The 280902-nt window shown below is 39.7% G+C and overlaps 11 protein-coding genes and 1 pseudogene across 13 annotated transcripts; 7 read left to right on the plus strand and 5 right to left on the minus strand.

The window, feature by feature from the left end:
* Positions 1 to 12892: 12892 nt before the first annotated feature.
* LOC135700423 (endoplasmic reticulum metallopeptidase 1-like) lies at positions 12893 to 30761 on the plus strand. The gene is made up of 8 exons (XM_065220924.1): positions 12893 to 12997; positions 13064 to 13115; positions 13198 to 13802; positions 17399 to 18187; positions 18255 to 18779; positions 18845 to 19056; positions 30125 to 30410; positions 30474 to 30761. The coding sequence occupies exons 1-8, from the start codon at positions 12989 to 12991 to the stop codon at positions 30639 to 30641; spliced, it is 2646 nt and encodes an 881-aa protein (XP_065076996.1). The 5' UTR covers positions 12893 to 12988; the 3' UTR covers positions 30642 to 30761.
* An 818-nt stretch (positions 30762 to 31579) lies between these two features.
* LOC135700401 (ADP-ribosylation factor-like protein 16) lies at positions 31580 to 32214 on the plus strand. The gene is made up of 2 exons (XM_065220892.1): positions 31580 to 31914; positions 31971 to 32214. Exons 1-2 carry the CDS (start codon positions 31590 to 31592, stop codon positions 32195 to 32197), a joined length of 552 nt encoding a protein of 183 aa, XP_065076964.1. The 5' UTR covers positions 31580 to 31589; the 3' UTR covers positions 32198 to 32214.
* Positions 32215 to 32288: 74 nt separating this feature from the next.
* LOC135700402 (endoplasmic reticulum metallopeptidase 1-like) lies at positions 32289 to 42773 on the minus strand. The gene is made up of 5 exons (XM_065220893.1): positions 42757 to 42773; positions 41183 to 42695; positions 40161 to 40685; positions 39880 to 40091; positions 32289 to 32768 (listed from the first exon to the last, which is right to left on the minus strand). Exons 2-5 carry the CDS (start codon positions 42641 to 42643, stop codon positions 32315 to 32317), a joined length of 2652 nt encoding a protein of 883 aa, XP_065076965.1. The 5' UTR covers positions 42644 to 42695; positions 42757 to 42773; the 3' UTR covers positions 32289 to 32314.
* Positions 35548 to 38176, plus strand: LOC135700438 (uncharacterized; annotated as a pseudogene).
* An 8315-nt stretch (positions 42774 to 51088) lies between the features above and the next one.
* mRpL27 (mitochondrial ribosomal protein L27) lies at positions 51089 to 51716 on the plus strand. The gene is made up of 3 exons (XM_065220894.1): positions 51089 to 51190; positions 51252 to 51415; positions 51481 to 51716. The coding sequence occupies exons 1-3, from the start codon at positions 51148 to 51150 to the stop codon at positions 51682 to 51684; spliced, it is 411 nt and encodes a 136-aa protein (XP_065076966.1). The 5' UTR covers positions 51089 to 51147; the 3' UTR covers positions 51685 to 51716.
* A 3793-nt stretch (positions 51717 to 55509) lies between these two features.
* On the minus strand, positions 55510 to 56572 carry LOC135700442 (uncharacterized). The gene is made up of 2 exons (XM_065220964.1): positions 55706 to 56572; positions 55510 to 55521 (listed from the first exon to the last, which is right to left on the minus strand). The coding sequence occupies exons 1-2, from the start codon at positions 56570 to 56572 to the stop codon at positions 55510 to 55512; spliced, it is 879 nt and encodes a 292-aa protein (XP_065077036.1).
* Positions 56573 to 60349: 3777 nt separating this feature from the next.
* Positions 60350 to 64393, plus strand: SMC1 (structural maintenance of chromosomes 1). Its single transcript, XM_065220908.1, has 5 exons — positions 60350 to 60569; positions 60637 to 60869; positions 60931 to 62354; positions 62413 to 63155; positions 63211 to 64393. Exons 1-5 carry the CDS (start codon positions 60455 to 60457, stop codon positions 64374 to 64376), a joined length of 3681 nt encoding a protein of 1226 aa, XP_065076980.1. The 5' UTR covers positions 60350 to 60454; the 3' UTR covers positions 64377 to 64393.
* Positions 64394 to 68585: 4192 nt separating this feature from the next.
* On the plus strand, positions 68586 to 74754 carry eIF4EHP (eukaryotic translation initiation factor 4E homologous protein). 2 transcript variants are annotated; one of them, XM_065220895.1, is made up of 4 exons: positions 68586 to 68788; positions 68888 to 69044; positions 69121 to 69243; positions 74353 to 74754. In XM_065220895.1, exons 1-4 carry the CDS (start codon positions 68769 to 68771, stop codon positions 74674 to 74676), a joined length of 624 nt encoding a protein of 207 aa, XP_065076967.1. In that variant the 5' UTR covers positions 68586 to 68768; the 3' UTR covers positions 74677 to 74754. The 2 variants fall into 2 exon arrangements, with proteins under 2 accessions (XP_065076967.1, XP_065076968.1); XM_065220896.1 differs by having other exon boundaries at positions 68586 to 68779.
* Positions 74755 to 96724: 21970 nt separating this feature from the next.
* Positions 96725 to 97084, plus strand: LOC135700443 (histone H2B-like). Its single transcript, XM_065220965.1, has one exon. It carries the CDS (start codon positions 96725 to 96727, stop codon positions 97082 to 97084), a length of 360 nt encoding a protein of 119 aa, XP_065077037.1.
* Positions 97085 to 108822: 11738 nt separating this feature from the next.
* On the minus strand, positions 108823 to 230345 carry plum. Of its 2 annotated transcripts, XM_065220913.1 has the most exons (10): positions 228904 to 228989; positions 180193 to 180248; positions 132948 to 133580; positions 132713 to 132887; positions 131565 to 132601; positions 120678 to 121237; positions 120417 to 120613; positions 120198 to 120325; positions 118789 to 120134; positions 108823 to 112449 (listed from the first exon to the last, which is right to left on the minus strand). In XM_065220913.1, exons 2-10 carry the CDS (start codon positions 180242 to 180244, stop codon positions 111880 to 111882), a joined length of 4698 nt encoding a protein of 1565 aa, XP_065076985.1. In that variant the 5' UTR covers positions 180245 to 180248; positions 228904 to 228989; the 3' UTR covers positions 108823 to 111879. The 2 variants fall into 2 exon arrangements, with proteins under 2 accessions (XP_065076985.1, XP_065076984.1); XM_065220912.1 differs by lacking the exon at positions 180193 to 180248 and having other exon boundaries at positions 228904 to 230345.
* Positions 230346 to 249477: 19132 nt separating this feature from the next.
* Positions 249478 to 261470, minus strand: Moca-cyp. Its single transcript, XM_065220909.1, has 10 exons — positions 261309 to 261470; positions 261023 to 261227; positions 260839 to 260944; positions 260695 to 260782; positions 260052 to 260081; positions 259840 to 259979; positions 251669 to 251795; positions 251504 to 251606; positions 251242 to 251442; positions 249478 to 251169 (listed from the first exon to the last, which is right to left on the minus strand). Exons 2-10 carry the CDS (start codon positions 261224 to 261226, stop codon positions 249670 to 249672), a joined length of 2499 nt encoding a protein of 832 aa, XP_065076981.1. The 5' UTR covers position 261227; positions 261309 to 261470; the 3' UTR covers positions 249478 to 249669.
* Positions 261471 to 275584: 14114 nt separating this feature from the next.
* Positions 275585 to 279246, minus strand: LOC135700406 (uncharacterized). Its single transcript, XM_065220897.1, has 3 exons — positions 278919 to 279246; positions 278397 to 278859; positions 275585 to 276042 (listed from the first exon to the last, which is right to left on the minus strand). The coding sequence occupies exons 1-3, from the start codon at positions 279157 to 279159 to the stop codon at positions 275592 to 275594; spliced, it is 1155 nt and encodes a 384-aa protein (XP_065076969.1). The 5' UTR covers positions 279160 to 279246; the 3' UTR covers positions 275585 to 275591.
* Positions 279247 to 280902: the final 1656 nt, after the last annotated feature.

The following is a 280902-nucleotide window of genomic DNA, read 5'->3' on the forward strand; positions in this document are numbered from 1 at the left end:
GCGATGTGCATTGCTTTTGTGCACAGAGTGATTTGAAAAAGAAAAGTGATATTGTGTGTTATTGTGTGGTTGGAATCGCTAGAATCGACTAGAGGCAAATATGCGTGTAAGCATTGGATCCCGGATATATTGAATTGGTGAGTACGTTCCAGTTGAAGATTGTTCTTATACATTTCTCGATTGCATTTTCGAGGGGACGTGTGTCGAGTGTCTGCTTTTGTGGGCGACGCGTTTGATGGTCAAATTCGTGTGGCTGGTGGCTCGCCCACGCGTGCTATCGCCTCTATCAGGCAGAGGAAATTTCTCCTATCTGATGGTGGTGTTGGCATGCGTGGGCGGAATGCCGGTTGCGCTGGATTGGGGTCGGATACATTATTTGCGGGAGTGGATGTGTCCCTTCGGAGAAGTAATCGTAATTTATGTTCATCGTTTCCCATTTGCCAGAGGGATGACCTCGATCGCGTGAGACATGTTCCTCGGTTTTTACGGTTAGATGCCTAAAAATAATTCATTATGATTTTTTTTTTGTATGTTGAAGCATGATTCATTAAGAAAATAAATGTCGCGATCGAACATGCAAGCTTGACCTATTGGTTTTTATTCAGTTGCTGTGGAACTTTGATGTCTTCCTGTCCAATCCTCGGAAATGGTTCGTTTAAGAGATATTGGGTTTGTTGTCTAAATTGCATTCTCCTCTGAGTTGCACGCCCGTTGATCTCATGCACGCCCGTTGATCTCATGCACGCCAGTAGATAGTGCATTTGGTCATATGTATATAGTTTGTAACTCTCTGCACAGAAGTCATAACGATATGCGGTCTTCAACAAGGTTGAACTACATATTTAGCACAATCTAAGTCTAAGGTATTGACAATCAGGGCTGGATTTGAAGAGAGCAATGACTGTCCCTCGACTAGGGGGGGGAGGGTCAGCCATGGAGGCTTAGCAAATATTTGTTGTATTGTTTAATTTATCATATTTACTATTTCTTCTTCATCTTCGCATTTCAAACTTATTGCATATCGCATATTAGCTTATTGCGTGCTCTCAACTTAGTGTTCTAGATGCACTTCCACAGTTATTAATTGAGAGCTTTCGATGCCTGTATCATTTTTGCATTAGTATAATTGTGTGGCAAGTCCAATCATACTTCTATCCCCAGGGAAGTCGAGAAATTTTCCAACCCGAAAAATTCCTAGACCGGACCGGGAATCGAACCCAGCCACCTCCAGCATGGTCTTGCTTTGTAGCTGCGCCTTTACCGACTGAGCTAAGGGAGGCCCTATGCTAAAGCAAATTATTTTCATTTTTCGTTCAATAATAAAGCTTAGGCCTGAACTTCTGATTTAATTTTATACGTTGGTATGCCAATATATCTCTAAGCTTTTTGGTCACCAATAGTTGAGTTGAGGTAAAATATCTTTCTGCAAATGAAGGTCATTGAGGACATCGATAGAGAGAAGATTGATATTGAATAATTGACGGCTACATTGTAGCTAAATGGATGTTTACAATTCTTTTTACTGATTTGTACTGTTTTTAAGTAGCATTGAAACAAAGAGAATAAACGCAATTCTGAATTGGGCACCGTAATTCGGGTGCAAATGGATCACATAAAACGTAAATATGGAAATGAATTCTAACAATCTAGAAAATCGTCAAACTTATGGTAATAATAATTGATTTTGTGGATTTTGTACGGACGTAATGCAAATCCCTACTTGTCAATACGGGAACTTGCAAAAAAATGATTTACCTAAATCCACTGTTCATGGTCTCAAATCATTTTTGGAACGTTTGACGGTCGAGAGGATACCGAGAAGTGATAAAAACATTGGACGTGCTGATCCTGTCATGGACCGAAAGGTGAAGAGGATATTGAAGGAAAACAACAAAATAACGGAATCGACGTTTGTACTGGATGATTTCAAGTAGCTTCCAGGGCTGGCTTTCTGTTCTGCCAAAAATGCTACACCTGAGTATTTCAGCATTAAGAAGCCATCGAAATTTCCTAAAAAAAAATATCTTATTTAGCAAGTAAATCTTTCGAGTGTTCACTCGGCTGTCGACAGAAGCAGACCACTCTCAATGTGTGTCAAGTGATCGTCTGTTTACTCGGCAGCAACCATTGTGTGGTCCTCATCATTGTTCTTCATCAGCAGTTCTTTCAGTCGATGCGTCGTCGACCTTGCAAAGCAACCGTTTCGTGATGAATGTGTGAGTGCTGACCACGTTTTGCGTCCATTGCTACAATGGAAGCGCTCTGACCCTCGTTGGCGAATCTGCCATACAAGTAAACCACTGGAAGCGGCTCCCGTTGTGGTAGAGGAGGCTTATTGGATAGCGGAAGATAAAACGTTTATTGTGTTGTTCCTTTTGACTATAGTTTTAAGATGTATTGTATAGTGAACAAGAATCCTCGGCTCTGTAAAGTTAATTCGGTTGAGGCTTATCAAATAAATTAATAATAATAATAATTAAATCTTTCGTCACTACAGGCACAATCAACAAGGAGATTTACCAGAAAGAGTACCTGCAGAAGCGATTGCTACCCTTCATCAAAAGCAACAAAGAAAACCCTTTGTTCAGGTCCGATTTGACATCATGCCATTAGGCTAAAACTGTGATGAAGTGGTACGAACCGAATCAGGTGAATATTGTACCAAAAACCGCAAATCCACCAAATTGTCCAGAGTTACGGCCAATCGAGAGATATTGGGCTCTGATGAAGCGGAAGCTTTCTGGAAAGAAACATGGAATCAAAAATATCAAACACTTCCAACAAATTTGGACAAAAGCGGCCACCACGGTATCTAAGGAGTATGTACTAACCATAATGGATCGAGTTGAGCGAAAAGTTTGAATAACTATGTTTTGACTTCGTGGATTTTTAAATCATATCCCATGTATCTGAAATAAATAACTACAATTGAAATCAGCACTCAGCTCGTGCTGAAAAAAATCTTGCCAACTTGTTGCATAAATAGCTATTTTAGCACTTAATGCTGAAAAGTGTCAGTTTTCGACATTGTTTTAAATAACATGGCCTACTTTTCCTTACTAAAATAATAGTGTCGAAAAGTACTGCTTTTCAGCACCCAGTGAATTAAGTATTTAGCATTTTGATAGTTGGGTAAAACAAAAGCGCAAGCTCGCTGAACTCATGTACGACAGGTAACCCTTTGTTCAGGCATATGTCCAAAAGTATGTGATTAATAAATATTTACACAAAAGTCGAATCGATTTGCGGTCTTTGACAAAGTTGATCTGCACAGATTGGTCTTCGATATGACCAATATTGAAGGATGTGTGAATTTTTGACAAGCAAATGAATAATTTCTTTCAATTTTCCATAAATTGTCCCACAAAAACTTTTAAATTCTCCCGAAAACCCAGATCGCAATTCAGTTCGTTAAAAATTGGCACAATTATTAACCTATGGAAGTCGCTTCGAATGGTTTTAAGGCCACCCACCTTGAAATGTTTGGGCTTTGTAGTTTTGAATCTGAGAATTTATGAATTATTTTTCGCTCGATTACACAAAAACTACGGCACTTATCCCTATCATTTAGGTACTGGCAAAAGCGGATATTTTTTGCGCATCCGCTGGTAGCACCTCTTTTGCAGATAAGTGCGAAGTTTTCTGAGAAGTTCATGAATAAACGATTGTTTCCATACTTGAAAAACTGCTTGATTACCACGGGTTGCCGTGAGAAAGAAAAAGCTCGTGTCAACAGCGTTGGAAAAGGGTAAATTGGAGGGAACTTCAACAAAAAGTGCAACAGCAGTGGGAACTGTTCAAATTGACCAATATTTGAATTTTGATTTTTTGTTATATTATTGGTTATTATTCGATGATTTATGGGAAATATCTTGAAACCAAAACTTTTATTTTTCATTGCTATTTACTATAGAATTTTGTATTGGAACTGCTATTCAATGATGTAAAGATGTGCTAATTAATTCGTTTCTTCTCTTCAGCACAATTTATTAAAAATTAAACTACATGGAGTTACACCTTCTTTTAGTTTATTAAACATTTCTTAAGCTACTCGGTTGAATGCATATAGTATATACCGGTTACTATATATTATTATAGACCCCCGGTTATCTGGCCGTTTTTAATCTGAACACTTTTTAATTTGAAACTCGTTAATTGCACGCCTTGCAAACTAAAAATTGCTCAAACGTTATTTTACACATGGAACGGAGTAAAGCGAAATTGAATGTTATTGAAATTAGTGATAGATTGCTTTATAAACCAATTAATGAAAAGTTCGCTATTCCCATATTAATTTCTAAGTAAACTTTGAAGGGGCAGTGTAGTGGCATAATACAAAATATATTATTACAAATAATACTGTTCAAATATAAGGAGAATGATCAAACCCAAATTTAGAAAGGATTGCAATGGTTGGAGCAAAACTAATAATTGAAATTACCGTGACATTTATGTTGCAAGTCTATTAATATTGATCCAATATTTAAAAAAAAAACGGCAATGTTTCGTTTTCAAAGTACAATCCCCTCTGCGTGTCAGATTCATCCGAATGGTGCTATTTTTTATCCATTTATGAGTCTCTCGTGGATCACAGAGAAAATAGGGAAAGCTATCACACACTGTCACAATTGCAATAACCAAGCCTATTGATGTAGTTGCTGTATAACTTTTGATGTGTGGAGCCAATGGTGTTGGTACCTACTAAGGAGTAGACTCTCTTTTTTCTCCTCTCGCAACCGGCATGCATACAGGCATCTGAGAAGCGGAAGCGGAACGAAGCCTGCTCCCATGGCAATTTTACTGTTCTCGCATGTCTCCCCTTTTGTGATCAAAAAGCAGTGGTATATGTAGCATTGAGAATGAGTGAATGGTTCATCTAGCAGACTTTATGCAACCGGGTTCACATGGTTGGGCTACCACCGTAAGGCTGGACAGTCGCTACAGCGCGCAATAATTGTACACACCTGCAGATTCAAGTAAAAATATTGTGGATATGAATTTTATTCTAGTAAATCAATATAGAACAGTGGTATGGCTAAGTAAACAGGAAATCTGACAGGTTGAGCAGAGGTTCCAGCAAGTAAATCCCTCAAGCGGAATAACCAATCTCATGGATTGGTGTACCTATATTTCTTTTGAGCTATTATTGGCGGTTGCCGTAAGAAATTAGAATTAAACAATTGTTAGCAATCGTTGTAAAATGTTATAAAGAATGTACACAGCAAAAACTGGTCGCTCGTATCAAGCTCCTATATTTTCCATACCTTTTATGAAAACCACTAAGTAAAGTCTAGAACTTCAGCCTTCAATGAATAAAATAATACAATGCTGAATACCAGTTAGTTTATGTGAAATGGCGTTCAGATCCCAAAAATACTACAATACTAAGTGGTAACAAAATTACAATTTCTTGATATGTAAGTAACATTTCAGCAGTTCCATGACAAAAGACGCTTGAGTTTGAAATTGATTGGATGCATAATTGGTTCTTATCAGGTACGTACTTCATCTGATGGTTTGAGGTTTGATGATGAGTAAAAATAATATTGAAAAATCAACAACACAGTGGATTTCCAGTCGATTCTAAAGATTTGCCAGTACATAGGGATTCAACAAATGCCAGTACATAGGGAAATTTTTTAGTACGACGGGATGGGTATAATAACGCAAGTTTTGATGCAAGATAAAACAGTAACTATTGGGTATTTAAGTACCAAATTAAAAATAATAAATATTATGTTTTACCCTGAACAAATGCATGTTTTTTTCACACTACAAGCATAGAGGTAACTCTAAGACCAAAAGGTCCTGAAGAAACGTGCTCAACTTTTTGGCTCAGCTGTGGTACTATCTTCGGTCCCAAGCTAATCGTTGAACCCCTCGAAACATAGGGAAATCCACGAACCCCTTATTTTATCTGTCAAACTTTCATAGCGAATCAAAACAAACATAATGCAGTACTAGAATTGCTGTTTTTAAAGCTTTTAATCAAATGGAAATACAACTACATTCTTGTTCAACTCTGGAAGCTATTATTCAACGTTTGATCAATTCAGGTGTTTTATAAAAGCTCTCAATTGTTTATTGGAAACCCGTACAACACGTTTATTAAGCTATTAAACCACATAACTAGAATGGTCTAATAAGAGTTGCTTAGATAACTTGGGTATGCTTCAGTACAACCACAACAAGTTGAACAATGTATACAGTGATAGTCATTGAAACTGTTTTCCATGTCCACAATAGAAGTCTTTTTGTAGTATAATTCTTTTATTCCACGTTCTATACAGCTCTCGGTTTAGCAGAGGTGCTATAAAAGGTATCGTATGTCTTATGAAGCATATAGTTAAACCGAACGCAAACAATCATTCAAAAGCGCTCCATGCATTTTTAATGCTTTTAACCAAATGGCAATACAACTACATTCTTGTTCAACTCTGGAAGCTATTATTCAACGTTTGATCTACTCAGGTGCTTTATAAGTGCTCTCGATTGTTTGTTGGAACATTCATTTTCATATAGAATACTGAGGTTGTAGACGACTGCTTTCTTTTTTTTACCAGAACCGACTAATTCCAGTTACAGCAAAGACCAGAATCCCGATGCAAATCAAGTACCACTGGTCTACGTTAAAGAATTCTTCCTGGTAAGTTTGTGGCCTGTGTTTCAAGTACAGCTGTGAAATGGAAGCGCAACAATATTATGTGATTGGTGCTTGTAAACAGCAAATAAAAATCAGGAATAAAATTGGTTCAGCCGAGTCCTAAATGTCTCTTTAATAAAAAGTTATTAACATGTTATGAGAAAGTTAGAAGATACTTTCTTAGCTCAGTCGGTAAAGGCGCAGCTACATAGCAAGACCATGCTGGAGGTGGCTGGGTTCGATCCCGGAAAATTTCTCGACTTCCCTTGGTATAAAGTATGATTGTACTTGCCACACAATAATATTGATGCAAAATGGTACAGGCATCGAAAGCTCTCAAGTAATAACTGTGGAAGTGCATCTAGAACACTAAGTTGAAGCAATAAGCTAATATGCGATAAACAACAAGATTTAAAATGCGCAGAAAAAGAAGATTAAGATACTGAGAGGTATGTACATATCAATCGGTTAGAGACGTGTGTGTGAGATAAACTGCAAAAAATCTAAGGGCACCGGTGAGATTCGAACCAACAATTCCCATTCAGTATACTGTGGACCTATGGTTTACGGATGTATTTTGCTAATGACATTTGAGTTTCGAAACCGTTTAACCCCCCCCCCCCCCCCCTAGTCTTTTTGTTATAAACATGTATGGCAATGATGAATGCTGAGCGGCTTAAAATATTTATATTTGTAGCCGAACGTTCTGCCAAAAAGTACTGAGCAATCGTTACGCCTAAGCAAACGTATAACTGAGTACTCGCCATCTTTTATAATTATCGAAACGATTGAAAAGCAACCAACTGTTCAAATCTCTTCAAAAAAATTACTGAGTTCGGTACACAAACATAGAAAGCATGTAGTATTACGATCAGGCATGGTAAATCATTTACATTCATTTCGTGCAATCATTTACATTCATTTGCCTCTAATTTTTTTCATCAACAGAATTCCGTAAAATGATGCATGAAGTTTTTGTATGTTTTGATATTAGCTACAACATTTGCCAATGAATCAAATCTGTATCTCTTATGCATGATGAAGAAGAACAAACAGAACCTACCATTGTTTTTCAGTGAATGTAAATTACATTCACTGAAAAATAATAACAAGTTCTGCCCGCTCTAGTTCGTCATGCATAAAAGGTACAGATTTCAGTTACTGACAAAAGTTTTAGGTAATATTAAAAGTTAGAAACATTATTTTACGGAATTCTGTTGATGAAAAAAGTTAGAGGCAAATGATTGTAAATGAATGCACGAAATGAATGTAAATGATTTGCCATGCCTGATTACGATCAAGGATGTAGTCAGTTTTCGAAACAGGGCAGTCGATCAACATAAGACCAGGGCGTCACAATATCAGCTTCAATTGACCAAATCGATGCGACGAAGAGACTGCTGGCTTTCTTTTTTTGTTAAAGTCGAACAGCTTCGCAGCATTCTAGAACCTCAGTCGGCGTGCACAAACAAATGTTCAATCGCTTGTCTCTCTTTCTCCCGTCGCTCCATTGGTCTTCCTTTCAAGCTTCGGTGAAACGGATGAGCGAAAGAGCGCTCGACTTTGATAGTTCTCTCTTTCATGAAACACATCAACAGAGGTTTCATGACGTATATGACGGAAAATTAAATAACACATTTAAAGCATTTCTCACGTGAAAACACTTGAAGATTACACGTAATATGTTTAATTTATCTTCCATCCACATATTAATCTAAAAAAATGAACGAAAACGGGACATAACGCATTTTAAACAAATTGAAAGAGCGGTGATAGAGTGTTCGTGAAAGGGGATTGAAAGCCATAATAAGGTTTCGTTTAACTAGAAAATCGACATTACTTACATTGAAAGCGATGAGTAAAGCAACGACGAGAAGATCCACAGCCAGCGTTTCCTTCTAAGCGTGCTTCTTTTTCATTATCATTTCCTGCTGATAGTCTAGCAAGGCGTTGTAGAAATGAAGCGTTGAACACGTTTGTATGAGAGAAACAAAACTCGAGTTCATTTTAGAGCTTCGAAAATGTAGAGCCCTGCATAAGACCGAATACCATAAGCTTGATTTCTTATGCCAACATTATGATGACTATAGTACCATAGAGGTAACTCTAAGACTAGAAGGTCCCGAAATAACGTGCTCAACTTTTTGGCTCAGCTCTGGTACTCTCTTCGGTCCCAAGCTAATCGATTCACCCCTCGAAACATAGGAAAATCCACTAACCCCTCATTTTATCTGTCAAACTTTCATATATGAATATAGCGAATCAAAATAAACATAGTGTAGTACTAGAATTTCGACTATAATGGGGCACGTTAATCGTTTGCTTGGGACCAATAGGCTAATCAAGTAGTGAGCCAATTTAAAATCGTTAGTTTCGTATAGATTGTTGATAGTACTTCCAATCGGAATCAAAGACCGAGCAGCAATTCAAAGAACACAATATTTATGCTTCACGATGCAAAAAACTTTTGCTGTCATATATTTCGAAAAACTGTGTAAAAGTCGAACACGAAATTATTGCAACATTTACCACTAACTGGCTGAATCTTTATTCCTACTAAGCGGAAATTATCCAAACGTTGTATAGTTTCTCTTTGAAGTGTAGTTAGCGGGCTTGGTGGTTACTTGGGAGCATGCTTGGCATACACAGTTTTGGTCACGAACTGCTCATTTGCTAATAGCTTTGCACACAGTTGACGGAACATAGTTCTTTTTGAAGCAGTAGATAGAATAGGGTGAAAGCTTGTTATAGATATGTAAAAAAAAAAGTAGATTTAATGCTAGTAGTAAACTGTATTTGTTTTTGCGTTGTAAAAATGAGGTGAGAAATGGTGACTGCATATCTCGGAATTTAAGTGTTAAATTGATTAGTGTTGATTCAAATGTTAAGCTTTACCTAATCTTCGCATATCTATAGTAAACTATGAGCCTTATCTATCAATTAATTAAAAAAAAATTTTAACATCTGAGTGAAAAGTTATTACCAAAAGAGCAGTTGGTGTGTACAACTGTGCATGCCAAGCATGCTTGGGAGGTTCAAGGACCGGTTGATATTGGATCACAAGCATAGAGAAGGAAGGAAACCAGAATCGGCATGTAGGAAGACGGAGGGAAAAGTGAAGGGTAATTTCACCCGAAATCTCAACATTTCAACACGTGATGTTGCCAAAAAGGTCGATGTTTCACAAAGTTATGTGCAGAAGGTCAAAGAAAGAGCTGGATTACATGCATTCAAGGTTAAAAACTTCCCAAACCGCGATGAACGCCAGTAAACTGTTGCCAAAACCCGCGTAAGGAACCTCTACACGGAAATGTTAACCCGATACAGCTGCTGTGTGATGAAACATACGACAAACCTGACTTCCAACAAATAAAAGGACAGGAGTTTTACACCGGAAAAGATAAGTTCCTAGTTAATGATCGTTTCAAGAAAAAGAAAATGTCGAAATTTGTATCAAAAGACCTTACTTGGCAGGCTATCTGCACCTGTGGAAAAAGAAGTAAAATATTCATCACAAAGGGCACCATCAATCAAATGAATGCCTCCAAAAACGTCTGCTGCCATTTTTGAGGAAACACAGTGAAAAACCATTTTGTGGCCGAACTTAGATTCATGTCAATATTCTAAAAGCGTGCTGGAATGGTATGAGGCTGAATTCGGTGCATTTTGTTCCCAAGGACATGAATCCACCGTACTGTTCAGAACTACGCCCAATCGAAACCTATTGGGCAATGATGAAGCGGGAACTCAGAAAGACCAAGGAAAAAGTAAAGGATGCATATGACATGTAAAGGAAATGGATAAAAAATGAGAAAAAAGTTACCTGATATGACTGTACAAACTCTTATGGATGGCGTTAAGCAAAAATTTAGGGAATTTTACCAAACAACCCCCAAAAATTGATCCAATATATGTATACTGAGTTGAATACATGCATAGAACCTCCCTACAAATTTGGTTTTTATCTGATAAATCCAAATCAGTGAAATTTGAGAGCAAATTTAATGTGTTGCAATAATTTCGTGTTCGCCCTTTATAGGGGAAATGTATGTAATGTCGGCCTAAGTGTCCCTAATTTGGGCCCATACATAAATTCAGCAATCTACTAAATTTTCAAAAGCAACCAAAAATATCCATTGGTACCGTCCCAATGACGCGTTCATCTAGATAAAATTGAAAAATAGCAGATTTTTAGCGATGGGCCCAATCTTAGATCCACAGGCCAACATTAGAGCCATTTAAGGAGAAATTTGCTATGACGAAGCTCGCGGTTCCAAAATAATGGAAGTTGCAAGAACAGAAAAAAAAAATGTATGAAATGTGTTTTCCAGTACAATTTTAATAAGGGAGGAGAAGGTGAAAGGATACCACAAGAGTTCATTCGATTTTACGTGATTTTACGGCCAAATAATCCGAGATTATCTTCGTTATTGCATGTATTTTAAAGTGTATCAACCTATTCATCAATATTTATCAACTTGCACTGTAAACAAAAACACCAGAAAATGGTGCTTTATTTGATTATTGATAATTTAAACATATTTTAATAGTTAGACTAGGTAGGTGCCGAAAAAAGGTTAATTCCGTGACTTTTTTTTTGCGAACGGAAACACTTTAAAAGAATGTGGCTTTCAGCATTTTATTGAAAATATTTTTAACAACATTATCCCATTTTTTGTTTTTTTTTAATGCGCAGCAAGGTAGCGCTGCAGTCATCTAAGTGATGGCATCATGAAAAGGAGTATCTATGAACGAAGTTAAAGTCGTTTTATTGACTGTAACTTGGTGCGTCAAATTACTGGAACATAGGAAAACTAGTTCGTCATTATTAGGCACACGATGTACGATAAGTTGTCATCATGAAAAGGTAAGTTCGTTGGTACATATAAATTCATTGAAATAATTCGTTTTTGAGTACATACAATAATACATAAATAACCCTTTTTGTCAACCCCTCCTTGAATTTTTTTTTTTCTAAAATAATACGAATTCCATGAGAAATCAAGATCTTAATCCACCCAAACAAAACAATACAAATTAATCTTTTCAATGCAATAGAGTTAAAATAATAGGAATTGTTTATCTAAAATAATTAAAATTCGGATGCAGAGTGATTGACAAAATTGGAACAATACTGTAAATAATATATTTTAAAACATTACATTATATATTGGTTTGGGGGTACCCTAAGGGAATCAAAGGCTTTGTTGACTGGACGAGGATTAGTGGATTTGCCAGTCCCTTGTCAAGTGATTACAGATGGCCATCTGGTAGTTTTTTTGGTCTTCAATGAAGCTGATTCACCCTGCAACAAACCATCAGGCAGAACTTTACAACCGGTAAAATATCTGCAGACATTGGTAATCCTAGCACTGATGGTGGGTTCCATTCACATCACATCACATCACATCACATGGACGACTATAAACGCATGGGAAGGGAGATCACTAAAATCTCTCAAAGCAGGTGACGAGGTCCATCAGAAATTAGCGATGATGGCACCATCGAACCACCATCAATTCACGCAAAGATTGACAGTTTCTTATGGATTTTTTCAGTGGAGTGAAAGGATAAGATTATATGTTCAGCGGGGCATAAAAGACTACGCGTCTCCACTAATTATACAAATATTTTAGACTAGCTTCATATTCTTTCAACATTTCCAGCATTCTCACCATTTATCACGTGGTACGATTCGTGTCATTTTACTGCTCCCACCACAGTGGCGCGTTCCATCGGTTTCCTTCATCACTCAGTCGTACAAATGACATGGAAGACACCAATACAGTCACATGTTTCGATCCTCTGATGGCCGGTTGTTATAAATGAGGTTATGATGATAGCACTGCATCAAGCCGATAGCCGGCTTGAAAGCATCAACATCTGTTTTTTGTTTTGATTGCTGCTTTCGGTTTTCGACAAATGGCAATGTGTATGTGAAAGAAGCATAAATAACGGCATAATGTTTTTAAGCATGTCGGTATGTGTGCGAATATTGTACACGTCAAAATTTTCTTTCTGTCGCATAGTGACGTTCTGCTGACAGACATCGGTGAAAAAATCATTTTCCGTGAAAAACTGCAGTGTTTTGATGGAAAATCTCAGTAAAACATTATTTTGATTATATCAGGAAATAAATTTGTTTTTATAATATAACAATTGAAATGATGACAAAAGTTTTGAATTGAAAAGTTAATGAGCATCATAGGGATCTTTTCAATTACTAGATGTTTGTGAAATTGTTTTCCACGGCAATGATCAACTACTGAATGTGTAAATTAACTTTATTAAATTTTCAAAAAGTGAACTACTGAATTACTGTTGAAAAATCAAACAGATTTCAAAATGTTCCAGGTACACAACGCGTTCAATCAGATTACATAAACCCTTTTATTGATATTTTCTGCTCTCATTTCCCAGTCTAGCGCAAACCGAAAAGGAGCAAAAGGAAAGGTGCTCGATCCCGACATAGGTAAAGAAACTGGGTTATGAAAAGTTTATAAATGTGGCTATAAATAATTGAACAAATGCCGCTTCTTTTTTTTTATTTTTAGATTACTCTAAAGTAAAAAGTGTCCATAGTATCTCGTCCTGGTGGGGCATCGGTGGGATCTTTTTAATTCTCTTCATCGGTAACCTGACTAGCTACACAAATTCTCACCTGCCAGACGCCCTTAAAAATGCTCACCTATCCAAGTACCCCAACGCATTTATCGCCGAGCGTGCTTATAAAGATTTGAAAATTCTCAATGATTTCGGACCAAAACCAACCGGCAGCTATGCCAACGAGGTACTGGCGGTGGATTTTCTTTTGCGTGAGATTTCCTACATCGATCAGCTCAAGAACAAGAATCAAAAAATCGTTGTCGATAAGCAGATCGTATCCGGTGGATATGTTGGTGTCTACATGAACAAGTCTGCAACTAGCGTCTATAGAAACGTTCAAAATGTGATAGCCAAACTGGTGGGGAAGAACGAGGACCATGCACTGCTAATAAATTGCCATTTTGATTCAGTTGCAACAAGTCCGGGCGCTAGTGATGACTTGTCTGGTTGTGCAGTTATGTTGGAAATACTGCGTGTCATGTCTAGGCAGTCGGACATTAATCAACATTCAATTATATTTTTATTCAATGGAGCAGAGGAGACACCACTGCAGGTATGAAAGCCCATTATTAGTTAGTCATTTGATTTCTCATTTACACATTTCATTTTAAAAAATATATCAATACATATATAGTCAAAAATTTTCCCACCACCACCACCACCACCAGTTTATTTATTAAGCTGGTGGTTAAAAAAATCAATTAATAGGATTTTCTTTGAAAACATTTCATAAACGATCGCGTTCACAAACAGGAAAAGCATGTAGTATTACGATGAAGGGTGTAGTCAGTTTTCGAAACAGTGCAATTTTTTCGTGGAGTGTCATTAGGCCGATCACCATAAGACCGAATACCATAAGGTTGATTTCTTATGCCAACATTATGATGACTACTTCCAATCTGAATCAAAGACCGAGCAGCAATTTAAAGAACACTATTATTTTATTCTTCACGATGCCAAAAACTTATGCAGGTTGTTTTGAATGAAATTTCGAAAGGAATCTTAACAAAATTCAAAATAAATTTAAAATAGAAATCAAATACATTTCTGAGGATAGTTTCAAACCAATTCTGCGGAAACTTCCGAACACTAAAGGATTGCTAAAATGGAATTCCAAGGAATATTTCATGGAAATTCCGGGGATAACTCCAAGGATTCCAGGATAATTCTAAGTGAATTCTAAGGACAATTCAAAGGGAATTCGTTGCGTAATTCTTAGGTAACACAACACTGAAAAGATTTCGAAGGGTACCAACAAAATAAGGAAGTGCTGCCATTAATTCCAAAGGCAGTTCTGAGTATAATTCCTCTGGCATTCTGAAAATTCTTGGGATCATTCCAACTCAATTCTAATGAGTATTTCAAAAGCTGTTAAGAATAGTTTGTTGGAAATTTCAAAAACAATTCCCAGGATATTAAATTAAGGAGATCATTTTAAGAAAATTTTCGAACAACTCACTTTAAGAAATTACATCAACTCACACGACCGATATTGAAGACAGATATAGTAGGGCAAAAACACCTGAAGGGGAAATGGAAGTAAAATGCCCATAGCGAGAAAACTGCACCCCTTCTGTACCTGCTGCTAGTTAATATGATGGCGAAAAATTTCTGCCATACGTCAAACTTAAAAAGTACTATATGATGGAAGCAAACAATGGTTAAAATGCCAACAAAAGTTCAAATTGATCAAATTGAAAAACAATTTTGGTACAAAACCACTCAAAAAAAGTTATTTCATGAAACAGTTGGTATCTCAGAATATAGCCAAAATCAAAGATTTGATTGATGCATGTTCTTAGATACATCCTTAATCTTTTGGCTCAATAGATCGTATGGTAGGGGAAATGGATGTAATGTCGGCCTAAATGCCCCTAATTTGGGCCCATACATAAATTCAGCAATCGACTAAATTTCCAATAGCGACCCAAAATATACATTAGTGCCGTCCCAATGACGCGTTCATCTAGATAAAATTGATAAATAGCATATTTTAAGCGATAGGCCCAATCTTAGATCCATAGGCCAACATAAGAGCCATTTCCCCTATGTTTATTAGAAAACTAGTAATTTACAACGTTATGCGTTCCCAGAATAGTAGTGTGGAAAGCATAACCATTAGGCGTGAACGTTTGATATTCGATGCATTATGAACAAATATTAAGCCTAAATGTATGCTTTCCTGGCATGAAATCTGCGTATTTTGCCCCTAAGTGTTTTGAATACAGGTTTTTGTGGGCCTTTCAAATTTCATCAATTTAAACAAGAATTTATCAATTTTCGTCAACTACATCCATTGTAATATCTACACACTAAGATTATTTCACAGATTTCTATGAAATTTTACCGAAATCTCTAACGCCGAACGTCTGGTAAACAATTCGGTGATTTTTCACAGTTTTGCTGTAAATTTATACAGAATATCTGTGAAAATTACAGGAAAACTGTGAAAATCACCGTTTCGATGTTGAAATTTCGGTAAAATTTAAATCTTAATGTGTCAATAGCCTAGTCCAACAAATAGATTGTATAGCACTTAAATATCGATTCACTTTGTGGATTAAACGGGAATCTTCTTTAGCATAGGGCATTTCACCAAGGGCCTGACACGCCGCCTTCTTTTCGTAGCCAGCATAAAAACGTGATCACATATCAATCCAAGCGGGCCCAGAGCGAAGCCCGCACATATGCTCGCTACGACTACTTGTTATTAGTAGAGATAGGGGTGCCACCTCCTTGCATTTCACACCCATCTGCCCAATATATTTAAAAAGTCTAAAATGTCATCAAAGTGCATAATGGCCTGAAACCCGCAAAAATAACGCCAAACTATCTAAACAGTCAAAACTTTAAACGCAAAAAATTACAGCAAAACGTAAAATGACCTGTGCAATAGCGTAAAAACGATCAAGTGGATTGGAAATCCTTAAAATAAGATTTAAAACCTTTAAATGAAAATGGATTATATGAGAAGCAAAAAACTGTGTTTCAAATTTACAAAAAAAAAATCTCCAAAATAGTCAAAAACCTCAAAAAGTCTTTCAAATAATCAAAATACAGTGAACTCTCTAAAACTAGATATTGAAGGGATTATCGAGTTATAGAATAACAATCCTGTACAACATCGCTATCACAGTAGCCACGAATATTTTTTGCTATGGTTCTATAACTCGATATCGAGTTAGTGGACATCGAGTTATGGAGAGTTTACTGTAGTCTTAATATTTTGCGCATCCAAATCAAACCAAAATTTTGCTTAAAATCACTAAATAGTCTGAAACATCAAAAAGCTATCAAATCAAACACTGAATAGCTCAGCAAATAATATGGTAAAAAACGTTTCAATCACAAAAAGCCCAGGCTACCATGGAACGCCAAAATACCTACAAAAACGCTAAAACAGCCTGGAAACTCCCAAAATATCCTCTGAAATGTCAAAATAGCCCAGAACCGGCTCAGAATTGCAAACATGGCCTTGAGATCACCAAAATAACCTTTAGAACGCCAGATGGTTTTAAGACTAGAAGGTCCCGAATAAACGTGCTCAACTTTTTGGCTCAGCTCTGGTACTCTCTTCGGTCCCAAGCTAATCGATGCAACCCTCGAAACATAGGAAAATCCACGAATCAAAACAAACATAGTGTAGTACTAGAATTTCGACTAGAATGGGGTACGTTAAACGATTTGCTTGGAACCAATAGGCTAATCAAGTAGTGAACCAATTTAAAATCATTAGTTTCCACCGGTTGCTAAATCTCGGACACTGTGATTTCAAGCATGCAATTTGCTTCTCCATATTTGCTGAGTCGCATCGAACATGGAGGAGCCGGGCAAGCAGATTTGTTATTGTATGTTTTCTGATAGCTGATATGCAAAATGCAAAGTGTCATAAGAGCAAAGGCTTCAATCCCGTATCACCTCAAAAGCGCCTGAGAAACGCTGAAAGAACCCAGACTAGCCGGCAAAGGAAAAAAAAACAAGAAGAAGAACCCAAATATGGTTTAAAAACACTAAAGTAACTCTGAAAAAACACCAAAATACCGTAAATGCACTGTTCAACCAATTCAAGAATACTGTCTGTATGTTTTTAACAAAAAACTTCTACTTTCAGTTGGTTACTAATGAAAGTTAAATATTTATTTCCCACAGGCTTCTCACGGTTTCATTTCATCGCACCGTTGGGCCAAAGAGGTACGAGCATTCCTAAATCTCGAATCAGCAGGCTCCGGAGGCAAAGAGATGCTGTTCCAAAGTGGGCCGAAAAATCCTTGGTTGATTGAGATGTACTCCAAGGCAATCATGTACCCCTATGCACAGGCAGGTGCCGAAGAGGTCTTCCAATCGGGTGTCATTCCCTCGGACACTGATTTCAGAGTGTTTCGAGATGTCGGTGGTGTTCCGGGAATGGATTTTGCATACACGGCCAACGGATATCGTTACCACACAAAATATGACTCGATAGATTATATTCCAATGACGGTCTTACAAAGAACGGGTGACAATATACTTTCGTTGACAAAAACGATTGCCAATTCGGATAGACTAGCCGTTCAGCACAAAAGGACTGAACATACCGTGTACTTTGATTTCCTAGGAGTGTTCTTCGTGCATTACTCGGCGGATGTCGGACTAATGATCAATCTTTCGGTAGTGTTATTGTCAATAATAATACCATTCCTATCACTAGCCAGATCTACCAGCGGAACCCATGGTAGACAGATCCGCTCGGAAACAATGATTGGGTTTGTAGCTACTTTGTTGGGAGCTGGTGTTAGCGGTATGGTATGCTTCCTCATTGGATATCAACTAGATATCATAGGCCGACCTATGTCGTGGTATTCATCCACAAATCTAGTACTTGGAATCTACTGCTGTCCTGCACTTCTTTGCCAGTGTTTGGTGCATATACTTTGTAACAATATCTTTGGCAGCAAAACGGTAAGTACTCCAGGGCAATATTTGTGCCATACTAAAGATTCAAACTATTTTTTTTTTATGATTTCAGACACCCCTCAGTTTGGCACTAAAAGTCCAAGCTCGTTTAAATGGAGTCAATCTTTTCTGGGGAATGCTCACCTTGGGGATCACATTCACTGGTTACCGGGTTGCCTATATCTTTATGATTTTGATCTTCTTCTCGCTGATATCGAACACGTTGATTTCAATGTTCGCCGTCCAAAATTCCGTTAGTAAATGGCTTTACATTCATCTGTTCTTCCAAATATTCACCATTTTATGGAGTACTCAGTTCTACCATATGATGATGAATCTTTTTATACCTATTACGGGCCGCATTGGCGCTTCTATAAATCCCGATTTGATCATCGGAGCAATGGCCGCTTTCCTGACACTGCTAACCTGCAGCTACATGACACCATTGATATTCCTTTTGAAGAAAACTGACAAGTTAATCGGAGAACTAGTCGCAATAACTCTTATCGCTTTGGTATTAGCTTCGTGGACACACGTAGGATTTCCCTATCGCGACGATAGTTTGAAGTCACCAACGGTACAGCGACACTACATAACGGTTCGTAGCTCTAGATAATTGTGTAATAACTAACATAATTTCAACATTTTTTTTTTTTTCAATAGCACACGCTTCGGACATTCCATGACTACAATGGTGGGGTGCGCCATACCGATTCTGGATTTTTGCTACAAGAATTGGATCGTAATGCTAAGAAAACTATAGAAGGAATTGCCATGCCGGATGCGATCACACCAATGCGTGAAATACCAGCCTGCGAGAAGGAGCTGTTCTGTGCAATTCCATTCTACTCGATCTGGCATCAGGTGTTGTTTGAGTAAGTTGACATATGTCATTTTTCGTTTAACTTTTTATTAAGGTTCTCAGCGGAAGTGTTGGTACAATAAGTGTCTAGAATCTCATATACAACATTGCGAATTTTTGAACTCCAAAGACCATTCATTAGGCACAGTTGCTCATTTCGAAAAGTGTAGACAGCGAAGAATAGGTATTGCCATAATAATCATCAAATTCACGTACCTGGTGATATAAAATCAGCCCAGTGGCAGGCGCGTAGGCAACATGTTATACAGTGACAGCGGGCCCAGCACAGCAAAATAAATGATATGAGCCCGGGACATGCTGCCTACTGTCAAATGCTGCTCTTGGTATTGATGAATCTACGTTACGGTCGGCCAGCAGATGGAAATGATGTGAAAATGATAATTGGCGTTGACGGCACCGTCGAAAAATTTGCTCTTTCAGCAAATATAGACAGTTTCTTATAGGAATTTTCGGTGGAGTGAAAGGATAGTACAAAGTCCGCCATGTTTCACGCACAGTCTGACGTTTGCTTATGGATTTTCTCATAGGAGTAAAGAGCTACAGAGTCGCCGTCAACGCCAATGACGTTTTGCTAGCTGTCAAGTCGTATGGAATATTTTTTAGTACATCACCACTTTTGTGGTTTTGGATTTCTAACCTAGGTGTCGCATGCACTGCCCAAGTAACCAAAAGTTCTGATAAAAGGCTATTTATGGCTTAAGCATCTTGGTTGAAGGCGGTCTATAGAATTCTAAGCAGCCTCATTTTTAAGTCGTTATAAGAACTTGAAAGTTCCGGTACCATAATTGAAGAGCATTCTAAGCAGCCTCTGGCGGAACTTGAACGGAACTTTTAGAAAATAAATCAAAAAAGGTTTTTGTCCTCTACAACAAATTCTATATTTCGTTCGCACTTTTATGAAAGTTATTTTTAAAGGCAGGTATTAAATGTGTATTGATTTATTAGCATTAGAAGTAGTATTGGAGCTGTTGGAAGAATTAAACCCAGTCCTTCTGCGTGAGAGTCTCAGCACGAACCACTACGTCATCTGAAATATATTAAAGTGAGCTGTTGTCCCGCCTATTGTTGGAGTTTTCTGAGCCAGCTGACTGACTTGAATACGAAACACAACACCTTGATGAATTTAAATTGGTGTTTTTCGCATGGTATTCCATCACACTTGTGGCGCAGTGGTTAGCAATCGTAGATCACATGCTGAATACACGGGTTCGAATCCAGGAAATTACTTTTAATTTTTTTATTTTGGATCGAAGTTGCATGAATATAACAATTATGATTTATTCTGGCCACTGATTATTTCATATTTACGTACATTAAATTTTGTAACAAAAAAAGGTTTGTGCGGATTGCTTCATGTGGCTTGAAACTTCTGTCAGAACTTTATTTGAACTTTATGGAACTTGAAAGTTCTGTCGGAACTTTATTTGAACTTTATGGAACTTGAAAGTTCTGTCGGAACTTTATTTGAACTTTATGGAACTTGAAAGTTTTGTCGGAACTTTATTTGAACTTTATGGAACTTGAAAGTTCTGTCGGAACTTTATTTGAACTTTATGGAACTTGAAAGTTCTGTCGGAACTTTATTTGAACTTTATGGAACTTGAAAGTTCTGTCGGAACTTTATTTGAACTTTATGGAACTTGAATGTTCTGTCGGAACTTTATTTGAACTTTATGGAACTTGGAAGTGTTGAATGCGGAACTTTTGGTTACTTGGGTGGTGCAGTTTCGCGTAGATTCATCAATAGGCCTTGTCACTGGCCTGTGTAAAATAGACCCCATTAAGTGGTAATTTAGTCGCTTGTCCACTAACTCCTCTCCGCGATGCCGGCTAGGATTCGAGTAATCATAGGAAAAAACTGGCAACCAATCCCGGTGGGACCTTGGTCGTATGCTGACATGGAAGGAGGAGAGCTTCCCTCTTCATAGGAGGCGGCCTATACTATCTGGGCGTATGTTCTCCAAGTTACAGGCGGCTGATCATCGCCGTCGTGCCAGTGGGATGATCTTTTGGCGAGACAGGGGATTGCGCAGGCCCAACTAGCCGCCCAGAAAAAATATCGGTAGTTCGAACCCGGATCAAGCCGAACAGCCTGCATGACGTATCCAACGACAACGGTCAACGATGCATGAATTTCGCAGTATTCCGTGGAATGGTAGTCAGAAGCAGTGCTGAGATTTGTCATTGTCATTGACAAACTTTCGCGCGATATTGATGAATCTACGTTACGGTCGACCAGCAGATGGAGATGATGAAATGCCATTGAAACGCCAATGAATTCACTTCGGCCTATCGGATGAAGATAAAAATTGATTCGGTCGGAGCGCTTCTTTTGTTTTTGTGAATTATGGGTGCAAACCTTCATATCACGCGTTCTCATTGACTTCGTTCGGTAGCTTATTAACTAAAGTATCGTACCAAACCCATGATTGACTTGTTAACTCTGAAATCATGGATTTATTTGATGCCGAAGTAGATCTCTACCCTATACAACCTATAATTTTTTTTCCGGTTATCCCACCATATTCCCGGTTTTTCTGGTTACTTTCAGGTTCTTCAGGTTTTCCCAGTTCGCTGGCTATCCTGCTAAAATACACTAAAATTTATTTATTTATTTCATCAACCGATGTAGACTAGTACAAATACATATTCAAATTTGGTTTTCTTAAGAATATTTTTAAAAAAATGTCTGCTATTCTATTTTTACTTCTTACGAGTTATGATTCCGCATGGAGTTAAAATATAGTTTTAGTTTATACCGAGACATTTGAAAGTCAATGGATTCGCAGTATTGATTGTAATACCCCCTACAGACTATGGCTTATATCATGTAATATAGACTGTCTTGCAATAAGCACTCATACAACTAGTTTTCACTGGAAATCCTATACATGAGTGCTCATTGGAAGATAGCCTATATTACAATGGCCATAAGCCATAGTCTGTACGAGGTGTAAGACGCCATCATGTGATTTAATGGCCCAAATTTTACATAATTTGTGCGATGATGGGTTATGGAAAATAAATTTCGACTTCTGCGTTGTCGAGTAGGTGCATACAAATTTAAATTTGATACAAGTTCTGCTGAGTAAATGCGATGCGAAACGATATCGTTTACAAAAGAAACCATTGCATCACAGACAAACAGACGTAACTCTTTGGAAAAAAAAATTTCTTGAAAACATATAGTATCTCAAAACATAGGACCTCTTGCGGGCTTTTCGCGGAAAACAAGCTTGCTCGCTAACTCGCAAACAATATTGCATAGAAGTTTTAAAGAATGTATATAAACGTCAAAGTGATCCGATGCCAGCGCTGCGACGAGTATTTCACGGAACTGATAATATTCAAATCAACCGTTAAATTCGTGAACGAAGATACATAATGAAGTGTTACGTCTGTTTGTCTGTGATTGCATATTCACGTCGCTTTTTTAATGCTTGCATGTTTATAAGCATGCAGCGTGCTTCATATGATGGAAGAGGAAATGATGTCCAACCTAATTTACGAAGGACATATAATAGAAATTGCTTTTGTACTAATTCTAATTTTTCTTCGTGCTTGATTGAAAATGGAGACCATACAACGCTGCAATATTCCAGTATTGACCTCACATAGGCATTATATAGTGTTTTAATAGTGTATGGGTCCTGAAAGTTATAGCAAAAGCGCTTGATAAAGCCTAGCATGTTATTTGCCCTGTGAATAATTGTATTGTAATGGTCTAAGAAAGTTAGCTTGGGGTCTAAGATAATCCCTGAATCCCTAACACTTTCACATTTTTCTACATTCTGATTTCCTAATCCAATTTAAATGTTTGATGGTGTTCTTTTTCTGATATTAAGTTGCATTTTTTACATTCAGTTCTAATTAGCTTTTTTGCACCATGTGTAGAATATAGGTATTTCACTCTGGAATATATTGATATCTTCATCATTTCTTATTTCCAGAAAGAGCTTCATGTCGTCGGCATAGATTTGCAATTTTATTTTTTTGAGAATGAAGGAAATGTCGTTTACATACAGAATAAAAAGAAGAGGTCCCAAATAATACTGGGGGACTCCTGAGGTGGCTTAAATTGGTCTCGATTTCTTTCCGTTGAATTTAATTATTTGTTGGCGGTTAGTTAAATATAAAGAGAGAGAGAAGGATTAGTAATTTCGATTTAATTCCACTACCTTATTTGCTTATCCTTGACAGATACGCGTATTTCGTCTACAATGTGCAGACTTCTTCAGTGTCTTGTACTATTAGTAGGATTAGTAAAAAGCCAAAACAATGGAACAGTGAGTTCCATTGCTAGACTTTTAAAAAATACTGGACGAATTCCGTCAGGTCCAGAACCTTTTGAGGCGTCTAAATTCTTCAAACCCTGCAAAACATCCTGCAAACTTGAAGTTGATTGACGCCAATGTCCCTTGAAAATTATGGATAAGAAGCCGGAAAATGTCGTATAGATTTCTTGAAAAAAAATTGCAAAAAGATTACATTTTTTCCGAGCTATCCCCGACACGTTCGTCAAGATGCATTATTGATGGAAAATTGTCAGATTTTAATTTGGTTTTTACGTAATTGAAGAAGTTCTTTGAACAGGACTTTATTTCAAGTTCAGTTTTTAAATTAAATTCTTCAAATGCATTACTGATAGCTAAATCCAGTTGATCGCATATGTCCAATGAGATAGCCAAATTTTCACTATAATTGCAAGGGGGGCGACACATCTAAATCTCAAGTTTAGATGGTCAACAAATCTCACACTAGCGAATCAATCTTCGAACAATCTTCTTTCATTTGTCGCATCTACTTGCATCGCTCATCAATTTTTTGCAGGAAATCTTCAGAATCGTCATCAATCTTCTTTCTATCTACTCAGTGTGAGCGCAGCTAGCCACAGCAAAACACAATCTTTTTTGCATCGTAGATAGAGTCGTCCCCCTCGTATAATTGTGCTTTTGTAATGTTTATGTGCTTGCTGTTTCGATTTTTAAAGCTTTTTATTTGTGTGTTATAACAAACTGGATTTTTTGTTCTTCTGTAGGGTTTTTTTTTCAAAGGTATTTCTTCCGAAATTATTCCTGATAAAATTTGGTAGAAGATGTCTACAGCAGTTTCGACATTTCCTTAATTCCTTAGATTTATTTTCCTTGATTTGTTTTCCGTCGATCTTGTTTTCCGTGTTGAACACCAATGTGACCGACGCCAGGGAGGCAAGCTCCCACACCTGGACCCTACCTATCGACCCATCAACTCATGAACCGGGGACCAACGGCTTTACTTCCCTTCCAAAGAATGGCGTGATCAGAGATGTTATGCCTCAGAACATCCCGGCGGCGCCGACTGGGATTGAACCCAGGCCTGCTGGGGAGAGAGGTAATCACGCTTACCACTACACCACCTGGTTGGAACTAAACTCACAAAATATTTTCAGTTTGTTACTTTCGTACCATGGCTGCAAATCATGGCCTACCAGGCAACATATTTTTCTGATGTGTACGCCGATGGTACATCTCCCTTTTTTTAAAGAGATCGTAGGGTGCCAGCCAAGCTGGAAGTCTACGGGTTCTTTCTTCACGCTGTTGAACTGGTTCTTGAATATTCACACTGTTGGCAGGAACAACAGATTCGTCATCCGCCATTACATCATCGGGCTCGTCATCATCAGGAATCAGTTCATCATCTGGAATTGGTTCTTCTATCAGCAATGCTGGGACCAACGGTTTCGGAGCTTATAGGTGGAACTCGTCAACTAGCAAGGCCAAGGGAAGTTGATTGCGTGGATTTGGAGATTGATCGGCATAATTTTCACCCGGATATCGTTGTTTCAGCTGGTTGGTGTGTGCTCGAATTAAGCGTCCATGTTCGAGTAAAACAGTGTAGTTCACTTTGCCCTTGCGCTCGATTACCTGTCCTGGAATCCAATCGATTGTGTTGCGATGATGGACCTGAGCGTAACCCAAATCATCCGGATCGAATGATTTCTTCGCTGCGCCATGCCGTCTGTTGAATTCAGCGTTCTCCTTCTTTGTTCTCCAAGGTTTTCGACTTGTCTCTTCGGTGGTTGGAACTAAACTCACAAAATATTTTCAGTTTGTTACTTTCGTACCATGGTTACAAATCATGGCCTACCAGGCAACATATTCTTCTGATGTGTACGCCGATGGTACACATAGATGTGAACTTTCACCTCAGGAGGAAGTTGAGATATAATTTGTTCAGCATTTTGGAAGAATGCTTGATAAGTGTTTCATACCAGGTTTCATACGTGTTTTTTATGAGCATGGTCTGGTGAAAAATACACTGTAGCAAACACGTGTGTTTCACCTGGTATGTGGGGACCCAAAAATGCTCAAATTCATTACATTTTGCTGTAGAGATGATTTCTGAGTTAAAATTGGCTGAAAGAGCTATAAGGACTCCGCCGTCTGACTTCTTCTGAGACGCACGAAGATTCCTGTCGTCTCTGAATACATTAAATGCACTTCCAAAGATTTCTACACTTCTAACGCTTTCATCCCAGCTTGTTTCAGTTTATTTATATATTTCGTTGATTTTGGTTGGGCTTTTCATGCGATTAAAGTTTTGACAGTAAACCAAAATTTCAGTAGCATTCTGTTTATGTGAAGAAATTGTTAAAATTGCGTCGGTTGACAACATATTTTCCTTATTATTATTTACCAGAATTCGCAGTCGCATTGAGAGGGTGAAGAGATTTCTGGAAGACTAGTTCTACTTACATTATAGTTTTCTTCTGCCGCTGCATTCCTTCCGTAGAGTTCGTCAATGTTAATGAAAATTTTGAGGACTGTAGAATTTCCGTGCGGCCTCCCTAGTTTGCTGCAGTTGTTGGATGCGTTCGCTGGATAATAACGCTCGGTATGACTTAAGGTCTTCTAGGGCGTCATTTCGTGAAATTCCACGTTCTTCGTGGAAGTCCAAGAAAATTTCGTGTAGAAAATTGATGTTTGTTGGTATGCCCTAAATTGCTATCATTAAAGCTGCGCTGATTTTGGGCTACAAAATGGTGAGTTGACAACCTGGAAGGAGCGGAATACCTAGCCCTGGTCCTCACAAGTTCCTACTTCACGCCTCCTCGAGTCATATGATAACAAAAGACTACCAGCTGAAACATGGACACAGCTGGTTGGCGTAGCCTGGGCAATGTTGCCAGTCCGGCAATAGCAAAGTGAAGAGGTGCGACGCGAACACTGGCGCGGTAACCATAGTACGGTGATAGAGGAAATGCTTCACCAAACCTGAGCGTCTGCTCACCATGGAGGTGCGGCTCAAAACGGCGTCTGTTCTCCATGTTAGGAGCGGCTGATCACCGTCCTAGTGCCAGCGTGGGACTCTAAACAGAGCTGTGCACGATGGTCCCCCGGCGAGACAGGGGGTTGGGGCAGGCCCAACAAGCCGCCCTGGAAAAAAAACAAAGTTGCAAATACCGAAGAAAGAAATACGGATCGGAACAATCGGCACAGACCTACGCGACGAAATAAGGACTACGATTGGAAACTCGGAACATGGAACTGCAAATCGCTCGGCTTCCCGGGTTGCGATAGGTTAATCTATGACGAACTTCAACCACGCAACTTCGAAGTCGTAGCACTGCAGGAACTTTGCTGGACGGGACAAAAGGTATGGAAAAGCGGGCATCGAGCGGCTACTTTCTACCAGAGCTGTGGCACCACCAACGAGCTGGGAACCGGCTTTGTAGTGCTGGGTAAGATGCGCCAATGCGTGATTGGTTGGCAGCCGATCAACGCGAGGATGTGCAAGTTGAGGATTAAGGGCCGTTTCTTCAACTACAGCATCATCAACGTGTACTGCCCACACGAAGGGAGACCCGACGACGAGAAAGAAGCGTTCTATGCGCAGCTGGAGCAGGTGTACGACGGCTGTTCGCAACGGGACGTCAAAATCGTCATCGGCGACATGAACGCTCAGGTAGGACGGGAGGCAATGTATAGACCGGCAATCGGGCCAAACAGCCTGCATGCCGTATCGAACGACAACGGCCAACGATGCGTGAACTTTGCAGACTCCCGGGGTATGGTAGTTCGAAGTACCTTTTTCCCCGCAAGGATATCCACAAAGCCACCTGGAGATCACCTGACCAACACACAGAAAACCAAATCGATCACGTTCTAATCGCCGGGAAATTCTTCTCCGACATTATCAACGTCCGCACGTACCGCAGTGCGAACATAGATTCGGACCACTACCTAGTTGCAGTATGCATGCGCTCAAAACTCTCGACGGTGCATAACACACGTCGAAGTCGAACGCCACGACCCAACATTGAGCAACTACGGGACACCGGAGTTGCCCAGGACTACGCGCAGCAGCTGGAAGTTGCACTACCCACGGAAGAGCAGCTTGGCGCAGCTTCTCTTGAAGATGGCTGGAAGGACATCCGTTCAGCCATAGGAAGTACTGCTGTAGCGGCACTAGGTACTGCAATCCCGGACCGAAGAAATGACTGGTTTGACGGCGAATGCAAACTGTTAGTAGAGGAGAAGAATGCAGCACGGGCGAGAATGCTGCAACACCGCACGAGATTGAATGTGGAGCGATACAGACAAGCGCGGAACAGACAAAACTCGGTTTTCCGAAGGAAGAAGCGTCAGCAGGAAGATCGAGATCGCGAGGCGATGGAAAATCTGTACCGCGTAAACGACACACGGAAGTTCTACGAGAAGCTAAATAGTTCGCGCAAAGGCTACGTGCCGCAAGCCGATATGTGCAAGGACTTGGACGGTAACCTTCTCACGAACGAGTGTGAGGTGATTGAGAGATGGAAGCAGTACTATGACGAGCACCTCAACGGTGAAGCAGCAGAAAACGAAGGTGGCACGGCAACAGACCTTGGAGCACGCGCAGAAGACGACAGGCTACCGGCCCCTGATCTTCAAGAAGTTGAGGAGGAGATCGGTCGGCTGAAGAACAACAAAGCAACTGGTGTAGATCAACTACCAAGTGAGCTATTGAAATACGGTGGTGAAGCACTGGCTAGAGCGCTGCACTGGGTAATTGCCAAGATTTGGGAGGAGGAGATATTACCGGAGGAGTGGATGGAAGGTGTCGTATGCCCAATCTACAAAAAGGGCGACAAGTTGGATTGCTGCAACTACCGCGCGATCACACTGCTGAGCGCCGCCTACAAGGTACTCTCCCAAATTCTATGCCGCCGTCTGTCACCATATGCAAGAGAGTTCATGGGGCAATACCAGGCGGGATTCATGGGTGCCCGCGCTACCACGGACCAAATTTTCGCGATTCGGCAGGTTCTGCAGAAATTCCGCGAATACAACGTGCCCACACATCATTTGTTCATCGATTTCAAATCCGCATACGACACAATCGATCGAGATCAGCTATGGCAGATTATGCACGAGTACGGATTTCCGGATAAACTGACGCGATTGGTCAAGGCGACGATGGATCGAGTGACGTGCGTTGTTCGAGTATCGGGGACACTCTCGAGTCCCTTTGAATCTCGAAGGGGGTTACGGCAGGGTGATGGACTTTCGTGTCTGCTGTTCAACATCGCGTTAGAAGGTGTGATCAGAAGAGCTGGGATAGACACGAGTGGCACGATATTCAGGAAGTCCATCCAGCTCCTTGGTTTCGCCGATGACATTGACATTATGGCACGGAACTTTGAGACGATGGCGGAAACGTACATCAGACTGAAGGCTGAAGCTAGACGGATTGGACTTGCCATCAACGCATCAAAGACAAAATATATGAAAGCAAGAGGTTCTAGGGAAGACAATGTTAGCCTCCCACCCCGAGTTCAGATTGACGGTGACGAAATCGAGGTGGTCGATGAGTTCGTGTATTTGGGCTCACTGGTGACCGCCGAAAATGATACCAGCAGAGAAATTCAAAGACGCATTATGGCAGGGAATCGTGCCTACTTTGGACTCCGGAGGACGCTCCGGTCGAATAAAATTCGCCGCCGCACGAAGTTGACTGTCTACAAGACGCTGATTAGACCGGTGGTCCTTTACGGCCACGAGACCTGGACTATGCTCGTGGAGGACCAACGCGCCCTTGGTGTTTTCGAACGGAAGGTGTTGCGTACCATCTACGGTGGAGTGCAGATGGATGACGGAACGTGGAGGAGGCGAATGAACCACGAATTGCACCAGCTGCTGGGAGAACCATCCATCGTCCACATTGCAAAAATTGGGCGACTACGGTGGGCTGGGCACGTCGTAAGAATGCCGCACGACGACCCAGTGAAAATGGTTCTAGAAAGCGACCCAACAGGAACAAGAAGAAGAGGCGCGCAGCGGGCAAGGTGGATCGACCAAGTAGAAGGTGACCTGCGGACCCTTCGCAGACTACGAGGCTGGCGAACTGTGGCCATGGATCGAGTAGAGTGGAGACGACTTCTTCGGACAGCAGAGGACAACAAGGCCTTAGCCTGATTGGTAAGGTAAGGTATGATTTTGGTGATTCCGCGAATAAAGGTAACGTGCCGTTATTTTTGGAAGAGCATGTCGATACTTACAAAATTAAAAATCATTGCGACTAAATTGAATAATTGAATAGCCATTCTTCGTAGAAACCGAAAAACAAACCAACCAGTTGTAACTTTTATCGTCCTGAACGGATTTAAGTATATGTTGAGCAGTTTAAAAGAACAATGTTTTGGCTAAAAATGATTAAATTATAACAAATTTGGTTCATTATATTTCAAGACATTATAGATTGAAAAATTATAGTCAAATAAGAAATTATTTACTAGAAATTACTCCAAGGTCAATCAATATATTGATAAACTCTGAATACTTTATGAACTAGTAGTCAACATTTTATAAATTTTGATGGGCAAACCGAAAAGTAACAGCAGTTTGAACTTGCATAGAGCGACGAGAAAATCACGGTGTATTATTTTTTTTAACCAGAGAACAACGGTAAGGCAAGTATAATAATTTTAGCACGCTTGAAGTCGCATCTCATGTGGATCATTTGGGAGGAATGGGAATTACAATGTAACAACATTTATGAGATCTCAATGATTCTAATATGCACCCAATTGTTCTCTGCAGAAATTACTGGATTCCCGGACCGCAACCACTCATTCATTCGTCAGTGAAATGTTCGCTCCAGAACAAAGGCAAGCAGTCCGAACACGAACATAAAATGCAGCTGACGTTAACCGGCGATCACCAGTGCGCTTTGGTTATCGGTCCGAAAGCTGGTACAACGCTCCAAAAGTGGGACATTGTGGACGAACTGGCTGATCCAATCGAGTTCAATGGTCAGCGAGGATATTTTGTACTGATCAGCAGTGGTACAAATCCGGGTCCGATGAATGTCACATTGTATTTGAAGGTGAGGAAACGAGATATCAAAACTAGTTAAGCGAGTTTTTGTTTTAAATACTGTTGGTTTTAGCATGAAATTTCGAACTATGACGGTCCGTTGGTTGATGTAACAGTGACAACTACATTCTGGGAGCATCAGAAGCAGCACACTCCAATATTCAACAAACTTCTCGCTCGTGTTCCACCATGGGCACACGTGGTTCCTTCCGTCGCCGCTGTCAATAGTTACACGTTTTAAACTAATTACCAGCACAAAACACGGATTGCAAGCTATATATTATAGCTTTAGCTTTAGAAGGTTAGAGGTTGTTTGGATAGCTCAAAATTAATTTTATTCGAACAAATTTTTTACGGTCTCTAGAAGAGACACTCTCTAATTTAGATTATAAGATTTGTCAAAATGAATAGTACTTCACTTTGTTTTAAAAACAAAATTCCTAATAGCTTTGTCCTTTTCAATACTATAAAAAGAATGGTATATCAGCTGAAAAAAAATACTGTCTTTGACACATACCCTTTCCACAACACTGTTGTAGCATAAACAAAAAGAATCTCTTTGAATTTTATAATCCACACTCTATGAACCCGTCTCATATCTAGACACTAAGTAATACGATCTAAAGAAGTTAATCTCAATCGTAACTTTTTCTTAAAAACCAAAAATTGTTTACCTTTAATCGTTATTGAATAAAGTTACGAAACCAATTACTTACTGACTCAAGGCAAATCTTGCCGCTAGCAAATGCTGGTTTTCTCAGTTAGTGTTACGCTTGCTGACGCATAGAATCAAACGCTTTAAAAGACTAGATCGTTCCATCAGTCGGCTATAGCCATTCTAGCTTAATATGTTAGTTATTCTGAAAATTTTCTAATTCCTAATTCATAGGATTAAAAAAAAAGATATTACATTAAAGCTTTTTAACTAATAAAATACTCTATTGTATTTGATTCTGTCCGAAAATACCTGATGTAAATATTTAAAGGAAAATTTTCTTATTCGATTTGAAGGCCAATCCCTGGCAGCGTTCTAGATTCAGCAAGATTTGTTGCTCGTTGCTTGGGAACCGACCACGTGGTTGTTGTATCCCAACACATGGCAAAACGCTATCGCCCAACCAAACTTCGTCCCATAAATTATCGATTAAACATATCCTTCTTTCAATTTCATTCGTTTTTGTTGTTCAGAATGTCTTACATTTGCTTGGGTCCAATAAGTGCGGGAAAAACGCTGCTACTAACGTGTTTGCAAAATCCGGAATCGGTCAACTTTACGTCTCATTCCGTACCGAGTGTGGGTACGAATTTGTACACCATAAAAATTCCTCCGGTGGTAATCGACGAAAAGGACATCAATGTGAAACCACCGCCCCCGCCTCGCAAACGCGACATTGTGCAGGTCCGGGAAGTCGGTGGCTGTTTGGCTCCTATTTGGAGAGATTACCTAAACAAACCCGTCGACAACATTATCTACGTGGTGGATACCTCCAATCTATGCCAGATTTCCGCTGCAGGTAAGGTGAGCAAATTGATATTGCAAACTTTAAGATGAACGCAATCGCTGTCTCAGGTGTACTGCTGTATTCGATGCTAGCTGAGCCAAGGCTACAAAAAACAAAATTTCTTTTGGTACTGTCAAAAATGGACCTGGCTTACCGACAAATGCGAAACGAAGCTCTACTGATGCTACAGATGGAGAAATTCATAAAACAGATTTCGCAGGATATAACAATTGTGCAGTTTAGTGCCATCAATAAGGAAGGAATCGATGAAATCTACGAATGGTTGGCTACATAATTGAATAAGTCTTTGCGTAGTAATCACAAATAAATATTAAATTTAATTGCATTGTTCTTTTTCATGTTCTAGTAAGGAATAAGTTATAAAGTTATAAAAAAAACGTATTCTATATATTTAAAACACGTAGATATTCATCACCGCAACCGACGGTATCACATGTGCCCAGGAGGGAAATTTCTTAATCAAATCTGTGAATTCTTGAGTGTGCATTCGATGTGCTTCCCAATGAGTGGTAACGACGGTGACATCAGCAAGTAATCCTTTGTGGTCCTTGTTCTCATGTTCGAAATCCAGAGTAATTTCCCAAGGCTCGCCCGGCAGTCCGTGGGTGATAAGCACAAAGTGTGCTTTTTGGTTGTTGAACTCCGTTGCTGGTGTCAACTTGTCCAGTAGATTCCAACCGACCAACTTTACACCCGGTTTTGCTCCAATGATGAGAGAAGATTGGATGCTGCCTTCCAGCATGAATGTCAGCCGTCGGACATTATCGCTTAGCTGTTCCTGTTTAGTCTTTGTCATGGACACCACTTTATCTGCAACCGGTGGTGGTCCGGGTAACCAGTAATTGCTGAAAAATAGATGGATATTGAGCATTAACAGATTGGCTTTCCTCTTTAAATTTGAAAGAGTGATGAAATTTCTTGTTTTTATGCGTTACGTAGCTCGGAATGGAATAATCGTTGGATCAAAATCACGCTGATGACACCGAAAGCTTTAGTTAGGCAAAACCACGCTCAAACATGTTTGTGACCACTTGGTAGATGACAAAAGATCGATTGAATCTATACATTTTATGCTAATAGTTACTGAATGCTTAGACCAAATGTTAGCGTGGCATGTTATTGATGAAAATAATTATTTCTTTCTGATATTTGTATACTAAAACTGTTAATTTTTGATCCTTCATAAATCTTCATGAGAACAGAATATTCTTACCGGTTCTTTACTAGGGCGAAAATTTTGTTTTATCAATTAAAAATGGCACATGTCATTTCAACTATACCAATCCTTCATAGTTGGAGATGCTTAACGTCAAATATCAGACTTAAGCATGTCAAAAGTTTGTTTTGAAACAAAAATAACCAACTTTTAATTTCAACTCTGCCATGCTTTTCATTGACAGATCTACAATTTGATTTAAAAGTTTCAACTTTTAAAAATAGTGAAGGGGAACTTTTGAATTGACAGGTCAGTGACTTTAGTTTGGAAAGCCAACCGATTTCTTCTAAAAAGAACCAATGCAAAGTTTTAATTCTGTGTTTACGAACATTTTGCTTGAAGCCGATTTATTAGTGATCTTTGCACCGATCCCGAGGAATCTGGAACGTCAAAATCTGGAACTCTTCATTTGGAATATTTGCGCCAGTTTGCTGCTATTTCTGTGTGTCGTCTGAAAGCTGACGTTTCCTTAACAGACACGAAAGTTTCCCAGATCATAACCTTCTGTCAAGCGATAGTGGACCAAATAAACGGATATATATCTCAAACGGTGGAAACATTTATGGACCAATACACAGCTCACATCGATTCACAGCAAGTTGTCCAATTGCAAAACAGCTTACTAATAGACAACATTTTCAAAGATGTTTCTACACCTACGAAGCAACGAGCCTTCCTTAGCAAAACAGTTGGGACAATTCCGGAACCAAGGACAATTATGCTGAAAGAACGGGAAGGAACACGTTTCGTAAAAGGAAAAGAAGCCACCCTTAAGGTAATAGTATCTTTTTATGTGTAAGGCAAAATACTTATTTTCCCGTTATTTATCAGGTTCAAGATACGTTTCAATACATCCCAATTATAGAATCGTTGAAAATGATTCTAAGATGTGCTGAAAATCGTACTGCAATGGTAAATCAAATAGCAGCTTACAGTGTATCTAACGCACCTACAATATATGGAAGCTTTACTGACGGAAACTCTTTTAGGAACAGTGCATTTTTTGAAAAACACCCGGATGCTCTTAGAATAATTATTTATGAGGACGATGTTGAGCCATGTACATTGAGCTCAAGATGCGGTAATAAAAAGATCGCAGCTTTATATTTTAAAGTTCAGAACTTGCCAAGACGCAAAGTCAACAGATGCCAAGCGGCTACCGTGATAGAAAAAATAAGCCATCGTCCAACATTACTGCTCAAATGCTTCTTCAACCTAAATCTCATCGAATGAGACAAACGGCGTCTCAATATCTACTTTTTCTAAGAGCTTTCCCGTTCCTTTTCAATCATAAAGTACCACATGATTGTCCATATATGACTCTCATAAGTTGCCTCATCAATATAACTCGTATATCGTTTTCACCAACAGTCCCAGATTTTCTAATAGCGGAACTTGAAATTGGAATCACAATCTTTTATAAAATGTATTTTGATTTATTTAAACGTCGTCCAAACAAATTACATCATCTCTATCACTACCCAGACTGCATTAAAGAAATTGGACCGTTGCAACAATATGATTGTCGTGTTTTTGAAGCAAAAAACAAAAATATAAAAATACAGATGAACGCTGCAAAAAATTTCAAAAATGTATGCCTCAGTTTAGCTAAACGACAACTGTTTGCGCAAGCTATTAGCATCGCAGAACGTCCGTTCAAAGATTGTTTGACTTACCAATCTGGAAAAATGTTTTTAATCAAGAATATGAAATCAGCTCCCTTGTTGATTTTCAATTCAGAGGACCGATGTTTTTCTCCCAAAGAAATGGTATTCAATGGAGTTCAATTCCGGACTAATTGTGTTGTATCAGTCAAGGATACCAACCTAAATGGGCTCCCTACTTTCGGAGAAATACGAGAAATTGTCGTGATAGATGACAAAGCCAAGATTCTACTGATATTGTGGGAAACAATTGATTTTGATGATGTGCTGCAGGCGTACCAAGTTGAAAATACAAAGCAAGAAATGTTAGTTTCTCTGGAAAACATACATAGTCACACTACTTTTGCATTTTGGAAAACATATAATAATACACCCCATTACATATCGAAAAGAATATATAACAACGATTATTAATAACAGTTGCTAAGTTATCAACTTCTGAAAAAATACAAATTTTAACAGTTCACGAAGAAATCGTCGACGTAGAAACGTTTTCGCTGCTGGATGAGACTGATTTCAATCGTTTGAACCTAAACACTGGACAGAGGAAAAAAATTCAAAAAATTCAAGCTGAAATTATCAGCAATTCAAAAAATACTACAAAGGAATCTATCAAAAATGAACTTTATGAGGAATATGAATACATCGAGCAAGAGGACGAACTGGGCGTTTCATTGGAAAAGGTAAACTAATTTATGATTATAGAACAGTTGCTGTATAACGTTTCAATAATTCTTTATTTTTTAGGAATTTGATATTGACTGTGTGTTCCAACAGACACCAGAAGGCCGCAATATTATCGAACTGTTGAAGGAACACAATTCGATCAACAGCAAATTGATCAAAGCGATCACAACCGTCCTGAGCGAATACCTTATCAATAGGTTTGGGTAGTAAGTTAATTTTAATTAAGCTTAATCGTAGATTGTAACGTGTAACGTATGGTATTTTAGTGTGCGACAAATAGTCCCTTCATGTGTTGATAATGCGGTAAAGATGCGATTTGAAATCTTTTTGAACAAAATTGGGAATAGAATTACTATTTTTGTTTGACCTATGCTTCTATGATTGTCCTATCGAGTCATTAGCGCCAAGCATGATTGAAATGCAGTATATTCATAAAAGTATATATGAGACTCGATAGGGTTCCACACTACTTCGTCGTATGAGACCTATTTCGGTAGTATTCCATATAAACAATGGAAACAAAACGTGTCAGCTAAATATTTCCAATTAACAATTTATGTTCGTGAACATTACTTTACTATAAAAACCTTTGTGTTAGTAAGATCAAATTTTATACTGTGCTATGACCTAGCCTTAAGGTGATACTCTAAGGAAGCCTTAGCGTGAAACTTTAAAGGCACAAATGTCAGCTTCCACAAAACATACAAATTTGAAATTGCTACTCCTTGTTTGCTGTGCTACTACAAACAGAGAGTAGCAATTTCAAATTTGTATGTTTTGTGGAAGATGACATTTGTGCCTTTGAAGTTTCACGCTAAGGCTTCCTTAGAGTATCACCACTTAAATGCCATTCATGATTGTCAACACAAGTACACTGAGCTACTTTACAACACTATAAGACACAGGAATTCGCCGAAGACCGCGGTGGGTAATGCAGATCACTCATTACTATTGGTCGGCTGTCCATCAAACTGATTTCTAGTGCTGACCTAAGAGGAAGAGGAGACAACTGGCTTCTTACTCTTTTATCTCTATCTCTATCTCTATCAATATCTATCTCTATCTCTATCTTACGCACTTCAAATCGGCCAATCACGAGCTGGTTCGCGTTTTACAGAAAAGTGGTTCGTTTTCGCCCCCGTATTGTCTCCTCTTCTCTTAGGTGCTGACTAGTTTATGTGATTCAAACTGGTTATATACACACACAAATCAACTCAATAGATTAAAGCTGATAACTAGCAGTGGGTAGACTACAACTCCTCCCACTCTCTTCGGGTGATCCCTGTTTCATAAGTGCACGTCGGCCTTAAAAACATAACACGGCAGGGAAAAATTAAAATCACAATTAACGAAAACTAATTACAATAAGTGTAACTGTATTATGTACTTTTGGCCTATCTACTTTTGGCCTATGAAAAGTTGATAGGCCCTTTTCAAATGTTACGCGAAATTTTATTAATAGATTTTTTGCTTGCTTTGCTTATTCATAGCCATCCAAGTGCACATCATAAAAATGTTGTGGCACTATCCCTGGTTAATAAATATGATGTTTTGAAATCGAACAGCGCAGCTATGCCGCAGGTACGTTAACTTTTTTATAATATATCCATAATCATGTATGTGTTTATTTACATTTATGTTTAGGCCTTATGGTTCTATCCGCATGGACGAGGCCATGGTAGACATAGTGGCAAGTTGCACTACCATATTGAGTACATGGTGAAGAAATTTGAGAAGCAGATTCGTCGAACAAAGGAGGAGAATGCTGATTCTGCAAAGGCACACAACGCTGCCAACGATGATTTAACCGGAGATGGATTGGTTGATATGGTAAAATTTCTTGCAGGTAATATTCTAAATATTCAATATAAAGTTTTCCGTTTTTTTTTTCAGATTACTAAACTGAAGTTTATTGTACCATCAGAAGCGTCGTTCGAGGTAATCAAAACCGACTGGATGAAAACAGTTGAAGCTCGAAATGTATTGCGAAAAAAGGACAAATCAGAAGATTTGGCAGACAAGATGACTGACATGTTTCCACTGTCAACTGCATTCAATGGACTATTGGTATTAATGCAACTATTACTTTGTAACAACTTCATTCTAAGTTCACTGTTCATATATTTTTTAGATAAACTTGGATTTCACGCAGATGTTTCCTGAAACTATCGAAAATAGCAGCAACTGGAGTCTGCTGCAAGATAAAGTTCAAACAAAATTCAAACACTTGCACCCAACTGTAAACACTCGTAAGAAATATTTAATTGTTCGACATGTTCCACTAAAATTTACACCAGGTTTATTACAGAATTTATTCGATCATTGCTAATTATTAAAGAAAAGAATCCATCCCGTGGAGCAAAACGGGCTAACAAAGGTTCACAAAAAATATCCAACCTACTAGAAGGGATTGTCGAGTGGATAAATGTATGTGACTATTAATGAAAGTTGTTGATATAATGTTTAATACGAATTTTTACTGTTTTTAGCCGGAGGATGACATCAATCAGTATGTCGTGGGCTATCGGAGCACCAAAAATCCTGTGATGATCGTCAAAGCACAGTTGTACGCTGAGGGCGAGTGTTATATCCGCATCGGAAAACGATTTTTTTCGGTAGGGTCCGAAATTGAGCAAGCGTTTACCACATTGATCAAAACGCACTATTTTTTTAGCTACAAATTTGAACCAGCCCATGCGAATTTTTTCTCTCTTTTTACGGGAGCTATTTTAAACGTGGCCAAACCATCAACTACTGTAACTGATTTTCTCGTTCAGTTGAAGTAAACTTATATTGTTGTATTATATGGTTAAGTTTGTTACTTGTACATGTATTTGTATTCGCTTTCGTTTTTTAAACAATACTTTGTTTTTTTTTTTCAAAGATTTAACAAGATATAATAAACATGATTTGATAGATCGATAATCAGTATTTAAGGAAATTTCTTCAGACATGCGCCGTAAATTTATACATCAAGCAAAGTTTAAATAATATTACATCTCTTGATTGTATGTCCGCATGTCCGAAGAAGTATCTTCAATCTTATATTTTTTTATTTATTTTTATCCCAAATCTTTTTGGTTAATGTTGTGCTGAAAGTTCAGCAGTGTCATCAAATTGCTGGAAATACAGCAAATAAATGTAATTGTGGGTTTACTGATCGTTCAGCAAACCAAACTCCAGTTTGCTGAAACTACAGTTAAGTGCTGTCAGTTTCATGAAATTTAGTTTTGCTGGAAAAACAGCAACATTTATTTTGCTGGACGGATTGCTGGTTTTACAGTTCGGCAAAATCCAGCAAAATGTTGCTGGTTTCCAGCAAAAAAAATAGTGTGTATGAAGGTATCATAAACTGATGTTGACAACGCCACCACTATTACCAAATACGAACTAATCACTGTGCCAGAGGATTAGTAAATTCATAGGATTTTGACATTCCTTTTGAAAGCATTTTTTATACAATGCAAATGCAGCTGGAAAAACTATATGATAAAATTATTACAATTGTTCTGTGTTTTTCAACATTTACAGATATTTCAGACGTTAATTCAGGCTGATGCAAATTTTTATTATATGACTTATAAAGTAATATAAAATCAACCGTATTCAAAATTGTTTTTCTCTCTGCGCTTTTAATATTATATGTATATTAATTAATTATTATTAATTAACTGGGTTCTTTAATTTTGAAAAAAAAAATCTGTTTTTACATCATCTGAAAGAGCTATGTATTCCGAACACAACGATATTTTTTTCAAACCCATAGACTTCCATCTTGATTTTTAAATCAAGATTTAAAGCAAAATCATGGCTCCACTGATGGGCGCTTAGATGGTGATTTTCGCTAATGTAATCGTATTTATTTAAAATAGTTCCAGTGTACCAAAATGATGAAATTTTGGATTTCGGTTTTCGTTTTTAATGTCCCCCTCAACCTATTTGAGTGATGTCGGAAATAAAATTAAAGAAATATGTATTTTCATCAGCTTATTAAAGAGATTCTTAGCCTGCGGTCGTTAATGCAGATGTTAACAGCGTTAACGTAATTAGCAACCCTGCTGTGGGTGGCTTTATGGATCGATAGGTCTGAGCCAGATGACAACGAGAAAAAAAAACCCTACTGTGGGAGTGGAACCACCAACTCATGATAAGATATTTCCATTTCAGGGAAAACAAAATTCAACGCAGCTAAGAAACACAGCATTCTATTAAAGCTGCGATTGTATAGGAATGTGACGCCAAATATTGCCAATTCAGAGAAAAATTTGCATTTGACGTCAGATTATCAACTATAATAGCATGCTACGGTTGTCAGCTACATTGATTTTTTTTTTTCTGGAATTGCAATATTAAAAGCTATTTGGACACGACTAAATACAAGCTACTTACTCGAATCGAATCTGGTGCCACATGGAATAAAAAGGAACGGCGCAGAAGATTTCCGTTTCACAAGTGTTCATTTCACGCATCGGAATGACCGTTTCCGGACTGGCAACTCCTTTTATCGCCCGGTATGAGTTTCGATCCATTTCGCGGAATAGGAAACCGGAATCATTTCCTCTAGAGTTACCCAATTCATCGTAGTAGGAACGCATTACGTGCTGCAAGCATATAAAAATAAATTTATGAAATAAACTTCCAAATAATTCGTCATGAAACTTTTAACAAACCGTCACGTAATGCCTTTGTACTGTCGGGGCGTTTGCACTATCATCTCGGTACGGGAATCCGACTTGCGTGAAGCAAGTGATCAGTAACGCGAGCAGAATGAAGACCGTCAACCGAGCGGTAAGTACGGAGGCTTTCTTCAACAAGGTCACCAACGGAATCATGTAGCTACTGACCAACAGAGTGCAGAGAGCAGCAATCGATCCAACCAGATATTCGGGATTTTTATGACCTCCAATCCGACCGGATATTGGAATGAACAATTTCAAGAACATGTGATAGTACTGTGTCGCCCAGAACATTGTTAGTATCTGGAAAGCCAGATGCACCAGGATCCATTTTTTGGTAGTATTCTGATAGCCCAGAACGGTTGAAACTAGTGATGACATCAGCGAGAACAGGAGCACCACCATGAAGATGTAGGTTGTTCGTATTCCTGCGAATGTTAGCGGTACAACCAGTATGGCCCAGAATAAGCTAACTCCCATCATTCGAGACTGGACAATCTGCGATAGATTCAGCACGGTCTGTAAACAAAAGTCAAGATGTATAAGCGACTGAAACGAGTTGTTGCTCTCAATTGAAGAGAAGAGATCCCACACCCCAAAGCGTCAATCTAATCAGTTAGAAATTGGTGAAAAAAACGATAAAAGCACAATTTTGAAAACCAAACAGAACAATAAATCATCAGAATGAGAGAGCCACATGGATGTTCAACTCGGGAGTGTCAAGTTGCATCAGTAGGTTAATAGGTGCATCGCGATCACGAGTTGGTAAAGTTAAAATATGCAAATGAAGCTGTCTTTTCGCTACTTTGAACAATTTAGACACAGCATTGTGGAAATATGAACAAAATTTTAAGTTAAAAAGGCGTTTTTAGCTCATGGAATTTGTAAGTCACTGTAGTCTTGGACTATTCTGTTGTGTTAGAAAAAAGTTCAAAATAGCTCCAAATTTAGCAGACACAAACAGATCAACCAAGTCAATGAGATAATATATTGCCTTATACAATTAGGACACTTACCTTCTTATCAGCAAACAATCGATTGATAATCATCTGCGAAAAACAATGACACAGCAACGCCGGACAACAATATAAGCCCATAACTAAGAACGGGGTCGAGTACCACGATAATGCCCGTCCCATGGCATCAAGTTGTCGGCCAATGATAAGGCACGACAAAATGCTTCCGACCGTACCTACTACAGTTGCCAGGAATCCATAAATGGCTTCTTTTATAATTGATCCTTCTCCCAGTTTTCGTACAGATCGACTCAGTCCGTAATACGGCATCAGAATGGCCAGAATCGAAACCAAAGTATTGATCGTGATTGCTGTATTGGCGGAATAGCAAACGAACAGCAGACCCATGAAGTCGTAGAACACGCTGTACCCTTTTTTGCTTTCCTCCAGTCTACTGTTTGCAAGTTCATCACTGTTGACCATTTCCCTTGTTATGGATAAGATATTATCGCCGGTACGCTGCAGCACTGGGAGTGACAAGTAGTCAATGTTATCGAACTTTGTGTGGTATCGGTATCCTTCAACCATATGAGCAAAATCCATCCCAGGTACATTTCCATAGTCGCGGAATATTCTAAAGTCTGTATCGGATGGAATTAAACCCGATTGGAAAATCTCTTCAGCAGCTGCATGGGCAAATGGGTGTCTTATTGAGCGAGCATATACATCAATCATCCATGGATGTTGCGGCCCACTTTGGAAAAGAACTTCCTTGCCTCCCGAACCAGCTGATTCCAAATTTATAAAGGCAGCCACCTGTTTTGCCCACTCATGTTGCGTAATGAACCCATGAGCTGCCTGCAAAGGAGTCTCCTCGGCCCCATTAAACAAAAATATTACGGAATGTCTATTGCGTTTTGGTTGTCTTGAGAGTACTCTCATGATTTCCAACATAACACAGCAACTTGCACCATCGTCACTGGCTCCCGGACTACTAGCAACTGTGTCGAAGTGGCAATTCAACATCAGTGCAGGACTGGTAGAGTTATCATATTCGCCCGCCAGCTTCACAACCAAGTTCTGAACATTTCTGTACAAGCTAGTCAGTGGATGGCCCATAAATGCAACATGATAGCCTCCAGTTGTTACTTGATGCTTGGTATCCAACCGCTGATTCCGGTGTTTGCTAGCCTGGATCATTTCAATCTCACGCTTCAGGTAGTTTGCAGTCAGCTTTTCATTCGCATCACTTCCGGTAGGCTTTGGGCCGAAATCATTCAGCACATTCAAATTTTCCCATGCACGTTCGGCGATGAATGCCCCTGGATAGCTCTCCAAGTTTGCACGTGTCAGTGCATTGGGCAAATTTGTAAACAGATAACTGGAAACAGTTCCACAAAGCAACATCAGCACTACTCCTAGCATTCCCAACTGGGAATCAATTTGATGTAGATTGGGTTCTTCGTCTCGAGACCCGGCTGCAGCCGAAGGCTGTTTTTTCGCTCTTTTCTGGTCAACCATCGTCGAAATACTGCTCTCAGCCTACAGAAAAATTGGGTGCAATGTCCCAAATCTGAAAATGATGATTATCATTCTGATAGCGTATTAAATTGATAACACTGTGGTTCACTTGCCTGTGTTGGTCTCGCTGATCTTCTGGAGGTTTACTTTCAATTTTAATTCACGAAACACTGATAAAATAATGATACTATTAAAATTATCTGCGTAAGGTAAAATGAACGAATCAACGTTCGACAAGTACTTACCAAACGACTACAACACATCTCATTAATAATCAATTTTTCAAAGTATGACAATATTATGCTGCCATACATACCTATACGATTCTTTATGGCTTGTATGCATTTCAGACCACATCTAGCCAGACACACACTTCTAGCTACAGCCGGCATACATAAGGATGGATTAGTGATAGATACCACTACACGCTCGCTGTGCCGGTAGATTACAAACACGTATATGTGGTACCCAAACATTATCTTTGAAGATTGATTGATGAATACTAAAATCAATTTGTACTCTACAGGTAATAACCAGTAAATAATCATATTATTATAATTCAGGCATAACATTTGATAACGGCACAAAAGCATTTGTAAAAAAACTTTCTAAGGCCCTTTACACGCAAACCAAAGTACGCCCACGCAAACCAATACCACTTTCGGAAAGGTGATAGTTGCCCCTATGCGATGATGTTGTTGGTTTGCGTAGGTGTATTTTGGTTCGCGTGTAAAGGGCCTTAGAAAGTTTGTTTACAAATGCTTTTGTGCCGTTATCAAATGTTATGCCTGAATTATTATTATTTCTGTATTACGCTCTTATAGTTGCGGTACGTTAGAAACGCTAGGTTCGCTTCCGACGTACCGCAACTAGGTGCGTTTACCCTAAATACAAAAATAATAATTGTTTCGCTGATAATACGTGTTTAAAACTTAACGATTCTAACGTACCGCAACTATAGGATCGTTTACCCTGAAATGCCACCCACAACCGATACGTTGCGTTTGCTCTTGCATAAATTAAATCCAAATTGTCAAATTTACGTCAATGTAACGCAGATGTATCCATTGTGGGTGGCCTTTAGCCGGCGCCGGTGGTGTAGCCGAGATTTGTGCGATTTTTCTGTTGCATAAAAATCTCTGGTCACGTCTTCCTTCGGAAGGGAACTTGGGCCGGGCCCTTATGGAAGTAAAGCCGTTGGGCCCGGCCCATGTGTGTTTGAATGGGTGCGATATCATACGCAGGTGTGGAAGCTACCTTCCTTCGATTGCCCGTCAATGGATGGCAATCGATGTCCGTCGGTGATTGGCACTAGATTGCGGAACAGAGACCGACGTTAAATAAAGGAATGAATAAAAATGAAGAAGATGGTGGCCTTTTTAGGGATGATGCAATATTATGTCACACCCTCAATTGACTACTTTGTCAAGCAGTTTTGGCGTGACTTTCTACCAGCGATTTCACAAAACTGGAAAAACTAATTTCTATTTTTTTATGAAACGCACAAATTTTGGCTACTTTTCTTGTGATTCTAGAAGAAAAATTCTCAAAATAATGTTTCATTTCAAAGTTCGAGTGGTAGTAAACGTCATTTTAACAGCTCGAATGAAGTGGTTAATTAACCACTTCATTCGAGCAGTTAAAATGACGTTTACTACCACTCGAACTTTGAAATAAAACATTATTTTGAGATTTTTTCTTCTAGAACCACGAGAAAAGTAGCCAACATTTGTGCGTTTCATAAAAAAATAGAACTTAGTTGGTCCAGTTTTGTGAAATCGCTGGTAGAAAGTCACACAATTCAGTGCCAACATTTCAAAGGGGCGTACTTGCATTTGTAAACAATGGCTTTAGCCGTCGATTTCTCGCGAATAAAAGCCCACTCATGAAAAATAATGACACCAGCTGGTAGAGGAATGTTTCCTCTACCAGCTAGTATTGTAATTTTGGAGAGGTAAGATTTTATTCGCGAGAGATTGACGGCTAAATTCATTGCTTACAAAAGCAATTACGCCCCTTTGAAATGTTGGCACTGAATTGTCAATTGACCACTTTGTCAAGCAGTTTTGGCGTGACTTTCTACCAGCGATTTCACAAAAATGGACCAAATAATTTCTATTTTTTTATGAAACGCACAAATGTTGGCTACTTTTCTCGAGGTCTAGAAAAAAGAATCTCAAAATAATGTTTTAATTCAAAGTTCGAGTGGTGGTAAACGTCATTTTAACTGCTCGAATGAAGTGGTTAATTAACCAGTGAAATCGCTGGTAGAATTCAGGCAAAAGAACGTAAGAATTCCATAAGAAACACTTATGAATTTTAGCCATAAGAAATGAGTGTGAATTTCATTGATTTGCCTTATGAAAAATAATGTTGACAAAAAAAATAATAAATGGGAGCAGACTGAAATCGGAAAATTGACGTTGAGATTGGGAGACCCATGTGTTGACCACTCATCTTTCAACGCTTGGGAAAATGAAATGGTTAAAGGCGTATAAGAGCTACCCGAATAGAAATTTACATTAGCCCAACGTTTGATTTTGATGTCTACATCAGCATCGAAATCAAATGTATGCCTGATGTCAAACATTAGAAAACATTATGATTTAGTTGTATTTAAGCAACGTAACATGGTGTATACATCAGAAATTTTGGAACAAAATTTTGCCATTCTAATGTCGGTCTGACGTCAAAAATTTCAATCTATTGACATTAGAATCAAACGTTTTAAGGATGTTTTCAGATGTAAAAAACGTTAGAACTAAACGTTGTTCGGATGTTTTTAAATGTAAACGTTTTCTGATGTTTTCTAATGTAGATGTTTCCTGATGTTAGAACCAAACGTTTTTGGATGTTTTCGGATGTACATAACGTTAGAACTAAGCGTTGTTCGGATGTTTTTATATATAAATGTATTCTGATGTTTTCTAATGTAGATGTTTCCTGATGTTAGAATCAAACGTTTTTCGGTTGTGTTCGGATGTAAAAAACGTTAGAACTAAACGTTGTTCGGATGTTTTTATATGTAAATGTATTCTGATGTTTTCTAACGTAGATGTTTCCCGATGCTAGAACCAAACATTTTTTGGATGTTTTCGGATGTACACAACGTTAGAACTAAACGTTGTTCGGATGTTTTCAATTGTACTTCGTGTTTGTTGTTCTCTGATGTTTTCAGATGTACAAAACGTTTAAAGTAAACGTTGTTTGAATGTTTTCAAATGTAGATGTTTACTAATGTTTTTAGATATACAAAACACTAGAATCTTACTTTTCAAATGCTTTCAATTATATTTACAACACATTAGAATTAGAAACATGATCGTGTAAACACTACACACCATTGTTGTTAGATAACATCATAAAAATGCGTACATAATAGTCAATGCTGAAGCTCCCGTTTCCCACCAGTCAGATAACTGACCTTAGCTAACCAAATATCATTGCGGCAACTCTCTATGCGGCAGGGGAACTATGCCATTAGCGCGCTAAAAGTTATTAGACCACTGACATAGGCGCCAATTTGTAGGTGACGAGGCACTTGGTGACATTACAGCGAGCTTGACGATTGTTATAGCATTTTTTTTAGCAAACTACCAGTTAAGGTGTGTAGTGTTTACAAGATCATGTTTCTAGCTCTAATGCTTTGTACAATTGAAAGCATTGGAAAAGTTAATTCTCATGTTTTGCATAACCGAAACCATCAGAAAACATAAAATAGTACAAAAAAAAAACATCCATTCTGGTAGACTATCTCTTAAATGCATACAGAATAGCCATTGCTTAAGCTCCCGTTTCCCACCAGTCAGTTAACTGACCTTAGCTAACCTAATATCATTGTGGCAACTCTCTATGCGGCAGGGGAACTATGCCATTAGCGCGCTAAGAGTTGTTAGACCACTGACATAGGCGCCTATTCGTGGGTGACGAGGCACTTGGTGACATTACAGCAAGCTTGGCGATTGTTATAGCATTTTTGAGTGAACTACCAGACAATCATGACAATAAGATCGCTGCGCCTCCAGATCTCCCTTTAAATCGACCCGCTGTGCCAATTTGTCAATAATGCATGACACTTTGGACGTGGATCGGGATGATCCACAAATGCGGAAAGTTTTGGGCTACCAGTCTTCTACCTAATTGACGAACTGCAAATATATAATAAACAAAATTATTGTGCATGAAAAATATGACAATGTACAATGCTCGAGGAACACTGGGAGTTTTCGAACGACGCGTGCTTAGGAATGCCGGACAACAATCCCGCAAAAATGGTGTTTTCCTCAAATCCGGCCGGTACAAGACAAAGAAAAGTACAGCGTGCTAGGTGGTTAGACCAAGTGGAGCAAGATGTAGGAAGTGTGGGATGCTCGAGAAATTGGAGACAAGCAGTCAGGGACCGAGTTAGTTGGCGCAACTTTGTTATACAGGTCAAATCTTGAGGGACGTCGGACCAGCAAAAGTAAAGTAAGTATCTTATACGTTTGCCAACATTCCACGACAATATATGATTAGGTTTTCACTTGGTATGTAATGAACAACAGAGATACGCGATAATTCGTATAGTTTCTGCGATTGATGGTTAATTTTAAATGTACGTATAGTACTATATAACAGCATAACTGGATCGTCATGTTCACCATCTGTCATTGTCTGCAAAAATATTTAATAGCAGTTACCTGTGTTGTGATACTTCCTTCAATGAAAACTAATTTTCTTGCATTGCCATGGTCATCTGGGATGAGGCTGGTCCACTGATCATTCGGAATGAGCTCTCCACACATCATTGAATCAATGTAGGATCAATGTAGATATGTAGATATCAATGTACATAGATGGTGTCATATGCAAAGTGCGAAAAGAGAATGAAAGAAATACGAAAAAGATTAGCATCAAGAAGTAACAGTTTCATCGGATTAGTCACCAAGTCCCCCACCACTGCTATCTGCAGCCCTATCACTCCCATCCCCACGATTGCGGAAGAGAATAATAAAGTTCTTGATTTAATTTAAAGAAATTAATATTTAATATCGGGATCCGTATTCGGTTTCCCCATCGGGATCCGTATTCGGTTTCTCCATCGGGATCCGTATTCGGTTTCCCCATCGGGATTCGTATTCGGTTTCCCCATCGGGATCCGTCTACGGAATCCCTATTGGGATGCGTATTCGGTTTCCCCATCGGGATCCGTATTCGGTTTCCCCATCGGGATCCGTATTCGGTTTCCCCATCGGGATTCGTATTCGGTTTCCCCATCGGGATCCGTCTACGGAATCCCTATTGGCATGCGTATTCGGTTTCCCCATCGGGATCCGTATTCGGTTTCCCCATCGGGATCCGTATTCGGTTTCCCCATCGGGATTCGTATTCGGTTTCCCCATCGGGATCCGTCTACGGAATCCCTATTGGGATGCGTATTCGGTTTCCCAATCGGGATCCGTATTCGGTTTCCCCATCGGGATCCGTATTCGGTTTCCCCATCGGTATCCGTCTACGAAATCCCCATCGGGATCCGTCTACGGAATCCCCATCGGGATCCGTATTCGGTTTCCCCATCGGGATCCGTATTCGATTTCCCCATCGGGATCCGTCTACGGAATCCCTATTGGGATGCGTATTCGGTTTCCCCATCGGGATCCGTATTCGGTTTCCCCATCGGGATCCGTATTCGGTTTCCCCATCGGGATCCGTATTCGGTTTCCCCATTGGGACCCGTACTCGGTTTCCCCATCGGGATTCGTACTCGTTTTCCCCATCGGGATCCGTATTCGGTTTCCCCATCGGGATCCGTATTCGGTTTCCCCATCGGGATTCGTATTCGGTTTTCCCATCGGGATTCGTATTCGGTTTCCCCATCGGGATCCGTATTCGGTTTCCCCATCGGGATTCGTATTCGGTTTCCCCATCGGGATTCGTATTCGGTTTCCCCATCGGAATCCGTCTACGAAATCCCCATCGGGATCCGTCTACGGAATCCCCATCGGGATCCGTATTCGGTTTCCCCATCGGGATCCGTATTCGATTTCCCCATCGGGATCCGTCTACGGAATCCCTATTGGGATGCGTATTCGGTTTCCCCATCGGGATCCGTATTCGGTTTCCCCATCGGGATCCGTCTACGGAATCCCTATTGGGATGCGTATTCGGTTTCCCCATCGGGATCCGTATTCGGTTTGCCCATCGGGATCCGTATTCGGTTTCCCCATCGGGATCCGTCTACGAAATCCCCATCGGGATCCGTCTACGGAATCCCCATCGGGATGCGTATTCGGTTTCCCCATCGGGATCCGTATTCGGTTTCCCCATCGGGATTCGTATTCGGTTTCCCCATCGGAATCCGTCTACGAAATCCCCATCGGGATCCGTCTACGGAATCCCCATCGGGACCCGTATTCGGTTTCCCCATCGGGATCTGTCGATGGAACCCGTCATCGGGATCCGTCTACGGAACCCGTCATCGGGATCCGTCTACGGAACCGGTCATCGGGATCCGCCTACGGAACCCGTCATTTTCCACTTTATTTTAGCTTTTAGTAGGGGTAAGAGGGGCATAGTGAACAGGTGGGGCATAGTGAGCATCCAGCTTGAACTTCCGGCTGTTCGGAAAAAAAATTGTTGGTGGTAGGATCAATATCATAATGATATTGAACCTACTACCAGTTGATTTGTTTCATGCAGCTGGAGATCCAAAGCCAAACTGCGGGATGCTCACTATGCCCCTCTTCCCCCTATTTATTTATTTATTTGTCAATCAAATAAAAAAAAACAATAAACACATTCACTAACCTGCAAAGAGATCCGGCTTCGAATTCCCCGCCGGGATCCAGCTTCGGACTCCCTACCGGGATCCGGCTTCGCACTGGTGCACTTTCCTAAAAAAAAACATAATTACAGTACATTAATTTAAAATTTTAAATTTTACTTACCTGAAAAACAGCCTTCCTTTTCCAAGGGCGATCGCGGGACTCGCAATCTTCGAAACTGGCGGGGGTCCAGGTGTGGGAGCTGCCTTCCTGGCACGTCGGTAGCATTGGTGCTCAGCACGGAAAACAAGATCGACGGAAAAAACAAACCAAAGGATTTGCCGCAACGCCGGACACCGAATCGCCACCAAAACTCGCGACGGACACCGCGAAAAAAAAAACTGTACACGGCCAATGTGATCAACCCAAATTTGAATACAGTGTGTACTCAAAATCGCAAAAAATGCAGGAACGCAGCGATGAGTAAATTTGCCTCGAGATTTGCCTCATGTTTTCCGGTGGAAAACTTCAAAAATCTTCCGGAAAATTAGGATTGACGAAAATCCACAGAATCCAATCTTTACTTTTCTTATATTCGGAAAAATTTTACTGGAAAAACCTGGAAAACCTGGAAAAACAGAGGTAAATTAACTCAAAACTGAGTTCCTGTACTTTTTGCGATTTATGAGTGAACTAAACTCAAATTTGGGTGTTCTCATTCGCCGTGTAGTGCTGACTCAGGACAAAACAAACTTTGCATGCGACGAGGGACCGAAGGACAAAAATTTACATCGTGATGAAGTTTGATTCTAATGTAACGTTAGGTTCTGTTGTCATTGGATGTATTCTGATGTTTTATGCGTGCAACAAATTACATCGTGATGAAGTTTGATTCTAATGTAACGTTAGGTTCTGTTGTAATTGGATGTATTCTGATGTTTTATGCGTGCAACAAATTACATCGTGATGAAGTTTGATTCTTATGTAACGTTTGGTTCTGTTGTCATTGGATGTATTCTGATGTCAAATTTTACATCGTCAAGACGTTTGATTCTGATGTAACGTTTGAGGCTAATGTATTTTTATGTACTTGGATGTCACACTGAAGTCTGAATACATTAAGGGTACAGCAATACACATTAAAATTTAATGTATTGAAGATGTCTGCTGATGTTTCCTACATTACAATTTCTATTCGGGCTTACCCGAAAATCATTCATAAATCAAGCTTATGAAATTCATATATGTTGTTCATAAGTCGAGCCTTATGAAATTCTAAGGTCTATTTGCCTCAATGAAAGTCACTGCAAAACTGTTTGACAAAGTGGTCAATTAACCACTTTGTCCGAGCAATTAAAATGACGTTTACTACCACTCGAACTTTGAAATAAAACATTATTTTGAGATTTTTTTTTTTTAGAACCTCGAGAAAAGTAGCCAACATTTGTGCGTTTCATAAAAAAATAGAAATTATTTGGTTCAGTTTTGTGAAATCGCTGGTAGACAGTCACGGCAAAACTGCTTGACAAAGTGGTCAATTATTTTTTCGGAATGGAACAAATTTAAAACTGCTCGAATAATGTGACATTCTCGGATTCACTTGACCCTAATATCTGGTAGCACTGTAGCACATGTCGAATGCGAATATTGCGAATGGGAGGAGAGCGAATGTCAAAATTGTTTACGTAAAAGTGTAAAACTTTTCTGTTCCGGTGCGCCGATCCCGTTTGCAGTTTTATCGCAAATATTAATTCAAACGCAATGTTTAGTGTAGGAAACCTACTTAGGAAAACACCTCTCATAGGTAAGAACCTGATGAAATAGAAAATTTGTTGCAACTTTATTGACTATCGATCAAATTCCAGTCTCTGTGAGACATGCGTCGAAGAAAACCGGTGGCAGTACTAGAAACCCATCTGATCACGGTCGACCAAAACATCGCGGATGGAAGGTGCAAGATGGTCATTTCGTATCTGCTGGTACCATCCTGGCCACTCAACGTACCCCACGATTTCATCCGGGTTTGAACGTAAGTACGAATTATATATGGTACATCACATGGAAGCACTTTTCAATACCTAATTGCTATTGCAGGTTGGATTTGGCAAGAACGGAACCATCTTCGCTCTTGAACATGGTAAAGTATGCGTAACTTGCGAAAAATTGGAGCCAAACTGGGATCATACATGGGTTCAGCGGATCTATGCCGGTCGAGAAAATCAAACGATTTATAAGAAATTTTTCAATGTAATTCCGGTTGAACAGCATCAGCGGTTCAAGTTGATCGAAGAAGTTTGAATAAATTGTTTTACGATGAGTTAATTTTAGAAGCGTACTGTATACCTAGCTTTCAGAATCATGAGGGCCTAACTGCAATGTATGATTTTCTATTTTGTTAATAACTCGGTTGGATTATTAAACCTCGGAAAAAAATTTCCCTTAACAGTAGCAGTATCAGCAAATCATTGCAGCTAGGCCCTTATGATTTTGAACGTTGTTCTTTCGCATTTGACTTATTTCGAAGAAGTAGCCTTATTAGTTATGCTTTCAAAACCAGCAGCTTTCATTATCCACAATGAATCGCATCATTTGAGTAGTTTAAAATTATATTTTCAACCACTCGAACAACATTGAGATTTTTTCTTCGAGACCCAAAACATCTACCATTCAATTATTGCCTCATTTTCAACAGCTAAGTGTAAAATTTAAGACTTATAAATTTTTAGTAACTTGACAATGCTTTCCTTTGTAACTGTAGTATATGTATGTCGTCTGTATAATCTGTACTTTTTTTACAACACATCATTGGGACTATTTCTAGTCTGTTGATGCAACCATAACAAATAAACAAATAAATTTTCTTAAATCTCTGCTAGTAGGTTATCCCAAAACCCTTCGACTATGTGATTTAGGACAAGGTGGAGTCAGATGGATCGGCTAGTACATTTCTAACGTTCAGAATCTTAAGCGACTAACTGCGATCGATTTTATCATTTGTTAATAACTCGGCTGGATTAACATATCTCGTTGCGTTGAATGTTGCTTTTGCTAGCTAATATAACCTTTCAGTACACTTTATTGTAATAATTTCCGAAAATTGAACTGTGATAATGCAACGAGAAAATTGATCAAGAGAATCGTTCATTGCAGTTAGGCCCTTGTGATTCTGAAAGCTATATTTGTTTGTCAAAATCAACAGGTTCGATGAACCCCCAATGGTAGTGGTCAATCAAAAAATTAAATAAATCAAGTAAATTACCCATCTTGCAAGACCTTTCCTTACATAATCAATCTTTAAAATCCAAAATTAGGGGATTAATTAATTCGGCATGGGCCAAATTTGTGTTTTTCAGATAAAATAGGACTCTAGTAACCTCATTTTATTGTGGTTAATCAAAACTCAAAGTATAAAATTTGGAGTGCAGTTGAAAGAAAGGGATTGTAGAGCGCACTACCCACTGGATAATTCTGAAGTCTGACCAAGTAAGTGATTTATGGGTTTATTTGATTGTACGACATTTCCCTGAAAACGTATATGGCCAATATCAATAGCGCAAAATAAAATAATTGCAAAATTCTAATTATTTGAATTAAATTACTGTGTGCAGGTAAGTTATGCAAATTTGTGTATACTTTTTTTTCTAGTTATATATTAATACTGCCATTTGGTATTTGGGGTAAGACAGATATACGGAAAGCGTACTCTAATAAAATCATATAACTATTTCACAAATGTTTTGGATGATACCCTGAAAACGTCGTTAAGCAAAATAACCATACAATTTTTTTTTTTTTTTTTTGCTGCTCCTCTTTTCCCTGGCTTAGACCGTGTGACGGTCCATCTCGCCAATTAGGTAGTCTCTTTATTTGTTCGTATAGTTGTTGCTTTCCATGGTGGTGTTGTGTATGATGGTCCTTGATGTTCGGCTCTATACCGTTATTTTCGCCTCCTCGAGAAACTTTACTACTGATTTTAATTCCTTTTCGTCCCCCTCTTTAAGTATTTGTGTCAGCGGTTTTCTATCTTGCAGTAATTTGTAATTCGATCTTATCATGTCCCACTTGGTGCAGTGGAATAGTAGATGTTCAATATTTTCTTCTTCTTGACATATTTCACAGTTGCTATTTGCCTCCCAACCCCATTTATGTTTCCTGTCCTTCGTTAAGCAGTGATTTGATCTTATCCTGGTAAGCATTATTTTTTCTTTCGTGGTCAGTGCCATGTCCTTGAACCAAACCTTCGACCCTGGTACCTCTGCAAATTCGTAATGCTTTACTCCTTTTTCCTGGGACAATTTTTGATACTCTTCTATCCAGCTGTTCCATATATCCTCTTTTGCTACGTTGATGGTATCCTGTAGTGTTAGTTTTCCAAAGTTTGACTGCTCTCTCTTCGTAGTTTCAACCGCTATTTTATCCGCGACTTCGTTCCCTGACACGCCGACATGACTAGGAACCCATTGAATTCTATATTCCCACTTGTTATTACGTGCTTTGTGCAATAACTGGATAATTTCTAGAACGAAGTGGTTGTTTATTCCATTGTTCGTAGTTTTAAGTGTTGAACAAGAGCTTTTTGAGTCTGTGACAATTACGACCCATTGTAACTGTTCCTCTATTGCCATGTTTATCGCTTCTCGGATTGCCATCAACTCTGCATTCATTATATTAGTTTTCGGATTGATCTTCTCTGCTATTCTATGTCCACTTACTAGGTCTACTGCTGCTATTGCTGTTCCGTTATGGTTTTTTGACGCATCCGTAAAAATTTTCCGAAACATACTGTATTTGTTATTCATCATTTCTGCAACTATTGCTCTCCATTGCTCCTGATTTAAGTTTTCCTTTTTCTCCTTATTGTTTGGTATACCGTCCTGTATCCATCCAGTTATTTCATCGCAGTTGTTTAACTCCTGAATGCAGTTTTCTGGTCTCTCAGTTAGTACATACATGATATCTATGTGTTTTTCTGCTAGCTCCGTCATATACGTGCCATTTGTGGACTCATTGTCAAGTGCTTTGTATATGAATTTTTTGTTTGGATTACTTCCGTGTTTGATTTTTATAGTTTCTTTCAAACTTAACCATTCTATTCTTTTATTCATCGACAATAACCCACTATCTGCTAGCATTACATTAATAGGTGTGCTTTTAAGGTATCTCATTGCAACTCGTATGTATGCGTTTTGGACCGTTTCTATTTTTTGTAGATTCGTTTTTGCAGCATTGCCGTATACGATTGCTCCATATTCTAACTTGGACCTAACAATAGCATTTCCTATTTTTAACACAGTTTCCGGATTAGCAGGGCTTTTTTTGTAGGAAATCATTTTCAGAAGGTTTAGGCTTTTCTTGGCTTTGGTTGTTACCTCTTCTATGTGCTTTTTGTGTATGAGGCCTTTATCTAGCGTATATCCTAAGTACTTATGGGTATTATTAACTTCGATCCTTTCTCCCTGCACCTTAATATTAAGCTTGTGATCTGGTATTTTGCTGTAGTTCACAACTGCACACTTAGCTGGATTCATTTTCAATTCCAATCCCTGAAGTCTCGTTCTGACTACCTCGATACATCGATTCGCTTTTTCTACTATTTCCCCGCTATCTCCTTCTATCATCAGCGCAAAGTCGTCTGCAAACTGCGTCAGGAACACTCCTTCTTCTATTTCTTCGTGAAGATCAATCGTGTATAGATTGAATAACACTGGTGATAAAGGGCAACCCTGGGCTAGTCCTCTGTTGACTGTTACTGTTACCTCTCGTTCTTGGGCTGTTATTTTCATTATTCTCTCGTTCAAATATTCATATATCCATCTTCTAATTTCCCACGGAATTTGCAATTTTTCCATTTTGTCCAGCAATATTTGACAGTTTACTGAATCAAACGCTTTGTCCACGTCCAGGAAGAATACTACGCAGTTTTTCTTCTGTGCTTTTAGTTCCTTGATGGAATTGACTATATAGTTTACGCTGCTTATTGCCGAATACCCCTTTCTGAATCCGAACGACAGTGGTGGTAGTAATTCCATCTCATCTGTATACTTCGCAAGTCGGTCTTTGACTACAGTGTTAATTGTTTTTAGAAACACGTTCATCAACGCAATTCCTCTCTTAGCCGTGATATCATTTGGGTCTCTATTGGGTTTTTGTATTAATACCATCTTGCTAATCCGCCATCGTTCAGGAATTTCGATTGCTAGCCATACTGCATTTAGTTGTACACTTATTTCGCTTATCATTCCGATATTTAATCCCATACAAGATGATATGATATATGGTCTACACCTGCAGCAGAGTGATCTTTCTTGCTTTTTATTACCTTGAAAATTTCCTCGAAATTTAGTGATTCTCCCATGTACGCTTTTTCTTGTTGTATTCCGTGTTTCCATGTCAGATTTTCTGTTTTTTTGACATAATTCCTTCTCATAAATTCCATCGCTGTGTTTAGGGACGGTGAATGGTCCGCTCCTTTTTTTGATCCTGTAAGTGCCGTGTCCAATCCTCGAATTATGTTCCAAATTTGCTTCGGTGGGGTTGATTCCTCTATTTTTTCCTGTAGTTCGTGTACATATTTCCGTTTTTCCTTCCTGACTAGCTTCTTGAACACCGCTCTAGCTTTCTGCATCTCCTTTTGGTTGTTTAATGATTTTTCTTTGTTGAAGTTTCTTAGCCTTTTCCTCTTTTCATTGTATGCTTTTTGTAAATCTTTGTTCCACCACGCTTTCAGAAAATCTGCCTTTTTATTCTTCACTACATAACTAGCTGCCTCTATTTGTTCCTCGAATACTTGTTGCATTTCTTCCGGGGAGTATAGGTATTGCGGTCTTAGTGAGTTTAGTCCTTCTATTGCTCGTTGTACATTTACTTTCTTTCGTGTGCCCCACGATATCGGTGCTTCAGATTGTATTGTCATGCTGATGCAGAGATGCATACTACCGAACTCTTCTTGTAGCACATTCCAATTCGTCAGTGATGCTAGGTGGCTTGTCGCGAATGACAGATCGATGGCCGTGGGAGATGAGTTGATCCTAGGAATCGTAGTACTCTGTCCGTCGTTCAACATTACCAGCTTTGAGTTTGCCAGTTCGTTCGCCATAGCAGTGCCTTTCGCGCATGGTTTAACCCCATCGTCCCACATGGGGTGCCTTGCGTTGAAATCTCCCGTTAACATTATTTCTCCATCCATTCTTTCGATTAGACTGAAAATCTCTCCAAATCTCTCAATTTCCTTTTTGGCTAGCCTACTATCCGGTGGCACGTATATCGAGAATATTGTAAAGTTTACCGACAGGCTCTTTGTTCGTATTGCTACTACTTCTACTGGTTCGTAGGTGCCTAGTTTTATCTCTTCGTAATTGACGTCTTCCCTGATCAAAATTCCTACTCCTCCGAATCCTTCATCTCTACACCTCTGCACCAATCTGTAACCTTTTATCCTGAAATTTTCATTTGGTTTCAACCAAGTTTCTTGTAAACTAGCTATTATAATTTCCTCCTTTTTCAAAAACATTGATAACTCTTCTCTTGTTTCTATAGGCCTTAAAGATTGTATGTTATTCTGCATTATTTTTATGTTCTTATCCATTTTTCTCCATATTCTCGTGTGTAACTTCTTTGTCTTCTGTTATAGATGCTAGTTCATTAGTGATGTCTTCGATGATTTCTTGGATTGTGGTACTGATTCTGATGATGAGTTCCTCATAAGCAATTGCCGATGCCTCCTTGGTAATGATTTCTGCATTGATTCCCGAGTGCAGCCTCATTAATTTCCTGATTACGTCCAGATTCCTCCAAAATCGCTTCATTTCCGTTATTGTTCTTTCCCATTGGTCCACCTTGTATGGGTTCTCGTTGAATTGATGAGGTACATTTTCATTCATAACCACCTGTGCATAGTTTGGACGTCGTTGTTGTTGTTGTTGTTGTTGGGATCTTGTTCCATTCCTTTGAACCAGTACAGTCTTGTACTGCGATCCCGGATTTGAATTTCGCTGTTGTGTCAGATTAGGAAACTCCACTTCATCGTCCGGTAGGATGTCGAATGTGTTTTCTTGTGTGCATTTCTTCTTCGCTTCATTGAACGTTATCTTATCCCTTTGCATGATCTCCGAAATCTGTCGTTGTTCCTGTCGCATTGGACAGAATCTCTCTGTTGCTTTGTGGTTACCTCCGCAATTTATACACTTAACCGTTACACAGTCCTCCTGATTATGCTCCTGTCCGCAGTTTTTACATTTTTCAGCTCTTTTGCATTGCTCCTTCTTGTGTCCATATCCCCAACAGTTCGCACATTGCTTTACCGGAAATATGTACAGTTCGACTTTGAATTTGCATCCAAAGATCATGATGTTGTCTGGGTGCTTGCTTCCTTTAAATGTAATCTTTACATTGTTCGTATCTAACAGCTTCCCTTCTTTGTTCCTTTTCTTCATTCTTTCCGCTTTCAATACTTCTGTGTCCGATTCCATGTTCTCCATCAACTCGTCTTCGTTGTATTCTCTTGGGATTCCCTTGACCAATCCAATCGTCTGTCTCAGCACGAACGGTACGAAACATTTAAGATTTTGCTGCTCCAGCTTCTCGCCTCTCAGCACGTTGGCAGCAGCTTCTGACTCAAACGTGACTTTGAATCTTAGTCTTCCTACCCTGACAATGTCCAGATAGTTGATCTTTCTTGAATTTAGTACTCGTGCCACTTCAATCGGGAATCTTGCCGTTTGTTTCTCGAAGTCAGCTGGTTCCATAAATACCACGTCCATCACACCATTCGTGTTTGTCCTGGTTGAGGTTTCTGCAGTTTGATTGTCCTGTTGAGTGCTGGTTCTGTTCGATGTTGATTTTTTTGTTTTCTCCACATTTTGTCCTCCTGGTTTCACTGCTTGCTGCGTTTCTCCGATTTTATACTGCTTTCTGGTCACGATGTTTGATTTCATTTTGTATCTTCTTTTATTGCTCTCTAATTTCTAATTGTAATGACTTGTTTTGTATTCTTCACTTAACCTAACACTGTTTTTTTTTCGCTTAACCTAGTACTGTTTTTCTCTTCTTCTTCTTAATACTATTCGTCTTCTCCTTCTCAGCCCGCAACTTAATTTGATCACTTTTCTTCTAATTTCTTGTTTTGGTTCGTACAGAATCTTCTTCACTTGGTCTCTATGTTTAATTTATGTTATTTCACTATCTGGCAAATTGTGGGTGGATGATGTTTATCTTCTCACTCACTTTGTTTTGGTTTTGGTGTGTGAAATTAATGACCATACAATTTTTATTATGGTAACCCATGTAATGTTTTCCATTTATCAAGTAGTTCAGATAGGCTAGAAATGACAGGTTCATAGTTAGAGAGAAAAAAAAATTGCTTTAAATTCTATTGATGTAAAACCACAGACAAACAGACAACACTCGCCAGTTATTCATCGAACACGCATTTAACGGTAAACTTAAACGATTTTTAGTTTGTAGTACCGCCACCTGAGGCGCGCATAGTGAATTCCCCGAGGAATTCCCTTCACGGTAACCGCAAAATACCCAATAATGACTATAAAAGACTCGATATTGACTACAAAGTATGCATTTGCAAGGGAGACTGGAACTACCCATTAAATGAGTAAAAAGATTACCAATTTATGAGTATTTGTTACTCACAAATGAATGCTTACTACTTATTTTTGTAGTTGTAATTATTCATAAATGGGTACAATTTTACTCATTTAATGGGTAGTCCCAGTTTCCCTCGAAAATGCTTACTTTGTAGTCATTATTGGGTATTTTGCGGTTACCGTGTTCTTCAGCGTACTGCCCATCACAGTATACTCAACAGATGGCGGTAATGTTTCACTATAGTGACGATGTTTTATAGTGAAAATCAAGCTGGACATTGCATTAAGTCCTAAGTAACATTGACAGATTCTCTTCGTCGACATTCTCTTATATATTATATTCCCACAGCCATGTAAAGACATTCCCAGGTATTTTCAGCACACATATCGATAAAAGAAGCTTTTATCTAGCATCTAATACGACAAACACAACAAGAAACGGTACATTTGATTTTTTCTTGACTCAAGCATCGTACAAGTAGAAGAATATAGTTTTACCACAGACAAACAGACGTAACACATTGAATATTTCAAGCTGAACATTGTTCGATGCACATCAGGCATAACATTTGATAACGGCACAAAAGCATTTGTAAACAAACTTTCTTAAGCCCTTTACACCTCACGTGAACCAAAGTACACCCAAGCAAACCAACAACATCATCGGATAGGGGAAACTATCACTATCACCTTTCTGAAAGTGGTATTGGTTTGCGTGGGCGTACTTTGGTTCACGTTTAAAGGGCCTTATAACTCTGTAGTCTGAACGTACTATAAATGCTGTCCAGACAGGAGAGTTATAACATGTTATAACGGTTGTCAAATAATTGCAACACAGAAACCACCATCAAGATAGCGCTATAACATGTTATAACTCTGTAGTCTGAACGTACTATAATAGTACGTTCAGACTACAGAGTTATAACATGTTATAGCGCTATCTTGATGGTGGTTTCTGTGTTGCAATTATTTGACAACCGTTAGAACATGTTATAACTATCCAGTCTGAACAAGGCATTATGCCTTGTTCAGACTACAGAGTTATAACATGTTATAGCGCTATCTTGATGGTGGTTTTTGTGTTGCAATTATTTGACAATCGTTATAACATGTTATAACTCTCCAGTCTGCACAGCGTTTTTAGCGAGAAGTTCGTTTATGTTGCCGTGGTAAACCAAAGAGAAAGTCGATGAAGATAATCGATCAACTTAGATAGGCTCTTTTCAAATGTTACGCAACAGTCCATAAATGAAATATTTCACAGAGTCGTATACCACTGAAAATGTAGATGGCGCGTTTGATGCATTGGTGACAAAAATAGTTGCGGCTGGAAAACTAGGGCCTTACTTGCTTCAAGCAAAAGTGACGCCATTTTTGCACCATCTTTTTCATTCGATTATTTACAAGTGAAAATTCTATAAATTCCCAGTGAAAACCGTCTCAGATCGGATGGAAAATATGCTCTAACCATGGATTCCGCCTTCCTGCAGTTCATCGAGGTGGACAACTTCAAGTCCTACCGTGGCAAAGTCACGATAGGACCGCTGAAAAAGTTCTCCGCCGTTATCGGGCCAAATGGGTCTGGTAAGTGGCGGCTAGTGTAGAACATTTTGCATTCGAGATGCAAATGTTTTTGTTTGTTTTTTTTTAGGAAAATCCAACTTCATGGATGCTATCAGTTTCGTGATGGGAGAGAAAACAACCAGTCTGCGTGTGCGGAAGTTGAACGAATTGATCCATGGTGCCTCGATTGGGCGACCCGTTTCCAATCGAGCCTCGGTGATGGCAAAATTTATCATCACCGACCAGGAGGGCAATCAGACGCACAAGAGTTTCCAACGTTCGGTGATTGGGTCTTCGTCGGAGTACCGAATCAACGGAAATGTGGGTGTTGCTTGTGTGGGGGTGAACTCTTGTTTGTAATGCATTTCTTTTGCTGTTTAAGGTGGTAGTAACGAGCGTCTATCTGCAGGAGCTGGAGCATATAGGAATAAACGTGAAAGCGAAAAACTTCCTGGTTTTCCAGGGAGCGGTTGAGAGTATTGCAATGAAAAATGCCAAGGAACGAACAGCTTTGTTTGAGGAAATCAGTGGGTCGGGTTTGTTGAAGGAGGAATATAATAAACTGAAGCATGATATGCAGATGGCAGAGGAGGAAACGCAGTTCACTTATCAGAAGAAGAAGGGAATTGCAGCCGAGCGCAAGGAAGCCAAACTGGAAAAGCAAGAGGCAGATCGTTATGCGCGGCTGAAAGATGAGTATGCTGACAAGCAGATACAGTATCAACTTTACAGGTTGTATCATAATGAGAAGGAAACCAAACGACTGTATGAAGATATGGAAAGTAAGCAGCAGGATTTGTCGCTGATTGAAAAGAAGAAGGAGGAAGCAGACGATGTGCTAAAAGAGAAAAAGAAAGAGGCAGGAAAAACCGCAAGGGAGCTGGCTAAAATAGAACAGGAGATTCGTGAGGTAGAAAGTGAAATGAGCAAGAAGCATCCAATGTTTATTAAAGCAAAGGAGAAGGTAGCACACACTAAGAAGAAGCTTGATAGCGCAATGAAAACATTGGAGCAGGCTCGCAAGGCGGACGAAGCACATCAAGCTGATATTCGTAAGTTGGATGACGAACTGCAAGGTATCGAAAGCAAGATGAAGACATTTGAAGATGAAATTGCTGGAGAGTCGAAAAAGCGTGGCAGTAATGTTCACCTAGAGCAGAACTTGGTTCAGGAATACGATCGATTGAAGCAGAAAGCTGATGCAACCTCCGGTAAATATCTAATCAAGTTGGATTCCGTCAATCGGGAGCAAAAGTCCGATCAAGATTTGTTGGACAGTGAGACGAATAAGAAGGCTCAGATTGATGAAAATTACAAAAAGTATCAATCGGAGATGAACGAAGCCATCAAGCGTCAGGAAAAACTGATCGATCACATTAAAGCGAGCAAAGTTGCTCTGGAAGAGCAAAACCGAATGAAGCAAGAGCTCAGCCAGGATGTTGGTTCGTCGAAAGAGCGAATTATAGAGCTGCAAGCTGAGTTGGATGACGTCCGAGAGCAGTTGGGTGATGCCAGAATAGATAAGCACGAAGATGCTCGTCGCAAGAAGAAACAGGAAGTGGTCGAATTGTTCAAACAGGAAGTACCGGGGGTATACGACCGCATGATCAACATGTGTCAACCTACACACAAACGATACAACGTAGCCGTAACGAAGGTGCTTGGCAAGTATATGGAAGCCATCATTGTCGATACGGAGAAGACCGCCCGCCGATGCATTCAAATTCTGAAGGAAAAGATGCTGGACGTGGAAACATTCCTTCCATTGGACTATCTTCAAAAGAAACCACTCAAGGAGCGACTTCGGTAAGTGCGAAAACTTTACTTAAAATCTGAATCCCTAATGGCTCCATAATCCTTTCAGAAACATCGAAGATCCGCGTAATGTTAAGTTGATCTATGATGTGCTCAAGTTTAGTCCCCCGCAGATCGAACCGGCAGTTCTGTTCGCCACCAATAACGCTCTAGTGTGCGAAACTCCGGATGACGCTATGAAGGTTGCGTATGAAATCGATCGCAGCAGATACGATGCACTGGCATTGGACGGAACATTCTATCAAAAATCCGGCATCATTTCCGGTGGTAGTCACGATCTTGCTCGCAAGGCCAAACGCTGGGACGAGAAGCATATGGCTCAGCTTAAAGCGCAGAAGGAAAAGATAACCGAAGAGTTGAAAGAAGTAATGAAGAAAACGCGCCGTCAAGGCGAACTGACCACCGTTGAGAGCCAGATCCGGGGTCTCGAGAATCGACTCAAGTACAGTCAGAACGATCTGGATGCATCGAAAAAAACCATCAAGGAATACGACCGAAAGTTAGCAAAACTGCAGGAAGAGTTGGATCAGATTGGTCCAAAGATTAGCGAAATCGAACGTCGCATGCAGCAGCGTGATTTGAAGATACAGGAGATCAAGGAAAACATGAACAACGTCGAGGATGACGTTTATGCCGAGTTTTGCGCCCGTCTTGGAGTGGCTAATATTCGTCAATTCGAAGAACGAGAGCTAGTGCTGCAGCAGGAAAGGGCCAAGAAGCGTGCCGAATTCGAACAGCAAATCGATCGTATCAATAACAATTTGGAGTTTGAGAGATCCAAGGACACTTCCAGTAAGTAGATAGTATTAATTATTCCTGAATAGGTTTTAATCTGTGTCATTCGTAGAAAATGTACAACGATGGGAGCGCGCTGTCCAGGACGATGAGGATTCACTTGAGACGTTCAAGCAGGCCGAAGTACGCCAACGGCAAGAAATCGAGAAAGATCGGGAGCGCATCGAAAAGATGAAAGTCGACAAGAATGCGAAGAAGGGCGCCGTCGATAGTATGGAAGAGGAAATGGCCAAAGCCCGTCGAGACGTTCAACAGCAAGCCAAGGAGTTGGCTGTCGTTAACCAGCAAATATCCGGCATCGAAGGCAAGATCGAAACGATGAAAAACAAGCGGCACAACCTGTTGATGCAGTGCAAAATGGATGCAATCGAAATACCAATGAAACGGGGCAAGATGAATGACATTGTCGAATCAGCAGCTAACGATTCGGAAACGACTCCCCTAAGTACGGTCTACGAGCGTGAAGCTAAAATCGAAATCGACTACAGCTCCTTGTCGAAGAACTTGACAAATCCAACGGAACCGGATCAGGTCAAGAAGGTTGGCGATGGTTTGGCAAGGGAGCTGCAGTCAAAACTGGACACATTGGAGAAGATTCAAACACCGAACCTCAAAGCGATGCAAAAGCTAGATCGAGTAACGGAGAAGATTCAAACCACAAACGAAGAATTCGAGGCGGCCCGTAAGAAAGCCAAGAAAGCTAAAGCAGCTTTTGAGAAAATCAAGAACGAACGGTGCGCACTGTTCACAAACTGTTGCAACCACATTTCCGATGCAATCGATGGCATTTACAAGCAGCTGGCACGTAACGAAGCAGCCCAGGCCTATCTCGGGCCGGACAATCCAGAGGAACCGTATCTCGATGGCATCAACTACAACTGCGTCGCACCCGGTAAACGTTTCCAACCGATGAGCAATCTGAGTGGAGGAGAGAAAACCATCGCTGCGCTGGCCCTGCTGTTTGCCATTCACAGCTTCCAACCAGCCCCATTTTTCGTGCTGGACGAGATCGACGCTGCGTTGGATAACACAAACATCGGGAAGGTGGCTTCGTACATACGAGAGAAGTGCACCAATCTGCAAACGATTGTAATTTCGCTGAAGGAAGAGTTCTACAGCCATGCCGATATATTGATTGGTATCTGCCCTGAGCCGGCCGAATGTCTCGTTTCACAGACGCTGATCTACGATTTAGAACAGTTTCAACCCCATTCCTAGACGTAGGGACAATTATATTAGATTAATCGCTACTAATAACATTGAATGTTCTTCTCTATAGTTCTACAAATTGAATAACATTTTTACTTCGAATCTTCCTTGGTTGGTATGATGGTATGGTGTAGAGTCGGTGTATAATGAGTCACGCCAAGAGAAAAACAGTTGAACTCGCATCACGGTTTTCGAAAGATTCCCTTTCTTTTAACTTGGCAACAGAGGACTTCTGCATCAACTTCAAATGACTTCTAGCGAGGAAAAAAATTAACGGCTGTAGTAAATCATTCCCCCTTATTCTGCGAGTCACGTGACTCTCTGTCACCGGTGAGGTGACAATTGTCACCTCGTGTGAGGTGACTCTCCATTTGATTTACATGGAGAGTCACCTCACACGAGGTGACTATTGTCACCTCACCGGTGAGAGAGAGTCACGTGACTCGCAGAATAGGGGGGATTATATCAGTGCTAACATTTGAAAACGGCGCAAAAGCCATTTGTAAGCAAATGGTTTGTGGGCCCTTTACTCGCTACCCGAAGAACGCCCACGCAAACCAACAGCATCGTCAGGAAGGGAAAAATTTCCCCTACTCGATGTTGCTGTTGTGTCGCGTGGGTGTACTTCAAGTAGTGAGTAAAGGGCCCACAAACCATTTGTTTACAAATGGCTTTTGTGCCGTTTTCAAATGTTAGCACTGATATCAGTGATTTTGTCCAATTATCTTAAGGAAAAATAGTAGAAATTGTCATTACTGATCATTACAAAACGTATCGCATGACAAATGTAATGCTCACTGTGTGTATATGATCATTTCTTCGGTTATATTTAATATTTAATTGCAATACCTTCCGTGTACCTTTCATAGCATCGTAATGCTTGTTTACTTTGCACGATAGGTAGCCGGTTTGACAGTTCAATAGGTAGACTTGGCTTCACTCTTGGCGTGACTCATTATACACCGACTCTAGTATGGTGTACCAACTCTGGCAATAGCTTCGAAGCTCGTGATTAGAAAAGGAAAGTGTACACATCATGCGTTTGACACTACTTACCATTAAAGCCCTACAGTAAAAGTATGGACGTCTGTCAAAAGTTGTTCCAATCGAACCGTCAAAATGCACCGCTTTGCTCGATTGGAACCAAGGTGACTACATATAGGTGTTCTAATGTGTCAAATTCATGATTCAGCCATGTTGGGCTTTTGCATGGGACAGCGACCGAGTTTGTTTACAATTTGCTCTAAAACCGCACTTTTTCCACCCGCGACCTCCTCACCTATATAGTGACAAAGCTGTATCACCATTTATATACCCACCATGATTGAAACAGCTTTTTTCCACGGGACAAATGTTTCCACTATGGGATTTCACAAATTTGACAGTACCCTTTTAACTGGTCTATAAATTTATGGTCCATAACAAACTTGAACAACACATACGAACTTTGCGGCTGAATTGCATATTTTACAGCTGTCGCTTACACCGCATGTGTTTGTTTTGCGTTGGTTGTAAGTGTGTGAGTGAAAAATAGCAGACAACAGAAAAATGCTGGCTTAGCAGCTCCTTGTTTTTTTCAGTTTTGAGGTGACAGTCGTCCATACTTTTACTGTAGGGCTTTACTTACCATCGGTTGTGCTCCAAGGGGGGAGGTGGCTGTCAAATACGAACAATCGTCGCCTACCTCGCATAACCTGGGGGGATGTGCTGTCAAATCAGCCTACTGATCATCTTGTATGAAACTGGTTTCAAACGTAAACAAACGCTGTAGGTTTCTTATGACTTGTTTACGTTTGGAACCAACTAATGAAATTCATATGAAAAATCATATAAAATTAACATGATCGCATAAATGTTATGTGAAATTCAGATGAATTCCATTAATTTTGTTTATGGATGAAAATCCTTTGCGATTCCAATGGAAGCTACATGAAAACTATTTTCGGTGCAGCAGCAGCAATAGAAGCAGCCGCAACCGTGGGAGCTGCATCGCTAATTCGTGTTGCCGTGCCCGAGGCTGGAAACCTCGGTCCGGTCACGACAGGAACATGTAACAAAATTATGAAAGATTTTGAACTCAGCTGTCCCTGGACTAATTTCAATAATTTTATCACCAATAAACCAGAAATGTGTCTACGCATCTGATAAATTTAAGACTTTATCATTTTTCAAAATGTCACATTTGAAAATTGCACGAATGTGCAACTGTTGCTATGATAATTAAAATTATCACCGAATGCCTGTGAAAAGCAATTTTCCTAATACAGATTTCAAAGTTGAACTCCATACGGTCTCACCAAACGGTGTTTATTCAATCACCGCGTGGTGAGTGGTGGTGTTCTCCAGTACACGACCGCTGTTCGGATTCAATTACAATCACTGTGTGTGGTGGTGTCCGGTCGTCGGCATCAGCATCAGCAGCAGCAGCAGTGCTTTCGGCGCCTGGCGTTGAACATTGTTCTCCAGTACACAGCGAAAGGCTGCCTGCAAGCATCGAGCTGCAGCCCACATGAGCATCCATAGAAGGAGGAAGAAGTCGCACCGCTATTGGTCGGAATCAGTAGCTCTTCGTGAGTAGCTGTGGGCCATCTATGTCAAGCGCGTCATTCTAAAGAGTATAAACAGAGAGAACCCCGGTCAAATTCCTATTCCTACACAAAACACAAACTCCTGCTACAGTTAACAAATAAGATTTATTATTTGAGACCACGTTGTCCTACGTCACCATTGCGTACAACCACCGACGAACCGACGTGCCAGCACATAGAAGCTACATTCAAATTCTTGCCCAAGACGCCATATTTAAAATACGTTAAACACTACCGACATCTACTCATCCGCTCGCATCATTTCGTAAGCAAGAATACGTACACACGTACAATTTATATTGACCTCGTTTGACAGATCTGATCGCCCGTTTGAAAGATCGACTCGCTCATTTGACTAATCGAATTGCGGACAAACGAAATGGTCCAGTGGCTGTGGCATGTCGGTTCGTCGGTGGTGTACAACGTACAATGTACAATCCCATAGGGCTGTCCTTTGTAGTTTTTCACCCATTAATGAGTATCTGCTACCCATTAATGAGTGAATCTTACCCCACTAATGAGTAACAGTTACTCATTTATGGGTAACAGATACTCATTAACGGTTAAGACATTTACTCATCAATGAGTGAATCCACTTTTCTTTTAAATGGGTATTTTTTCCCATTAATTGATATTTTCAAGTTAGCGTGTGCACGCTAACTTCTGCTTACTCACCAGGTGAGTCGATCGTACTCACTTTCGTCCGATGTATCGAGTTGTCAAAAATTGAGTAAACTAGAAATGTCAAACTGAGTAAAAGCCACTCAGTCAGCAAAATCCTGGACTTGGAAAAAATGCCAGTCGGAGGGAAAATGTTACTCAAAACCGGCTGAAATGCCTTCAGGTAAGTACGAATTGCTTAGGGAAACGGTGTTGAACCGTGTTTTGCTCCGGTAGAATGAATCCGAAGCAGGCAATTTCCATTTTCTTGAATGAAAATTAAAACAAAAACCCTCCCCGCAACTGAAAATACCGGCGAGTGGATTTGACTCAGTCTACGTGAGAACGAAGTTTACTCAAAAGTGAGTCAACATAAGGCTACTCAATTTTGAGTAGCTGAGATGAGTACCTTCGACTCAATTTTGAGTTGACCAGAATAAGCGTGATGAGCCGCATTTGTAAACTTCCACCTTTCGCACTACCTCTTGAACCATCCGAAATTCAGGGAAAACATGTCAAAAGGGTCTAACTTGAAACATAGACAATGACTTTGATCGTTGATTTCTCACGAAGGATGACACACTCATGGATTTTAATTACATCATCTAATATAACAAACATTTTCTTTCAGATGGTGTAGTTAATTTGCGTAGATGTATTGTCATTCGTGATAAATCGATAATCTTTGTCATTGCCTACGTTTCGAGTTTGGCCCTTATGACTTGTTTTCCGCCCCTGAGCTGTCATCGCAACTCGAGTCGTAATCCTATGTGAATAATAAGAGGCCTGGACCATTAAAGAGAGAGATCTGACACTTTTGCTGTCTTCTTTCTTCCTTCCTTGTGTAACCGTACTGCTAATTTGACGTCACGTAGCTATTGCACGCAGCAACGTATATGAAAGGGATGGCATGTTTACATTGCCGAGCCATTGACATGCAAAATTATTGTTCTATCAGTAGTTTTGCAGGCAAGCTTAAAAGAAATCTGACGAACGAGTCAAAAAGTTAAAGTTGTTTTCTTTTCAATCAAATCAAATTTTTAAAAATCGTCAAAGAAGCTTCAGTAATCGTTTAAATCTGTGATATATTTCCAAGACTATCGTAATTCTTCTAGTGTAACGACTGCGGACACCAAGGAAAAGTCCTAACAAAATGACTAACAAGTACGATGCGTAAGTTTATCGCCATTTATGTGGTTTTATGTTTTTAGGTTATATTTTGGAACTGCGAGGATTGCTTTCAGGATCGTAATATTCTCGCTTCCATTGCAGACTAAAGCCCTACGGTAGCGACAGCGATGACAGTGGTGACGAAGGTACAGATTTTGACGTCGATAAGCTGGAACCGTTGGAGATTGGACCGGGAGAGCACAAGTTACAGTACACGTACTGTCTTTGGTTTGGGAAGAAAGGGTCACATAGGGCTGCGGTATGGAACCATCCTCTGAGCTGTCCGTGATGGGGCTAGTTGAACTTAGCTCTTTTTCTGTTGCATCTTATTTTAGGAATACGGGAAATCGCTACACTTTGTAGGGCGATGTGCCAGTGTAGAGCAGTGGTGGACGCTCTATTGCCATTTAGTTAAGCCTACCGTATTGAAACCGTTCCGAAAGTTACATCTGTTTAAGGTAAGTTTGATTGTATTTTTTATGCTTTTGCATAAGTTAGCTGAATACCTATCCCACGTAACTAATTAGACTGCTTGCTCAAATGAACAGGAAAGGGTAAATCCTATTTTGCCTGATTTTCGCTTCCTTTTTCAGAACAAAGTTGCTGCATTAAGTAGATAGTTTTTAAGCGGTTTCTTCTCACCCTGTGCCGATAACCATCAATTTAAAAAAAATGTATGGACTGTAGACTTTCCGCCAACCACTCCCCCTTAAAGTGTCTACGTAGTTTATGAACAGCACTTTCTTTTTTTTATTTTAATTATAGTCACTCTAACGGTCTTGGGTCATTCGTGACTTGTCCGGGGGTGAGATTTAAACTCGTGACTTTGGCGTGAGAGGTATGGATGCTAACCACTACGCCGGGGTCGCCCATTAACAGCACTTTCTTTTATGTAAGTGAACTACGTAAACAGTTTTAATGCGATTTTTACACCTCCCCTCCCCTCTTGCGCAGATTTTTGTTCATACAATGCGAAACCGAACTTTTTTGTCAGGGCGAACCTCACTCTGAGGAAGGTTTTGAAAAACAAACGATCATACTAATGTGTCATAAAACAGGCCGACTTAAGTGCACCCCACAAGTGGACCCTACACGATTGCTTTTATTGACAATAATCGTATTGTCAATACATTCTATATTGACGTCAATATATCGAGATTGACAATATTTCTGAATTCACATCATCAATATTATTGTCAATAATTCCCCTTCGCGTCAATATATTGATGCGTGTGGGGTTTGCTTAAAGCAAACCCCACACGGTAAGAAATATTGTCAATACTTACAAGTATTGACAATAATATTGATGATGTGAATACAGAAATATTGTCAATACCGATGTATTGACGTCAATATAAAATATATTGACAATACGATTATTGTCAATACAAACAGTCGTGTAGGGTCCACTAAAGGCTCAATTTCACTCAATATTCACTCTACCGATAAAATACGGTTGTTTGCTTAAGTTCATCTAAAACAGATCGAAATGTTGATGTCAAAACTGCATAAGAATTATTCTCATGAGTGCCTGATCATTGAAAAATGACAAGAAAGCTAATGATAGGTAGTTTCGTCTCGTGATGGTGAGAGGACCTATTTTCTCATCGTCACATGACGGCCGTGATATTTACCAGCTCTGCTCAGAACTGACAGCAGTAGAAGGAAAGAAGGATAAACTGTAGAGTAACATTTGAAATAGGCCTATGTCCACAACGTAAACAAATCGGGTTTTGATACCATTCTTTAGCACCGCTTGATAGCTACTAATCGTGTAGGAAAGTTCCGCATAATTGATGAATCTACGTTATGGTCGGCCAGCAGATGGAAATGATGTTAAAATGATAATGATGTTTTGCTAGCTGTCAAATCGTATGGAATATTTTTTAGTACATCATCACTTTTCTGGTTTTGGATTTCAAACCTAGGTGTCGCATGCGCTGTTGCAGTTTCGCGTAGATTCATCAGTCGAGAAAAATCATTAAAAATAACTCGATTTTCGAACCGGCCGATCATCGAAATTTTTCGATTCATTAATAGGCCCGCACGCTAAAACGGCCAACCATTCATTTATTTTATTTCATTAATAGGCCTAGTGACGTAGAAGGGCCGATGATTAAAATTTTTTAAACCAAAGCTAGGCCCTACCAACAATCAATACGAAACTAACGATTTTAAATTGGCTCACTACCTGACTAGCCTATTGGTCCCATGCAAACGATTAAAGTACCCCATTCTAGTCGAAATTCTACTACTACACAATGTTTGTTTTGATTCGCTATGAAAGTTTGACAGATAAAATGAGGGGTTAGTGGATTTTCCCATGTTTCGAGGGGTGAATCGATTAGCTTGGGACCGAAGAGAGTACCAGAGCTGAGCCAAAAATTTGAACACGTTATTTCGGGACCTTCTAGTCTTAGAGTTACCTCTATGGCCCTACTGCTTGAGGCAGGGCCGATGATTTGTTTTGAATTTATTTGACGTTGCGAAAAGGCTTAGCAAAGGGCTACCATTTCTGATGACAGTCACAACGGCTTAACAAAAAGGGCCTATCCAGTGAAAGATTCACTAAAAGGTTTATTAGTTTATGAAATTAAATTGTAATCGATTTTCATATATATTTTTGAATGTTGTATACTGATATACAGTTACTATTGTTATTGTGAACAATATAAATGCCAAAAATACTTCAATTTTCTTAAATATGAATTGAATAGTGTCGGAAAAATTTAAAATTCATTTTTTGGTTTGTTTACGTTTTGGGCATAGGTCCATTTCAAATGTTACTCTATAACTCTAAGAGAAGAGGTGACAATTAGGTTTTGCACCGTCGGGGTTAACCTCAATCTGATGACAGTTCAGTGGTACTGTTTACGTGGACTTAGTCGATTTTTTCTTGGGTGGATTTTCTCGATAATTTTTCAGACTGCAGTGAGATGTAAACCACACTTCTTCATGTCCAAGAGCAACATCCTTTCAACGCGCTGTTCCTCGACAATTTTCATGTTAAATTTCGGAAATTTTAGAATTTTTTTTTTCGAAAAAACGACTAAGTGCTTGTAAACAGTACCACTGAACTGTCAAAAAGGTTCAGCCGATTAACACTGAGTTCATTCGTGACGTCACGCTGCAGAACCTACTACACTCAGAATCATTCATGTTACGCTCAGCTGTCTGTTTTGCTCAATTCTGCGTTCATCTAAGAAAATAAAAAGCAATGCGAATACGAACGAAATTAGGTTCTGCAGCGTGACGTCACAAATGAACTCAGTGTTAATCGGCTGAACCTTTTTGACAGTTCAGTGGTACTGTTTACAAGCACTTAGTCGTTTTTTCGAAAAAAAAAAAATCAAAAATTTCCGAATTTTAACTTGAAAATTGTCGAGGAACAGCGCGATGAAAGGATGTTGCTCGTGGACATTGCAGAAGTGTGGTCTGCATCTCACTGCAGTCTGAAAAATTATCGAGAAAATCCACCCAAGAAAAAAACGACTAAGTCCACGTAAACAGTACCACTAAACTGTCATCAGATTGAGGTTAACCCCGACGGTGCAAAACCTAATTAGTGCGGCTCACACAAGGTGCTGTTCGTTTTTGATGTTGTATGCGTGTGAGTGAGTGGTAAATGTAAAATGAAACGATTTTGCTTGAGTGGAGGTTCTCCGATCTTGAAGTATTCCGGTAGTGACTCCAGCACCATCCAAAAGTATTCCAGTATCATCCCAGATTACAGTTATACTTGGAAACGGTCACCACCTTGATGTCCTCGCTCATCCCGCGTTATTTTTTGACCGATTTTTAGCTAATGTTTTGAAAATATTTGCACTATCACAAAATTCATGAAAAGTAATTAATGATCGATTTTTTTAATCTTTATTAAAGAGATTTTTAGCCTTAGGCTAGTTCATCTCTAAATTAATGATAGATGGTATTTTCTAAGAATTGATTTTTTTAAATATAGGTATTGAACCGATGCTATGTATGACATTCAGAGAATAAGATGAAGTTGTGTTCTAATCAGCGAATGACTTATAAAACTCTGTTATATAAAACCAGCAAACAAAGTTCTTTGAAAATAATTGTTTTGATAATATTATTAGAAAATTAATAAAGATTTGAAAGGAAGACATGTCCAGCTTTAGGATACCATATGGTATTCCTACTCTCACCACTACCCAGTCGTCGTTGCCGTCTTCAGCGACGGTCACTACCAGTACCACCGGAACGGCCTTTTCCTTTCTATCGGAATAGACGGAGCATGCAATATAGAGAAGTTAATTTAAAAATAATAATGAACATCAATGAAGCAACCCCCCTCTCCCCTACGCTATCCTTTTAATTAATTTAAACAAGTTTTAAACTAGTATTTATATGCTTAAGTACGTGATTGAACGTAACAGAATATACAACAACAAACAAACAACATTAGTAATCGGTCACTACGATTAAAAGTAACCAAAACTTAAAATACTTAAGAATACTTATCAGATACTTGGAAATACTTAATTTATACAATAGCTATTACTTAGTATTTATATATTTATTACGATCGGGTGAATAAAATCGCAATATTTTGGTGGAAAAATGTTACAATATGCATCCAGTCCTTGTTCATACAATGTTGACCCATCTTTCAAGGTATGTAGTCAGTAATTTACTATTTCTGTCGAAGTCGTATTTCGTACACATACCACAACACGGTTATTTAATGATTGTGAGGACAGCTATTGTTGTATGACGTACCGTTTCACCTTAATTAAGTTACCTTCCGAGGCGACGGCTCCGGTGTAGTGGTTAACATCCAAAGTCACGAGTTCAAATCTTATTCCCGAACAAGTCACGAATAACCCAAGAGTGTTAAAGTGACTATAATAATAAAAAAATAAGAAAAAGTTACCTATCAAAGTGTGAACTGTGCAAATCAACCCCATCAATGATAAATTAGCGTTTTTTTAATCCAGTTCATTTATTTGGAAGGCTCAATCGCACTAGCTTTGCGGAGCCGATAATTAATTGTTCATTGTATGTAACAAAATTCACTTACTTCTATGTCTAGTAGGAGTTGGGCCAAATACTCGCGGCTTACCCGAGGTTAAAAGGGGTACGCAGTCGACTGTCAAAATACAAGAAAATATATTCCCTGTTGTAAACATTCTCGCGTTTCTATACGTTGACAAAAAATCAATAAGGCACCCTATTGTCTCCTCTTCCTCTTAGGTATGAATGGTAGTGCAATTATAGATTCGTCTGTAGTTCGACCGGCTATGATGACCAGTAGGTGACGATGAGACTCATCGAGACGGGGTGACAAGACAAACAAAAACTAATAAACAGAAACAAAAGACAAAGGAATTAAATTCTCATACTAGACATTTGCAGAAGCACATAAATCGTCTGCATATAGCAGATACATTAAGTTTATACGATATCTTGTTTTACTACTTCACTTGATTGTGTTTACAATGTTTGAAAAGTGAGCCTTATTTTTGAAATCATCCTACTAACTGATTGTGTTCTCATATAAAAACAAAAGTTAAATTTTTCATATTTTCCATCTACTTTTACAGAGTGGCATAAAACCCATGTGGGAGGACCCTGGAAATGTGCGTGGTGGTAAATGGGTAATTCGGTTGAAGAAAAACAAAATCGACCGCGCATGGGAGAACGTATGCATGGCAATGCTCGGAGAGCAGTTCCTGGTGGGTCCGGAAATATGTGGTGTCGTACTGTCGACACAATTTCCAGAAGATCTTTTATCGATCTGGAATCGAACCGCAACAGACACAACCAGTACCAACCGAATCCGGGACACGTTACGAAGAATTCTGAACCTACCTCCTTCGACACATATGGAGTATAAGCCACATTGCGATAGTCTCAAGTACCTTTAATACTGCTGTATCGTATTTACTCTCGTTATTCTGTCGGATTTTCGCCTCTTTCTGTAACGCCCAGGATGGATGGTCATCCTCTCAAGAAATAAAAAAAGGATAGCTAAATTGAACAGCTAAGAACTGAATTTCAATGCAACAATTTCCTAAAACTTATCAAAGTAAGCATATGAGCAAATAATCAATACACTCGTCAATGTTTAATGGTTTAACTAACCCTCTCCTTCCCATTGTAGTACAGGTGATCCACAACTTTTTGGTCCGTCTCATGTTTGTCAATTTGCCATTAAATAGTCAGCACTTATTTAAGCTCCTCTGTGTGCTTTTTATTCTCGTCTATAAGTTTTCATGAGAATTCAAATGTGTAACTGTAAAACAATTAGCTTAGGTACTATTGATTTTAAATTAAAAAAAAACTGAATTCGATAATTCGCTGAACGGAACATCTTTTGTTCTAGCCTTTTTTTTCAAAAATACATTTTTGCTTCTCAAAACAAGGGGTAAGGGGTTAAACCGTCCTTATGCTGCACTCATCGAATGATTTTAAGTGTTGAAATATGAAACATTTGACTAGTAAGCAATATGTTTTAGGACCTTATTACGGGTGTCACTACACGGCGATAAGGAAGTGATGCTCGCAATAAGAGCCGTGATTGCCGTAGAAATCAAATGGGAATCACTTTTAATTCAAACGTAACCAATTATAAGCACAAATGTAATTGCATTTCAGCCATTTTCATTCTAAGTCAGCTCGATTAGTCTACCGACCAGTATTGATTTTTTGCTCTTTTCTGTACAGTACAGAGAGGCTCGCTAGAGTAGGGACATCCGTTTTATTTATATCACATGCCTTGATCTTCTAATACAGTGAACTCTCTACAATTCGATATTGAAGGGACCATCGAGTTATAAAATAACAATCCCGTACAAAATTGCTATCACAGTAGGCATGAAATTCATTTCTACTATGGTTCTATAACTCGATATCGAGTTAATGGACATCGAGCTGTGGAGAGTTGCCTGTATGTAGTAACAAACGACGATTGTATTTTTCTGCTATGAAAGGTCGCCGTTGTGAAATGTTACAACCAGTCCCTCTGATTGGAGCGAAACCCTAATAAAAAAAAAATACCATTAACGAACGATATCCCAAAAGATTGAACTATTCCACAAATGGATTATACCCCGATTACGTCGTTAAACAAAATAACGATACAAGTTGTATTAGGGTAGGCTCATAACGGGCCTTATTACGAATGTCACTACACGGTGATAAGGAAGTGATATTCAGTATGAAAGCAGTGATTGCCGTACAAATCAAATGGTAATCACTTCACCGTGACGATAAGTGACAAGTTTTCACCGTGAAGTGACATCCGTAATTGGCGTTGACGGAACCGTCGAAAAATTTGCTCTTCCAGCAAATATAGACAGTTTCTTAAGGGAATTTTCGGTGGAGGGAAAGGATAGTAGTCCGCCATGTTTCACGCACAGTCTGACGTTTGCTTTTGGATTTTCTCATAGGAGTAAAGCGCTACAGAGTCGCTGTCAACGCCAATAAGCCCCAACGAGAGCGGTTTGGTTTGGAGGAGACAAAAAGAAGGAAAACCGTAAGTAAGATGTAGGTTTTCACCGAGGGGGGCGGCACATCTAAATCTCGATTTTAAATGGTCGAAAAATCTCACACTAGCGAATCAATCTACGAAAAATCTTTTTTCATCTCTTGCATTTAAACCCATCTTCTTACATCGCTCTCCACCTTTTGGCAGGAAATCTTCAAAATCATAATCAATCGTGTTTCTATCTATTAAGCGCAAGTGCATCTGACAACAGCAAAGCAAAAAAATTCCTGCACCTTATATTGAGTCGCCCCCCTCGGTTTTCACTTGAAACTCCTCAAACTCATTGGAGATTTTCAAATACTCTTGCCCAGCGAGTTTAGGCAGCCCTCGCCTCGAGGGAGTTTCGGTAGAAAAAAAGGAGCAAGTATTGGCGTCTTGCAGTGAAACTTTTCCAATCTTTCGCCACCTGCATTACGAAGTGAGAACTACTAGAAGGAGGATATAGTTTCCAAATTCTCCAAGTAAAACAGACGACTTTTGGGCTTTTGGGGCAAATCGGTACATAAAGAAAAACTAATAATTTCCGGTGGAAACATTTGCTTGAATCGTGTAAGAAAACGTGTTTGCAAACTAACTGTTATTAATTCGTTATGGATCGGATATGTTTTCAAGGAAAATTATGCATAACAAGTTTGCTCCCACAGGTAGAGGTTACCTCCTGCGCAGCTGCATTTTTCGGAAAATGGTGAATATGTGCGATTTCCACTAGGATGAAGTGGAAATTAAGTTAATTTACTTGGGAAAAATTGTATTATGCTGGTGATAATGGAGAAATGGTTGTATAGGACGCCAATATTCAATAAATGTTCATTTTGGCCTTTTTTAGGTAAACATATTGATACTCCTAATTTTCGACGGAAAACGCAACGGAACTTGTTTTACTCAACACGCATCATACTATAAAATTGCACTCGATGGTTTATTAAGTGATAACAATATGACAAATCATCTTTATTTTGAGTAATTGAGCAATTTACTTCTGTTTACATCATATGTACGATGCAGCATTGATGGAGCTGTGAAATGAAATGAATATATCTTATGAAAGTTCATCTGGAAAAGTCAAAGATGCACATCAGTCTGATCGTGAAAACATTTTCTTCTTCAATTCGAATGTTATATTGGAAGGATTTTACGCAGGCTTGATGAAAATTATGATTTAATGCTAATTTTCACGAATTTTATATGCAGTCTGTCAACATTATCATCATCATGCAGTGGCGACATCTGCGTCAGGCTTTTACGGCATTCTCCCAATACAAAAACTCCTCGAGCGAGAGGGAGAGCAAACTCAAGCCAGAGGATGACTTGACATGAGGTGCGCTTTCCGGTGCTCCGGATAACTTTTTTGTTCAAGCAAAAAGCTCCAGAGCTCACCTAGGGTGAGAGTTGAGGGTGTGTGAAAGAAAACATGGAAATGAATCGCAGCAAACCACACTCTCGTTTTATCCAAGGGGGGGAGGTGGCTGTCAAATACGAACAATCGTCGCCTACCTCGCATGCCTCGCATAACTGGTTCCAAACGTAAACAAGCCAGTTTCATACAAGAATGATCAGTAGGCTGATTTGACAGCACATACCTCCCCAGGTTTTATCCCCATTCGCTCAAAAGCTTGATGGAATGATAGACGAATGCACGGATGGATTTGAGTTCACTCTCTCGGCAAAAAGTGACACAACAGCGGGGCCCTGTTTACTAAGGCTCTGAACCATTTGGTGGATTATTTTAACTTTTGGTTAAAATTTGACAGATGGAAAGTTATCGATTAACCCTGCTATCCGAGCATGGTTATTTCTGACAGACAAGAAGTTAAATTTTGACGACCGTGGCTCGAAAACCGGTCGATCGACAGCACGGGGATTTTCGAACATAAGAAATAACTTTCGAAATGTCATTTTTAACCACGAGTTAAATTTAACTCGGCAAATGGTTCACAGCCTAAGGCTCTGAACCATTTGGCGATTTTTGACGTAGGACTACGTCTTTGATTTCTATATTTTTTTTTGTTAATTACTTTATTTGTTCAGGCTCATTCGAATAAACTTTACAGAGCCAAGTTATCATTTTCTTTATACATTATAAATGTCTTAAATCTAAAGTTAAAGGATTGGAACCGATTACTCGCGGTCTTCTCGAGGTTAGTGGATGACAATTGTTTGGATCGGGAGAGGGAAAAGGAGATTTGGAATATGATTTATGATTCAAAAATTTCACTATTTCTAAAACAAATACTTAATCCTATCGACGTTATATCAACTCTGTAATTATACAGTTATTACAGAAACAAATCTACAAAAAAAATACACACACACATACAAAACACAAACTAAACACAAGGTTAATCAAACTTACAATCTATGGTTAATATTCTTCAAGAAAACATATATGAGTTGCATAAACTCCAGATCGCGTCTAGCCAAAATATCCCGAACTGGAACATTAGGTTGTCTACCTCGAGCCCGAAGGGAATCGTACAACTCGGATCTGACTCCACGGTGCTCAGCACATGACCAAATAATGTGATCTGCGTCCTGGTAACCTTGTCCACATTCACAGAGATTACTGTCCCCCAGCTCAACACGGAACAAGTGAGCGTTTAACGAGTAGTGATTGGACATGAGGCGAGACATCATACGAATGAAGTCTCGACCCACATCCAACCCCTTGAACCAAGGACACTTCGACACCTTAGGTATGATTGAATATAACCATCGTCCCAAACTCCCTTCACTCCATTTATTTTGCCAGCTGGCGAGGGACTGTTGACGATAAATGAAGAAAAATTCGTCGTAGGCGATTTGTCGATCGTAAATATCGCCTTCCATAGCGCCCACCTTTGCAAGCGAGTCCGCTTTCTCATTTCCCGGAATCGAGCAATGAGATGGGACCCATGCAAAGGTGATGACAAAAGATCTTAAAGATAAAGCACTTAGAAGCTCTCGTATTTTCATGAGAAAATACGAGGAGTGCTTTACCGGCCTCATGGAGCGAATAGCCTCGACAGAACTGAGACTATCCGTAAAAATAAAATAATGATCTGGTGCAAGTGAGGCGATCGTTTCTAGCGTACAATGTATTGCCGCCAGCTCAGCAACATATACGGAACAAGGAGCTTGAAGCATTCGAGAGGCGCTATGAAATTCGTTATAAATACCAAAACCAGCGGACGCCTCTATTAGTGATCCATCTGTGAAGAACGATCTTGCGGAATCAACTTGGCCAAACTTTGCAGCGAAAATTGACGGAGCAATCATGGAACGATGATGCTCTGGGATTCCGCGAATCTCTTGCGTCATTGATAAATCAAAATGAACAGAACTGTCGAAGTCGGAGAAGCAAACACGATAGGGATTATGTTCGAAGGGCTGACATCCTGTGTTATGTACACGTAGTACAATGACATAAAACGAGTTTGAGGGTTTAGCTCAAGAAGCTTCTCAAAGTTTGCAATCACCAGTGGGTTCATAATTTCACAACGGGTGAGGAGCCTGAGGGATAATTCCGAAAACCGATCAGAGAGTGGCAACATGCCCGCTAACACTTCGATACTCATCGTATGAGTCGAGTGCATGCATCCTAACGCGATACGAAGACAGCGATACTGGATCCGTTCCAGTTTGATGATGTGCGTTTTAGCCGCCGACTGGAAGCAAAAACTACCGTACTCTAAAACCGATAAAATCGTTGTCCGGTACAACGCGAGGTACAACGTTAGAAGATCTTGCGGATGGGCTCCCCACCACGTTCCGGTAATTGTTCGGAGAAAATTGATCCTTTGTTGGCATTTCCGCTTCAGATACTCAATGTGGGATCTCCAGGTGCATTTTGAATCGAACCAGACCCCAAGATATTTGAAGGACATAGAATGAGTGATCGGTTTACCCAAAAGTTGAAGCTTTGGTTGTGCTGGGCTATGCTTCCTAGAAAAAACGACCAACTCAGTTTTCTCCGTGGAGAATTCGATACCTAGCTGGATAGCCCAAGTAGACAAATTGTCTAAGGTATCCTGTAAGGGTCCTTGCAGGTCGGCCTCTCTGGGTCCTGTCATAGACACTACTCCGTCATCTGCAAGTTGTCTCAACGTGCAGTTGTCCCTTAGACAATTGTCAATTTCTCTGACGTAGAAATTATACAGAAGGGGGCTTAAACATGAGCCCTGGGGGAGACCCATGTAGCTAAATCGTGAAGCTGTAGAGTTTCCATGAGAAAAGCTCATATGTTTCTCTGACAGCAAATTGTACAAAAAGTTATTAATTAATGGAGAAAGGCCACAAGCGTGGAGTTTGTCTGAAAGGACTTCAACCGATACTGAATCAAAAGCCCCCTTAATATCCAAGAAGACAGAAGCCATTTGCTCTTTATTAGCAAAAGCCAACTGAATTTCAGTGGAAAGCAACGCGAGACAGTCGTTCGTTCCCTTGCCCCTACGGAAACCAAATTGAGTATCTGAGAGTAGGTGGTTCAACTCAACCCATTTGTCCAGGCGAAAAAGGATCATTTTCTCCAACAATTTTCGAATACACGATAACATCGCAATGGGACGATACGAATTGTGATCTGACGCGGGTTTTGCAGGCTTTTTAATGGCTATAACTCTCACCCGCCTCCAATCATCCGGAACAATATTAAGCTCCAGGAACTGACCAAACAAGTTCAACATGCGCCTCTTAGCGACGTCTGGGAGGTTCTTCAACAAGTTGAACTTGATTCTATCAGCCCCCGGAGCCGAATTGCCACACGAAAGGAGCGCGAGTGAGAGCTCCAGCATTGAAAAAGGCTGGCTGATCTCGTCTACCGAATTCATCGTTTCGCGAGGAATCATCTGTGCCGGCACAGAATCAGGACATACTTTTCGCGCGAACTTGAGAATCCAACTATCGGAGTACTCCTCGCTCTCGTTGTTTGAAGACCGGTTACGCATCCTTCGCGCCGCATTCCAAAGCGTATTCATCGACGTTTCGCGCGATAATCCGTCCACGAATTGCCGCCAGTATCCGCGTTTCTTGGCTTTGATGAGGCTCTTGAGTTCGCGTTCAAGAGCCGAGTACGCTTCGAAATGTACGGGTGTTCCACGTTTCCGGAAAAGCTTAAACGCGTCGGACTTTTTACGATAAACCTCAGTGCATTGCTGGTCCCACCAAGGGGAAGGAGGTTTCCTACGGAAAGACGTTCCTGGAACCGGCCGAGTTTGAGCTTGAAGCGCGCTGTCCAAGATCAGATTGGAGAGGAAGTTATATTCCTCCAACGGTGGAAGCCCTTCTACCGACGTTAGGGCATCTTCTATCACATTCTTGAACTTTGTCCAATCGATATTACGGGTAAGATCGTACGCGACGTTAACGGGTTCCGACGGGTTGAACCCACTGGCAACTGAAACTTTGATCGGCAAGTGATCACTACCGTGGGGATCTTGGATCACATTCCACGTGCAATCCAACGATAATGAGTTAGAGCAAAGTGTGAGGTCTAATCTACTTCCATTCGAGGATGGGCCAGCCAAACGTGTTACTTCTCCATTGTTAAGAATTGTCATATTAAAGCTGTCGCAGAGGTCATATATCAAAGTAGAACGGTTGTCATCATACAGTTCCCCCCAGCCTGTACCGTGGGAATTCAAATCTCCCATAATCAACCGTGGAGCAGGAAGTACCGAACAGATATCTGAAAGTTGTTTGCGATTAACAACGGCTCTAGGAGGAATATAAACAGAAGCAATACAAAGGCTCTTACCTTTAATAATAGCCTGACATGCAACAACTTCAATACCTGGAAATTGTGGAAGATTCACTCTATAGAAGGAATGGCACTTTTTGATCCCCAAAAGTACCCCTCCTCCACGCGAATCCTCACGATCCAGTCGAATAATGTTAAAATCATAAAAAGGAAGATCGATATCTGAAGAGAGCCAAGTTTCACAAACAGCAAATGCATCACAATCATTATTGTGAATTAAAAACTTAAAAGAATCTAATTTAGGAATGAGACTTCGACAATTCCACTGTAGAACAGTGATCAAATCCCCGACCTCGTTTGGAAAATTATCCATCGAAGGAAATGATTGCTGCAATGAGGGGTGTAGCATCCGAGCTACTCTCTATATTTTAGAAGGTCTTACGCTGTCCTTTACAATCAGCAGTTAAGCCATAAACTGTAACCGTTGGGTTTTGCAGACTTTCCAAAACATCTGGAAAGCCCAGCCGTAAACAATCATTGGCCATTATCACCCTGACAATGCATTTAGCATTGTCAGGTAAACAACCCCTGTCCTTCGTTAGAATGCGGCGCAATGATTCACCTTAGCGCACGCCCATGTTTATGTTTGGACTTTCTTCTCTACGCCTTCTCCACTCGGGTCAGTAGGTAAAATGTAAACGTAGTATTTAAGTAAGAGGAATACAATAAATCACAGGCATTAACACTGTAGACACTGAAGGCACGCGTATGCGCTGCTAGTTTTTCTTTCCGACGCCGAAATCTCAACGGAACATATTTGACATATTTGATGGCGACGTGACAGTAAGCTGCAATTTTCGGACAAGTTTCAAAAGTATAAAAGTGTAGTTTCGTAAAAAGTACCAAAGTGGAAAAGAAGAAAAGTTTCACCAAAATGGGATGGTTTAATGACACGTACGTTTCAAACAACTTCGCCTCGGAGGAAATAAAGATTATCGCAATAATTTTGGTAGTACTCGTAGTACTAGTGATTGCTCAACTAATGTTTCGTGCATATCATAACCACATGAGAACCGTGGTGAAAAATGAAACAAACAAGGCAGTGATTAGGCAAGTAAGCCTTGCATAAACTTTGAAGAGTGAAAGAAGTGAAAAACCAGTATCACATAAACAAGCAATAAACACTATGGACCGAGTCAAAGTGAAAAGGCTGTTAAGAGAAAAGCCTACAGAAATTAAAAAGTACCGAAAGTGTTGTAGGGAACAGTGCTAAGAAGTTAATAACAAAAATGTACTGAACAATTAAACAGTGTGCAATGGAAAAATTAGCGTGCGGCACACGCGGTTGTTGGCCAATCTTAATTACCACAACAGAAAAACCAAAAATGGAAACCACGGAAAAAGTTACTGAGCTTCTATTAGAAGTCGATCTAAGAAACATTATAATCGTTGTGCTGATCGTGTTATTTATCGTCGCAGTCATGCTGAGCCGCAAGCTGTGGAAGTACAGCAAAACATCGGAAGCCACCACAGAGAACGCACCAGAAGTGATCATCAGGAATAACTTATTAATTCCAGAGCGGATGCAGAAGCACCACACATAGGATGCGGGCAGATGAGTAAAGTGTTATTTGTATAAATAATTATTCAAAAAAAAAAAAAAAAAAATTTTTCTCTTTGCAACAATGGTTAAATCTTGTAAGCGTAAATGAATAGATTACATGAGATAGAATCATGTGTAAATAAAGAATATCTAAACATAACTAAAAGTAAAGGACGCCCAAGAAGCTTACAGGGTATTTTGGAAAAAACCCAAAGTTTGACAGAATTAGAAAAGGAATATAAATCAGTTTTAACAAAAATTTATAGTAGAATAGAGCCGGACATAGCACAGGCACTATTAAATAACTACGAAAAAATAAAAGGTCAAGTTAAAATTAGTTTAAAAATTCTAGACGAAACTCCCGTTGGTGGAGTGAATATTATCAAGTCAAATCGGGCGAAGTCCCAACTTTAGAGTCATTAGCGAAAAACGCTATTGACGAAGAGTTATTACAAAGTTTAAAATTGTTAAATCAACCAAGACCATTACCACCAAGACCATTACCAAAACGAAAAATGACTAACGACACATTCGACATAAAAACGGCAACAGCCATAGTGCAACCATATAACGGTTCGCCTGAAGGGCTTGCTGCATTTTTAGATGCAACAAGTCTGTTAAATGAGCTCACTACAGCTACTCACCAGAGTATCGCAGTAAAATTCTTAAAATCACGCCTCACGGGAAAAGCCAGATTAGGGCTACCTGATACGGCATTAACAATAACTCAAATCGCGCAGAATGTTAAACAAAGATGTGCCAGCAAAACAACGCCAGAAAATTTGGTCGCAAAATTAAAAGCTACCAAGCAAAAAGGGGAAGTGGATCGCTTCTGTACCGAAGTTGACACGCTTTGTCAACAGTTACGCGTTTCTTACTTGGAAAGCGGAGTACCCGACGAAGTAGCTTTGAAAATGGCCACCAAGTCAGGCGTTGAAGCACTCACAGAGGGAGTAGCCAACAATGAAACAAAAATAATATTGAAGGCCGGAAATTTTGACAATATTGAAAGCGCTATCCAAAAAGTGATCGAAAACACATCATCGTCGAGCAGCAGTGCTCAGGTGCTTATGTACCATAATAATCCGAGACAATCGGATAAGGGCAATAGAAATAATTACTCAAGTCGAGGTGGATATCACCAAAACTATAAAAACAATCGATATCAAAACAACCGGAACAATTATCAGAGCAATCATCAACGAAACAATAGGCAGAACGACAATTTCTACCAAAACAGAAATCAAGGTCACTACAACAACAATTACCAACAAAACAGAAATCAAGGTCACTACAACAACAACAACAACACTCGAGGTAGAGGGGGACAAAATAACACCCGCCGAGTGTATGCAACAAACACACAAGAAGCAAACCAAGCACCAGTGTATCATACGTACGCCCCGCAAGGGCCAAGCGTTCAAATGAACGCGCCTCCAGCACAAGTGCCAGCGGCCGTAAACCCAAATATTTTTTTAGGGAACCCGTACGGTCCAATGGAGCCAATTCAGGGACAATTTTCGCAATAAACCTGAATGCAGTTAATTTTATTAGAGTACACGTTGGGATGACCAACTCCATAAATTCATTCATAGTGGACAGTGGAGCGGATATCTCAATAATGAAAGTTAAAAATATTTTGCCAAATCAATTAATTAATAAAACAAAAAAATTTAATATAACTGGCGTCACAGACGGTATTCGAAAAACTTTGGCAGAGACAACAACTTCTCTACATTTCAGTAATGGATTAGTAATCCATCATAATTTTCAATTAGTTGACGTAGATTTTCCAGTTCCTACAGACGGTATACTCGGACGAGATTTCTTAACCAAGTTTAAGTGCACCATTGATTATGAGCACTGGCTACTAAATTTCAGATTCCAAAATCACGAGATATCAGCACCAATCGAAGATAATTATGATGGCGGTATCCTAATACCTCCAAGATGTGAAGTTATTAGAAAAGTACCATATTTAAGATATACCGAGGATACTCTAGTACATTCTCAAGAAATTCAACCCGGAATTTTTTGTGGAAACACTATTGTTTCTAAGGATTCACCATACGTAAAATTCATTAATACTACCGAAAAGCAAGTACTTGTACAAAATTTTACCCCAAAGGTAGAACCACTCAACAATTTTACAATAGTAGATAGTGTGAAGGATAATAGAATAAACGATGAGAGAATCAAAGAAATAATATCTCAGATTAAATTTGACAATGTTCCACATTTTGCAAAAAACAAACTGAGAAATATTATTTTAAAATATCAAGACATTTTTAGCTTACCAAATGATAGGCTATCAACCAACAATTTTTACAGCCAAAACATTGAATTAAAAGATAGGGTACCAGTGTATATCCCTAATTATAAAAATATTCATTCTCAAAACGATGAAATGCAAAATCAAATTCAGAAAATGGTAGACGACGGTATAATTGAACCATCGGTCTCACCATACAATTCACCTATTTTATTGGTCCCAAAGAAATCGGACAACAATACAAAGAAATGGCGACTAGTTGTTGATTTTCGACAACTGAATAAAAAGGTTTTAGCGGATAAATTTCCCCTTCCGCGAATTGATACTATACTGGATCAATTAGGAAGAGCCAAGTATTTCACAACACTTGATTTAATGTCTGGTTTTCACCAGATACCTTTGGACCAAAACTCCAGAAAGTATACAGCATTTTCTTCAGCTTCTGGACATTTCCAATTTTCAAGGTTACCATTCGGTTTAAACATAAGCCCGAATAGTTTCCAACGCATGATGAATATTGCAATGGCTGGTTTAACACCAGAATGTGCTTTTGTTTACATTGACGACATCGTAGTAATAGGATGCTCTGTCAATCATCACTTTGCTAATTTGTCAAGAGTTTTTGAAAGACTACGACATTATAATTTAAAACTAAATCCAACGAAATGTAATTTCTTTTGTACAGAAGTTACATATCTAGGTCATAAAATCACGGATCGTGGTATTCTGCCCGATGATTCAAAATTTAAAGTAATTAAAGATTTCCCAAGACCCACAAATCCTGATGAAGTTCGGCGATTTGTAGCGTTTTGTAATTATATATTATATAATATTAGCCGTGGAGATGTAGAGGTATTCTCGGTCTCTAGTAACAACCGGACGTTGAAAAAATCATCCTTCCCTCCCCAAAAGACCGGGAGGACGTGGCCGGCACTGTGAATTGATCTATAGAATGAATTAATGTGCTTGTACATTGAAGATGGAAAGCTTATCCCATGCACCCATCTATGTAGTTCTCTGTGCAAGTGGATTAGTTGTCATCATTAGTTGCTCCTCCACTACGAAGTGCACGGTCAGGTAACGTTAACTCGACGGCAAACACATTCATTGATACGTTTATTGTTGTGGATGATAGAAGAGCATGGCAGAAATAGTGCGAAATAGGAAGCTATGGTCATCACAAAAGAGGAAATCGAAAAAGCGAATTGGCTTTCACTCTTCTGCTTCTAAGCCCCTTACAGTCATCGTCATAGCACAGACAAACAGACGTAACTCTTCATTGTGTATCTTTGTGCACGCATTTAACGGTTGATTTGAATATTATGAGTTCCGCGAACTACTCGCCGCAGCGCTGGCATCGGATCACTTTGACGTTTCTATACATTCTAAAGAACTTTAATGTAATATTGTTTGCGAGTTAGCGAGCAAGCTTGTTTTCCGCGAGAAGCCCGAGAGATGTCGTTACTGAGGTTCTATGTTTTGAGATACTATATTTTCACGGATAACTTATTCAAAGAGTTACGTCTGTTTGTCTGTGGTCATAGCATCGCATCGCTTTTGGTTCTAGGGCACTTGCTGGTTGCAATTTTTAGATCAGGATTCACTGTGATGCGATCAGTTGTAAGCAGCAGAAATTTCCTTCCCAACTCTCTTGTGGAATCTTTTAGTGGCTCTGAAAAGAGGCGGTTTTGATAGATTTCGTCGGAAAAATTAAGAGCGTTCACCACAAATACGAAGAGCCAGCTGAATGTCCTTTGGCATAATTGTGACACGCTTGGCGTGAATGGCGAACAGACCGACCAGATAGGTCGGTTTATTTCACTTTGACTTAAAATGATCTTTATTTCTTGTGTTTGTGTGGTTTACATTGATGAATTTTTCAAGTGACACAGATGCGTCTTTTCAACTTTAGTTCATTTGAGATTTTAATTATTATTTACAGTTACTAGTCCTATCAGGCCTATTTTAAAGTATGACCATATGGTGGGATTGGTTTGATTTGAATTGGAAAAAAGGAGACTACTTATAACTACTATTTACAACTACAACTAACCTACAACTACTATATACACCTAACCTACTATATACAAATTGCTTATCAAAGCATGTTCTGATAAATTACATTTTTCTGCAAATTTAGTCTTAATTTCGTTAATTCTTGAATCTATTTTGGCAATTCCTGCCTCTTCGTGTAAATTTGTCATTCTAGTGTCGAAAGGACGATCAAGAACCATCCTCAGCACTCTATTCTGTGCGACCTGAATTTTGTTCCTGTGAGTCTGTGCACATGATTCCCACACCGGAGCTGCGTAGAGGATCGCAGGTGCTATGATTTGTTTGTAGACAGCCAGTTTGTTCACCCTTGAGAGGCGGGATCTGCGGCAAATCAGCGGATACAGACACCTAACCAAGACAGAACACTTGACTACTGTTTTCTCTACATGTGAACGGAAGAGGAGCTTTTCATCGAACAACATCCCGAGATAGGTTACTTCGGCGGACCACTCAACCCTTGTGCCATCCATGATTACAGTACAAGATGGAGCTGGTTTTAGTTTGGGCGATTGCCGATGGAGGAACATGATCGCTTGTGTTTTGGAGGCATTGATTTTGATTTTCCACGTGGTGGCATAATCAGCAAAGGCGTTAAGTCATCGTTGAAGTTTGTTCGTTATTTCGCGAGGCATCCTTCCTTTGACGGCTATTGCGGTATCATCTGCGAACAGGAAAAACACGCAACCGTCTCCAAGGGGAGGAATGTCGGAAGTGTAAATGCTGTAAAGCAAGGGGCCCAGCAGACTGCCTTGCGGGACTCCTGCTGGGATGGAAAACGTGTCAGAAAGACAACCATTCAACGATACCTTAAACGACCTTTGCTGGAGGTAGTTACGGGTGATTTTAATAAGATGTAAAGGAAAGTTGAAGTTACAAAGCTTGTACACAAGTCCATCATGCCAAACATTGTCAAACGCCTTTTCAACGTCTAACAAGGCCATGGCTGTGGACTTGGATACAGCTTTGTTACTTCGGATGTTATTCATCACCCGTACTAGCTGGTGATTGGTGGAGTGCCCCTTTCTGAACCCAAACTGTTCCGGAAGGAGAATGTTATTTTCCTCGACAAACTTGAGCAAACGATTGAGAATGAGTTTTTCGAACAATTTGCTCAGCGCTGAAAGGAGGCTGATTGGTCTGTAGCTTGAAGACAATGTTGGATCCTTGCCGGGTTTGCGGATTGGTATGATTTTTGCTACTTTCCAGATGCTTGGAAAGTAGTGCAGTTCCAAACATCTGTTGAAGATAGCGGTTAGAAGAGACTGCACTTTCATGCTGAGTCTCTTCAAGATCAAGTTGAATATACCGTCAAACCCGGGAGCCTTCATGTTCTTGGTGCATTTCAGCGCTGATCAAATCTGTTGTACTGTAATCATATCCGCCGGAGGCACGACACAAGGGGAGGTATCTAGGTTTTGAACGCATTGCGCAACCTGATCATCGAGCGGACTTTGGATAGTCGAGCCAAGCAAATGCGATGAAGCTACATGCTCGCCGATCGCATTTGCTTTCTCCTGTGGGGTGATTAAAAGCCGATCGTCATCATTTTCGACTTTGAGAGGTGGAACGGGTTTGGGATGATTTTTCAGGACCTTGGCTACCTTCCAGAATGGTCTGGAGCGGTCATCCAGATTCTGGACAACACGCCCGAAACTTTCATTTCGGAGTGAGTCCATTCTGGAAGCAATCTGCCTATTCAGATCGGCCATTTCACGTTTTTTACCCAGGTCTCCAGTCCTCTGAAACTGGCGTCTACGAACATTTCTCAACCGAATCAGTAATTGGGTGTGGGAATCAATAGCAACAAACTTACCCCTCACAGGAACTTGTCGAACGTATGCCTCGTCAGCCATGGATATGGCCTGTTGGAGCCCTTCCAACGTCCGGTCGATGTCATCTACGGTGTTGAGCAGTGGATTTTCATCGATGTTGCTGTCCACCATTCGTCCGTACTGCACCCAGTTGACATGGTGGTAGTCTTTACGCAGGCAGCTTCTAGCAGGAACCACGTTGACACCGACTTCAGTCACCACCGGTTGGTGGTCGGAGCTGAGATCGTTGTGCGCCTCCGGCTTGGATAGTCCGATGTTTGACAGGAAAAAGTCCAGCGTGGAGGGATTTCCCGCCGGAGAGATGAAAGTTGGTTCGTCCGGAAATTGCACAGTGTACAATCCATGTTGTGCGTGGTCGAACAATAGACATCCGTTCCGGTTCCTCTGGTAGTTCCGCCAAGCTTCATGGCGGGCGTTCAGGTCGCCCCCAACGATGAATCGGGAGCTAGTACGGGTGATGGCGGTCAGGTCCTTCTTGAATTGGATTCCTAATCCGTTGCTTGCGGTACACTGGCGTGGGCAGTAAACAGCGATGAACCGGACGTTTCCAGTTGGTGATTTCACCTCCACACTAATGGCCTCGATGATAGAAGTGCGGATGTGGGGCAGAGTGCAAAACTTGATTCCCTTTCTGACGATGACCGCTACACCACCCCCCCTGGAGCTAGTGCGATCAAGCCGGATAATGTTGTGGTCAGGCAACCAGAAGCTGTCACCGGACTTTAGGTGGGTCTCAGTTAGAAGAACCACGTCGATGCTATGCTTGCGGAGGAAGTCGGCAAGCTCAATATGTTTTGCTCTTACAGAGCAAGCGTTCCAGGTAGCGATGGTTAGCGGTTTAGACACCATACTGGATGATGAACTTACCGAGCACTTGGATCTGTTCGGGCTTATTGCGGCACTTACGTAGAGCACCGGTCATGTTGACGAAAATTTCCATCAGTTCATCCGCTGAAAACAGATCGGGGTTGTTGTTTTGCGCTGGTGGTTGTCTCCAGAATCCAGGGGGGGATGGAGAGCTTTGGCCAGCAGAATCACCAGAAGTTGCTTGAACGGAATGCACCCGCGAATTCGCTTGCCTTTGCTGAGGAGCACGAAGAGGCGGGAAATCCTCCGTCCGAAATGCCGGGACTTTGTCCTTCTTGCGTCCTGGTTGGCTGTTAGCTGCCGCCTGTTTTCGGATCCGTTTGAAGTCCTCGCGTTTGGAGCACTGTCTGTCGGAACCTTGGTGAGCACCACCACAGTTGGCGCATTTTAACACCACAGCTCCATCCGCAGGGCAGTCGGAAGTGGCGTGGTCTTGAGCGCAATTTCCGCAGCGTGGCTTAATGTTGCAGTTGCGGGTGCCGTGTCCAAAGTTCAGACACCGTTGGCACTGAGTCACATCGCGATGGCCGCCACGGTATGGCTCCCAGCGGACGATGATGCAATTGATGGAGCGGATGGCTTTCAGCGCGTTGAGTGTCACCGTTCCCTTCTGGAAGTGTACCAGGAAAAGGCTATCCGGATACGCCTTCACATTCTCGTCTCTTCTTGTCATCCGATAGACGGCACTTGGGGCCAGCTTGTACCGGTCCCTGATTTCAGCTTCGATAAACTTCGGGTCGAAGTTTGGTAGGCCCCTGATGACGACCTTGAATGGTTTCTCACCGGGAATGTCGTGGGTGAAGAATTCCACCTTGGAAGTCCTCAGGTGGGCGACGACCAAGTCATACTCCGCTTTGGTACGGAGCACCACCTTGGTGCCGACTCTGCCCAACTTGTATTCGGCTTTAACGCCCAGCGTCGCTAGATCCGCGATGAGCTCATTAAGATGAGCATTTTTCACTACCAACGGAGGTAGCTTCACTTTTGCCGCACTCGGGCCGGCAGAATTTTCGTTGTCGATGGCGTCGCCGAAATCACCGATGTCGCTGGCGTTCGTTGCTGTGACGTCATCACGTCCACTCGCACCATCGGACTGGCCTTGGTTTTTCTTCCTCTTCTTGGATCGCTTCACCGTGGCGGTGGTGGTATTTCCAACATCGGTGGGAAGAGTAGCGTACCTATTTGAAATAGGTACACTCGTGCTACACTCACCACTGTTCTTCTCCGCTTTCTCACGGAGCCTGCTCCGGGAGCGCTGTCTTCCCATCACACGATGCGACCGACACTACTGACGACGCGAATAAACGTTTGGAATAACTATCGAACAACTCGACAGAGCGAGCAAATACCGGACTGAACTGCTTGACGAACAAGCAGAGAATGATGGTCGGTTTATTTCACTCATCGAGGGCCTGCCTGGAAGAGGGACGGACAAGGGTGGAAACACCCATACCCCTAAGGACAACGAGGGATCTTCTTTGATTGCGAGGATCGGGACGGAAAAGGGACGTCATTCCCATTCCCCGAAGGATAACGGAAACGAAGAAGGGTCAACATCTGCCGGCCACGCATCGACGAAGCAACGGAACCATCCAAAATTTCTTTCTCCCGTTGGAACATCCCTGCCTTGGGTAGGTGGAACGCCTCCACCTGCCTCTGGTGGGGCTCTGTTTCATTCGGTCCGCGTTCTAAACCCATCGGCAATTTCCGCTGCCGTACTTTCGACACCCGGGTCCGATGGAACTCCCCCGCCTGGCTATCGTGGGTCTCTATCCGACGCCGACTATGCGAACGAAACCGCCGACAACACGGATGAAATCAACGCCTCTGGCCACTACGACATTCGACATTCCGTCAACATGAGCTGCGAAAGCATCGACTCGGCAACCGCCTTCCCGAAGCCGGCCCTGCCAAAGCCCGTTAACTTTCTGCTTCAATGGAACCTTAACGGGTTCTTCCAACACCTGGCCGATCTGGAACTTCTCTGCCAAGACAGCCTGCCATGGGTGATCGCCCTGCAGGAGGTAAACAAAGTGACGGTGGAACAAATGGACCGTACGTTAGGAAGGAAATACGCATGGATAATGCAGCGTGGTAGCAACTTCCGTCACTCGGTAGCCATTGGAGTCCTACGAGAGGTTGCCTTCCACCCGATTGACGTCGCGTCCGATCTCCCCTTCATCGCCGTCCAGCTAGAAGGCCCTGTCAACATTGCCGTTGCCTGCGCCTACCTGCCATGCGGCCGATTGAATGGCCTCAACAACCAAGTGAAGAGTGCCATCGACAAGCTCCCAGAACCACGAATCCTCGTCGGGGATATGAATGGGCACCATTCCAACTGGGGATGTCCGAGACCGAACAACCGCGGGTCCGCTCTGGCGGACCTTTTTGAAAGCGAAGACCTTGTCGTGCTCAATGACGGGGCACCCACCTTCTTCAATGGACGTCATGCCACCGCCATTGATGTATCCGCTGTCAGCCGAGACGTTGCTGGCAAGTTTCAATGGACCGCCAATTCGGATTTATATGGAAGCGACCACTATCCCATACAGATACAGCTACATGCCGCAGCCGCCCCCGTAACCACCCGTAGGCCACGCTGGAGGTATGACAAAGCTGAATGGGAAGTGTACAGAAACGCCATCCTCTCCGGTATCAGTGAACAGGGTCCCGGTAACATCCCCGACCTGACGAAGACAATCCTCGATGCAGCCGCCGCATCCATTCCCAAGACCAGCAGCATCCCTGGACGAAAAGCCCTTCGATGGTGGACCGAAGAAACGAAGGCAGCCGTGAAAGTCCGACGGAAGGCCCTCCGTAAGCTGAGAAGAACGAAGCCAGACGATCCCGGCCGGGATGGCATTCTCGAACGTTATCGCGGACTGCACATCCAATGCAGGCAAACGATCCGGAGTGCCAAGCAGGAGAGTTGGACGAACTTTCTCGACAGCATAGATGCATCCCAGTCCTCGGCAGATATTTGGAGCCGTGTAAACGCCCTCAGTGGCAAAAGACGTTCGAGCCCGCTGCAGGTGCAGTCTGAAGATGGCACCATCTCCGAACCAGTAGCCGTTGCCGATGAGCTGGGGAAGTACTTCGCGGAGCTTTCAGCTATCCCTGGATACGGCGAGAACTTTCGTCGCCGCAACAACACCACACCGGCCTCGATTGGCAACTTTCCCGTACCGGTCGACAACGATAGCGCCAGGATAAACGGTGTTTTCTCCTGGGAGGAACTACAGTTTGCGCTCAGTAAGAGCAAGGGCAAATCGGCGGGTCCCGACGAACTCGGATACCCCCTTTTAACACACCTACCGATCGAAGGCCAAGTCCGTATGCTTGAGCTCTTCAACGAACTTTGGACCACCGACTCCTATCCAGCATCGTGGAGGGAAAGCCTGGTCATTCCGATCCCGAAGACTAACGAAACAACGAAAGATGCGACGAAGTTCCGGCCCATTGCCCTCACCTCCTGCATGAGCAAGGTGTTCGAGCGGATGGTGAACCGGAGATTGAAGACCTTTCTGGAGACGAATAGCTTGCTCGATCACCGGCAACACGCCTTCCGTCAAGGATGCGGCACCTCTACCTATTTTGCCACACTGGGAGACGTGCTGAAAGACGCCTTCGACCAGGGACACCACACCGAAATCGTTTCGCTTGACATCTCCAAGGCTTTCAACCGAACCTGGACTCCGGCCGTACTTGCCCAACTCGTCCGTTGGGGACTTAAGGGACACATGGTCCACTTCGTTCGGAATTTCCTTACCGACCGCTCCTTTCGCGTCGCCATCGGTAACGCCAAATCCAGCAGCTTTCGGGAAGAAACGGGGGTCCCCCAGGGATCCGTGATCTCTGTCACGCTTTTCTTAATTGCGATGAACGGTGTCTTTAACCGGCTACCCAAGAACGTGCACATCTTTGTGTATGCCGACGACGTACTCATCGTGGTAACCGGGCCCACCACAATCCGCACCAGGAACATAGCGCAAGCTGCCGTCACAGCCGTCGTGAAATGGGCCGAAACAGCTGGTTTCCAGCTCTCGGCCAGGAAAAGTGTCAGATGCCACGTCTGCCCGTCCCGACACAGGGTAAGCGGGGCCGCCATCAAGATCGCCGATCAAGCTATCCCCGTTAGGAACTCCGTTCGGATTCTGGGTGTTCTGGTGGACCGCACGTTGTCTTTCGTGCCCCACTTCAACCAGGTAAAGAAGGATTGTAGAAGCAGGGTCAATCTGGTCAGGACCATTTCCAGGCCACACCGATCCAACAACCGGGCAGTTCGCTTCCGTGTCTCGCAAGCCATCATCGACAGCCGGCTGCTGTACGGAACCGAACTTACGTGCATCGCATCGGAGAAGCAGGAGGAAATTCTTGGCCCGACTTTCAACAGTTGTATCCGGATCATTTCCGGTCTCCTACCTTCCACCCCCGCAGATTCTGCGTGTGTTGAAGCAGGGGTTCTACCCTTTCGGTACCGCATCATAAACGCCACGCTGTACAAAGCTGCATCCTTCGCCGCCAAAACAGCAGGGAATGGCAGAGTCTTCCTCCTCGACGAGGGGGATAGAATCATGCAATCGATCGCCAGCATCGACCTCCCCCCGGTGGCTAGGATCCACTGGCACGGAGAGAAGAGTTGGCTCTCTTCCAAACTCATAATCGAAAACGCGATCAAGAATCAATTCAAAGCAGGAGACAACTCTGTAGCCCTACGTTGCACAGTAGCTGAGCTTCTCAGGTCCAAGTTTACCGATTTCACCCACCGGTACACCGATGGTTCCCGATCCAACACGGGCGTTGGCATCGGAGTATCCGGAAGTGGCATACTCGTCAGCAACAGCCTACCACTGCAGTGCTCCGTTTACTCGGCAGAAGCGGCCGCGATCTTCCACGCGGCCACTTCACCAGCTAATAAACCAATTCTTATTTTGACAGATTCGTACAGCGCTATCCAGGAGCTCTGCTCGGCAACTCCCACCCACCCGTGGATTCAGGCTACTGTCAAGTACGCACCCAGTAATACCGTTTTTGCGTGGATACCCGGCCACTGCGGAATTCCCGGAAACGAGGCAGCCGACCAACTCGCTGGAACTGGACCGTCGGGTCCCAGATTCACCGACAAAGTTCCCCTCCAGGACGTCAGACGGTGGATTAAGACCACCGTTCGGAAGGCATGGACCGACCAATGGGCCAGCACTCGAGGGCCTTTCATCCGGAAAATCAAGGGAACCACGGAGGCATGGACGGACCTCCGAAACCTACCGGACCAGAGGATACTCTCGAGGCTGAGGACTGGACACTGCCGTCTATATCTCAACTTCGGCGGAGGACCCTTCCGCAGGAGCTGCGCTATCTGCCACGTTCCGGCAACCGTCGAACACCTACTGTGTGTCTGCCCGGAATTCCAGGACATCCGGGAGACTTACGGGATTACCTCCAGCATCCGGAACCTGCTCGGAGAGGACTCGCCTGCTGCCGACGCCCTCCTGGTATTCCTGAGGGAGGCGAATTTGTATCATCAAATTTAGTCCGTTTTTGTAGTCAGTTGCTAGTATCAGTCTTTTGTGTTTTTTGTTTTCTGCTAGCTGTCGGGACGGCACCGGACGGGATGAGCCTTTGGACCTCGTCACGGTGTCGTCTCGTTCAGGTCATCGTTCCATGTGTTTTAACTTGTTTTCTCGCGAAGAGCCAGGAAAGCTGTATTTTACAGTTTTCAGTAGCAGGAGGGACACCACATGGGATGAGTCTTTGACCCTCATGATGGTGGTCACCCTAGATAGTCATTAAGGAAAACGATCAAATTGTTATGCTAAAACTCTGTCAAACAACTCCGTAGGAGGTTCTCCTTCTGAGGCCTCACCCATGACTAAAGAGATGAACTAGCCTCAGGCTAAAAATCTCTAAAATAAAGATTTAAAAAAAAAAAAAAAAACTCATCGAGGGTATACTTATACCTGCGTCGAGTAGCATATTATTAATACAGGGAGGGTACAATACATACAGTGGGAAGCAAAATACTGAAAACGGGAGGAGTTTCGCTTCTTATGCTACGGGTACAAAACGAGACACCACCGTCGAAGCGACTATCAGTTATTCTCTTCCGAAGTGAACGATTTCATCATGGCACCGAAAACCATTGGAAAAGCCGCCAAGAAGTCCGGAAAGGCGCAGAAAGTCATCGTCAAGGGAGAGAAGAAGAATAGGAGACAGCGCAGGAAAGAAAGCTATGCCATCTACATCTACAAGGTGTTGAAGCAGGTCCACCCGGACACCGGAGTCTCGTCGAAGGCCATGAGCATCATGAACAGCTTCGTCAATGACATCTCCGAACGTATTGCTGCTGAGTCGTCCCGTCTGGCTCAATACAACAAACGCTCGACGATCACCTCCCGCGAAATCCAAACTGCTGTCCGTCTGCTGCTGCCGGGTGAGTTGGCCAAGCATGCTGTCTCTGAAGGAACCAAGGCCGTCACTAAGTAAACTAGCTCCAAGTAAATTCGTATCATTCAAACAATCAATCGACCCTTTTCAGGGCCACAAATCGATTTCCAACGTGAAAGAGGTTTTGATGATTTATTGAACTTTTAAATGTTCGAAAGCAGCGTTAGCAAAGTTCGCGATAAGAAATCAGTTGATTTGCCTTATGAAAATAATGTTGACAAAAAGAATAAGAGGTTGCATCCATGACACGACCGTACGGTTTTGACGTAGGACGTCTTTGCTTTCTATATGGGGGTACACATTGTGAAAACCGGCCGAGCTCTGGAAGCGCAGATCGGTCTTGAAGTCCTGGGTGATTTCACGGACCAGACGCTGGAAAGGCAACTTGCAGTCAGCAGCTCGGTCGATTTCTGGTAAGAACGGATCTCACGCAGAGCGACAGTTCCTGATGGCCGGTAGCGATGAGACTTCTTCACTCCTCCATCTGTTTGAGAGGAGCCTTTCCTCCGGTGGACTTACTAGCGGTCTGCTTGGTGCGGCCATTATACGATGTGGATACGTTGAACGCAATCTGTTGAACAAAAATTTTAATTACCCAGCACAATCATGGGCATTGGCTCCAAGCAATATTTCATCAGATTCAAGACAAATCTGTACGATAGTAAATAGAACAGAAAATGAAAATATAAAAATGAGGTAAGGAAAATAATTAAAATATGGTTCAGATTAATTCCTGGCTGAATAAAGATACACATTACCATTTATTATATAAGACCACGTAGTCCTACGTCACCATTGCGTACAACCCCATAGGGATGTCCCTTGTAGTTTTTTTTTAACTCTTGGTTAAATTTGACAGATGGAAAGTTATCGATTAACCCTGCTATCCGAGCATGGTTATTTCTGACAGACAAGAAGTTAAATTTTGACGACCGTGGCTCGAAAACCGGTCGATCGACAGCACGGAGATTTTCGAATATAAGAAATAACTTTCGAAATGTCATTTTTAACCACGAGTTAAATTTAACTCGGCAAATGGTTCACAGCCTAAAAATGAACACACACTGAAACAAAATTCATTGTTAAAAATACTATATTGCTGGTTTAAATTGAATACCCTCACCAATAGATTTGTGCAGAAAAGAATTTCATTAAATTTTACTATTATTTCTATCAAAATTACTATGCATTTTGACCAAGCATAGTAATTTTGCCAGAATCATAGTAAATTTGTTGACATTCATAGTCAACTATACTGAATTCATAGTATATTTAACGGTAATAAGCATGGTTATATTGAGAATAAGTGTTTTCTGTAAAATAGTATTCCTAACTATGGTCCTTGTTTCAGTGCATGAATAATGCTTGCGTAAAATTTGAAAAGGGCCCATTAACTTTTGTAAACAATTTACTAAGTCCTTTTCACGAGAACGGAAGAACGCCCACGCAAACCAAGAGCACTATCGGGAAGTGGATAATTGTCCCTACCCGATGGTGTTTTAAGTTTGCGTGGGCGTATTCGGTTCACACGAAAAGGGCTTAACAAGTTTTGTGTACAAAAGTTGATAGGCCCGTTTCAAATGTAGCGAGTATTATTCATGTGTTCATTTTTGGTAAATAGAGCCCCGCTGTTGTGTCACTTTTTGTCGAGTGAACTCAACTCCATCCGTGCATTCGTCTATTTGTGAGTAGGAATTGAAGCTGAAAATTGCATTAGGTCCTGAGTAACATTGATCGATTCTCTTCATCGACTTTCTCTTTCGTTAATAACTTAAGCACATAACCGTTTCGCTAGATAAAAACTTCTTTTATCGATCTGTGTGCTGAAAAATTCCTGGGAATGTATTTACATGGCCGTGGGGATATAAAGAGAAAGAGGATCTGTCAATGTTACTTAAGACCTATTACAATGTTCAGCTTGAATTCTACCCAGAAAAATGCACATGGCTTAAATGGTTCCAAATCGGGTCCTTATAAGCCTCCCAAAATTTGAACTCGTTTGGATATACCATCGACAGACATACAAACCAGTACCATAGAGGTAACTCTAAGACTAGAAGGTCCCGAAGAAACGAGCTCAACTTTTTGGCTCAGCTCTGGTACTCTCTTCGGTCCCTAGCTAATCGACGCACCCCTCGAATCATAGGAAAATCCACGAACCCCTAATTTTGTCTGTCTAACTTTCATAGCAAATCAAAACAAACATAGTGAAGAACTAGAATTTCGACTAGAATGGGGTACGTTAATCGATTTGCTTGGGACCAATAGGCTAGTCAAGTAGTGAGCCAATTTAACATCGTTAGTTTCCATCGGTTGGTACAATGACGAGCACCTCATCGGAGATGCAGCTGAAAACAAAGGTGCCACGTCAACAGAGCTTTGAGCACGCGCAGAAGGCGACAGGCTACCGGCCCCTGATCTTCAAGAAGTTGAGGAGGAGATCGGTCGGCTGAAGAAGAACAAAGCAACTGGTGTAGACCGACTACCAAGTGAGCTTTTAAAATAGGTGGTGAAGCACTGGTCAGAGCACTGCACTGGGTAATTGCCAAGATTTGGGAGGAGGGGATATTACCGGAGGAGTAGATGGAAGGTGTCGCATGACCAATCCACAAAAAGGGCGACAAGGTGGATTGCAAATTTTCGCGATTCGGCAGACGCGATTGGTCAAGGCGACAATGGATCAAGTGATGTGCGTTGTTCGAGTATCGGGGACACTCTCGAGTCCCTTTTAATTTCGAAGGGGGTTACGGCAAGGTGATGGACTTTCGTGTCTGCTATTCAACAGCGCGTCAGAAGGTGTGATCAGAAGAGCTGGGATAGACATGAGTGGCACGATCTTCAGGAAGTCCATCCAGCTTCTTGGCTTCGCCGATGACATCGACATCATGGCACGGAACTTTGAGACGATAGCGGAAACGTATATCAGACTGAAGGCTGAATCTAGGCGGCTTGGACTCGCCACCAACGCATCGTGTATTTGGGCTCACTAGTGACCGCCGAAAATGATACCAGTAGAGAAATTCAAAGACGAATTATGGCAGAGAATCGTGCCTACTTTGGACTCCGGAGGACGCTCCGGTCGAATAAAATTAGCAGCCGCTCGAAGGTGACTGTCTACAAGACGCTGATTAGACCGGTGGTCCTCTGCGGCCACGAGACCTGGAATATGTTCGTGGAGGACCAACGTGGAGTGTAAAGATAAGTTAATGTGCCAGAACCTGGACGGACACGAGCTTATCCAGGGGAGGACCCGGATACGACCATCCATGTGTGTCTAGAGTATCGCACGAGCTCACGAGTGCAACGGGAAGGACAGCAGGTGTATAGACTAGGGGGCTAGACCCTAGATAGGCCAACTAAGCGGTAGGCACAGCCTATACAATGATCAATTAGAATTACATAGTAGCAATGAAATTTATGCAATGAAAGTACATCAAAGTGAGGTTTTTCAAGATGTCCGCGAGAGGCCATGCTTTTTTGGGCTATAGATCAAGGTATGGACTGAGATTTGTCATTGATCTCCAAGGATTGATAGTTGAACACTTACCGAAGAGCCCGTTATGAAAAACTTACCTAAGAGTGATGTTACGGTACACTAATGTCAACATTTATTGCCCTTACCTGGCATCATTGGTCGGTTTAGTTGTTTCGGCAAAAAATAACAACATCGTTTATTTTCAATTAGAAAAGTGTTTTTCTTCATTACTCTCTTGTATTTATTGTATACTGTATATTTTATACACGAATAACTAAAATTAATCAATAAAATTTATTTTTTCGTTCATTGTATTCTCCTTACTAGAATTAAAAACAAACTTGTATAAAATTATTTTGTCGTTATGAGGTAGATAACAATTAATCCAAAAATGTGTTCATTCGTTCGCGCTCGTTTTGCGTCTTACTTAAAACAAAACAAACAGAAAAAAAAACGAACCAAGACGAAAACAAATATCAAACACAATGAAAGCTTTTAGCACTATAACGTCGTCGTGGCTATGCGACTGATTAAGTAGGAAATAAGAAGCATTCAAATAGTGTTTAAAAATGTTTCCAACTATCATTGACGCTTTCGTCGTCTTCATTCGGATTGTTCTTCCATTGTTTCCTTGTCTGTACACATGTTTTTTTATCATTCCTAGCGAACGAATAAAGTTTGTATTTATTATGATTAAGTATACTTGAAACAAAAACAACTTGTTTCTCGTGATCAACCGGTTTTATTTTTCTTTATGATCTATTTGATTCGGGTGTGAGGATTTGTATGTGTATGTGTGACAAATAAATAAAATTGTTCTCTGCTTTAGTTAAATAATCAATATATAATCACTGTACAAAATAGCATATGTATGTAGCAAGAGACTTCCTCGAACTGAAACAGGTATGAATCGTTTAATAAATACTATCCGTTTTCTGGTGTGGAAATTGTAGTAAAAATAATCCTAAAGTAGAAAAGTCCAGGGTGTAGCCGTGGCTCTTCAACCGGTATACGGAATTCATGGAATGTGAAATAATCGTTCACAGAAGCGGTTTTTTTTAGATGTGTGAGTGTGGATAAAAGATAGTCTGTTTCATTCTTATTGTTTCTGTTCAGAGTGTATGAATGTATCTGTGTTTGCTATTATACATCTAAAAACAATAACTGAGAAATGCTTTGGCTATAGATGTATTCGAGTGTGGCGAGTAATTGGTACATGTGTCTATTTAAAATTCATTTGGTTTTGCTGGAGTTTTACGTATGAATTAGTGTGTGTGTGTGTGTGTGTGTGTGCGCTATTGTGCTGTAAAGTTTCTGGAAACTGCGAAGGTTGAAACGTAGAATTGCGTTTATTGCTATGAGTATCAGGTGAGTGTGTGTGTGTGTGTGTGTGTGTGTGTGAGTGTGTGTACATGTGTTACGGATAATTGTTACTGTGCATTGATATGTGTTGGTGAGTTGCTTAGCGTAGAACGGAAGATACGGAAGTATGAATGCATCGGTGAGATTGTGAACTTTTGAAAAACATAAAAAATATATGAAAATAAATAGAAAAAAAATGGTTGAAGGAAGTGCATTGTAAAATGGTAACTGTGTTCAACTATAGATTAAATTTAGAGTTAGAGGTTCCTAAAATAATAGGTATAAAAATTGTTATCTACATTCATGTTGACAAAACTTATCATTTTCTTATAGAAATATGTAGTGCTCGATTCGAGAGTTGCGCTTTTTTGTTTGTTTGCATTTTTCAATGTAACATTTCGCATGGATTTTTTTTTCCGTTTGCTTATCGTTTTAAGAAAAAGTGAATAAATTGAATTATTCACATGTTTTAGCCAAAATACCTGGACCGAACGAAAAGCTGTACAACAGTTGTATTTTTTTTTCTCATTAAATCCTAATGTTCGTATCTTTTTTTTTTTTAGAAATTATGCATTGTAGAATGTATTTCAGTTGCTTGTTAATGAGTGAGTATTCTATGGAAATGACAACAAGTTGAAATTGAAATTAGTGACTATGTATTCAATATGTTGATCTGATAAAATATAAGAGAAAAGGCAGAGATTCACTAGTTGAATGGGATAAACGTATACTTGCTTCAAAAGATGTTACGCTACTCGTATGTGTTTTTTTTAGTAAATGTCTGCCAGAGCAGGCGATGATGTATATTCTTGTGAGTTCAAGCTTCAACGATCCATCTCGTGTTGTTTTAGAAGAACTACTTCCGCTTACATATGCATCCATATTCTCGTATACCGTAAACCGGAAGTAAATTGATCAGTGGAGTGAAATGTATCGAACAAACTGCTGGAAATAAGTTATATTGCAATGTGATTCAAAGGCACGTTCTACCAATATTTCTCAATAAGTTTGTTTTAAAATTATTGATAATCCTTCATTAATATGAGCTTCTTTCTTGTTCCCACATTTATAGTAATGTAACTATAGTAAATATGTTTTTCGAAAATACAAAAATGAAATGATATTTAAGAACTGTAAACCCATATTCTTGTTTTCGTTCAAACCGTATTTTCCATACAAAAAAAGTTTTTTTTTTTGTATGGAAAATACGGTTCGAGCGAAATCAAGAATATGGGTGGCAATCACACCAACTGAAGTCAAAGTGATACTAAAATAACTAAAACAACTATTGGAAAATGTCATTAAAATCAATCACCTCATGATCCATTCATCCCAAAGCAGTATTTTCAATTTTTCTATCAATAATTATTCAAACTAAAACATACGTAAATAGTTTAACAAATCAATCTACCGTGTGGTGCCCATTCACCGCTCACTTTAAAGCAAAATTATGTTTACAACGTTAGTGTAATACATTTGTATTGCAGGGTTGTTAGGTGCCTCAGAGCATTTGTAAAACAGCTTTGATCGCTTTGATCATGCCTCGAACAACACTCAACAAAGAGAGTGTTGTTCTCCCATTTGCTTCGCACAATCTTTTGCAACTTATCTTCGAGCAAGCGATCCACACAAAGAGCGGTACACTTCGTGCGCTAATGTCTTCTTTGAGTTCTTTGCAGCCTTTGCTTACCACGATTGCATGCACAGTATACTGTACCAAACCACCATCCTCTGTTCGAATGAAACCTCAGACCATTCAAATCGAAATCGCCTTTTCGAATGATAGCTGCAACCGGATGAACATTGTTATGAAAAGGGATAGGGCATTCAGTTGGGATGCGAAATGCTCTTTGCAGAATGATAGTCATCTTAAAATGAAATGCATTTGGTATTGGTTCAGCCCCTTAACGCAGATCATTCAAACGATGATGTAAATAATTCTATCGAATGTCATTTGCTGCACTGAGCAGACAAACGAGGTGGAAGCATAGTCATCGCTATCAGAAGTGGTACTAACATTGGTAAACCGTGGATACCGTAAATTGTCTATTTCATGGTGGAGGAAGTTTTCTCTACCAATAAATAATTTTTGTATCCATGATGAATGGCTGTTCATGGCTATTCAATATGTCAATGTAAACAATCGAATTAATAATCTAATCTAAAGCATTTGCAAGTCATCCTATCCTTAAATTGTTGTCCTGTCAGCACTGTACGTGTTACAGCCAATTTTGAAATAAATATCATCCTTTATTTGGAGGACAGTCATATGGATGCTCATCAGTTGATGACGGATTTAAACACGAGGAAATCATGCGAAATTCGACAGCATATTGTTAAAGGGCTCGAGCAATACAATAATCAGTCGAAGTATTGCGGATGTTTTCGTTCAGTATACACTGAGTGGCACTCTTTGCGTCGGAGCCGTTGGAGCGATCGCTACACATTGAGTTTTCGTTATGTCTGGGTGTGTGTGTCTTTCTTCTCTTCTCCGCTGCTTTACGCTTAAGCAGGGTGTAATGCTAGTAAACTTTGGGTGTGGGTTCTCACGTTGTGGTTTTCAGAAAATCAGTACATTGCGCACATTGAGTGATCCGATGACAGCCTTGTGTATAGGTGTTCAAAAATATGTTTACACTATCTTGAAGGTCATTATAATAGAAATACGGGGAAAACATTAAACCTTAAAAAAAATATATATTAATAATGAATTTGAGACAGTCGCGTTCCTTATGAAATTGTGGAACTATTTTATGTTTAGTTTTAGAGTGAGCGGTAAACAGAACCCTCGATTGAGTTTCCATTCACCGCTCATATGGATGTAAACAAACGTTATTTTTTTTCGATAATAATCAGTGCAATAATGTGTAGAACGTTACGAATCATTAGCAGACATCTAAAATGAGTGAATTAGTCGGTAAAATGAATTTTTAAAACTTATTTTGTTAACCTTTTCAGCAAATTTTGAAAAAATAAGCGTTGAACGGTACTAGGTATTGTTACCTATGCACCGGTACTGGTTTAAGAAAAAAATTAATTGAAAATACAAGCAAAGAAAATATTCAATTATTGAAAATTGTGATCAATTTGCCCCCGGTTTACGAATCGTATTTTCCAAACAATTTTTTTTATGAAGATACGGTTTGAACTAAAACTAGGTGAAGATGCCGACATTGTATTCCGATAGAAAATGAATTGAACATTGATTGAAATGAATGAAACATTTTGAAAGTCGAACGAACAGCTCATTTATTTTTCATAGAATGAGGTCTTTTGTCGAAGTGTACGATTTCGAAATTTTTTTCAAAGATCCAGAAATTATCCAAGTGCAAGATTTTGTAATGTCTTTGATGGTCGAAGTCGCACAGTGTTGAAAATTATGCCAAAGAACCACAAAAAGTTTAATCTTTAACTTTTCAAAATTCGGTCCAATCGGGGTACGCCCTAATGACGTTCGACCTACTGTATTGCCCGACTCATAACGAATATACGTTGATTCCGCGGGATCGTATACCTCGTGTAATTTTACGTTCATTATGGTATGTAGTGGCCTACGGTCTAATGGCTTTAGTACCATAGAGGTAACTCTAAGACCAGAAGGTCCCGAAGAAACGAGCTCAACTTTTTGGCTCAGCTCTGGTACTATCTTCGGTCCCAAGCTAATCGATGCACCCCTCGAATCATAGGAAAATCCACGAACCCCTCATTTTATCCGTCAAACTTTCATAGCGAATCAAAATAAACATAGTGTAGTACTAGAATGGGGTACGTTAATCGATTTGCTTGGGACCAATAGGCTAGTCAAGTAGTGAGCCAATTTAAAATCGTTAGTACTATACAAAGATAAGTTAATTTGTTTCCATAGCAGTATTATCAACCGGTGGAAACTAACGATTTTAAATTGGCTCAGCCAGGACTAGCTTACCGGTCCCAAGTACATCAATGAACGTACCCCATTCTAGTCGAAATTCTAGTACTACACTATATTTGTTTAGATTCGCTATGAAAGTTTGACAGATAAATGAGGGGTTCGTGTGTTTTCCTATGTTTCGAAGGGTGCATCGATTAGCTTGGGACCGAAGAGTGTACCAGAGCTGAGCCCAAAAGATGAGCACGTTTCGTCGGGACCTTCTGGTCTTAGAGTTAGCTCTATCATAGAGGAGTTTTCAATATTTTGTCATAACTTGCCATAGCAGTGGTGTGCTTTATCGAAGAAGGGAAGGTCGGCATAAGAGAAAAGTGACAGCCTTGTGTGGCTTGCTGGTATAATATCCCTATATCATTGAAGTAGAGTGACAAGATATTATGAAGGTGCCAGTGGTGTTGTGGTAAGCGTGACTGCTTCCTCACCCCCTTCTTCTTCTTCATTCCTTTAATAAACGTCGGTCTCTGTTCCGCAATCTAGTGCCAACTAAAGAGCCTGAATTTATAAAGAGGTGACATCTTATCCATTGGACAGGTCTTCTGCTCGATTGCACGGTCGTTTCCGCGAGAGAAGAAGAACACGTCACAGACAAAAAGAAGCCAGTTGTCTCCTCTTCCTCTTAGGTTGGTACCGGCCCATGTGCTTTGATGGGTGCAATATCTACCAAGGTGTGGAAGTCGCCCCCCTGACCTCTTGATTGCCGTCAATGGATGGCAATCGATGTCTGTATATAGGTGATTGGCACTAGATTGCGAAACAGAGACCGTCGAAAGGAATCAAAAAGAAAACCATAATAAAACTGTTTGGCTCCCGATCCCGATGACAGATCGTGAGAGTTTGTACTTGGTTCCTTCTGACGTTCATATATTTTGAGTCTGGATTTCCCTCCCAGGTCAAAACCGAGGGGGACAACTCTATCTACAATGCGGGAACGATTTTGTTTTAGTGTGGTTAGCTGCGCGCACGCTGACTAGATAGAAAGAAGATTTACACACTTAATCTACCTCGGTAAAATCTCCAACAACCGATTACTTCGGCATTTACTTTTGCTGATATCTCTGCAAAATATCTGTTTGTTAGCTGATATCTCAGCAAAATGTTATTTGTTAGCTGAGTCTCCACGAAACGAAAATCAATTATTTAATTCATGTGTTTCACTTATACATTCTTGCCAAAGCATCAGCCTTATACATTCCATAAGACAAACCACATATGTCCTATTAGAATGCATAAAAGGTATGTGTGACCGCTTATACTTTTCATTTGACACATGATCTTTATTAACTTTTTGCAAGGCGTCTGCTTATTAGTTGACTTATACAATTTATGAATAATCAACAATGGAAATTTGCCAAAAGGTATAAGGAGATTTCTATCCGTGTCGGCAATTGTTTGACTCAATCTCAGCAAAATAAATTATAGAATTTCTCGGCTGTTGGAATCTCGGTGAACATTTTTAAGTGTGTATGACGATTCTGAAGATTTCCTGCAAAAAGATGATGCGCGATGCAAGTAAATGCGAGAAACGAAAGAAGATTTTTAGTAGATTGGTTTGCTAGAGTGAGATTTTTCGAGCATCTAGAATTGAGATTTAGATGTTTACAATTTTATACACGCTCGTTCATTTTTACTCAGTTTCGTATTTCTATGCAAAATGTCAAAAGCTAAGTAACATTGATTTACCAATGTGAGTAACTTCTACTCAGTTTATGTTAAATTAATGCTTACTCACTTTTGAGTAATCCCACAGAAATTTTACTGACCGTGTTTTGTCAAATACTTTATACATTTTCGTTCTGTTTACTCCGATTTTGAACATAAAATTCCTCAGGATGCACTAAATAATATAAATTCCTCGATAAAGCTCCAGTACAGAATCTTCAGAAGCCACATCATCAGCCCCAGTTTATCATTTCCCGATACCTGTCCCTGTCTGAATAAACGAATTCCTGCGGCAAAGGCTCGTGAGTCAATTCAAAAATTTGATCGCCAATCTACTGAGGTGGGTGGTGTTGAATCCAAGTTCCATTTACGAGCAGATGGATTAATTACAATTTTAGACAGATTCTCATTTCATCGATATTGAACTGCAACTGAAGACCAGAAGAGATGACTGGATACTTTTTGTTTTTTTTCCGTTCCGGCGCTGATGACGTACGCTGCGTTTGAGTTTCTGCAAATTCCGTAGATAGATGAGCTACCCTACATAGTACACGCCTATATAGGCGCCCAAAATAGTATGCCACAAGTAAGTATATCACCAAAACAACTCAAGATCCAGAAATAAAAACCGATGGTGCTGCAGAATAATGAGGTAACTTCTACAATATACTGTAATTTGTACAATAATACTCATATTACTCATATTACTTTAAACAATTGTCACGTCGGTCATAGCTTGTTATGATTGTCTAAACAATGCGTAAAGAGCAAATTGAAACATTGAACGTCGCGTGATAGTGGAATTTAATCAAGGCCTAAATACTTTTTCGTAGCCTTTTGTTTTCGGATTTGAAAGATCGTCGGTTGCAGTGGCTTGCTTACTGAGCAGAAAAATGCGGTCCCAGGTCCTTTCATATTAAAAATGTATGGTAAGATCGCTTGTTTATCGTGTATTTTGCTAAACCTTGTCGTCAGTGCCGGGTTTGAATAGTTATAACAACTTGAGTAACGGTATGATGTGATATGAGGGGCTCGGTGGCCTTAGAGCAACCGTTTTTGCTTACTGAGCAGAACATCCTGAGTCTAATCTCAAGCCCATCCACATCAAGATTCGTCAATCGTTTTATTTGTTAATATGACTACATGGTAATAACAGCAACTCGATGATTAAAAAGGAGCTTGTTTGCCTAGTAGCAAACGTGCATCACGAATTAGAGCGGGCAGAACTTGTTACTGTTTTTCAGTGAATATAAAATACATTCATTGAAAAACAGTAGTGGCTTCTGTTTGCTCTGTTCTCATGCATAAGAGATACGGATTTGAAATGTTGACAAAAAATTGTAGCTAATAACAAAACCTACAAAAGCTCCATACATCATTTTGCGGAATTCTGTTGATGAAAAAAGTTAGGGGCAAATGAATGTAAATGAATGCACGAAATTAATGCAAATGATTTTCCATGCCTGCTTAGGACCTAATGCAATGTTCAGCTTGAATTAGGAACGCATTGATGAATTACCACCAAGTATGATTTCTTTAGATTGAATTATCGCACGATCACAATACTTCCACCACATTGATCCAATAATCTGTACCGTACTTGCTTATTTGCTTTTGCTGTAGCTTGCTGCAGTTTTATGAAAGTTGTTGTAAGAAAATAATAAGGTGCACTACTCCGTATCTGACGATCCCTCTCAAAGAACACAACTTTATGCTCGTTTGTGCTTGAGCTTGATTAATCGCTCGTAGTTGCTACTCCGCGATTGCTGATCAGTTGAGAATTGAGGCTGCCGGTAATCCTATTTATTGAATAATACCAGCGTATGCAAAAATGCAGGTGAATTATGGAAAAATTAGGAATAATGTATGCATCTAACACAGAGCAAGCCGTTAAAATGCGTTTTAATTTTATTAGCATACTTTGATCAAACGTATTCCTGATTTTCTAGAGAAAATTTTATATTCGTATGAAACGGACTTGCTATGCGCAGCAGTAAACTTGTCAGTGACATAGCAATCAATCAATAAAATAAAAAAGTATTCAGAATGGTCTCAGACAACCAGGAAACGCCGTCTAAAATACATGAGAATCTCGAAGAGATGCTTGAGCGAGTTCCGGTCAAACTGTCGTTGAAAATGCAAGTCTGTGTCAATTTTGAAATATAACCTATTTTGCTTATTAATTATATTGCACGTGTTTATGTGTATGTATTAGTAGCATTCAAAATGTTGTCATTTCCGGCTGATTCTATGGATGGCACTATTGTCTTAGTTTAAAAACGATTTCGAGTTGATCAACGGAACTAGGTTGAGTTATAACGTACAGAAACTAATCATATTTAAAGCGATTGTACAACACTGTGTTCCCAATTCATTCCATAACAAGAAAACAAACTGAACCTAATGAATGGTAAAACAAAGCAAAGACAAAACATCTCAATAGCATCACCATTGGCAGAAGTGGCGTTCGTTTTCGTTTGTGTGTGTATGTGTGTTTTTCTTTAAATTAATTTATGTTTTTTTACATTTATAGTTTTTTTTTCTGTCGATTTGTACAAGCAAGGCACGTTATATACGTTTCTTTGCCATTGTTTTTTCTTCCTGTTCAGTTTTTGATCCTAGCCCTGTTCCATTTGTTACTCGTTTTTTTTCGTATCGCGCGGTTGCCAAATCACATGTCCTTCGAATTGCCAATAATTGTATGTTGTTTGTTTACTATCGATTCTAAATCGCTGGGACCGGGAAAAAAGTTCAACCCAAGCTGTCGTATCGTTTCAAAGCGAAAGTAAGTCGTTTTATAAATCTATTCACCTCAACATGACGATGACGATACACACACATACATATATCTTGCTATGTTTGCCATTGACGTTTCATTACAACTGTTTTGTTTTCTTCAATGCAACTCAAACATGTTTTGCTTAACAATGTCAATCACAATTTCTCGTTTGTTTTTCTTCTTCTTCTTTTTGTTAAGTGTTTAAGATAGCTTTTCGAAATTAGATTCCGACTCTTTTCTTTTCACGCTATCAAATTTAATGAGACTTAAGCTAATACTCAAAATATTTTCGATTTAGCTGGTATCAATATCCTTGTCCAAAATACGTATCGCTTGAAATTACAGATTTTCGCTCGCTAATGATTCGATTGTTTCTTTTTGTTAAATGTATCAAAAAAGAGGTTTCCAACTAGAAACTATAATTTAGCACTATTTTCTTAGTTTTGAAATTAAATTTTGAGGTGAAACTACCCAAATAGCAAATAAAAAGTACAATAAACTTCTCGTTATGCGTTATCTGGTATAGTAATTGCCTGCTTTTTTTGTTTTTGTTTTTTTTTTGTCATTAGTTTTACCCATTTTCATCTGCTTATTAGTACTATAGTTTTAATAGGTCAACTTACTTCCTACTGTTCGTTTCAGGTACCAGATTGTAATATATCTTATGCTTCTTACTTTTTCTTAAAGGTTTTGTTTGTTTTGCTCTATAAATTAATACGTCTGCAGTATATAGTATATATAGTTTATAATGTTTTCATTATAGTTTCATTAACGTTTGCAATGCATTTTGGGTTTACGGCTTTCATTGGCCATCGCACATAGCGGATGGAACCACACTTCCCATATGATTCGAAGTGCTGCAGTGTGTAGCAATGCAATCAACATAAAGTGCTTTTTATTCACAACAACTTTTAACTTATAAATTAACCTCTATTGCATTTAGGTACGTTGAGTTTACGTTAGGAGCAACTTTTGCTGAAACAAACGGTCGGCACCAACTACGCACCGTTCTTGGGTTCGGGCTGCTGAGGTCCTAATTTATTTCAAAATATAGTTAACATAAATGCTTTTTAGGTGAAATTTGTTTAAGATCACTGTGAGCAAACAAGCAATGTAGATTTTGCAAGGTAAACGTGTGGAATTCGGGAAAAAATGTAACACGGCCCGTTTCAGCAAACTTTGCTCCCTTTATGATCGTGAAAGATGACTGATTTTGGTGAAGCAAAAGCAGCAAATTTGGAATTTTGAAACTGAGAACTGTATGCTGCGAAGATATGGTGTAGATTTTCGATATAGACTCCACCAAATATTAACCTTAAACATATCCCCAAACGTCAATAGTAAAAGAAGCCTCTTGTTCGATCAATATTCTGTTTGCCGTCGACTAAATCTTACTATTTCTTAATTTAGTTTAAAAAAAATAAAAACATCTTTCAATAGCGTCCGAAACAACTCTGTTTTGCGTATAAATTCCTTGTAGCCAAAGTATGATTGAGAATAGATAATTAGTGCATGCATATGGGTCATCTTACTTTGTTGCGATATTGGCGATCACATGTTCGAAACTGTCGATCGGATGGTGGTGGTGATGAATGATGATGATCTTGCCGACGACTGCTGTGATGGTGTAACTAACCGTTCGGTCCGACTATGGGTCGCCGGAAATTCCAGCTGGAGGTATGCTGTTGATGCAGTGGCTTTGTGCTGATACTGCTTTCGTTCAGCAGCGACGAAGAATTGTCCAAGTCTTCCAGGTGGTGCTCATCGTCGTCGTCATCGGGATCGACGATGTCGCATTCGTTGTGGTTGCATGGACCGGTTGAATTGAGCAATTGCTGTCGATGTGGTTGCAGCCGAATGCAGTCACTGTGGAAGCTAGTCAGCACATCGCCGGCTCTCTGCTGCTCGTTGTTGTTGCATTCCTCGTCCGGATAGCTTCTGGACGCCGGAGCTAACCGCATCCGCACCGACAGCTGTTGCTGTTGGTGCTGTTCGGCACTCAGGGGGTTGTTGGTAGAGGTATTCAATTGGTTAGCATCGTCGTTTTGATCACAGTTAGTTACATCATCGTCGTACGGTTCTATACTATTACTATCTATTGTTAAATCTAATAATCTACGTTGGCTACTGTCGAATAGCGAAGTGTTCAGTACGGCTGTTGGAGAGTGGTATCCTCCTGGCGTTGTTTTGTTCTTCGAATACTGCAATGAGATGGAAGAATAGGAAACAATTACGTAAGAATGATAGTTGTTCGCTGAAACAATATGCAATTGGTGCTCTTTATTAAAGTCATGTCATTTCAAATGAATACCACCAAGATAAGAATCTATAATCAAAAGAACGAAAAAATACTTCTATAGCTAAATCAGAAACTTATTCCATATCGAGCGCGGTCCCGGTCTCGACACACGACATTCAATTTGTGAATTTTTCTACCCGCGGGGTTTTTTTCGCATTACAGTGCACAGTGTTCAGGTGACTACCCTAGCAAGGTAAAATAACAACCTGTTATCACCTTAAAAACAAGTCTTGTTATTCCAGATATCATTTTGATTTCACTTGTTATCGCATAACTAATTTAGTTATCAACCTCGACTATTTTTTTATCCGTTATCATGAAAGAATATGAAATGATTCAAGGTTAGTTAAAAACTTCGAATGTAATCCGCATGGTAAAAAAAACCCTGCCAATCATATTTCAGTTGTAAGTGTAAACTCCGATAAAGTGCAGCGTTCAATGTCTGGACGCTCCAAGCAGTCATGTGTACAAATGGTGAAGGCTGCATCAGCCGTTCTACGGTGGTACACGCACCCTCAAAAGTGGACGAATCATCTCAAGTCCCCGGCAAGGTGACAGATAACCTTAGTTTCAAGTACCCACTTGCAAATAGTAAGGGGGCCCCCGGTGACTGTCAAGCAAACTCCACACGCATCAATATATTGACACGAAGGGGAATTATTGACAATAATATTGATGATGTGAATACAGAAATATTGTCAATCTCGATATATTGGCGTCAATATCTCAATATCAAAACTTTTTGAATCAATAGTAAACGACAAAATTTTTCAGCAAGTAAAAAATCAAATTACAAACAAACAGCACGGCTACCTCTAATCTTCTTGAATTTTAAGAAATAAGTAATTATATTGACACAGCAGAATTCCAGAATGAAATCAACGTTTTCAACACTTGGTGTAGTAAAAGTCTACTCCAACTCAATGTAAAAAATACAACGCAATTGTGTTTAGCAGAAAAATAGAAACCTCTTTTTGAAATATTTTTAGGCAACCAAAAAGTAGAAAAATGTAAAATTGTAAGGGACCTAAGTGTGATCCTAGACACCAAACTCACTTTTGTAAAACATTATAATACAATCATAACGAAATCAAATAGTATGTTGGGCTTCATTAAGAGGTTCAGCTATAATTTTCAAGACCCATACACTATCAAATTATTATATATTACATACGTAAGACCTATTTTGGAATACTGTAACCTAGTATGGAATCCGTACATTGCCATACACGAGGAACGCATAGAATCCGTCCAAAAACATTTGAATTGGACCGCATTTCCTCTTCCATCATATGAAGCACGCTGTATGCTCATCAACTTACAAACACTCAAAGAACGCCGCGAATTTGCAATGCTTTTCTTCATCAATGACATTATTTCACATCGCATAGAATCATCAGAAATACTTTCACAACTAAACTTCTACACACCCTGTAGGCATCTAAGAACACGAAAATTATTCTCAGAAAAATCACACAGAACAAATTAAGCAAAAAATGGCCCCTTCAATCGAATGATGCGACAGTATAATCTACACTGTGAAGTCATTAGCATCACTATGTCAAAAGAAGAAATTAAATCCCAACTAAAACATAATAGAAATAATGCATAGTATGTAAGTAAAACATTGTAACCATTGTATGTAGTCTACTTTGCTTGACGAAATAAATAAATAAATAAATATAGAATGTATTGACAATACGATTTTTGTCAATAAAAGCAATCGTGTATAAAGCCCTCTAGTTAAAGTATGGACGACTGTCACCACAAAACTGAAAAAAAGCTGTTCCAATCGAGCAAAGCGGTGCATTTTGACGGTTCGATTGGAACAACTTTTGACAGGCGACCATACGTTTACTGTAGGGGTTTAATCGTGTAGGGTCCACTTCAAATACGAACAATCGTCGCCTACCTCGCATAACTGGTTCCAAACGACAACAAAGCCGTAAGCAACAATGGTTTGTTCATGCTTGGAACCAAATTGACATATGGAAAATCAATGAGAGTAAACAGGTGAGGCCCAGTAAATTTATCGTCTCTTTCGTTCTACGGCGGATTAAATGGATGACGGAGTTTGAAGTCACACTCCTTTAACCGTTTAAACAGCGGGAGAATGAAAAAGATGAGCTAGGATATGAGAAATTCATTGAGCCTTACATGCAGGCAAAGGAACGTACGAATTCCATAAGAAACACTTATGAATTTTAGCCACAAGAAATCAGTATGAATTTCACTGATTTGCCTTATGAAAAATAATGTTTACAAAATAATAAATCGTAGCAGACTGAAACCGAACCATGGACGTTGAGCTTACGGGGCCTGTGTATTGACCACTCGTCTTTCAAAGCTAGGGAAGATGAAATGATTAAAGGCGTATAAGAACTACCTCATGTTACCCGAAAATCATTCATAAGTTACGCTTTTGAAATTCATATGTGTTGTTCATAAGTCGAGCCTTATTGAATTCTTAATTCTGTTTGCCTTAGTGTACATATTTCCATCTCATTGATGGATTTTCAGTAGGCCGATTTGGTAGCACATCCCGCCTCTGAGTAGATGTCACCAAACGACGTAAGCACATTTTTCACCATGTGTGGATGTCAAACAACAGACAAGAAGCCATATGAAAAGAGCTAATTTATGATTTTAGTTGTGAAATGAAACAAATCCATAAAAAATGAACCGAGTTTCATCTTCTTATATCAGGCATAACATTTGATAACGGCACAAAAGCATTTGTAAACAAACCAAAGTACGTCCACGCAAACCAACATCATCGGATAGGCGCAACGGTCACCTGCTGTATCAGGGGTCGAAATCGTCGCTTGCCAAATAAATGTGAAAAACAAAGGTCTTTGCATAGCTTCAGTATACATTCCACCAAGAACCTCCATTAGCCGTAGTTAACTCTGGAATCTAGTTTCGATTCTTCCATCCCCAGTATAAATTCTGGGGGATATGAAATCCTATGGTACTGGGTGGGACGATCTATACAATAGAGCGGTTTTTTTTTAAATTTATGTGAAGCGACACGTATAGGAAAATCTCCGGCTCGAGAAAGCCGACTCGACCTAGCTTTGTGTTCAAAATCGCTATCATTGGACTGTCAGTGGAAGGTTATCAACGATCTCTTTGGTAGTGATCATTTGCCGATCATCATTTCAATTAAGTGTGGCCCTCACTCTGCAGAATCATCTCGAGTTCCATTTGATCTAACAAGGAACATCGACTGGCAGAAATATGCAACGGCGGTGACAATCGGTGTCGTTCACCGTTGGAAGAATATCGATTCCTCACCGATTTGATTTACAAAAGCTCACTGGAAGCACAAAAAAGAAAAGTTCCAAGTGCACACTTCAAAAGGAGACCAGCCACACCTGGATAGGACGAAGAATTCACAAAATTGTATGTAGAAAAATCGGATGATTTCAAAGCTTTTCGTAGGCACAAAACCTCCACATAGGGGTAAGAGGGGCATAGTGAACAGGTGGGGCATAGTGAGCATCCCGTGCACCAGCTTGGACTTCCGGCCGTTCGGAACAAATTGTTTGGTGGTACGATCAATATCATAATGATATTGAACCTACTACCAGTTGATTTGTTTCATGTAGCTGGAGATCCCACAGTGCGGGATGCTCACTATGCCCCACCTGTTCACTATCCCCCCCTACTTCGAGGATTATCAAAGCTTGAGACAAACTGAAACAATTAATCAAAGCAAAAAACGCGGTTATTGGCGCAATTTCATCGAGGGACTCTCACGAGAAACCTCAATGAACACCTTGTGGAGGGTAGCTTGCAACACGCGTAACCGCTCACCTTCTAATGAGAGTGAAGAATACTCCAACTGATGGATATTCGAATTAGCTAAGAAGGTCTGTCCGGGCTGTTGTATATTCTTCGAGAAACGTCTCCAAGCGGTGGCTCTCTGGATAGAGCATTCACAATGCTGGAATTCTCTATGACTCTTCTTTCATTGAACAACTCTAATTCAATCTTCTGACAAATCGCCCAGATATCGCTAAAAGACGCTTGCTAAACTTATTCAATTTCTTACTAGAAAACAACATTGTACTGCCTGAATGGAGGTCAAGGTAATAGCCATTCACAGACCTGACAAGCCATAATTTATACCGTCCGATTGCTATGCTTTTGTGCATTAAGACATTGTAGGAGAAAATGATCCTTCGGAGACTCGATCAGTGAGTCAAATCAAATAACTTGATATCAAATACACAGTTTTGGTTCCGCAACAGCAAAGCAACAACGGCTGTCTAGCGCTGGCTTTCCATTGTTAGTCAACTGGCCTTTGCGCAGAAGGAGCAATTGGCTTCAGTATTATTGGACATTAGAGGGACTTTTGATTCAGTTACCATTGAAATTCTGTCAGAAAATCTGCACAGATGTGGACTTTCTGGAATTTTAAATAATTTCTATTGTCAGAAAAGAAAATGAACTTTTCCCTTGGACAACTGACAAGGCTCATGTCTCAGCCCTCTTCTTTATAACTTTCCTATCAAAGATATCGACAACTGTTTGGCATAACAATGCACGCTAAGACAACTTGCAAATGATGGCGTTCAAAGTTCCTTAGATAACTTGTCTTATTGGGCTAGAAATCTAGGGATCGAATTCTCGCCGCAGAAAACTGAACTGGTAGTGCTTAGCCGAAAGCGGTACTCAGTTCTAATGCAGCTTAATCTTTTGGGTAGAAACATTACCCAATCATCGACTTTCAAGTACCTTGGGGTCTGGCTTGATTCAAAGTGCACTTGGAATACCCATATTACGTAACTTTCTCCGTTCAATTTGTGGCACATGGTAAAGAGCTCATCCGGGAGACCTCATAACGCTTTATAAAACAACAATTCTCTCTGTTCTAGAGTACGACTCTTTCTGCTTTCTCTCGGCAAGAAAATTGGAACGAATTCAATATCATTGTCTGTATATTGCTCTCGGTTGTATGCACTCAACGCATAACATGAGTTTCGAGGTTCTGGAAGGAGTAACACCTCTCCAGAACCGTTTCTGGGAGCTCTCTCTCAAATGCGGAGTGACAAACACACTTATAATTGCAAATTTTGAAGAAATTTTTGGGCTGAACACACAATCTCGATTTATGAGAATCTACCACCACTACATATCGTCGGATATGTGTCTTCCTTGTTATACTCCAGACCGTGCTCACTTAACCAATCACTGTTCCTCAATTGAATATGATCTGACCATGAAACAAGCAACTCATGGGATTTCCGAACAACTTCGGATAGTCTCAGTTCGATTGAGGCTATTCGGTCGATGAAAACAGGTAGGCACTCATCTTATTTCCTTTCAAAGGTAAGGGAGCAGATGAGTGTGCTGGTCGAAAGATCATATATGATTGCCTTTGTATGGCTCCCCTCACATTGCCAATCCCAGGCAATGAGAAGGCGGACTCTCTAGCAAAGGTGGGCTGCGCAGGAAGGCGAATTTTACGACAGGCAAATTTCACACGATGAATTTTACCATTTAGTGCGTCAGAGTACTCTTTCAAGTTAGCAAACCGATTGGGACAGGGGAAATCTAATGAACCGATCCCTCTCTCGACCCAAGGAATGTAGGTATACTTCAGGTTCGGGCTCTATAGGAACTTCAACGTGACATAGTACATTCACATACCGGATCGCTCAATCTGAATCTAAAATCAAATGAACGTTTTCGTATCTTAAAAACGTTTCTACGTAAAAAATAATATTATTTATATTCACGGTACACCGGTGGTGTAGTCGTAATCGTGACTGCTTTCTAACTCCATTTTGGCTGAGTTCAATCCCAGCCGAGGTCGTTGGGATTTTTCTTAGGAAGGGAAGTGAAGCCGTAAGTCCCGGCCCAAGCTCCATTGAAGGAAGTGCGGTATCTACCAGTGTGAAAGTCGCCTCCCTGGCATTCGATTGGCATGGACACTCGATTGCTGAACAGAGACCGACGTTAAATAAAGCAATTAAGAAGAAGAAGAAAGCCAATACCGCTTTGGATGTTAGTTATTAACAGATCGCAACCAAATTCATTCAGATCTTGAGGACAGCAACACAAATTGAAAGAGCAGTGGGAAGCAGGGGCTTGTATTGTTGATCCACCCTAACGAACAGGTTATAATTAGAAGGATTTGAAGATATGCTTCCATTGTGGATTTTAGTAACTTCCTTCCCGTAATAAATAAATGGATATAACTTGTAGATATAACTTCATGAAAAACACTCACCTGTGGATTATCTATAATCCGTACCGCTGCAGCATCGGCACCGTGGCTGACCGGATCGTGGCTGCCATTGCTGCTGGTGCAGTATTTTGCGGTGCGATGTTGTTGTAGCTGCTGCTGCGGCAGTTGTTGTTGTTGTTGAGATTGAACTGAACAGGAGGACATTGTCGAGCCATTCGAACCGGCCGATGTGGTCGAAAAGTTCGAGGCAGACGAGAGCGACGTCGAGGTAGCTGCAGAACTTGGCACGTGTTCCGCGGTGGTAGTGCTTATTGCCATTATGGTAGGTGCAGTAGAAGTCGTATCAGTAGCTGTGGTTGTTCTATAGGAATGTTTCGGTTGCAGTTGATTTGGTTCACCCGTACTCATAGTCATGTGTGTGCATCTGCCGCTCATGTTATAGCCTCCTGTTGGAGCACCTGGCTCACAGTGCCCGTCGTTATTGTGATAGCTACTATTGGTACTACGATAAATACTATTACTACTAGTGGCGTTAGGTATCGATTCTGGTTCCATGTCGGGAACTTCGCTAGCTTTTAAAAGAGAGTTCAACGGTATACTTATATTGCTACCTAAAACGTGTGAGGATACTGCTGGTTGTTGGAGTGGAAGTAAACTGGTGTTGGTTGAGAAAGAAATGGTTGTCTGTTGTAAAAGTCCGTTTTTGTTCGAGGATAGGAGGTGAGATTTGCCATTTTGAGTTTCAGGGTTATTGGAAGGATTCGAGTTGGCATGAGGGATCCGAACACTTCCAAATGTGTTTACAGATTGCTGATGATTGACGGGTATCTGAGGTTGAGGTTGTTTGTATTTTCCATTTGGTATTAATACTGGTAGTTGCTCTGATGTTCCGATAAGAGTTTGCATCTCGTGAATGTCGGCATTGCAGTTTACGGAATGCATCTGCAATGCCGCCGTTGTAACGGTCGTGGCTTGATTTCGAGGTGGTTTCTTGCAGTTTTTTCTATGTATTGCCAGCAAACAACAAAAAATTAGAAGACATATGACCGTGAATGAACCGATCCCTATCTCAACCCAAGGAATGTACACTTCAGGTTCGGGCTCTAACGGAACTTCCACGTGACTTAGTAGATTCACATAGATCGGAATGCCGATTCCAGTGCTGCCAATCGCCATGATGGAGATATTAATTTTATCATCCGTCGAAACATTCGGAAATAGAAATTGATTTGCGTCAATAGTGAGGTTCGCGGAGTGGTTTACGTTATCTTTGTCGATCCACTGAATTAGATATCCCTGGAGCATGCCATTCCTATTTTCCGGTGGTCCCCACGTGAGCGTTATTCCATCCTTTCGCGTCAACGCGTGATCAGTGACTGGCCCAGGAACTGAAACAATAATAAAGATCAGTTAAAATGACCTTAACAATTCTAGTAGTTTACAAGTTTTACCATCCTGCTTTGTTTGAAAGTCCAGCACATCACTGATTGGTTCCTTTGAATGGCATGGCTTCAGGAAGGTTTTGTATAATGTAAAAGGTAGTAAACCCACTAAATTGTAGTGTGTTGCGTCTTTTGGTCTGCAATAGAAAATCACATTTTTTTATTCAGAAAAGAATCAGTGCATTAGGGAAATGTTTTCATCCATTTATGTTTTCCATACGGACTCACATGTTCACACAATTAATTCGGTTAGAGCCACCCCTGATGAAAACGTCATGGTTGACATTTTTATAGCACAACGTCAGACACTTGTTCATGAGATCGGTTGCAATGAACCGGCTCCAGGTGAATTGAACACTGCGTGCATCCACGTGATTGGTTTGGAAGCGATTTACCGCATCAGGACGACGAATGGATGAATCAATCTGCAAAAATGTTGGTGTGATGAAACTGATGCAAAATTTGCTAAAAAATTATACAATCTCTTACTGTTTTCCATTGAATGTAGTGAAGATCCTGCAGCATAGGTTCTCCGTCGGGTGCAACGGATCCCAGTATACTCACATTGAGATTTTTGGTGTTCGGAATGAATATTCCGGTAACATTGCCGGGAACCTTGATTTGCGTGATCAATACCTGGTGATACTTTATGTCGTGCTTGTCCTGACCTGTTACCCCAACATTACCGGCAGCCGTTTCCAAATCCAACGGTGTGCCGGTGAGCGAATCAAAGATCTGTTTCCGATTCCGTCCCATGTCGAAAGCTCGTCGGCGACGTTTGCGTCGTTTTTTCCCAGTCGTGTCTTCGAGTACATTTTCACGGATTTCCTTTACGCTGACATTGATGCTTTCCAAGAGAGGTTCGACTTCTTCATGGGTTATGTAGTCGTCCAGGATCTGAACGGTTCCATTGATTTGATGAGCGTCGAAGGGTAGACCAGATGAGCCGTTGTGTTTGAGCTGGATGGTGTAGGCAGTTGGTTCAACACCAGTAAACCGGGGCCACCAGATGAAGATTCCGTTGGAGACAAATATCGACAATACGGGTACTGCAAAAAAGGGTTGACATTTTAGAGACATTAGTATACGATTACAGGACTTAAGGTGAGGTACATATGTGCTTATATATAATGTGGGTCGTTCAAGCTCAAGTGTACACAAAGTTGATGTCAATGTCACCGATTTCAGCCAAACTTTGCCAATTTTGATATTCTAGAAAAATACCTTTTTAGATTTTGCTCTTAAGTGCTTGTTCCCCTCTGAGCTACAACCCTGATTTTTTTAGATTTATAGAAATTATATCTTTGAATAGAGATTACCCCGCAACCAAACCAACAATTTACTCCGCAACCAAAATTTTTCAGGAATTATAATGTAGAATTTGATTGATTTATTAATTATTTTTTTTATAAAAACTACAGAGCAGATTGTTGGAAGGTATCCAAATTATTAAAAAGGTCCCTTCGCTCAGATTTTGACCTGAAATACGTGAAATTCCATCCCAATATTGGAAACCCTATTTAGGGGAAAGGTCGGCTTCGGCAATACCTTAACCTATTATTGTCAGGGGGTAAACAAAGTCCTAGAGCACTTAAATTTGGCCAATAGATACTCTGAAACACAATTTATCCTTATGCCAAAATTGAGCTTTAAGGTATTGCGGAAGCCGACATTTCCCCTACTAGATGTGTATCGAATAAATGATTTCAAAACACAGTTTTTGAGATATGACCAGATGAGTGAGTACAGTCAATTTTGAGCTTTAGAGCCGGAAAATCAGTATAACTTCATATGTTTGTAATATATTTCTAGCGTGCAGATTCATAAGGGCCTAACCAGGCATGGAAAATCATTTGCATTCATTTCGTACATTCATTGACATTCATTTGCTTCTAATTTTTTTCATCAACAGAATTCCGTAAAATTATGTCTGAAGCTTTCGTAGGTTGTATAATTAACAACAAATGTCAATAACTCAAATCTGTATCTCTTATGCATCATGAACTAGAGAGGGCAGAACATGTTATTGTTTTTCGGTGAATGTAATTTACTTTCATTCAAAAACAATGGTGGGTTCAGTTTGCTCTCGTTAATCATGCATAAGAGATACAGATTTGAATTGTTAACAAAAGTTGTAGCTAATTATAAAACCTACAGAGGCTTCATACATTACTTTACGAAATTCTGTTGATGAAAAAAAACTTTAGAGACAAATGAATGTAAATGATTTTCCATGCCTGGGCCTAACTGGGATGATCGATTCTATTCAACGATTTTCTCTTCGCATTACCACAGTTCAGTGAAAACATTTTCCGAAATAATCACGATTCAATGTAGTGAAAGGTTGTATTAGCTAGCAAAAGCAACATAAAACGCACGGAGAAATGTTAATCCAGACGAATTATTGACAAAAGAGAAAATCGATTAAGAGAATCGATCATCGCTGTTAAGGCCCTTAGATTCTGAACGCTAGATTTGTATTTTTTGCTCCCGTGTTTAACAAATTGTGAAGTTTCTTGCGAACATGGGTTTTTCCGTATTGGAATGTTTGAATCTGAGAGTGGAACAGTTAGAGCTGATCGGAACGTGGATCGTGAACCAACATCTGGAGGTTCATCGACAATGCTGCAATGACGGTGCGTTTATTTCGATGCACTTCTTCCCGAGGCCAGGCTGATTTTGTTATTATCAGGATCAAGTAGATGGAGCTCCATTTGCGAGAACAATTGATCTTAAGAATTATGAAGAGGCGGGTTAACTACAGATCATTCGGGTGAGATCCTTCCTTTTTATTTCATTTGTTTGAATTATAATTCTATTAGTATTCATAAAAACTTTACCAAATTATGTCTCAGGGTTTAAATTGAGAAGCTCGGCTAGCTTGGTGGCTGTCGCTTTTGCTTGTTGAGTAGAAGATCGTGGGTTCACTTCCAACCTCCTTCAAAACAAAACAATTCCTAAGATCGCATCGCCTGCGTGAGCGAATCTTGACCCAACTCCGTAGCATATATGGGGGGGTCGGTGAGTTGTAGGCCTCTCGTTAAGTACAGGCACCCCAGTATTATGGACCAGCTAGTCACTATTATGCGTCAGTCAGTTCGGCGTGTTAATCCAATGGAAGTGGCCCATAATTGTGGGTGGCCCATAATACTGAGGTGACTATAGATGGTACACCAACAATATCCTTGCTTTCCCCGTAACGGAGAAGATGGGACTGGCCGGCAATGGCTATTGTCATGCTTTTCCTGTTCTGAATTCTGAATGGAAAGCTATTCACTTCCAAATAGTTTTCCTTAAGAAATTAGAATAAGAACGTTAAAGTAGATACATGACAGTTGCCAGTATGCAATCTACGAATTACTCCGTTGCAAACGGAACTCAACGAATTTTTTAGTTTTTAGAACGATTCTGAGACTTAAGCTTATTCGAATTTCTGGATAAAAAAAAACTAATATGATTACAGGATGTGAAGAAAGACATTCCGCGCAACTACCATAAACCAGACTAGTTTATGTTGATCTTCGTCAAGCTTCGTCTACAATTTGGACTTCTACATCAACAAATGTCAGGCAGCCTTCAGGTTCAATTGGCTAAACTTGGTGAGTTCGTTCCATTTTGCAAATTTTTATCTTTTCAAACCAGTAACGTTGGGAGATAACCCCTTTGTGGTGCGTTACTGGTATAAGATCTATCACCGAATCCTAGTCGTGACCTAGTTGTCTTTATCCTTTTCCTTTCCCTCTTCTCTTTTCAGAAAGCGAGTAATGGCGCTATAGTCATAAGTCATAATAGGCAATTTATTGGATTCTGAAGCATCGTGTTTAAATCTTAGATTTAAACAGGCCCGATGTTTTCTGAATCATCTTGCCCCTTAAATGCTGCACAGTAGGCCTGGCCGTTTTGATATGTGTGACGCATCTTCGATGTGAAACATATATCAAATAGACAAGAAAAATGATGTAGGTATATATATCATTTTCCAGGATGCTTTCAAGAACTGGCTGTGTTGGTGTTAGATTAGATTAGATTCTGAACGCTAGATTTGTATTCTTATCAGGCATTCTTCAGCTTGGTTGTAGAAAAAGGAATGCTGGAGACATTTTTCGGCATTCACTTAGGATTTAAGGGACATCAACAAATCAGGTTGATTCTATATTACTCGCAAATTCGATTCTACATTAAAACCCCTGCAAAATGGTGAATCAAGAATAGATAAAACTTTGTTGGATTGCGGAGTAATCTTTATTCAAACACTGCAAAACGTAAACTTGTATTTCATTTCACGCAAACGTGAAACTACAGCAAGTATACAATATTTGCACAATTTCAGCTGTCTCAGAACTTTACACCATGTAAAATTAGATGATCCTTTTATGTGCATCATATTGAACAGAAATTTATACTACTCTTTCGAACTGTGGACATATAATTTCTATAAATCTAAATTAGGATTGTAGTCCAGGGGGAACCAAGCACTTTAGAGCAAACCCCAAAAAGGCGTTTACTTAGAATGTCACAATAAGCATTTTGATAAAGTTTGATTGAAATCGAAGACATTTACCTCAACTCTGTATACACTTGAGCTAGAGTGGCCAATATGTAGAAATTGTATTGTCATGCAAGCAGGTTCGTCGCCGTCTGCACGTTCAAGTCACTAATCTTTGACTAAACATGTCTCGATCTCTGTAAGATGAACTCAGTATGTAAAATGATATTAAATTTAAAATTTGCATTTACCTATAAATTTACCATTGCTACGTGTTATTTTTACACATTTTTTTTTTGGCTAAACAAATATCGATGATGGTGTGTATGGTGTCCTCTTCAAATTCATATGTTAAAGTTTCAATCGTCTGTTTTTTTTAGATTTTGTCAATTTAAAAAAAAAATCTGACGAAAGGCGACTTGCAACTTTTCCAGGAACTTCATTCCATTGACATTAAATCCATGAATCACCATCCTCGCTCCCTCCCGCTTCATTCAGTAACAACATATATTTTCAAAATATTGAAAGTCCTTGTGAGTTCAGAATCTTGAAAAAAAAATGTAAAAATGATAAAAGCGACCCCATAATTATAGATCAACCCCAATTCTAGATCACTTCCATTTGAATAATACGCTACACACTTAGATTATTTTACCGAAATCTGTGAAATTTTACCGAAATCTCAACAGCTGAACGTTCGGTAAACAGTTCGGTGATTTTTCACAGATTTCCTGTAGTTTTTCACAGATATTCGGTGAAAAGTTCAGCTGTTGAGCTGTTGAGATTTCGGTAAAATTTCACAAATTTCGGTGAAATAATCTTACTGTGTAGACATCCTGATCCATAATTGTTATTCACAATTTGGTTGGTGAGTGTATACTGAAAAAAAAATCAATCAAATTTCTGTACGATTTTCTATATAAGGACGAAAAGATATATGTTCAAACCTAACAGAAAATTGAATCAAACCTAACTTGAAAATTTTTCATGATCCCATATACCTCATATAGAAATCCAGAGGCGTCGCGTGCCTCATTTGTTTACCTGTGCACCAAACTTTGTTCGCTATAGTTTACAAAAAATAGTTTTTGTTTTATTTTTCAATGCTCCATGAATTCGAGGGACATATCGACAGTGAGCATGCATAAGGGCCGATACGCGATGGGTTGTTTTTTTTTTATATCTTTATTAAGGAGACTTTCAGGTTACGCGATGAGTGATTCTCTTCATCGATTTTCTCTTTGCATTGCTACAGCTAAGCGAAACAATTTTCTAGAATTTGTTCAATGCAGAGTTGTAACAGGTTGTATTGGCTATCAAAAGCAACAGCAAACGCACCAACCCAAGTAGCACACATCTGTCACACAAAGTTGCAGCAACATGATTATGACTAAAATGAGTCCTATAGCAGTTCCCTCAATCGGTTTGTGACAAGTGTGTTACTAGGGAGGAAACGTTATTCTAGCGAGTTATTAACAAAATAGAAAATCGACGAAGAGAATCGATCATCGCGTATAGACCCTTATGCATGCTCACTGTCGATATGTCAATGATATGTAGATGGGAGAAATGAAAGAAGATTTTTCGAAGATTGATTCGCTAGTGTGAGATTTGTTGAGCATCTAGAATTGAGATTTAGATGTGTCGCCCCCCTCGGCCCTTATGCATGCTCACTAGACTGATGCAAAATTTGAAATTTTCGCTCCACAGTGTTCAAACGGTATCAAATCGGGTACTGATTAGCCTCCGAAAGTTTAAACTCATTTGATAAGAAACTGACTTGGCACAAACCATTTGAATCTCCTTATAGATTACTATGGGAAAATAAAACTTTTGTTCGTTGTTTTTTTCGCCTTTTTACAATATATTACATATATTGTACTGTTACCAAATTCTATTGCTATTCAAATGGAAATTTTTATCAGCTACAACTTTGCAGAAAATCGTTTTTCAACAATTTTTCAATAATGTAAATATTTACATCGATTGTATAGAAGAATTTGAGAGATTCACAACTGACAAGAGAGTGAGAGCGAGCTTTTGCGCTCTCTTTCTCCATTACTCTCTTCGTCTGCAATCAGATATCTAAGTGCACAGCGAGAATTGCACGCTTTGAGCACCCATACATCCCAACTTTTCTTCTAATTTAAACTCACACATTCAAACCAGTCTGCAAGTATGATAACGTCCAAAGCGTACCAGACTGCTGTTTCCGTGTTGCTCCCGTTTGACGCGTGACTGCTGAAAGCTTCAATTACAACTAGTGGTGCAAACCGCCATGTATTGTGGAAAATATGTGGTGTGTTTCAAGAGGTGATAGAAGGTCTGCTTGGCTTACATCAGGCATTTGACCCTTCACAAACTTGCCACCCAAAAAATCTCGCTTTTAGGTGCACTATTTAACGAGTTTTGTCATGGTAGTGTTATCGAAATGCTTAGAAATCAATGCATTAGGGATTAGGCAGACCATCCGAACTGAATTTAATCCTTTTTGAAGCAAACCAAAGTCGAAGATTTAATTGAGCCACACTATAAAATAGTGTATTCATGGTCACTTGTGGTCTGGAGTAAAGAAGGGCTTTAAATAGCTATAATGTGACCATAAAATCTATAAAAATCTAAACGCATTTTTTAATACTTACACCTGTGTCGTGCACAGGTCGCACATGTGGACGCGACGCCACTGTAGAAATCAATATTTTGGGATCTGGCGCGTGAAGGAAACATTTTCAAGAGAATTTCCATAAGGATTGGGATAATTCCAAGGGTATTCTGAAGAACTCTGGAACAATTCCAGAGGTTCTGCGAGGAGAACTTCAGGTAAGTTATTAGTAGAATTACATGGCAGTTCTGAGGATAATTTCAAAGGAACTCTAAAAAGAATTCATAGAGCAAAATTCAAAACCAATTTTAAGTACAGTTCCGAGAATGTTCTGACAAGAAGTCCAAGAGGATTATGATGACAATTCTTATGAAATCTGAATCCGACGCAAGGTGCAAAGTAGTTCTAAGGAGAATATCAATTTTGTACACCCGCATAATCAGCGGTGTCGATGGTGTAGTGGTAAGCGTGATTGCCTCTCACCCCAAAAGGACTTGGTCCAACTGGGTTTCCTACTTTGATCAAATTTACCCCGCAATCAATTTTATGGATGTTCCGGATCTTCCGGCGCGCCATCTGATGACCACTTAGATCCAATGACCAGCTAATATATCAAAAACCACATTTTTATAGTGTAGAGAAAAATCAAGGCCTACTTTGAACAAATTTTCGCAGCAATCTTCCAGTGGGTCATCTGATGACCACTTGGAGCCAATGACCAGCTAAAATACCATTTCCCCACATCGCATATAAATGCAGATAAAAATCAAGGCCTATTTTGATCAAATTTACGCAGCAATAAATTTTACGGATGTTCCAGATCTTCCGGCAGGCCATCGGGTGGCCTTTTAGAACCAATGAGTAGCTAATATATCCAAAGGGCTTCCCTTAGCTCAGTCAGTAAAGGCACAGCTACAAAGCAAGACCATGCTGGAGGTGGCTGGGTTCAATTCCCGGTCAGGTCTAGGAATTTTCCGTTTTGGAAAATTTATCGACTTCCCTGGGCTTAGAGTAAGATTGTTCTTGCCACACAATTATACTAATGCAAATATGGTACAGACATTGAAAGCTTTCAATTAATAACTGTTAAAGTGCATCTAGAACACTAAGTTGAGAGCACGCAATATGCTAAAATGGGCCCAACTTAGGGGCATATAGGCCGACATTACATCGATTTCCCCTATTCAGTGGCGTTTCCTTAACCTCAATCTACTTGTGCACCAACTCTCAAAACGCCCAAAACATAAACAATTATCAAAATATTGCTTGCAATGGATAGATATCGAGTAAACTAGAAGATTAAGTGTATTTTTCAACCGATTCGAGTATGAATATGGCATTAAATCTGGTTTTGAAAGTTGGTGCACAGGTAAAAAGTGAGGTTACGGGACGCCACTGCATATAGTATCAGTAACAAATAAAAGCCTACTTTGATCAAATTTACGCAGCAATCAATTTTAAGAATGTACCTAAAGTAAGACAGGTGGTGTTCATTTGAAACCCAAATAACTTTTCGGTGTTAACTCTGATTCACATCCGGCCGTCAGCCATGATGTTACCAATACTCCAAAGGTTCTACATTTTGTACATGAAGAAAATCGACCAGCTACAGCGCCACCTAGAGGCGCGAATGTGAAAGTGGCTCGTTCCCCCATACATTTGACCAATTTTACCAATTTGACCAATTGAACCAAATTACTTCAAATTTTGGTAGGGTGTGTCTGACCCCACAAACTACCATTCCAGGGGGTAGCGTTTGAAATTCCAGGATTGACCTGTTTTGAAATATTATAGTGAAGGTGTGGAACTATTTTAGAAATATTCAAGATTTGAACTAAGATATTTTATCATAGTCACTTTAACACATTTTTGGTCACACGTGACTTATCCGGAGATTGGATTTGAACGCACAACCTTTAAGCGTAAGAGGAATGAATGCTACCCAATATGCCCTGAATTAAGATAAATTTTCAAGATGTTGGACTTTAAAGCGAGAGGAGCGTCATATCTAAATCTCAATTATGGATACTCGAAAAATCTCACACTAGCAAACCAATCTACTAAAAATCTTCTTTCATTTCTCGCATCTACTTGCATCGTGCAGCATCTTTTTGCAGGAAATCTTCAGAATCGTCATAAATCTTCTTTCTATCTACTCAGCGTGCGTATAGATAACCACACTAAAACAAAATCGTTTCCGCATCGTAGATAGAGTCGTCCCCCTCGCTTTAAAGGGAGTTTTAGGGGAAAATCCCAAGGTAGTTATGTTTAGAATTTGAAGGTGATTCTGAGTTCCGTGGAGAGACAATTCCAGTGGCATTGTTAGAAGAAATAAATATGTCTTTTGAAAGATTATTTAAAAGGATTTCTGAAGATAACTTCAATGTAATTCATTCCAACTGAATTTTGAGGAGTGTTCCACGAAGATGTCAATTTCATGAGGATATTTCTAGAGGAATTTTGAAGATAATTCTAATAAAATTCTAAGGTAATGTTCAAAGATTTTTTTATAATATTTCAAGGTAATTCTAAGGAAACTTCTTAGGAGAATACTTAGCGATTACTAATTAGAGCATTTCCAGGCAAAAAAAATCAGATGCAACCTTCTCCGATTTGCATGAAACTTTGTAAAAGCAATCACAAACCGTGTTACATATTTGCAACATTTTCTTTTTGCCCGAACTCGATCCCTAAATTTCTTGCCCAGAAAGACAGATTATTTAGGGAATTTTGCAATGGTCTTTGCAAGATTTCCGCACGTGGATCTCTCAGGGAAACCACGGCATCGTCTGGAAGCTGTCTAAGTGTGCATCGATTATCTAAGCAGTTATCAATATCTTGGACATAGAAATTATAAAGTAAGGGACCATAACATGAACCTTGGGGTAAGCCCAGGTAGCTAATTCTAGAAGTTGTCAGTTGACCTAGATTGAAGGTCATTTGTTTTTCTGACAGCAAATTATACAAGAAATTGTTTAAAATACCGAGTAATCCACTACTGTGCAAATTGTCTGACAGTATGTCTATGGAAACAGAATCAAATGCACCCTTAATATTCAAAAATACTGAAGCTCCTTGTGCGCAAAGGCCACTTGAATATCAGATGAAAGCATCGCTAGACAATCGTTTGTTCCTTTACTCTTTCGGAAACCAAATTGCATATTTGAAAGTAGCTTGTTTGATTGAACCCAATGGTCAAGGATCATTTTTTTCTAATAATTTCCTCAGGCATGATAACATAGAGATCGGACGGTAAGAATTGTGATCAGACACTGGTTTTCCAGGCTTTTGAATAGCTATTACTTTAACCTGTCTCTATGCTGGTGGAACTATATTGAATTCCATAAATGAATTATGTAGGTTAAGTAATCGTCTTTTAGCGATATCGGGGAGGTTTTTTAGAAGGTCGAATTTGATCATATCGCTTCCCGGAGCAGAGTTATTCGATGAAAGAAGTGCCATTGAAAATTCCAGCATTGTGAATGGTTCATCCAGAGAACCGTTAGTTCGGGCTGTATCCCGTAAAGTTGGTTGTGCTGGTACAGAGTCTGGACAAACCTTTTTAGCGAAGTCGAATATCCATTGGGAGGAGTATTCTTCACTCTCATTGGAAGATGAGCGGTTTCGCATATAGTCCGCCTTTTTCCAAAGCGTTGTCATCGAGGTTTCTCTAGCAAGTCCCTCGATAAAAGTGCGCCAGTAATTTCGTTTCTTTGCTTTTAGTAAGTTTTTAAGCATTTTTTTCAAGTTTTAGATACTTTTCAAAAAGCTCAGATCTTTCATGTCTACGATAATCTTTAAAGGCATCGGATTTCTGAAGATAACTTCAATGTAATTCATTCCAATTGAATTTTGAGGAGTGTTCCACGAAGATGCCAATTTCATGAGAATTGAGCTCTCAGGATATTTCTAGAGGAATTTTGTAGATAATCCCAATAAAATCCTAAGGAAAAGTTCAAGGAATTTTTTAGAGCATTTCAAAGGAAACTTCTTTGGAAATACTTAGCGATTACTAATTAGAGCATTGAGTTTCAGATGCGACCTTCTCCGATTTGCATGAAACTTTGAAAAAACAATAACAAACCGTGTTACATATTTGCAAAATTTTCTCTTTGTTCGAATCTCATTAAGAGTCGATCTCTGCTTCAGATACCGTATAGGTATGTATATGTGTCAAAAAAAAAAAAAATAGTGAATGCTTAAGAACTACTCCCTTTAAAATTAATAATCTAACGAACAAGACTGCAAATCTCGTTGGAATTAACTTGCAGTATAACATTTCACTTACCTCCCTGGGAAGTACACTGTACACCTTTAGACAGCTTCGATGGGATGACCTGTTTCTTGCCAGCAGGTCCCGTGTTCTCCGAATCAGGAACACTGGTCACCGAGCACGTTCGCAGATAAACGGTATAGTTTCGGAATGGGACTACCATGGGCCCGGTGATCTTGAGACTATTGTTGGTAAGCAACTGCGTCGGAGGGGAACTGAACCAGCTGTAGGGATTACCCGATGCGAGGTAGTACATGGCATAGTCCGTGTTAACGTGCTGCAATCCACGCTCGAAGCGTACGTACAAACTGGTGGTATCAACTGGAAAACACTGGATGCTTTCGGGTCGCCGCGATAAGCGCCGATACCGGTCTTTGTCTCTTATCGAAAGATACATCGAAACGCTAGCTTCTCCTGCTTCGTTTTTGGCAATACATTGGTAAAGTCCTTCATCTTCCGGATCGATTGTATTGATCCGCAGAATTGGATAGTTGTAATGGACAATATAGCTATTCTTGATTTCGCGGCCATTTTTGAACCACGTAATCTTGGGAGGAGGATTTCCACTAGCGCTACAATTGAATGACATGGAAGCGACAACCGAGGATGTGTATGAGGTCATATTATTAAGGAACATTGGTGGCACCAGAATCGTAACATTGTACAACTGAGAATCAGCACCGAGAGAGCAATTGTAGATTCCTTCGTGCTTGTCGACGGAAACGTTGGTGAAGAGAAGCTGATACGTAAAATTATCCAGATTTATCGGTATTTTACTTTGACGAGGAGTAAACGTCCACCGGGGACGACCGTTTTCTCCAGCACAGTTTAGTTTCAAGGTGGCACCGATACGAACGTTGAGGATTTGTGTTTGCATCCTTGGAAGTAATCGACTTTGAGGTTTTTGGTTGGGTGGTTGAACTGCTACAACATATCCGTAGCTGCGAAGGTTTTTCGCCGCAAAGTTATTTGAAGCATTGCAACGGTAACGTCCAGCGTCCGACGGGCGTATATCCGAGATGAGCAAGCTTCCGTTGTGCAACTGATAAAACCTGTAATGGCATTGAGTTCGATCTTATTAGAAGTAGTTATTGCTAGGCATATAATGATGGTATTTTTTTTAAGCAATGTGTTTTAACATATAAATGAAACCTTTTACTCGCCTGTTCTCATGAGGGCCGTTTGCATAATTATAAATGACTATTTGAGTCTTATTAACTATCCATGTAATGTTCGCCGGTGGATGACTATCGAAGGGACAATGCAGCACTAATGGCCTTTGGGTATTAGCTATTATGGTGTTGTTCTCGGAAATTAGTAAATTGTTTCGTTCCAAATCTAGAATAAATTGGCATGCATTAAATTTCTCAGCTTAGCAATTATCATAACGCAACTTACATGCTATTGTAACAACACTTTCAGTCGACAGTATGGAGCCACTCCCATGGCGAGTCAAATTTGCCTTGCATCGATACACGCCGGCAGAGATGTTACTCATTTGGCGATTGTATGGTATCTTCAGCGTTCCGTTCGGAAACAGACGAAACCCCTTGTGCGTTTGTTTGTGGTTCTGGTTCTGAAATGCCGTACTAAAAAATTCCAATCCATTCCTATACCATACGTATTCGATCAGCTCGTCTCGGCCGTAAGACGAACGTCGATACCGGCTCGACTGTTCGTCCTCGTATTCGTCGTCCTCTTCTTCCAGATCATTGTCATTGCCGTTGGTGTTGATATTGTCATGGGCAAGATGATGGAGCTCAAGCGTGTCCTCGTATAATCCTTGGCGTTCAATGTGAGGTGGATTCAGTATGTCCACCTCTTCGTTGGCGTTGTTTTCGTACTCGGCATCGTCCATATCCAGATCCCCGTCCATGTCCGAATCGGTCCAATCGTTTGAGTCGACATCGGCTTCGGCGTGACATGGTAGGTAGACGGGAGTGTTCTTGGTGGCTGTTATTATCACGTGTGCCGGCGGGGACACCGTGAGCCGTAGCCGGTCGGGCCCAGCCTCGTTAACGAATGCAGACACTGAAAAAAAGGAGAACAAATTGTGTTAGTTTGGCATATGATTTTTAGAGCTAATGAGCATATCGGCAATATTTAGCTATAAATAATTAATTGGCAATGTTTATGGCATTAATTTTCTGAGGATGTATCAAATAGTTTACAGTTAATCTTTAGTCTAAACTCTCTGCAAATTTTTGTAACGGTATTCGCAAAAGTAGCGGACGAAACACATGTCTTTGCTTCGGTATACTTTCCTCCGAACATTGCTCATAAGGACACGTATGATAAGTTTTTTGGAAAAGCGGAAGAAATTTTGTCTAGTTTACCCCCTGAAGTAAAAGTTCATATATATGGGGACTTTAACAAACGCAATGTTGATTTTATTTCTGATATGGACTATGAAAGCATCTTACTTCCAGTCGTTGGGGAAAATGAAACTCTCCATTTCATTTTTGACAAAATTGCAAATTTAGGACTCAATCAAATTAACCATGTGAAAAATCAACAAAATTGTTATTTAGACCTTTTATTAACAAATAATTATGAAGATTTCTGTGTGACTGAATCGTTAAGTCCCATATGGAGAAATGAAATGTTTCACACAGCAATAGAATATTCTCTATTCGTTCACATAAATGACTTTAGCCTACCTGGTGGTGGTGTTTGTTTGCGTGGCCGAGCTAAGAATTTCGACAAATTGACATTTGAATCTTTGTTTACATCAGCTGATGATATAGCTGTTTGAAAATTCACTCTTGATTTACTATTGGACAAGTACTCCACGTATACCAAAGGTTAGTATAAGAAGTCTACGAGCTTGCGCTTTGGTGCACTGTTAAATGTTTAACTCAAAATGGTAAATAACTGTTTGCACATAATTCGAATCGATTTGCGGCCTTGGACACAGTTGTTCTACATAGTATGGTGTGGGTAAAATTGAGCTCTGTGCGTGTTTTTCTTATTTATCATATAGGGTAAATGGCTCTAATGTTGACCTATGAATTTAAGATTGGGCCCACCGCTAAAAATCTGCTATTTATCAATTTTATTTAGATGAACGCATCATTGGATATTTTTGGTCGCTATTGAAAATTTAGTAGATTGCTGAATTTATGTATGGGCCCAAATTAGGGGCATTTAGGACGACATTACATCCATTTCCCCTATTAGATTACTATAGAAACATTAAAATTCTCCCAGAAGTCCAAATAAAAACCAAATTCGTTCAGATTTGGCACAGATGCTACGTATCTCAATACAAATCAAAAGAGCAGTAGAGCAATTTTAGGTGAAACCGGCCACTCTTTGTTTGAGGTTCTTAAATATCACAGTATGATTAATAGATGGAATCCTCAATAACTAGCGGCTCAATCAGTTTTAGGAAAAGATCTTTTTTTTTGCAAATTTTTGGATCATTTAAATAAATATATTTTTAAAAATTCTTCAGAAGAATCTTAATGTTTGTATACCATTCGAAATGGAAACGTCAAGGCTTTCATTTGGCATGTTTAGAATTTTTGGCGGACATATAAAATTTAGCCGCCATATTGGATTTTTTTTTAAATTATTAATTTTGTCATAATTTTACGTATTACTTAGACATTAGTTTAAATCATTCAATAATTTTCGAGCCTGAAAAACTAGTGGGCCGGATTAATTGAGGAACAGGCGGTTGTGGAATTGATCCACCCTATTGAGCATACTAGCTATTGATACCTCTGTTTGGGTCATAATCACTGCGACCAATACATTGATCTTTTGTGATATGTCCGTGACCTTTGTTTAGTCCATGTCGTAGTACCTCATTACTTTGGAAAAGTAATAAAGTATTCGTTTTCGATACTCTTAAATCATACTTGATCTTCTCTCAAGAAGCCTCATTCAATTGTGATGTTCCGAAGCATTCGAAGCGTTCTGAGAACTTTCCAAAGACGCTCTCATCAGTCAAAATAGTTTTCATGAGAATTCTATTTCAATTGAGATGTTCCGTATCATTTGAAGAGTTCTGGGACCTCTCCAAAAGCGCGTCCTCTTATCAATCAAAATAGGTCTCACATGAATCCTCATTCAATTCAATTCTGGGATGCATTCAAATATGCGCCTTCTCCGCAAAATAGGTCTTCTTAGTGGGGAAAACTACTAAGTGTGGATGATACTAAATTTGACCATGTATAGGAGCCCTGGTCCGAACCTTTTCTTGTTTCTAATCTCAAAACCTAAGTTAATAACCGTCAACAAGAAGATCTTAGGGCCAGAGTTCGATGTGGTAGTCTTACATCCCATAACGTACCACCAAAAAGGTGATCTACCCACGTTACGGAGCAATCATTCGATAGCTCTAGCAGTGAACTTTGAAAAGTCGTTCCACGGTATGTTGAATCGATGAAATCCTGATTAACTAAGCTCTCAACCAATTTTTGCACATTTTTTAATGATATATATGAAATCAATATATCTTTAAAAATTCTAATGTTTGCATAACATTCGATAGGAAAACATCACTGTTTTCATTTGGCATGTTTGGAATTGTTGGTGACCATATTAAATTTAGCCACCATATTATTATTTTTTTTTTACGAAATAATGAATGTTGTCGTAAGCTTACTTATGACTTAGACATTGGTTTAAATCCTTCATTAATTTTAGAACTGAATTTATAATTGCTCAGTGAGAAACAGGTGGTTGTGAAATTGATTCACCCTATTGAACTAGCTATTGATACCAGATAAAAAAATAAGAACCCAGACTTGGCATAACTTTGCGGAACCCTTATCGTGGTTAGTTGGTGATAATAATCCTGAGGATTTGGACGCAGATTTTGACCAAATACCCGCAACTCGGTCGTGTGTGGTTACTGTTGTTACAAAAATGGAAGATGAGTGGTGGTGTTGATGAGAAATATACCATCAAAGCAGACTTTGGAAATGGTGCTGGAAGACCGTCGTGAGGCGAAATTATTACTTTCGCTAAGTTGCTGGACGTGGATCCTGTCCAGATAGAAGATATATACAGAATAGGTGAGGAGAAATCCCTGTTTGTCAAATTCATGTCCGTAGATTCGATGATCCATACATTTAAACATAGTCCTGAGCAATTAATTTTCCATTATGCAGTCGAGGTACGCATGTCGAATGCGGGGGAATTTACTCGCACATATTGAGTATATGATCTGCCACCTGAAGATCCTGGCAAAGACCTAGCGTTGGTGCTGGGGAAATACGGTTAAGTTAAACGTGTCATCTGTGAAAAATTCCCACCATAGCTGGGTTTCGATGCTTACACTGGAGTACGTGGAGCATATATGGATGTGAAAAAGGAAATTCTACATTGCTATGAAAAGAACAAGAACGTTTGTTTTGTTTGCAAGATGGAAGGGTACGGGATGGATTTATGCCCCAAGCGGAAGGCTCGTAAGCAGCCAGTGAAACAACAAGTGAACGAAGAACGGAAGCAGGTTGAAGAAAAGTGCGACCAGGACGAAGATCAAAGCGACAGCAGTTTGGAAGCAAGTTCGTTCGCAGAAGTGGTAGTCGGAGGTGCCACAGCGGACGTGATTGAGGTGCTCCACGCGACGACCCCGGATAAAGACAACATTGAAAAACTACAAGCCTTATGGGGTTGTACGCAATGGTGACGTAGGACTACGTGGTCTTATATAATAAATGTTATTTATGAACTACAGCAGGAGCTTGTGTTTTGTTTAGGAATAGGAATTTGAGTGGGGTTCTCTCTGTTTATACTCTTTAGTATGACTATGATTGGCCTGAAAAAAACCGTTTAATATAAATTTTAGTTGGTACATTGGCTAGAAATTTAACTCTTTTGGAAAATCTTGGTGGCCCTGGCAACATATAAAGGTCGATGGTAGTACAGGCTTAAAGCCTTTGGAAGATGATGATGACGTGTAGGCAGCTGGATCAGCAAATCGGTTCGGACAATCCCATATTCTTCGGTTCAATGATTGGGCCCACCATCAGTGTCCACCCAGCTAAAGCTCTTCCCCTTTTTAGTTTTTCTCGTTAAACTCCTTCTCTCAAAAAGTTGGTAAATATTAGCCTTTAGCAGAAAGACGCCTAACACTTTTTTGGAAAATTTATGATCCTGATTCACTTCATGGTTCTTCTCTATGCCTGTTCAGATAAATCAGTACTTAATTTATTTTCTCTACTGCGCTCAATCAAACGAGTAGAATTAAGAAGGGATGTCGGTTACGCGCTCGAATAATTGAAAATTCAATAAATATTTAATCGAATAGCTGGGAAAATCTTTACGATTAATCGTTAATCGAATAATTGGACTTTTAGGCATCCCTAGAAAATAGTGTAATTTCAAGTTTTTAGGTGGTCCTTCGAAAATGTCGAACAGCAGAATTGCAACCCAAGAACCAAAAGCGGTGTGATGCTAGTTTCCATTGCTATGACGACGACTGAATTAAGGGGCTTAGAAGCAGAGGAGTGAAAGTCAATTCTCTTCATCGATTTTTCTTTTTTTTTGATGACCATGGCTTAACTAACCCATTTCGCACTATTTCTGCTATGCTCTTCTATCATCCAGAACAACAAATGTATCAATGAATGTGTTTCCCGTCGAGTTATTAACGAAACAGAAAATCGATGAAGAGAATCGATCAAAATCACTTGCAACCCTGCATCCAAGTTTGGTTACACGATTACAACTCTGGAGAGCATTTTGTGTGGTCGTTGGGGGCGTGTCGTTCTGAATATGGCGATGAGTGTGCAAAATGTTACGCAATTTCATCCTCCCTATTCGCACACGCCCGAAGATCGGAGGCGAATGCCACTTCGACTTGTTTCGTCTACTAACAAGTCTCTGATGACAGTGTTGGGGAAAGCAGCAATGCTACATCGACATGTTTCATCTAGAAACGACTCTCTGCTCACTGTGTTGGGGAAGCAGCATATCCATGTACCTAATTGGTGGATTTGTTAGTTATTTCGACGCTTTTGGACAATGCTTGACATTTACCACTTTTTCAATAGTTTCTTGTTAAAAATCAACAGTCGGCAGCATTGCTATCGATGTGTAGAAATATTTCTGATCGATTGGTGATACAATTATTTAAATTGGTCCAGAGGCAGCTGAGTCATTAACGTTCAAAATCTTTCATAATTTCGTTACATGTTCCATTTTCGGTTTTCACAAAGTGTGCCCCCATATAGAAATCACAGACGTAGTCCTACGTCAAAAGAAGAACAAGCAAGTGGAAACCAGGTTCAGAAGCGGTTCAATTACCGTAGAGACCCGACTTACTTGATGGCAAAACAATTGTTTAATCAACAACAGCATATCATAGCGGCGCCGGTGGTGTAGTGGTAAGCGTGATTACCTCTCACCTCAGCAGGCCTGCGTTCAATCCTAGTCGGCGCCGCCGGGATGTTCTGAGGCATAACTACTCTGATCACTCCTTCCTTCGGAAGGGAAGTCAAACCGTTGGTCCCCGGTTTTATGAGTTGATGGGTCCAGGTGTGGGAGCTGCCTCCCTGGCGTCGGTAGCATTGGTGCTCAGCACGGAAAACAAGATCGACGGAAAACAAATCAAGGGGAAAAAACAGCATATCATGAAAGCGAAGAAAACAAAAAAGGCAAGGGTGAAAGCAAGCAGTCGCCTCCCAGGAAGAAATGAACTCATTTCCCAAGCAACATTGCAAGTTTTATCGTGGTTTTATAGCATTCTACAAGTCTAAATCATGGTCTGCAGAACCCTCATAAAACCCAAATTGTTACTTGGGTTATGACCCTCTTTTTATCATTATTGAAATGAAAAAGATTTATTAGGCTCTGTAAAGCTAAAACGGTTGAGCCTTCCAAATAAATGAATAATTTAAAATAAAACTAGAGGAATCAGTAGTTAATTATTTTTTATTATTGATTTCACATATTTTTATAGAAAGCTGTACGATTTAGTAGCTCTTCGTACTACCCTGTATTTTTAAATGAACATTTTCTATATAGCTAATTTTAATGTTGTCGCAGTAGTTCCAACAAAATACATTTCATTGTTGGGACACGATTTCGCAATTTCCAATTTGTACGTAGGAGTCGAATATGCATGCTAAATATCTACCGGTTTTGGCTAACATCGTACTTCTGTGGTCCATTTGGTGTTCTAACAAGCAGCACAGTAGCATTATTCGTACCTCCTGGTGAATGCTGCTACCGTTTATGCTTGGCCTCGTTCTCGAAGAAATGTATTTGTTTATATACTTTATTAAAACCGATTAACAAAACACTGTTTCGCTGGATGGAAACGCAAACTGGTCAACCTTAGAGGAGAGCTGCGGCGAGCGGAAGTTTTCGTATACAAACATGACTGCATTCGCTCACAGTGTAAACACGGGAGGGACCAGGACGACTAAGAAGTGAATGATATATTTATCATACAAATGATTTTGTTGAGGTAGGTACAACAACGCTGAGATGTGGAATTATCTCGTACACGACACGAGAGAGCGCGCACTCTTGGCCTGAAATCGTCTTTTTTTGTCGTCGCCCTCGCCTGTCGGATGGCGTGTCGTGGCAAGAAGAGGGCATGTCGTGGTATGTACATGGATGCGTGCGTGGGTGCATGATCTAGGTGCCGTTTTGCTGTGGCTCGATCGAAGGTATATGTTGCTTTACGGTAACAGCAGAAGCAGCAGCGGCAGAAGAGAGTAGCCTTCGGGCCAAGTCAAAGCCAATATGTCAATACCATTCACCTGGGTGATTTATTGAGCAAATCAATCATACACACCGCGGGCATGTCCATGACTTAGTACAATGCACTCGCTGGCTGCTGGTGTCGTTTTGCTGTTCGAGAGAAGAAGTTAAACTTAACTGACGATCATAATGATGATCGGGTCAACATAGCCAAATGAGTGTAATGAAACTTATGTAGTCACATTTTAAACTTCTGCTCGGAATAATCGGATATTTCGACCTTAAGTTGTGAGTCAAAATGGCCGTATATCGAAGCGAAGTTTCATGGAAATTGGAGATGGTCGTATCTGATTGATTCGTCAGTTCACGAGGAAATGCATTATAACTTAAATTTATTTCAGCTAGCGAGTTTTTATTTGTTTTTTTTTTAGGCTTTATTAAAGAGATTTTTAGCCTTAGGCTAGTTCATCTCTAGAGTTTTTATTTGAAAAACAATTCAGTTTGATGTCTTTCATCTAGCAAACTTTGAGTGTGTTTAGTATTAGCATTAGCGTTGACCAAGTTTCAAAATGTACATTTTTTGTCGACTAAGCACTTGCCGCTTCAATGTTCTACGGATTCGAGACTTATAGATACGATCTTAAAGGCCAAAGCTCGAGTACTTTTTTTCAAAAGGACCAATGCAACATTTCCACCATATCCACCAGATAGAAGTTCGACAGATTATTGTCTAAACTGCGAATAATAACGGTGACCGTTCGGCAGGAATGGTAAAATCACACTTTTATTTTAAATTATGAGCTAAGGAAAAAAATCACATAGGTCGTTTTGACGAGTTAAGTTGTACTTTAGATACGATACATTGGACGATTTTTATAATTAATATAATTAATGAAGTTTTCATTCGACATTTTGCTCTACCTAATTTAGCTTCCCTTTCACAGACATCAGAATAGAGTACCTAACACCGGAAGGACTGGCACCTTTACTTATAACCTTAGATTGGTTGACCATGTCCCGCCTTTAGAAAATGTGCACCAATTATTTAAACAGCACTTTTAAGTGCTAAATATTACCTGCAAATTATCTGCCATGTTCAATTCTTATTGCTCTTCGATCCTTGTTTGGATCATAAACGATATAATCCTGCTCGGATATCGATTTGGAATATTCCTCTTCGATTCTTCGGATTCTTATAGAAATCTACTAGGAACTGAATTTTGAATTTTCACTTCAAATTGGCCGTCGTCGTGAATGCCGTGTATTAGCTGAAACCTTGGACGGATTCAAACGTCTTCCCCAGTATCTTACTGAGAAACAACACACATTTTTCAGTCAAGACACCAAAACTGAAGGTTTGTATTGAAATGTTTGCCCAGTGGTCAAAGATGAATTGACAAAATCACTTGGAGTTGAGCCAGTCCAAGTAATCAAAAGGAAACTGAAATCCTGTCCTGGCTATTCCCACAATGGGATTTCCAATGATTTTTATTTAGTTCACTTCAAGTGTAGTGAACTAAATAACATTAAGGCCTTAGAAAAAGCTAGTCTTATGCTCCATGTCCAAGTGAAGTGTGAACACTTCAGGAAGACTGGAGTAAATTTCCAAAACCTCACCAAGTGCCGTAATTACAAGGGTCACGGTACAAAAATTGCTACATGGCTGCTAAATGCATGAATTGTGGGGATTCCTCTCACGCGAAGAACGGCTGTCCTGTGAAGGAAAATCCTAAGAAATTTAAGTGTTAAAATTGTAGTGAAAGCTACAAATCCAATTTTTGGGAATGTATGACAGGTAGGAAACGCTCCGACCAGATACTTATTTCTCTGCTGTTAACAACGGTCAACGAGGAACGAATTCTACATTCGCACCCGAAGGTACAAACAGCTCACGATATTCAAATTCTTCATCTATACCCAGAAAAATCAAAAATCAGGAACGGCCCACAATCACTGCTGATCTTGAGAGTAGCAAAATCACAGGACAGAAAATCAAGGCTGATTTTAACCTTAGCTGATTTTGAGGTAACAAAATCGCCAAACAGAAAATCAATACCAAGGTATTACCACAGACAAACAGACATAACACTCGCTAGTTGTTCATCGAACAAGCATTTAACGGTCAATTTAAAAGTATCGTAGTTGGTAGTACCGCCACCTGTGGCGCGCATAGTCAATTCCCTTGCGTTTGACGTTTACACACTACCGCCATCTGTTCAGCGTACTACCTACAACAGTGTACTCAACAGATGGCGGTAATGTTTTAGCGACGATGTTTTACAGTGAGAAATATTCAATGTGTTATGTCTGTTTGTCTGTGGTATTACAGTCAAAGTAAGAAAACGACATTGACTGTCATTTTGAAATCCAAGATGGCGGACCTAAATAGAATATGCCGGCCTCCGGACAGCGAATATGCATCTAAACCCATGCAATATGGGTATCTATGGAATGGGCTCGATGAGTAGAAGTAGAAAATCGAGATCCGCCTCGATTGAAACGATGAATTCGCTTTATAGGGGAAATGGATATAATGTCGGTCGAAATGTCCCTAATTTGGGCCCATACATGAATTCAGCAATCGACTAAATTTTCAATAGCGACCAAAAATATCCATTAGTACCGTCCCAATGACACGTTCATCTAGATAAAAGTAACGAATAGTAAATTTTTAGCGATGGGCCCAATCTTAGATCCATAGGCCAACATTAGAGCCATTTCCCCTATTTAGTTTTAGTAGATTTGGTTTTCTGATTTAAAATGACAATTGTTATACTGACATGCAGGTCTAGAAAACTTGTTTTAAATACTGAATTGCCAAAACAGAAACAATGTAAACACACTTAGCTATATATCATAACGATTATGGTTGTTAAGTTACTGTAGTAGCTGGAGCACCTAGATATGTAATTTGATTTGAATTTGGAACAAATAAAGAGTTAAAATAGAAATGTGTACCCGGAAGAGGTCGCAACCCCCGGACAGACCACGCACATGTTGAATTTTTGCAGTTGATGAGGACATTGAGTTGCTTAACGTGCATGGTGACTGAAAGTATTCGGCCCAGGACCTAGTCTAGTAGAAACGATTTCTTCGTTTGGCGTAAATTAAACGAAGTAGATTGCAATTGGCTTCAAGAAAGTAAGTAAGGTGTATCCCAGGATTCAATTCTGGGACCAATTCTAGTCTCATTGTATATTCTATGAAATTTTAAAATTTTGTAAACTACATAGGGGAAATGACTCTAATGTTGGCATATGGATCTAAGATTGGGCCGATCGCTAAAAATTTACTATTCGTTACTTTTATCTAGATGAACGTGTCATTTATCAATTGTATCTAGATGAACGCGTCATTAGGACGGTACTGATAGATATTTTTGGTTGCTATTGAAAATTTAGTCGATTGCTGAATTTATATATGGGCCGAAATTAGGGCCACTTAGGCCCTCCTCTACCTCCGCAGACGATGTCCTAATATTGTGTAGAGGGAACAGTTTCTTCTCTGGTTCGCAGCCGCCAGAGGGAAACTAGAGCTATGGGAAGGTAGCTGGCATTCGCCACCACGAGCTTATGGCACGGATTGCCATCGTACCAAGCCGGCTGGTGCGGTCACCCCACCAGGGAAGACACTTATGCAATTAACCAATATACTTTGGCTGTCTGGATAATTCAGCAGCGATCATTTCAAGGAAAATGAATGAAGACTTAACCAGAATACATTAATGGTCGAAAATAAATAAACTGATGTTGAATGTATGAATTTATAAAAAACTCCCACTCCCATAGCTTTCTCAAATCAATATTAGACTGTAACAGCACAATATTCGGGCTTATTGAAGATGGTGTGAGTCTGGGTATAACAATTCAATTTTAGTTTTGATACATTTATTCATAAATAATGTGGATAAGTGTATGCTAGTCTTCGTACTCTGTACTGTTACATGTTGACGCCGGACTACGTCTTTAATTTCTATACTGGGGGTCACATTAAAAAAAATCAAAATTCATATATGTAACGGAAAATCCCAAACACGGACGTAGCGATAGAGCGCAAATCGAACACACGACACATTGCGCATGCTCACATGAGCGAGCTCAATGCTCGGTTGACCGCTCACCATTTCACCAATCAAAGGAAGAGAGAAGAAAAGCAGCCGTAATAAAAACTCTAGCGAAATCGTTTTCTTCGTCATTTACTTTCGAGAGCAACAGACGGATAAGCGTTGGACACGACGTATGAGTGGAACAGCACGTATCGCACAAATACGAAGACGACGACGAATGCACCCACATCGACCGGAGGAAAGGCTTCCCGCAAAAGGCAGCATGACTGGGCTGCCGTCATCCGGTCGGCATCGACTTGCACTGGTGTGAAAGAGCCAAGTAGCGCTAGTTGTTCTTTCACAACAATCCAAATGCTGGTCAGAGCACGTCTTGGACTGGTGTGAATGCTGATATAGACTTGCAACTAGGAACGCTCTGACGAAAAATACTCCAAAAGGGAGGGGCCTAATTAGCTATATGCAAGTATAAAACAGACTGTAATTCAGTGAACGTGATCAGTTGCAATTCCATTAGCTGTGGGGACAGACGTCACAACTAATTTGAAAGACCCAGAAAGTGGACGTGGACATCGGAATGAGAAGCATTACCAACGGCAACGATATGCTTCGAACGTTACACAGTTGAGTTTGACTACAATGATCACCTGCGTAATGCTACTGCCAGGAAAGTCAACTGAGCACGCTGTCTCTGGAGATACCTAGGTACACCAGTTTGTTCACTTCGATCCAAAATGGCAGTTTCGTTTGCGAAGGAGATGGTCACCACAAATTTGGTAGAACCCTGAAGGACGCGGACATCGGTGGCATTCACCATCTTTCGGCCGTTCCACTGCAGTCGTTCCGTTAGGCTGACTACAACATTGAACACCTGCAAAATTTCAACCGCTTTGCAATGGTGTAAGCACGCCATCCCCCAAAAGTACCAGCATGTAAATCTCTTGGATCCCAAATGCCCTTTTTCAGGGTCACTGCATTTCTACGCTATAGAATTTCTTTTAAGATCTCTAGATTTTTTTTTCCTTTGGTTTGTTTTTTCCGTCGATCTTGTTTTCCGTGCTGAGCACCAATGCTACCGACGTGCCAGGAAGGCAGCTCCCACACCTGGACCCTACCTGTCGACCCATCAACTGATGAACCGGGGACCAACGGCTTTACTTCCCATCCGAAGGAAGGCGTGATCAGAGATGTTATGCCTCAGAACATCCCGGCGGCGCCGACTGGGATTGAACCCAGGCCTGCTGGGGTGAGAGGTAATCACGCTTACCACTACACCACCGGCGCCGTTAAGATCTCTAGATGGTGGGTAAAACAGGTTCACAAAATTGAAATATTTTTGAACCATGGAGAGAAATACCAGCAAAGAATCATCAATCAGTGTTCGGAAAATAACTATCGGCTTTGGGTCATTGAGTATCGATTAAGTAAAAGAACTAAAGGCTCAACATATTTGATTTACCTCCAGTAGCGGTCCTACGTCAAGCTTCCGTTCGTGCCTCTAAGCACAGACTCTTATACCTTTTTTCTCAGTACTGAAAAAATGTAACAGTATAGCCTATTTAAAACTATTTTATTACCTCACCTCAGTGTACGATTAGTCCATATTACTAGTAGTATTGAATGCTTTTGTACGATATGTATTTAATTTGAATAAATTTTCCAGGGTCTCCCACCTTCAATATCCGCTGACTGATTGTCCCTGCATAAAGTTTGCTCCTATGAGATGTTATTTATTTCTATACAATCTTGCAAGAACAAAACTACCAGGCTATTTACACGAAAAGTTGAATATTTTTAGAAGTTCACGAGACTGCACGATTTACAATCAATTATAAGTAAGCACTAGTGACGTACTCTTCTATATACGAATCATTGCAATAATTTAAATAGGCAAAAGTCTCATCTTGCTGAATAATAATCGAATAATTAAAAAAATAAATAAATTTGTAAGTTATTTACTTCTACTTGAGTTTCGTGGCTACCGAAAGCCTTGCATCGAGTTTAATAGATATGTGTCACACAAAGAAGGTTGGTACGAAATAGCATTAGTGCAAACCTTTTGCCAAATTTAATTAGACTTGAAACATTGTCAATATTTTAGAGATAAAAGGTTTCATAACCATAGATCACCTTACTTAAAGCCGTGAGGACTCAATACTTTACCTCCTTAAAAGTTTAACCGTTTCAGGAGAAGCACTCCGATACCTGATGGAAATTTTAAAGTCGATTTAATGGAAATTTGTTTTCTGAGCCCAGACAATCTGACTTCCAAAATAGCCAAAATTTGTTTTCAAGGACAGTCGATAGTGAATGTTTCATATGCGCCGACAAGAGTTGCGCTTGAATTGCTAATTACACATCTAGACTCGTTGTATGAATATCATCCCCAAGACGGAATCCTGCAACAAGATTCCTTGTCAATACCTACCTATTTGATCCACGAAAACAAATGAAATACTTCTCGTATAAATTGAAGTCACATTTTACGCACCGAAATAGAATGTTTATCTTCACGTCAGTACAGGAACAAAATTCTTGCCCCGTATGACGTCTGTTGTTAGACTTTCAAATTATAGGTAGGTACACCGTTTTGGTATGAGAGATCGTTCATGATCTGCGGAGGAAAAATAATCCATGCATGTTGGCAAGCTCTGTACAGAAAAAATGTCAAGTTTTCCCATCAACTTGAGCATACTGAGCTCGCCTTATCTAGCGTTTTAGATCATCTAAAACGGATCTCGACTACGTGCAGATTGGAACGCACAATTTGCGATCGTGGAAAGTGCACTTAACATTTGCCCTACCTGTCTGCATAGCTATGTGCATATAATATGCGGTTCACCATACTCAATGCATCGGGAGACAGACGAGCCGTGAAAGTGTGGCAATCGATTTGCCAGCAATAAATCTATCACCATGAAAACAGACTCCATGCTCTCTGCTCTGCCATCCGGCAGAAGGAGACTTTAGTCAACGTGTGGTGCCGGTCGGTGTGCGCATTGCACTTGGTGGATGGATTTACCTCCTGCGCGTGCTGATATCGACAGGCTGAGGGGTTGTTCATAAATCCCGCTTATGTGCAAAATGACAACGGCAAGTGATACGGCTTTCAAAAATACATGTACATATAAACTAGCCCGAGAGGAATCAGGTAACGTAATATGCGAACCCTTTGGAATGCAATTAACATAGACTGATCGAATCGATCAACGGATATATTGGTGACACACGGTGCTGTTGATAGTTGCAGTATAACATACACACAAAGATCCAACGCGGTGAGAGGTAAATCTAACGACATGAACTTTCCAGGTGTGCTTTTCGAAACTGGCCTGGCTCAGTTGCATTTCCGGGTTTCCGAGCCATTCTCAATAAAACCATTGCTAAATCAAACAATGCCCACACGTTCCAACATGCCATAAATCAAACCAAGGCCAGAGCCTGGAGATGAATGCTTTTACATAAAATTCGAAAGATTCAAGCGTAATTAACCAATTGGACCACACAGAGTGTGTTAACGTTCCAAGCTAAATCTCTGAATACCTGAGGCCGTCGTCTGATTGTTCAACGTTTATCAGATTAGTCGCCTATTAAAATTATAATTAAGCAAAGCGCCATAACTCCTACGCACTAGCAGCAGCAGGCAGCGAGGCATTCGATTCATCTGTCCCAAATGCATTGATGACGAAGAGGCCACGACGAGAGTGAGAGCGAGAGTTGTCCACGATGCCCTCCAGTTGGATGCAAACGGCATATTTGTGGTTCAATCGCGGGTAATAACTTCACGCCCACCGCTCGCCTCATCTATATGGACAACTCTACTATACCAAACCAATCAATGCAACCAACCAACAGCAGCTTGCAGTGCAGTACACCTTCCTCTTGGGCAAGTCGAACGATACCGTCAATATTTTATAAATGTTCTTGGTTATTCTTATTATTTAAATTAAGATTTATAGGAAATAAATAAACAAACAGAAGGGAGAATTGAAACCTTACAACGCAGCTGCTAATTGAGATTGAAATCCGCACGGAAGGCCAGCGCTATGACACATTGCATTGCAAGTTAAGCTGTATGGGCGCTTTTATTCATTGTCACTCTGACCGTGTTTATAAGCTGGCGTAGAAACAATCCTCACCTCCCGTCTTTCGTGGCAAAGGATGTCCACAAATTGGTTTCGTCTAAAACATCTGTCGATAGAATATTTGCTCGTGGCCTCTCTATTCTTGGATAGTAATATTTCTTCAAACTGTTCCAATCCCCTTGCCGTTACCCAGACCCACCGTAACCTAATCGAACACTGATACAAAGGATATAGCTTACGTTACTCTGACGGATCACTTTCCCAGAGTAAAGTCGGCATTGGGATCTCCAACACCGAAGATAGGGTGTGTTACCGCCTCCCAGACCAGTGCAGCGTGTTCTCGGCTGAGGCCGCCGCCGCTTTCTTTACCATCATCAAGCAAATCAATCGTCCTTTTTACCGACTCAGCCAGTGTTGTGGCCGCCATTGATGCCGAACATCCCACTCACCCATGGATACAGGGCATCCTCTCGAGTGCCCCACCTGGAAATACTGTCGTCTGGATACCCGGCCACTGCGGAATCTATGGCAATGTGGAAGCTGATCGCCTCGCCGACTCCGGTAGACATAATCGCCTATACACGCGTAAAGTCCCTGGCCCAGAACTAAAAAAAATTAATTTTAGCAACACTTGGGAAACCTGGAATAGGGACAGCATAACCTCCCGCGATCTCTTCATCAGAAAAATCAAAGGAGACATGGGCAAATGGGAGGATCCAGCAGACCATCGCTCCCAAATTGTCCTCTCCCGCGTAAGATCAGGCCACACTCGCCTTTCCCACAACCTCAGTGGAAACGATGATTTCCACAAGACCTGCTCCCTATGTCACATCCATCACTCTCTGTTGAGCATTTCTTATGTTACTGCCCCCAATACTAGGGAGCAAGAGAACTTTATGGGATTCCAAGCAGTGTAAAAGAAGCGCTCAGCAATGACGCAAGCCGGACCGCTGCTCTACTAGATTTTCTTAAAAAGGCAGAACTCTTCCACCTAATTTGACAACTATCACTTCGGTGCTTGTTGCCGGCAGCGGACCCGTCACTGAAGCCTGCTACCGGTGTCACCCTCTTTTTCATCATGGACCTACCCTAAACTGACCAATGATACAACCAAGACCCATGCGCACCAAAACCCGGACTACTGACCCCAACAGACCTACGGCATAACCAGAACCCACCCGCTAAGGGCCAATGACCCTTCCTGACAGCAAACTAGCCAACATACAACACTCTGTTTTAAATAACTCTGTATTAGGGGGACCCCCTTCTGGGGCCCCATCCTCCTTCCCGGGACCCCCTCGGAGATCCCCAGAGGCGAACCAGCTAATGGCTGAAAGTCACTTTAAAAAAGTTACTCAACCTAACCTTCTTCAAGCAGGGTTTCTTATGTGGTTGTTAAGAGGGTCTGTTTGAAGAAAAATTACTATCCAAGAGTCGGAGTTAAAGTATATGTATTATCTGAGGTAACAATTTACAGATTTCTGTTGATTGAGACCCACGTGGAGAAATTCTCTAAACTCGATTCCTACTGTAAATAAAGCCAAAATACAGTGATGGCTGACTTGCACTGCCACTTCAAATTTTTAATTATATTTTGGAAAACGCGAAGTGGCATCAGAGGAAGGGCTTCCATACCGTAATATCTTAAGAAATTATATATATTTTATATATAACATATTTTGGATTTCAGCGGCATCCAATTTCAATCCTTTTTGTTCCTAAAATCCTCACTGCGTGTTGGCAAGGCTAATTCCTCGTCTTTTAATAACCTGCTGGCTACGCTACCTGTTTTTCTGGATTATTATTTTTAACCATTATTTTACAACAACAATTTAAAAGTTAACCGTGAGGCATTTTATCAGATACTAGCTGAGTGTGCCCGGTCTTGCTCGGGATTCCATATAAGCTTGAGTTTATGCGCCGATTTAAAAAAAGCATGCTATATTGTACGTAGCCCCCCCCCTATTATCTAAGGGGCTACCCCCTATGATTATCTCCTTATACCCCCACACTCGCCCCCACATGCCTAATTTGGTTCCATTTGCTTGATTACTTCTCGAGTTATGCAGAAATTTCTGTTTCATTTGTATGGGAGCACCCCTTACATAAGAGGGAGGGGTCTCGAACCATCATAAGAACCTTCCACGGCCCCAAAAACCCCTGTTTACAAATTTTCACGCCAATCGGTTCAGTAGTTTCCGAGTCTAAATATAAGGGTCAGACAGACAGACAGACAGACAGACAGAAATTCATTTTTATATAGGTATAGAAGATTTGTATAAAATCTTGCAGGGAAAAAGATTAAAGAAGAAGTCGATCAATTTTAACTAACTAAAACGGCTTGCCCACACATTTATATTCACGGCGAATGAGAACGACCCAAATTTGAGTTTAGTTCACTCATAATCAGAAGTGCAGGAACTCAGCGATGAGTATATTTGTCTCATGGATTCCTGTGGAAAACCTAAAAAATCTGCCGGAAAATGAGGAAATTGACCAAAATTTTATTCAGTCTCGGAGTAGTACCAATAGACTGAGTGAATCCAATCTTTACTTTTCTCAAATTCGGGAATTTTTCCCTGGAAAAACTTGGGAAAACATGAGACAAATTTTACTCATCGCTGATTTCCTGCACTTTTGGCGATTATGAGTGAACTAAACTCAAATTTGGGTTGTTCTCATTCGCCGTGTTGGCAAATTTTCATACACACAAACAGAATCCACTCAGAAATACGTATGAAATTTATTTGTCAAATGAATAATATGTAAGTTGGTACACATATACACAGAATTTTCATTACCGAAGTCAGTAAAACTTTATTGGGATTTTCAACACCTGAGTAATCCACCCATTAGTTTTTACTTTAACTGAAATCTCCGTAAATTGCAAAATCTTTGAACTGTCAAAAATTGCCGTTAAAGTAAGTAAAGCAATTGGTGTCTATACCAGTATTTTATTTATTTACATTTTTTGCTAAGTTTGTCAGTATTTACTGGTTGATTTACTGGCAGCCCTACGAAAATAATTCTAATTAATCTCGTTACCATGCTTCTGCGTTAATTTTCCTTCAGATGTCAAAGCTGTTCTTAATGGTGACATCCATTAAAAATTTCGCATACACTTAGTTCCGTTAATTGTTGTCAGAGGCCAAAGCGGTCAAAACATGTATGGTATCTCTATATATGCATTTACATTAACATCCGAAGCCCCTCCTTTTTACATATTCTGGACAAAAAATACATCCGCAGTCCCTCCTTTTATACATATGCTGCACATAAAATACTTTGTAAGCGAAATCTCAACAGCTGAACGTTTGGTTAACAGTTCGGTGATTTTTCACAGTTTTCCTGTAATTTTTCAACGAATATCTGTGAAAAATCACAGAAATTCTGTCAAAAAACACCGAACTGTTTACCGACGTTCAGCTGTTGAGATTTCGGTAAAAAAATCTTAGTGTGTATAGTTGTGTATGGAGACTCCGTACACAACTAAAGGAACCTAACGCTTCTAACGTACCGCAATTATAGGAGCGTTTCCCCTATAGAGGTACCAGACATGTTTTGCAGTGTCATGTACTCTATTTTGTAGTCTGTGAGAGGGAAATCACTAATACCGTATGCGTGATAATGTTTGCACCATCGTACAAATCAGGTTCCCGTTTCACCTGTGCATACAATGCCTTGCTTTTCTTTGCATGCACGTAACTTACAGCTCATACCGTAGTAGGCTGTGCATAAAAGAAAATGATTTACTTAGTTTGACAGTTGCACCATGACGAAGTGGCAGCGTATTCGTGATTTGTCCCACGCGCAAATGTCGCAAAAAGACATTTCAATCGCCGAGCGAGTGTCCCGGTGGACCGTCAAAAGGGTTTTAGACCAAGAAAACAAAGGACAACTATCCGGGAAGGTGGCCAAAGGTCGTCCGAGGTCAGCTCGGGTTCCGAGGGTTATCGCTGTTATCAAAAGGAAGATTCGGGAGAATCCAGTGCGTCCAATAAGGAAAATGACAAAGGAACACGGGATAAGTGACTTTACGTAAAGGAAGATTGCAGGGCGAAGTCGAGGGCACGGAAAAAAACTCACATGATTACCAACCGCATCCGGGAGCTACGAGTCGAACGAAAAAATCCGGTAATCCTGTTCACCGACGAGAGCATGTTTACCGTCGATCCCGTATCAAATTCCAGAACCGACCGGTATATTAGTTCTCTTCCGGTAAAAGACGTGGCCGATGAGCACAAGAACGTGTATCTGACCAAACATCCTGCTAGCGTTATGGTGTTTGGATTGGTGGCTTCCGATGGCAAAAAAATGGACCCGGTGTTCATTCCAAAAGGTGACAAGGTCAACACGGAGGTCTACATCGGGATTTTAAGTAAGTATGTTCTTCCGTGGATCAAAGAAAAGTACGGTCCGAAGCCAAATATTGTATTTCAACAATATGGGGCTCCGTGCCACACCTCGAACCGCACTACCGAGTACAGCAAGCCTCAGACAAACATTGACCCGTACCTGGAGAGAAATGGATCCAGACTACATTATTAGAACCTGCCGTGCATTCCGGAAGCATTTGGGGGCCGTAATTGCAGCAAGTGGAAACTCGATCGATGATTAACATAGTTGAAGACTCTGAGAAACATCCCTCCTTTGAATAAATAAAAAAAACTCGGAAACGAAATTTTTGAGATTTTTTTTAAATTTTGACATTGCTCAATCACGCATACGGTAGAGCAGGGGCCTGGCTGGCGGCCATGTTTTTGAAGCTTTTATCTGCTCTTGTCTTTTTGCTTACAACACGATTTTGCGTCCCTTTCCTCCCTGTATACGTCAGGCGGGCCGTATTTGAATAAGGCCCGTGATCTTGCCTACTGTCAAACGTATAGGATTCATATGGGGTTGCCAGTCTCCTTCGGTAGAGTGTCATCAAAATACATGGCATGTTGAGGGATTGAGCTCGTGAGAGCGAATTTTCTCTCTCAAATTTGAATTTTTGGCTCTGTGAGGACTGGTAGTAAAGCGGGTAAAACTGTATTGACTTCTCGAAGCAACATCTCACTAATACAACCTAGCTAGTATAGCCGTGTAAAATCGATTTGTTTATTATTTTCAACCGCGAAATTCAAGCTGAACATTGCATTAGGTCCTAAGTAACATTGACAGATTCTCTTCGACGACTCTCTCTGTACCATTCTCCCGGACATGTTAGGACATTCTCAGCTATTTGCAGCTCACAGATCGATGAAAGAAGCTATTACCTATTTTCTAATATGACAAGCATGACAAGAAATGGTTCTATACCCATGTAATTAACGAAAGAGAAAGTCGATGAAGAGCATCGATCAATTTTACTTAGGACTTAATGCAATTTTCAGTTTGATATCAGCTGTCGAAGTGTTCGACTTGACAGAGGTTTGTTTTTTTTTTCAACCAATAAAACACATGGATTAGTGAAACTGCTCACTAATACCAACAATCAATACGAAACTAACGATTTTAAATTGGCTCACTACTTGACTAGCCTATTGGTCCCAAGGAAACGATTAACGTACCCCATTCTAGTCGAAATTGTAGTACTACGCAATGTTTGTTTTGATTCACTATGAAAGTTTGACAGATAAAATGAGGGCTTATTGGTTTTTCCCAGTGCTGCTATTTATACAGATTTATCTGTATTATACAGATTTTTTAATCTTAATACAGACCCGATACAGAATACAGATTTATCACAGATTTTTAAATTACAATACAGATTTATACAGATTTTTATAAAATGCTTGAGAAAAAAAAATTCAAAATTTATAAAAACAAAATAACTTTTTTGATTGTATGGGGATTTACAGTATTAATTGAATATTTCCAATATAAGCATGTTAAATACAAGAAAAGTGCCCGAGCACATTAAAATGGTACAAATACAAGTACTCGTAAACATTTTACTTGCATTGAAAATGTATTTCGTAAGAAATTGCGGATTTTCTGATATTCTCCATACTGCAAAAATGATTTTACCAGCACTGGCGGGGTGACATCTCTCGACTTTTCGGTGTAACTACCACACAAATGATGTAATTAATTGTATTCATCTATATTAAAAATATCAAATAGTAATGAACTCGCGCACTTTTTTGCATTTAAAACTGCTTATCAGGAAGATAATGAATAGAAACTAAAATCTCCTTACATTTTCAAATGGCTTCATATCACTCTTATAAATAAGTACGGACGATATCACAAATGGCGCAATTATATCCCGTATGGTTAGTACGATAGCCCGAATAGGTGGTTAAGCACTTTTTATGGTTATTTTGTATGCACTGTATTTGTAAAACAACAAATCATGATTAATTAAGAAAAAAATCGTCAATACAGAAAATACAGATTTTTTAATAGAGTGGATACAGATTTTTTATAAAATCACCTGGCAGCTCTGGTTTTTCCTATGTTTCGAGGGGTGAATCGATTAGGTCGGGACCGAAGGAATACCAGAGCTGAGCCAAAAAGTTGAGCACGTTATTTCGGGACCTTCTAGTCTTAGAGTTACCTCTATGCTAATACTAACGGTGTTAGAGAACTCTATGGGGAAAATCATTGTAGCTTGTTTAACTATAATTGCCGGGAAACAAGTAAACGACGAAGTCCGAGAATGGTTTCTTTAGGCTGTCGATCACTTTTTTTACCTGAATATGCATCGAAAGCGAATTATTCCCACATCTCTCAATTCCTATATGGAGATTTTTATTACTTCCTACCAGCGGAACAGCGCCATCTTGGTGGAAATGGTCTGACGATATGATTCATTGTTTACGATTTTTATTTGGTTAATGAGGTTAACATGTGTAGCGGCTACCTGTGGTTCGACCGGTTGGTGGCTCTCTTAGTGTGCCAGATACTTCCATATGTGTGTCCATATCCGGAGCTCTACAATAGGCAATGTTAGTGAATGTTTTTGCTTCAAGATTAGTACATCTGAAAGTCGATGCAGGAGTGCATAAACTGCCCAATTCCGTGGCAGATTATGCACTCCTGCATTGCCTTCCAGATGTTTCACGTATTTTCTCAAAGGTTTTCTATTACCACACAGAGATTTCCGAGGTGAAACGGAGGAGGATGACGCAAGCATGTTGACTTACAATGACAATGACTGAAAAACCATAATGAATTCATTATCATAATACTGAGAACTCGGTACTCTATTTTACTGAGTTTTAGTCATTCACCGTAAAGCTGAAGTTTTACGGAAAATTCAGTACTTGCTATCACCATATTCAGTAGTTTGTCGCAAAAGCTACTGAACACTTGACTGAACATCAGTAGTATTATTGAGAAGAGCTGGATGTTCGGTATTTTTAAGGTTCCAAATCGGATCCTGAATTGCCACACGATATTTTAACTAATTTCGTAAGAAATTGGCTTGACACAAACCATATGCAGTTTATATGGTAATTACTATAAGAAATTCCAACTTTTTGATTATTGTCTTCTAAACGTTTTTCAAATTGCACTCGCTTTTCTTATGGAAATTTTTCTCAGCTACAACTTTGCAGAATATAGTTTTTAAGCCAAACGTCAATTAAAATAATTATTAATTGTTTAAGAGATTGATAATCTTCTGGCATGATCAAGCAGCTGTTTTGGGGGCAACACTGTATACTGCAGTGTGACAAAGTAGCCATGATATTTGTGCGCTATTCTACGCGCCAGAAACACTAATGTTGGCTTGCTGAACAGTTGATTGAGCATGATCATAAGACATCAGTGGCTTGAATCATTAATAACTTTTGTTCCTTACATTTGATCGAAAAGTGGCCTTCAACAAAGTTGTAGCTGAAACAATTTCTACAAGCGCAGGTATCATTTTTTAAAGTAGAGTGATATGGTGAATTGGTGTTTAGACATGAACAAAAAATTTAGTTTTCCTATAGTATTTTCCATATAAACTTCAAATTGTTTGTGCCATGTCAGTTTCTTACCAAATTAATTCAATTTTTGGGATGCTAATCAGGACCCGATTTGGAACCGTTTGAGCACTGTGGAGCGAAAATGTAAAATTTTGTATCAGTATATTGGACATGTTTTGTTGCTACGGACATTGTATCGTTCGTGGTTGATCAAGTAGATCATGTGATCTGAACTCCAACAGCCCAACAACTTAATTAGGAAAACCTTGAACATCTTTATATTCGTGAAAATTAATCAAATATTCGTAGATTGATACATTCCATGAATCTGTTTTTGCATGTGTTATTGCTTTAGTTCGAACAGAACATTACAACTTTTGTTTACAAAAGCACATAGGCCATTTTCAATTGATGGTCGAAAATTATGCATGTCGTTTTGGATTCAATTGACAAATCCATGTTTCAATCGACCACCGTGACGCTGCAATCGCAGCGGTGATAAGTTCGAAATAATGTGTCAAACTGAATACATTTTTGAAATTTCAACCAAAAAAATATTATTTTCTATTTATTCTAGCGAGTTTCTGTGGAAGTCAAAACATGATCCGAACAAAAAAGTAGTACTCGTAATAATGGTATATAATGCTGAATTTTATCGTGCTTTGTTTCGAAAATATCTTCCAAATAAACAAACATCATCCAAATCACCCGAATCGTCCACCGTCTAAATCTATTGTCACTTAAAAATTAATTTCAGTCGGTGTATTAATCAGCAGATTAAATCGTTTTTCGTCTGGTGCTACACCGAGCAATCGGCCTATTTAATAGTTTTTCGTCGATTGATTTAGTCGGCCAACTTTGTCTGTTGTTTAATTGGCAGATGATTTCAAACCTTAACATGTTTTCAGTAATTTATAAGTCTTGAAGTAGCTTTTTATTTAAGAACAATGCATTACAAAATAGTTTTATGCATTTTGTACAAGATTCATCCATGCTGACAAGAAATTTTCATGAAATTACATATAAATTAAATAATTTTGCAAACAATCAATGAAATTTTCAAGGGCTGTCACAGACTTATCACCGTCGGTTAGTGCTTATTCCTGCCACCAGGCGCGCATGAGTTTAAGTTGGATTTCTCAATAGGGCAAATCCTTTTCAAATTGTTCGGTGGAATACACATGTGTTTGAATACAAATCCATGTATTTGAGAAGTTTGCATCCGTCGTTTGAAGTACCGTTCCGTTGCCGTGGTGACGCCAAAATAATGTTACCTAAAAGAACGGGATAGGGTATGAAAGTGAAGAGAAAATGAATATGAATAATTTACCACAAAAGGAAGCAAAAAATATTATAAAGATCAAGGTCGTTGATTCACTTCCCGCTATTTCTGCGGTGACTGAAATTGCACTATATATGCATATGCACACCACTGCAGTGGCATATCAGCGTTTTCTTTCCGAGGAGAAACGGCTGCTGTTGTTACTGCCGCAAGGTGTAAACTGTGCCACCACTACTACATGCTTAAACTTAAGATGACTAGCTGTAGTGGGCATTCCTTATGCATGTGACCTGAAGCATCGAAAAGATAATTTCAGTAATTAACCTATTATGCATGTAATTTCAATATATTACCATGATGGTTGTCACAATTTGCACTGATGTTACTAAAGGTCTCACACACGAAAAGCGGCACACATCGCGAATCGCATTGAATAGTGAAATTGATACTAGCATAACACAGCACTAAAAGTGCTTTTTGTAATTTTTTTTAAATTACAGAACACCTGAATGCTGAAATGCCAACGATTACCGACGAGCCTGCGCGGCACACTGCAAAGTGCTAAAATTTGAATCGAAAAGCAGCTTAGATAAACATAAACTGTTCGATTGTAGCTTCGGTATGGATTACCGTTAAGCGTTTCACGTGTTCTAGTGGCAAACATTATAATGGAGGCAACAAAATTCTGTCAAACGTTCATTGATGCTGATAATTGACCCATGTGTCCGTGAATTCAAATAAGCCATGCTTAACATAATTTTCTACTAAAATTAACCACACAAGCCAGGAAATTTGATTTACTTGGGGAAATTGGAAGAGCCTATCCAGAGCAGCCAGTAGACACTTCCGAAGAAAGCTGTGATACATTTCCTAGAGAAGTTAGAAAATACTTCCAAGAAAAGTTCGAATGGATTTCTGGGAGTGAGAAGACACAAGTAACGCTAGTCACAGGGACTTTTGGGGAAACCGCGAGAAACTTTCAGAAGAATTCAAGAGGCTTCCATCGGAGGTCAGTAGGAACTTCCATGAGAAATTGGACATAATTTCCGTTTCCAGAGGAATCCAGTAGGACTGTGGGACTTCTGTTGGATCGGAAAGTTTGAGGAAAATTCCGTTGTACGATAGAAGAAATTAACCGGAGAAAGTTTGAAGCAACATTCGGGGAGATTCTATCAGGGCAAGTAGGAAGAAACTTCCGTGCAATTGGTGTGAACTATACATACTGTAGATAAGTGGAGGCGAAGCGAAATAAGGATCTTTTCTGAATAAAAGTATTTGCTACTGGTGCTGGGTCAATTGTTTACGCAACACCACCACCAAATACTATTTCGCTTCCATACATACATTATTTTTGCGGTTCACTTTTCGCCTGAATAAATCAGCTCAATTGGTTTTAGGACAATTTTCATTAAAGAATGCCAACATCGAGCAGCAAACCATTTCTGGGAAAATTACTCTGTATAGAACGATCGATAAATTTAGAGAAATTTCCAGCGGAAGCTGTTGGAAGAGGTAGGCAAGAATTTTTAGAATAGCCAAAAAAACTCCCGGAGAAAATTAAAATAAACTACCGGAGGAAGCTGACCGACTTTGGCGGGAGATAAATACACCCGACCCTTTTTTACGCTGGTGCATTTATCCAATTTTCTTTTTCTGTGGTGAAGTTAGAAAACGTCCGTATTCTCGGCAATCAAAGCAGCGCGCGCTTTTGTGGACTTTTCTAGACGTAACGCTTACATATGCAGTGTTTGTTTGTTTACATTCATCTGCTGCATGTTGTGCTATCCATTCCAATTGATAGAATTGTTCAAAACTGGGTTAAAACTCTTTTACAACGCCCCAAACTTCACAGGTGAGTGTGACTATTTTGTTTTCCTCTGTTCGGGACATAAATCCACTGCGACCAGTTATTTGATCGATTGTGGTATATCCCGTGTCCTTTGTTTAGTGCATGTCGTATTACTCCATCACTATTGAGAAATGAAGAAGTAATCGGTTTTGATACAGTTGTCATTCTTGTCTTTATCGCAAGGATCCAACTTTAATTGTAAGGTCCCGCTCTTTATACCCTTTGGAGTGTTGGAACACCCTCCAAAGGCGCGTCCCTTTTGCATTCAAAACCGGATTCCTTAGCAACAAAATCAAGCAATAATACCGATAATGACCATGCATCAGAATCCTAGTCATAACCACTTCACACTGGAGAACAGCGAATAAAAGATTAGGAATTACGCAGATGATAAATAACTACCTAACTCATTTTTTTTCCTTGTTTCAAGATCATCCTCGGTGGACAAAGCCGAGTCTTGTCACTATCAGCAAGGCATACAAAGTAAAAAGGACTAAGATGTGTTCCTTTGATTAGAAAACAATTCTGTTCCCCTAGTTTGAAGTAGTTCGAACCAGGTGGTAGATCTTAATGCCAGTAACGTACCACGAAAAGGTGATCTACCAAGCGCTACTGGGTAAGAGTGTGACTAGTATCGGCAGCCTCGTTTTCTTCGGAAACCTTTCCATTTGAATTGCATGTTAATCTGCTGTTTTATTACCGGAAACTCGAAATCAGCAGTATTTAGTAGTGCATATGTTTCATTTCAAGAAAAACCTGGCAAAATACGTTTGCTCATTCGTAAAAACCTTTGAACAGATTGAAGCTGAAAGGCTAAGGAACCGTTTGAATACATTTAGCGAAGTGTTTTGGTGAGACAACACAGTGAAATTACCGTTAACATTTTGGTTACCGAAAACAGTCCATGGGCGATATTTACATTATCATATTTATCTTTGATTTTGTTTCTAATTGTTTGAAATCAGTTGCATCAAGCTTGGTTTTAATTGAAAATCGAAAAAAAAGGAAAATAGGATCGCGTAAGGGTTGGATGCATCCTGGAAAAGTCATGAGAAGTCGGAAGAAACTTTCAGAGAAAGTTTAGATAAACTTTCAGAGGAAGTCAGCAGACACTTCGGGAGCAGGGTTTCTGAGGTAAATTTCATATTTCGCGATTTTCGTGGATTTGTAGTTTGAAATCTTCCAGGTTTTATAAAAATTCATTCAGTTTTATTCTGTTTTCCATTATTAATAGCAAAATATTTTGAAGTAAGATTAAGATGCTTGCACTTTGAACTTTTATATTGGAATATAAATTTGGAAATGTAGTATTTAATAGGGTGATACTTTCCATAATCAAATTCCATGATGTCACCCCGCCAAATTTCTACATGTTGTTCTTTGTTGTAATAGCGACATTATGTAGAAATAATGAAATAATGAATTAACAATGAATTTTACCATACATTATCAGGTTGGTTTTCCAGCATCCCATACGATTGAAGGCGGCTCGCTCTCTGATGGAGAGTGCTGTCAGAATCAATACGAAGCACCCCATTAAATGCAATATTGCAATTGAAATCTGCATAATGTGTTACATCATCGACACGCATTTTTACATCACTTTATGTAAAAGTTAACCTAACTAATGTTGAGAACTTGTAACGAATCCGTAAGTTTCAGAACAACAGAACCTCCTCTAATTTTGCCGTCAATATTAATCGGAACTTCTTATTCCTTCGTCATATTTTCTTGTGAATTTATTAAATGAAACTGTATTAACATTTAAGCTGTTTCTTATGTAGGGTGTCTACTTATTTTGCTAAATAAAATTTCCTGATTATTCCAGGTTTTTCCAAAATTTTATGGATAATTTCCATGTTTATAAGAAACCTGTTATCTAATAGCGTTAAAAAATATTTTTGGTAAAACAACAACTTTTTACCACAAACGATTTCAAGATATGACAATCAGTTTTAAGAGAACAGTTTTACAATAAAATCCATTAAAAGTTTAAGTTTAACATTCACTTAAGTCTAAGATCTCATAAAATATCAAAAACTTAAAGTTTCAAACTCCTAGTCCAACATCTAGAAACTTTTCAAAGTGTTAAAATCCCGAAACTAGAAGAATTCTATTTGATTAATTTCAAAGTTCGGCATTTCAAATATTTTAGCTAGTTTTGGAATTTGAAAACTTCTCACGTTCCCTAATCTTCTTCCTAACCCTAGTAGCACGCTTATCAAAAATCGGTTGTATAAACTTCTATTTGTCTTATTTCATTTTAAACAGGTTGCTGCAACTTTTCGCAGCATAATTGTGCTACTTGGGAATCCGGAAAATTTAATTTTAAATAAAACACCCTGAAACGGGAAGATTTTTTCTAAACCCAAGATCATATAATTGTCGAAGCATAAAAAATCTAAGCCTCAGAATTTCGATTTTTTTCCCAAACAATGAATATTGATCCTTTTTCTGTGTCCAGCATTTTTTTTTATCGAAAAATTGATTTTTTTTATAATTTCCTTCACATTACTCTTGAAAATCTTCTGCAGAACACTCTCTGGATTAACTCTGCAATGCTCTTCATATTACTAATAATTCTAGAAATTCTCCGAAAAATACACCTGAAAAAAACACTTCGGCATACACTGTATTCTCCTGAAATTCCCATTGAATTATCAAAAGAATTCCTTTTTAGTTCTGCTCAGAATTCCCTTAAGTTCTTTATTTATTCATGACTTAACATAAACAGGCGTCATTGGCCATAATGATGTAACCTAAGCTAAACATAAAAATTACTAAAACTTAACATCAATAAGTCAATAGTCATCTCGTAAAAAATGAACATTGCTAGACAAACTAAACTGATCTAGAAAAAAAAAACGAATCAAAACCTACGGCGAAGCAGCTGGCGAGTCAGGTCAAAGTCAAATAGTGCGGAGATCCTATTGAAGAGTCTCCGTAAACCACCGATTGCGCTGAACATGCTATAATTAGTTCGTTGTATGGGCAGGCGCAGTATTGAATTATTTCGTAGGGCTCTGAGTTGAACATTGATGTCAATTTGCTCAAGGAGAACAGGGCAATCGGTGCGTCCTTGCAAAATATCTGCAATTAGCAATGCCCTTGCTGTATCTCTTCGGACCGACAGGGGGAGCCCTGGAGCAGATGGATCAGTTGCAAACGCCTTTCGTAGCTAGGTAATCCACGGCAGTTTACGTAGCGCATATTTCACGAATCGTCGCTGAACAGACTCAACCCTTTCGACACCGTTGTTGTAGTGAGGAGTCCAGACAACCGAACAGTATTCTAATATGGAGCGAGACAAGGAGCAGTACAACGATTTAAGGCAGTAGATATCCGTGAAGCCTTTGGCAATCCTGAAGATAAACCCTAGAATTCTGGAAGCTTTGTCGACGGCATACGAGATGTGCTGCTTGAAAGAGAGTTGTTTATCCATAATCACACCTAGGTCCTTAATTAGGCTGACGCGCTCAATTTCAGTGCCTAAAAAAACATACTTGAACATAATAGTCTCTTTCTTGCTCGAAGAAGAGATAACCCAGCATTTGGACGCGTTAACTTCCATATGGTTCAGAATACACCAATCAGCAAATGCATTCAGCTGACGTTGAAGGAATCAAAAGTCTTCAATTGAGTGAATTCGAAGGTCATCTGCGTAAGATAATCGTGGTCCTTCAATTACCAGATTCACGTCGTTGAAGTAAATCAGGAAAATCAGCGGTCCCAGGTGACTCTCCTGGGGTATGCCGGATGTGGCAGCGAACATACGGGACTGGTGATCACCAAACAGTAAGATAGCAACAAAACCATAGCAAAAGGCAGCTGTGGATACCAAGCCTGTTCAGTTTTGCGATTGTTATACATACATACATACTGTTAAAGATGTAGGAAGTAAGGCACAGCGAGTTAGTGGCAGTGGAGCGACCAGCCATGAAACCATGCTGGTCGATACTAATATACGGCTTACAGTGAGCGAGTAACGGTTCCATATAAACGAGTTCGAACAATTTAGCAACAGCACTAAGCGAAGTGATGCCACGGTAGTTGCCAACGTCCTGTTTGCTGCCTTTCTTGTGTACTGGAAACATGTGCGCTAGCTAGCAATAGGATGGGAAAACGCCGACGTCCACGGACCGTTGAAAAACGTGCAGCAGTGGAGACAAGTGCGTTTTGAGGAACGCCGATGGAATTCCGTCAGGACCCGGATTGTACGACGACTTGGGTTTCGAGGAAGCCCTGGAAAACACCTTGGGATTGATATCAATTCTGCTCATGGTTTGGCCAGAGAGTGGTATGTAACTGGCAGCCAGTCGGGCATAGTCGTCACTTAGTCTCTCGTCCGTGAAGACACTAGCAAATTTTTCAGAGAACAGTTGACAGATATCTTGCGTAGATGAGGCCACGTTACCATTATGTATCATAAAGGGTGATACGGTCAAAATTTGGTCAATATCAACTTGACGTATTTCTTTCAATTTTGCATTTAAAAAACCTGAACACCCCTCATTTTGAAGGTGTGTGTGTGTAGAATGTTGCTCTTATTTTGATTTTGGAATTCACTCTTCAGTTGTCAAAATGCCGTCCAAGCAAGAAGAGCAGCGTATCAAAATTTTGCTCGCGCATCGCGAAAATCCGAGCTACTCGCACGCAAAGTTGGCAAAATCGCTAAAAGTTGCCAAATCAACCGTTACAAATGTAATTAAAGTGTTTGGGGAACGTTTGTCGACAGCCAGGAAGTCTAGATCGGGGGGAAATCGAAAACCGGAAGCCACTGAGACGACAAAGAGAGTTGCCGGTAGTTTCAAGCGAAACCCTAACCTCTCCCTCCGAGATGCCGCAAATAAGCTGGGTGTATCGTCTACAACCGTGCATCGAGCTAAAAAACGAGCCGGACTATCGACTTAGAAGAAGGTAGTGACTCCAAATCGCGATGATAAACAAAATACGACGGCCAAAGCGCGATCCCGGAGGCTGTACACGACGATGCTGACGAAGTTTGACTGCGTGGTAATGGACGACGAAACCTACGTCAAAGCCGACTACAAGCAGCTTCCGGGACAGGAGTTTTATACGGCAAAAGGAAGGGGAAAGGTAGCAGATGTTTTCAAGCACATGAAACTGTCAAAGTTCGCAAAGAAATATCTGGTTTGGCAAGCCATCTGTACCTGTGGCTTGAAAAGCAGCATTTTCATAGCTTCCGGGACTGTCAACCAAGAAATTTACGTGAAAGAGTGTTTGAATAAACGTCTGCTGCCTTTCCTGAAGAAACACGGTTGTTCCGTACTGTTTTGGCCGGATTTGGCATCTTGCCATTACGGTAAAAAGGCCATGGAGTGGTACGCCGCCAACAACGTGCAGGTGGTTCCCAAGGACAAGAACTCTCCCAACACGCCAGAGCTCCGCCCAATTGAGAAATACTGGGCTATTGTCAAGCGGAACCTAAAGAAGACCAAAAAAACTGCTAAGGGCGAGCAGCAGTTCAAGGCAAACTGGCTTTCTGCGGCGAAGAAGGTGGACAAGGTGGCTGTACAAAATCTGATGGCAGGGGTCAAGCGTAAGGCCCGGCAATTCGGATTTGGAAAAGCGAAAGCCTAACTGAATATTTTTCCTGAATTTTATACTAATTGAACTTGAAAAAGAAATTTAATTTGATTTTTTAAATAAACGATTTCACCGATTTACACGCGTTTTCCCTTGACCAAATTTTGACCGTATCACCCTTTAGATGACGGCAAATCAGCTTCATGACGTTGGTCGTTGACAAACTTCCAAAAGTGCTTGGGAAGTGATTTAAGCTTTCTCTGCAATCCACGTCGATACTGAAAAAAGCACCGTTTCGCAACTCGTTTGTATTCGTGATTGATCCTGACATAGTGACGTTGAAGGGATATTGTGCGGTGCTTGGTGAACTTCCTCAGAGCGCCTCTCTTTCTGGATTTCAGTCGACGAAATTCGCTCGTATGCCATGGTAGATGGGTCGTATGATGATGAATCTTTTTCGGAATGTGTCTGTCAATGATATACATATGTATGCCAAGACATTGGAAATAGTTTGAGCGGCGGACTCAATGTCAACGGTGTCCAGAGTCGAGTTTCGAACGCCTTTGGATACGGTTGTGTGTTAAGTTCGTTCTCTGTTTTGTGCGTGCATTCGCTTTCATAGTTTTCGGCTGCTTTTGCCGGATTAGCGCTGGCACTCTGCCTCCCGGACGGTTATACGTGTGTGAGTGGTGGTTTTCTCGCTTTCCGAGAAGTTTTAGAATCGAGAAAGAAAACATGATTCATCATGTTTGCAAAATTGCAAGCATCAGAAGATTTGGCGCTGCGTGGTTTGATTGTTTCTCCCGGACCAGAAATTTGTGGCATCGCGAGTGAAAATTTTAATTTCTGTTTATTTACGCGGTGATGAGAACAGCGCTGATCTATTGTTAGGGTTTTGCGATGTGCATTGCTTTTGTGCACGAAGTGACTTGAAAAAGAAAAGTGATATTTGGTTGTTGTGTGGAGAGAAAAATATGCGTGGAAGCATCGGGAATGCGCTCCCGGGTGAAGTGATTTGGTGAGTACGTTCCAGTTGAAGATTGTTGACAAGTGTATTTGTGGTGATGCAAATTATGGTTTAGATGACGCATGGCTTCAAACATTTTGTGTATCCAAATAAAACATATTACATACTAAATACGTACAGGGCATCGTCTGCTGACCATTGCCGCGGGTATATCGTGGGAGTCCCAGGTACCCGGTTCAAGCTTTAGTTGGCGGCGGTGGCTCTTCTTGACCTTCTACCCCCTGAGTAGTTAGTGTGAATAAGGGCGTCTATGTGATGTTTTGCTGTACCTGTTGTGGACATCTAGTGCATCCTGTTCCCTTAACTTGTTGAAGAATTGCCACGCAGCGCCAAATCTTCTGATGCTTGCAATTTTGCAAACATGATGAATCATGTTTTCTTTCTCGATTCTAAAACTTCTCGGAAAGCGAGAAAACCACCACTCACACACGTATAACCGTCCGGGAGGCAGAGTGCCAGCGCTAATCCGGCAAAAGCAGCCGAAAACTATGAAAGCGAATGCACGCACAAAACAGAGAACGAACTTAACACACAACCGTATCCAAAGGCGTTCGAAACTCGACTCTGGACACCGTTGACATTGAGTCTTGCCTCAAAAGTTACCCTTTTTGAAGTACTAGTCTTCACAACATAAAGGGCACCATTACGGAGCATGAGATTTGATCAAATTATTCGCAGTTCTACTTGTCCAACGCCCCCGGCTGGGTGAGGGATAGAGGATAACACACACACACACTCAATGTCAACGGTGTCCAATAAGTCGTCCTATTCTAAACTGGATAGTAACTCGGCGATACTACCATGGTCGGCGTTACGAAAATCGTAGGAAAAGGTGGCGGGTGAAATATTAAAATCATGCATCAGCTTAGTACTTAACGTCACCAGTAGCGGCGGGTGGTGCCGATCCAGTCTCACCAGAGGAGTGGGCGCTTCGCATAAGAAAGGAGCTATGTCCTGGGCGGTTACAAAACAAAGATCCAAACTGCGGTTGTTCTGGTTGATAACATGATTGATTTGAGAAATAGTGGCTGAGCTGCAATTGTCAAGAAGGAGTGAAGTGTTGGAATGGATGACAGAGTGATCCATATCAGGATAGAGGAAACCGTTGCGATTTTTTTTCCATGAAATCCCCGGGAGATTGAAGTCACCAAACACAATACTTCATCGGTTGCTTTACTGGTATCCAGAACAGTGAAAACCGATTGGCAATAGGTTTCGATGAGGTCACGCTCGCGTATACGGTCGGGAGGAAAGTACACCGCACAGAGAAACAAGGTACGATCGCCCAGTTTGAACGACGTCCACACCTGCTCTAAGCATATCCATATTATGCTCCTCATAATTTCCTTGGAACTCTCTTCTGAATTTTCTAAAGATTATTGCTGGAATAGCATTTGAATACTCATCAGAATTTCTTAGAAATTTTCCTTAAAAATTTGTTGAAACTATCCTCGGAATTTAGAATTCACATCCCTTGGAATTGCCTTAAAATGGTCCTTAAAACTCTTTTAAAATACTCATGTGAAGAATTATTTTCAGATTTCAGGGATTTGATTATTAATCATAGGGTATATGTCCCTAACCTTGGTCTAATATGCAGCCTTCAATTATATTTTATGCCATATCTTATTTAATAATTGAGCTTCAAAAAACTTTTCACTGTCAACATGCAAGCTTAGATGTCCTTATTATTTGGATATTAACTAGACACGACGGAAAATTGTAAAACTCATCATTTTAACATGCAAACTCTCCAGGTACGTGGATGTATTGTCGGTCTACTGTGTATGTTTCTCGAAACTGACATTTGATTATGGGATTTTCCTACAGTAGTAAAAAGTTGCAGAGTCGTCGTCAACGCAAATTGTTTCACTAATACCAATATTAAGTCATAATATAAATTTCGTAGGCCATAATTAAAAACACTTCTCAAAATTACATCCCTAAAGTTCGGCCCATAGTTATAAAGCAGAAATAGTGTTCAATCTTCTAAATTAGCAATTGTAGTGAAAACTGAGACATAGATTTATTAGGCTAGTATGTTACAAAAAGGTAAGTCCTTTCAATTTATGAAATTAACAGGTTTTTTGTTGACCACCGCTGTTTAGATTTTCGTTAGTGCAATAAAACTGCAAGATCATGGCGCATAGAAATCGAAAAAATATGAAAATTTCACTGATCTTTTTCTTTAAAACAGAGCAATAAGTGTACTAATTTTGTCCCAAAACTAGGCAATTCTTTTACGGATTACAATTTCACAGCAGAGGTGGTATTAGCTTTTCATAAGTATTGTGTATTATTTCTGAATAAATTAGTTATTTGCTTGATAGACCGAAGTGAGGGGCTAGGCTGACATTACATCCCGTAGCCCTATTCGAGTTGATTTGCATTTCAAATTAAAATGCATAACTGTTTGAAAATAATGTTTCAGAAAAGGTAGGCCGCTTTAAGTCAATATAATATCATAATGCCAGGATGTTTTATTATGTTCACTAAACACTCAGAATGTATACTACCATGAACATAAATAAGTGAAGATGATACATTGTAATTTTTTAAGGTGTTAAAACGATACCCCCTTAGGTCAGTTGGCAATGGCGTAACTACGCAGGTAACTGGAGCAGGTCAAAAACAATACGTTTGAAATGCCATGTTGTAGTAATACAAATGGTATTTTAAGCAATGAAAACAGTTTTTTATTTGCCGTGGATTAGTATTTGAAGTCGCGGATTTCTTTTGCGAAATCAAAATTTGAATTTTGAATTTTGAAAATCTTATAACAGCCCTGGGAATCGTAATAATTGTCTGGTGTCAGTCAAAAAAAACTTTCAGAGCTAGCCAGGAAAAAACTTCCAGATAATGTCTACACTTCTCAGGAAACTGGAATAAACTTCCAGGAATCTTCCTGTGAAATTCAGTAGAAACTTCCTAGGAAGGTCAGAAGAACCTTCCAGAGGAAGTGAAATATAAAAATCCCAATAAACTGGAACAAGCTTCTACGGAAAAATGAAAGAGAGTTGCGGGAAAACTTTCAAGAAAAATCTATACAAAATTTCGGGAGTAGTCTTAAAACACTTTCAGGAGATTACAGAAAAGACATTCAGGATGATGGAAGAATCTTCCGAAAGAAGTTAAAACAAAACTGCTGGGGGACGAATCTTTCAAAAACATCAGAATAAACCTTCGGAGGAAGTTAGAAGAAACTCCTAAAAAAAGTCAAAAGAAGCTACAGTAGTTCATCACTGATTATTTTGAAGCTAAAAAATATAAACGGATATTCTATCGCGAGATTTTGATTTCTCGTGGAAGTGCAAAGGTGTTCTCGACTTTAATTAAAGCGAGTATTACGGCAACATATTCCTACCCATTCCTTTCTTGACCAGCATTCGGACGTGACCGACGCTGGTATTGCCTAGTTTTAGATCATCAGCATTTAAACTTTGAGGATAATTGCTAGTGCCAAGCAACGTCTATTGGTTCTATGTGTAATTACAGCTGCTCATGCTTTCAAACTATAAACGGATATTTAATTCTTTTCCATTCAGCATAAATCATCCCACAGTTTTATTTTGCTGCATTGAACATTATATAAACATCAGCATTCATAAATCATCACTAGTTAAAAGAAAGTTATTTTTCTTTCATTTTGAGATAACTACAAAAAATAAAATTCTTCGGTGGATCATGTGCAAACTAATTTTTCATTGATATAACAATCGCTCAAATTGATTCATATTCTGTAAAAATAAATAAGTGAAAAGGTTGACCCGTACTTAGTTTAAAAAATACACATACGTATAGTATGATTATTTAAACCCAATTTTTACAAAACCAAAGGTTGCACTCACTCACTCACTCAATTTTTGTCCAGTCCACAAATTGAAACTCGTATAACGAATTTGGTATCGAGAATCATAATATACATAAAATATGAACGATTCGTGCTTTGTAAATTAAACGTTGAAATAGTAAATAAATCATTAGTCAAAATGATTCAGCAGAGCAGAAACGTGTTAAATTCCCCTCCCCCAAATAGAGGTAAAGTGCGGGGTGGTCTTAGTTGCTCCAATCAATTTGCCTTCAAATTACGAGAAAAAGGCGTTTTGTACCATTTATTCCTATAACCTAAAAGTGACTGTCTGCAATAAAGCAAGCTCATTGCACACCACTAATTGGATTCGCTTTTCGATGCAATATTCCAAATCATTGATCTAATTGAAGTGAAAATCGTTGCATTTCAAATAGGTCTCCTCTAAACCAGAAGCACACGCTTTCAGCTCGCTCCTCCTGTTGCTATCAAATATTAGGTATAGTTGCATAGAGAACAACAATTACGTTCCCGGAAGTGATCCGCTATTTATTGTGAACCGTTATGAAAATAAATATCTTCTTCGCACTTTTCTGTTACGCACTGAATTTGTAGTCTTGTTGCTATTATTGTTATTGTATTCGTTTGCGCACAATGGAAAAGTGCGTGTAAAATTCTCTCAAGCCGAGCTCTCCATACACCAATAACGTTGCTTTTTCCGCTATCTTTGAGTCATTGCCAAATCTTTCAGCCTTATTTTTTTCGGTTGAAAGTCGAGAAGAGATTGCTCCACGCACTGCCGTGCGTAAAATGTTGATTTACGAGTACAGGTTGGCCGAAAAAGTTCATCAACCCCCCGCGAAATAGTTAGCTGGCTGATGCGTGCTGTGTGTGCTTCTTGTTGTTCTCTCTTCTAATTCTTCTCCGTCGGATCCACGGACGGGCCACGGGCGTCCACGGGAGAGCAACAACGAAAAGGCCACAATGTAAAAAGTATTAATTATGCGTGAGTCGAATTCGCATTCCATTATCTTATTATTATTTTCTTATTCGCAAACACCCGGCCGGTCAGTTGTTGATATTGGGGTTTGATACCGGTGAGCAGTGATGCCACATTTTCCATCTGTACCTAACCATCCTTTTTGATTTTTCAGCTTGAACAATCTGTGTAAATCTGTAGATTTTTCCCAAAATCTGTATAAATCTGTATCATTCCAGAAAAAAATCGGTAAATGTGGCATCACTGCCGGTGAGTGCGTGTGTTTGTAAGTTGTGGGACTTGACTTGAAGAAACTATCGGTTAGACCGGAGATCAGACCAATCACGGAAGGTGGAGAGCGCTGATGAAGTGGGTGATGGGAGGTAGGCTAAAAAGCTTCTAATAACCGGTCTCCCCTCTCTCTTTCTTCAATGACGGTAATCCGGTGCAAACAGGCCAAAAGGTAAGCTCTCTCACGCACTACCAAGCCAAAAAGTGCGTAGATCGAAGAAGTGTGGCGAACAATAGCCTTCGTAGCACCGACCGCGAACAAAAGTTGAATGGAATCGAAGAGCTTTACGCGTAGAGCGGAAATTCCATCCAACCGAAACGCGAAGAAAAAGATAGGAACGCGCACCACACGAATGATGATAGATTGGTACAGGGATATTACAAACATCATATACATTGATGAAGATTCCATCGATGAAGTGGTATTTTCCCACCAGTAACATCCTTCTGAGAAATGGGCTTCGTTTGGGTATAAATTGCAATTTGATATGATTTTTTCCATCTGCTAAAATTACATTTTTTTTTGCTTAGAGCGTTTATTATTTTCCAAATAGCCTACCTAACTTTTAGAAGAAGTTTTTGCAAATTTGTTCCGGAGTTTTTGGTATTATTTCAATAATTTAGTAGATTCCATCAATGATTCTTGGCCATTGTTGCAAGCACATTGATCTGATATGATCAGGAAAGTTGAAATATATGAAAAAGATGATCGATCTGAAAAAATTACCGGTTTTCTATTTAGCTAGAATATATATTGTACTCGAAAAAAAAATGCAACACTTTCTTTTGTGTATAACTTTTTATTGCAAGGGTACAAATTGATGAAATTTTGAGTAACACTACACTAGTAAAAATTCAATGCTAATTTTTATGTGTCCCACACATGAATGTTTGCAATATGATAAACAAATTATATATATGTGTCGGACACATAGTTCTTATGTGTACACATAAAATTCATGTGTAACCAAACATACTATTCATTTGACTCAAGAATTTAATGTGTACTTCAGAGTGGATTCTGTTTATGTGTGGACACATGAAAATCATGTGGAATTTTACATGGAAATTCGCCAATAAAAATGTGTCGAATTTTATGAGTGTAGTTTAAAGTGTAATGTTTTCATGTGCAAAATCGCGTCACAATCTGTCAAGTGGTTATCGATATGGCTTCCAAGCAAGAAGTGCTTCGGCAAAAAATTATGGGAGCGGTCATGGAAAATCCAGGCCAGTCCCACAGGTAGAGCGCGAATCAGTTTGGAATCGACAATTCGACCGTGTCCCGTGTGGTAAAATCGTTCAAGGAGACCCAGACAACCCAGCGGCCAGCTGGTAGCGGAAGAAAAGCGAAGACGACCGACCCCGTGAACGCAAGAAAGGTGAGGGATTACTTCAAGCGCAATCCGAACTTTTCGATTCGGAACGTGGCCAAGAAGGTTAATTCTTCCGTCTGGTTCGTCCAGCATGCAATGAAGCGGGTCGGACTTCATGTCTTTAAGGTAAGGAAGGCGCCTAACCAAACCGATAAACAGAATACGGTGGCCAAATCCCGCGCCAGGAAGCTGTACCGCGAGTAGTTGCTGCAGCCAAAATGCATCGTAATCGATGTTCTGGAGAAGTTCCGGAAGAAGAAGGTCGGCAAATTTGCCAAGAAGTACTTAGTGCGGCAGGCGATCTGTGGGTGCGGAAAATTCATCAAGCCGTACATAACGACCGGCACCACCAACGGCCAAATATATAAAGAAGAATGAATCCGGTCCTACGACGGTGATACTCTGTTTTGGCCGGATCTGGCATCGTGCCATTACGCGAAACCGGTGATGAAGTGAACGATGTTGTTTTTGTGCCAAAGGAGGCAAATCCGCCCAACTCGCCAGAACTTCACCCAATTAGAAAAATTATGTGCGATTATGAAGGGCAAGCTCCGCAAGAAAGATGGCGCAAGTGTTGCACCGGATTTGATGGGTAGCGTTAAGTCCAAGGTGCGGGCATTAAGCCTAAACCAACTTTGCAAAAAACATAGCTAATATATGTTTATTTATTCCTTGAGAGTTTCAAAAATATCCGGCTTAAAATGAAATTTAATGATCGTTTTTTGTCTGTTGCAGTTTTTTTTTCGAGTACAGTCTTTACATGAAATGTAAACTGCCTAAAAGAAGTCAGTCCGGTTTGTAATAAACGATGGAATCTTGTGCCAATTCAACTAATCGAAAGTAAACCACCGAATATTTCAAATTAAAAACTACACAAATCTTAAAAAAAAATAAACTAGAAGGATTCCCTGATCGACTGAAGAATGCTGTTTTAGTAAAAAAAAATTAGGTCTGATTAAATGGAAGAAATATTAAATATTATACTATTAGTGGATGAAAAATATGCCGACTCCGACTTCTTTAAAATATGTCTGTTGACTCCGACACCGAGGTAATATTTTTTGGAATTTATTTTATTGTTTTCATGGATTTATTGGCCCTTAGTACGGTTGTCACTTCTACAGAGTGAAAATGAAGTGAAGTGAGCTCAACCTTATTACGGGAGTAACGCAAGTGATAAAATAAGAAGAGTTCATCCGAAGAACTTGAATGAACTCGGTGCTATTATAGATGCCCACCATCTATCATGTCACCAATAATTCATCGGAAATCATGACACTTCTAGTGGATTTTTTTTTTCACCTTAGTTTTCAAAGGTGAAAATCAGTCACGCAAAATGAAGTTGGTTTAAATTGATTTTTGTTTTTCTGAAGGCATAAATAGCATCCTAACTTTAAATATGTATATGGATAAGTTTTAGTTGTCCATAGCTGATACTTACGTTGGACACAATTTGATCCTCAGAATACCTGAAATATTCGTAGAGGTCAGTTCATGAATCTTTGCTAAAGCTCTGTGTTTTTTGTTGAAATTTTTTTAAGGAGTTTGAAGTTTTAACCAGAATATGAATCTGGGGTGACACGGGACGGTTCGGTTACCCCCGAACGATAATAGGTAAAGAAGTGGCGAAGACTTCATGTCCAATAGGATCATCATGATGACCATTTAATGACCGTCAAGAGGGCATGTACTAAAAAATAGTTCATGTTACATTAACAGATTTTTTGGAAAAATACGGAGCTCTTAGCATAAGTTGGTATGAATAGGCAACTACCACGTATGTTTCAAGTCATCGAGAGGACCAAGATGTAACCTGCTTGCGCCCAATCCCAATCCCTCTTTTGTATGGAACGACAGTTTGCTGAATCAGTTGCTGTTACGTAATTTTGTATGCCCAAAATAAGTTGCAACACTTTTGACATCGTTTGTTGTCCCAATCCAATAATCCGCCCTTCCGGTAGTTACCTTTTTTGGAAAATCTGAATGAATGCATGATCATCGGAGAAACTGATGTGAATACTTGTTCTGCGTTGATTTTCGCATCGAATATATCCAGTAGGTTTTAAAAAATCTCCTTGGATTCCCTGAATAATCGAATGAGGCTGGATAAAGTGTGTTAGTTCCGATCAACACTTTCAAGTTTTAGTAAGGTATCCAAATACTTACAATTTTTCTGTATGTAATTATATTGGAACACACTGAGGGCGACCCCGGCGTAGTGGTTAACATCCATACCTCTCACGCCAAAGTCACGAGTTCAAATCTCACCCCCGGATAAGCCACGAATGACCCAAGAGTGTTAAAGTGACTATGATAATAATAATAATAATAATAATAATTGGAACACACTATAGTAGGAACGTACTATATAGCCACAACTGGTACATCTTTTTTCCAATACTTTATTTGTTAGGCTCAAATGTCCAAAAGAACTCCACGGAGCCGAGAGCCATTAAATAATTTTATATTTTCATTAAAGTATTAAGAGGGCCATAGTTTATGAGTTATTCTTACTCTTCCTTGGAGGCGACTTGAGTTTAGCTCCCGCTTTCATCCGTGCCCTCAACTTCCTTGCTTCTGCCAATTATTTTCCTTCGGCACCGCCAGCTGCTTGGCCTCCTCTTCGTCCTTTATCCACTCCTTCTCGGTATAGTCTACTATCCCGAATTTGTAGTAGTAATATATATACCTCGCATACCTGTAAGCATATCGAGGCCCAAGGTAGCTGGAAATTTCTCCCGTACTACACGCTTTACATCACCGTATTCCCCTAGCACCCATGCTAGATCGCTATCCTGAACTTTTGGTGGTAGGTCGTAAACTTTCACGTACTGAACGGTGCCTCCAACAGGTGACATGCGTACCTCGACAGATTTCCCATCAGCATAATGGAAAATTTATTGTTCACGGTTGTTTAGCAAACAATAAAGTATCGAATCCTCTAATTTGAACTTAATGAACATATATTTCCCCCCGCTACTCGATATGTAGCGATCATCTGAGTGGGATCCGCATCCAGCGATTTCACAAAATTCGAAATGTCTTCCATTGATGGTTTCCCCAATCCATGTGGGAAGCTGAATCTGATCGTCAGTTTTATTTCCACCGACATCTCCGCTAGTTGTTTGCTTCCAACGGGGTAACAGCAAAAGCGAAAGAACTTCAAACAATGAGCAAGCACCGCAACAATGAGTTGTTATCGAAAACAGACTATGACGTGACTCGCACCGAAAAAAACACACAGCTACTTGAGTCAACAGCTTCGGGCGAACTGAACTGGTACATTTACCCTACGACATTTTTTAAAGAAGATCACGACCGCGCATATTTCACATCCTATCCATCATTTGGGCGTCAGTTAACTCAAAGTGCAGGATATTTTGCAGGCTTTAAAGAATCTGCACACTTTAAATGGTCCTGGACCTGACGGAATTCTTCCAATATTTATGAAAAGTCCAGCAATAGATCTCACTGATCCATTGTCCTGGCTTTTTAATGTTTTATTTGAGTCCAGAAACTTCCCAAAAATATGGAAAAGCTCTTTCCTAGTGCCTATCTTTAAATATGGTCGAAAATCTAACGTACGTAGTTATCGTTGAATATCCATTAGGAGCCATGCATTAATTATGTTCCGCTAAATTGAGGAAAAATTTACCCTCTCTCCTCTGTTTTTTTTCCAATACCTAATGCATTACTTCTCACATGAGCATTCACCCGCCATCCTTCCTTAGAGCGTGACATAATATATGCATCACCCCTGTGAATAACTTAACAGCGAACAACAATACTGCGGTGAGATGACAAAATGGATTTCTGTCTGTGCCATACCCGAGCACCCGAGCAGGAATGACTATCTCGATACCCTAAATTGGCATGGATGAGCCTGACATAAGAGGTAAAATACCAAAAAAATGTTCCACAATACCATTCCAATACCAAATTATGATAATGCAACACCAAAAAAAAATTACTTACACCATCGGAGGTGCAAAGGGACAACGTGAAGTACTTCTATCCTGGGCGGCTGCTCGCTGTTGCCTTGACTTGCTTAATTTCCTTGTTGATGCTCCGCCGCCATGAGCCCCTGGGTCTGCCTCTGCTGCAATGTCCTGCCGGATTCCAATCCAGCGCTTGCTTGCAGATTTCGTTTCCACCCCGTCGAAGTGTGTGGCCGACCCACCTCCGCTTTCGCTCTCGAATTTCTGTTGCTATCGGCTTCTGATGACATCGACGATGGAGCTCGGCATTCGAGATCCAGTTGTGAGGCTATCAAGCACGAATTATATACCGCAGGCATTGGTTGATGAAGACCTGCAGCTTCTGAGTATTTGGATTTTGGTGCGTTGACTTACCTGGTTTGATCTCCATACGTTTCGTAAACTCACGGAGGCAGCCCTAGCCTTCTTGATTCGTACATCTATGTCGCTCTTGGTCCCACCGTCCGACGCTATTTGGCTGCCAAGATATTGGAAACTTTCGACCTCCTCCACAACTTGCCCCGCTACCGTAAAGTTGGAAGGGTTGCCCGTGTTGACATCCAACGATTTGGTCTTGTTGACGTTGATGGTGAGATCTGCCGCAGAGGAGCGTTTGGCTAGGTCATTGAGCTTACTCTGCATATCAGAGCGCCGTTGTGCTAGTAGAGCAACATCATCAGCTAAATCGAAGTTGTTGAGATGCTCCATGGTGATAGGCTGCCAAAGTAGCCCACGGTTCGGTACACGGTCAATTGCACCCACAATGATCTCTTGGATTACGATGAGGAACAGTAGCGGTGATAGTATACATCCTTGTCTCACACCAGCGAAAACCCTTATAGGGTCAGACAAGGCTCCGTTATGCAGAACTCTGCACGTGAAAGCCTGATACTGCGCTTCGATGAGGTTGACGATTTTATCCGGGACTCCCTTGCGTCTCAGGGCGCCTCACAGATTCTCGTGATTGAGTCGGTCACAAACTTTTTCGTAGTCAATGCATACCAAATAAAGGGACTCTTGGAATTCATTGACGTGCTCCAGGATGATGCGGAGCGTGACAATATGGTTAACACAAGATCTTCCGGCACGGAACCCTGCCTGCTGCCGCCGGAGAGTCACGTCGATCTTCTCCGGAATCCGATTCAGGATAACAGGAAGTCGCGGTGTCCCAGATATTACAGAATAGTTGATGCAACATTTGAGCGAATAGCATGGGGTCAGCTTTGAGCATCTCTGCTGGAATGCGATCGACCCCTGGAGCCTTGTTGGATTTCATGCTTCGGATAGCTGCTTCAATCTCCTGCAGTGATGAGGCCGCGGAATTGACGCGAGTGATGCGCCGCACCCTAGGCGGATCATGCCGAGATGTTGATGGCTGGTTGGCCGTCGAAACTTGAAGAAGTTGTTCGAAGTGCTTAAACCAGCGTTTCAGCTGGTCAGTGGGGTCGGTAAGCAACTGTCCAGTCGTGTCCTTCACTGGCATCCTCGGGTTCATCCTTGCTCCACTCAGGCGTCGTGAGATATCGTAGAGGAGGCATATCGCCAGTGTTTGCGGCTTTCTCCCCTTCGTCGGCCACATGCCTTTGGTATCCAAATATCAATTTTTGTTATTGCATGCATTTTTTTGTTATTATTCTTTGGTATTTTACCTTTTATGTCATGCTGATCAATATCAACTTTTGGTATCAGGTCAGAATTAGGTAATCATTAGTTATTTTCTCCTGCTCGGGTAAGTTTGTAAAATACCAAAAATAATACCTCAAAAATGTTCTACGAATAATGATGTATTAGTATTTAATAAATAACGGATCCCCAAACAGGAACGAATACCTCGATACCTTAAATTGGTATGGATTAGCTTGACAAAAGAGGTAAAATGTTCCCACAATATCATATTTTTCTTCTTTTTCCCGTTTCAAGTTTATTGCTTATCACATATTAGCTTATTGCATGCTCTCAACTTAGTGTTCTAGATATACTTCCACAGTTATTTATTGAGAGCTTTCGATGCCTGTACCATTTTACATTAGTATAATTATGTGGCAAGTACAATCATACTCTATGCTTTGGAAAGGTCGAGAAATTTTCCAACCCGAAAAATTCCTAGACCGGATCCGATCGGGAATCGAACTCAACCACCATGCCACTCAGCCACGCTTGAGCACGATATTGTTTTGTAGTTGTGATTTTACCGACTGAGCTAAAGGAGGCCCACAATATCAATTCAGTACCAAATTAAGCAAATGCAATACCAAAACAATACCTTTTGGTATCCAAATATATTTTATTGTAATTTAGAATGTATTTTGTATATTCTATTCTTTGGTATTTTACCTCTTATGTCAAGCTGATCAACACCAAATGTTGGTATCAGGAACAGAATTAGTTATTTAAGTTATTTTGTCCTGCTCGGGTAACCAATGTTAATTTGTTATTTAAAACGTTTTCTATTTTTTTTTTTCCTTTGGTTTGTTTTTTTCCGTCGATCTTGTTTTCCGTGCTGAGCACAAATGCCACCGACGTGCCGGGAAGGCAGCTCCCACACCTGGACCCTACCTATCGACCCATCAACTCATGAACCGGGGACCAACGGCTTTACTTCCCATCCGAAAGAAGGCGTGATCAGAGATGTTATGCCTCAGAACATCCCGGCGGCGCCGACTGGGATTGACTGGGTGAGAGGTAATCACGCTTACCACTACACTACCGGCGCCGTTCAAAAAAAAAATGTTTTCTAATACCAATTCAATAAGTCTTTTAGGTTTTATTGTCTAAAAACTGAACGATCACGTTTTGTTATTTTTATATTTATTTTATATTTTACAAAATAATTCGATAACTGTATAGTATCAAAACAAGGTTTTATATCACAAGCATACACAAATAAGATATCCAGTGGCATTTTCTTAACCTCAATCTACTTGTGCACCAACTCTCAAAACATAAACAATTATCAAAATATTGCTTGCAATGGATAGATATCGATCAAACTAGAAGATAAAGTGTATTTTTCAATCGATCCGAGTATGAATATGGCATTAAATCTGGTTTTGAAAGTTGGTGCACAAGTAAAAAGTGAGGTTACGCGACGCCACTGAAAATATCATACCAAATTAAGATATTCATATGTTATCGTTGCTTGCTCGGGATACGTCAGTTTGTTATCTCTCGGCAGTATAGGTGTATTAAGCAGTTCGTAACTCTAGTTAATATGGGGAAATGTTTGGGGATCGGGATGGCAATATTTATTTGCATGTGAAAAATTCTTACTACCTGAGACTTAGGACCAGCGAACAATGAATCCGGATTTGATCCGTTGCCGCAAATCTGACAGTTAGACAATAGATTTAGCTGGCACTTTGCCGCAACGTTTTAAATTCGGATGCATTAGGGAGTACACTTTAGATTGGGAAAGCTATGCAGGACAATATTGTCGCCATTCAAACTTGACCCGCCCAATGAAGTTGAAGACGGTTTAAATTTTCTCGTTTTACCTCGCAATAGATTTCTTTGAATTTCCTGAGTAAAATTTTCCAAGCGAATGATGGGCTATCCAACACATAGGATCGCTATTTTACAGACAATTAACAAACTGCTTAATACTATCGCTTAAGGGTAGAATGCTAATCACTTACAGGGAATAGCGCTCATTATTTCGATATCTCATCATGATGTAGAACGGATATTTGAGATTTATTCCGCAATCAGAGACCCCTTAACTGTCAACATTGTGTTGCCGTTCCGCCGGAGCCCGTGTGGGATGATACGCGAGTACTAATTACGAGAATACTTACAACAGCGTGGATGCACATCGTACGTAGCAGTTAATGCTAGGAAGAATGACATTTACCTGAAAGAAAAATGACGATAAAAGGTAACATGTTAGCTCTGTCTGCACACTTAACTCGGAGTGATTAATGCTCAGGTATCAAAACGAACAGCGGTAAATTTGCATAGTGAGTGTAATTTTTAATCGCGGTCTGAAATAACAGATAATCAGAGTTTATATGCATGCACATATGCTATATCTACTAGCGTCGACGACGTCGACCACTTATTCGTTTTAATTTTTATGAGAAAAGGCATATTCCGTAGAGGCTTTCATTCACAGAACTTATCATGGCATTTTGTTCCGCTGTCGGATGCCACACTGCAATCTGAGCTGTTGAAAGCCCGAGTGAGATATTTCAGAAGGTGACTTAAAACTTTACCTAACTTGTAAGATTAAACCACCGACATGCATCTAATTCACAGGTTCTACGAACTGCAACGACAGACTAGGTAGACTACAGATATCCACATACTAAAGCAGCAATAGCAGCTGATGGGAAGTAACGCGCGGGCACCTTGAGGGCTGACGGTGGACGGATACTTCACGAAAATTGAAGACTTAAATTACACACCTCGTTGGGCACCGTTCACACGCATCATTATCATTTGAATATATGTAGAGTAGATGGTTCACATAGTGCTCCTTTTAGAAGGCTCGTATTAAAGCGTGAGTCTTTTATAAACCGTTGAGGCGAGCCAAGTTGGAACATTACCCTCAACTTTGTGCACACTAGTTTCGTGCATTTTTACTGATTTTATTTCATACTGTCATGTGTGTCCAACGCAGCCCATCGTGACGGTATCGCAAAAGTAGGCAGCATTCGTTCTTTTTTGAATTTCATTCGTTTGCATTTCCTGTTTAGAGCTGAGTAAGAGTTGTAGGAAGTTTTTTTTTCACAACTCTGCAACCTAGGAATGATGTAGTATAGGGCTGGTATTTCCGTTTTGATAAAACTGCAGGTTGGCGTGAAATTTGTTTATGATTTGGAACTTTGAGAAAGGTTCTATCCATTAACCGATGATACTCATATTTTGTATTATAGGCCAGCGTTTCTCAATCTATGGATCGCGACCCACTGATGAGTTGCGAGCTGCCTTTAGGTGGGTCGCTGAAATTCAGACAACTTCGTTATATGTTTACAGAATTTCGTGGAGAATTTATATGAATCTAAAATTATCTTGTGATAATCCAAATTGAGCTTTTAAAAAATATTGTTTTATTGTTTTATTGGTTTTATTGGTAAAATGGTTTGAATTTGGAATTATTAAACATTTACAATTTTGTTGAGGGAAGGTCCATTAATTATGTCACACAAATTTGGCCCATTTTCAACGCCCCTCCCCCCTTTGTCAATTTTTTTGAATGGACCTTATTTTTTTATGGCTCGTCAGTTTCCAACCCCCCCCCCCTCCGATCCTCCCTAAAAGTGTGACATAATTAATGGACGATCTCTAATATATAAAGACTGTTCCAGAAAGTATAAGCACACCTTATTTTAACGGTCACTTTGAATATAATGAAATATTTCAACATGTTTTGGCTGCGTCATTTTGTTTGCTCATTTCATTTCTGAATGACATAGCATCAAAAAAGTGCTCAGTTTTGTGTTTCCTGTCAAAATGCGTGGTCTTACTCCGGAACAACGAAAAAGTATCGGGCACAAATGGTGCACTGTGAGCGGACTCTCCTTGAGAAAATTGGCCAAAGAAGAGGGTGTAAGCGTTGGAGCGGTACGAACTGCGATTAAAAAATATAAAGAACAGTGTACGTTTGAAGATGCGCCGAAGAGTGGCCGGAAATCCGGTTCTGTAAGTCCGGATATCGATAAAAAGATCAGGGATGCCTACAAACGAAAACCAGCGACTTCCGTTCGGGATGTTGCGAAAAAACTAGGGACCTCGTCGAGTAACGTCATGCGTGCCAAAGAAAGACTTGAGCTAAAAACATACCGGAAGCAGAAAAAACCCAAAAGGAACCCAAAACAGGCCGCGTCCGTGAATCCACGGGCCCGCAAACTCTACGATTCGTTATTGTGTCGAAATTCTGGGTGTATAATAATGGACGACGAAACGTACGTGAAACTAGATTACAAAACGCTTCCCGGACCACAATTCTATACTGTAAGCGAAGGCAAGGACATCCCCGAAACGGAGAAGGCAATTTTTACCGAAAAATTCGGTAAGAAGGTTATGGTTTTGCAGGCAATATGCGAGTCTGGTAAAACATCTAGTCCGTACATCACAACGGAGACGATGAACACTCAGAAATACGTTAAGGAATGTCTCCAGAAGCGATTGTTGCCGATGGTCAGGCAGCACGAAGGTCAAGTAGTATTTTGGCCTGATTTGGCATCATGTCATTACGCAAAGGACACTTTAGAATGGTACAAAATTCAAAATGTATGTTTCGTGCCGAAAGACATGAATCCGCCGAACTGCTCGGAGGCACGGCCAATCGAGACTTTTTGGGCTTTAACCAAAGCAAAGCTTCGAAAATTAATAAAACCAGCGGACGACATCCAAAAATTCAAAAAAGATTGGCCAAAAGTGGTCAAAATGGTGGGAAGTACCACTGTGCAGAAGCTTATGGGTCATGTTCGAGGAAAAGTTAGGAGTCTTGGTCTATGATTAAATATGTTGATTAAACGAGAGTAAAATATCATTTGAAATACAAATACAAATATGATTTGCCAAATAAAATTATTAAAACTTAAAAAAATGACTTTTTTGTTATTTTGAAAGTGTGCTTATACTTTCTGGAACAGTCTATATTGACGAATGGTCCATTTTGGCGTTCTAAGGAACATTTTGAATATTGTAATTTTGTCGAACCTCTTAACGGAATCCCTGTATGAAGAGCTTTTTGAGTGTGTTGATTTATTTCCTTGTAATTCCGTTAGGGGCTGTTCATTAACTACGTAGACAGTTTTTTGGTATTCTTGACCTCCCCATGTCCATGCACAATTTTTAAAAATTGGTTGGGCCGTGGATAATTGCCCCCCCCCCCTCCCTAAACTGTCTACGTAGTTAATGAACATCCCCTAATAATTGCTTATCTTTTAATTGATATGTGTATTTCGTCTACTACTTGCAGACTTCATCACAGTGCCAAGTACTCAACAAACCCGAATATGAGAAAGGTGAAGGCCCAAGCGCAATGACAGCGGAAGCGGAACGGCAGCGGTAGCGGAAAATCCCGATCTGAGTAAACCTACTTGTCGGATTGAAAACTTGTTAAAACCAAATCGACATCGGTTAGGCTTCTTGATGTCATTTGTGACAACTGTCAAACTTTCCGTTTCCGTTCCGCTTCCGTCCACATTGCGATTGGGCCTTAAAGATTGGATTCTCTCAGCAGATTGGTACTACTCCTAGACTGATGGGTTCATCTTATTGGCCGTGTAATTGAGTAATAGTTTTCACCATCAAATCCGACAGATGGCACCCCGTCAGTGGTGGATAAACTAGTTTTGCGATATGGAGATTTTCAAAAAATCGTCGATTTCTCCTTAAACCTTGCTGCTAGCGGTGAGAAAATTTCTACATATTGATCTTTTTAGTAATAGTAACACTATGTAGAAATAATATATCGGACAAATTGCACCATTATTAATATTTTCAATTCCCAGAATTTTTCAATTGGGCGAAGTTCCGGTGAACTTGGTGAGTTCATTTCTTTTGGCACAAAATTGACTCCGTTGGCACGGTACCACTCCAACACGTTTCGAGGGTAGTGGCAGGATGCTAGATCAGGCCAAAAATAAGTTGATCCTTTGTGCTTCCTTATGAATGGCAAGCGAAGCTTCTTAAGGCACTCTTCCATGTAAATCGCACCGTTCATTGTTCCGGAAGTGATGAAGAGAGCGCTTATTTCACCACATCCGTAAATTGCCTGCCAGATCAGGAACTTTCTTCTTTCGAACATCCCGAGGGGGGCGACACATCTAAATCTCACAATAGCGAATCATCTTTTTGCAGGAAATCTTCAGAATCGTCATCAATCGTCATCAATCTTCTTTCTATCTACTCAGCGTGCGCGCAGCTAGCTACAGAAAAACACAATCTTTTCTGCATCGTAAATAGAGTCGTCCCCCTTGGAACATCCTCCGGAAGATCAAATTTAGACTTGGCAACGGAATACTCTTGCCCAGAAAGTTGACGGAAGTCGGCATTGACGTAAGTTGCGTCATCCATCACGATGCAACACGAATTGGTGAGCAACTTTGTGTAAAGTTTCCGAGCGCGGGTTTTGACAGTGATGTTTTGCTTTTCATTACGGTTTGGGGCTTTTTGCACCTTTTAAACATGTAACCAAGCACGCTTTATGGTTTTCTGCACAAAACCTACTGACCCCTTGGACTTTTTAGCGACATCTCGAATTGACATGTTTGGACGGTTCTTGAACTGTTGCACCTATTTCCTGGCCATTTTACTGTCCATTGGACCACTTTAACGATCACTCTCTTCCTTCCTTCAGACGCTCCTTGAAGGTTCTTATCACACGAGACACAATTGTATTTGCAATTTCAACCTTTTTAGCAATCCATCGGTGGGACGCCTCTGGATTTTGATTGTAAGTGCACACAATTTCTTCACGGACAATTTCTTATTTCGAAAACATGACTGGAACAACTGTATGAATAGCTATGAAACATGACAGATGTAAAAAATACACTATGAATAATATTTAGTCAAATTTTCAGGTTTTTTACTCGTAAGATTCAAAAGTTACAGAAGATTTTCGGTGAGCCATTTTTATCGAATACACCCTTTACATTGCATTTCAAGCTTATTGCTTATATCATATTAGCTGTTTGCTTTCTCTAAACTTAGTGCTTCAAAATTTTAAAAGAGTTTTGAGGAAATTAAAAAAAAAATCCAACGAAAATCCAAAGAAAATTGAATTTTGAATTTCAAGGATAGTTCTAACAAAATGTTGTGGGGAATTTCGAAGGAATTCTGAGGAGTATTCCAATGATATACGGGTGATAATATTTATAAAATTTAAAATAGATTACCAAGAGGTAATAATGAGGAGAATTTCAAAGAATTAATGGGAATTCTGAGCAGAATTAAAATTAATTCTTATTGTAATTTCAGGAGAACTTCAAGACTTAGAGTTTTTTCAGGAGTATTTTTCAGGGAATTGCTAGAATTATTAATAATATGAGGAGCATTGCAGAGTGAATTCAGAGTGTGTTCTGCAGAAAATTTTCAAGCGTATTATAGAGGAAATTATAAAAGAATTCATTTTTTTCCACAATTGGATGTAGATAAAGGTCAAGATTTAAGGTTTTGGGAAAAAATTAAAGGGTTTTGTCCTAGACACGACCGCAGTATGACGAAGAACTGCGCAAAATTGATGTATGTCATGCATTTATGACTCTTATACTTTGTCTTAATTTTTTCAAGCCGTTATATATTTTGGAGTAGCATCCCAGTATAGTCCACAAAGACGCGATGCATGTTGTGGAATAAAACTATCGTCAAAAAATACGTTGATTTTTTTCAGTAGCTAAATCATTAGTATTAAATTAGGTCTCTGAATCAGAGAAGAGAATGAAGGTTGCATTTTATGATAACGCAACAGACAGTTATTTTCCTTATCAGAAGACGGTACTTCAATATTGAACATTATATTCAACATATTCAATATTCATATGTCAACGAAGAAGGGGAGGAAGGGGTATAACGATTCTACGGGATTTAGGCACCTCTTTGTTCTCCAATTTGGAGGACAACCCTAACATAAAATTATCATGCATCATTATTATGTAGTTTACAGCGTGTTCGTCAAATCAAACGTTTGATTTCCAATAAGTAGGTGCTTAGTACAACATTTATTGTAAATTAGGGGGATTCAATTATTGAATTTCAAAGCTCGTATGAGGCACGGGGCAAATTGCGACCTCAAACGAATAAAACTGACACCTTAAATCACATTAGCATTAAACAATTAGTTCAATTGTAGTCATTCGGGGGACCCTGTGCCACATTGGTCACATCTGGCCATGTTTCGATCCCCTCGGAAGAGTGGCCAGTTTCTAAATAGGGTCTAAAACCATTCAATAACATTAAAATTCAACAACCAGTTCAATGACAGTTATTAGGAATAGCCAGGATCCAGTCGATTTCCGGAAACCCCTAGGAAAGTAGCCAGTATTAGACTTGGATCAAAATTCATTATGCGATGCTTCAAATCACATGCGAATTCATCTAATTCCTCTATGCACTGTTTAAGAAAGTTGTGACTAGGAAAGTAAACAGAAAATTATGTTGCTGCACGCGACGGAAATTGTAAACAAACCTGACAGCCAATGCAGGAAATAACTAGGTCCAACGAGTCCGCATCGTGCTCTCTTGCCGTGCGGATCTATTTGCTTTTTGCTTAAGGAAGTGTTACTACTACCTAAAGCTACAACAAATTTAAACAGCACTTTTCAGTGCTCAACCTGTAAAAATTTTCTACCTTGTTCAACTCCTCTTATTCCTCTTCGATCCTTGTTTGGACCCTACCCGAGGTAATCCTTCTTGGATATCGATTTGGAAAATTCCTCTTCGATCCTTCAGATTCTTATAGTAATCTGCTTGGAAGTCGATTTGGATTTACTGCCGCCATGGCGCCTAAACGCAAAAGAAAGGGGCAAACTCTTGACCCCCCTTCTGAAGAAATTAATTTGAGTAATCAATTTGATTTGCTCACGGATGATGAGAATGATCCATCATCCAAGAAAAATTCTAGTAAACTTTCCCGGCTTAATGCCAAGAAGGAAAAGATTCCCCCTATTGTGATAACCACTACCGATTTCCATGCTCTTCGCATGGAACTTTTGAATTTCGTGAAAGTTAAGTTTTCACTACAAATTGGACGTCGGGGTGAATGCCGTGTATTGGCTGAAACCTTGGACGGATTTAAATGTCTTCTCAAGTATCTTACTGAGAAGAAGCACAAATTTTTTACTTACGACACCAAAACTGAACGTGTGTTCAAGGTTGTCATGAAAGGACTGCCCAGTGGTGAATCCCTGGATCAGATCAAAGATGAACTGGCAAAATTACTTGGAGTTGTGCCACTCCAAGTAATCAAAATGAAAATGAAATCCCGTCCTGGCGATTCGCGCAACGGGATTTCTAATGATTTTTATTTAGTTCACTTCAAGTCTAGTGAACTAAACAACCTTAAGGCCTTAGAAAAAGCTAGCCTTATGCTCCATGTCCGAGTGAAGTGGGAACACTTCAGGAAGACTGGAGGAAATTTCCAAAACCTCACTCAGTGCCGTAAGTGCCAGGGATGGGGTCACGGAACTAAAAATTGCTACATGCCAGCTAAATGCATGAATTGTGGTGATTCCTCTCACGCAAAGGACGACTGTCCTGTGAAGGAAGATCCTAAGAAATTTAAATGTTCAAATTGTGGTGAAAACCACAAATCCAATTTTTGGGAATGTAAGACTCGCAAAGCGATCCTACAATCTCGTTCTAACCGACAGGTAGGAAACGCTCCACGTTTCCGACCAGGTACAAATTCCTCTGCTGTTAACAACGGTCAGCGAGGAACAAATTCTACATTCGTACCCGTAGGTACAAATATCACCCCTGCTTCAAATGTTTCATCTGTACCTACTCCCCTCGCTGCTAACAATGTTCAACGAGTTAATGGAGCTACCTATGCTGCTATTGCAGCGGGTAGAAATCAAAATACTAACCAACGTTCTAACGGAAATTTTGACAATTTTGACTTAGGAAGCATTACTGCCCCTAAAATGGAATTTTTACAGAATTCATTAATTGACATGATTTCTGATATGCTTAAATCTAACTCCATGTTTGATGCTATTCAAACTGGAGTAAAATTTGCTAATAATATTGTCATGACTTTAAAATTCATTAATGGATTTTAAAGCATTAAACATTTTAAATTGGAATGCTCGATCTCTTAAAGATAATGAAGACGAGCTATTTAATTTTTTGAGAGTTCATAACGTGCATATTGCCGTTATAACTGAAACGTTCCTTAAACCTGACCATAAGGTTAAGAAGGACGCAAATTACTTGATTTATAGAAATGATCGTCTTGATGGACCCTGTGGTGGCGTTGCCATCATTATTCATAGACGAATCAAGCATAAAATTCTTTCTTCATTTGAAACCAAAGTTTTTGAAACTTTGGGAGTTTCTGTTGAAACAAAATTTGGACAACTTACGTTTATAGCTGCCTATTTGCCATTCCAATGCGTAGGCCAGCAAAAGAATTTTCTCAAGGGTGACCTCCAGAAACTTACCCGTCATAGGTCTAAATTCTTCATTATTGGTGATTTTAATGCAAAACACCGCTCATGGAATAATGCTCAAAGCAATTCCAATGGTAATATTCTGTTTGATGATTGTTCTGCAGGTTATTACACTATTCAATATCCAAACAGCCCAACATGCTTTTCTTCTGCAAGAAATCCCTCAACTATTGATTTGGTCTTAACTGATTCATGTCAACTTTGTAGCCAATTGGTTACCCATGCTGACTTCGGTTCTGATCACCTTCCAGTAACTTTTGAAATATCCCAAGAAATAATTTCTAATCCCAACAGCTTTACTTTCAATTACCATAGGGCTGATTGGGAGCAATATCGAACATTTATGGAATATAACTTCGATCCAAACATTCCTTTGCAAACCAAAGATGAAATTAATTATGCTCTTGAATCTCTGACTACTTCTATAGTTGAAGCAAGAGCTGCCTCAGTACCAAAATGCGAGGTTAAATTCGATTCAATTATAATAGACGATGATCTTCAGCTCTTGATCCGTCTTAAAAATGTCCGTAGGAGACAATTTCAAAGAACACGCGATCCTGCCATGAAAGTTATCTGGCGGGATTTGCAAAAACAAATTAAAAAGCGATTCTCTGCCCTGAGGAACAAAACTTTTGAAAATAATGTTTCTAAATTAGACCCGAGTTCCAAACCCTTTTGGAAACTCACAAAAATTTTGAAAAAACCTCAAAAGCCAATTCCAGCGCTTAAAGAAGGTGGTAAAATTTTGATCACAAATTTGGAAAAAGCTCAGAAACTTGCTAAGCAATTCGAGAGTTCCCATAATTTCAGTTTGGGTCTTACTAGTCCTATTGAGAATCAGGTTGCTCGGGATTTTCGGAATATTTTCTCTCGGGAAAATATTTTTGATGATTCCTGGGGGACTGATTTGGACGAAATAAGGTCTATAACTAAAAAATTTCAAAATATGAAAGCTCCAGGTGATGATGGAATTTTCTATATCCTCATCAAAAAACTCCCAGAGAGTACCTTGTCTTTCCTGGTAAAATTATTTAACAGATGTTTCCATTTGGCATACTTTCCTGTTAAATGGAAAAATGCAAAAGTTGTTCCAATTTTGAAGCCGGATAAAAATCCAGCTGAAGCTTCTAGCTACCGTCCAATAAGTTTGCTTTCTTCAATAAGTAAACTTTTTGAAAAAATAATTTTGAATAGAATGATGCTTCACATCAATACGAACTCAATTTTAGCAGATGAGCAGTTTGGATTTCGCCATGGGCATTCAACTACTCATCAACTCTTGAGAGTTACCAATTTAATTCGTTCAAACAAATCTGAAGGCCACTCAACTGGAGTTGCTCTTCTAGACATAGAAAAAGCATTCGACAGTGTTTGGCATGAAGGTTTGATTGCTAAATTGAAAAAGTTTAATTTTCCACTTTACATTATGAAATTAGTTCAAAATTATTTAACTGACAGAACTCTGCAGGTAAATTATCAAAATTCCAAATCTAATCGACTACCTGTTAGAGCAGGAGTTCCTCAGGGTAGCATTCTTGGGCCTATATTGTATAACATTTTCACTTCGGACCTCCCTGATTTGCCTCAGGGTTGCCACAAATCTTTGTTCGCTGATGACACAGGCATTTCCGCTAAAGGAAGAAGTCTTCGTGTTATTTGCAGCAGACTTCAGAAAAGTTTAGATATTTTCTCTTCTTATTTACAAAAATGGAAGATTTCTCCCAACGCTTCCAAAACTCAACTTATAATATTTCCACATAAGCCCAGGGCTTCCTTTTTGAAACCTAGTAGTAGTCACATAGTCACTATGAACGGAGTTCCAATTTCCTGGTCAAACCAAGTGAAATATCTTGGATTAATACTTGACCATAAATTAACTTTTAAAGATCACATTGAAGGCATTCAAGCCAAATGTAACAAATATATAAAATGTTTGTATCCTCTTATAAACAGGAAATCCAAACTTTGCCTGACGAATAAACTTCTAATATTTAAACAAGTTTTTAGACCGGCCATGCTTTACGCTGTGCCAATATGGTCTAGTTGTTGCACTACCAGGAAAAAAGCACTTCAAAGGATTCAGAACAAAATTCTGAAGATGATTTTGAAGTTGCCTCCCTGGTACAGTACTACCGAAGTACATAGAATTTCGAATGTTGAGACTTTAGCACAAATGTCCAACAAAATAATTAATAATTTCCGGCAAAAATCGTTACAATCCTCAATTGCAACGATTAATTCCCTTTATACTTAGATAAGATTTAGTTTTAGTTATTTAGTTTTAGTTATTTAGTTTTAAGCTATCAATTGTTATACTGACATGCAGGTTTAAAAAACCTGTTTAAAATACTGAATTGCCAAGACAGGAACAATGTAAAAACACTTAGATATATATCATAACAATTAAGGCTGGTAAGTTACTGTAGTAACTGGAGCACCTAGGTTAAAAATGAAATGTAATTTATTTTGAATTTGTAACAAATAAAGCGTTAAAAAAAAAATAAAAAAAAAAAAAAAAAAACTAGGTCCAACCATGCTACAAATATACATTAGGAATTTTGCCAAATATTCAAACTTTTCAATAACATTAATGCAATAATAGTCTGCTAGCATTAAGTTTACATCTTTTAGTAGTATTATACTGCACAAAAACTTTGAAAGTGTAAGTAATTATTTCTGTTGTGGACGTTCTAAAGTGAGCCATGTTGGGAAAATTAGTTAAAAGTGACCTATTTTTTTATATTTAATAAAACCAAAATTCTGCTAATCATTAAAACAAATCTTTTTCTTCATAGTAATGAGCTAAAAGCTAAGAAGTTTTTTAGACTTTCTTGGACTACATTAGCGCTGGTAAAAATAGGTTCAAATGTTGTTACAAATTAATTTGAATTTCTCCAGCGTCACAACCAGTAGATGGTGAACAGACCCCCTCCTCCCCCTTCTTAGGGGCGTTAACATCTATGCGGATTTGCTAGCGCCACGCCGTCTGAAGCGGTAATGAGCAGAGACACGACAGGACAGCAGCGCTGTTTTATATCTTTTCAAGTTCAACCAGAACGATGAGGAACCAAGTGGTACTCGGTTATGACGACTGGGTTTGAGGAAAACGATTATCTCATGAAAACAGTGATACAATTATCATTTGTATATTTTCAAAAGTTTTAATGGAAAATTTTGAATATATTTATTTCAGCAGATGCGCAAAGTAATATCCTATCGATTGACGTATTTGGATTTTAATTTCATTTATAAATGACAAAGTTACAAGCGTTCAAACACCTTTTCACCATACATATTTTTTGATTATTCTGCTAGTCGAAGTGACTTTCGTCACTGTGCAGTGAGAAAAGTAACATCATGGTCACGTGACTCTCTGTGGAAATCAAAAGGAGAGTCACGTCACCACGACGTGACTTTTCTCACTCCACTAGTGACAAAAGTCACTTCGACTCTCAGAATAACCTCTATTTTTTTCTTGACTTGGATTTCCGAGATTGAAAAAACTTCACTTTCAGAAGAGATTACTCTACAACCAAATAAGCTATTGGTGATCTTAGAACGTCAATTTGAAGGTTTTTAAGTGTAGATTATTATAGGTGTACCCAGATCTTGTTTTTCTTATATTAACTACAGTAAACATTCTGATTACTGGCAGGTATTAAAATTGTCAAAAAAATGGCCTATTTTAACCATGGGCGGAATTCTACTTGATGTGTTTTCAAGGGCAAATGATTTGGACAAATAGTTTTTTAGATATTACCAGATGAGTGAGATGTAGTTTTGAGCTTTTCTGGTGAAAAATCGATGTTATTTAATATTTTTAATTTTTTCTTGAATTCCTTCACGCAGATGGCACAACAATATGTTTATGTTATTTTTCACATGTAGTGTATTAGAACAATAATAAATAGCATTTGTAGTGCTCCAATACCTCTTCTTTGGCACTTTAGAACAAAATCAAAAAAGGCGTTGGTTCAGAATGCCAAAATAAGCGTTTTCGCCAAGTTTGGCTCAAATCGGTGAAATGGGCCACAAATTTTTAAAATTCTGTACCCACTTGAGCTGGAATGACCCAGATTTCAATTTAAATATTGCATTTAAATTAAATACTGCATTTCCAGATTTCAATTTCAACATAAAAGTTTAAAGTGTAAGCATCTTAATCATTATGTACTGGTAATCATACTTCAAAATATGTTGTTATCAGTAATGGAAAACTGGATGATTTCTCAAAAAACTGGAAGATTTCAAACTTTAACTGTTTGGCTGGATGCATCCAAAAAAACTGGAAGAATCGACTTTAAACTAAAAAATATAAAAGTTTAAACTATAAGCATCTAAGTGTGATTCTGTACTGGTAATCATTTTTCAAAATATTTTCCAACTAATAATGGAAAAGTAGATAAAAATGGATGAATTCTAAAAAAAGCTGGAAGATTTCAATTTCAAATTTAAACTGTTTGCGGCCTGGTTGCGTCCAAAAAACTGGAAGAATCCAGTCTAAACTGGAATATTGGCTTCACCTCAGGCATCACTGCTGTGTACATCATAATACACGATAAATAGAAAATCGTGATAATTATTCCTTTAAACAATTCGTGCCACTACAATGAATTTTGCAATTTGTGTAATAAAACATCAGTCCCATCGCGATGTTTCCGCGATTTTTAAGATTGAAACTTCAAATTCGCGCCTGTTGTAACAGCCCTGGATTTGTTAATTAAATCTAATGGGGATAGAGAACTAGACATAGTGACAAATATGAGGAAAGGGACGGGCCTTGGATTGAACTTCCGACCTTCTGCTCAGTAAGTTACCGAGCCTCGTCAATGTCCAGTTCTTTGTTGTTTTCATCTCAACCCATTCTGAAAAATGTTTGGCCAAATTGGTTGTTTCTCCCTCCCTTCATTTAGCCACATGCTAATTTTCCCCCCGTTTTTGACCACCGTCTCACCATAAAATCGCTATAATTAATTGATTATGTATCCACATTTATAGCCGACTGCATGTGCGAGCAAAGGGCTAAGTTTCCTTCAATTAACAGTTAATTAAAGAAACAATTTTTGATGCATGTAAAATTTCCACCCAGTCTGCTGCCGGAGCCCAATCGCCCACCTTGATGCCACTTTGATCGCATTCCATAGAAAACTTTGATTCGTTTCACCTTTTCTTACACAGACGAACGAACAGACACACTCAACTTCGGTCGATGTTTCAGCAAATGATAAAAATATGAAAAAGGCGGTCGAAGGAGAGTCGTATACTGTAGAGGAACCAAGATTAACGCTATGTTGAACCGAATAGACTATATTATATTATTCACGTTCCCCGCATAGTGATATGCTTGCATGCGTGTGGTGTGTTTGGCGGGCTCTGCAGCGAAACATTGTATTTCGAAAAGATGCACTGTGTTCGGCATGAGCACAAAGGCACAAAGCAGCCGAGCTAAACAAATGTTCAACTCGAATAAGGAGCCGCTGGCGCACAGTTGGTTATGGGGGAAGAGGAGGGGAGGGGAGGGGGAGCCCTTAAAACATCATGTGCGTTGATGATCGATTTGATATATCAATAAAATGCAGTTCACACGTAGGCGTTAACGTCGGTCGGTTTAAAAGGTTTGAAACCTGAAATCTAATGCGATTAAACGATGCGTTGTAGTAACACACCGGTACTAGATTGCTACAAGTTCGAAGCGTTTCGCTTTTTTGGTTTTTTTTTTTATTATTAGTTTAGTGAAATTTGATATGCTTGGAAAGTTTGTTTTGAGCAGCGGCAAACATCGATGGGATGTATGTAGGTGAGGATACCGTTACGGTATATTCTTCTAGCAATGGAGGTACCATCGGACGTTTTTGTATTCCTTTAGAACGCTCAAGGCTGCCGAAATTTGAACGGATGCATTTTTTGTATTCGATTTGGAAACCCCCTGAAACCGGCTCTTCCAAGTTTTTTTTTCTACTAAAAGAATACACTTTGGGATAAGATAATTAGAATTATTTTGCATGGCAAAGGAATGAAATGAACTGCCAAAATTAAATTAGCACGGTTAAAAATGATTGCACATTACGCTCACAACCATATATGCCCGAATAAAGCCGAGTGGGATACTGAAATGAAATGTTTTTAGTGAGCACAAGAGTGAAAAAAACAGCAATAACAATAGCCATCATTATAACGCCATTCATTCGACAAATGTTTGACCTGCGAGCGAAATACATGAAACTGGTTTTTACCCTATAATTATCCCATAAGGCAATCGTACAATGCGCATAGCATAACACCATCATCGGTGGATAAAGCGTACCCATTCGAATGAGAGGGGCCAAAGATTAGGAGATCTCTGTTTCTTCTACCTGAAGCTAACTAGGAAGCAGGATAGGGAAAAGTTTCGTTCAACTAATCATTCATAGTCCCTCCGTGTCTGTGTCTATTTCTATGTTTCGCCCGACGAGGCAATGACCTCACGGATTTATTCCGATGGGTCGTGCAGAAATTTGCTGGTCTAATTTGAATCTTCTATGATTCGGGAGGTAATGTGCTGACCCGAGTCAACATGAACAATTTTTTCTTCGTAAACTCTAGCATTTCTTGAGAAAATTAAATATGCTCTCAACTCAAAGCGTGATCTGCTTAAAATTTTGACAATTTCAACACTCAATTACAGTGAGAAATCATTTTTGGCAACACAACTGCTTCATCTATGTTGCCAAAATCCTAAGACCCTTTTCGACGTTTCACAATTGAGTGTTAAAATGGCTTAAGGTGATACGGAACGTCATGCAACAATGGCTGTCCCACAATCATTAACTTACCATGTTTTGGTATGCGTATGAAAGATGTCTTCCTACCAAATAGTAAATTACTAATTACACTAGTTTACAAAACAACATAAAAAGTGTGAACTTTAGTGGTTGACCAACGTTTCTAATGCAAAATCTTACGTTGAATTCAATGCCGTGGTCAGAAAAAATTAAAGTAGAGCCATTTTTGAGATATACAAAAATTTTGATTTTTTGAATTTTGGACAAAAGTACGATTACTAAAATGTCAATATCTTTGGAACTAGTGCACCAATTTTAAATCTTTTTTATGAAAATGAAGCTAAATAAATTTTCTATCGTTCACTAGAATAGTATGTCTTGATTAAAAATTTAATTTTGAAGTCATTTAAAAATTTACAGCATTTTTTTTATTTTACCTGCGAATTTTCCATAAAATCTTGTTTTAATCAACATTTTAATGGGATAAAAAGATTCAAAAAATCATTCCATAATTTATTCTTAAAGTCCATTAAAAACTGGAGAAAATGAGCCTTTAATGGATGAAATCGGTTAGAAATTGTCGGAGTTATGAAATTTTTTGTAAAATCATGGAAATTGAATGTTCCAAGATTGGCCGTTGTCCCGCTCCTAGGATCATGCACCACTTCCAGTAAGCCTTTCTGCGGACGTGTACGCATACGGTGCATTTCACTAACACTACCAGCTGTCACGCAAGATTAAATGGGATATTTTCAACAATATAATTTACGCTAGTGTTTGTGAGACCGCTCGGCGAGAACCTAACGCAACCAACTCAATTTGACAGCTTTCTTTCTTTAACATTGCTTAACGATGTATACGACAAAACGTGAATTCAAGTGTAAAAATTATCCTCAAAAGTTTTGTTACGCGTGTGGCAACTATATATTTACAAAATCGGTCAATTTCACTGCTTCGTTGCAAACTGCATACAGGCTTTATTTTAAAATTGATCCTGGAGACTTTGACGAACCGTGGATTCCAAAAGTATTATGTAGTTCGTGCAAAACGTGCTTGGCTAGGTGGATGTCAGGCGCAAGGTAAATTGATTTTTTGAATAAACAACAATTTATGTACAGCATGGTAGTGCTTTGTTCTTTCCTGATCGACATTATCTTACTTCATCTATTTTTGATAAGTGTTAATGTCTTACTTACTAACTCACTTATTTGTTATCTGTCAGTCGCTATTTGTCCTTTGACATGCCCACCATATGGCGTCGACCGTTTTGTCATGCAACGGATTGTTATTTCTGCTTGACAAAAGTTAAGCAACAAGGACGTCACAAAACAGTTGAGTATCCACAAGTGGCTTCTATGACAAAACCTGTTCCACATTCAAGTTCGGTCCCGTATCCTGTTTATCCAAAGCGGAAACGAGCGCCCTCTGTTGAATCGACCGTTACAAAAAGTGAGGAGGAATTCAAGGAGGAATGCGAGGAAGACTTCGAGGTGGAATTGGAAAGAAACCCAAAACTGTTTACACAATCCGAATTTAATGATTTGGTGTGAGATCTCGACTTATCGAAGGAGAAATCCGAATTGCTGGCATCACGCTTGAAAGAACACAACATGCTGAGCAAGGAGGTCAACATTTCTTGTCACAGGAATCGTCACAAGAAATTTGACAAATATTATTCTACAAAGGACAAGGCATGTTTTTGCCATGACGTAAACGGCTTGTTTGAAGAGTTTGGTGAGCCATATGATCCAGCTGAATGGCGTTTATTCTTCGATAGCAGCAAGTTGAGCTTGAAAGCCGTTTTACTGCATCAAGGGAATGAGAAACCTTCTATTCCATTAGCTCATGCCGTTAATATGAAGGAAACGTATGAATCAATGGCTCTATTGCTCAATTTGATAAATTACAATCAACACAATTGGAAAATTTGTTCCGATCTTAAAGTGGTTGCCTTGTTGACTGGATTGCAACAGGGATACACAAAATATATGTGTTTTTTGTGTAAAAAGGACAGTCGAGCTCGTAAGGAACACTACGTCCGAAAAGATTGGCCAAAACGGGATAATTTCACAATTGGTAAAGACAACGTTAAAAATGATCCTCTTGTGGTAAAAGAACGCGTAATACTTCCACCACTACATATAAAACTTGGGCTATTCAAAAATTTCATCAAAGCGTTGCAAAAAGAAGGGCCGGCATTCCAGTACTTGAAATCAGTATTTCCAAATTTATCTGACGCAAAGATAAAGGAAGGTGTATTTGTTGGCCCACAGATCAAAAAACTGCTCAATGATTCCGCATTCAATACAGTTTTGACACCAGATGAGGAAGAAGCGTGGAAATCGTTCCAGCGTGTTGTCACAACCTTTTTAGGAAATTTCAGAAGCCCAGATTATGAGGAAGCCGTCGATGAATTGCTCAAAAATTATGAGAAAATAGGTATAAATCAAAAATATTGTGTTTGTTACATATAATTAATTTCAAATCCTTTTATTTCACTGAACACAGGTGTGAATATGTCTTTGAAGATACATTTCCTACATTCTCACATGGATTTTTTTCCCGGAAAATCTTGGTGACGAGAGTGATAAGCACGGCGAACGTTTTCACCAACAAATGAAGATGATGGAACGTCGTTACCAAGGGTTTTGGGATGAAGCAATGATGGGTGACTATTGTTGGTTTCTGATTCGAGAAACAAGTTCAAAACATCGAAGACAAAGTCATTCGATTCTCAATCATTTTTAATAAAACCTAAATAAATTTCTTTTGTATCAACTCGGTTTTAAACCCTGATATGCCTTAATCAAATTGATATGTAGAGAAAAGAATCTCCCATGAAAACTTTACATGCGATTTGGATGCTTACAACGACACCTAGAAAAGGAACTCTAAAGCTGTTGTATTTCAGCAACATTTTTAAGTGTTTTACAAAAATGCTCATAACTTCGACAATTTCCAACCGATTTCATCCATTAAAGGCTCATTTTCTCCAGTTTTTAATGGACTTAAAGAATAAATTATGGAATGATTTTTTGAATCTTTTTATCCCATTAAAAATTTTGATTAAAACAAGATTTTTATGGAAAATTCGCAGGAAAAATAAAAAAAAATGCTGTAAATTTTTTAATGACTTCAAAATTTAATTTTTAATTAAGACATAATATTCTAGTGAACGATATCAAATTTATTTAGCTTTATTTTCATAAAAAAAGATTTAAAAATGGTGCACTAGTTCCAAAGATATTAACATTTTAGTAATCGTACTTTTGTCCAAAATTCAAAAAATCAAATTTTTTGTAAATCTCAAAAATGGCTCTACTTTAATTTTTTCTGACCACGGCATTGAATTCAGCGTAGGATTTTGCATTGGAAATGATCATCACCTTACCGAGTTCAAAAATGCTGTAAACTAGTGTTACATACCTTAAAAAAAGGGCCAGAATAGGATAAATATTTTAACACTTTTCCTGGGTAGGTCGTTAATGTTGGCAAATTGTATTGGCAAATCAAAGTTGACACTCGTGGAGAATAGAAGAACTATGAAAGTGATGATGGTTTCAAAATTTTCCTCGGGGAGGTATACGAGTGCAATCTTAAAATGCAAATGGAGCATTTTATTTAAATTTGCTTTCTGCTACAGTGGTAGAAAAGCTGAAATCTATGTCTACACATAAAAATCTGAAAAGAAATTATTTTTTCTATAGTATATGGCTTTTGAGTAGTCCTTTATTTTTCTACTAACGTAACATTAACCAGATTTAAATAAAATGCTCAATTTGCAAAATAATAGCATTTTAAGATTGCACTCGTATACCTCGCCGTGTAAAATTTGGAAACCATCATCACTCTCATAGTTCTTCTATTCTCCACGAGTGCCAACTTTGATTTGCCAATAGATATGTTGTGATGGTTTCAATTTGGATGGTAAATAGATGATCTCTAGCAAATGACGAAGGTTGAAATTTACAGTAAGATAAATAACTAAGATATTTTTTAACTTTCTAATTTTTTATATTAAATATTACATATTTGACCCTAATCAAAACTAGCAGCACTGACACATAGAAAGCAGAGAAAAAAAAACAAAAAGTCTTACGTATCGTATCACCTTAACAATAAGAATTTGAGGTTATAAATTTTTTTTTTCATTTTGGCTCAAAACTACAAAAACAAATAATTACCATTTATGATTTTCCTGGAAAGACTATATTTCTCAACAACTTTGTCCCAGATGTTATTTGGTCAAAACTGACATTTTGCTTTCTGAATAATTCCGTCCTTAAAACGATTATCACTTGAGGGGGTTAGAAGGAAAGGGGTGTAAGTGACTTTGATCGATTCTCTTCATCGACTTTCTGTTTCGTTAATAGTTCAGCTGCAAACACATTCTTTGATTCGTGTGTCATTCTGGATGCTAGATGAGAACCTCCTATATAAAACTATGTGGCAGAAATAGGACAAAATCGGTTTATAAAGCTATGGCTATCAAAAGAGAAAGTCGATGATGAGAATCGATCAAAGTCACTTGCACCCCTTTCCTTCTAGCCCCCTCACTTCTAGTCGAACTTCAACAATGAACTCCTTCGTGATTGACCAAAGTTGGACACCGGGACGCCCGCCTACCATATGAGTTATGCAAGCCCCAGGGTGGCCAGTGAATTTTCATTTTAAAATTCCCGGTTTTCCCGGTTCAAATCTTAAAAAATCCCGGTTATTAATATTTAACAAAAAACGATATTGAATGCATATTTTAAAAGGCGGCTAACTGTAAATTTTCGGTAGTTATTTGTGGAAAAAATAAAAGCAAAAGAAATTTTTTTTTAGCTGAAAGTAAAAATTGAACTCTGTGAGTCACTTAATGTATTCCAAACAAATCATTGATCTTTATCCTTCCTTTCCCCGTAACGGAGAAGATGGGCGTGGCCGGCAATGGTAATTGTTATGCTTTTCCTGTTCTGAACTTTGATTGGAGAACTATTTACTCCCAAATAGTTTTCCTTAAGCAATCAGAATAAGAACGTTAAAGTTGATACATGACAGTTGCCAGTATGCAATCTACTAATTACTCCGTTACAAACGCAACGCAACAAATCATTGATCTTTCGAGATACTTTGAAAACTTTCACTTTTTTTAAGCTTGATACATCTTATGATTTCAAAGCCCTAGAATTTATTGAGTAACAGAGATTAAAGTCACTAGGCCAAATGCTACCTGGATGAATAGTTTAGGGTTGATGCATATATTATGTCACACTCTAAGGGGTGAGGGGGGGCTCTAAGATTTTGTGACAAGCAATGCATTAGGTATAGGAAAAACGTCCCGATAGGGAGGGAAGGGTATTTTTTTGCTCGATTTAGCGTGACATAATTAATGCAGGATAAAATATTTAATTAAAATAATGTTTCAGAAAAAATTAACTCGATACCAATGAGTATTAGAAGAAATTGTTAGGGATATCGGATAAAGAAAATGTGTCTTCACTTCGTTGTCTATACTAACATAAATATTAACCTTTCAGTACTCGGGCTGATGTACAAAGTTAAGCACGAAAAAAAAAAATATGTGAAATCTACTGACATTGGAACTCGCTCAACGTGAAACTAAACATGGTTCATGAAATTTAATACCCACATCCAATAGACCAATACTTGAAGAATATTACTGAAGAATAAAAAAAGTGATTTACTAAGATTCCCATGATTCTGAACTTTTCTTCAAAATTTTCGTTGGGGAAAAAATATTTAACAATTTTAAAAAATTTCAAGATCACAGATTTGAAAAAAAAATCATACTGGAGTCTTAATTGTCAAGGCTTTGAGACTAGGGAGCATTTGAAATATAACAAAAAAAAAAACAATCTAGAATCTTGCGGACAAACCCTGGAAATTTAAAAGTAGTCAACGAGTTGATTTCAAACAAATATTGAGGAGGAATCCCACATAATTTTCGAAGGAGAAAATCTGAGCAGAATTCCAGAATAATTCTGACATGAAGTCCTTAGAAATTGTTAGATGAATTTGGAGAGATTTCTATGGAGAAGGATGCTCTAAAAAGTTCTAAATTGAATTCTTAGATAATTTTGGAAGATTTCAAAAGGAGTTGTGAAAAGATAACTTTAAGTAAAATTCCTACGTAATTCTGAAGAGATTTTAATGGGGATCGCGAGGAAAATGACAGATGAATGTTAAGAAGAATTTCAAAAGAATTATGATGATAATTTAACAAGAAACAGAGCTCTAAACGGCCACCCACATTAGATCCGTTTGCGTTGCGTTGACGTAAATTTGACAGTTAGACAATAGATTTAGCTGTCACTTTGCCGCAACGCGTCCGTTCCGGATCTAATGTGCGCGGGCCTTAAGAGTGTGCTGGTGATAATTTCAACACTAGGGCGAAAGATTAATCACAAAGATCTAACAAAATTGATTGCAAAAAATGCAGATAATTAGAAATTCTTTAAAATACTCCAAGGGGTTTCTAAATACAATTTCGAAAGATTTCTGCTGTTTTGAATAGAGTTAAAAGAAAATTTTGGAAATAATTTCATAGAAATCAAAGTCTCCGAATAGGCTCAAGGGAATTATAAGAAGAATCTAATCACATTCTTACAAGGGGTTTCAAGAAAAATCAAAACAGAATTCAACGGTAATTACTAAGCGGAGTGTTTTCTGGTTAATTAAAAAAAAAAATATATATTCCAGAACAGAATTCCAAGTTAATTCTGGAATTAATATCATGAGATTTTTGAATAAAATTGCATGGTTTATTTCGAATTGAAAACGAAAAACTAAAACCTTGGAAAAGAATACTTCAGATTCAGTTTTTACAAATATTTGTTTCCAAAGTCTAGCATCTTCCATATTTTCTTTTAATGCCCATGCACTTAAATCTGAAATTGAAACGACAAAAATCAATTTGAATTATTGCTTATTATTAATTATTGATTGAATACTAAAAACAATAAGAAAGGAAACTGAAGAAAATTATGCAGCAAATATAGCTTGCCATTCATTTGGTAAAGAATCACTCTGTTTTAATGTTTTATACTAAAATTCTTGTATACAAATTTGTTCCTATGGTATGGAAAATTTATTTTTCCCGGTTATTTCGTCGAATTCCCGGGTTTTTCCCGGTTTCTTTTCAAAAGTCCCGGATATTTCCCGGTATTCCCGGTTCGCTGGCCATCCTGAAGCCCCTAATTCAACCATCACATCCGAGTTATTCCTACCAGCGACCTCCAACCGTCCCTGTCCTGTGTTTGGATGTGAAGAAGGGGTCTTCCAAAACCCTATCTCAGGCAAGTACGACGATATTTCGAACAATCCACTTCCTGAAATGTATTATGCATACAGCCCATCATTTCCGATAAAAGCACAACCTGCTTTATTCAACTCGACACGCGGACGCACACTTGCCACTAGCCTTGTGGAAGCCCCTGATCCTATCATCGCAGTCGAGCCTATGCTGCCAGCGTTCAACAGTCGTCCCAGCCCTGTGTTTGAGTTAGAAGAGGGAGTCTTCCAAACTCCAACCGTAGACAAGTACAATCAGCAAGCAACAACTTCTCTGTCTGAAAAATTCTTGGTTTCCAGAGTGCCATCGTATATGTCTGCTCCTCGAGAATTGTGGTTTGAAAATGATATTAACAGTATACCAGCCCAACCATGCCAGAACCCAGAAGTCGAGACGCACCACAGAAAATTCACCGGAAGCATCCCGATCCTCTGATCTAGTCCTGCCAAAGAGTGACGGCGTACACCATTATGATTAATCAAATTCTATTTGTTTACTGGGACGCACCGCCGTTGGCATCACGGAAGCCCCAGAGCCCTCGTCCATGTGAATTCAACTGTTGATCCGACTGCTCGGATTCTGGACAAGTTACCATGGACACGGCTCGCGTCGAACCATCTAGCGGTTCTACTATCAGAACACCAGGGGACTCATGACTAAATTGGGAATATGGCGTTTATGTATTCACGGAAACTTGGTTCGATGGGAGGATCAATTTAGTGCAACTGTTTGGTGTTTCTTTTACTGTCTTTAGAATATACCGTAATTCATCCAACAGCATTCGTACTCGCCTCCTGCGTTATCGCCGACGAACGGTTTACTACAATTGAAGCGGTTTGAGTTAAGGTCAGCCTCACTTCGCGGAAAATCCTCATTGGATCGGTGTATGACTGCAGCACAACCCAAGTAACATTGCAAGTTTTACCGCGGTGTTAAAGCATTCTTCAAGTTTAAATCATGGTCTACAGAACCCGCTTAAAACCCAAATTGTTACTTGGAATGCAGCTTCACCTGGATGCTGCAGAATTTGCATCGTCCTTGGCTGATATAATGAATGTACCTATTGGTCCCAAGCAAATCGACTAACGTACCCCATTCCAGTCAAAATTCTAGTACTACACTATGTATGTTTTGATTCACTATGAAAGTTTGACAGATAAAATGAGAGGCTCGTGGATTTTCCTATGTTTCGAGGGGTGCATCGATTAGCTTGGGACCGAAGAGAGTACCAGAGCTGAGCCATAAAGTTGAGCACGTTTCTTCGGGACCTTCTGGTCTTAGAGTTACCTCCATGGATGTACTTCTTCTGTTTGGTGATTTTAATCGTCCTCAGGCCAGGGTTATGCCTTTCCAGATCCGATTGCATCTTAAACTACTCCTGCCTGTCGCTTTCCATAGGCTGAGCCAGATAAACGTTGTTCCCAATTTGCAGTCTCGTTTTCTTGACTTAGTTTTTGTAAGCGAAAGTACACTTCTGGACTGTGTCGTCGCTGAAACGCCTGACGTTATCGTTTCTCTTGACAATTTTCACCCTTTGGATATATCTATCGCTAACGGATCTCAAATTCGATTTGATGAAACGTCGATGCCAATCGTCTCAATTTTCGGAAGACCGATTTCCGTTTGCTGGGGCGTTTCTTGATATCGATACAGCAGTCGCTCGCTATAATTGCCTTTTGCGCGACTGTGTTTGTGATTCAGTATCGAAGTGCTTACCTCCAAGAAAACCGCCTTGGTCTAACGCTAATCTCCACAAACTGAAACGAGTGCGAGCTAGACTAGAGCTCTTCGCGCTCTCACTCATCGTCGATGTACCCTTACCAAGCGAAATTTTTCAATTGCCAGCAATGAGTATTGCCACTACAACAAGCTTATTTACAAGAGGTATGTAATTCGTACTCAACATAATCTGCAAATCCACCCCAAGGGATTCTGGTCGTTTGTGAGTACGAAGAGAAAGGAAATTGGTCTGCCGTCAAAAATGTTTCGCGGCAATGATGTTTCATTGACAACTGAGGACAAATGCAGCCTATTTGGAAGGCACTTCTTGAGCGTCTTGTCGAATGACTCAACATCGCAAGCAGAAATTTAGCGAGCCGTCCGTGATGTGCCAACCGACGTCGTTAACATGGATGTTTTTGCCGTAGATGTACAAAGGGTTCTCTCTGTAAGTAAAACCAAATCATCATTTTCACCAGGTCCGAGCGTTATTCCATCGGGTGTCCTGAAAAAAATGCTCTCCCATATCTTAGCTGCTCCGCTGTCCTTGCTCTTCAACCTGTCGCTTCGTCAGCAGAAATTTCCCTCACTATGGAAACGCTCTACTATGTTCCCTGTTTTCAAGAAAGGAGACAAACGCAATGTGGGAATCTACCGTGGGATTACCTCGCTCGGGGTTGAATCTATGGTGTTTGAGTCGCTGATACATGAGAGATTGTTTGCTTCCTGGCCGCTCCGTGGAAACGAATCTCACCAGCTTTACGTCGTTTTGTATGGAAAATGTATGCAAGAACCTTCAAGTGGATGCCATCTAAACTGATATTAAAGCTATGTTTGATACAGTTGGGCACAACGTTCTGCTAGTAAAGCTTGAAAAAAGTTGATGTTCTGCTTCCTTCTGCAGCTGGCTTAGATCGTACCTCGTGCAACGTGAAATTACTGTATGCATTGGAAACTACTCATCGTACTGTTTCTCGAACAGATCATGAGTTCCACAGGGTAGCACTTTGTTGCACAGCTCTTCTCTTTATTTGTGAACTATGAACCAGTCGAGTATTAGTACAAGACACTGAAGAAGTCTGTACATTGTAGACGAAATACGCGTATCTGTCAAGGATAAGCAAATAAAGTAGTGGAATTAAATGGAAAATACTAATCCTTCTCTCTCTCTCATTATACAGGTATTCCACTAAGACGCCCACATTCATCAGGAACTATGTAACGTTTATTCTGCTACGCAGAGGTAAATTGTTTTTCGTCGATGATTTGAAGATTTACCTAGTCGTTCGAGGCTGTTTGGAATTACAAAACCTTCTGGAAATCTTTAATGATTGGTGTGAACGTTATTTGGTCCTGTGCGTCTCAAAGTGCTACGTTATTAGTTTCCGTCGGCCAAACTGCCTGCCGTTTTGCTTGCTTATAACGTTGCTGGGACTGCACTTCAACGTATCGATCACGTTAAAGACCTCGGTGCCATGTTGGATGAAAAGCTCACGTAGGTACACTCGCCACTTCTCAACCACGATCGACAAAGCAAATCGTTAGCTTGGATTCATGTTCAAGATCTCTAAGGAATTACGTTATCCTCTGTGTTTTAAAGCCCTTTACTGTTCGTTGGTACGCTCACTACTGGAATTCGCGTGTGTTGTCTGGAATCCTTACCAAACAGTATGGAGTGGCACCTTGTCCACTAGTTAAGCTTGTTCCGCACCACCCTCCTCTGATTGTCACTGTTGAGGACAATCTCGTTCGTGATTTCGATAGTCTTCCTGCTGCAGTTTCTAATGACTTTCGAAAGGCCGACCATCGAAGCATTGTAGATGTGTTGTCAAACATGGCCTGGGAGAACATTCTCGATCATGACGACGTTGAGGCCGCTGCGCAAACTTTTTCTCATGTCTTGGCATATGTCATTGACAGACACGTCCCGAAAAGAATTCAACGCAAAGACTCTCACCCTCCCTGGCAGACGATTGAGCTGCGTAGGTTGAAGTCGACCAAGAGAGCAGCATTGAGAAGATTTACGAAGTATCGCACGCTTCCTCTGAAACATCACTACGTGAGGCTTAATCACGAGTATCAGCGAGCCAGTCGTCGATGCTTTCTGCGATTTCAACGAGGTATTCAGCGTAACCTTAAACTACACCCGAAATCCTTCTGGAACTACGTGAACGAGCAACGCAGAGAATCTGGCCTCCCATCGTCAATAGAATTGAACAGTGAAGTCGCTTCCACTCCGCATTATATTTGCCGCCTTTTTTTCTGTCAATTTTGCCAGTGTGTTCACTGATGAGAGACTAAGTGACGACCATGTTTCCCTCGCAGCCAGGAACATCCCACTAAATGGTCAAACGCTGAGTGCAATTGATGTCAACGTTGAGATGATTTCTAACGTCAAATCGTCCTTCAACCCTGGACCCGATGGAGTTCCGTCCGTGTTTTTGAAGAAACATATTGCTTGCTTGTTAACTCCATTTCACCGTCTATTCCGGATGTCTCTCTCCAGTGGTATATTTCCATCCTTCTGGAAATGTGCACACATGTTTCCTGTCCACAAAAAGGGAAGCAAACGAGCCGTGGATAACTATCGTGGAATTACATCGCTGAGTGCTGTTTCGAAACTATTCGAGCTTGTTATTATGGAACCGTTGCTCTCTCACAGCAAGCAGTATCTGAGTGCTGATCAACACGGGTTTACTGGCGGTCGCTCTACAACCACCAATCTGCTATGCCTCACATCCTACATTACCGATAGTATGACTGAACGGGTACAGACGGACGTTATATATACCGATCTATCCGCGGCATTCGATAAGTTGAATCATGACATTACGATTGCTAAACTCGACAGGCTTGGGGTGAGCGGTAATCTCTTGAGTTGGTTCCGTTCGTATCTTACTGGTCGCCAACTTATGGTTGCTATAGGAGATTGCAAATCAGCTAGCTTCTTTGCCACATCAGGTATACCGCAGGGAAGCCATCTGGGACCGTTGATTTTTCTACTCTACTTCAACGACGTGAACCTGGTTATCGAAGGACCTCGATTAGCATATGCAGACGACCTCAAAATATTTTTACGAATTTCGAAAAAAATCGATCGCTGACTGCCACAATCTTCAACATCAGCTTAATGTCTTTGCCAGTTGGTGTACTTTAAATCGAATGGTAGTGAACCCAGCAAAGTGCTCTGTCATAACGTTCTCACGAAAAAAGCAACCGATTGTATTAAGCTATGACCTGCTTGGAACGACACTCGAACGCGTGAATCAGGTGAAAGACCTGGGTGTGGTGTTGGATTCACAGCTAACATTCAGGCAACACATTTCTTATGTCATCAATAAGTCGTCTAGGACTTTAGGATTCATCTTCAGGATAGCTAAGAATTTCACCGATGTCTACTGCTTAAAATCTCTTTACTGCTCCCTCGTACGATCGACGCTTGAGTATTGTTCTGCGGTTTGGAATCCGAATTACAACAATGGTGCCGAGAGAATCGAATCTGTTCAACGTCGCTTTCTTCGTTTTGCGCTTCGTAGACTGCCCTGGAGAGATCCGCTTCGGCTGCCCAGCTACGAGAGTCGCTGCCAACTGATAAACCTTGAACCTCTCCGGATTAGAAGGGACACCAACAGAGCTTTGATTATCGCCAACACTCTACAGGGACGAATAGATTGTGAGGCTATCCTAAGGCAAATTGACCTAAACGTGCAACCCCGACCACTCCGTAACAACCTCATGCTGAGACTGCCACTGCGTCGCACGAACTACGGGGCATATGGTGCGATTTGCGGACTACAGCGTGTGTTCAACAGAGTCGCATCTGTATTCGACTTTCACCTCACACGTGATGCGCTTCGTCGGAGATTCTCATCTGTTTTCGCCGGCCGCAGTGACTGACAGAGAAAATTAGTGTATTTCCATTTATGTTTTTTTTACATTCTGACCATGTTGCTTTGTTTTTCTTTCTGTGATTATTTGACATGTAATTTTACTATTATTATTATTATGATTAGTATTATTAACATCATTTGGGCTACAGGCTGGCTGATGTATGGCAACAATAAACAACCAGAAGTGCACGATTCGAAACTTCAACGCTAATTCGTCGGATACGCACTGCGCTATCTTCCTTGGAGTGACCCGCTAAATTTGTCGCCATGATGCATCAATTCAACGAAGTATCTGACCTATTTGACTTTGACATCAATGCCTCCTGATTTCGTCATCGTTTGCTGACGGCCAATTTTAAATTTTTTATTTTTAATGAGTGACTACAATTAGATTTAGATTGAGACTATCAAGTCAGATGAACTATAAAAATAATAAATAAATAAATAAATAAATTTATCGGAAAATGTCAAAGGAGCCATTTTGTAAAAAAAGTACAAGATCCAAAATGGCCGAATTTTTGTAAAACTGTGAATTACCCAGAACAAACAATTATTCATGCAAATCGGAGAAGGTCGAGTCAGACATTTTTTTCTCTTTGAACTGGAACTGCTCTGCAGCGTCACGAAATCATGTAAGGTTTTAAACTCTTATAACTTGGCCAGATGTTACCATTTGAATCACATTTCCTATAATATTTGTTGAAAATTAAAATAATAAATGTTTATCATTAATAAACTATTGAAAATTGACTTGCTTTCTAGCCATGACTATCGCGTGTAGAAAAACTTAGCCGATAGCGAATCACGGACTACAACTCCAGATGCCAAAATACTAACCCTAACTTAAATTTTTTTTTATCTTGATTTATTTTCTGTCGATCTTGTTTTCCGTGCTGAGTACCAATGCTACCGACGCCAAGGAGGCAGCTCAATAACCTATCGACCCATCAACTCATGAACCGGGGACCAACGGCTTTACTTCCCTGCCGAAGGAAGGCGTGATCAGAGATGTTATGCCTCAGAACATTCCGGTAGCGCCGACTGGGATTGAACCCAGGCCTGCTGAGGTGAGAGGTAATCATGCTTACCACTACACCACCGGCCCCGCTATCCATCCAAATGTTGAAAAAATTAAAAAAAAATCTAAAGTACTTAGGTCTACTCTTCAAAACTATGTAAGCTGGCACTTATATAAACGCACTACTTCTTGCCAATCAGGTGCCAATGGATCAGGTAAACAAGCGGGCACCCGCATATAATCGTATATGAACTTCTTTCCGCAAGATATCCAATATCACATTTGAATATATACACAGCAAAAAAATAATTTTGATATCACATCAAAGTGGATGCACTACAATCATGTCGAAAATTTCATGTAATTTTTATGACCACATAAATAAACAAATGCAGTAAAAGCAGCGTAATGTCAGTTCATGCATTGTATTAATGATAATTTTGTCCTTTTTAGCAATTAATATTACACCATAATTTCGACATGATTGTAGTGCATCCACTTTGACGTGATATCAAAATTATTTTTTTGCTGTGTATCTCAGCTTGCGTAATAGGACTAACTTCGTCTATTTGTCCTTTTAACGGAGCTTGTGATCCAAATAAAATATTTAGATTATTTTCGTTGTTCATTCTGCACACACCAAAAACAATTCGTGCTATGTTTAGAAAAAAAAAGACGCGGCATATGACCTTCAAAATGGATCACCACTTGGCACTTCATGGAGGGGCATAGAAATTTCGATAGCTGTTTTGCTCGATACGCATCGTCATATTGGGAATCATTTTAGATTTTTTTTTTCTTGCCATTCTGCGAAGTACCTCTACCAAGCATAAGGCGTTAAACTTTTTTCTATTCTATCCGTCCCTCTCATTCCACTGATGGACGGCGGGTAAAGCCGCACAACCGAATAATAGAGATTTCCGGTTTTGTGCGGTGAATTGTTTTCAAGAGTTTGTTGTTTTTCATTATGCTTTCTGGAGTTAGAAGCTTAGATTATTGGAATAAATTCACCACTATCACACTATGGCTGCCAGATTCAGGCCGAGCATGTTAATGAGGAGCGGCAGCTGCGAGCAGCCAAGAGGAGCCGAAAGTGAAGGCAGACGTGCTGAGAAGGGTATTTCAAAAAAAAAAAAAAAATCTGCCCGTCCGACAGCTGCAGTAATGTGGAAAGAGCAAGTAGTACCTAGTTATATTTTAAAAGGATCTCGAGATATTAACGCTGTTGTTTAGAAAGGACCGTGAAATGCTAGAGAACACACAAAATCCGAAATTGAAATGCAAGCAAAGTCTGCCTATTAGGCGCTACAGAGTGGATAAGTAAAAACAAAAAAGGTTGTGGGGATCTCTGTTTGCAAGGGAGTAAATGTTGTGGTTGTTAGATTCCTGCAAGATTGCGTGTTTGAGGAATCGGTTATAGGTAATAGAATAGATTGCTGGTAATTAATGTTTTTGCAGAAATATGTTCTTGGCGCCAAATTGCTGAGGGCTGTATACATTATCTTAATTCATGTAGGATATTGCGCATTTTTCTCCACAGCGGATTGCTGCGCTTAAAATAATCGGTCAGAAGCAGACCAGAAAAAAAATATTTTAAACAGAGTTTTTCCACCTTTTTTAATGTGCTACTAGATTTCAGAATCTAACTCATGGCAAGTAATCAAACCATATTGATCCCTCTTACATTTATTTGGAGGTAAGTGAGCAAAAACATCAACTTTTAAATTTGCAGTCAAGTCTGATGTTTTACAATCCATCCAAATTATTTGCACTGCCATTCTGTTTTGGATTTGAAAAGGAGTTCATCCATTCCAAAAGATTTAAATTTGATAAACGCATTTCTGGTTTAGCGTGCTCAACAGTTATCTATCGTTTTTTGCGGCCCCACTTCCTCCACTCTAGCATCTCAACTTTGTGTTTTAGATGCACTTCCACAGTTATTGTGTGGCAAGTACAATGCTACTATGTATATGCATGGGAAGTCGAGAAAATTTCCAACCCGAAAGATTTCTTCGACCGGATCGGGAATCGAAGCCCCTTGCCTCCGACTCGGTTATACCGTTCCTTAACTAACTAAACTATCTGAAGTCCCAAGTGTACCTTATCTGGACTTTAACGTCTTGACTACCGGAACAGAGTTAAAAAAGTCAGTCCATTCAAAATAAAAAATAAACCCAAGAATCAATGAAAATGTAAGAACACTCCTGTTTATAATGTGACTACTTTTTTCTATATGTCGATGGTTATCTCGGCCCCTTCAAAAGATCTAGTAGGCTAATCTTATTCTATATCTCGATCTCTCCATATATGGCTAAATAATGGCTTGGATCGTCGGTTTCTCACGAATGATAACAAACCTACGCAAACTAACTACACCATCTGATATAGAAATTGTTGGTCTATCAGATGGTATTGCCTGGGTGTGTGGTCATCCGTGAGAAATCAACGTTCAAAGTAATTGTTTACGTTTTGAACTAGACCCTTATGAAAACAGTGAAAAAAAAAGAATGTTTGAATCGACCTTTTCCGATTTGTATGAAACTTTATTATCGGCAATGATTCACATTTTTGCTAAAATTCGACCATTTTGGATCATGTAAAATTTTCAAAATGGCGGCCATGAAAAAGTTAATGATCGAAATGACGTGTGACATAAAGTTGTAGAGTTGTCTTTCTTGGAAAAATGTATTTTTTTTTCTTCAAATATCTCATATGTTCTTGAATTTTTTTTGGGATATTTGTTATCGCTTAGCTTCTTAGTGAAGCATTTACGTTTTGGATACCCTTCTATCCGCTGCGCCACGTCGCGTGTACCACGATGAGGCGAGACAACACTTTTAAGATTGACTATTCGCAATTCTCCGTCAAGCCGTCAGTCGAAAAACTTTATGGTTTTTGTCGTTCGGTTCTCGGACTAAATAGGGAAGACATTAAAAGACTTCAGTGCCACAGAGGGCGAGCATGAGCATGTGACTCTGACACAAAAAGTCGTTGACGAACACGATCGGAAGCATGAAGTGGAGTGTGAGGGAAAGAAACACAAGCTTTGGAGCACGTTGGAAGATGGTAGTGTTGAAGTCCGGGTTTACGACCTGGTCGAATATGTGTCTGAAGAGAAAGTCTTCAGTTTTCTAAGTGCGTTCGGGAAAATGATCTCGGTTCACGAGGTATCGTGGGGTGAGAGCAACGAATGTGAAGACATACCGCTCGGCATATGGTCTGCTCGGATGCTAGTGAAGCAGAACATTGACTCGTCGGTCATCATCGACGGAGAGCAAGCGTTCGTTGTTTACAAGAGATAGCTGCAATCCTGCCGCCACTGCAAAGAGCAAGCGCACACTGGCGTATCGTTTTTTTTTTTTTTTTTTTTTCCTTTGGCTTGTTTTTTTCGTCGATCTTGTTTTCCGTGCTGAGCACCAATGCTACCGACGTGCCAGGAAGGCAGCTACCACACCTGGACCCTACCTATCGACCCATCAACTCATGAACCGGGGACCAACGGCTTTACTTCCCATCCGAAGGAAGGCGTGATCAGAGATGTTATGCCTCAGAACATCCCGGCGGCGCCGACTGGGATTGAACCCAGGCCTGCTGGGGTGAGAGGTAATCACGCTTACCACTACACCACCGGCGCCGTTAGGCATATCGTGTGTCCAGAACAAAAAGCTACTGTACCAGAAAAGCTACGCGAACATCACGAAGCAAACTGGACAGGCCAATAGGTCAAAAACCGGTCAGCAACCAAAAAAAGCTGGTGCGAAACCACCAAGCACGAAACTAGTGGGGCCGCTTTTCCCGAACTGCCGAAGAGACAGAGTGAATCCTCAGGCCCGAAAACATACACACGCAGCCAGCCTGCAACAGGTTCTGTGCAAATACAACGAGCGTACAATGCGTCAACTTTGTTCCTAACACCCCACGAAACTGAACGCGCTCCGAACCTTCATCAATAGCCATAGCCAAGAAATAGAAAACGAGCAGCTCTCCTTGCCTGGCTATGTCATTTTCTTCAATGTGGATCACACGAGAAGCTGAACATCTATTGGCCTGAAGGAACACACCCAGGTCACTCACAACGAGAGAAGCTGAGAGTGCAAGACGCAACGATCTACAACATTTGCACTCTCTCCGGCTCTTCGCTACGCGCAGCTCGGAAGAATTTCTTCAATGGAACGCTTGCCTACCATCTCCACCATCGTACCACGCATGTCATTTTGGCCGGCGATTACAATTGCGCCCTTCGAACAAGTGATTCTAGCAGCCCAAACACTAGTCCTGCCCTCGAAACAGCCGTCCAGCAGCTGCAGCTCCACGACGTATGGGAGAAACTGTGTCCACGTGATCCTGGTTTCACGTATGTCTGCCGTAACGCATAGTCACAACTCGATCGCATATACGTCAGCAGTGGTTTGCGCGATCACCTGCGAACAGCATACGCCCACGTCTGTTGACACTCCGGCTTTGCCTCCCCCATCTTGATAAGGAGCATGGCCGTGGTTCTTGGTCTCTTCGGCCTATCTTCTGACTGACGAGAACGTGGCGGAGTTCCAAGACCAGAGGCAATATTTAGACCCGGCAGAGCATAAACTATGGCCTGCGGATCGAACAATGAATTTTGTTCGCTAAGCCTAAGATCAAAAGCTTTTTCAAGTGGAAATCTTGAGCCGTCTTCGATTAATTCCACAGTGATCAGTAGCTTCTCTACGGCATCAACGTTAATGCGAATGAATGAAATGCACTTGGCAGGAGAAGCCATGTTGTTCCAGTTGGGGGAGAGACGAAGGAAGAGAACCGTCATCAAGCAGCTACAGACAGAGCAAGACGAAACGGTAACTGAGCATTAAGCGATCGATGCCGGGACCCAACGAATAAAGCCTGCACGGACGACATCACAACGCACAGTGGCCGGAGGCCGGACGAAACCCAAAATTTTTTTTTTTGTTATTTTGAGTATTTTATAATTTTCCAAGCTTTCTTACACTTTGAATAACGTTGTCGCAAAGTTTCATGACTATTGGATGTTATTTTGAATTTTGACAGCACTTTGAAGGCTGCGGTGTCAACAAATTTTAATGATTTTTGGTTCAAAAACTACATTTTTAAGGCTCACTTCAAATGGCTGTTACTCTTCCAATTTTAAACCGATTTGAGCACAACAAGTTTCATTTTGAAGTTTGATGGATAAACTTATTGTTCCATTCAAACCCATCCGTTTAGATTACTCTAAACTATGGAAAATGTTGATAATGTATGGTTAGTGGTATGATGAAACCTTATTTTTTTTGCAAATTCGTACTGTACAATCTTCTGAAACAGTCCGAAAAGGTCACATGATATACATTCTATAGGAAATTTCCTCAACTTTTTGAATTTATGCATCCCGACTTGCCCCTAGTTGCCCCAAGGGGTTAAAAACATATTTTAACCCTGTAACACCCAAGCCTGCTTTTTGGCAAGGTACGCTTAAACTGCTGGGACCAAACATATTGAATTTTCTACCAAATGGTGTGCACATGGTTAGAAAGATACATTGTTTATCTATCATTTCCATGAACATTTCAAGATAATCCGATGCAAAACCTTTCTGCTAAGTTATGATGAAAACAAATATTCGATGATTTTCTGAAAAATTATTATTTTTCAGATTTTGTCTGTAAAAAGTAAATTTTAATTTACCAGAATTCGCTCATTAATTCTAGACGCAACTGGCAAAATTTGGTGAAAACCTGTGCTATAGTATGCAAGAAATTAAAAAAAACAAATCTTTTTTTACGAAAACTGCTCTAGACCAGCCGAATTGATCTAGATCAAAAAAAATATGTCAATTGTTCATATTTTCATGAAGGCCTATCGAAAGAAATTATATAGAATCAAATAAAAAATTTGGACATACGAGAGTTAATATAAAATGACCGGTATGGAGGACCATGGTGATTAGAAATTCAGAAGTAAATAGACATGTTACAAAAGGATTGGGAAGGGTATCCATTCAGTTTATATGTTTTTTATCGATTTTTTTTTCAAAAGTGGTTCATTTTGGTTTCAGTTAAGCTAATTTTATTAAGAAAAATAATGGTGTCTTAAAAATACTACTTTCACTCTTAGTCTTTTATAACACTAGCATTATCCTTACTACTTAATCGTCATCTTCATCAAAGATCAACAAATCTTGCACTTCCTTTGGGAAATCACTTTTCGGTTTCGGCTTGTTGTGTCGGAAACTGGATACAACTGGATCTGATGCAACCAACAATCCATGAAAGATGTCAATTATTGTCCGTTCACGGGATCCTTTCCAAGAATGGCTTTCACGCATTCGACGAATCTCCTTGTTCATGCTTTCTTGGGCCTCTTCAGAGAGCATACCGATTGGAATTGAAGATTGGTCGATAATTTCACTTCCATGAATCAGTAATTTATGAACTGTTGTTGGCATGTGATACCAACTATACAGTTTTACGTAGTGGTGAGCTGTTTCCGTCGCGTATGACTTGAATTTTGAAACATCAATGCTCTCACCACTAGAAATCGCTGTTAGTAAAGTCCGAAATCGCAGTATCAAATCCAAATCAATTCCTGTAATCTCCGAAGATACTTGTGCATTGGCGAAGAATCGTCTAGCCGTATTACCATTGTTGCTGGTGCCAAATCCTGAACGCGGTTTGTCGATGTGTAAACCCAGTCTATTGAAGAATTCATCTTGTATGCGCTTTTTGGCACGGTTGAATTGTTCGATATGAGAAGTTTTCACCCATTTGCAGAAACTGAGCCGATAAGCGATATGCAACAGGCACTCAAAACATCTTATCCAGCAATGTAGACTGCTTAGACCCAGATCTAAGAATTGAGTAACAGGCTTTTTCAACATTTTGTCAATTTCGTTGAATTCCGCTGACGTTGATTTACACAAGTAGCATCTTTGGGCGGATGTTGTGTGTGTTACGGCATTGATGGTTTTACCATCTACCATACTCATGATAAGCTCGAATGTGACACTGAATTCTGTGTCGTTAATTGTTAAAACAAACGGGTGCAACTTTGCGATTTCGGTATTCATCCGATCATATTCTTGACGGGTTGTGTCACTAGTTTCCTTAGCTAATTGCATTGAAACTGGTCGACAGTATCGGGTTGACGATGGATAACAGTTTTCCCAAATTACATTTACCCCTTCAACCAATTTCAATGGAACAAGAGATGTCAAGATAACATTAGCGTCTGAGCTACCAGCTTTTTCAAATTTTTGATTGTACTCAGTTAAAGTTGTACCATCCATTCCCCATTTTAGGATAAGACGTAAATCTTTATGACTCCAATTCATATAGTCTGACTCTACAAGATTGATTAATCTTGATGTAGTGTGGTTCAGAAGCTCTTGCAATTCAATTTCGCAATGTACTTCTGAAGAATTGAAATATTGGTTCGAAGGATAACACTTCTTTTTAGCGGCAGTGATTTTGTCATACGATGGGTAGATGTTTTTCGCTGGTTCTCTCACGATATTATAGCTACGCTTTGATAACTTTGCATCGATAAAAATAGCTAATGCTTGTTCATCAGACAACGTTTGTGAAGTGACACCAGTCTTCAGAATGTTTGCAATGTCCCTCTGACCTTCAGACCGCAAAACGACTTCCGTAGCAAACCGCAACTCACCTATGAAAAGTATGAAATAGATATCTTCAAATATTAATATAATGATGGTGGAGTAAAATGAACCTACTAGAGCTACATGTTCGCCGCAAATCTTCAGTTTTGCGACGCTTGACTCGGTTGCAGTTATCGTCAAACTCCTTTGAAGGACGACCACCTTTATTTCTACCTTCCTCTGATGTTGATGAGCTAGGTCCAGAAAGCACAAGAAAATCTTCGAGCCATTCAGCGTTTGCTTTTAAGAAGCGTTCCTTCATCCGTTTTGCGTTGTTCCATCGACGCAAGAACTCTCGATAGAAGATTGAAATATGTTCCTTACATTCTTCATCAATATTTCCAGCATATGTTGCAATGTAGTTAGTAATTGCAGTACGCTTTTCTTCCGAATCCGGTATAGCATAGACCGCTTCCAGTATGTTTTTTCTTTTTAAGAACATTTCTAATTTAATAAAAAACAATCATTAAATGTAAATAATACATTTTTTCAATATAAGATCAATTACCTTTTGGTTTAGAACACATTTTACGACTGCTTGTTTTACTATTTTTTTTTTCAATTCCTGCCGGATAAAGTTCACCGGAAACTTCCAGTATCAAAGTCAACACATTTAAACTTTTTAAACTACTCTGGTATTCGGTTGACGTTTGAACAAGCTTCTAGGAACATCCGCATTTTACATAAGAGCAGCACAGTACTTTCTTATGAAATATTTCAGTGTCATACTGAATACCCGAGTAAAACATCTGAAAGAATGTAAATTTTAGTTTATATTGAATATGGAAACAAAGTCCAAATATCGTGTAACGCGAAACATTTAATTTGGTATGGGACGATCCACAAATGACGTAGCATTTTAGAGGGGAGGGGGTTTCAGAAGTTGTGACCAGCCGTGTATTAGGTATGGAAAAATACGCTACGAGGGGGGAGGGGGGACCTAAAATTGATCAAAAATATGCAACGTCATTTGTGTATCTTCCCTATGGAAACTGAAATGTTTCCCTTTACGTAATGTTTAAACGGCCCCTATATTTGATTATTTAAATTATTACCGGATTCGATGACAAGATAAAATGAACTTAAAAATATCATGTGTTGAAATAACTCAATAAATTATCAGTCATTAAATTTATTCTGATCCGAAAGATTATTTCGCACTTTAGGGGGATTAGTTTGCATTTTTATGGTTGTTGACTTCAAAAATGAACTCAGCACCCAAAAATTAACATAATATGTCATTTTCAGCCAGTTTCATTGACATTTTAGGTTTCGTCCGACTTTTGTTCGCAGTGCCGCCACTGTGCAACGGCAGGAATCTGGTCTGCAATAACAGCGAGCGCACCACGAAAGTCCCCCGGCTGCGATGGTATTCCGAGATCGTTCTACCACCGCATGGACGTCATCCACCGAGAGTTGGATATGTTGCTGAATGACGCACTCAGCGGTAATCTTCCTCCAGCGTTTATCGAAGGCATCATCGTGCTGTTTAAGAAGAGAGGCGGTGCCGACTACAAGCTCTTCTCGCGCATCCGCAGAACCAGGCTCGAGCAAGTGATGAGAAAGCACCACGTCTTGAGTGACTGGAAGAAATGGTCGAACTCAGAGCGCAATATCTTTCAAGCCACTCTTGCTCTCAAGGAGCGTGTAGCAAATCTTCGCCACCATCGCCGTGCCGGGAAGCTAATCAGCTTTGATATCTCGATCACGCATTCGATCGGGTCCGGCACTCTTTTTTCTTCGAGACCATGCGCTCGCTCGGCTTCAACCAGGATCTCATCGCTCTACTCTCGCGAATTGCTAGCTGTTGATCAATGGGCATCTTTCTCGTCCGTTCGAAATCCAACGCTCTTTACGGCAAGGGAACCCACTCAACTTGGTCTATACAAGGTGTGGAATTGTAGGCCTGAATGTATTGGAGCACTTCGTTTTCCACTCGGCTTTCATTCCGCTTTGCTCAATTCGTTTCTTTCGTTCACTCAATCACCCTTGTAGTGACGTCATATAGTTTGTCTCAATCGGCGCTAGCATAGGAAATTTAGGAATGGACTGCCACAAAATGCTGCGTTTATTGCTTATTGAAGTATCACACTGTATACCATGAAAAAGCAGCCTATTTGTGAGTTTTTGCCTGTTTCCAAGTAAGGAGTTATCAAAAAAAAAAAAACGAATCGGCTGCTGACATTTCCCGGCGACTTCAGAAAAGAATACAATCAAGCAAAATCATCATGCAAAAAAGCTAGGATTTGTTTTACTTCTTATTTCGCAAAATTGCTTTGGAGTGTTATGACGTAGTCAACATCGTCTCCCGCAAAGTTTACATTTTTCCCTCTACCAACACATACGTCAGGGCTAGATCTCCACACTTTGTATAGACCAGGTGGGACCCACTATACATGCTGACTACTTCCACCGTTAGGAGTTTCTCAGGAGAGGGACTGTCACCCGTGTCTCAATGATGAAGCTGGCGCGCAGCAAGGCATATGGAGGCATGAAGCTGCAATTACCAGCGTTGAAATGTAAGTCACTTGCAATCAACCGACACCTACAAGAGATCGAATCGCTTCGTTTTTAAAGATCCCTTCTTTTGCACGATAATCCCCTCCCAGCCATCTCAATAGATCTTCCCGACCTTAGATAAGTCCTATTAAACTTATCCCAAACTTTCCATCAAATCCAATAATACCCCTCAACCAATCAAATCTACCAGAAAACCATGCTACATTTTTTTTTAATTTCAAGGACACCATTTTGAAACTGTTACATGATCCAAAATGGCCGAATTTTAGCAAAAATGTGAATCATTGTCCATAACAAACAATTATGCAAAGTTTCATGCAAATCGGAGAAGGTCGAGTTTTTCCGATTCGTCATTTGATGTGGAACTACTCTATGGTCGATAATGTTTGGAGGACAATTCAGGAGGGTTTCCAAAACCGGTCTCTAATCGAATAAAAAGAAGCATTTTTACACTCTAAAGGGCTGAACACAATGCCAGCGGCATAGCGACAAAGCAATGTACTAAAATCATGCATTCCTACCCACAATTAATAAGCGCAAAATCTAGTTAGTTTTCCTCTTCTGCATGCTGTACGTAAACAAACCACGTAAGCGGGGTTATTTTGACTGCAGTTTTGAGTTTGAGTTACTGATTTTCGTATGGTTTTGCTGGTAAGTATTAACAATTATTTATAATAGAATCAAGGTAAACAATGTTACTTCCCGAGTAGCACACTTGTCACAAATCAATTGTAGAAACTCATATACGACTTATTTCAGTCATAAACAAGTTGCTGTAACTTATTGTGATGAAATTGTGCTACTCGGGTTTACTATCTTAATTATTTCAGCCATCGTGAATCAGTCTGGTTCTGTTTAGTCGGACCTCGAAACACAGCAATAAGTATTAGATCAAAATAATTTGTTCAATCAGATTGAGTCCAATTCTGGTGTCCGGGAAGGAGAACACGATCCTCAGTTGAGTATACTTTTTGCGGGCAAGCTTGTTGATCGACGGGAACTGCGTGGAATCACCAAAGTACCATGAACCGTGCGAAAATATCGAGAGCTTCGGAGAAGAGTTATGAATATCAGGAAAACTGTGGGAGCTTAAAGAAAGTTCCGTTAATTTTAGGAAAGTCTAGAGAACTCTAATTTATTGAGAAGTTTAAAGAACTTCTGGGGGGTAAAGATATTTTTAGGGAAGTTTCTACTATGGGGAAAGTTCAAAGATCTTCAAGAGAATATTCAGGCAACTTCGTACATTTCAGTAGAGTAGTTCTGAGGAGAACTTTAAAGTACTTCTGAGGAGAAGTCCAAAGGAATTCTGAGGAGAACTTCAGAGTAGTTTTAAGGAAAGTTCAAAGTTATTCTGAGGAGAACTTCAAAGTAATTCCGAGAAAAATTTCAGCGTAGTTCTGAGGAGAACTTCACAGTATTTCTGTGGAGAGTTCCAAAGTAAGTCTGAGAAGAACTTCAGGGTAGTTCTGATGAGACCTTCAGAGTAGTTCTGATTAGACCTTCAGAGTAGTTCTGAAGAGAATTTCCGAGAACTCTAGAGAAGTTTCATTGACCTCAGGAAAATTTCGGAAAATTTATGAAAGTCCCCGGGAGCACCCGGAACATGTCTGGTCAGCGTGGTCTGAATACTTAATATGGCCACCAACGTTCTTAATTTTGTTTTTTGATTTTAATGTAGTTTGATGTGTCATATGAGGATGTTGGTTCAAGTTTCACTTCTCCGGAGGTATCCGGAACATGTCCGGATCTGACCAACGTGGTCCTGAGTACTTAATACGGCCACCAATGATATTATTTTTGAATTCTGATGTAGTTTTATGTGTCACACGAGCGTGTTGGTTCAAGAAGAATGTGATAGCCTACTTTGGCCAATACCTTATTTGATAAAACGCTTGTGTTTGCGTCGAATTGTTTTGTGTGTGCAGTTTATCGCGCATTTTGCACCGCTTTATAAAATATTTGCGCAGTAACATTTTCGCACAGACATTTGACTCTGTCCAGTATGTCCTTAAAAGCAACTAACATCTACTTCTGCCAAACTAGGTGTCTTCAGCTGGGAACATATTTTGCTTGAGATTATTATTTTATCTGATCAAAATTGCGATTCATAGACCAAAACATAGGTCGCATTTGCATTTGTTCGCCTGCTGTTGTGTGTCTTCCAAAATGGTACAAAACAATGTCAAAACAGTTTCAAGTGGATCATTACTTAGATGTAGGTACGTGCGAAGACAACCTTATTCAAAAACACGGCGCCATAGGCACAATAAACGAAACAAAACCCCGTCCGTCTTTGTTTATCTGTTTTTTTTTAGTTATGACAATTCCAAAAAATACACGACCACCCAAACGGAAACCCTTCCAATTGCTTTAAAGTAAAATAAAATCCTTAAATATGATAACGATTAGTCGTTAAGCGTTAACAGATGATACCGAGGCGTGGGCCGAAAGCTGAAAGAAAGCGAGCCTTTTCCGCTGCCTGGTTTTGGGCTTGGGTTCGACTTGATGAGTGTGCACCAGCGGGAAATGGAGCCATACCATTCGACTTAGTCAGTCAGCATGCAGGCCGCCCACTCGGTCCCTTTCACCTTTAAGGGAACGGAGTGTAATAAAAGCCAATAAATCTATGTGAAGCCACTTCATATTGAGATGCGATTGAAGTCTCGTCGAGCGTACCCTGACCTGGTACCACCTTCCTCTCAGCAAGCTCTTTCCAAGTGGGCCGCATGACGCGGACAAACGGACGGATGCTAATGAAAATATACCCATTTTATATGTTTACAACAATAATACGCACGACGACGGTGGCGAGCACGTGGTAACACAGTTGTTCAACGATTGAGGTGCGATGTTGTCGGGTGATAAGTATCGAAGCTATTTATGCGATGAATCTGATGAAAGTGCTTCGTATTTCATCATTCACTTTATCATTACCTCAGGAGACCGGAGGCATCAATTAGACCGGTATGTACGACATAAACATCGGGCTTGATAGACGCATAATGGTGCCTTTTTCCGCGGAAGTGTGTGAGGGTTGCTCCGGTAAGTTGCGTATAGTAAACTAATGTTCTCCGCTTGGGCAATGTGCTGCACACCTACGTACGTCACATTTGAAAAAAAGCTTGACCCACTTATTTTCATCAGGCTTAACTTTGTAGCCGTTGGGTTTCCTGTTAGAAGAGTCGAACATAGTGTGCCCCTATGAGTGGGTGGTGAAAAAAGGGCCTGTGGTAGCAGTTTCGAAAGCTTTTTATTTTTCTCTCTCGAGCTTAACCAATCGACCTGGGCGACTGTTGGTAATTATTCAAGGCTTAAGATTTGGAATCGTTGGCGGCGTGGGTATCAATCATGTTGGCCGTCGTTTGACTTAACGAGAGGAAAGGCCTAACATATGGTCCACAAAGGTGCAGACATGTGGCAGTAGAAGAAGGTGGTTGCATTTTGAAATGTGACGTTGATCCGTCACCTCAAAATATGTATTGTTGAAATTTATATCGGTCATGGGCCTGAGCACTAGTGGAGGTATGCTTCAAGAAGCCCAATAGACTATCTGAATGTTTGGTTGACATCGGACTCAATTAGCATAGCATTTAATGATATGTATTCCTTTTTACAGTTTAACATTTTCATAAGTAAACCAAACTGTTTGTAGAAATGTGCAACGAGACCGCCAACTGTGCCGCCATGGCTGCTAATTTAGATTAGAGTTGGAACTATTTTTGGAAATCTGAGTTCGGAGGGAGTCAAAAATATATCCGATTCCTACTAGTTGAATTTCCATAAAGAAAGAAATTTGTTTTACCCTTCCTACAAAGAAGGATATACATACCGCTTGGAAAATCGACTTTCAATCCGTGGTCATAAAGGCTGACTAAAAGTAAATTGGTACGCCCCTCGCGCGCCGCTAGCACGCCTCTAATGCTGAGCATCGAAAATCTTTGACAGTGGTTTGTTTACACTTCTATAGAGAACAACTGGTGCAAAGTTGATCAAAGTAGTCGACCGCGTTCAGAAATAACGTCAAATGGATATTGTGCACAAACACCTAGAAAATCCGGAGTGGTCCGGTTCCAAGCTGGCTAAATTGCTGAAGATGCCGAAATCAAGAGTTAGTCGAGTGCTCAAAACCTACAAGGAAACCCTGAGTGTGGAAAGAAATCAGCGGACTTACGAAAAAACTGGAACCAGGGATCTGTGCAGCAAGACGTTACAGCCAAACCCGGCAAAGCTGCGACTTCGATGAAGCGGCGGGGCAGTCAAGGACATCCAGCAAATGCGGGCAAAATTGAAGAAACGCGCTGATTCCGTGTCCGTTTCCACTGTGCGGGCGCTGATGGGCTCCATCAAGAGGAAGGTTCGAATTTCGTTCGAACTGGAGAAATGTAACCATCTAATGCTGTAACTGTGAAGTTTTAATAAAAGTACTGTAAAGCAATTAATGGACTTTTTAAACTTATTGAAGCACGAATTACAGGGGTTTTTGTGCGTACGAATTTACTTTTAGTCGGCACATTTCGACAAAATTTAAACATTTGTGACAAAATAAAGTAGGGTTACGAACGACTTCGCTTTAGGGGCTATTCATAAGCTACGTAGACCGATTCTGAGAAGTTTTAGACCACCTACTTCCCCCCATGTAGACAACCGTCCATTACAAATTTAAGGAAATTTGTATGGTCCGTACACACTCGCTAACTCCCTAAATTGTCTATATGGTTTATGAACAGCCCCTTTGTGCATACTCTAACGATGATGAAATGTGCGGATTAAAGAACCGCCCGGTATTCGGTGCATTACGGTAACTCGATATCAAGTTAGTGGACATCGTGTTGACTGTATTTAAAAAAAATCTTAAATCGTTCAAAGAATAGACCAAAATGGACATAAACAGTCAAAATAAGAACCTGAAAATAGCATAAAACCCCCAATACTACTGAAACACGTTAAAAATTGAGGATTGTTTGAAAATAAATACCAATCGCAACAAATCTAATTTTGATTATTTTTGGGTAAGGTGATTTTCCTTGTGAATTTTTCTAATTCAGCCCGTGTTTTTTTTTTAATTAGAAGAGCGGAGCAACGGGGAAGCGTCTAGAATGAGTTTTTAAAAAAGCGCCTTGTAGTTTATTTTTTAGAAGCTTTCTCTTTAGTCTTCTTTTAGAAGCTTGCCCATCGCTCCGTTCCTCTGCCTAAAAACACGGATAGGCCAATAAATCCGACTAGGTACGCAATAAAAGAGCATATTTTCAAGGAGCATTTAATCGTTTTAATAGGGTAGAGCACTACTTCGTCGTAATCGCCCATTTACGTTATATCGATCAGAAAAGATATCAATGATTTAACCGTGCACAAATCAATAATAGCGTTCCGATGCGCTAGTTCATTAGCTACAACATAAATCCTGTTAGAGCGCATTGTATGAATATTTATGCTCACTGTTCTCAAAACAAAAGAAGCGCTCCTAGCGAATCCCCTTTTTCTACGTAGAACGAATTTAGAATCAAGAAGCAGTATTAGATTTCAAACACTACCTAAAATTATTTTCTACCAGTTGCTTTAAGAAAATCCATGTTTCGTTAAAAATTTGGAACCGTGCAGCCGAATTTATTCCGGTAGGTTCCTGGGTCAGGAGGAGTAAAAATCATGCTACCTTCATTTTATTGCTGTTTTACCAGCTAGTAACATGAAGTTTCCAAGCAAAAACCGGTGTGCCCATTAATCCATACTCAGCAAAGAACGTGCACGATAAATGGGTTTGGCCCAAAACTATTTCATTTTTAGGGTTTTCCGAAGACAACATATCAAGAAGACTGGCAACTCTTCCATTTTCTCATACGACCGCTATGAGTTAGGAACAATCGCGTCATCTGCTACTCAAAGGTAAACGCTTCGAACGAATTTGATAGCAAGGATTACAACCTCAGAATAAAGGTTTGTGTATTTGTTCCTATTTCTATGCGATGCTTCCACCTTCAACCAAGTGCAGCGCTACTGTATCTGTCGCTAGGATTCCGGCAAAGTTTCCAGTCTTGTTGGTATGATGTCTTCGCTATAATTCACTGTTCGGTACATGGTCAGTTGTGAGTTCATACCTGATGGTAGATTTTTTTAAGCAAGCACAATTGTTGAGAAAACTGGGTTTACATCAACAACAGTACGAATTTTTATGGAAATTTTGATTCCTTGATCAGCCAAGTTGGATTTTGGCTCCGTCCTTTGAAAAGCGAGCGTGGATTTTATAGAATAGACATTTGTGAGTTCATACGTGATGGTAGATTTTTCGGAGCCAGGTTGGATTTCGGTTCTATCGTTTGAAATTTGTGCTTGGACTTTATAGAATGGAACTTGCTTAATCCATGCGTGAAGGACGAACATTTACATAGAAATTTGATTTTTCTGTTCTGCCGAACTGAATTTCAGCTCATACCTTTGAAAAAAGGCTTGTATTTTATAGAATGAACCTTGCTGAATCCATACGTGAAGGTTGAACCGGGTTTTGAATTTCGAAAAGTATATTTTTTTTTTATAAATTTGGGTTTCCTTTTCAGCTAAGTTTGATATTGATACCGTCCTTTGAAAGTTATGCTTGGATTTTATAGAATGGACCTTGCTGAATTTGATTAAAATTACGTTTGAACGTAATGATTATTTTTTCAAGCATACACAAAGCCAGGTTTAAATTGACAAAAGCACGTATTTTTATCAAGATTGATTTTGGCTCCTTCCTTTGAATATTAGGCTTGAATTTTGTTGAATAGACCTTCCTAAATCCATACGTTTAGTTAGATTTTTGAAGCACGCACAATTGTTGAGGAAACAGAATTTAAATTCACAAAGTAGGTATTTTCATATCAATTTGGGTTTCCTGTTCTGCCATGTACTGCCTAATACAAAAACTTATGCGTGAAATGTCTTGTTGATAACCCGAGCGTTACATATAATAAAGTCAACATTTGTGGCTTCTGTTATGCATTTGTGTTAAAAACCACGGCTTCAAAGAAGTATAAGGCTAAAGCGAAGAATAATAAGTAATGTAAACGTTCGAAATATACGGTTTAGATGTGATGTAGAACGAATTTTGAATATATTTTATTTTTATATTATATTGCAGTATTGAAATCTTGCGTAAAGTAATTTATGAAAACTTTCGTTTCCAGCTATTTTATTTAATGGGACACCGGGAATTCATTAAAAATAAACACAAATTAATAATGAAAGATACCATTAACCAAGGTTTTGTCAAAAAATCGAGTGACATAATAAAATACCAAACGGAAGAGTATGGTTTCTCACTGCACACTGAACAATCTCAAACAAGCACTACACGCTCAAAGCAAAACACGCTATTTTGCTACGCCTGTTTTTATTTATTTTCAATGGCACAAATTTGCATGACAAGAAGAACAAGCTATAAAATAAATTCCGTGTGTGCTATCTGCTTCTCCCTCTCAGCTAGGCCTTACCATAGAGGTAACTCTAAGACTAGAAGGTCCCTAAGAAACGTGCTCAACTTTTTGGCTCTGCTCTGGTACTCTCTTCGGTCCCAAGCTAATCGATGCACCCCTCGAAACATAGGAAAATCCACGAACCCCTCATTTTATCTGTCAAACTTTCATAGCGAATCAAAACAATCATAATGCTGTACTAGAATTTCGACTATAATGGGGTACGTTAAACGATTTTCTTGTGACCAATAGGCTAGTCAAGTAGTGAGCCAATTTAAAATCGTTAGTTTCCACCGGTTGGCCTTACTGCTTGAGGCAGGGCCAATAATTTGTTTTGAATTTATTCGACGTTGCGAAAAGGCTTGGCGAAGGGCGTACTGATGACAAGCACAACAGCTTAACAAAAAGGGCCTATCCATTGAAAGATTCACAAAAAGGCTTATTAATTTATGAAATTAAATTAATATTGATTTTCACATATTTTTGAAAGCTTTTCGCATATTTTAGATGTTGTATACTGAGATACAGTTACTATTGTTATTGTGAACTATATAAATGCCTAAAAAACTTCAATTTTCTTAAATATGAATTGAATAGTGGCGAAAAAATTTAAAATTCATTTTCTAGTTTGTTTACGTTTTGGACATAGGCCCATTTCAAATGTTACTCTAGACATCATCAAAACATGAGTGGTAATTGGTACATGTGACTGCATTTAGTTTTTCAATTTTGTGTTGCTGCATAAAAGTGTGTTTTCTATTTTCCCTAACGAATGATGAGAAAAACAAAAACCAAATACAATGTTGGGCTTTTCCTGCGATTTTTTAACCATTGCCTTAAATGAGCGGAAATTGGTACTCTGATGGTACCGCAAAAGTTCACTCATGACATTAGCACACAAAACGATTGTCAAGAAGAGAAAACTAAAAGTTTTCGGTGTCCCGTGTAACATTAGTTGTGATTAGAGATCATATTTCGGTTTGTTAGATAAATTGATAAAGGAAGTTTGCTTTAAAACATATGTATATCCTTGCATTGCATAATTTCGATTTAATCGATTTTTAAAGAAAATATGCCGTAATTTAAGATTGATTGAGTGTGAAAGCCAGATTCTACAACGCGACATTTATAATCATTTAGATATAGTACCCGTATTGGAAATTAACCTCCTGACGTATTGCCAAAAAGTGCATTGACCTAGGGAGCTTTCGATTGAAAATCAATTTAATTTGGATACTGATCTGGACCTACAAACAAATTGTCATTCCTTTTTTTCTATTTATGTAAAACTAAATCCTGCAGTGCTTTGTCACAAAAGAAAGAAAATTGCACGTTTCATTTGTGATAAGATTATAGTAGCATTGATGGAGAGACATCTTAAAATGCTCGACTTAGCGTATACGCTGAATAGATAATCACGCTCTTCTCTAGCAGAATTGTATAAATCTATCCCATTGGAATAGGTTTTACACAACTACATCCGCAATATTGTGTATATCATTATTGCTCTCCTTTGCTTTCAGTTTCCTTGTTCCACATTCTGTCCGACACCGAAATGATCTCTCCCTGCCTGGTGGTGGATAACAAACAACACTATACCTTAATACATATATAGAGTCATTTCTCTAACACACTGTGTGGCGCATTCGCTCTACATATATCCTTCAACCTCGCTCTCGCACGTTTTGTACGCCATTTTGATTGTTTTGACAAGGAAAACACGGATGAAAACAAATAGAATTTGTATTTTTTTTACAACAGGGAAGAGGGAAAAGCATAACATGAGCTTAACATGAACCTGGACAAAGAGACTCCAATAGAGCTTCAAGTAGCTACAGAGAAGCAGTTCTTGTTTTACACTTCTGTCACCACATTGCATCACTGCCACCACGACCACCACCACCATCATTACTTTGGTTGGTATTATGCTGTTGACCTTAAACTTCAAATACACTCTAATACGCGAGGCTTTTTTCCCTCCGGGTAACATCCGACGAAGGATCGATACAGAGCAGTGCCGCACCGAGGCAGGATATGTGCTATGAGTAAGGATAAAAAAAGAGGAAATTTTGGCTCGTTCCTTACCTGGTAGTATTGCGAATCCATTCAGCAAGAGTAATCCTATCGCAAACACAAGGCAGAATCGAAATAATAACAGCGCCATAAAAATGTTTGACCATTTGGAATTTCTCTACCAGAAGATTTGGTGGCGATGTTTTCCGCGTTCGCGACAGGCTTGGCTCATTGGAGAGAAAGTGATGGTATTCTACTATTGATCTTTGTTTCTTCTTTATCACTTATCTAGGCGAAAGCAGAGAATCACTTTTTTCGATTCGTTTTGCTAATTATCATCATCATTGTTGCTTGGATTACACTTTGCACTCACTGGAGGTGATATTGCCTAATTTGAATTCCTTCCTTCTCTAATTATTATTCACTTATTTCCCGACAAGTGCTTGCATGTACGAATACCATAAATAGCGATTCTTCGAAACACACGAAAACTTTTTCCCTGCTTGTTTCTTCTTACATATGAATCATTTCATCACTGCTAGTGCTGTTGCTTTTCTTCGTTTTATCCCAATGCTAGCAGCTCAGAATATTTACTCCGTGAAAATGATTTCTTCTTTATACAACATCATGCCAGGCGAAAAGGTAAACGCAAACACCCGGTATGCTCTACACAAACACTAAATACAATTTTTGCTTGCTAGTTGCTTATCTCAACTTCGCTTGCTATATTTATTTATATACATACAATACAAATTAGACCACTTCTGCAGACTATTTCTATCAATTTAAATTTCAAACACTTGTACGATACACTGCGATGTTTGTTCTGCTTCTTTTCCAAAGCGCTACTAAATGTGTATTATCGTCATCCAACAACTACACAACTTCCACAGCTTCTCCTAGAGTGGAAGATGCGCGCATCTATGTTATGAAATTCCTTTTTTTCTTTTATTAGTTTCTCGATTCCGAAAGGTATATTCCAGAGACCAATACAATGGTATCAAACCACCATCTAGATTTGCACGCAAAAATCCATATCCAATCCTTTCTGGCTCCTCTCTTCGCCTTAATTTGCACACTTCCCAGCAATCCGCTAAGGGATCCGAAAATATCGATTTTATGTTTACACACCGCTATTGCGATACTATTATTTTGGATTTCTTCGCGTTCACTATATCCCGGAATGCTGCAACTAAACTTTTATACAAAAAACTATTTTGTGATAGAATTTAATAGTTCTTTTCTCTCCTTTTTTGTATCCATCCATTATGTTATTTATCCCGGGAGTACTCCAGTAGGTACCATTCATAAATGCGTAAATTACGTCTCAACACTAAGGCGACCGACCGAAAACTGAAGATCGGGTTTTGCGGTGTGTTAGTTCTCGCGAATAACCGCGGCATGACCATGTCTTGGTGTGGTAGCATCGATGCTCTCATGCGAATAAACACGGCGCCGCTTAAAACAGGTAAAGTAACGCCGCACCATTTACGTAGATAGTTGTACCCATCAGAGCATAGATGGTGCTGTGTTGTTTTGGCGTGATGGACATCGATGTCAGATGTTTGTATACGATTAAAATTGGAACTCCCTTTGTAACATTACATCAATGGACGGACTGCTTTCACAGGAATCAACACCGTGCTTAATCTTTGGAGGACTGCCAGTAAGCGGGAGTCTGATAAATAAATGTGGAGAATTAATTATAGGCATGCCTTTGTATATCGGATGTTAGAGAAAAATGATACAGGGATCATAAAATTAAGAAATAAAAATAATCGTTCCTATTCTATCTCGCAGCACACATTTCCATCTGTTCTACTATTGCGTTTAATTTTGAATGGCGCTTATATCGCTTTGGCCCCTTATTATGTGTTATTACTGACCAAAATAGTCCCCCTTATTCTGCGAGTCACGTGACTCTCTGTCACCGGTAAGGTAACAATTCAAGCTGAACATTGCATTAGGTCCTAAGTAACATTGACAAATTCTCTTCGTCGACTCTCTCTTTGCATCCTCACGGCCATTTTAAGACGTTCCCAGCTATTTTCAGCACACAGATCGATGAAAGAAGCTATTATCTATCTTCTAATATGACAAAGTTGTTAACGAAAGAGAAAATCAATGAAGAGAATCTGTCAATGTTACTTAGGACCTAATGCAATGTTCAGATTGAATTGTCCTTTTGGGTGACTCGGACCGACTTCTTTGCCAGAATAGGTTTCTCTCATGATGGGGTCCTCATCACGGAATCCGGAGAAGTCTGAAGGAACTAGGTCTTCTGTTTCACGGTCCCAGTCAGAGTCACTGCTAGTCTCAAAATTCGTCTCCACCATGCTACTATACCGATTTTTAGTGGTTTGTTTGAACTTGCTCCTTTCTTGTGCTATATCCTGCCATACTTCAATGGGAATTTTACTCCTCTCCACGTCCTGTCGAATACAGGTTTTCCAGGTATATGCCGATCTTCCTATTTTCTTTGGTTCCGGTATTCTGTACTTGAGTGCCGTTTTCAAAATTCCGCCTGGATCGCTCCTAAGGATGTGCCCGTAGTAGTTGAGCCTTAATATTCTAAGTTGGCCTATCTAGGGTCTAACCTCCTAGTCTATACACCTACTGTCCTTCCCGTTGCACTTGTCAGCTCGTGCGATACTCTAGACGCACATGGATGGTCGTATCCGGGTCCTCCCCTGGGTAGGCTCGTGTCCGTCCAGGTTCTGGTACATTAACTTATCTCTATGCATGGTACTTATACTGTACAACTCACTTTTTAATTATAATGTCGATAATGCTGAAACTATATGAAGATTAGAGATCAATATTATGTGTGTGCAGCGATAGAGTAGTAATTGAAGGAAATGAGATTCTGATGTGGATTATAGGTAATAGAAAGTTATATATTAAAGGAAAGTTAGGAAATGATCATGCAAGCACACACCTTTTGCAATTCTTATCCTACTTACTGTTTCCTGCTGGTACGACTCTTTCCTAGATAAATTGGCTGTCTCCAACCGGCGTGATCTTGTCTGACTGCTTACTCTTGCCTATGCATGTCTTATTTAATTCTTATTGTCTTGCTCACGCTTTCTCGCTATTTTTCCTCCTGTTCAACATCTGGCCGTGTTCCCAGTTGTTCTCAGGCAGTTCATATTGGTACATGAGAGGAAGAAAGAAATAGAACAAGTTTAGTGTGAGCCGCATGCGTTGGTTAGTCGCTTGGGTCATGGTGTTGTGTTCCCTATTTTAATTGCCTCTATTTCGCTTTCAGATCGCAACGTTCGACTCGCTCCCTTACCCTCAAACTATTATTGATGAAAAAGAGAACCCATATTTGGTAATCTCTCGCGAGCTGCAATTTTTTTAACACATTAATAACAAACTAATCTAGAACTGGACTCAAACATAAAACATTTTCTAAGACTGATCATGATTAATATAGTATGAATAATGAGAATTGTATGAAGAAGAGACGATCCCAGAAGAACGTTCCCTAGCAGTAAAACTATTACTCTGTGCTAATCTGAGCTATTTCAAAATGGGAATCCACAAACAACATACTCAGAAACTATACCCTATTTCAACCAACTCTACCGAAATCAGAACAGCTGAACTACTCGGTAAGTAGTTTGAAATTGTTCTAGAACCAAATTGGTTTTGAAAGGAAGCTCAGCCGCTTCGAACCCTTCAAGTGTGAACATTATGCTTTCCCTAGCCGTCTCTCCGCGTTTTACCTCTGTTAAAACCTAAAACTGACTCAAAGCGTATAATACAGCTATTGGCTATATTGGCGACTTTAATCTACCAGCAATTTCTTGGCAATCATCTTACGGTGGATTCCTGTATCTGGACCACGCCCGTTCTACTTTTCACTCTGGATCTGTAAGCCTTTTGGATCATTACAGTATCGCCACTCTGAAGCAAATCAACCGCGTGGTTAATGAGAAAAATTGTAGCTTAGACCTTTGCTTCGTCACCGCTCAGAATACTGCTCCGCATTTATCGGTGGCTGTTTCTCCGTTGATAAAGACTGTTCCACACCATCCTCCTTTAGTTATTGCACTTGAAGGCAACCAAATTCCTGAGGACATTCCACAGTAATCTTCCAATGTCTGGCCAATCTTTGGCAGCTATCAACATCGACCTCGCTATGATAACTAGGGCGGTTTCGCAACTGAAGTCTTCATTTTTCCTCTCTGCCTTCTGTTCGAAATGTCCCTCTCCAGTGGGGTGTTTCCTTCCTGCTGGAAATCAGCTGAGATGTTTCCAGTGCATAAGAAGGGATACATAAGAACCATCGACAGTGCATCACATCGTTGTGTGCCATAGCTAAACTGTTCGAGTTGGTCGTTATGGAACCATTAGTCTCTTCACACACTTCAAGCAGCACTTGAGCGAAGACCAACATGGTCGACTACTTCCAACCTTCTGTGTCTCACGTCGTACATTAAGGAGAGTATGACAGACCATATGCAAACAGATGTCATCTACACTGACCTATCAGCCGCCTTCGACAAGCTAAACCATCCTATAGCGACCGCCAAACTTGATAGGCTCGGTATAAACGGCAGTCTCCTACGATGGTTCGCATCCTATCTATCTGATCGTCAGTTGGAAGTTGCAATCGACGACTGCCGATCTCCTTCGTTCCCTGCCACTTCTGGTATTCCGCAAGGTAGCCACCTCTGCCCGTTGATATTTCTGGTGTATTTCAACGACGTCAATTTCGTCCTCGACTTTCGTTCGCAGACGACATGGCAAGTTGTAGAACCTCTCGGTTATCACTACGGTGGTGTTGCTCTCTAATTTGTTTTTCATAAAACTCCAATAACGCCAATCTTTCTATTTCCGAAATAGCTATTTTAAAAAAAATCATCATCCATACATGAGTGATATGAGGTCTTTTCCAAAATGTGCCATTTTGATTGGAATTCCTTAAAAATCTCAACATTTGGAGACTTTAACGTTTCGAATTTCAGAATTTTAAAAGCTTTGCCACATGTATGTGGTGTCTACAAGGGAGGCCTATAAGCTGCCTTTTAAACAATTTGTCCAGGTACTGACACGCATCTTTTTTTTTCTACCGGTGTTTGATGCAGTAGTATCAAAAGATGTAAACATAATTCTGAAAACAAACGATAAAATAGTCAGAATTCTGAGGTGAACATACAAGATTTAAGATCATACCTGTCCGCAAGCCCCCATTCGACGACTGCATTGTACATGTACACCGCTTCTGCTTGTTGTGCCCCCGTAGAGTTTTCGATGGGTGGAACAGCCAATAATTTGCTAATGCCTTCGCCTGATACAACTATGGTCAAGCGCTCGGTTTTTGGTAGAGCTTTGGATGGAAATATGTTAGGTATCAGCTTAGAATCCCAATGTACTGTTAAATTTATATCTGGCTTAAACGACGCTTTTAAATCATGTTGCATTTGTAAGCGAATTCCTGCTCTGGCGATTCTGACAGATTCCTTGTTCAACAATAATGATGAAACATCGTGCCCTAAAGCTTTAGCGATCGATGATATTAGAAACACGGCATTTCGATCACTCACTTTACAGCGGTCCAATGCAGCAGCTACCTCAACTGTAACAACTCGTATCAGTTGCGATTTACGTGTCAAAGCTGGTTTTGGAGAACCTAGAACGTTCAAAATATATTAATATGGATGGTAATAGGTGTATAATCTAAAAGAAAAAAAAACATTAGTAAAACATCACAACGTACCTGTTTTTGGAGAAGCTCTTTCGGATGTACTAGGCGAGTACACTGACCCAGCCTGGCTGTCGTTTTGTGATGATGTTTCAATTGAGGTTGCACTACAAATTTGATCCGGTCTTTGGCTTGACCCTTCTTCATCAAAATCGCTACACGAAATGGTTTCATTGGTAGTGAGAACCTCAGTTTCTTCTTCAAGATGAGATTGTTCCCACTGTTTTTGCAAATATTGCATCGCCTGCTTTTCTCACGGGTTTTTGCCTTAAAATTCTTCCCGATATCAAACGCAATGATCCATGAAATGTGTTCCTTTTTTCGACGTCTTTCTTAGCCATTCTAAGTTTGCATTTTAATAAGGCTTTCCAGGTATTGAAAAATAGCAACAGTTTTTTCTTTATGCTTATGTCATTTACCAAATGTGTTAAGTTTTTTTTCTTCCAAGCATCCTTTAATTCCTTTATTGTTAGGAAGGCACTAAGCTTCCAATTTTTTTTTCATCACGCAAATGAAACATATATTTACGAAAAACTTCACTATACGTCGGCAAGTTAACAGAATGGCCGAACGACGGCAGATATTCTCCAACTAGCCAAATGTCAACAATTTTTAACAAACTGTCGTACTATTCTCTATCAGTTCTCTACTTGTTGTCTTCTTCAAACGCACTACTGATTGATCATACATCCTTTTTGCCATTTAAATGATCTTTATTTCTTGTGATTGTGTGGTTTACATGTATGATTTTTTTAAGTGACACAGATGCGTCTTTTCAACTTTAGTACATTTGAGATTTTAATTATTATTTACAGTTCCTAGTCCTATCAGGCCTATTTTAAAGTATGACCACCTTGGCGGGATTGGTTTGATTTGAATTGGAAAAAGAAGACTACTTATAACTACTATTTACAACTACAACTACTATGTACACCTAACCTACTATATACAAATTGATTATCAAAGCATGTTCTGATAAATTAAATTTTTGTGCAAATTTAGTCTTAATTTCGTTAATTTTGGAATCTATTTTGGCAATGCCTGCCTCTTCATGTAAATTTGTTATTCTAGTGTCGAAAGGACGATCAAGAACCATCCTCAGCACTCTATTCTGAGCGACCTGAATTTTGTTCCTGTGAGTCTGGGCACATGATTCCCACACCGGAGCTGCGTAGAGGATCGCAGGTGCTACGATTTGTTTGTAGACGGCCAGTTTGTTCACCCTTGAGAGGCGGGATCTGCGGCAAATCAGCGGATACAGACTCCTAACCAAGGCGGAACACTTGACTACGGTTTTCTCCACATGCGAGCGGAATAGGAGCTTTTCGTCAAACAACATCCCGAGATAGGTTACTTCGGCGGACCACCCAACCCTTGTGCCATCCATGATTACAGTACAAGAGAGAGCCGGTTTTAGTTTGGGTGATTGCCGATGGAGGAACATGATTGTTTGTGTTTTGGAAGCATTGAGGCAGCAAAGGCGTTAAGGCAACGTTGAAGTTTGTTCGTTATTTCGCGAGGCATCCTTCCTTTGACGGCTATTGCGGTATCATCTGCGAACAGGAAAAACACGCAACCGGCTCCAAGGGGAGGAATGTCGGAAGTGTAAATGCTGTAAAGCAAGGGGCCCAGCAGACTGCCTTGCGGGACTCCTGCTGGGATGGAAAACGTGTCTGAAAGACAACCATTCAACGATACCTTAAACGACCTTTGCTGGAGGTAGCTACGAGTGATTTTAACCAGATGTAATGGAAAGTTGAAGTTACAAAGCTTGTATACAAGCCCATTGTGCCAGACATTATCAAACGCTTTCTCAACGTCTAACAAGGCCATGGCTGTGGACTTGGATACAGCTTTGTTACTTCGGATGTTATTCATCACCCGCACTAGCTGGTGATTTGTGGAGTGCCCCTTTCTGAGCCCAAACTGTTCCGGAAGGAGAATGTTATTTTCCTCGACAAACTTGAGCAAACGATTGAGAATGAGTTTCTCGAACAATGTGCTCAGCACTGAAAGGAGGCTGATTGGTCTGTAGCTTGAAGCTAGCGTTGGGTCCTTCCCGGGTTTGCGGATAGGTATGATTTTCGCTGTCTTCCAGATACTTGGAAAGTAGTGCAGTTCCAAGCATCTGTTGAAGATAGCAGCCAGCAGAGAGTGAACCTTCATGCTGAGATTTTTCAACACTAGGTTGCATATTCCGTCAAACCCGGGGGCCTTCATGTTTTTGGTGCATTTCAGCGCTGAGCAAATCTGTTCCACTGTGATTCTATCCTCCGGAGGGATGGCACAAGGGGAGGAATCAAGGTTGAGTACGCATTGCTCAACCTGAACTTCCAGCGGACTTTGGATGTTGGAGCCAAGCAAGTGCGATTTGGCAATATGCTCACCAATCGCATTTGCTTTCTCCTGAGGGGTGATTATGAGCCGATCGTCATCATTTTCATCTTTTAGTGGCGGAATGGGTTTAGGGTGCGTCTTTAAGACCTTGGCAACTTTCCAGAATGGTCTGGAGCGGTCGTCCAGATTCTGGACAAGCCGCCCGAAACTTTCGTTCCGGAGTGAGACCATTCTGGAAGCAATCTCCTTGTCAGATCGGCCATTTCACGTTTCCTCGCTTGATCTCCAGTCCTCTGAAACTGGCGTCTACGAACATTTCTCAGGCGAATTAAGAGTTGGGTGTGGGAATCAATAGCAATAAACTTACCCCTCACAGGAACTCGTCGGACGCACGTCTCGTCAGCCACGGTTATGGCTTGGTGGAGTCCCTCCAACGCTCGGTCGATGTCCTCCACGGTGTCAAGCGGCGGGTTGTCGATGATGTGCCTGTCTACCACGCGTCCAAACTGGGCCCAGTTTACGTGATGATAGTCCTTGCGCAGGCTTGAAGCAGGAGCCACGTTGCAGCCCAGCTCAGACACCACCGGTTGGTGGTCGGAGCTGAGTTCGTTCAAGGCTACCGGCTTGGACAAGCCGATATTTGTCAGGAACAGGTCTAGCGTCGATGGGTTGCCCGCCGGTGAGATAAATGTTGGCTCATCCGAAAACCAAACGGAGTACAGCCCATGCTGTGAGTGGTCGAACAGCAGACAACCGTTTTGGTTCTGCTGGTAGTTCCGCCAGGCCTCATGGCGAGCATTCAGATCTCCTCCAACTACGAAGCGGGAACCGGTACGGGTGATGGTGGAAAGGTCGTTCTTGAATTTAGCCGCTAGTCCACTGCTGGCGGCACACTGTCGAGGGCAGTAGACGGCGATGAACTGGACGTATCCAGTCGACGACTCCACCTCCACACCAAGGGCCTCGATGATAGTGGTGCGGATATGGGACAGAGTGTGGTATTTTATTCCTTTCTTGACGACGACCGCAACACCACCCCCCCTGGACCTGGTGCGATCAAGCCGGATAATGTTGTGATCAGGCAACCAGAAGCTGTCGCCGGAATTTAGATGGGTCTCGGTTAGAAGGCCCACGTCGATGCTGTGCTTGCGGAGGAAGTCGGCAAGCTCAATCTGCTTAGCTCTTACAGAGCAAGCGTTCCAGGTAGCGATGGTTAGCGGTTTAGACACCATATTGGATGATGAACTTACCGAGCACTTGGATCTGTTTGGGCTTATTGCGGCACTTACGTAGAGCACCGGTCATGTTGATAAAAATCTCCATCAGTTCATCTGCTGAGAACAGATCGGGATTGTTTGTTTGAGCTGTTGGTTGCCTCCAGAATCCAGGGGGGATGGAGAGCTTTGTCCAGCAGAAGATCCAGACGTTTCTTGAGGGGGCGCGGATCGCACCCTGGGATTCGCTTGTCCATGAAGATTCGCTTGTCCATGAAGAGGTGGAAAGTCCTCCTTCCAGCTTCATCCGCAGCACATTCGGAGGTGGCATGGTCTTGAGCGCAATTTCCGCAGCGTGGCTTAATGTTGCAGTTGCGGGTACCGTGTCCGAAGTTCAGACACCACTGGCACTGAGTCACATCGCGATGGCCATCACGGTATGGCTCCCAGCGAACGATGATGGAATTGATGGACCGGATGGCTTTCAGTGCGTTGAGCGTCACCGTTCCTTTCTGGAACTGTACCAGGAAAAGGCTATCCGGATACGCTTTCACATCCTCGTCTCTTCTTGTCATTCGATACACGGCACTTAGGGCCAGCTTGTACCGGTCCCTGATTTCATGTTCGATAAACTTCGGGTCGAAATTTGGTAGGCCCCTGATGACGACCTTGAACGGTTTTTCACCGGGGATATCGTGGGTGAAGAATTCCACCTTGGAAGTTCTCAGGTGGGCGATGACCAAGTCATACTCCGCTTTGGTACGGAGCACCACCTTGGTGCCGACTCTGCCCAATTTGAATTCGGCTTTGACGCCCAGCGACGCCAGATCCGCGATGAGCTCGTTGAGATGGGCATTTTCCACTTTTTTTTTCAAAAAGTCATTGTACTTTCGTCAGATTGTACTGTACACTAAACAGCACTAACGGTTGTCCTGTACAATTTTCGGAATTATTCTACGATTTATGTCTGTCTATGCTTCTATTTTACGTGGTCTCAGATACTAAAAAGTAATATCATCAAATGTTTTGAAGTTTGGATTCTTAAAAATTCCAAAACACAACATGATGATATTTTCAGATACATGCGTTTGGTAAAAAGTAATGGTTTTTACAAACCTATTTTGATTTTTGGACCACCCTAATGAAAAATAATTAAACCACCCTAGTGAATTATTTCGTATTAGATCCTAAATAGTGGTTTAATTCGATATATAAGCAGGTTGGAGACAATTGTGAACAGTTTTAGAAGCCGACTCATCAATCTTCTATATTCCATATAGAACTCATGAAAAAAAATTCTAAGTCCCAGAAAGTCGATTTTTGAAAAAAAAAATTTTTTTTTCGAGATAATACCAAATCTCGACGTTTCATACATTTTTAAGACATCTGGCATCAAAAAAATTTTTTTGATTTCCGAAATTTCATGTACCCTCCCCTTGGGAGATTTTCGAGAGTGAAAAAAGTTAAACTTTGACGCGTTTGCGCCACCCCTAAATCATGTCCGATTGAGCTCAAATTTTGCATAGGGTAATTTTTCGAGGCAATAAACATTTTGTATATGGTTTGTTAGCGAAATTTGATGGTCAAATGTTTCCCATACATTCATTGGCAGTCTATTGATCAGTGTCGAGCCCTTATGTATCCGAAGAGATGTTATCAGAGCCTTAACCGTCGCCGATACTCTGCAAGGAAGAATCGACTGCGAAGCAATTCTACTACAAGTGAACATTAATGTTCAACCTCGATCACTACGCAACAGTCTTATGCTGAGACTTCCACTTCTTCGAACTAATTATAGCTTAGAGAGCGCTATTTACGGCTTGCAGCGAGTGTTCAACCGAGTAGCGTCGATGTTCGATTTCCACTCGACAAGGAATATGCTTCGCCGAAGATTCTCTGCCTTTTTTGCTGACCGAAGGCACTTGAAACCCAACAGCTAAGGGTAAAATTTAAGACCTTATACATTTTTAGTAACTTGACAATGCTATCCTAGTTATTTTCGTTTGTAACTGTAGTATACTGCCTATAATCCCATATCAGTCCCATATGGAAAAAGTAGGCATTGAGAAAATGGCAGTTACGAAGTGCAATTTGATTTTTTTTTTTATTTTGCGAGACAGAAGGGGGTCTTATGAAGTCTCAAGGCCAAATTCCAGAACTTGAGTGGAACATGGTTCTCACGTCAGACTATAATGTCTAAAATGAACCACATGCCCCAACCAACCCCTAGAACGGCTCCCATACACTCTCCATGCTGAATCGTGAGTCCCCCCTTTTCCCATATCATTACATGTAAAATAATAACCCGATGCAGGTCAATTGAATATGCCTAATTGAATTAGTTGCAATGATAGTGTTAACAGTAATGACAGTATAATATAGTAATTTAATAAAATGAATATTTACCTGTTAATAATGATCGAGATTGGTGAAAATATTTAAAATAAATAAATTCATTCTTACCTTTTTATGGTTGTTTGATTATTAATTGCTATTATTACCTGCTTAGAGTTGGCTCCTTTAAAATACTGTGTAGAATTTACCTCATTATTCCTCAGTTCTATCGATTTGTGATAGAACCACGCTCAGCATATTATCCTGTAGTACGACTTGGGCATGCACCATGCAAGTAAGTCATCTCTCGTCAAAATGATGGGATATGGGGTGATGATGAAGGGATATAGAAAACGAATAAAAGAACAGAAAGAAAGGTATTAATATTGGTTACATTAACCACCCCCCCCCCCCCCCCCACACACACACACACACACACACACACACACAACGAAAAAGAAACATAGATGCACAGACAAACAGAAATAACACATTTAAGATTTTTCTCCACAAAACATAGTCACTAAAACACTACCGCCATCTGTTGAGTATCATGTGATGGATAGTACGCTGAACAGATGGCGCTAGTGTGCAAACGTCAAACGCAAGGGAACTGACCGTGCGCGCCACAGGTGGCGGCACCACCAACCAAAAACACCCGAATTGACCGTCAAATGCGTATTCGATGAACAACCTGTCCAACCGAGTGTTATGTCTGTTTGTCTGTGATAGATGGGTTATTAGGAAAGTACAACTACATTATAACTATTAGTGCAATGGATGAACGTTAGTTTCGGGGTCATGTTAGTGTTAGAGTTTTGTTAGTATTGACTCGTATTTAGCCCTGTCGGCCCCTCGAACACTAGTCGCAGGCAGTTGTTGTTAGGACATGCGACACTGTCACTGCTACTATGTTAGAGGTATGACCCGTCAAGTTTCGAAGTGCAAAAAAAAAAACGGTTAGAACTTTCTTATAAATTAATTTTACACTCCAAGCAAACTATTTACCTTAGCATTACAAAATATTAAAATTATGATAAAACTACAATTTACGGCTCCGTGAAATTAACTCGCATGAACCTGTCAAATCAATGAACTGGAGAAAAACTACAATTTTATCAAATTGCAAAAAAAAAATCATAGCGACACTTGACAAATCATCATCAAGCCCCTCATCCTTGGACAGGGAAAATGGCAGTTACGAAGTGCAATTTCCATGTAAATATTTGATAAATAATAGTAAATTAATTGATAATTTTTTCAAGTTAAAATCTGTTGCAATAAAGCTTACATGTTTTTTATATCTGCGAAATATATGGCAATTCAAAAAGCAGACCTTTAACTTGAACTATGGGCGATTGAATTTCAGGATGGGACTGATATGCGATTATTTTGCTTGATGGGACAAACTGACCTGACGTTGTTTTCACATTTTTCATGATCAAAGTCCATAGTTTTATCACATAATATGAAAGTAGATGCCAATTGATAGTGGATAGCGTTTTTAAAATCAAAATTGACGAAAATCCACATGGGACTGATATGCGATTATAGGCAGTATATTTAGTCTGTATAATCTGTACTTTTTTTTACAACGCATCATTGGGACCAGTGCTGTAAATTTTCATATCATTCGATTGAAGATGATCTAATACAACCATTCAATCAATTCTGTGTAAACGAATTCTCACATGACCATAATTTGAAGAGCCCCTCGGTCATTCTTCTTCTTCTTCTTCTCCTTTTGGTGGCGGGACCATAGTTGGTCCATACTGCCAAGTGTGGTCAAGTCATGAAGCGATTTTGTTTTTATATTGAATCATGTTTATTTATTGGATCGTCGGTCGCGATCTCTTTATTTATTTTTTTTCTTCGATTTAATGAACAGTTGAATATATGACTTGATTATAGAGTGATACACCTACGTGAAATCTAGTTTTTATAGTGTTATTTTGTTTAAGGAAATAAATTTTGCTATTTTTTTGTAATCTCTATAGTCAGAATTAAGTAATAATTCTTCAATATTGTTGAATTCATTTAAAATTTTTTAATTTGTTCTAGAATATTTTAAGCAAACAAATAGAATATGGTTGATATCCTCTTTTACCCCACATGTGTCACATTTGTCGTCTCTAACCAGGTTCCATGAATATAATTTTTCTTTAGTTAGTGTGTGAAAAGTTCTTAGTCTACCTATTGTGACTATTTCGTGTGTATCTAAATTATATTTATCAAACCATGGTTTTAGTGTCGGGTCTTTTAATAAATTGTAGTGTAATTTGCCTTTCTGTGATGAAAGTGTGGTGTATTCTTGTATCCAATCTTCTATAGTTTCGTGTTTAGCTAAATTGAGAGAGTCTCCCAGTGGTATTTTTGAATTTATACTTTGAGTACTTTGACATCCTTCTTTTGCTAGTATGTCTGCTTTCTCGTTTCCTAATATTCCTTTATGTCCTGGAACCCACTGTAGTTTTATCGTTTTATTTGTTGTGTTTAGTTTTGTGATGATATTGTGAATTTAAAAATTATCTTTTAAGTTTTTATTATTTATGCTGGTTAATGCTGATTTTGAATCTGTGCATATGACAAATTGGTTTTCGATTTTTGTGTTTGTGATGTCCAAAGCCATGTCTATAGCCATTAATTCTACATTCATAATCGATAGTTCCTTACTGACTTTGCACTTAATTTTTTCGTTATTATTCTCGATCCATATTCCTATTCCACATGATTCTTTTGTTTTCGATCCATCGGTATATATTTTATAAAAATTATCATATGTTTCATTTAAAAAGTTTATGAAAATGGTTTTTATTGTATCATTATTCATATCGTTAATTTTAAGACCTGGTATGTTTGTTTTAATGTTTTCATTTATATATTTTTTTATATTGTTTGTTGTTTGTGTTGAGTTGTGTGTTAAAATGATTAGGTAATTATTTTCAAATATCGTGTGTTCCAAAAAAGTGTAATGCTTAGGAAGTTTATCTATTTCTAGGAATTTCTGAGTTATGTTAACTAACGGTTTGTTATATGTAAATGTTTTTATTGCTTCTTTCTTTGCAAGCCATTTTGCCCTACATTGAATCGGGATTTCCCCTGATTCCGCGTACAATACATTTATCGGTGTTGATTTTAGAAGACGTAAACATGTTCTAAGTGAGGCATTGAATGTTGAGTTTATTTTCGTTAAGTTTGTCTTTGCTGCTCCCCCATATATTGTTATTCCATAGTCTATTTGCGCTCTTATTATTGCTTTGTTTATTTTTAGTGCTGTTTTAGGATGTGCTCCATCCTGCTTTTTGCAGATCATTTTCATAATATTTAATCGTTTTTTAATTTTATTGTTTAGATAGTTTATGTGCATTTTATGTGACATTTTACTATCGATTATGTAACCTAGGTATTTTTGTTGTTCTTTTTGTTCTATTTGTTTTTCGTTGATTTTTATTATAATATTATCATTTTTCTTTGAGTTAAATAATATAACCCCTGATTTATCAGGATTGACGTCTATTTTTAGTGACTTCAATTGGTCTTTAAGTTGGTTTAGTATTATATTTGCTGTTATTTCTACTTCTTCACGTGATTCTCCTAGTATTGTTATTGAGAAGTCGTCTGCAAATTGTACAAAATTTATTTTATCGTTCGTTATTTCATGAAGGTTCCTGGTATATAAATTAAATAAAATTGGTGATAGGGGACATCCTTGAGGCAGTCCTTTATTAGTATTTTTAATTATTTCTCCCTGTGTGGTTTCGATTGTGATTGTTCTGTTTTTTAAATATGTTTCCAACCAAGCAACTATTTTTCTTGGTATTTTAAGATTATCTAGTTGTTTTAATAATATGTTTATGTCTACCGAATCGAAAGCTTTTGTGAGATCTAAAAAAATTGTAGCTATGACTTGTTTAGAGCGTTTTGCTTCTGTTATTACGGAGTTAATATAATTAATACAATTTATTGCCGAATAGCCTTCTCTAAAACCAAATGAAAGTTTGGGTATTAGTTCGTTTTCATCTATGAAAGAGTTAATTCTTTTTTTAACTTCACAGTTTATTATTTTTAAATTTATATTGATAAGTGCTATTGGTCTATAAGATGTTTCTAATGTTTTGTCTTTGCCCGGTTTTAGGATTGGTATTATTTTTATGATTAGCCATTCATCTGGTATTTTTTGGGTCATCCAAACTTCATTTGTGAGCTCAAGTATGCGTATTAATAGATCAGATTTTATTTGTTTTAAGAAATAATATGACAATTTATTTTGTCCAGCAGCAGACGTATCTTTTTTCTCTTTTATTGTTTTCATCATATTTTCAATGTTTAATGGTTGTACATATTTTTCTTGTTCTACGTTGTAATTGTAGAATTGTAAATTTGTGTTACTTTCTTGCTTGAAGTTTAATTCTAGAAATTTATTTGCTAGAGTTTTATTATTTAATAGTTCTATATTATCTTTATTTTTGTAGGTACCACTGACACATCTTACTATTTTCCACATTTTATCAATAGTCGTATTTTCATTGATTTCCTGTAACATATTGCTTCTGTATTGCATTACTTCTTTCTTTAGTGCCACTTTAAAATTTCTTTCTGCCTTTTTAAATTCATGTTTGTTTTCTAGGGTTAGATTTTGTCTGAATTTAATATGTTTTTTATTTTTTGTTTCGTAAAGTTTTTTGATGTTTTCATTCCAGTAAGGTTTAATTTTTTTCTTGCTATTTGGGTATATTGTGTAGGTAGCTTGTTTTAATGCTTCGTTAATTTCATTATTTAAATCATTTATATTTTTAAGAGATTTAGGATTAATTTGATTTATATTATGAATTGCTTTTCCTTTGTTAATTAATGTTTTTGGAATATTATTATCAAATTTATTGAATGCGTTTATTACACATTCGATTAATTTGTGATCTGATCCAAAGTCTTCTGTACTGGTTTCCCAACTGATTTTCGTTCCTAATTCTGCTGATGTAAATGTAAGATCTACTGCTGATGGTCTTTGATTCAAGTCTTCCCATCGGGTTGAAACTCCTGTATTTAGGAATATTATATTACTGAGTTCTAGTAGCTCACTGATGAACTCTCCTCTTCTATCTGTTTTGTCAGTTTGATTATCCCAAATTGGGTTGTGGGCATTGAAGTCCCCCCCTAAGAGGATTGGGGTTGAACTTTTATCCATATAGTTAAAAAGGTTTTCTAGATGATTTTTAATTTCTGATAATGTAGAGTCTGGTGGAATGTAAATGGATATGAATATTATAGGTTGTTTCAGATTTTTTATTTTTACTGCTGTTAGTTCTAAGTCAATATTTGGGAATGTAATTTCTTCAAATATGAGTGTGGGGTGAATTAATATTCCTGTACCCCCGTAACCATCTATTCTACAGCTTTTTACGAAGTTGTAGTTAAGAAATTTATATTTTTCGTCTGGCTTAAGCCAAGTTTCTTGAAGTAGAAATATGTGAATATTTTTGTTTTTTAGGTATGTTTTAATTGTTTCTCTTTTATGAAGAGGTCTTAAACTGTGAATGTTTAATTGGGATATATTTAAGTCTCCTAAGTAGGATTGATCCATGACTTCAAAATAAGATTTATTATGTTTTATGTTGTTCTTTTGTTAGACTTAATAAGTTTTGTATCATTGAACCAATCGCGATCAAAAGTAAATCTGATTCTGTCTTGTTGTCGATTTTTTTATCCGTGATTTTGGAAAAGATGTTTTGTAGTAGTATTGTAAGGTTTTGTTTTTGTGTGGTTTGTAGTTTTTCAGCTTCTGTGACTTTATGTGAGTTGTAATTAATAGTTCTGACCTGTTCTGGGATTATTTCTACTGTTGGGTAAGTATTTTTTTAAATTTCCGATTTATAATTGTTTGTCTGATTTGGTGTGTTATTTTGTGTTAGATTTTGCACAATTTGTTTGTAGTCAATTTTTGTCTTGTTCGAGTTATTTACTTGTCTGAACTCTCTGTTTGTCGTACTTGGTTGTTCCATTTCAGGGAAATCAACGGTAGATTCCAGAAGAGCATAGCTGTTCCTAGTGCTAATTTCAGGCTTTGGATATAGTTGTTCTGCTTCTTGATATGTCATTTTGTTCACTGTCATTGCAACATTTACATGTTCCATTCTTATGCGTTCTGGGCAATCCTTACTAGTCGGTAAATGATCTCCTCCACAGTTCCTACATTTTCGTCTGTTCGTTTTCTGACATTCTGTGTGATCTTCTGTCTCGTATTTTCCACATTTAATACATGTCGTCTTACTCTTACATGCTACATTTTTATGACCTAACCTCCAACATTTTGTGCAAATTCTGACAGGATAAATGTAAATTTCTGGTTTCGCATAAACTCCGTATATTTGGATTGTTCTTGGTAGTTGTGAACCGTCAACGGTTATTTTCACAGATCTTGTATCGATTAGTCCCGATCGTGTGTCTTTCGGATCTTTCCTTCGTTTTATTCTTTCTACTCTGATTATCTTTTTTTCACTTACTGCATTTTGATAGATTTCTCGCACTGTGATTGTCGTAGGTATGTTTTTAATGATTCCCGTAGTTTCAAGTAACATTTTTGGAATGAAAGCTTTGTAATTATTGTTTTTTAATGTTTGTGTTGAATTAAGGATTTTTTCTGTGTCTTTTGGTTTTTTGTATGTAAGTTTATATCTGTATTGTCCTGCTCGTTTGAGTTCTGTGAATTGGTCAAGTTTCATTTCATGTAAAAATTTACCCACTTCCATGGGTTCTAGCAAGTTTTCACCTTCCCTAATCGAGATTGGTTCAATGAATACTACATTGTGTTGGTCGTTTTTAACCCAGTTATGTTGTTCTGGTTGATTTTTGTTGTTTTTTTCTGTTGGTTTTGTGGTCGTATTATTTTTGCTTGTGCTTGGTGTTTGTGAGTTGACTGTAGTGGTAAAAGTTAGTGTTTGTTTTTGTGTATTTGATTCTGATTGTTGTTGTGATTGTTTTGTTTTTTTGAGTTGTTTGTTTTTGTCTTTGTTTTCTGTATATTTGTCTCGTCTTTTCCTTGTTCTTTGTTCGTCTGTGTTTGTTTCCATTTCGTCTTCCGGAAATCCCTCAAAGAGGTCATTGTCAGATAGGGGTAACGATATCTCCAACCATTCCTTACCTTTGTCTGGTGGTAAGTTGGGACCTTCTTCCCGTGTGTCTTCCATACTTGGTTTTACCCAAGCATGAAAACTTAACCTAACCTAACTTAAAAGATTACTTACTTTTTTTCTCTTTTTTTACTATTTACACCTTAAAAACTAACGATCACTAATAAGAATATCACTCTATTTGATATTACAAGTATTTACACTAAGAAAAAAACTGTTAATTTATCGAATTCAAAGGAAAATAAAGAAATTTTGTATCAATCCAAACGCACGCGGTTTGTAAAATTCGCTTCACTACACTTGACGCACTATATGGCTTGGTTCGTGTGGTCCGCTCTTAACGACGGTTTGAGGAGAAGTGCTCCTTGGTCATTCGAAGCTCATTGTCACTGTCAATTGAGTTACTCACTATCATTTGATATACGACAGTGGAGTATGGAAGAAATCCAGCAAAATGGTCCCGAACAGACAAGTTGACCCGATGTCGGATCAATGTAAAGCTAATTTAAGGTCAATGTCGACCCAATGTCGTGTTGTTGTCGGGTCAATTTTGGGTTTATGTCGGGTCAACATCGGGTTGGGGTTTGATAGAAGTCAGGTTGGTGTCGGGTTGGCTTAGCTTTTTCGCCGGAATGTCGACCAGAGCACCGTTTGTGTGTATGTTACACTCAATTGAATGATGTATAGCGTTTCTCAAATGAGAATGATCCATGCCTTCGTCAAATGATTAAGCAACTTATATCACCCATTTGGAGGAGGTCCCCTTTTGATAGCGAATAGCTACTTTTCTCATTTTCGTTAAAAATGATCAAATGATTTTGAGAATTTACAGCACTGATTGGGACCATTTCCCCTACTTATTTCCAAATCTAAACTTAAGTGCAAAATAAAAAAAATACAACCTCTCACTTGGTCATTTTTAGCATCAGACAACGGGCACGTGCGCTCTACTCGAAGTTCCATATACTAGAGTATTAAGTAATCTAAAACCTAGTTATAGAATCTCTCAAAAATCCAAATTCGGGTTCCCAGGGTAGACCATACTTAGATTTGGACCTGTCGCCTTGTATGAAAAGGCATCATTCATAAAGAATGTCATGCTTCGAGGAGGAATATGTACACTGAAAAAAGTTTTCATATAGTTTCCATTGGGAACGCACATGATATTTTTCCAATTACAACTCATATATGAGTGATGAATATCACGCCCTGACTAGTACTGCTTATAATCGCATATAAGTCCCATATGGATTTTCGTCAATTTTAAGATAACAATGTTATCCGCTATCAATTGGCATCTACTTTCATATTACGTGCAAAAACTACGAACTTTGATCATGAAAAATGTGAAACCAACATCAAGTCAGTTTGTGCCATCATGTTGATGGGACGAAACTCTTCGGCTTTAATCGTTCCAGCAACTTTTTGAATTTATTTATTTATTTCGTCAACCAACGTAGACTAGTACATATTCGAATACAGTTTTGTTTTCTTAAATTTATTTATTTATTTCGTCAACTTTGGACAAAAGGTTATCATCAGACCCATCCTGAAAATACAGTTACAGCCGTGGTTTTTGCATCGCCATATTTTCGCAGACATAACAAAACATGCAAGCTTCATTGAACTGATTTCAGCTTGAAAATTTATCATTTAATTTACAATGATTTTTCAAATATTTACACGAGAATTGCACTTCGTAACCTCAACTGCCATTTTGTCAAAGCGAACTTGAGATGAGATTATATGCAGTGAAGCACTCAGAGCATACATACTGTGCACAACGATCGGTGATGTTATGCAACACAAACTATGATCATCCTTATATAACCCAGCCCATCCTAACTACATCCACACTCTGCATAACATCACTAGCCTACCTACCATATGGAGTTCTTTCAAGTTCTCAGGAAAAAATGTGTTTTTTACCGTATTCAAAACTTTATAGTTCATCTAGTTTTTCATTAGGGTGATGAATAAGGACAGTGAGAATGTTTGAAATTAACCCATGCCACGGATTAGTGGCAACATCCGGCTTACTAAATGCTACCTGGGACACTCAAAGGTAAGTGAAAAGATTGCAGAAAATGTGTCTACCTGATTCTTCGGTGGTTTAATCCGAAGAAGATGTCGATGAAGATGATGACGAACGGCGACGTGGTTTCTTCTTCTTATCGCGTTTCTTCTTGCGCGATGATCTATCGCCACCGGATGAACTGGACGACGAAGATGACGAGCTTGAAGAGGTGCTCCTGCGCCGTTGCTTTTTCTTGCTTGTGCCGCTGGAGCCTTTGGCTTTTACCGTCGAAACGACTGTTTCGAGAATCTTGTGTGCTGCTACGAGCTTCATGCTGTCGTGAGCTTGTAATTTTTCAATTGTTTCCTTCTTGAGCTTTTCAAGCTGCGCGATTTCGAGGGCTGCTTCTAGTTTTTCCTTTTCCTCCTTTTGTTTCTGCTTCTCGCGAGCCTTACGTTGCTGCTCCTCGATTTCCTTTTCCATGTGATTTTTAAGCAGCAAAAGAGTTTCAGCACGTTTGAGCATTTTCTCTTTCTGCAAGCGAGCTTTTTCTTCTTCGGTCGGCTCTTGCTTGACCACCGGAACGGTGGCTTCAGGCGTCTTTTTGCGTTGCGGTTCTGGGGATGATTTTTTGTCAGATTTCCTTGAGCGTGATCGTGAGCGAGAATCGCTGCTGTGTCGTCTGTCACGGCGACGAGAATCAGATCGACTTCTGCTTCTGCGATCATAGCTTCTTGATCGTGAACGATCTCGTCGGTAACGACCCGATGAGCGCCTGTGTTCAAGACTACGTGAACGGCGATTACGATCAAAGCGTCCCCCTCCAAATCCTCCACCTCCTCCTCCTCTTCCACGAGGAGAGAAGAATCCACGTCTTTGTTGCCAACGGCCGACAAACGGTCGTCCTCCACCTCTACGATATGGCACTGGCGAACGATCTCTGTAGGATCGGCGTCGTTCTTTCGAACGGCTTCTAGAAACGACTCGTGTACGATCTCTTGAGCGACTTCTGGAGCTATCTCGTTTTCGATCATCTCGTCGGTTCTCACGAGATCTATCTTTTTTAAGCTCCCGATTCCTCTCCGGAGTTTCATCTTGCCTGCTGATATTCTTATTATTATTCTCGTTTTTATTTTCTGGAGGAACCTTTAAATTGTCTGCTGGTTCGCTTTCGATCGGTTTCTTGGTTTCCAAACCAAAAGCTCTGGCAATCGTTTCATTGCGAGGATTCTTCGCTGCTTCATCGTCAGAATACGTTCCCTGATCTTCATAATCCAGTGCGTTCATATCGATTGGTTTGTCTGGTTCGTTTTTCTTTCCATCGTTATTATCGCTTTGCTCGTCATGGGTGTGTGACTGTTGGTCCTTCTCCTGATTTAACTCGAAAAATGATTTCTTGGAAGCATCCTTAGCCATTTCTTCGTGGCGTTTCTTCCGTTCAGATTCACGTCGTTTGATCTCGCCTTCACGTTGACGCTTTTCGTCTTCCATTTTCTCCAAATCCGTCATCTTAATCGTGCGTTTCTGAGCAATCTTCCAGTGAATGGGAGTTAAACTGCGCGATCTTGACCGGGAGCGCGATGGGGTGCGGTAGCGCTACGAAGATAAGGCAGAAAAATTTAATTTTATTATAAGGTACAATGCTGCATGAAACATGATAATACTTACGAAATTTCCGCGCCCTTTGATTACACGCCCGCTCTTCGAAATCGGTACCCGTCTCTTAGACCATCCAAATCCTCGCTGCTCCCGTGACCTATCTCGTTCTCGTCTTCTTCCACGATCTCTGTCGTCATCTTCGTCCTCATCACTTTTCTCCTCATTTTGTCGCTTTCTGCCATCTCCACGCATTAGATATTTGTTTGACACCTAGAAAGGAGTGTTTAAATAACCGCATTTTATTTAAGTTAGTCATTTCAATAATAAATACCTCGGGTATCTCATTTGGATCTATCTTGGTCACCGTTGTCAGTGGGTGCACTTCAGCTTCTTCCTTCAGTTCACCTTCTTCGAGATTATTTCCATTTTTATCCCTGAAAAACAAAACTGGAATGTCATTCTTCATTACATGATTTTCAAAACCTTCTTAACATACTCTTTCTCGCCTTTTGACTTTTTGTCCTTCTTTTTCTTTTTTTCCTTCTTGCGCTTCTTGGATCCTTCTACTTCCGAATCATCGCTGGAACTGGATTTTGATTTCTTTTTCTTCTTTTCTTTTTTTTCTGTGATAATATACATAAATGCAATCAAACGAAATAATGTGTTAATAAGAAGTTGTATAGAGTGTAGCGTATGTTTGCAGAACAATTGGCAGAATACCTTAAAATATTTGGATAAACTTATATATTTAGAATTGACACTGATCAATTTATAACTGACTTAATTGTCAGTGCTTTGAAAATACGAATTGCAGTGATTTTACCCTTTTCTTCCCAGAAGGTTTTTCGTTGTTTGAGATGCAAATACGTGTTTTTGAAAAAAAGTGCTATACACAGTGTAAAATGATCGAATCCGTTAAAACAAGTTGTTGATTAATATGGTTAATATGGCTACAAAATGGTGAGTTGACAACCTGGAAGGAGCAGGATACCTAGCTCTGGTCCTCACAAGTCCTACCTCACACCTGAGGAAATGCTTCACCAACCCCGAGCGTCTGTTCACCATGGAGGTGCGGCTCAAAACGGCGTCTGTTCTCCATATTAGGAGCGGTTGATACCCGTCCTAGTGCCAGCGTGGGACTCTAAACAGAGCTGTGCACGATGTTCCCCCGGCGAGACAGCTTCTCGTAGAACTTTTGTGTGTCTTTTACGAGGTACAGATTTTCCATCGCCTCGCGATCTCGGTTTTCTTGCTGACGGTTCTTCCTTCGGAAAACCGAGTTTTGTCTGTTCCGCGCTTGCAGCATTTTTGCCCGTGCTGCATTCTTATCCTCTACTAACAGTTTGCATTCGCCGTCAAACCAGTCATTTCATCGGTCCAGGATCGCAGTACCTAGTGCCGCTGCAGCAATACTACCTATGGCGGAACGGATGTCCTTCCAGTAATCTTCAAGAGAAGCTGCGCCAAGCTGCTCTTCCGTGGGTAGTTCAACTTCCAGCTGCTGCGCGTAATTATGGTCAACTTCGGCGTCCCGTAATTGCTCAATGTTGGGTCGCGGCGTTCGACTTCGACGGGTGTTATGCACCGTCGAGAGTTTTGAGCGCATGCATACTGCAACTAGGTAGTGGTCCTAATTTATATTCGAACTGCGGTACGTGCGGACGTTGTCGGAGAAAAATTTCCCATCAATTAGAACGTGATCGATTTGATTTTCTGTGTGTTGGTCATGTAATCTCCAGGTGGTTTTGTGGATATCCTTGCGGGGGGAAAAGGTATTTCGTTACCATACCACGGGAGGCCGCAAAGTTCACGCATCTTTGGCCGTTGTCGTTCGATACGGCACGAAGGCTGTTTGGCCCGATTGCTGGTCTGTACATTGCCTTCCGTCCTACCTGAGCGTTCATGTCGCCTATGACGATTTTGACGTCCTGTTGCGAACAGCCGTCGTACATCTGCTCCATTCAATCACGCGTTGGCGCATCTTACCCAGCACTACGAAGCCGGTTCCCAGCTTGTTGGTGGTGCAACAGCTCTGGTAGAAAGTAGCCGCTCGGTGCCCGCTTTTCCATACCTTTTGTCCCGTGCAGCAAAGTTCCTGCAGTGCTACGACTTCGAAGTTGCGTGGTTGAAGTTCGTCGTAGATTAACCTATCGCAGCCCGGGAAGCCGAGCTATTTGCAATTACATGTTCCGAGTTTCCAATCGTAATCCTTATTTCGTCACGTAGGTCTGTTCCGATTGTTCCGATCCGTATTTCTTTCTTCAATACAACGTGCTCACACATCATTTGTTCATCCATTTCAAATCCGCATACGATAAAATACGATTTCTGGAACTGTCGCTATTGGTCAAGGCGACGATGGATCGAGTGATGTGCGATGTTCGAGTATCGGAGACACTCTCGAGTCCCTTTGAATCTCGAAGCGGGTTACGGCAAGGTGATGGACTTTCGTGTCTACTGGTGGTCCTCTACGGCCAAGAGACCTGAACTATGCTCGTGAAGGATCAACGTAAGGTGTTGCGTACCATCTACGGTGAATTGCAGATGGATGACAAAACGTGGAGGAGGCGAATGAACCACGGTCAAGTAGAAGGCGACCTGCGGACCCTTGGCCATGGATCGAATAGAGTGGAGACGACTTCTTCGGACAGCAGAGGACAACAAGGCCTTAGCCTGATTGGTAAGTAGAGGACGCCAAGCGGCCGACGCTGCAAAAGAAAAAAAAACAAGTGGAAGAAGCAAGGGTGTTGAGGGCACGGATGAAAGCGGAAGCTAATCTCAAGTCGCCACCAAGGAAGAGTAAGAATTCTTACTCTTCCTTGGAGGCGACTTGAGATTAACTTCTGCTTTCATCCGTGACCTCAACTCCCTTCCTTAAGGAGTCACAAACTATGTCCTTCTTAATATTTTTTCCTCGAATATGCATAGTTAATAGCCTAAATTGAGTCCTTTATAGTTGTTCGAAACCGAAGTGACCACATCGCCATCTGAATGTCGATCATCAACGGACTCCCTACTGGTCATTCACCGTTGATCACTGTTCAACAGCCGAACCGCAGCATCTCCACCACTACCGCAAATCTTCTTGAACGATTGGACCCACTAGCATAGCGTCGTTCAGGGAAATTCCGGTAGAGCTCTTGCAAGAAGCATCGAAGACGACACGGACCTTGGTTGTACTGCTCTCCTCGCGAATGACTGGATGATGTTGAAGGAAGTATGCAGGCTCTGACACTGCATCTGATTCATCGATTCGCTCCATGTGTCCCAACTCTTCGTACTCGTCCATGAATTTCCGATACTCGGCGGTTAATTTTAGATCGCGCCCGAAACGATCAGGCGGAAACGGTGGAGTGCAGTACGTCTATTGTCTCCTAAATTGTCCAGAACTTCTTCCTTGAACGGTACTCGTGCCATGTACCGTCCATCTTCGCAGCGAAGAGTAGTTTCACTGAAGAATTTCTCGCAGTAGCCTTCGGATGCAGAGTGGACGACCGTTGAATCGTCCTCGATGGCCCAAAATCGCTCCATATCACGATGGATGTCGGCAGCGGTAGCGACGTTGTAGACTACGGAAGACCTCGAATGTTGTTCAGGAGTTTTGCCGCTGATAATCCAACCGAAAACCGAATTAACCAGACACGGAAGAGATTCGCCCAAATTTATTCGACCAGCAACATTGAAGAGATCGAAGAACACCTCGGTCCCTAACATAACATCTATGGCTCCGGACTGGTAGAATGATGGATCAGCTAACTGGATTCCTGTCGGGAGCGACCAACTCGACGCGTCGATGGAGATTGAAGCCTGTCTCAATTCACAGCAGCTCACCAATCTATCCGAGGATCCGTCAGACTTCCAAGCCCTAACACCGGGACACTTTCTGATCGGTTCGTCCCTGCAGTCCGTCCCAGACGTCGACTATGAATCGATTCCAGCAAACCGTCTCCACCAATGGCAGCTCATCCAGAAACTGCCCCAGGATATCTGGAAACGCTGGCACGTGGAATACCTCGCTTCGCTACAACCACGTAGTAAGTGGTGCAAACCGCCTGTACCACTGCACAAAAATCAGCTCGTAGTCATCGTAGATGAGAACCAACCACCAATGCGCTGGGCCACTGGAAGAATCCACGATGTACACCCCGGAAAGGACGGCGTAGTACGAGTAGTCACTATGCAAACTGCAACAGGATGCCTCACTCGTCCTACGGAAAAAATATGCGTACTTCCAATACCACCATCAGTCGACGATCAACCATCAGCAGCACCGCAACGGCGGTCGGGCTAGAGGTTTCCTTTGTGGATCAACTTGGCCAACAGGATGGTTTCTGCTAAAGCAGATCAACCTATCTCATCAAGTCGCTGACAATAATTCAAAATACAAGGCCCTCAAACTGCAGGGTCCAGGTAAGGACCTGTCCAATCTCGATTGGGACGCCGGAGACTTCAGAAATGGTAATTTCTGCCGGGAGCAGTATGTTCGATACCGAAGTGACCACATCGCCATCTGAATGTCGATCATCAACGGACTCCCCACTGGTCACTCACCGTTGATCACTGTTCAACAGCCGAACCGCAGCATCTCCACCACTACCTACCGGAATATGTGACGATCAAATGGACCGAAACGATCGATCGTAGATCGAATACATTTCAGTGCACCTCGAGCCATACACTAGGCAATAGCATGCCGGAGACGTCCGTCGCGTGTTTAATTTAATTTGTTTATGTTCGTCAATGTAGTAATTAAGATGAATAAAGTTATTAAGTAAAAATGTTGGTAATAATAAACGATTTTGTGTTTATGTTGGTGTGAACATTAGTGTATGATCCGGAGAACACCCTACGCTGCATCCTTCAACAAAAAATAGTCATTTTTGCGTACTTTGCGGTTTCCGTGTAAACACATACACTAGGGTGGGTCAAGTTTTTATCACAACCCCCTGTTCCTCCCCTGCTCTTCCGATCTGATCTGGATTTGCGGGATAAATTTAAATATTGTATGGGAAAATGAAAGGTAAACGAATCGAACTTATTAATTTGATTGCCATAATTCAAATATTGTTCAAATTTCACCAAATTTCGGGAAAAGATTGGAAATACTACGCAGAATCACTTTGTCGAAGACTGCAAATTTCTGAGAGCCAAGTGTTCCACACGTACCTACAAACGTGTGGAACACTTGGTCTAAAGTGAAAGATTAGTAACTGTTTGTACAAAGATCAAATCGATTTGCAGTCATCGACAAAGTTGTTTTATATAGTATTCCCAATCTTGTGCAATATTTGGATTTTAAGCAAATGAATGGGATCGTTCCGTTTCCCATACATTTTACCATACCAAGCTTAAAAATCTCCCTCAAATCGAGATTATAACCAAATTTGTTAAAAATTTGCACAGTTGTTGGGGCCCTCAGCATTGAAAAAGCAGTGAGGAACAGGGGGTTGTAAATTATGACACACCCTAATATATACTGTCGTAAAAATGCCAGGGTACATTGAAGTGTAATAGAAGTTTGGACATTTACGAGGGAATAGACGTTTACACAATGCGCTTTGATAATACCCCTATTATTTATTAGGTTGAGGCTCTTCATAAATCTTCGACGCACTCTTTGGACAGCATATTCATCCCAGAGCATGATCTACCGCTGGAGATTAATCGGCCTTTCATGCCACGGGAACTCGACCTAGCACTATCCAAGGCTACCGGGAAATCGACTGGACCAGATGACGTCCGGTACTCCATGCTAAAATACCTATCACCGGACTGCAAAACCACACTCCTCAGACTTCTCAATAGAGAATGGCTGGATTATTCCATTCCAGAAGACTGGAGACACAGCCTAGCCGTCACGATCCCGAAACAGAGCACCTCGGGTCGCGAGCCGAAGGACTTCCGACCGATATCTTTGACATGTTGCGTCACTAAGGTGCTGGAGAGAATGGTCAATCGTAGGCTCGTGCTCTACTTGTAGAGTAACGGCTACATTGACCACCGCCAGCACGCTTTCCGTCCTGGACACGGTACTGGGACCTACTTCGCCACTTTGAACCAGGTACTTCGAGACGCGAGAGATTCATCTATGCATGCTGAACTCGTTACGCTACACATCTCTAAGGCTTATAACAGGACATGGACGTACTTTCTAGGTTTGCATAGGAAACCATAGATCAAGAGGATTCCCAGAGGAGACAGGCGTCCCGCAAGGTTTGGAGATCGCAGTTTTGTTGTTTCAATACGGATAAACGGAGTGTTCCACAGTTACCCAAAGAAATATACGTCTTCGTGTATGCAGACGATATCGTCTTGGTGGCGGTCGGCTCCACAGTGAAGGCCCTTCGCAGGAAACTAAACGCGGCCACGAATGCAGTTCTACCCGTCGGATTCTACCTCTGGGTGGAGAAATGCGCGTATACCCACATTTGTCCGTTCAATCACCAGGTGCTCCGCTCTCCTATCAGCGTCGACGGAAGGATCATGTCGTTTAAGAAGTCTATCCGCGTCCTAGGCATACGCCTGGATCGGCATTTAAACTTTGGAGACCATTTCAACGAAGTGAAAGGTAATTGCCAAACGAGATTCGGCTTGCTGCGGACATTAGCCAGGATGCATCTAGCGAACAACCGTGCTGTCCGGATGCACGTGTCTAAAGCGGTAGTCGATTCAAGATTGACATAGGTATAGAACTGACTTGCCTAGCTGCCGACAGAATGATTTCCCAACTGTCGGCAGTCGTCAACACTATCAGGCCATTAGAATCACATCAGGTCTCCTCCCCTTCACCCCCTCCACTCCAGACTTGCAGCTTGTATGGAGAGCGGAAGGCAGAGGGCAGTTGGCTTCACAGAGAAGACAACTGGATCAAGTGATGGAGTGTCCCTCCTTATGGAGGAGAACAAACTCCTGAAGGACGCCGCCGACCTGGAGCTCCCCCCGGTAGCCGGGGTCCACTGGTGTGGAGCCAGGGGTTGGAACTCACCCGGACTTTCTATCGACTTGGCGATGAAGAATAGATTCCGGGCGGGAACCACTACCCCGCACTAGTGAGATCGGTGGCCAAACTACAACGAACCAAGTACCTAAATCACCTAGCACAATACACTGACGGATCCCGAACAAGCCGAAGGTATTGGGATATCCGATCCGGAGATACGCACCTTCTACCGACTTCCGGACCCTTGCAGCGTTTTCTCTGCTGAAGCTGCCGCCATACTAGTAGCCGCCACCTCGCCTACCAACAAACCTGTCGCCATATTTTCTGATTCGGCCAGCGTATTAACAGCTCTTCAGTCAGATACAGCCAAGCACCCCTGGATTCAGGCTATCCAGAAGCTCGCTCATAAAGGAACAACTTTCATCTGGATCCCAGGACACTGCGGGAGAGGAGGAAACCGACCATCTGGCGGCATCCGGAAGACAGACAAACTTCTATACCCAAAAGATCCCTGCTCAAGACATCAAGCGGTGGATCGTGACTACAGTATGGAACTGCTGGACAAATGAATGGCTGCGATCTCAAGATCTTTTTATCCGAAAAATTACAGGGGCCACCAGATGGGTGAACACCGATCTCAAGTAATCGCGGCTGAGAACCGGTCATACCAAAGCCTCTCACAACATGGGAGGCGGAGGTCCATTTAGGAAGCAATGCGAGACATGCAATTTGCTACATACAGTGTAGCATTTCCTATGCAACTGCCCCTAGTACTACGGACCACGCATCCAATACGGGATTTCAGCAAGCGTCAGGGACACCCTGAGTTAAAACTTCTGTAGCACCACAGCGCTCTTCTCCTTTCTGCGGGAGACAAATGATTAAACTACTATTGGCAACAACCACAGACTCAAAACGGACGAGCGACTATATTAAGACGATACACGAATAAGGACACGAAAATGGACGGATGATGGCACGAAATTACGCACAGCGACAACAATGGATTATGACAAGGACCAACTACTAGACACACCGCAAGTTATCTGAATATCTGCCAACAAAACCAACTCCGTTATTATAACTCTGTCTAACACAATTGTACCCTTTACACATCAGGGGGGTCGCTCTCTGAAGCCCTCTTTCCCTTTTAAGTGACGAACCAGCCAAAAAACACTTTTATATATTTTTGGTTTTGCGAGAAGTCTCAAGTGCATGGGCCACTCATGGAGGTGAATGGAACATAGTGATCGCATCAAACTATAATGTTTAAAACGAACCGCAGGCCCAAACAATGAGAGGACTAGTATTGAGCCCAATTTTGAAACCTTCATGTTCATGGAATTCGAAGCAACCTGTTATTTTTTTCCATTTAATCAGAATATGCCTCTGTACCAAAACAATAAATCCCATAGTACCAGAAGATCAAAATCAAATTCCTGCAATAATCCCCATGCACTCTACATGCTGAACCGTGGATAGTCAAATGCATACATATTAAATTATATTTATATGTAGGAAGTATTATATAGTTGATTGGAAATTACTTATTTTGTTGCTGAATTTTGTATTATAAGTGATAATTTTTTTAGGATGGCAAATCTGCCTCATGTTCCTCTAAGCATATTAATCACCTAATACTGGAAAATGATCTACATGTAGACATATGTTCCGGGGAAATGATGTTGAACAGTTGATTTGTTTAGTGCCAAAGTTGGTTATCTTACCTTTGACCTGACGTACCAACTCGCCACAGTTGGCAACGACGGCGTCCTGCAGAGGACGAGAGTTTCTATCGACTGGCAGTTGTTCCAACTGCCGTACTAAATCATGACCGGAAACTACGTGTCCGAACACTACATGAACGCTGCAAAGCAAAAGGAGAAAAAAAGACAATAATTAATTTCATGCTACAGGTGCAACTATTCCCAAAACTTACTTATCAAGATGGGGTGCAGGTTGCGTTGTACTACAATAGAAAAAGAGAGAACAAAGAACAAAACAATTGATTGCATATGCTTTTGGTTTTCTGGTGGAGTAGTTGTTATTTGGTGGATTGTTGGGTATAATATTTGGTGCGTCTCCTGTTGGTGGCTATCGTATTTCATTTCGGATCTGGTTACCATAGCTGCCCCATTTCCGGCAGCTTGCCCAATGTGGGCACGACGCGAATCCAAGCGATAGAAATTGAGCAACGAGTCCTGTCAAAATCTTACACTGCCCAATGTCTATCGTACTTGGCTCGGTCTCTAGAGATCAAGTGCACCTCTCTGCCTGTAACAGTGTTTAGTGCTGCAACTATTGGTACATTCGTTCCTGAGCCACGAGACACACACGGAGATGGTCACTAGACATTCGTTGTAGCAGATGCGGCACTCAGATTCTTTGTCTTGCTCTACACACAACATAAACAAGGTACAAGAAATTGTACAATACTATTAAAATCTTAGGAACATGATGAATGATTACAAGTGCTGAAAAAGTAATGGATTATTTTTGAAGTGATGAGCTCTGGGAGCTCATCTAATTTAGGTTTCAGAAGAGGCTTGTTCCATACTGGTCCATTGCACAACGTCACTTACATAAAAAACTGCGAACCGTTTGTATTCTTTCCACGATTTGCCATGGAAAGCAAGAACGGTTTATCATGCTTTAGCGTAAAAGCTTCATCTAAAAAAATATTACATTAGCATCGGGGATATGCAGATCGAAATGCTTGAACCAACCATCGAACGTGCCGCCGTAAATTGATTCACCTCCAGTACCATTGCCGTTGGAAAAGTCTCCCGATTGAATCATAAAATCCTTAACAACTCGATGAAAAATTATTCCCTGCAACATAGAAAAGTATAATAAAACATGATTCCCTAAACCAAGAAAATTTCTGATTCTGATCTCTTTTAGGCTCACCTTGTAGTACAGTGGTTTGCAGGTTTTCTGTCCGATGCCTTTCTCACCAGTACATAGTGAGCGGAAGTTTTCACAAGTTTTGGGCGCAAGATCCGGATGAAGTTCGAACACAATACGGCCAGCCGGAAGGCCACCGAGAGTTATGTCGAAAAAACATCGAATTTTGGCCTGCCCAGTACCACCGGCATCTGGATTTACGTTCATCCTGTAGGCAGTTAGTACGTGTTTAGAGAAATCGATTCGCAATGAAAATGGCGTCAAACTATGCACTAAAAGTGCCACTTACTTTTCGTCGGAAATTACTTGCCAGTCAACAATGTAGGATGCATTTGTTGGTAAACGCTGTAGCACTCCGTTTGTTTGCTATTCAACTGATATTTTTTACAATCTACTCCGTAAATTAAACGTAATTCCCGATTTTCTTCGCGAGCTCACCCGATTTACCGGACCACGGACTGCGAACGAAAAATGTTTTCTTCTTCTTCAGCTCGTTTGACAAGAGCAAGGTATTTCATACTAGAAGGTATATTTACAGTAGAGGGCAATATCCGAGGGGCTTCTACACGAAACGAAAATCAATTGATGAATCTACGTTACGGTCGGCCAGCAGATGGAAATGATGTGAAAATGATAATGACGTTTTACTAGCGGTCAAATCGTATGGAATATTTTTTAGTACATCATCACTTTTGTGGTTTTGGATTTCAAACCTAGGTGTCGCATGCACTGGTGCAGTTTCGCGTAGATTCATCAATTATTTGATCCATGTGTTTCACTTATACATTTTTGCCAAAACATCAGCCTTATACATTCCATAAGACAAACCGCATAGGTCCTATAAGAATGCATAAAAGGTATGTGTGACCGCTAATACATTTCATTTGACACATGATCTTCATTAACTTTTTGCATGGCGTCTGACTTATCCAGCTTTCCATGCTCGGTAATGGCGGCCTGTTTGTATGAATAAATGTATCCTTCACTGTGCTTTTTGACACTATCTGGATGTTCGAATTTCAACCCCTTCCCTTTCCCTCTCCCAGGAACAGTAGAAAATGGAACAACATACGCCCTCCAGTCAAAAAGCACAGTGAAGGATACATTTATTCATACAAACAGGCTGCCATTACCGAGCATGGAAAGCTGGATACATTTTATGTATAATCAGCAATAGAAATTGGGTTCTTTAAGGGTATTGAGGTAAATGCATATTCGTAATCTGCATTAAACATGGAACCCAAACCCAAAGTTTCATAAATTTTTGTACACTGGAACTATTTAAATAAGTACGATTACATTTGCAAAAATCACCTTATTCGCGCTCCTCGGTGTCACTTTGTATGGGAGCGAGCTGTCAGTTTGTCAGTTTAGTGTCAAACAGTGAAGTTATTATTTTGCTTTATATCTTAATTTAAAAATCGAGATGAAAGTGTGTGGGTTCGAAAAAAATATCGCTGTGCTCAGAAAACGAAGCTCTTTCAGATGATAAATAAAAACGGATATATTTTTCGAAATTACAGAACCCAATTTGCCAAAAGGTATAAGGAGATTTCTATCCGTGTACATGTTTCTACTAAAGAGCCTGAAATTATAAAGAGGCAACATCTTATCCATTTGACAGGTCTTCTGCTCGATTGGAATGACTTTTCCTATGACTTTGATAGATAATCGATTGTTCCAATTTTGACATTTCAGGCTCTTTAGTTTCTACCAAGCGGGCTACCAAGCTTGTAAGGTGATCGGTACACGGCGAATGAGAACGACCCAAATTTGAGTTTAGTTCACTCATAATCGCCAAAAGTGCAGGAACTCAGCGATGAGTAAATTTGCCTCATGTTTTCCCAGGTTTTTCCAGGATTTTCCAGGGGAAAATTCCCGAATTTGAGAAAAGTAAAGATTGGATTCCCTCAGTCTATTGGTACTACTCCGAGACTGAATAAAATTTTCGTCAATTTCCTCATTTTCCGGCAGATGTTTTAGGTTTTCCACAGGAAACCCATGAGACAAATTTTTCTCATCGCTGAGTTCCTGCACTTTTGGCGATTATGAGTGAACTAAACTCAAATTTGGGTCGTTCTCATTCGCCGTGTACACTCAAAGATAAATTAAATCAAAAAAGCTTAAAAAGTATGCAGATTCCCACTTCACCTTATTGAGTCCGAGCCATGATTACTTCGGCAGTAGTCATGCATGATTAAATTCGAAATAATCTTACCGGTATTAAATTTTATTCTTTTTGAATATTAGTATATATTCAAAGAAGATTAAACTCCAATCGAAAATTATAAAAATTTAATCAAAAATGATTAAAATTTATTGAAAAAAGATTATTTTCAATCTAATCAACCATGATTAAACTGGTTTTAATATCAGATGATACAGTCCGCGCTTCTAATCAATGTCACAGTCATTCGCGACCGAGAAGACATCGTTGTTGGACGCCAAACAGGACCCGGCTATAATGGCAATAATCGGTATGCATTATTCAAAATACTGAATTGCCAAGACATGAACAATGTAAAAACACTTAGATATAAATCATAACAATTAAGGCTGGTACGTTACTGCAGTAACTGGAGCACCTAGGTTAAAATGAAATGTAATTTATTTTGAATTTGGAACAAATAAATAGTTAAAAAAAAAAAGGTATGCATTATTCTCATTTAAAACCTTCTGGAATATTTCTTGTGGTATACCCTACAGATTTAATCTAAAAGTATCCTTAGAGTTCTCTAGGAGTTTACCTCAGAATTGCCTTGGAATTTCACTAAGAATTATGTGTGTACTCTCCTTATAACTCTCCTAAAAATGTCCTTAGTAATTTCATCTCAGAATTAACTTGCTTCCTGAAAATTATTGAAATTCTCTTCTCATAATCCGCTTGCAATTCTTGTCCGAGTACCCTGGAGATTATCCTCAGAACCATGTCGGTATTCTTTTCGATTATGCTCAGAAGACCTATCCCTTAGAAATCTCCTTAGAATTGCCATAGAATTTTTCTCAGAGTTTCCTAGAATTACTTCAGGAATTGTCATCAGAATTTCCATGGAACTTTGCTCAGAATTTACATTGAATGCCCTTTGAAATCTCTTCAGATTTAAATTCACTTCATAATCCACCAGGAGTTTACCTCTCTATTCCCTCGGTATAATAACGACAATAATTCTTTTCAACCAGAGGGTAACAGACTCAAACACTTGAAACTAGACAGTGGACAACGGACAACACACAATACCCATGAGATCTGTAAGGAAATTTATTTTAGGTCCAGGATTTAAAAAAAAAGTAGAAGGGTCTGTGCCTAGGGGCACGAACGGAAGCTTGACGTAGGACCGCTAGTGGACGGAACAAATGCGAACATTTAGTTCTCTTAATTAACCACTTTATTCGAGTACTTAAAATGACGTTTACTACCACTCGAACTTTAAAATAAAATATTATTTTGAGATTTTTTTCTTCTAGAACCTCGAGAAAAGTAGCCAACATTTGTGTGTTTCATAAAAAAATATAAATTATTTGGTCCAATTTTGTGAAATCGCTGGTAAAAAGTCACGCCAAAACTGCTTGACAAAGTGGTCAATTGATCAATCATCAATTAATTACATCATTCGAGCAGTTAAAATGACGTTTACTACTACTTGAACTTTGAACTAAAACATTATTTTGAGATTTTTTTCTTCTAGAACCATGAGAAAAGTAGCCATAATTTGTGCGTTTCATAAAAATATAGAAATTAGTTGGTTCAGTTTTGTGAAATCGTTGGTAGAAAGTCACGCCAAAACTGCTTGACAAAGTGGTCAATTATCTTAACTCTTTCTGTTTTTTATTTGTAAGCGTATCAAATTTGTAGTATTTATTTCAAAGAGAAAGTTGATGAAGAGTATTTTCGATTCATCTACCCGTAAGGTGTATTTGAAAGGTGTATTTTGGATTTTTTGTTTTATTATGAATTTTTAAGTTTTGTGCATTTTGGTATTAAAGTGCATTCAATTCATTATGAAATATATTTTTCTTGTATAAAGTATTTTTAATGTATTTTTGAGTATTTTTATTATGGTATTTAAGTTTCAACGTGTACACATTTACTTATTTTTTTGTGTTTTTTCCCGAAGTGTGTATTTACAACTCAGCTGATCCCCTCGAGATAATCAATCAAAATCACTTGCACCCCTGCTTCCAAGTTTGATTACAAGATTACAACTCTGGAGAGCATTTTGTGTGGTTGTTGGTTCTGAATATGGACAAACAAGCACAGATGAATTCTATTCCAACTGTTTACTGTTATAAGCTTGTTGGCCCTGAAAAGGGCCGTTTTATTGTATACGACATCCATGGCCGCTTACGCTTGGCGTGTTCAGAGTAGGTGATAGCATCACCGACAAACCGACATGAATGATCAAACAAATTTCAAAGAAATTTCTGATCAAAGCATAAACCTAATATCTGCCGCCGTGTTCGCGGAAAATATTTATCCTAGCCACGAACACGCGTACAAAGTTTATGAGTTGGTTCATGTCTAATCTATTTCGGACAAATTATTTTTATCTAGATAACACATTTCTATGGTTTTGACAGATGGGGTCGCTTCACATTTGAATCGGCCGTTATGGATTCTCGATCAAGAGTTAAGTTTAAGTTTCATGTCGGTTTGTCGGTGATAGCATCACGGATTACATTTTCCAGGAACATCTTCAGCACACCACGTAGATCAGACCGGGGATACGTTTGACACCGCCAAGGCGAGCAAGACGACGGATGGTGGTTATCTCGAAGAACTTTACGATGACGCTTGGCACCTTTTCCTCCTTTACCACGACCAGTCACTTTTTTTTTTTTTTTTTTTTTTTTTTTTACTCTTTATTTGTTCCAAATTCAAAATAAATTACATTTCATTTTAACCTAGGTGCTCCAGTTACTGCAGTAACGTACCAGCCTTAATTGTTATGATATATATCTAAGTGTTTTTACATTGTTCATGTCTTGGCAATTCAGTATTTTAAACAGGTTTTTTAACCTGCATGTCAGTATAACAATTGATATCTTAAAACTAAAAACTAAAACTAAATCTTATCTAAGTATAAAGGGAATTAATCGTTGCAATTGAGGATTGCAACGATTTTTGCCTGAAATTATTAATTATTTTGTTGGACATTTGTGCTAAAGTCTCAACATTCGAAATTCTATGTACTTCGGTTGTACTGTACCAGGGAGGCAACTTCAAAATCATTTTCAGAATTTTGTTCTGAATCCTTTGAAGTGTTTTTTTCCTGGTAGTGCAACAACAAGACCATATTGGCACAGCGTAAAGCATGGCCGGTCTAAAAACTTGTTTAAATATTAGAAGTTTATTCGTCAGGCAAAGTTTGGATTTCCTGTTTATAAGAGGATACAAACATTTAATATATTTGTTACATTTGGCTTGAATGCCCTCAATGTGATCTTTAAAAGTTAATTTTTGGTCAAGTATTAATCCAAGATATTTCACTTGGTTTGACCAGGAAATTGGAACTCCGTTCATAGTGACTATGTGACTACTACTAGGTTTCAAAAACGAAGCTCTAGGCTTATGTGGAAATATTATAAGTTGAGTTTTGGAAGCGTTGGGAGAAATCTTCCATTTTTGTAAATAAGAAGAGAAAATATCTAAACTTTTCTGAAGTCTGCTGCAAATAACACGAAGACTTCTTCCTTTAGCGGAAATGCCTGTGTCATCAGCGAACAAAGATTTGTGGCAACCCTGAGGCAAATCAGGGAGGTCCGAAGTGAAAATGTTATACAATATAGGCCCAAGAATGCTACCCTGAGGAACTCCTGCCCTAACAGGTAGTTGATTAGATTTGGAATTTTGATAATTTACTTGAAGAGTTCTGTCAGTTAAATAATTTTGAACTAATTTCATAATATAAAGTGGAAAATTAAACTTTTTCAATTTAGCAATCAAACCTTCATGCCAAACACTGTCGAATGCTTTTTCTATGTCTAGAAGAGCAACTCCAGTTGAGTGGCCTTCAGATTTGTTTGAACGAATTAAATTGTTAACTCTTAAGAGTTGATGAGTAGTTGAATGCCCATGGCGAAATCCAAACTGCTCATCTGCAAAAATTGAGTTCGTATTGATGTGAAGCATCATTCTATTCAAAATTATCTTTTCAAAAAGTTTACTTATTGAAGAAAGCAAACTTATTGGACGGTAGCTAGAAGCTTCAGCTGGATTTTTATCCGGCTTCAAAATTGGAACAACTTTTGCATTTTTCCATTTATCAGGAAAGTATGCCAAATGGAAACATCTGTTAAATAATTTTACCAAGAAAGACAAGGTACTCTCTGGGAGTTTTTTGATGAGGATATAGAAAATTCCATCATCACCTGGAGCTTTCATATTTTGAAAATTTTTAGTTATAGACCTTACTTCGTCCAAATCAGTCCCCCAGGAATCATCAAAAATATTTTCCCGAGAGAAAATATTCAGAAAATCTCGAGCAACCTGATTCTCAATAGGACTAGTAAGACCCAAACTGAAATTATGGGAACTCTCGAATTGCTTAGCAAGTTTCTGAGCTTTTTCCAAATTTGTGATCAAAATTTTACCACCTTCTTTAAGCGCTGGAATAGGCTTTTGAGGTTTTTTCAAAATTTTTGTGAGTTTCCAAAAGGGTTTGGAACTCGGGTCTAATTTAGAAATATTATTTTCAAAAGTTTTGTTCCTCAGGGCAGAGAATCGCTTTTTAATTTGTTTTTGCAAATCCCGCCAGATAACTTTCATGGCAGGATCGCGTGTTCTTTGATATTGTCTCCTACGGACATTTTTAAGATGGATCAAGAGCTGAAGATCATCGTCTATTATAATTGAATCGAATTTAACCTCGCATTTTGGTACTGAGGCAGCTCTTGCTTCAACTATAGAAGTAGTCAGAGATTCAAGAGCATAATTAATTTCATCTTTGGTTTGCAAAGGAATGTTTGGATCGAAGTTATATTCCATAAATGTTCGATACTGCTCCCAATCAGCTCTATGGTAATTGAAAGTAGAGCTGTTGGGATTACAAATTATTTCTTGGGATATTTCAAAAGTTACTGGAAGGTGATCAGAACCGAAGTCAGCATGGGTAACCAATTGGCTACAAAGTTGACATGAATCAGTTAAGACCAAATCAATAGTGGAGGGATTTCTTGCAGAAGAAAAGCATGTTGGGCTGTTTGGATATTGAATAGTGTAATAACCTGCAGAACAATCATCAAACAGAATATTACCATTGGAATTGCTTTGAGCATTATTCCATGAGCGGTGTTTTGCATTAAAATCACCAATAATGAAGAATTTAGACCTATGACGGATAAGTTTCTGGAGGTCACCCTTGAGAAAATTCTTTTGCTGGCCTACGCATTGGAATGGCAAATAGGCAGCTATAAACGTAAGTTGTCCAAATTTTGTTTCAACAGAAACCCCCAAAGTTTCAAAAACTTTGGTTTCAAATGAAGAAAGAATTTTATGTTTGATTCGTCTATGAATAATGATGGCAACGCCACCACAGGGTCCATCAAGACGATCATTTCTATAAATCAAGTAATTTGCGTCCTTCTTAACCTTATGGGCAGGTTTAAGGAACGTTTCAGTTATAACGGCAATATGCACGTTATGAACTCTTAAAAAGTTAAATAGCTCGTCTTCATTATCTTTAAGAGATCGAGCATTCCAATTTACAATATTTAATGCTTTAAAATCCATTACTGAATTTTAAAGTCATGACAATATTATTTGCAAATTTTACTCCAGTTTGAATAGCATCAAACATGGAGTTAGATTTAAGCATATCAGAAATCATGTCAATTAATGAATTCTGTAAAAATTCCATTTTGGGGGCAGTAATGCTTCCTAAGTCAAAATTGTCAAAATTTCCATTAGAACGTTGGTTAGTATTTTGATTTCTACCCGCTGCAATAGCAGCATAGGTAGCTCCATTAACTCGCTGAACATTGTTAGCAGCGAGGGGAGTAGGTACAGATGAAACATTTGAAGCAGGGGAGATATTTGTACCTACGGGTACGAATGTAGAATTTGTTCCTCGCTGACCGTTGTTAACAGCAGAGGAATTTGTACCTGGTCGGAAACGTGGAGCGTTTCCTACCTGACGGTTAGAACGAGATTGTAGGATCGCTTTGCGAGTCTTACATTCCCAAAAATTGGATTTGTGGTTTTCACCACAATTTGAACATTTAAATTTCTTAGGATCTTCCTTCACAGGACAGTCGTCCTTTGCGTGAGAGGAATCACCACAATTCATGCATTTAGCTGGCATGTAGCAATTTTTAGTTCCGTGACCCCATCCCTGGCACTTACGGCACTGGGTGAGGTTTTGGAAATTTCCTCCAGTCTTCCTGAAGTGTTCCCACTTCACTCGGACATGGAGCATAAGGCTAGCTTTTTCTAAGACCTTAAGGTTGTTTAGTTCACTAGACTTGAAGTGAACTAAATAAAAATCATTAGAAATCCCGTTGCGCGAATCGCCAGGACGGGATTTCATTTTCATTTTGATTACTTGGAGTGGCACAACTCCAAGTAATTTTGCCAGTTCATCTTTGATCTGATCCAGGGATTCACCACTGGGCAGTCCTTTCATGACAACCTTGAACACACGTTCAGTTTTGGTGTCGTAAGTAAAAAATTTGTGCTTCTTCTCAGTAAGATACTTGAGAAGACATTTAAATCCGTCCAAGGTTTCAGCCAATACACGGCATTCACCCCGACGTCCAATTTGTAGTGAAAACTTAACTTTCACGAAATTCAAAAGTTCCATGCGAAGAGCATGGAAATCGGTAGTGGTTATCACAATAGGGGGAATCTTTTCCTTCTTGGCATTAAGCCGGGAAAGTTTACTAGAATTTTTCTTGGATGATGGATCATTCTCATCATCCGTGAGCAAATCAAATTGATTACTCAAATTAATTTCATCAGAAGGGGGGTCAAGAGTTTGCCCCTTTCTTTTGCGTTTAGGCGCCATGGCGGCAGTAAATTTTTATTCAAATCGACTTCCAAGCAGATTACTATAAGAATCTGAAGGATCGAAGAGGAATTTTCCAAATCGATATCCAAGAAGGATTACCTCGGGTAGGGTCCAAACAAGGATCGAAGAGGAATAAGAGTTGAACAAGGTAGAAAAATTTTTACAGGTTGAGCACTGAAAAGTGCTGTTTAAATTTGTTGTAGCTTTAGGTAGTAGTAACACTTCCTTCAGCAAAAAGCAAATAGATCCGCACGGCAAGAGAGCACGATGCGGACTGACGACCAGTCACTTGTTGCTTGTTGCCGTTCGCCGTCCGAAGCGAAAATGAGCTGTTGCCATACAGCAGCGTTGCTTTATATCTTTTCAGGTTAAAGCAGAATGATGTGCAACCAAGTGGTTCTCGATTATGACGACTGGGTTTGGGAAGAACGTTTAACAGGGATAAAATGATCACTTTTTAATTGTGCTTGACATTAACACCTTTTCAATAGCTTCTCGTTAAAATCTGTCAGATGCGTAGAGATATTTCTGATTGATTGGTGATAAAATTATTGAAATTGGTCCAGGAGCAGCTGAGTTATTAATGATCAAAATCTTTCATAATTTTGTTTCAAGTTCCATTTTCGGTTTTCACAAAGTTTACCCCCAGTATAGAAATGACAGACGTAGTCCTACGTCAAAAAATCCAAGCATCAGAATCTTGAACATTTTTAAAATCCAAAATCTTCAAAACTAACTTAATAATTTTTGAAAACATTTCCAAGTTTTTTTTTTCCTGAAATTAATACTTTATTAATTTCAGGACATCTGAAGGAACGTAGAAAACATGCGCGCAGCGAGACGAACCGACGCAGAATCGCAAGTGCTGTGATCAATGTAATTGGTGATGCAGAAGGAAACAAGTCAGCTCTTTAATTATCACGACGTTCTTATGTATAATCTAGTGTGACGTAACGTTGGATCATGCGTAAGAACACCGTGAAACGAAAAAGTCGACTACATTCCTTCTGCCGCACCTATAGTAACGCGCACGGTTCCCGTGCTGACTGTTCCTTACTTTCTCACTCTAATCAAAATTTCCTTCGATGAGTGAGAAAACAGCAGCCCGTCAACGCGAGCGAGAACGCGAGTTGCCAGATCATTGCACACAAAATCAACTTTGCTAAAAAAAAAAAAAAAATACTAGCTCATCTGGTGGTTGATGGCACAAGCTTATAAGAAAATTCTTTTACAGCTTTCCACATTATTTTAATTGATTTCTTCGCCAGTTAGTCGTCTGTTACTTCGTTTGTGGTAATATCAACCGGTGGAAACTAACGATTTTAAATTGGCTCACTACTTGACTAACCTATTGGTCCCAAGCAAATCGATTAACGTATCCCATTCTAGTCAAAATTCTGGTACTACACTATGTTTGTTTTGATTCGCTATGAAAGATAGATAGATAAAATCAGGGGTTCTTGGATTTTCCTATGTTTCGAGGGGTGCATCGATTAGCTTGACCGAAGATAGTACCAGAGCTGAGCCAAAAAGTTGAGCTCGTTTCTTCGGAACCTACTAGCCTTAGAGTTACCTCTATGGTATTAGAGTTACCTCTATGTTTATACCCTTAAACAACCCAATTAACCACTTCATCCGAGCAGTTAAAATGACGTTTACTACCACTCGAACTTTGAAATAAAACATTATTTTGAATTTTTTTCTTCTAGAACCACGAGAAAAGTACCCAACATTAGTGCGTTTCATAAATAAAAAAAATAGAAATTAGTTGGTCCAGTTTTGTGAAATCGCTGGTAGAAAGTCACTGCAAAACTGCTTGATAAAGTGGTCAATTGCCGGGTTAAATGTAACTCGTAGTTAAACGTGACAGACGGAAAGTTATCGATTAATCCTGCTAACCGAGCGAGGTTATTTGTGGCAGACAAGAAGATAGGTTTTGATAACCGTACACAGCAAAAAGAAAATAATTTTAATATTACATCCAAGAGGATGCACTCCAATCATAGAGGTAACTCCTCGGGTAACTCTAAGACTAGTAATAGTAATAGCACAAACGAAGTGACAGACGGAGCGGCTCGAAAACTTTGGTGACTAACCTGCTATTGCAATTTTTCAGTGTACCACATGGCAACACCACTACCACTGGATTGTACCACATGGCAACACTACTACTAGATTGAACTCGCATTTTAACCGAATGTACTAGAATGTTTTGGTTCTATCTCTTTCACTCTACTCAAAACTGAAATGCATAAAAAAATGACAAAATGATACGCACTCTTTGCACACTGTCAAAGAATCATTGTACACAAAATCAACTTTGTTCAAATCAAAACAAAAAAACTAACCCATCTGGTGGATGATGGCACAAGCTTCCAAGAAAATTCTATTACAGTGAACCACATTATTTTAATGGATTTCTTCGCCAGTAAGTCGTCTGTCACTTCGTTTGTGGTAATAGCAACAATCAATACGAAACTAACGATTTCAAATTGGCTCACTACTTAACTAGCCTATTGGTCCCAAGCAAATCGACTAAAGTACACCATTCTAGTATAAATTCCAGTACTACACTATGTTTGTTTTGATTCGCTATGAAAGTTTGACAGATAAAATGAGGGGTTAGTGGATTTTCCTACACACTTAGAAAAAATTACCGACTTCGGTAATTCATTTACCGAATTCTCAACAGCTGAACGGTCGGTAATGTTTTCGGTAATCGAGAACATTACCGAAAAATCTGTAAACTGAATCAGCAAAATTAGCTGTCAAATTTACCGAACGATCGGTAACATTTACCGAAAAAATAAGCATGATTTGTAATCGACTTTACCGGAGAACTGTAATTTTGAAGTCGATATGGAAAATGAAATTTACCGAAAGATCTGTAGTTTTTTAAAAGGTTTTCGACTCAACTGTAATTCGCTTAAATATTGTTTCAAGATATTTTCTTGGTTTTATCAATTGAATTAAATAATTTTTCCTTATCCTTTATTTTATTTTATTCTTACGGATATGCTTTTCGTAAATCTACAAAACCCAAAACTTACTCGTAGCGCTGGCGGTCACTGCAATCCATGCAAATATTTGGCTCCAGTTGTGGTCAATGTATTAAAGTTGAAAATTGCTGCCGGTATAAAATTTCTCTTCTTATATGGTCATTGATATGTCGGTGCAGTCAAGTAACATAGCCTGGTACTTGCGACCGACAGAAAAAATCGGCCATCTGTAACAATGGGTGTTTATTTATATAACGAAATACCATTACTTACGGAAAATATCTACGATTTGCTCATCTTTATGCGTTGCAGCTGGTCCATAAAAGCCTCCATCATTTCACTTTTTGTTTTTCATAACATCTTCCACTTACACACTTTTTTTTAAAGGTCAAAAACACATTACGGCGGATTTGACGTTTCTCGCTGTGAAAGCTACCGAACTCGGTAATGGAACGCTTTGTTTACCGAAACTTCAGTAAAATATTTCACCGAAGTCAGTGATTAAACTGATTTACAGATCTGCCGGTATTTTTTTTACCGTTTTCGTTGAATTAAAATGAAATCACCGAAATTCGGTAATTTTATTTACAGTTTTCAGCAATATAGCGAGAAAATACCGAAACATCTGTAATTTTTAGGATTACCGATCTAAGACGGTAATTTTATTTACCGAACTCAGGGTCTCTGTTTAAGTGTGTATGTTTCGAGGGGTGAATCGATTAGCTTGGGACCGAATATAGTACCAGAGCTGAGCCAAAAAGTTGAGCTCGTTTCTTCGGGACCTTCTGGTCTTAGAGTTACCTCTATGGTAATAGCATAGAGATAACTCTAAGACAAGTAGGTCCCGAAGAAACGTGCTCAACTTTTTGGCTCACCTCTGGTACTATCTTCGGTCCCAAGCTTGTCGAATCACCCCTCGAAACATAGGAAAAACCAATAACCCCTCATTTTTCATAGCGAATCAAAACAAACTTTGCGTAGTACTAGAATTTCGACTAGAATAGGGTATGTTAATCGTTTGCTTGGGACCAATAGGCTACTAAAGTGGTGAGCCAATTTAAAATCGTTAGTTTCGTATTGATTGTTGGTAATAGTCTGGTAATATCTTCGGTCCCAAGCTAATCGATGCACCCCTCGAAACATAGGACAATCCACGAACCCCTCATTTTATCTGTCAAACTTTCATAGCGAATCAAAACAAACATTGTGTATTACTAGAATGGGGTAGGTTAATCGATTTGCTTGGGACTAATAGGCTAGTCAAGCAATGAGCCAATTTAAAATCGTTAATTTCCACCGGTTGCTTCAATCATGTCGAAAATCTCATGTAATTTTTATGGCCACAAAAATAAACAAATGCAGTAAAAGCAGCGTCAGTTCATGCACTGTATTAATGATAATTTTGTCCTTTTTGGCAAGTAATATTACACCATATTTTCGACACAATTGAAGTGCATTCACTTTAATGTGATAATAAAATTAATGTTTTGCTGTGTAGCTGAGCTCTGCTCGAAAAACGGTCGATCTAAGGTCAGCCAGGGACTAGGCCAGGGATTTTTGAAATGCTACTTTCAACAACGAATTAAATATAAATCGGCAATTGATTCACGGCTCGAATGTAAATCTCAAAGTTTGTTCATCATAAGGGAACGCGTATCTAAGGCTAAGTGACTATGCAAAACGTATGTTCGACCGTAATAACTCGTTCAATAGACATTATTTGATAAGATAATAACACAATCACCGACAGTTGTTGTCAAATTAGCAACAAACAATGTCTTGCAAATTCGTTCATAACACTCTATTTTTACACGTTTTTCAATTCGGGTCTACGTAGCTTCTGTTTCTGTAAGTTATACTGCTTTTGACGCTTCTTCTTCTAGAGTTTTTACGATTCTTTTGGGAGCGTTTTGCCGTGTCCGAGGCCGGTTCGCAACTTAGTGTTGCATTTTCACAGTTATTAATTAACCACTTCATTCGAGCAGTTAAAATGACGTTTACTACCACTCGAACTTTGAAATAAAACATTATTTTGATATTTTTTGCTTCTAGAACCACGAGAAAGTAGCCATCATTTGTGCGTTCCATAAAAAAAATAAAAATTAGTTGGTCCAGTTTTGTGGAATCGCTGGTAGAAAGTCACGCCAAAACTGCTTGACAAAGTGGTCAATCGAGAGATTTCTATGCCAGCGAATGCCGTCATAATAATCTGCCGCAGGATGCTAATCTTTCTCTAAATTGACAATATTGTATTGTCACATTCTGTGGATTTGATAGGGTTTTTGCACAACAATTCATGTGGCCTTTTTTTTCGAAACGCGCGACCACACCTAATGAAAGGCCGAATTGTTATTCCTTATAAGGTTCGATGTCAATACGTATTAATACTATTTTTTGCAAATCTCCCATAAAACATTGAAAGCTGCATAGTTGCCATTCTTGGTTGGACTAAATAATAGTTGGAAAGCGTATATGTTTGTGACTTTCTTTCATTCCACTTCGGAAAAACCAACAACTTGTATTTTTCACATAAGAAATGCATTACTGTTTAAGCTGCAGACAGCACATTTACTTCAATATTGTCTGATATTCTTCAATGACATATTTGATCTTTCGAATGGCCAAATCCACATCTTCGTCCGTCAGGTTGGTATAGACAACAATCCGTGAAAATGCCCAATCACGTGCGCTGAGTTTGACGCTGATGCCCATTCCAGCAGCATCCGTGACGCCATCTGCGATCTCCTTAGGAGTAACTTCTCCCAGTCGCTTAGTAAAATCACACGATTTTATTTTACCAGTCAGTATCTGCACCATCAGAATATTGGTGTGTAGATTTTTCAGATCAACCGCGAACAGCGGACTATTCATGGCGTGAATAGCTTCAGCGATTCTTCTCGTGCGGTCATGGTCCAAATTCAGCTTGGGTACAATTTCATCCAAAGCAACCAATCCTGCCGCTGCCAGGAATCCTACCTGACGCATACCACCTCCGAGGGCCTTCCGCAGACGGTGGGCTCTGTAGAGTGTGGATAATTTTCAATTGAGCTGATTTGGAAATTACCGTCAAGTGCCATAATTCTGTGAATCTAAGGCCTACTTCCGCGCAGTTTAAACAATTTCTACAATAATTTTAAATTTTATATAATTTGAATTCAATTGTACATCATGGTAGCACTTATATAAACGAAGAATATATATTTAGATAAAATGGTAATATACTGTATAATTTTGGTGAAATGCGTGGAATTAGGCGCTGCGCAGAATTATGGCACTTTGCGGTACTTAATCTGTTTTTAGAAATAAAACTGCATATCTGTTTTGAATATATGTAAATGGACAATCTATATTAAAAATCTGTATGAACTGATGACCTAAAACTTCATCACTTTGTGATGTAAACACAAGCTTACGAAAACTAAGCTGTTTCATATTTTACTTTTTAGAGAACATACCTATTGTCAATTCAAAGGAAAAATAAGCATTGCAAATGACATAATGCTATCCATACTGCAGGATGCTAATTTTCCTCTGATTTGACAATAATTTACAAACACTCCGTATTTGAACCATGACTGGAAACATGTATTCAACAATCAGGAAGGTTTACTGTACCCCTAGCGAGCGACATCCACTAAATACTTTGAATTCACATTATATTGGTATGCCAAAAATGGCATAATTTGATAAATAATTTGATAAATTTTGATAAATAGCTAGACAATATTATTAAAAAAAACTTTAACCTAGTGTACGTTAAATATAGTGGTAGATCATGAAAACAATATAGTACCCGTTCGATTTTGGCAACAAGCCCGAAAAAAATAGTGTTCCCAAAACCGAACCGTGCCCAAATCGAACGGGTGTCGTATTGGCAATGTACACACTAAAAAATTTCATGGCAAATTAATATTTATATCGCTATATATTCCTAATCAACTCAGAAAATAATTTTCATTTTTGTAGTTTAGCTAATAATCTGTACATTTAGAGTGATGCAAAATTTGAAATTTTCACTCCACAATACTTAAACGATTTCAAATCAGATCCTGACTAACCTCTCAAAATTTGAACCCATTTGGTTAGAAACTGAGATGGCACAAACCATTTGAAGTTTGCATGGGAATTACTATGGGAAAACCAAGATTTTTGTTCATGTCGATCTAATAATTCACCATATCGTTCTGCTTCAAAAACTTTCATTTGTACTTGTAGGAAATTTTTCCAGCTACAACTTTGCTCAAGACCACTTTTTGATTAAATGCAAGGATCGAAAGTTATCAATGGTTCAATGCGCTGATGTCTTATGATCATGCTCAATCAACTGCTCAGCAGGCAACATTGGTGTTTATGGGGGCGTTGAATAGGACACAAAAATCATGGCTACTATGTGACACTGCAAAATACAGTGTTGCCTACAGAGCAGCTGCTTGATCATGTCATAAGTTTACCAATCTCTTAAATAATTAATAACTTTTTCCTGTCTCGTTTTATATAGAAACGATCTTCAGCAAAGTTGTAGCTGAGAAAATTTTCTATAATAATAGTTATCGAACTGTTTCGCAGCTCAATATGGAAAAAGACAAGATGGTAATGAACAAAAAGTTGAGATTTCCCATAGTAATTTACATGTAAACTTCAAATAGCTTGTGCGAAGTCTGTTTCTAACCAAATGAGTTGTAACTTTGGGAGACTTATCAGGACCCGATTTGAAACCATTTAAGCACTGTGGAGCGAAAAATTCAAATTTTGCAGAGTTGGTTGGAAATGCTAACATGAAGCTTTAGTGTGATGATTTATTAGCTAGAGAATGATCTTTAGAAGAGGGTAGGTGGATAGTTCCGTTAGAGTACGGCAGTATGAAAATTGAATAGAAGTTGAAAATGAGCGAAGGGCCATTAAAGCGACAGTTTTCAAGATAGACGCACATTTTTGCCTGTGGACTTGGAGACATACTTCAAGTCCCCGCGTACATCGTACGGGTTAGGCAAAAATGTGCGTCTATCTTTAAAAACTGTCGCATTAATGGCCCTTCGCTCATTTTCAACTTCTATTCAATTTTCATACTGCCGTACTCTAACGGAACTATCCACCTACCCTCTTCTAAAGATCATTCTCTAGCTAATAAATCATCACACTAAAGCTTCATGTTAGCATTTCCAACCAACTCTGAAAATCGTTAACTTTGCGTATGAAGTAACATAAAAAACACTTTGAATCAAATTTTGCATCAGTCTACTGTACATCTCTGTGTAGATTCTTGGTCAAGAAATGATCAAGAAAATCTGTAAAATAAACAATAATCTCTATACGTGGCAACCCTGCCCAGCTTCCTTTTTAAAATAATGACCTGGTGAAAATTTCATGACTTACTGTTTGATGAAGTCCTTGGATCCGACCAGGACTGATCCTACGGGACAGGCCAGACCTTTGCTAAGACAGAAGCAAACCGAGTCTACGTCCCGAACAACACGCGATACTGGAATATTCAAGTAGTTCGCGGCGTTGAAAACGCGTGCTCCATCCATGTGAATTTTGACAGACTGTTCCTTGCAAATTTTGGCAAGATCTTCCATCCATTGCAGTGGAATCACTTTTCCTCCACATATGTTGTGAGTATTTTCAACCAGCACCAATTCTGTTTTCGGTTCATGAACATCGAATCCGCGAAATTTCCTTCGCAGTTCGTCCAGACAGAACGTACCATCCGGTTGGTTCTTGATGTTGTTCAACGAAACACCGGCAAGTTGAGCCGATCCGCCTTGCTCATACAGAAACACATGAGCCATGTCTCCGACGATCGCCTCAGAACCTCTCCTGTTGCAGTGGACCATCACTAGAATTTGTAAATTCATCCACTGATAAGATAATGACATTAAAAGAGGTTCTACTCACCAGCCAACAAATTGCCCATCGTACCGCTTGGCACAAACAGGGCCGCCTCTTTACCGAACAATTCGGCCGATCGACGTTCTAGTTCATTCACCGTTGGGTCCTCACCGTAGACGTCATCTCCAACGGCCGCTTCGAAGATTGCTTTACGCATGTTGGCCGTCGGAACGCTTATTGTGTCCGATCGGAGGTCCACGACACGAACCGGTGAAGAAGCTTCCGTTGTTCCATTGGTTGAATACATTTTGGTTTAAAATTTGAAAATTATAGTCTGTCAAAGATTCACTTCTGAGCGAGCACGTCCTACCGCGAGCGAAGGTTGTTATCAACTGAAAAGAGACTATTTGCAAAATACTACTTCAGAGATGCGAACATATTATGTACCGTAAGACGGGGTGACATTAGGCCAAAATTGAAAAATGTTTATTAATGCAAACCCTAATAAAAATAACCATTAAAGAGAGCTTAACGACGTGTTCGGGGTATCATCCAAACCATTTGTGGGATAGTTTACTCATCCGGGATACAGTTCGTTTACGGTATTTATTTATTAGGGAATATCTTGAATATAAAAAAAAATACTAGAATGTGTTTCTTGAACTCCTGGAGTCAAGTGTTGACACTATCCAGTTGATTTATTTATATAGTTAGTAAAAAAGTGTCATATATAGTATTAAAAACCTGGAGGTGCGACACATCTAAATCTAAATTTGTGATGGTCGATAAATATAATATATTTTTAATCTCTTGCATCGAAATCCATGTACTCGCATCGATTTCCACCTTTTTGAAAGAAATCTTTAAAATCTTCATCAATCCTCTTTCTATCTACTAAGCGTACGCGCATCTCACAACAAAAAAAATTATGCATCTTAGATAGACTCATCACCCCCCTCGGCAAAAACACGTTTTTAAAAATGTCCACAGGCGAGAAAAAGTTTGAACACACTTTTATGTGGATAGACAAGAGTTACTAGTGATCTTTAGCCATATATATGAAGTACATTGTGATCATAACCAAGTCAACTCCTAATAGCTACGTCACATTTACTTATTTTAAGATCTTTTAACCAAATTTATGTTTTGGCCCAATGTCACCTCCATTGGTCTATTTTTTATTTAATTTTAGTAAAATGAGATATCATTTTCAATCAACAATTTTCATGAAAGTCGTATATATATTCGCATGCTAAAAATTGTTTTCCTTGTTAAAATGTGAATGTTGTAAGGCATGGAACGAAACAATTTGATTGTTTGGTCCAATGTCACCCCCACTTACGGCATCTACACGTGCTTCTCGTATTGCATGTAGTATTGTACCTCGGATGTTGTATATTGTTATTTGCTGTGAATTTGTGAACCTGTGAGAGTGTTTGAAAGATCAAGCAGTGTTATTTGATATTGACAAAAATGTTCTATTTAAATTCGCAAATCATGACTTGTGTTGGTTGTGTTTGAATACTGGTTTTCGGAAACGAAGCTGTTATATCATCTTTGTGTACATCGCTTGTGCGCATGTGCGTAGATAAGCCGCAAAAAGTACGATGTCACGTACATTTCATTCTGATTGCCAACAAACACATCCGCCTAAAGTCAAATTTGCTTGAAAATGGATGTGTAGATGTTGTACCTAGTAGAAAATATGCAAAAATATGAGACCACTGTTCGTTTAACGAATCTCAACTTTGAAAAAAAAATACATAGGGGAAATGCAGGTAATGTCGGCCTAAGTGTCTCTAATTTGGGCCCATACATAAATGCAGCAATCGACTAAATTTTCAATAGAAACCAAAAATATCCATTAGTAACGTCCCAATAACGCGTTCATCTAGATAAAATTGATAAATAGCAGCTTTTTAGCGATGGGCCCAATCTTAGAGCCATAGGCCAACATTAGAGACATTTCCCCTAATTCATTTGATACAGCTCGTGAAACTTGACTCAATGACTCCATTTAGGGCTCCAATCAAAATCTGTTCCTCATCGT

Source organism: Ochlerotatus camptorhynchus, unplaced genomic scaffold, assembly GCF_037179485.1.
Source record: "Ochlerotatus camptorhynchus isolate MF236.1 unplaced genomic scaffold, CSIRO-AGI_Acam_v1.1 ptg000136l, whole genome shotgun sequence".
Taxonomy (NCBI): Eukaryota; Metazoa; Arthropoda; class Insecta; order Diptera; family Culicidae; genus Ochlerotatus; species Ochlerotatus camptorhynchus.

Excerpts from the sequence above, each read along its gene's own strand:
- LOC135700423 (XM_065220924.1), top strand. Across the intron at positions 18,188-18,254 it reads ATATCTTTGGCAGCAAAACG|ACACCCCTCAGTTTGGCACT; the intron begins GTAAGTACTCCA and ends TTATGATTTCAG. Across the intron at positions 18,780-18,844 it reads TACAGCGACACTACATAACG|CACACGCTTCGGACATTCCA; the intron begins GTTCGTAGCTCT and ends TTTTTTCAATAG.
- LOC135700406 (XM_065220897.1), bottom strand. The coding sequence starts at position 279,159 with ATGTATTCAACCAATGGAACAACGGAAGCTTCTTCACCGGTTCGTGTC. Across the intron at positions 278,860-278,918 it reads GATGGGCAATTTGTTGGCTG|TGATGGTCCACTGCAACAGG; the intron begins GTGAGTAGAACC and ends TACAAATTCTAG. Across the intron at positions 276,043-278,396 it reads TCCAAGGACTTCATCAAACA|AGCCCACCGTCTGCGGAAGG; the intron begins GTAAGTCATGAA and ends CACACTCTACAG.
- LOC135700401 (XM_065220892.1), top strand. The coding sequence starts at position 31,590 with ATGTCTTACATTTGCTTGGGTCCAATAAGTGCGGGAAAAACGCTGCTA. Across the intron at positions 31,915-31,970 it reads ATGCCAGATTTCCGCTGCAG|GTGTACTGCTGTATTCGATG; the intron begins GTAAGGTGAGCA and ends TCGCTGTCTCAG.
- Moca-cyp (XM_065220909.1), bottom strand. The coding sequence starts at position 261,226 with ATGAACGTAAATCCAGATGCCGGTGGTACTGGGCAGGCCAAAATTCGA. Across the intron at positions 259,980-260,051 it reads CCTGCACCCCATCTTGATAA|CGTTCATGTAGTGTTCGGAC; the intron begins GTAAGTTTTGGG and ends TTTGCTTTGCAG. Across the intron at positions 251,170-251,241 it reads TCAAAGGGCGCGGAAATTTC|CGCTACCGCACCCCATCGCG; the intron begins GTAAGTATTATC and ends TTATCTTCGTAG.
- LOC135700443 (XM_065220965.1), top strand. The coding sequence starts at position 96,725 with ATGGCACCGAAAACCATTGGAAAAGCCGCCAAGAAGTCCGGAAAGGCG.
- mRpL27 (XM_065220894.1), top strand. The coding sequence starts at position 51,148 with ATGTTTAGTGTAGGAAACCTACTTAGGAAAACACCTCTCATAG. Across the intron at positions 51,191-51,251 it reads TAGGAAAACACCTCTCATAG|TCTCTGTGAGACATGCGTCG; the intron begins GTAAGAACCTGA and ends ATCAAATTCCAG. Across the intron at positions 51,416-51,480 it reads GATTTCATCCGGGTTTGAAC|GTTGGATTTGGCAAGAACGG; the intron begins GTAAGTACGAAT and ends TTGCTATTGCAG.
- SMC1 (XM_065220908.1), top strand. The coding sequence starts at position 60,455 with ATGGATTCCGCCTTCCTGCAGTTCATCGAGGTGGACAACTTCAAGTCC. Across the intron at positions 62,355-62,412 it reads CCACTCAAGGAGCGACTTCG|AAACATCGAAGATCCGCGTA; the intron begins GTAAGTGCGAAA and ends TAATCCTTTCAG. Across the intron at positions 63,156-63,210 it reads GAGATCCAAGGACACTTCCA|AAAATGTACAACGATGGGAG; the intron begins GTAAGTAGATAG and ends TGTCATTCGTAG.
- LOC135700402 (XM_065220893.1), bottom strand. The coding sequence starts at position 42,643 with ATGGTTGACCAGAAAAGAGCGAAAAAACAGCCTTCGGCTGCAGCCGGG. Across the intron at positions 40,686-41,182 it reads GATTGTTTGCTGATAAGAAG|ACCGTGCTGAATCTATCGCA; the intron begins GTAAGTGTCCTA and ends TTTTGTTTACAG. Across the intron at positions 40,092-40,160 it reads TACAAAGGCATTACGTGACG|CACGTAATGCGTTCCTACTA; the intron begins GTTTGTTAAAAG and ends ATATGCTTGCAG.
- plum (XM_065220912.1), bottom strand. The coding sequence starts at position 228,982 with ATGGCGCTGTTATTATTTCGATTCTGCCTTGTGTTTGCGATAGGATTA. Across the intron at positions 121,238-131,564 it reads ACAGTGTACTTCCCAGGGAG|TACCCGTATTGTCGATATTT; the intron begins GTAAGTGAAATG and ends CCTTTTTTGCAG. Across the intron at positions 120,614-120,677 it reads ACTACATTCAATGGAAAACA|ATTGATTCATCCATTCGTCG; the intron begins GTAAGAGATTGT and ends ACATTTTTGCAG.
- eIF4EHP (XM_065220895.1), top strand. The coding sequence starts at position 68,769 with ATGACTAACAAGTACGATGC. Across the intron at positions 69,045-69,120 it reads AAGGGTCACATAGGGCTGCG|GAATACGGGAAATCGCTACA; the intron begins GTATGGAACCAT and ends ATCTTATTTTAG. Across the intron at positions 69,244-74,352 it reads GAAAGTTACATCTGTTTAAG|AGTGGCATAAAACCCATGTG; the intron begins GTAAGTTTGATT and ends CTACTTTTACAG.
- LOC135700442 (XM_065220964.1), bottom strand. The coding sequence starts at position 56,572 with ATGGATGGAGAAATAATGTTAACGGGAGATTTCAACGCAAGGCACCCC.